Source organism: Triplophysa dalaica, chromosome 9 (genome assembly GCF_015846415.1).
Source record: "Triplophysa dalaica isolate WHDGS20190420 chromosome 9, ASM1584641v1, whole genome shotgun sequence".
Classification (NCBI taxonomy): domain Eukaryota; kingdom Metazoa; phylum Chordata; class Actinopteri; order Cypriniformes; family Nemacheilidae; genus Triplophysa; species Triplophysa dalaica.
Window position 1 is genome coordinate 379,922 of NC_079550.1, and position 229,489 is coordinate 609,410.

Sequence of the window (229,489 nt, forward strand, 5' to 3'; positions counted from 1 at the left end):
TCATGTTACTGTCACAGAGTGAGTGGTTGACATAATAAGATTTAAAATATATTTGTTGAACTTGTTTAAAATGCTAGACAAAACTTGTTAATTATATACGATATTGTTAATATCGATGTTATACCTCAAAGCGACGATGTTTCCGATCACCATCTTATAACATGTACACTGCGCACTGCAGAAATCAGTTGTATATCTCGTTATCGACAAGGTAGAACAATCACCTCAACTACTAAAGATAGTTTCTTAAAGAACCTGCCAGATCTGACTCCTCTAATAACATGTCCAACTAATATAGAATCGCTCGACGACATGACTGATGGACTTTGTAGTCCTGCTTGATCAAAAATTGGAAAGAGGCTACTCTAATAAATGTTGAAGTTTATTGATCAGAAACAGCGCTGGGTTGTTTCAGACACAACGTCTCAAGCACAACAACCACGAAAAACAGTTTCACACAGTATTTATATTATTTCTTGTCGTTCTGTCTTCCTCCTCCTCTCTTTTTGGCTCCTCCAATAGCAGGCTCTTTCTTTGTCTTCAGTGAATGGTCTCCATCACTTGTTTCCCTCCACTTCTGTCAGATTCTGAAAAACAACATTTCATCCCCCATCCTCTTTCTAGAGAACACACTGCATTCTTTACCTGTTACAAACCTATGTGTGTGCGTGCAATTTCACCCTGTTTCACCCCCAACTGACCATTGGCTCAGTTCCTTCTTCCACACACACACTCACATTCCTGTTGTAAACACTTTCAATCTAAGTACATGGTTTGGGTATCAAATGCATGTATCATATCTATAGTTTTAACACTTCACGCAATCAGGAAAATAACACCCATAAATGATAAAACATAACATATAAATGATTAAACATAAATGATTAAATCCCTCATAATCTGCACTCACATATCCTGAGTCTTTAACTGCCTTTCAGCTACTTCCTTTATCTTTGCGGCAAAGCTGCACCCCCACTCACATTCCTGTATCAGGCACTTTCAATCTCAGTACAGAAACCCCTCACAGCTTCTGCTTAAACATTTTCATTAAGGCACACACATTATGTTAATCAAACCAAAAGAAAAATTAAAGATTCAAACATTATAAAACTTATTAAAAAACTCCTTTATGACCAGCAACATGGGCACTATTTTCTCTAATGCATTAGAAGCGGTCGCACCTATGAAGTCAAAAAGGATAAATGAAAAGATCACAGCACCATGTTATAGTAACACCACTCGCGCCCCTAAAAAGAGAAACGCGTAAACTGGAGCGAAAATGGAAACAAACCCAATTAGAGGTCTTTAAAATTGCATGGAAAGAGAGTGCAAACTGTTACAAAAAGGCACTAAAAGCAGCAAAAGCCGAGCACTTCCGTAACCTCAAAGAAAATAACAAAAACAATCCAAGGTTTTTATTTAGTACAATTGCTAAACTAACAAACAAACAGACTTCACCTGACCTGGGTATTCCGCCGCACCTTGGTAGCAATGAATTCATGAAGTTTTTTACTGAGAAAATCGAAATAATACGAGACAACATAGCTAAAACCAAACCTCCAAGTGTGTCTGAAGAATTAGTTTCAACCGTCACCCAAAAAGAAAAGCTAGAGTGTTTTTCTCCTATAAATCAAGAAGATTTAATTAAAATTATTGCAACATCCAAACCGACGACATGCTTATTAGACCCCATTCCGACTACTTTATTAAAAGAGTTACTACCTGCTGTAATTGAGCCCATTTGTAACATAATCAACTCGTCTATTAATCTAGGACATGTCCCAGGACCCTTTAAACTGGCTGTAATCAAGCCTCTCATCAAAAAACCAAACTTAGACCCCAATGAACTTGGAAGCTATAGACCGATTTCTAATCTCCCTTACTTCTCTAAAATACTAGAAAAAGTAGTGTCAACTCAACTGTGTACCTTCCTACAAAATAATGACATTAACAAAAAGTTTCAGTCTGGCTTCAGACCGCATCACAGCACTGAAACTGTGCTCGTTAGAATTACAAATGACCTTCTTATTACATCAGATAAAGGTAACATCTCACTCTTAGTCCTGCTTGACCTTAGTGCTGCTTTCGAATCTGTAGACCATAAAATACTACTAGATCGTTTACACAGTTATATCTGTATTCAGTGACAGGCACTGCAATGGTTCAGATCTTACTTAACAGACAGATATCAATACGTCCATTTAAATGGGAAATCATCAAATCTTACGCAAGTAAATTACGGATTACCTCAGGGATCGGTTTTAGGACCCTTGCTTTTCTCCATATACATGCTGCCCCTCGGCAACATTATTAGAAAACATGGAATTAGCTTCCACTGTTATGCAGATGATACTCAGCTATATATCTCATCAAGACCAGATGATTCCTTTAAGCTATCCAAACTGGCAGAGTGCATCGAGGACATAAAACATTGGATGACTAGTAATTTCCTCCTTTTAAACTCTAGCAAAACAGAAATATTACTTATAGCACCAAAATCAAGTAAACAGAATATCTCCGACTACAGCCTGCAAATTGAAAGCTGCACTGTTACTCCAACAAATACAGTTTAAGATCTAGGCGTTATATTAGACGGCAACCTGTCATTTAAAAATCACATCTCAAATGTCACAAAAACAGCCTTATTCCACCTTAGAAATGTTGCCAAATTACGAAATAGTTTATGTGTTGCAGACGCAGAAAAGCTTATTCATGCATTTGTGACCTCAAGACTTGACTATTGTAATGCTCTACTTAGTGTTTGTCCTGTATCATCAATAAACAAACTACAGTTAGTTCAGAATGCAGCTGCCAGAGTTCTTACTAGGTCAAGAAAATACGATCACATAACCCCAGTTTTATCATCGCTTCACTGGCTACCCATTAAGTATCGTATTGATTTTAAAATTCTTTTAATTACTTACAAAGCCCTGAACGGTTTAGCATCTACTTACTTAACCGAGCTTTTATCACGTTACAACCCATCACGCTCTCTAAGATCTCAAAACTTAGGACTTTTGACAACACCTAGAATAACAAAATCCACCAAAGGGGGACGAGCTTTCTCCTACGTAGCACCTAAACTCTGGAATAGTCTCCCAGATACTATTCGAGGGACGGACACACTCTCCCAATTTAAATCTAGATTAAAGACACATCTTTTCAGCCAAGCCTTCACATAATGCATAGTTAATGAACAGCAGCTACGCTAATTATTCTCTTTATTCTCTTTCCGCCTCTGCCTCGGGATGCCCATCCCGAGGTAGGGAGAAGTTCCACCGTGTCCAGACGACTGACAGATGCCCATCCCCAATTTGAGATTACGCCAGCTACAGCTGCAGACTGACTGACCATCCCAACTCCATCTAAGGCAATTCCACCACCAGCCAAGAGAAATATGACCATCAGACCATCCCAGCTCAGACCACTACATCCCCAACCAAGAGCAAAAGACGGACTATTTGTCTTATTAATGCTGAAGTTACAATATTTGGCATTAAATGCTAAACTTTAATCACATGTCAGCAGTTTGAGTGCAGCTATGACACGTCAGAGGGGATCTGGCCCTCCCGGTTGAGCCTGGTTTCTCCCGAGGTTTATTTCTCCATTAATCAATCATTGGAGTTTGGGTTCCTCGCCACAGCAGGGCAGTGTTGGCCTGCTCACCGGGAGACTGCATTCATTCATTTATTTATTTATTTAGAAATTAGATGTTATTTATTAGAATGATCTTACTCGTTGTATAAACACCATGCACTGAGCTGTGTTCTAACTTATCTGTTTTTCCTGTTTGCCCCTGTAAAGCTGCTTTGAAACAATACACATTGTGAAAAGCGCTATATAAATAAACTTGAATTGAATTGAATTGAATTGAATTGAACAATTATATAAAACGTTTAAATTTTAAATAATTACGTTTTTTTTTTAAAACTTGGAATAATATTCTGAAGGAAGGAAGGAAGGCACAAGTAAAGTTTCACAGAGAAAAAACATTATATTTGACACCTAAGCAATGGACAAATGGGGTCACTGGCTCAGAATAAATTGATTTGTCTGCTGTTTCTTTGCCTAACAGTTGGGTGTTACTAGTGAGCAATGCTGAATAAAGCTTTGGGTAATAAATCTTTTGGTGAAGCAATAGACTGCCAAGTCTCAGTGGTCCAGGAGGCTTCCTTTTGCCATCACTTACTGTTACAAGGGCTCCCGCAGGCAAACAAAACTTAAGGTCCAAGTTCATACAGCTCGCTGCAAGATCCTCGGATGAACCAATGGAAAGAGACGTGCAACTTGGTGATAGGATAACAAGGTGTTTATTTACAAGGTGGAAATCAAAAATTTGAGAAATAATCCTCAGGAAATGCAGAATGTTTCAAAAATATAACAAAAATAATACATGTCGGTAAGAATATCCCATCAAAAATACATCAAATTCACAAAGGTTCAGCTATATCATAATTGGTCCTAACTGGTAAATTTACTATTCAGATCGTTTCTCTCACTCAACGAACTCTTACTACCACCCACCCCCTTTGTCCTACTGATGGCAGTCTTAAATAACTGAATCCCTTATGGCAGGGCTGTCCAATGTCGGTCCTGAAGGGCCACAGTCCTGCAGAGTTTAACTCCAACTTGACTCAACACACCTGTTTGGAACATTCTACACTCTTAGAAAGGATGTGTTAAAACAGACACAAACCGTGTTAAATTCTGACACATCTATGGGTGATGGGTGGTACTCTTCCATCTTTTCCACATCATATGAATAAAAGTGATCATCAAAATAAATTAACATTAACAATCCTCACAAAAGCCAACTCAATGTTTTTGTCCACCTTTGGGAATAAATGAACAGCTTCTCCAAAGATTGGTTCATGTTCAGAACTAACTGACAACATCAGAATGCTCCCTGTTCTGTATGTATGTCCACCTACAATTACTGTGTTTGACACATGGACTGTCTCTGTTGCTTCAGAGCTCAGTTCTTCACATATTTGGTCACCATGTTCCAAAGAACGTACAACAACGGGATATGCATTTGGTACACATATTTTAAGATCTAATGGGTCCCCAAATTTCCAACAATACATGTGTTTTCACCTGATTCTTGTAAGCCAGAGTCTTAGAGATATTCTTGAAATTGCAAACAGCATGTGCATGTCGTTTAAGGCGACGTTCCTCACTGTGCAATTTTAAGAATTGCGATTTCCTACAAGATGGCGGAGCTCGATTGGTTTTCAGGTCATAGTATGTAGGACGTAGGAGCGAGGAGACAAGGAAGCATATTTAGAAGCATCCCATATAAGGCCCAACTTTTATCAATGGAATATTGAGAGATTTCAGCAGAGATTTGATGTAAATTATGCAAGATTCTGTTTGTACAAGATTCAAGATTTACGTATCCCTCATTATCTCCAAATATGCTGAGATTCAGAGCAGGAAAAACTCCAATCAAAGATTTAGCCAAATTAAGCTTGTCTGCAGTTGAGGGGTAGCGGTTTGAGAAAAGAAAAATGAGAAGAACATTACAATGTAAACCAACAAATATCCAAATGATGAATAGCATTAAGTTACATAATGTGTACTAATTTTGTTATATATCCAAGTATGTTGAATCTCCTTAATCTTACAACCCTCACATTTTTCATGTGATCATTAACATGTGAATGCTGTGAGCAGTCATTACCAGTGTAGTTTAAGATACATGTCACCTTTACAATACAATTTAATAAAAGGATTAACTTACAATCCATGTTTTGCAACAAGATCACCAACGCAGATAGTGGTGATCTTTCTCCTTCCTTCTGTAGATAACACAACAGTGTACTGATATTTAGTCATTAAATCAAGCACCTTCTTCGTCAGGAATGACTTTATTGGCAGATGGTTTTCAGCCTAACAACAGATCCATGTAATGCAGAAATAGAAACAGTTTTTAAGAACACTTGATTTAGTACAAATAAGTGATTTACTAATTATTAGTGCAGAGCTCACTTGAATATTTCTGCATAAATATTCTGCATATTAATGACTTGAAGTTGTAGGATGACTTCTGTAGTAACATGAACTTGAAATTTCTCATACTCTTGTACAGTTGCTGTAATGTCACAGTCAATGTAATAAATTATCGTTGAAGTCTTTGTTATATTTAAGAAACCGTTGTAACTTAACAGGATCACAGAATTCTGAATAACAGTTTCCCAAAAGCTGTGAGGCATCACTGATGTGGAAAATCTTTCTGCATGTTTCTGTCTTGTCTGTGTAGATGCTAACAAGTACAGCTTTAGTCAGTCCAGTAGCCAATGACCCGGAAGTCAATGGTACAAGATCATTACCAAATGGTTCCATTTGCTGTGTAATAAAAAAATAAATGAATGTTAACATTTAGACATAACACAAAATTACACAAAACAACATTACACAATACATCAGATAAAACTTATTTTCTTTTTATAATATTAATGCATGCACATGTAAGGTATGCAGCTACACACGGTGATAGCAGCCAACGTTATCTAGTCTGTGGCTTTCATTATATTCTTTTTCTAATCGTGTGAAGAACCTCGCATAAATTTGATGTTTATGCCGTTAAAAACATTAGGATGACAGAGTTATAACATTGTTGCTAGCCTGCAACAAGGGGGCCAATATTTCTAATATTTCTAATAATTTTAGCTGTTTTAAATTAACTACAATTTAGTTACTCCTCGACATATTACTTAGCCACCATTGTACTACATTTACATTTAGTCATTTGGCAGACGCTTTTATCCAAAGCGACTTACAGTGCACTTATTACAGGGACAATCCCCCTGGAGCAACATGGAGTAAAGTGTCTTGCTCAAGGACACACTGGTGGTGACCGCTGGGATCGAACCAGCAACCTTTGATTTACCAGTTCAGTGGTTTAACCCACTAGACCACCATCTCCATAGACGGTTATTTGACGAGCACGAGAGATTCGAAGGCGACATGCATTCCGTTGTACTACATCACTTAATCGTTCAGATAGTGTCTAAACAAAGTTATGATTAAAATACATTTATGTCACAAAACGTTGCCTTTTCTTGTGTAAATATAAGTTTAGAAACGTTTCAAGTGTAATTTACCTCAGAATTACTGTCACCAGAAGGAAGTGACCGTCTTCTTGCAGGGAAAAGGCGTTTTTTAATGAGCAGAGCACCAGCGATTTAAAGGGGATGCGCATTAAGTTAACGATTCACACAAAAATATAATTTGACCATTTATTACAGTTTGATTATTATGTGAATATTACAGGATAAGAGGGCTGCTGTTCAGGAAATTCTACTAAAATTAAATATCTGAAAAAGCTACACTGAACGTGTGTTAAGCAGATCAGTCTACACAAAGTGTGTTGAATGGTGTGACATATGAATAAGATGTGTAAATTGTAACCTACACATAACTACTATGTGAAACAGTATTAAGAGTATTAAGTCTTACGTATTAAGAGTGTAGTCTGCTTTGTGAGGCCTTGATTAGCTGTTCAGGTGTGTTTGATTGGGGTTGAAGCTAAACTTTGCAGGACACAGACCCTCCAGGAATGACTTTGGACACCCCTGTCTTATGGGGATCACACCAACCCAGGAGACAAAAGGGGGTTTACACTAATATATAGTGCTTTATTTGTATTGCATCAAAAACAGCTGTACAAATTCCATAATGAAAACACTCTGTAAAAAATGTCTGTAAAATTAACTGTGAAATTCTGTAAAATCCTGACGTCGATATTTTGTAAACAGGAAAACAATGAAGTTTTGTAAATTTACAGTAAAAGGCAAACAATAATGTTGTAAAATAACGAACCAAACAAAAATGTTAATTTGACAGTAGGAATATCTAAAAATAACCATATTTGTTTGTATATTTGCAAGTGTCAGGAATTTATTGAGAGAAAATTGTTAAGCATTTTAATGACATTAAAATATTTTTGGCAGGCAGATTTTCAATAGCCAGGCTACAGAACGAAAATGTATTGATGAATGTATTGATAAATTCATGTTTTACTCTACAAGTAAAAATGTTTAAGTAAAGCAATACTATATTAATGCAAATAATTTGCAACGTATCTATTTTGAATTATAGTACACCTGACAATATATTAGGAATTGACAATGATATAGCCAAATATGATCTGGTAATGGAATTACATACATCTGTGTCTTACAAATGTGTAAAGTACAATGACTGTTTATCAGTTCCTTGTTTTTATACTTTTATATGTTAATACAATAAAAGTATTACATTTAAAATACATTGATTTTTGGTAATATTCATAATCACTTGTCAATGTTCTATTCTCATGTAAATGAACGTTTGTGTTTGAATGTCAATTAGTTTTGCCTCGACCCCTCACAGTCACAGAGCATGTTTGATTGTTGTGGGAGTAGCCATTTTTACGAAGTTCGTGGGTCATTTCAATTTGTTATAATGTGCCAATTTGATCCCACTGCATGGAGACATCGCTATCTGTCGCATTGGTAAGTGATAAGTTTTTTTCCCAAACCTGAGAGACATTAACGTACACATATGTCTATTTAACCGTTCTAATGATTTTGCCTGGCTGGGGGTTAATTACAAGTTTTTTGCTTAACGCTCAGCTCTTTCAATATGTCCCTTTCAAGCTTAGTGGGTCTTTGACAGTGTCACCCGAGAAGTGCAAGAATTTAGATTTCAAAGGCTTTTATTAGTTTGTTAAAATGATCACCTGTCGTTTTTGCTTCAAAACACTAGAGACGTTGAGGGGTTATGTACTGCACTGCAAAGTTCAAAGGAACGAACCCCATTGTTTATTTAAATGTGTTGGTGCAGACTGCAAGCTAACATTTTGTAGTTACACAGCTTTTAAAGCTCATTTTAAACACTCTGTTCCTGCTGGAGCCGTTGTTACAGATTTTAAATGTGCCATTTCATCCTGTGATCAACAATTTCACACAGTTAAAGAACTAATATGCCACTTAAAAAAACATATAGTGGAGGGGCGACTTGTGGCATGTCCAGTAACGGGTTGTAAAAATATGTTTAGTGTAAGAGCATTGTTTACTGCTCATATGTTCAGGAAGCACAGAGCATGTTTACTGTACCTGAAATTGCAAGGGCAGCTCCTACTTCCAGCTTCAACAATACATACAATTGTTGAAGAGATCCAAAATGTGCATGAGTTGGGTAAGATCACACTTTAGGTGTACTACAGTCACTTGAAATGTGTCTAACAGATTATGTTGTTAGTAAAGTATCTGATTGTGTAAAGGATTCAGATTTGTTCTCTTTCGGTCACCATGGACCACTGAGAACAATATATTCAAGAGCTCAGACATTTAAACAAATAGAGCCTAAAAAAGTAAATTTAGGAAATTATGAAAATATGACACCTGTAACAAGGGTAACATGGGGGAGGAATGGAGACGCAAAGGGTACAATCCAAAAGGGGTTTAATGGTAACAGGAGTCTAAGGCAGGAGCAGGAGCAGGAGAACACAGGAGACACAACCGGGTTTACAATACAATACTTGACAAAGAACTAAGGAACACACAGGGCTTAAATACAAGGGGAAACACTCAGGGAAAACAGAATCAGGTGCGGGACTAATTAACAATGACGAGGGATGAAAACAATGAATAAGGCAGAACACAAGGGGAACACAGGCTGGAGTGTTACAACACCAAGGTTTACATACAACATACCTGTAAAGCAAACTTTAAGTAACTTATTGGAATCAGAATTCTGGAAGAATTTAGTGTAACAACCGTCGTGTGAAAGACTTTGATGTTCTTAGTGACATAACTGATGGCAAAAGCTTCAAGTCCAACCAATTCTTCACTGAAATTGGTTCTGAAAGCCTAAAACTAATTCTTTACCAGGATGCTTTTGAAATTGTGAATCCTCTCGGCTCTGCCAAAAAGAAGCACAAAGTTTTTGCAGTTTATCTTTCTGTGGGTAATTTACCTGCTCAGGTGCGATCCAATACTGATCACATGTCCCTTGTCTTATCGTATGTAGAGAATGACTTCAAACAATTTGGATGTGCTAAGGTTTTCTCTGAGATGTTAGTGGATTTACAGGATTTGGAGGAATATGGAATAATTGTAGGTGGTCGAATGATCCAAGGAGGTTTGTATTGTATTGCCGGGGATAATTTGGGTTCACACAGCATTGGAGGGTTTACCAAAAATTTCAGTAGTTCTAAGAACTTTTGCAGATAGTGCGAAATAAACCTAAATAAGTTTCAAAGTGATGACACAAATGTTTTTGGTCCACAGCGCACCCCGGAAAGTTATAATTCTGCTGTTCATCATCTCCAAACAGAAGGCAGTCAAGACAACAAAGGCATAAAGGTAAACTCTGTTTTCAATACACTGAAATCTTTTCATGTTTGCCATCCTGGTCGACCACCATGTTTGGCCCATGAAATATTTGAGGGTGTCTTATCCTATGATGTTGCATTGTTCTTGAAGTATTTCATTAAGAGGAAGCATTGGCTTACATATTCAACTGTGATCTGGCGCATCAAGCAGTTCAAGTACAAAGGAACTGATTCTACCACAAAGCCATTTGCTGTCAACTCTGAGGTGCCCAAGCTTTCTGGGCAAGCAATTCAAAACTGGAATTTCTTAAGATTGCTTCCTGTATTAATTGGTGACAAAGTGCGGCAACCTTGATGTGTGGCAATTAACTCTCCAGCTTAAAGATATTGATGATTTGATTTGTGCCCAAAAGATTTCACTAGCACAGGTAGCCTATCTTGACCTGCTTATCCAAGAATATTTGGAATCAAGAAAGTCTTTATTTCCTGACAGTCCACTGAAACCAAAACATCATTTCTTACGGCACTATCCAAACACTAACTTTTGAATAAAATTTGGTCCCTTGAATAGATAATGGACGATGCACTTCAAAAACATCTAGGGCTAGCAGAGTTGGCGATATGGGGACCTCTGCGAGCGTTAACCCGCCAGCCAAGCGCTCACGGGATGCTCGCACCCTGCCTTGCTCATCTGACCTTTCCCCAAACCGACGGTGGTGACGATGATGAGATGTTGCTCGCAGCATCAGAGGGAGACTTGTTGGCATCCGACGCTGAAGACTCCGAGCAGGGAAGCCGCAAACATTTGGTTGAAGTGCACACCACTTCCCAACGCTCGCGGCTGGATAGGTGGTTCTTGAGGTCGGCGCGCGGTTCCAAACCATGGACATTCCTGGTGCCATTATTCCCGGAGGTGCATGAAGAGCTGTGCAAGACTTGGAGCTCTCCACTCACGGCTCGATACAGTCAAGCCAGTTCTAGCTCCCTTACTTCCCTCTTTGATGGGGCAGCCAAAGGTTACGTTGATATTCCCTTAGGTGGAACGTGCGGTCGCAGTGGACCTGGAGGAATTGGCCACGCCTACCGTCTAAAGCGTGTAAGACTTTGGCATCACTGGTGTCGAAGGCTTATTCTGCTGCAGACCAGGCTGCCACCTCTCTTTACGCCATGGCCATCCTGCAGGTCCACCAGGCCAAAGCGTTAAGAAAACTCCACGAGGGTAAGGCTGACCCGGGTACTATGCAGGATCTCCGTGCCGCCACTGACCTCGCCCTACGGGTGTCCAAGGTGACGGCACGGGCCCTGGGTCGGACGATGTCCACGCTAGTGGTCTGAGAGAGAAACCTCTGGCTAAACATTGCGCAGATGAGTGACACCGAGAAAGTCTGCTTTCTCGACGCACCCATCTCGCAGGGGGGGTGTTTGGTGACACCGTCGAGGACTGTGCTCAGCAGTTCTCAACGGTGAAGACGTAGACAGAGGCTATTAGCCACATTCTCAGGTGTCAGGATTGGTTCGTGGCAATCGACGTGAAGGATGCTTACTTTCATGTCTCGATCCTCCCTTGAAACCAACCAATCCTACGGTTCGCGTTCGAGGGGCGAACATATCAGTACAGAGTCCTCCCTTTCGGTTTGTCCCTGTCCTCACGGGTCTTCACAAAGATCGTGGAAGCCGCCCTCTCTCCCTGAGGGGAGAAAGGTGTGCGGGAACTGAACTATCTCTATCTACTCAAGAAGACTCCGCTTTAGTAGACTGTGTTGCAGGATTTATGCATAAAGTCAAAGTGAAAGACTCTGTTGTTCCAGTACGACAGAATTTATGCAGCTTTCCCTTTTCTGTGAGAACAGCTGTGTCCGCTGAACTGGACAGATTGCTCTCTGTGGGAGTTATAGAGCAGATTGATGCGTCTTCCTGAGTGTCACCAATTGTGGTTACCATGAAAAAGACGGGTGGCATAAGAATGTCTGTAGATCTCAGGGACCAAACAAGGCGGTAATAATTGACAATTACCCCCTACCTCACATGGAGGAATTATTGACTGCTTTAGCTGGCGCAAATGTTTTCTCCACTGCTGATCTTAAGAGTGCTTACCATAAAGTTCCTTTACATCCAGAGAGCCGTGATTTAACAGTGTTTCTCACGCACAACGGACTATTCAGGTTTTGCAGGGTACCATATGGATTAGCTTCAGCGCCATCGGTATTCCAAAAGATGATGGAGTGCATACTCAAAGGAGTAACAAATGTGCAGAACTACCTTGAAGACATCATTTGCTTCGGACAAACAGAAACGGAACATAATGCACTGAACACAGTACTGACTAGATTAAAGGAGGCGGGCCTACGGCTAAACAAACAAAGGTGTCAATTTAGACAAAAGAGTCTGCGTTTTTTGGGAACCTTGATTACAGCATAAGGTCTTCAGCCAGATACAGAGTGTCAGGATTCCATCACCATCTCCCTCCACTCATTCCCTCACTCCGCCCACTCAGTCATTCACACGCTCATTGTCACCCGATTACTAATCTCTATCACCTGGACCTCATCAGCAGTGAACCCATTTATACCACAGACCAACATTCACTCATTGTCTGATCTCGTCTACACATGACACAGACTCTATACCATACGTACCTGTATTCCTACCTGCGATCCCGATCTTCTCAGCCTATCTTCATCCCGTCTTCCAAGGAACTTCATCATCATCATCATCATCTGCAAGATAAAGAGAGAGAGAGAGACTTGGTTACACTACTGGTAAGTTATCATCTGTTATTTCATCTTACTGGTCACTCACCTGTTTCGCTGTACCGATCCATTCTGCAAATTAAAACATCTAAAATTACCATTCTGTCTGCTTCGTCTCTGCCAAACCTGACACAGAGCATTTGCAACCCATCGTACAAGCTCCTGCTCCTACAGATGCACCAACCTAACAGATATGCTACTGTAGTTGAACCATTACGTGCCTGTCTCCGCAAAGAAGGACCATTTCAGTGAAGTTTGGAGGTGGAGAGCTGTTTTGCCACTGTGAAGCAATTGTTGGTGGCAAGTCCAGCATTGGTTTTGTACAATCCGGATTTTCCATCCACTATCTCCACAGATGGGTCAGATTACGGTGTTCACCCAAATCCACCCAGATAACACAGAACAGACAGTCGCATTTGCTTCCAGATCCTTAACACCTGCTGAACGAAAGTATGCTACATTAGGGAAAGAGGCTTTGGCGTGCGTATGGGCAGTTGAAAAGTGGCAGACGTTTCTGTGGGGAAGTAAGTTTACATCACGAACTGACCATCAAGCTCTAACGACCTTACTCTATACAAGAGTCTTGGATTCTTATGTCTTGTAAGATACAACATACATTAGGATATAAAAAGTTTAAGATTATATTATTACTGCAGAGTATAATGTAGATTGCGTTGTGCTGCAGATGGTGACAGATAGCTAATGAAAACGTCTCGGTTACGTCTGTAACCTTCGTTCCCTGATGGAGGGAACGAGACGTTGTGTTGAGAGACCGACTAGGGTTTGATTCTGAGAACCTATCAACTCCAAGATAAAATAAATAGTGGCGAATGGCCCGCCCACGCCAGTCTCCGCCCCGTACATACAGGTATAAAAGGAAGATGGCAGCAGTCATTCATCACCCTTTGTGCTGAGGAACCTGAGCGGTGCTCCTTGCAGCGGATTTGCAAAGCGCTGTGGCATGAAGACACAACGTCTCGTTTCCTCCATCAGGGAACGAAGGTTACAGATGTAACCGAGACGTTCCCTTTCAGTCGGTCTCTCGACGTTGTGTTGAGAGACAGACTGGGGATATATCTTAACATGCCACGGCGCTGAGCCGTATTACAACCTTGAGCTGAGCGACACTGACTAGGCTAGTGAGTCACAAGTGAGCAGAGCGGCGAGATGTAACCTTCCAGTGAATAGTAGTGGACATAGTGCGAAGCCTGTACTGACAGTCATCACGGACAGGGCATTCGCCTTGTAGTGAGGCGCCATCCGGAGCCGTCGCACTGGGAAAGAACCTGCTCTCCTCTTGGAGAGTGCGTTACGGAGATCACATCCTGTCGTACGAGAGGTAACATGTGGAATACAGACATGATCTCCTGTAGGAGATAACATGCGAAGTAGCCAGCCATAGGAGGCCAGCTTTGTTGGCTGTGCCACCAGAGGAGAGGTCACAGATTTGCCACAGAGGAATCGAGAGTGAGTAATCGTCATACGGGACTACCCAACGGGGGAGTCACTGCGTATGGAGCAATAGTCCTAGTAAAGGGGTCCACCTAAGTAGGGCTGACTCTACCAGTACTGGACTTGGTTCCAACAGACCGCTCCGCTCGGTCCATTACCAATTGCTTACTGATGGAATGCCTATACTTCACCCAAGAGAGGGGGAAGTAGGGAGGCAAGTAATAGCGCACTGTACTTACATTGGCAGGCAGTATGGCGCCGTGAAGGTGTACGCCCAGACCAGATGCCTGTTTTACACGGAAGGATGTAAAACCTGGGCTGATACCGGTTCCACTCGAAGGTTATAGAACCTTGCAAAGGTGCTGGGCGTAGCCCAACCCGCAGCTTGACAAATATCTGCCAGAGAGGCACCTTTGGCTAGTGCCCAGGAGGAGGCCATACTCCGAGTGGAGTGGGCTCTCACAGCAAGAGGGCAAGGGCGGTCTTGGGAACGGTATGCCATGGAGATGGCGTCCACGATCCAGTGTGCCAATCTCTGTTTGGAGACAGCCCTACCCTGATGCTTTCTCCCGAAGCAGACAAACAGCTGCTCGGACCTTCTCAGGTCCTGTGTGCGGTCAAGGTAGAGGCGCAAGGCGCGTACTGGACACAGCACATCGGAGGTTGGGTCTTCTTCCCTAGGGGGAAGTTCCTGGAGGTTCACCACCTGGTCCCTGAAGGGAGTAGTGGAAACATTGGGCATGTAGCCGGGCCTGGGTCTCAGGATCACGTAAGAGTCGCCAGGCCCAAATTCTAGGCAATCCTGGGACACGGAAAATGCCTGGAGGTCCTCAACCCTCTTGATCGAAGCGAGCGCCAACAGGAGCGCAGTCTTCATCAAAATAAGAGGAAGAGTGGGGTCACCGAGGGGCTCGAAAGGGGCCGTCCCAAGGCCCTGAAGGACCACATTGAGGTCCCAAGAGGGTACGGGGTGTGGTCAAGGTGGGTTCACCCTTCTCGCTCCTGAGGAACCTGGTGACCAGATCGTGCCGACCCAAAGACTTACCCTGCACGAGATCGTGATGTGCGGCAATAGCGGCAACGTACACTTTCAGCGTGGATGGGGAGAGGTTACTCTCTATTCTTTGCAGTAGAAAGGCCAGCACGGACCCGATCTGGCAATTCCGTGGGTTCTCCCCGAGGGAAGAACACCAGGACGAAAAGAGCTGCCACTTATAGGTGTCCAATCGCCTAGTGGAGGGGGCTCTAGCCTGCAGGACGGTGTCTATGACTGCCTGGGGTAAGCCGCTCAAGGTCTCTTCGTCCCGTCCAGAGGCCAGGCATGGAGGTTCCAGAGGCCTGGCTGTGGTTGCCAAAACGTGCCTTTCCCCAGCTAGAGAAGGTCCTTCGTCAGGGGAATCGGCCAAGGGGGGGCAGTTGTCAGAGCTATAAGGTCTGAGAGCCAAGTCCGGGTGGCCCAATAGGGCGCAACCAGCAGTACCTGATGCCCCTCCTCCCTGACCTTGCACAGGACCTGTGCAAGGAGGCTCGCTGGGGGGAAGGCGTACTTCCGCTTGTCCCGCGGCCAGCCGTGGTCCCTCCAGGTCCAACCGGACTAGCACGTGATGGTCCCGCACTAGAGGAAGAAGCCTCTCCAGTGCCAGGTGGACCGCTAACAACTTGAGGCAGTTGATGTGCCAACGCAGCTGGGAACCCGTCCAACGTCCCGCTACAGCATGCCCGTTGCACACCGCACCCCATCCCTGCAGGGAGGCGTCTGTCGTAACCACGACGTGCCTCGTGACCTGCCCGAAAAAAGGTCAGCTGTGACCAAGGTGTAAGGGTGCGCCTGCACTGGGGCGTGATCGTAATCCGCCTGGTGCCGGTGTGCCACGCCGTCCACAGAACCCGACTCTGGAGCCAGTGCTGAAGCGGCCGCATGTGCATCAACCCGAGAGGGATCACCCCTGCCGAGGACGCCATATGTCCCAGGAGCCTCTGGAAGAGCTTCAATGGAACTACCGGAGACTGTCGAAACAGCCTCAGGCAGTTCAGCACCGACTGTGCGCGCTCGTTGGTGAGACGCCCTGTCATAAGAACAGAGTCTAGTTCCATACCGAGATAAGAGGAGCTCTGCGCTGGGGAGAGCTTGCTCTTCTCCAGGTTGACCCGTAGGCCCAAACGGTCTAGGTGCCGGAGCACAAAGTCCCTTTGCGTACACAGCACATCTCGCGAGTGTGCCAAAATAAGCCAGTCGTTGAGATAGTTGAGAATATGCACGCCTTGTTCCCTGACGGGAGCTAAGGCGGTCTCGTTGAGTTTTTTGAAAACCCATGGAGACAGGGCCAGACCGAAGGGCAGGACCTTGTACTGGTACGCCCTCCCCTCGAACGCGAACCGTAGGAACTGTCGGTGTCGAGGAAGAATAGAGACGTGAAAGTACGCGTCCTTTAGGTTGATTACCACAAACCAATCCTGTTGACGAACGGACTCCAGGATGCGCTTCTGTGTCACCATCCTGAAGGGCAGGTTGTGCAGGTGCCGGTTCAGTAGACGCAGATCCAGAATGGGGCGCAGCCCTCCGCCTTTCTTGGGCACTATGAAGTACGGGCTGTACAGCCCGGAAGACATCTCTGTTACAAGGACGGGTTCGATCGCTCCTTTCGCCAGAAGGGCGGCAACCTCCTCCCGAAGTAAGGGGGCGTTCTCTCCTCGCACCGAGGTGTAGAGAACGTCCCGAAACATGGGTGGGCGCTTGGCGAACTGGATTGCGTAACCGAGACGGATCGTTCTCTCTAGCCACCGTGACGGGCTGGTGCACTGAGGCCAAGCGCCCAAGAACCGCGACAGAGGAACCAGAGGGACGATCTCCTTCACCGTGCCCCGGACGGTTGATTCGGTGGTGGACAGGGCGGTTACCTCGCACAGGGCAGGACCCCGGGAAGGTTGACAGTTCTTTTGACTTACCTGCTTTATGGGGCCTAAGGGCGCAACGTCCAAAGGAGGTTGTAGCCGGTGGTCCGTTCCATCCCAGACACTGTCGAGCCGAGAGTGCTGTGGAGGAAAACCCAGGGAAATCGTGTCTCTTAGGGAGAAAGTGGGCGCCGGGCCCTGAAAAGGGTCCGGACTTGATGGGGACGCAGCAGGCAGCGTCCCTCTCCGACCTGGCGTTGGTATGGCTGGAATCGGGCCCGATGTTGATTTTCCTGGATTCGTCCCGTCAGGGCCGCTTAGAGGTGGTCTTTGCGGACTGCTGATGGGGAACAGATGTCCTTTTCCGCGACGGTCTGCGCCTCGGGTGGGCCGTCCTGTGGGAGGGTCCTGGTACCGGAGGGGACGTCGCAGGTGGATGGGGCTGGTGGGAAGCAGGCTGTGGCCGAAATCGTGTCGACCTATGGGTGGGCAGGTTGCGGCGAGGCAATATCTGCTTTATTGCCTCAGTCTGCTTCTGTACCGCGGAGAACTGTTGTGACACGCTCTCCACGGTATCACCAAACAGCCCAGCTTGCGAAATGGGTGCGTCCAGAAGGCGGACCTTCTGGACGCCACTCATTTGCGCAAGGTTGAGCCACAAATGCCTTTCCTGGGCCACCATGGTGGACATCGACCGACCCAAGGCACTTGCCGTGATCTTGGTCACCATGAGCGCCAGATCCGTGGCTGTGCGGAGCTCGCTCATGCGAGTTGGGTCGGGCTTCCCCTCCCCCAGGTCCCTCAGGGCTTTTGCCTGATAGACCTGGAGAATCGCCATAGCGTGAAGGGCGGAAGCAGCCTGTCCAGCGGCATTGTAGGGAGCTTACAAGCCTTGGACGGGAGTCTAGGTCGACCCCTCCAAGTGGCCGCCGTCTGCGGGCACAAGTGTCCTGCGACAGCACGCTCTTCCTGGGGGATGTCAACATATCCTCTAGCCGCTCCACCCTCCAGGGAAGTGACAGCTACCGAGCTACCGGGTCTAAGACACGTCGAGAAGTTCACGTTCCAGGACTTCGATAGCTCCTCATGCACCTCCGGGAAAAAAGTTTCTGGGGCGGGACGCGGCCTTTGGTCGCGCCCCGAACCCAGAAACCAAGAATCCAGCCACGAGCGTTTGGGTGAAGGCGGCGTACCTCACGACAGCCCAATGCTCACGGCCGCTCGGGTTAGCATGGCTGACATCTTAGCTTCGGACTCCTCTTGACCTCGACCGAACGAAGATGAGAGATCGGAGGAGCCTTCTGCATCTGATGCCAGAAGGTAACTGTCCGATGCATAGACAGACACTTCGTCCTCATCCCTTTTCCGAGCCTGCCCGATATGGGACGGTCGACCGCCGCCCATCGGGGACGCACCAGGTGAGCGTACGGGGGTATGGGTGGTCTGCAGAGCCGGAGCTGGCAGAACAACATCCATAGGAACCCCCGGATCAGCCTCGTCTCTTGCAGGTGTCGACACCGCCGTAGCAGTGGACGCCTGGGAGGAAGACGAGGTGGTGGCGGCACTCACAAAGAACGCCGCCAACCATGAGCGCAACACTTTGATCGCCATGTTCTCGCAGATAGAACATGAGGGAACAACGAGACCAGCCTCAGCGTGTTTGACCCCCAAACACATGAGGCAGGTATCATGGCCGTCTGACTCAGGGATGAGATTGTCACAACCCAGGACACAGCTACGAGACATGCCCGCAGCTGTGGGAAAAAAAGCGGCCCTGAAAAGGGCCTTTTTACTCTTTAGGTTTGTGGCTCTCTGCCGAAACGCAGAGGGGAAGTCCGCTCTCAATGGGGGGAGGTCCGCTGCTCCGCGTTGCAAATCCAGCAGTGAAGTTCGAAGAGAAAGATACTGTGAGCAATAATAGCTGTAGCATCAGGTTCCAAGGAACAAAGGATGATGAATGACCGCCGCCATCTTCCTTTTATACCCGTATGTACGGGGCGGAGACTGGCGTGGGCGGGCCATTCGCCAATCCCCATTGGCGTTTTATTTTGTCTCGGAGATGATAGGTTCTCAGAATCAAACCCCAGTCTGTCTCTCAACACAACGTCGAGAGACCGACTGAAGTGGGAACTTAACTAACAAACAGGTGGAGGACCACCATCGGGCAACTCGTCGGACTGTACCAAAATTGTATGCAAGACATTCTACCAGGGGGTTGAGTGTGAAGACAATGCAACAATGTATCAGAGTGAGTCAACACAGCGTCATCATCTTACTTACTACTGAAGTAGGATGATAAACTAAAATTTTGCATTACTGCCATCTATTGTTTTGTAACGCATCTTGCGGCTTACACGCTGTACTCAGAGAGGTCTGATGATTACGTAAATTTGCCGAAATAAACTCGTCACACATACACATCCATCCAGGATGGAGCAAGGAATGGCGGCCATAGCAGATTCTGAATCGGTAGATGTATAATGTTTCTATAGGCTTTTAGGGGCCTTGTCGCCGAAGTGTTATTTCAATTGTTTTCAACGGAAATGCAGCGCTTTTAAAAAAAGCCATCAGTTGACATTTTTTTCTGCGCTCAGCGCTGGTCAGCGCAGGCGTTCGAGCTCTGCAGCGGGTATTTTTAGCCGAGCTCCTGTCGTTTTCAGCCGTGCAAATGCGCCTCGGTGGACACAGCGCCTTAAAGTGGAAAACTGTATTTCTCTAAAATGCTACAGTAAAATAAATCCATATATTGTGTGCATATAGTGCTGGATGGCCCCTACTGAAAATCATTTTTTTCTTATTATAATAAATAAAGTTTCTATGGGCCATTATAGTGGAAAAATCATTTTTCCAAAACTGAACACAATGTTAATAACAAACCTGAGTATCTGTTCAAATAAATGGGTACTGTATTAAAACCATGGTTTGCCTATAGTAATCAATAGCCTACACATAAAAATACATGTTTACTTCACTTTTACCACAGAAAAAACTTGGTCAAAGATTATAGACAAAATACTGTACTTAGCAGTAAACCGTTTTATTTGAAAGGAAAAATGTCTAAAAGACATTCAGATAATAATTAAATAAAAGTTATAGACTGAGACTGAGACTGTTCTCACAATATACAGCAATAATAATCCTTAGGGAAAAAATGCCTGAATTACGACAAAAAAAGATATTCTAAACATAAGACAAGAAATATGTTATTGACAAGAGACACGGATCCTCCACAAATGTAGAGTCATTTAAAGTTCTTGGAATTTACCGTAAAACACACAATACCCGCAAATCAAAATCTAAACCGCGGCTGGCTTGACACATTGATTTACTGCCCATGCCCTTATTTTTAAGAGACATGGTTCATGTCTCTTAAAGAAGCAAACCGTCATGGTTACACATTTGTATGTTTTTTTGTGCAAAGCAAAAATTAAAACACTGTCTGCATCGAAAATTTTTAGGAAACACATACAGGTGAGTTATTTGGCCCATTGCAAAATATATAAGTTGCATACATTTGTTCTTTTCGTTGTTTCAATGATTCAAATTGTCTAAATTTTTCCAACTGTTAACTTAAGATAAATTTGAGTATTCAACTTGACTGTTTAACTTTAACTTGAGTTAGGTAAGTTTAAAATAAAACAACACTGTATTGTATTACGTTTACATTACATTTATGCATTTGGCGGCGCGTGAACATCGCGAGGTTCAGCGTCTCTCCAGTTTTAGCAATTATATAGTGTTTTACACTGTATATCTGCACTTGCTAATTGCACTTCTGGTTAGACCTAAACTACATTTCGTTACACTGTACTTGTATATGTGTAATGACAATAAAGTTGAATCTAATGAATCTAATCTAATCTAATATCCTATACGTTTATACATAGGGATGTGTAATCCCCTGAGATCAAACCCATAACCTTGCGTTGTTGACGCAATGCTCTTAACACTGAGCTACAGGAAAGCATTTATTACATTGTTTTAAACATTGTTTTCTTAAAACATCTTTCATTAACAATAATTTAGTTATTCATAATATACAATGAAACTTTTAAATCTCTAAAACAGTAGTTTCAATGTAGCGAGCTACTTTTTTATTGTAATTTGTAGTGTAGTTAAGTAGTTTTTCACATGGGAATCTAATCTGTTATTTAACTACATTTATTGATGAGTAGCTTGTAGCTTATCTAACTAAAGTTCCCATTCTGTCATTCTCTCGACGTTGTGTCGAACCGACAGATGGGGTTCGCCTTAAGAACCTGTCAACTTCTGACTAGTTTAGAAAAGGCCAATGAAATTGGCGTATGATGTGCAGTGCGGGCAGGACGGTTCCACAAAGGCAGCTGCAGCGTGTTGGAAACCCAAACACTTGAGGCATACATCGTGTCCGCCCCCCCTCGATGAGTGTGTTGCACCCACGAGAACAGCCGGACATGCCACGCTGGAGAAATTTGCTCTTTTAGAGGAAAAACTTGAACATTTCTGGAACTGCCGAGATGCCCAGGGGAAATCGCTGCAGGAAGGGTCAGTCTGCTGCACCACATCCTAAGATTCCAACAGTTATTCAGCATAGAGATTTGAAGTCTTGAAGTCGATCATGTGTGAAGGCTCGGAAGAACAAAAGGGCTTTTTGCAACACTTTAAGTTTTTTAAGGGATTACTTAAGTGAAAATGATATAGTAACACTTAAGGGTTATTCGCTGGAACACCCTTAAGTTTAAGGGAAACTTAAGGGAGAATTTAAGGGAAAATTATACTTAAGGTGCATTATGCAACCAGGCACTGGCACTCATGTGCTATGGTTCAGTGAGGGAACAGTCTTTCTCATATACAGTAGAGAGAATGTAAACAACTGGAGGTTTGAGTGTCTTCCTGATGACAAATGGGTTAAGTTCATTGAAAATGGTTGCCAAACTTTTACAACAGACAAATTTTTTTTGATTTTCTTTAAGGACTAGTGATGGCCGGTTCGCGAACGAATCGTTCTTTTGAACTGGTTCTTTATAGTGAGCCGGTCGAACCGGTTCACTAAATCGAACTGAGTCGTTCAAAGCGGTTCGCGCCTCCAGAAAGCACTTATCCACATATTTCCTCAGTTACCCACGCATGCACCCCCTAGAGTACATTCATGTGAAAGGGCTGGTTTATAAAATAGGCCTACCTGTACTGTAGCTAATGTAATGATGATGCATTCACAAACAAAGAAAAAGAGTTTGTATTAAATAAGAAATATTTTAATACAATTTTATTAAACTGTTCAAACAACATGCCAACAACAAAGAATAACAAATAATTAATTTAAACAAAGAACATTTGCAAAAAAAGTGCACTTACACATTCCAGTCAGCTCTTAATGTTTCACATTATTAGGTAGGTAGCCTATTTAAGATTATAACCGTTTTCTGTAAACAACTAAAGTTATTGTGTCTAACAAAGACAAAGAAAAGTTAGAAGGTTTAAATGTTTCTGCAAGATACCCCCTCATTTCTGCCACTGCAGTAGATGTTGAGTTTGTGATGCTGACTGCATCAGCCACTCTTTCATCAAAATCCTCCCATATTGAAGATTGATGTTCGGATACAGGAAAAGCTGGACCAGAAGAGGTGCCCTCAGCTTGAGCTTGCGCATCTGTACTGGACAGTACCCTTGCAGCAGCAGCACTTACATTTTTGGAAGCTTCTTCTGCTGCTGCAGCATCATGAAAGGCCCTTTGTTTTAATCTGGGATCAAGCAGGGTTGCCTCGGAAAGCAGACGAAAATGCTCTGTTGTGAAAGCGATGTTGCATGTCCTCAGCCAGTGAGTCCATCACTGCAATAACAGGGGCATGTTTAGACCCAGCACCCTGCAATCGCTGGACAATTTTTTGCAATCCCTTGCCATCAAAATTACCTTGGATGCAGTAACATATCTGATAAGTAAAAGGACACAAGAACCAATTCAAATCAAATAAGTTATTATTTATTATGAAAAATAAAAAGCAGTATAAAGGAGGTTGGTTAAAACATGACACTTACACAATATTATACTTAAAATATTTCAGCAGTTCAAGCAGTTCATTTAATTTGTGCATACCTTTCAGCACTCATTTCAACAGTTACTTCTTCACAGGGCTTTAAAAGCTCACACACATCTTTGATGATGCCCCACTCATCAAGTGTCAGGGTTGGAAGACAGGGGTTGACCAGTACAAGGGTAGCAATGATTGCTTCTTTCTGCTGCCAAAATCTTTTTACCATGTAATAGGTGGAATTCCACCTTGTTATTACTTCCTGCTTGAGCCTCAGCTCTTCAAGGCCCATTTGTTTTTGTGTTGCCTTTAATCTTTCAGTTGCAACAGTGCTTCTGTGGAAATATTCAACCACATGTTTCACTTTTGCCACTGTCTCCTATACGTGTTTCAAACTTTCCCTTACAATAAGATTTAAAGTGTGGGCAAAAGCAAAGGAGGTGCTTCCATTCAGTTTTCCGAATAGCTGATTGTGCAGTGACACAAGAAGCAACTTTGTTTGTGATTCCCCACTCATCACAAATCTTTTTTAGCTCACATGCCAGGTTGTCAGCAGTATGTCTGTCTGTGAATGAGACGCAGTCTAGAAGAAATGATGAAAGTGAAAAATCTTCTTCAATAAAATGACAAGTGACTGCCATAAAACTTGTTGTTGTTCTCGATGTCCAGCAATCAGTGGTCAGACAAAGGGCTGAAGCTTTACTGACTTTCACTAGCACCTCTTCTTTAATTTTGCTGTAGAGTTGTGGCAGCAGAGTGTTTGAAATTGTCTTTCTGTTTGGTAAAATGTATGATGGATCAAGTGCCTTCAAGCGTCTTTTAAATGCCACATCATCAACAACTGAAAAAGGCTGCAAGTCTAGGGCAATCATTTTAACCAAGTCCTCATCCACTTTGCTTTGTCTGATAGGGCCAATAGGTGTTCGCACAAAGCTTGCAAGACGGCTTTGTCTTGCTGTTTGTGCACGGGTGCCAGTTCCAGATGTTGATGGAGTAGAAGTAAAAGAGAGAGCAGCTGTACTACCTGTGGCCTGTGTAGCTTCTACAGAAACGTCTTGTCTCACATGTTCAAGCAATGTAGTTGGATGCTTTTTTTGCAGATGTCTCCGAAAATTTGACGTTGATCCTCCATGGCCTTACAAAATGACATTACAAAGCTTACATTTTGCTTTTTGAGGTCCAGTTTCATTAAAATGAAGCCAGACATTGCTTCTTTTTCTGGAGCTCATCTTGTAGCTGCTCTTTTTACCTGTCTTTCTTTGTTGTAACCTTTGGGATGAGAGGTGTTAAAAGGAGGTAACCCTTCCCCCAAGTAGCTGTAAAGTATACAGCTGTATGGGGGAAGGGGTAGTTCATGCCCTTTGACTTTTGAGGTTACCCAAAGTCTACCTTGGCAGAGTCTTGGCTGCGCATGCGTGCCTGTGACAACTAGCAGGCTTCTCTCACTCTGAAGTTAAAAAAATTCTTGGAATTTAGAAAAACCAATGTATGAACACAATAAGCACGGGTGACGACGATGAGCAGGGCAATCTGACAAAACGTAAGTTTATTTAATAACAAATAAATAACATATTATTCACTTTATAATGTTCGCTTACATATTACTGCCTTTGTCTGTATCTGTGTGCATTATTTGCCAAACTTAAATGTGATAAACTTATCAGATCATGATGATGTTTTAAGTGATGATAATTAATGAGTCTTCATTAAATGTTCAGCCAAGTGTATTTTCATCCTGACCTAACGTCGTTACGTCATAACAGTACGTCATTATGTTCTGCCGTAAATGAACCTATGAACCGGTTCATTGAAACTAGCTGTCCGAAAGAACCGGTTCGCGGAAAAGAGCCGGACTTCCCATCACTATTAAAGACTTAACACTATTAAATACTATTCCGTCATGTTAAGTGTCACTGTCAGAGCTGATAGTGTTTATTTGTGTATCTAAGTGTTGCTCAGGCTATCCCTTAACCTCGAACTACAGCTATAACCTCCCATTAAACTTCAGGAAAACAGGTCTCAGGTTTTCAGTCACGGAGGTTTGGACAGCAGGAGTTCTTCACGGATCGCAGATCAAACAGCAGCACGAGACATTCTAATGTTGTAAAGGTTGAAACTGTGCAGAAGTGTGAGATGACAGCTCACCACAGTCGATGGGACGGTGCTGTTGTGTTTGCTGAATCTACTGGTTGGCAGTGCTACCTGTGATCACATCCAGCAAACATCTAAGCTGTTTCAGGACAGCAGTGTCAAAATGTTATTTCCACGGTTACAACAAACCGCTTGCTTTGTTTAACATCAATAATAACACACTCATTGACACAGTGTAATAGAATTATTAACATGAACATTATGCCAGTAAAGCTAGTATGACAGAACAAAGTAATACTTGTGCCAGGTCATGTGTTGTGGTGTTCATATCTGCTCCTCACACACGTATTGTCTTCGGAAGAACTTCAACGAGACGTGATGGGTCTCTCGCGTCTGTAGCTGTGTCTCTATTTGCCATTTTGAAGTGTTATCTGAATTCTGTGTGAGCACCTCATTCCCTACATTCATTTACCACATTCGTTCAAATACTTTTTACCCACAATGCATTCTGATTTTGAGTGTACATCCGATGAACACATGCTCACTCATATTTCCCATGATACGATTCGAATCAACCGTCTGATTAGAATCAGCTGGAGGAGAGTGACCGTTAATGCCACAAATGTACGTTTATACTGTACAATTGTGTTTGTTCTTTTCGACAGTTCTTTTCTACTTTTTGAGAATAAAAAGCTTAAAGGAAAATGTTTGACACATTGATGCTTTATTTTAAATATATTAAATAATTACATGAAGCGTAACAAACGTAATAGAATAAACGTGGTTAATAAACAGCTTTTTTATCTCTTAATTAAAAATGAATAGCCTACAAAAACCTTGAAAACCCTGAAAATGAACTTTACCAGTTTATAAAAGAATATAAAAGCCACAGGTGTAATATAAGGGTTATGTCCGTGTCCGAAATTTTCCTTCATTTTCCTTCACCTTTTCCCCATATAGTGGACCCACTAGCATTCACTATAGAGTGAATACTGAATGAGTAAACAAGAGAGTGAATCAATCTTCACATAAGTAATATTCTCACTGCAGCTTTGTGATGTGCCTGATGGAGTGAGATGCCTTTAATGTCTTGGAACAAGTCTTGTGTTTGATAGATGTGTTGATGCACATAAGGAAGATTTAAAGCTCTGATCTACAGTTCATTTTAGGCAGAAGACAGACAGTCTGATGAAGAGATTGATAGAGAATAGAAATGAGATGAATGACTGCAGTGAACGGTGGTAACATCTGTGACTGTACTGGTGGAGGAACTGTCGCTTTGTGTAGGAATCTGTTTAAGTTAATGAGAAGGTTTTGTTAAAGCAGAGCTGATCTCACAAGCCGTCTGGATCAGCTTTTGCTTTTATCTGTTTTCCTTAATGGTTTCTTTAATTATGAAACATCATGGGAAGAATCTAGAGAAATTCAAAGTCGGTCACCCCAAACGGACACATGTCATGAGCTTTCACACCTTGAGTCCGAGCAACTGGAGAGAAGTCATATACTGTCCAGTAGCCATTTAGTTGTGATGTGACAGGAGTGACATAATGCAGTTCCCTTCACAACCTTATGACGCTATTAACTCTTTCACCGCCAGCCTTTTTAAAAAAAAGTTGTCAGCCTACGCCAGCATTTTTTTACATTTTCACCAAACTTTAATGGCTCACAGTACATTTTCTGTAAAGAATATATGGACAAACAATATGTCCAATGAAAGAACAGAGTCTCTGCTTCTAAACAAAAGAAACCGTATTTTCTTCTATCTTCATTTGTTCTTTTTTTTTATCACTCCCTAAATGTGGGTAGGTATCTTCAAAAAGGCATCATTTTGATTAAACAGCTGAGATAATTGACGTTTTTTGTCACAGATTTCGCCCAGATTACATTTATAACAATCATTTAAAACAGATAAGAAATACACGTTCTAGGTTCTGGGTGTCAGGATTCCATCACCATCTCCCTCCACTCATTCCCTCACTCCGCCCACTCAGTCATTCACACGCTTATTGTCATCCATCCATCCATCCATCCATTTTCTACCGCTTATCCGGGGCCGGGTCGCGGGGGCAGCAGTCTAAGCAGGGATGCCCAGACTTCCCTCTCCCTAGCCACTTCCTCCAGCTCTTCCGGGGGGACACCGAGGCGTTCCCAGGCCAGCCGGGAGACATAGTCCCTCCAGCGTGTCCTAGGTCTTCCCCGGGGTCTTCTCCCGGTGGGACATGCCCGGAACACCTTACCGGGAAGGCGTCCAGGGGGCATCCGGAAAAAATGCCCGAGCCACCTCAGCTGGCCCCTCTCGATGTGGAGGAGTAGCGGATCTACTCTGAGCTCCTCCCGAGTGACCGAGCTTCTCACCCTATCTCTAAGGGATCGCCCAGCCACCCTGCGGAGAAAGCTCATTTCGGCCGCCTGTATCCGGGATCTTGTTCTTTCGGTCATGACCCACAGCTCATGACCATAGGTGAGAGTAGGAACGTAGATTGACCGGTAAATCGAGAGCTTCGCTTTGCGGCTCAGCTCCTTCTTCACCACGACAGACCGGTACAGCGACTGCATTACTGCAGAAGCTGCACCGATCCGTCTGTCAATCTCCCGCTCCATCCTTCCCTCACTCGTGAACAAGACCCCCAGATACTTGAACTCCTCCACTTGAGACAGGAACTCTCCACCTACCTGAAGTGAGCAAGCCACCCTTTTCCGGCTGAGAACCATGGCCTCAGATTTGGAGGTGCTGATTCTCATCCCCGCCGCTTCACACTCGGCTGCAAACCGTCCCAGTGCATGCTGAAGGTCCTGGTCTGATGGGGCCAGCACGATGACATCATCCGCAAAGAGCAGAGATGTGATCGTGTGGTCACCAAACCCGACGCCCTCCGGCCCCTGGCTGCGCCTAGAAATTATGTCCATAAAAATTATGAACAGAACCGGCGACAAAGGGCAGCCCTGCCGGAGTCCAACATGCACCGGAAACAAGTCTGACTTACTGCCGGCAATGCGAACCAAGCTCCTGCTCCGGTCGTAGAGGGACTGGATGGCCCGTAGCAAAGGGTCCCGAATCCCATACTCCCGGAGCACCCTCCACAAGATGCTGCACGGGACACAGTCGAATGCCTTCTCCAGATCCACAAAACACATGTGGATTGGTTGGGCAAACTCCCATGAACCCTCCAGCACCCTGAAGAGGGTATAGAGCTGGTCCAGTGTTCCACGACCGGGACGGAAACCACACTGTTCCTCCTGAATCCGAGGTTCTACTATCGGCCGGATTCTCCTCTCCAGTACCCTGGCATAGACTTTCCCGGGGAGGCTGAGAAGTGTGATCCCCCGGTAGTTGGAGCACACCCTCCGGTCCCCCTTCTTAAAAAGAGGGACCACCACCCCGGTCTGCCAGTCCAAGGGCACTGTCCCCGACCGCCACGCGATGCTGCAGAGGCGTGTCAGCCAAGACAGCCCCACAACATCCAGAGACTTGAGGTACTCAGGACGGATCTCATCCACCCCCGGTGCCCTGCCACCGAGGAGTTTCTTGACTACCTCGGTGACTTCATCCCGGGTGATGGGCGAGTCCGCCTCTGAGCCCTCGGCCTCTACTTCCTCAATGGAAGACGTGACGGCGGGATTGAGGAGATCCTCGAAGTATTCCTTCCACCGCCCGATGATATCCCCGGTCGAGGTCAACAGCTGCCCCCCTCCACTGTAAACAGCGTTGGTGGGGCATTGCTTCCCCCTCCTGAGGCGTCGGACCGTTTGCCAGAATCTCTTCGAGGCCGACCGATAGTCTTTCTCCATGGCCTCGCCGAACTCCTCCCAGGCCCGAGTTTTTGCCTCCCCAACCACCCGGGCTGCAGTCCGCTTGGCCTGTCGGTACCTGTCAGCTGCCTCGGGAGTCCCACAAGCCAGCCAGGCCCGATAGGACTCCTTCTTCAGCTTGACGGCATCCCTTACTTCCGGTGTCCACCACCGGGTTCGGGGATTGCCGCCTCGACAGGCACCGGAGACCTTACGGCCACAGCTCCGAGTGGCTGCGTTGACAATGGAGGTGGAGAACATGGTCCACTCGGACTCAATATCTCCAGACTCCCTCGGGATCTGGTCGAAGCTCTGCCGGAGGTGGAAGTTGAAGATCTTTCTGACAGGCGATTCGGCCAAACGTTCCCAACAGACCCTCACAGTACGTTTGGGTCTGCCGAGTCTGTCCAGCTTCCTCCCCCGCCATCGGATCCAACTCACCACCAGGTGGTGATCGGTTGACAGCTCCGCCCCTCTCTTCACCCGAGTGTCCAAGACATACGGCCGTAGGTCAGATGAAACAACAACAAAGTCGATCATTGACCTCCGGCCAAGGGTGTCCTGGTGCCATGTGCACTGATGGACACCCTTATGCTTGAACATGGTGTTCGTTATGGCCAAACTGTTACTAGCACAGAAGTCCAATAACAGAACACCACTCGGGTTCAGATCAGGGGGGCCGTTCCTCCCAATCACGCCCCTCCAGGTGTCACTGTCGCTGCCCACGTGGGCGTTGAAGTCACCCAGCAGAACGACGGAGTCCCCAGTCGGGGCGCTTTCCAGCACCCCTCCCAGAGACTCCAAGAAGGCCGGGTACTCTACACTGCCATTTGGCCCATAGGCGCAAACGACAGTGAGAGACCTATCCCCGACCCGGAGGCGCAGGGACGCGACCCTCTCGTTCACCGGGGTAAACTCCAACACATGGCGGCTGAGCTGGGGGGCTATAAGCAAACCCACACCAGCCCGCCGCCTCTCACCCTTGGCAACTCCAGAGTGGTAAAGAGTCCATCCTCCCTCGAGGAGTGTGGTTCCAGAGCCCAAGCTGTGCGTAGAGGTGATCCCGACTATCTCTAGTCGGAATCTCTGAACCTCACGCACAAGCTCCGGCTCCTTCCCCGTCAGAGAGGTGACGTTCCATGTCCCATGCTTATTGTCACCCGATTACTAATCACTATCACCTGGACCTCATCAGCAGTGCACCCATTTATACCAGAGACCAACATTCACTCATTGTCTGATCTCGTCTACACATGACACAGACTCTATACCATACGTACCTGTATTCCTACCTACTATCCCGATCTTCTCAGCGAATCTTCTTCCCGCCTGCAAAGGAATTCATCACCAGCTTTATCAGCAAGATAAAGAGAGAGACTTGGTTACACTACGGATAAGTTTCCATCTGTTTTGTCATCTTACCGGATATTCACCTATTTCGTTGTACCGATCCATTCTGCAAATTAAACTTATAAACTTACCATTCTGTCTGTTTCGTCTCTGCCAAAACCTGACACAGGGATTCTGTACTTTTTCCCAAAGGTGTGTAATAGCGCCACCTGCTGTAAAACAGTACAAACTCTGAGTGCGGTAATAACTCGTCTTTGACTGGGAACCATTTTTTTTTTAAATGACGAGATAACTCGATAATGGTGGTGAAAGAGTTAAAGTCATTCCATTTTTACAAATATCACATATTGTGACATTTATTTGACTGTTATAAAAAGAAAGTAAAAAATAAATGAAATATAATGTGACAGGATTGTTAAAGAGAGCATGAAGTTAAGCATTAGAACCTGACTGTTAAGGTGAGGTCATATAGCATTATAGCAATTATAGCATTATAGGTCATGAAAATGTGGCTCATTACTGTGATTTGAATGTAAACATATTCACCAGCATTATTAAATGTGTTTTAATTGAAGAACCAGTGTAAAAAGCACAAAATATTTTGGAACACAAACACTGAGGGAGGGACAGAGACATATAGAAATCTGGATATGAAGGGGTAGAGATGAGTCGCTCTGTGCTCGCTTTCTGTTCTGAAAGATAATGATGTGTTCTCATTATGTATTCACATTTCAGCCCTCAGGGAGGATCCCATTAACATGAATGGAAATGAATCTCCAGGAGGAGGCTGTGTGAAGTCAAGGTTACAGCAGTGATGTGTCCGACAGATGCTGTACCAAACAACAAGAAACAAAAACAGTCCACAACAATGCGGCACTGTGAGATTATTTTTCCCTCATACTCCTCACATCACAGAAATGAACCATTCCAAGCAGATCAAAACCAAACAAAAAAACTGAAAATAAAAATAAAAGAAGTCATCCCTTTAGTCATATTTTTCGATTATAACAGTATCTGAAAATAGTTGCTCAAATTGTGTATGTTACACACATCCCAAAGCTTGGAATTTCAACATTTGTAAATACTGTGAAAATACAGTTAAGGGTTACTCTGCAGAAAAACTTACCTTCTGTAATACATGACTTACACTCAAGAAAATAATAATAAAATCTATTTATAAGGTTTAAGAACTGTAAGTGATGCAATACAAAAAACAATGAGCTGACTAGGCTGTCTAATATGAGGAAATTAGCCTAAACTGCTCGCAAATTTACCTCCGTGTCTCACTGGCTTCCTTCTGCACCCAAGCATTACAGCTAGCGATTTTAAAAAAACAGGCCAACTCAAATGTATCTAACCTAACTATTTTCACTCGTAATTGCCAAAAATTTCCACCCAACAGCGACAGTATGTTTATTTATAAGTAATTTGATTGACCTTTGCTTTTTCCAGCATCTTCATATTTTCTCCTAGTGTCTCCTCTTTTAGTTCTGCCACTATTATATATATTCTGGCCAGCATTTTCTTTTCAGATGACCGCCTACGTTTTTCTACGTCTCCGCCATCTCTCTAGATCTGGGCGCACAGGAGATTCCAATACTGCAGACCTTCTCTCTGCATGGGCCTTGTAGACATGGAATAGGGACCAGTGATGTCATCTATGCCTGTGGCTGTCCTTTAGAGGAAAGCATTGAATTTGTGCCCATGTTTTGACATGAGACCTCATCCAGGACCAGGGGAGTGGTGTAGATTGTGCCACTTGGTGCACTCCAAATCCCTGAACTCCCAAATAGGTCAGCCATTTACTAACTTTAGGAGATAATTAATTTGGACATAAGAAAAACACAAATACAAACCTCTTGAAAATGTAATTGGATGTATATATCTACTGTGTAGAACTTCCAGCTTCCTTTGCTTAATATGTTACACATTTTTTATGTTCAGAAGTTGTACCCCTTTTCCGTCAATTCTTTTTGGATTATTTTATAAAAGGCGGTTTTGTACCTCAGGTAGAGCTGCTGATGAGTTGTTGTTAACTCGAGTAACAATTATGTTGTCCTGTGTGTTTTTTTCCATTCCATTCCATTTTCTACCGCTTATCCGAACTACCTCGGGTCACGGGGAGCCTGCGCCTATCTCAGGAGTCATCGGGCATCAAGGCAGGATACACCCTGGATGGAGTGCCAACCCATCGCAGGGCACACACACTCACTCATTCACTCACGCACTCACACACTCACACCCTACGGACAATTTTTCCAGAGATGCCAATCAACCTACCATGCATGTCTTTGGACCAGGGGAGGAAACCGGAGTACCCGGAGGAAACCCCCGAGGCACGGGGAGAACATGCAAACTCCACACACACAAGTCGGAAGCGGGAATCGAACCCCCAACCCTGGAGGTGTGAGGCCAACGTGCTAACCACTAAGTGACACTTATCTTTCTAACATTCTTAAAAGTTGGGTCTGGCTGCAGCCTGTCAACTTGCAATATCAGACTTGTACTTTCAGACTTGCAGTTTTTAGACTTGCAAATGCAAGCATGTGTTGGATTGAGAACAGTTTGTGGTCATTGCCGTAAGTTTAAATGTTTTGTCCATGTGTGATAGTATATAATATCCAGTATACAAAATGTTGTCGGTCTATGTATGCTGATTACTTGTTATACAAAGAGTTTGTGTAGGTGAACTAGCCAACCATTATATAACTCTGTCTGTCCGTCACTCGTTTTAAAACAAACTAAACTATCTAATTATATGGCATGTATACGTTGAACCCACTGGAGAGTTTACCGTCCCTGTTTAATTATTTGTGTTGAAAATAAGTTTGTGGAAGTGCTTGATGGTGTTGGTTTGATATAAACTTACTTACGTAATTTATATCCAAACGGTTTCAGTAAGATTCGCTAGTTAATAAGAACTGTAACTGTACTTCTACTGCATTTGTTATTTTTTTGTTTAAATTTACTAAAACATTATAACATTTAAATGTTGTATTTGTTGAGTTAATATGGACAATAAACAGCAATGTTTTATTAACTAACATTAACAAATAAAAAATGTATGTATATATTGGTCTCACGATTTTCAAACAGGTGAATGTGATCAACATAATGACTCCAGCAAAGGGTTGTGGGAAATGTAGTGTGCGGGGACGGTCCAAGTGATGAGAGGAGTGCCCTAGGGGATTTGAGAGGGCACTGCAGCTGGTGACTGTGACAGAAACCAACCATTCCATTTTCTACCGCTCCGAACTACTCGGGTCACGGGGGAGCCTGTGCCTATCTCAGGAGTCATCGGGCATCCCGGAGGAAACCGCCGAGGCACAGGGAGAACATGCAAACTCTACACACACAAGTCGGGAGCGGGAATCGAACCCCCAACCCTGGAGGTGTGAGGCCAACGTGCTAACCACTAAGCCACCGTAGACCAAATATTGTGCGAAATGAATGAAGGATACATCTGTTTCCAAAACACTGTAGTTCTCGGGGCACTACTATTTATACCGATTATTGTTTTTCTAATATGCCAGTTATTACATTTTTTCCAAGTAGGTCTACTCCACCTATCATTAGACGAGGCATTTCATCCCTTAACCTTGAATATTGAAATGATGATTTGACGAGGTGTAAAAGTTTAGGAGATATCCCCTTGATTACCCTTTGATATTCCATTCTTGTGATATTGACTTGGTTATATTCAATAAATTTTTCATAGCTTGTTCGGTTTCCATTTTGTTCTATAAATTGGGACATGAAAATAACATTCTTTTCAAAACATTTTTTGTTAAAGATATTCCTATTTTTATATAACACATATTGATTATTCCACGCAATGCATTTATGGGGTGAAAAGTTGTGCTTTAAGGCCAATTTCCATGACTCCAGCGCCTGCTTGTGAAAATTTGCTAACTTGACTGGTAATTTACCACATGCAAAATTACAGGTCAACAAAATCTTTAGCCCCCCACATCTATCAAATAACAGATTTGGTATAAAGAACCAAGGAGCATTTCTTCCTAGAATACAATATTTAATCCAGTTAATTTTGAAGACCTGGTTGATCGTTGTGAAATCAATAGCATTTAATCCTCCTTCAGCATAACTCCTAATAATTGTCTTTCTTTTGATGTACTCAGATTTGTTTTTCCAAATAAATGTGAATAGAATCGAGTCGATTGAAGATATTGTTTTTGAGTCCACGTACAAAGATAAGGCCGGGTAAACCAATCTGGAAATTCCTTCAGCCTTTGACAACAAAGTCCTTCCTTGTATAGTTAAGTCCCTTTGAAGCCATCCATTGAAGGTAGTCCTTGCTTTTTTTAACTTAAAAGTAAAATTGTCGTTCATTCTGTCCTTTGCAGATTTATTAATTTGTAATTCCAAGATATTTTACACTTTTGTCTGTGTTAATAATGAGACCAGAAGCTTTTGAAAAGATCTCTAAACCTTCCAGAACTTTCAACACCTGTCTGTCATCTTGAAGAAAAATACAAGTGTCATCTGCAAGCTGAGAAATCAAAATGGAATTGTCACCAATTTTTATGCCTTCAGCATTGATACAGTTGACCATATAAAGATTTAATAATTCTGCTGCAATTAAAAATAAAAAAGGTGAAATAGGGCAACCCTGTCGAATACCTCTGCTAAGAGTGAAACGTTTAGATGTACCTTCCGCTAATGATACACTACTATTGATATCTTTGTATATAGTTTTTACCATCTTTCTAAATTTGAGTCCAAAACCAAAGAAAAATAAATTTGAATTTTTTTCTCCTTGTTCAAGCCATCTAGCTCTGGATCTTATAAAAGCACCTTTTGCTTCTTCTATGTATAACTTATCCAGAGTCTCTTTTAGTGTATTTAAAGTTTTAATTTCACTCTCATTTAGTTGTGCTTCCTTAAGGAGAGTGTTTATTTTTTCTAGTGTGTCCTTTTGAGTTTGTATTTTCTTTTTAGCGTGTTCTTTCCCATATTTAATTGAGAAATGCCTACATTCATTTTTTAATAATTCCCATTTTAAGGATGTTGATATATCTTTCATATCTTTGTATTTCTCTATGATATCTTTTATCGCCTTGATATATAAATTATGTTCTAGAAAGGAAAAGTTCAGTTTCCAATAGCCAGACCCTTTTTGTGTTTTTATCGTTAGAAAGTAATAAAGAGATACCAGAATGGTCTGTTAAAGGGGTAGGAGAAATTTCACAAGTACTTATAAATTGAGAAAGACAATCTGAAACTAACCAGTGGTCTATTCTTGATTTACTAGACATATCACTTTTAAACCATGTAAATGAATCTATAGTATCAGGGAAAAGAAATCTAAAAGGATCCATTAGCGAGAGACTATCACAAAAATCATTTATAATGGGGTTGATAGTAGGGCCAGTAGTCCTTGATGGAAATCTATCAGTATTATTGTTAGGGGCCTCATTGAAATCGCCGCCAGTAATCAAGTAAGCCGAAGGGTATTTATCTTTTAACTTCAATATCTTACAAGAAAGTTCTTGTAGCAAGACATTATTTGCAGCAGAATTATTAAAACCATAAACATTTGCTATTATAAAAAAAACACATTCAGTCTCTATTACAATTGTAATCCTCGATAATTTTCCCTTTGAAACCCCTTTTAAACAAAATAGCTACACCACCAGAGGCCTGTTGCACGAAAGTAGAATTAAGACATCCGGGATAAATGACACAGCTGAGCTCAATGAAGCCAAAACATGTGCGTCCAGGCTTAATTGGTTGCACAAAGACCAAGCCAGGATGAGCAGACACGGATTCATTAAGCCAGGTGAAACCAATCCTGGATAGGTGCGCGCTCACGGCTCACTCAAATAGACCCGCCACAGATCACAGATTAACTGATTTACCGTGGCAACTACAGCCGCGTACTTTTCCCCTTCGGAAGCACAAATCCTCATGGAGGCGTACGAGGAGGTAAAAGATATAATTAAGAAGAAAGGCAACACCGCCACAGTGATAAAGCAAAGAGAAAAAGCGTGGCAAAGTATTGCAGACCGCCTGAATGCGTAAATAGTGCACAATTACACACTCACCGCTCCGCTGAAACATCACAATTACAATTCAAATATTTCATTCACATCTCCAAAAACGCAGTTGTACTGTAATTATGAAACGGTTACATTTTTTATTGAAATGCACCGCAGATATGAGTGAAATTGTGTAAAGTAACTCCATCACACTGTATAAAGCTATGATAAATTATTACTAAAGCCTTACATTATTATTTAACGTTACCACGCTCAGTACGGTTTAATCTTAGCCGTTGTACTCTGTTTCTTATGTTTTTGTGTTTCTCCTGCTTTTATTAATGTAAAGCTGCTTTGACAGAATGAAACAAGTGTGAAAAGTGCTATATAAATAAAATGTAATTGATTAAATAGATGATCTATAATAATAATCACTTTAATTTATATAGTGCCTTTCAAAGGACCCAAGGTCGGTTGCTCACTGCACTGCAAAAATGTCTTTCTTACTTAGTATTTTTGTCTTGTTTTCAGTTAAAAAAAAAATATCTAAAAAAAAATCTTAAATATTTTCTTGAGCAAAATTACCTAGGAAAATAAGGAAAAAAATCTGCCAGTGAAACAAGAGAACTTTTCTAAAATTAAGTGTTTATGGAAAAAGTAAACTTATTTCAAAATAATTTTTCTTATTATATTGACAGATTTTTTTTGCTTGTTTTAAGCACACATTTACTTAAAGTTTATATTTTTTGTCTAAACTATACTTATTTTGCTAGGTCATTTAGGTGAATTCTCTGGTGTGTTGCTGCCAGCCTTTTCTCCCGACACCTTTCACAGACCCCCAGGAAGCACAGCAGGCCTACAACCATGCCCATGCCAGGACCAGGGCCAGAGTTGAAATGACCTTTGGCCTCCTGAAGGCACGCTCTCACTGCCTTCACAAATCAAGGGTCAGCCCTGTTAGGGCATGTGATATTACTGTGGCTTGTGCGGTCCTCCCCAATGTGGCCTGCCTGAGGAAGGAGAGGGCCCCCAGAGTGCCACCAGCCATGGAATGGGACAATCCGGCAATCTTCCCTGATGACGACAGTGGTCGGCTGCTGAGGGACCAATATGTGTTGAATTATTTTAGTTAGTATGTGTGCTTTCAATTTTGGTTAAATATGTCCTGCGGTGGCAGAGGAATTTGGGTTTTTTTGGGTTCGTTTTTTTAAGAATTTGGCCTCTTATGATGTGTGTGCGGTATACTGTGTGTAATACAAGGCTGCAGGGAGGCTACTGCATCCATTCATTTGTCTGTTCAGTTGATGTGTATGGATTTGTCCTGCATTTATTTTAGTGTGCAGACATGCAGGGTGTGTTATATACAGACCTTTGAATGTGTATGTATCATTTTGTATAATATGCTTTGATTCTGTGCTTTCCATCTTGTAGAGTCACTGTGACTTCAGTTTCAAAAGGAGCTGATGGTTTACCTGCTTTGTTTTGTCCTTATTCAATAAAGGAACATAATGTTACACATTGTGTTTTTATGTTTATATGGAATGTGTATTTGTTTATATGACAGAGTACTAGGGCCACACTGAGGAAAAAGGATAAAGTCATAAATTTATGAGGCTGGTTCTTTCTGCAGAAAAGCTACATATTCTTTTTACAGTTTTGATACTTATGACAATGTGATACTTAATATTCTGGCACATCAGCATGTCTTTCTTTATGAAACCATACTGAAGTACAATTTTACGAAATGCCCCACATCTGTCATTTTAACAACTGTCCTCCTTTAAAACAACTGGTTACAATATTATGACTTGTCTTTTTTTTTCCCTATGTGGCCGTAATATTCTATAATTTTATATATAGCCTTATAGTCTATGGGAAACTGTAAATTATCTAATGATAGCAACATCATCTAAAAATCATTATTTATCCAAAATGATTGAAATTAATGATCACAAACGTTTAAATAATGACAGTGGGTCTAGTTATATGTGATAACAATGTATAGTGAGCAGTGAAATAACTATTGGTTTCCATTTGTGGTGACTGCTGACTGACATTAGGGATGAGATTAAATAGATCCTGGAATTTAGCCTGGTCTGGAGCAGGCTAGCTCCACAGAATAAATCTCCATGGTAATTTATACCATAACATATCCTCCTGCCCCCTATCCAGCTTTTGTGCAACCGGATTACGGATCAATTGAGCCAGGATCACCAAGATATCCTGGCTTAATCCCTTATCCTAGTTTTGTGCAACAGGCCCCAGATTTATTAGTACAATGACTAAAATAAACTTTTCCTCCCCACTGATTCTGCCAAAAACATTCATCGGTTTTGTTGGAATGCGTTTCTTGTAAAAAATAAATGTCCTTATTTAAGGAATGACAAAATAAAAATAAAGCTTTTCTCTTAGTAGCATCTCGAATTCCTCTTACATTAACAGAAAAACAAGACAATGAAAACATTAATCTAACTGATAACCAAACAGATTAGCAAATTTACTTTTGAAAATAAACAAGTGCAAACCCCAACTTATACGGAACTCTTACATTACCCATCTAAAGTGCCTTAACTATTAATAACCAACCTTCAATTCCATTCCCTCTTTACTTCTTTATCCTCCACAATGAATATTGTCAATTGCAGCCTGACTTATCACGTACATTCATCGTCCTCCTGATGATATTCCATCCTCAGAATAATACGTATATGTCCAACAAGACTGTGAATATATCACCTTATCACAAGTCTTCCACTTTAATCATTTTCCCTTCTATAAATGCAAAAGGACCTTTGAATCCGGCTTTCTTCTTTTGGCGTCTTGCTTCTTCCACCAGAGGCCATAGTTTCGCTCTCGCATCTTTCACGTACTGTGTTAGATCTTCGGAGATTTTAATTTTCTTTTGTTTCAGAACCTCTGAATTTTTAGCATCAAACCACACTCGATCCCTTGTTGTGCGCGCTAAAAACTGCACGATGATTCTTCGTGGTTGCGTTGAAACGGCTCCTTTTTTCCGTCTGGGCCCCAAGCGGTGAGCTACGTCCACCGATGATTGTAAAGAATCCTTTATAGTTGGTGATACTCGAGATAAGATATCTATTACAGTTATTTTTACATTTTCATCCTCTTTTTCTGGAATTCCAGATATTTTCAGATTCCAGCGCCTTTGATATGACTCCAACTCGTGTACTCTGTTTTGCAATATTTTGTTTTCTGCAGTGACGGTTTCTAACTTTCCCTCTGTAGCATCCAACCGGTTGCCCATGCCACTTAGTTGCTCTTTGAAATCTTTCAGCGTTTCCTTTCATTTTTGTTACCTTTTCTAGAAGTGATTGTTGTGTTTCTCCGATCCTGTTGATTGCGGCTAATAGGGTGCTGTTGGAAACCGTCTCCGGTCTTTCGATTCTCACCGTTTTCTTGGCCGGACTGTTGATTGGTGTGTCTGAAAGAGAATGAACCTCTTGTACAGTGTCATCTTGTTTGATATAGTCGTGGATTCTTTTTACCCTCTCCATATCTGTATCCATTGAAGTGTAGTGCTGAAAGTTGTCGCCCAAATTTCCACAATCTGCCTCAATTACCAATGTAAACTTTCTTCGCGTCCACGTGCAGACTTTTCATCAATATAATCTTGAAGTATAGGGGATTTCAGTGTATAAAACTTAGTTAGCGTTCGTTAAAACATATATCGCAAGACTTTTTGTTATTCACAGTTGTTATTTGAGTATCCAAAAGTTAAAATTTGCACAAATTGAATCAGCGCCACTCAAAACATGACTCCACTCGACGCCATCTTCAGCGCCTCCTCGACAGTGCAAGTCTGAGACTGCAATTGCAAATCTGCAGCAAGATGCTATTGGAACGAGCTGTAAAGTCAGAAATGGTTTGACAAAAAGCTGCAGATGCGGTTACTGTCAGCTAAAGACATAATCATATGGCTATTTATTAACACTATACCTGTTTTTTTTATAGCAGCTCCTAATTGTGCCATAACAGAAACAAGGAACTGTTGATCTGGAAAAGTAAATCAACATTAATAGTCTAAAACAGGTCAGGGGTCTCATTTATAAAACTGTGCGCAGCATCCTTACTAAAAGTGTACGTGCGCCCGAAAGCCCTAAATAGCATATGCCAATAAAACGTCTTGGTTACGAATGTAACCTCTGTTCCCTGATGGAGGAAACGAGACGTTGTGTCGAACCGACAGATGGGGTTCACCCTTGAGAACCAATCAACTTTGACTACTATAGAAGAGGCCAATTAAATTTGGCGATTGAAATTTGCATGCCGGTCTCCGCCCCCGCATATCCGGTATAAATCGAAGACGGCGTGCAGCATTCATTTACCTTTTGTTCTGAAGAGCCTGAGAGCCTCTCACGACTGCAGCAGAGGACGATACGTGTTGTGGCATAAGAGACATTCCCTTTCTGCCGGTCGCTTGACGTTGTGTCGAGCCGACAGATGGGGTTCCTATGGAAAATGCCACAATGCTGTATCGTGTCACAATCTCTAGCGAAGCGACGGTAGCAGGCCTGGGCGTGTCAGCACGAGGCTTTTCGCGAAACTGTAACATTCCAGTGTGATGGTCGGGGTCCCAGTGCTTTCTTGGAGAAAGATGGATACACCTGGTTACCTTTCACAGACGAAGGACTTAGCTCTCTACTGGCGAGAGGCCGTCTGGATCAGGTTTACACCGGGTGAGCGCGACTTCTTTAATTAGAGATGCGCTGCAGAGGCCACTTCCTACCTGGGGGAAGGTTGTAAAACCTTGCGAAGGTGTTGGGCGTAGCCCAACCCGCAGCTCTACAAATGACTGCCAGAGAGGCGCCTCTTGTGATGGGTATGTCGTCGTGATGGCATCCACAATCCAGTGTGCCAGTCTCTGTATGGGGACAGCTCTCCCCTTCTGCTGTCCTTCGAAACAGACAAAGAGCTAGTCAGAGCTGCTAAAGCTATGTGTGCGGTCAAAGGAGAGGCGCAGTGCTCGTCCTGGACACCACACGGATGGGGTTGGGTCTACCTCCCCAATGGGGAGCACCTGCACATTCACCACTTGGTCACGAAAGGGATTCATGGGAACTTTGGGCACGCATCCGGGCCTGGGTCTCAGGATAACGTGAGAGTTGTCAGGGCCGAATTCAAGGCAAACCGGGGACACGCAGAATGCTTGGAGGTCCCCTTCTCTCTTGAAGGAAGCGAGCGCCACCAGGAGGGCCGTCTTCCTCGAAAGGTGAGGAAGATCAGAACCTCCGAGGGGCTCGAAGGGGGGACCAGAGAGGCCCGCCAGGACCACAATAAGTTCCCAAGAGGGTATGGTGGTGGATTCCGTCTTCTGGCCCCCCTTAGGAACCTGTTGACCAAGGGCATCCGGGGCGAGGCGGGCCTCGGACAGGGAGTACCAAAGCAGGCAAGGGGTTGTGTCGCGGGAGGCGAACAGGTCTACCTGGGCCTGCACAAACAGCATCCAATGAGCTGGACTGCGCGGGGGTGGAGTCGGCACTCTCCGCGATGCCTATACTGACGAGAAAGCGCGTCGGCTGTCTGGTTCAGGTTGCCTGGGATGTGTGTTGCCCGCAGGGAGCGGATCACCTGTTGACTGCACAGGAAGAGGCGTCGGGCAAGTCGTGTTAGCTGACGTGATTGTACATCACCCTGACGATTGATGTACGCCACGGCTGTAGTGCTGTCTAGGCGGACCAGCATGTGCTTGCCGTAGCCTCCTCAGTGCAAGTAGCACAGCCCACAACTCTAGGCAATTGATGTCCCAGGAGTCTCTGAAACTGTTTCAGGGGCACCGCTGGATGCCTGAAGTGTTCCAGGCAGTTCAACACCGACTGGGCGCGTACTTCGGACAGTTTTGCCTACATGGTGACTAAGTTGAGTTCCATACCGAGAAGGAGAATGCTCTGCACAGGAGAGAGCTTGTTCCTTTCTCTGTTGAAATGAAGTCACAAACGTTCTATGTGCCGGAGCACAAGCTCCCTTTGTGTACCCAACAGATCTCACGAGTGTGCCAGTCATCGAGATTCAGTACCCGCACAACCTTTTCCCTGAGGGGAGAAAGGGCGGCTTCCAGGATCTTCGTGAAGACCCGTGGGGACAGGGACAGACCTAGAGGGAGGACTCTGTACTTATATGCCCGCCCCTTGAATGTGAACCATAGGAACAGCCGATATCGAGAGAGGATCCATACATGAAAGTAAGCGTCCTTCAGGTCGATAGCTACGAACCAATCCTGACACCTAATGGATGTCAGGATGCGCCCCTGCATGAGCATCCTGAACGGCAGCTTGTGAAGGTGCTTGTTCAGGGTACGCAGATCTAGAATGGGGCACGACCCGCCGTCTTTCTTGGGAAGATGAAGTACGGGCTGTAAAACCCGCTGAACATCTTGGCTTGAGGGAGGAACTCGATGTCCTGTTTCGCCAGAAGGTTGGCGACCTCTGCCCGAAGTAGAGAGGATGCGCCAAAACTTGGGAGGGTGTCTGGCGAACTGGATCGAGTAGCCAAGATGGACCTTCCTCATTAGACACCGAGACAGTGTGGGCATCTCTCAAGCTCCCATGGACTGCAGGGGGACCAAGGGGACGGTCTGCTTCACCATTCCCACCGGGGGTGGTTCGTTGGCTGGCAAAGTCAACAACATCTCGCCAGGTTGCCCCGGAGGGCAGGTTGCCTCCGCCTACTTACCTGCCTGACGTAACAGCTGCACGCACTGCCGGTTTGAGAGTGGTGGCTGCTGTCGTGTGTGTTCGACCTCACGCCTCGCCATGACGTGAGATCGGATTGCTGAGCACAGTCCAGTGGAGTGTGGGATCGGCTGCAAAGTACACCCGGGGAAAACGAAAAAACTCTGTGAGTAAGTGGGCGCCAGGCCCTGAAAAGGGTCCGGCTTTGGTGACGAGGCAGGAGCCGTCCTGTACCGACCGATCAGAGCCATGGCTGTGATGTTGCTGACGGGGTAGAGGTTTCCCCCTTGACCTCCGCTTCCGGGGTGCCGCCTGTGCTGGGGGCATAGGAACCGGAGCCCCCAGTCAAATCTTCTGTCGAAGGGGTCCTGGGCTGCTGGGAAGCAGACATCGCGCGGGATCTCGGAGGCCTATGGGCGGCCAAGTCGCGTCGCGGTAAAATGTGGCTAATCGCCACTGTCTGCTTCTTCACTGTCGAAAACTGCTGAGCGCAATCCTCGACGGTATCACCAACAGCCCACCCTGCGAGACAGGTGCACCAAGAAGGTTTGCACCGCACTCCGACCCCGGGAACCACATATCCAGCCGCGAGCGTGCCTGAGGATCCGGACGTGCTGGACGCCCAGACACTTGACGCAGCTATCGTGTCCATGCCCCTCTGCGATGAGGGTACCGCACCCAAGAGAACCGCGGAACATGCCACGCTGGAGAATGCTCAATCCTGAAAAAGACCTTTTGGAAAATATCTCTAACACCTCTGGAACCGCCGAGACGCCCAGGGGAAGGTCGCTGCAGGTTGGGACAAAGAACAAACGGTAGTAAATAACCCTAACCCATATCCGGGGCGGAGACCGGCATGCAAATTTCATTCGGCAAATGTCATTGGCCTTTTCTATAGTAGTCAGAGTTGATTGGTTCTCAAGGGCGAACCCGATCTGTTGGTTCGATACTGTTGTTAAAGAATTTGGAGTCAAAATGTAATGCTTGGGGTCGAATCATAGAGCACACCTTGGCAGGCTTTAATGTCGTACAGACAGAGGTGGACAGTAACAAAGTAAATTTACCTGAGAACTGTACTTAAGTACACTTTTTGAGTATCTGTACTTTACTTGAGTATTATTTTTTATAATATTTTTTCTGAGTACTTGTACTTAAACAACACTTCCCACATCCTTTTTCAAAAGAGTGTTTAACTGTTTGGAAGAAGATCTCCTAAAAATAGTTAATACCTCACTGCTCTCAGGAACTTTCCCAGAGTCCCTTAAAAATGCGGTTGTTAAACCTCTTATAAAAAAGTGCAATCTAGACAAAACCTTACTGTCTAACTACAGACCAATATCAAATCTTCCTTTTATAGGCAAGATCATTGAAAAGGTTGTCTTCAATCAGCTGACCAAATTCTTGAACTCAAATGGCTACCTGGACAATTACCAGTATGGTTTCCGTCAGCATCATAGCACAGAGACAGTGCTCATAAAGATAATTAATGATATTCCATTGAATTCTGATTCAGGCAAAATATCAGTTCTGGTTTTACTAGTACTTTTGACACAGTAGATCACACCATACTCCTGGAAAGCTAGGCTAGGGCTTTCTGGATTGGTACTTAAATGGTTTCGGTCATACCTTAAAGGGAGAGGTTACCATGTGAACATAGGCAACCATAAATCTGACTGGACACCCATGACTTGTGGTGTTCCACAGGGCTCAATTCTTGCTCCGCTCCTCTTCAATTTGTATATGCTCCCACTTGGCCAAATAATGAAAAAGTACCAAATTGCCTAACACAGCTATGCAGATGACACTCAGATCTATCTAGCCCTCTCACCCAATGACTACAGGCCTATTGACTCTCACTGCCAATGCATTGATGAAATTAACAGCTGGATGTGTCAAAACTTCCTTCAGTTAAATAAAAACAAAACTGAAGTCATTGTTTTTGGTAATAAGGATGAAACTAACAAGGTAAACGCAAACCTTGACTTAAAGGATCTAAAGACACAAAGCAAGGTAAAAAATCTTGGTGTCACTGTGGAGTCTGACCTTAGTTTCAGCAGTCATTTCAAAGCAATAAGCAAATCAGCGTACTACCATCTCAGATACATAGCCAGAATCAGATGTTTTGTCTCAAGCAAAGATTTAGAGAAACTAGTCCATGCTTTCATCACCAGCAGGGTGGATTACTGTAATGGACTCCTTACAGGTCTTCCCAAAAAGACCATCAGACAGCTGCAGCTCATACAGAACGCTGCTGCCAGGATTCTGACCAGAACCCAAAAATCTGAGCATATCACTCCAATCCTCAGATCCTTACACTGGTTACCAGTTACTTTTAGAATCAACTTCAAAGTATTATTAATTGTCTATAAATCACTCAATGGTCTAGGACCTAAATACATCTCAGATATGCTCATTGAATATAAACCAATCAGATTTCTCAGAGTAAACAGAACAACATGTCTTTGTGGGCGGAGGTGTGCACGTGATTAGATTTCCGTGCGCTTTAAAAAGACCGGAAGAGCAGTTGTTTGTGTGGACTACAGGTTTTGTTCGCTGTATGAGACTTCAAAGAAGGTAATCAGTGTTGCTACTTTCACTCATCATTCTGTATTTATTGTTGCCCCCAAGTGAAGTTTGGATAGTACCATCTTTTAAGGGATACCTGTTTGTTTTGTTTGTAGGCTGTTTCCCCCATGCTTGTGTGTGGTAGTGTATATTGAGTATATCGAGAGGTAGGTCAGAATGATTTTTCATTTAGGTGGAAGCTTGTGACTTACTTTTAACCATTTTTAGGGATTTGTTTTAGGCTGCTTATATCTCTCTGATGGTCGTGGGGCTGGTGGACGTATGTTAGTGACCATTGAAAATGGCGCTGTGGCTATGTTCAACCCAGTAGAGCATCGGATTTCCAGTTTACAATTGCCACTGCTGTCTTTCCTCCCCCTTTTTTTTTCTTTCTTTTGGTTTTTGTTAAGGTCTGTTATTAATTTTATATTTAATATTGTGACGCTCGTAGTAAGGCTGATTGCTGCTGTTATAAGTCGGCATATGGGCTGCTTAAACTATAATGGTCATTTTCATGAGCATTTTTTATTCTGAGAACCAACTAATTTGTTTATTTTCTTTTGTGTTTTAGCTGATCACTGAGGGGTGCTTGTTGGAACACGGTGTGGTCTCTTTGGTGGATATCCTTCGTTGGTGTTGCATGTACAACATGTGTTGTGCACTGTGTGTGTGTGTGTGCGTGTGCTTGTGTGTCTTTCTATTTTTTTCTAGACACGTTTGCTGGTGAATTTTACATGGGCAATAGTGATCTCACGTCAGTGGCCAGTCAGTCCTCCTCGAGTGTCCGCTAGTTTCTTTTTTTGGGGGGTTTGTTTGTTTCTTGTAGTTGGTGTTCTCTCTTTTAAGATTACAGTGCAACGTGTGATTACACCGATGAAGTAAGGCTCATACTCGGGGGTCATTTTCTGTATCATGTTTGTTAATAAATTGTGAATTTTGTTATTTCTAAAAAAACGTCTCTGTTCCTTCCATTTGGTAAGGTACACATTGAATCTGTGCTTCAAACTCAAACTTAACTTTCCCTGACAGATTCAGGGTGGCGTAGTCAGACTATATTTGATTGGGCATATTTATTGCCCATAAGGTTTATGGTGCCCTCTCGCTACAAATTGGCGCAGTCGGCAGGGACAGAGAGACGTCTTTTTCTAATTATTATTTTTTTCTGTAGGAGAGAGAAAGACAGCAGTTGTCCAGTTGGTCCAGTTGAATGGATTGAAGAGGTACGTGCATGTATGCGGGCTAGGCATCTAGCCCCACTAGATCAAGCATATTTCATCCATGATCACTTGGAGGGTGAAGCTAAGAATGAGATAAGGTATAGATCTAGATGAGAAAGAAAATATTTTTTCCATTTTGCAAGAATTGTATGGTTGTTATCTTATGTTGCCTTGCAGGAGGACTTTTTCTGCAGAAAGCAATTAGAGGGGGAATCCCTTAAGGAATATTCACATGCCCTGTTCAGTTTAATGGAACGGGTGGTCAAGTGTGCCCCCAATGGATTGCTCAATTCTGCTGTTCTACTTAGGGATCAATTTGTTGAACATGTGAATGATCCAAATCTCCGTAGGACCTTAAAGCATGTGGTTCGTGATAAACCAGGTTGCACCATGCTTGATGTAAGGGCAGAAGCCATCCGTTGGGAGCAGGAAGGTAGGCCAGTAACTGATAGAGCTAGGAGTTATTCTGTGCCGTCTATTTGTGCTCTGCAAACCTCTAGGGTCCCTGATACACAAGAGATTCTTCCCCTCAAATGACAGAGATTGCTGAGTTAAAAGAGATGATGGTTAAACAACTGCGACAGCTAACTGAACTTTCTGAACGTTTTATGTCTTAACAACAGCCTTTTAGGCGTAACTCGTCTTCCTGTACTGGCCCAGTTGTGTGTAGGCGGTGCCAACAACCAGGCCATTTTGCCAGTAGCTGTGATAATGAACGTGTTGTTTCTCAGGTTCAGTACCATCAGCCTCGTCCCCCACGGACCTTGTCCCTTTCCAATCGCCGACGGAAAACTAGCACCCTCTGTTTTGCAGAGCCACAGAGCAGGAGGGGATATTACTGGCTCAAGTGTCCAAAGGCTTGTAAGTAGAGAAACCGTCTCACACCTAGTGGGTTTATGTCCATCGATTACTGTGTCTATGGGAGGGGTGCAGGTAAAGTGCCTTTTAGATACTGGGTCCATGGTCTCTACTATTTCTGATAAGTTTTTTTTTCAACACTTCCAGAGGCGTGCCAATGGTTACAGCTGAAGGCTGCTAATGGCCTAGATATTCCTTACCTTGGATATGTAGAGCTTGATGTTCAGGTATTGGGTAAGGTTATTTCAAAGCGGAGGATTTTGGTGGTGCAGAGCCCCCAAACTCCCTCTCCTACTAGTGTGCCCGGGGTTTTGGGTATGAACATCATAAGAAAATGTTATTCCGAGTTGTTTGGTCAATATGGCTCTGATCTATTTGATCTTCCCCAAGTTACCCAGGTCCCTAGTGTCTTACAGCAAGCTCTGCAGTTATGTCATCAAATCCAGTCGGTTGAGTGTACGGGATGTTGGGCAAGAATTAGGGGTAGACGTGGCACCTTTGTCCCAGCTAAATCGGTGAAGTTTATTGCCGTTACCTGTGCTCAGCAGGTATTTTCTTCATGCAACACTGCTGTTTTTGAACCCTCTATTGGATGTAGCCCCCTTCCCTCAGGTGTGTTACTTTACCCAGCTGTTGTTAAGGTTATTAGGGGTACTGCCTATGTTCCTATAGTGAATGTTAATAGAACTGCCACAAAGCTTCAATCCAGATGTTCATTAGGTATTTTACATCAGGCACAAATTGTCAGTCTACCTTCAGGCATTTTAGAAGTACCGGTAGAACCATGTGGTTTGAAGGTGGCTACAGTGAATTCCCAGGTAGGACGAATTGACTCAGTGTGTGAGTTTATTCAGGCTGTAGATTTGCAGGCCTTGTCTGAGCCAGAGCAACTAAAGGTGAGGGATTTGCTGTACAAATATTCTTCTGTATTTTCAGCACATGAGGAAGATTTGGGGTGTATTGATCTTTTAGCACATGAAATCCCTTTGGTAGATGATGTGCCTATTCGACAAAGGTACAGACGAATTCCCCCATCAGATTATGAATCTGTTAAAGCCCATATCAACCAACTTCTTGAGGCCCAGGTGATCCGTGAGAGCTGCAGTCCCTATGCCTCTCCCATAGTTCTTGTGAAGAAAAAAAGACGGCAGTCTACGGATGCGTGTGGACTACCGGCAGTTGAACAGAAAGACTCGGCGGGATGCTTTTCCTCTACCCCGTATTGAGGAATCTTTGGATGCATTATCTGGACCCAAATGGTTCTCCACGTTGGATTTGGCGAGTGGATATAATCAGATGCCAATGGCCGAGAAGGATATGAGTAAGACTGCGTTTTGCACCCCCTTTGGCCTGTTTGAATTTAATCGCATGCCGTTTGGACTGTGTAATGCGCCGAGCACATTTCAGCGGCTAATGGAACGTCTTTTTGGAGCACAACATTTCCAAGCTTTACTGTTATACCTTGATGATGTTATTGTGTTTTAATCTACTGTAGATCAACACCTCAGCCGTCTGGAATCTGTGTTGTCCTGTTTGCAAAGGGAGGGGCTTAAAGTAAAGTTGGAAAAGTGCTGCTTTCGGACCGCAGTATAAATACCTCGGCCATGTCATCTCCGAAGCTGGCGTTTCTACAGATCCTGAGAAGGTGGCTGCTGTGTCCACTTGGTGCCATCCTATCACAGTGTCTGAGTTGAGATCTTTCCTGGGATTCGCCAGCTATTATCGGCGCTTTGTTCAGGGATTTGCCAGATTGTCCGCTCCATTGCATCGCAACGAAATATGTCCAACTATAGTTCTATGAAGCTTGAGTTCCTGGTTCTATGAAGCTTGAGTTAAAGTGGGCCATGACGGAGAAGTTCCGGGAATTTCTGTTGGGGCATAAGTGTGTCGTGTGGACTGATAATAACCCTCTCAGTTATTTGAATACAGCCAAGTTGGGGGCCAGAGAGCAGAGATGGGCGGCTCAATTGGCTGCCTTTGATTTTACCATCAGCTACCAGTCTGGCCGATCAAATGTTAATGCTGACTCCCTTTCTAGACAGGTGCATTCTACTGATGAGTCTTCCAGTTTACATTCCCTTTTTCCTGGGACCCCACTTCCAGAAAGTTTGCAGTTCCATCCTGATTTAAGGTCTACTGAGGTAATACAGATGGCAATTTCTGTATTGCCGACATATTCTACTGATTATCTGGCCACTCTCCAACAACAGGACCCAGTTATCGGCGCATTTTTGCATTTTTGGCACCAGAAGACGGTCCCTGATGGCCTTGAACGGAGGGGACTTCCCAAGCCGGTGCAAGAATTGTTGAGACAATGTGACCGTTTGATTGACTTGGAAGGACTCTTATATCGCAGAGTTCTACGGTCTGATGGAGGTGAACAACAATATCAGTTAGTTTTGCCCGAAGCTCTGAGGGAAGAAGTCTTACAGCAGTTGCACCATTGCCACGGGCACCAGGGCGTTGAGAGGACGACCGAGTTGGTGCGGCAGAGGTGCTACTGGCCAAGGATGTATCAACATTTAAAACAGTGGTGCTATCGCTGCTAGCGATGTACAATGGCAAAACCCATGCAGTCTGCAGCCCATGCCCCGATGGGACATCTTTTGGCTTCTAGACCAAATCATATTTTGGCTATAGATTTTACACTCCTTGATCGTTCCAGGGATGGAAGGGAGCATGTCTTGATTATGACCGACTTTTTTTTAAGTTCACACAGGCGGTTTCTACTAGAGACCAACGGGCCTATACAGTGGCTGGGGTACTACTTCGTGAATGGTTCTATAAGTTTGGTGTGCCGGCTCGTATTCACTCTGACCAAGGTCGAAATTTTGAAAGTGCCTTGATTCGACAGTTGTGTGAACTTTATGGGATTCAGAAGACCCACACTACCCCTTACCATCCGCAAGGGAATGGAAAATGCGAGCGATTCAACCGAACACCGCATGGACTTTTGCGAACCCTTCGGCCAGACCAGAAATGTGATTGGCCTCTTTATTTACCCCAGATTACTTTCTCGTATAACACCACTATTCATCAGTCCACGGGTGAGTCTCCTTATTTTTTAATGTTCGGCCAGGAGCCCCATCTGCCTATTGCTTTTCTTTTGGGACAAGTTAAGGAAACACCTGTGGGGTCGGTAAATGTTTGGGTGCAGGAGCATCAGCAGCGTCTGCAAGTAGCATTTGATGCAGCCAAGGAACGGCTGAAGGCTGCTGCACTCCTCCGAAAAGAGCGTCATGATCGACAAGTGACCCTTGGAAGTTTTAGGGAGGGGGATTTGGTCTACCTGTGAGACAACAACATTCGTGGACGAGCAAAAATCCAAGATGTTTGGGGGGCCACCACCTACAAAGTGATTAAAGCTCCCAGGAATAGCGGAGCAGTGTATTCCATTGTGCCCCTTCATGTCTCTGGTACTGTAAAACATGTGCACTATTGTCATCTTCGATCTGCCCCTGTGGACCTGCCCCCTGCCTCACCAGTCCCGTTGGTTGAACCGGGTCCGCTTATGAGTGATGAAGAGTCGGATGGAGAGTGGTGGGTCGTTCCTCAAGCGGAGGTCTATGGGTTCGGCACCACTGATAACTCGTCTTTAGATCTTCTTACAGAGCCGCAGGCGGTTGAGGACCTGGCAAGCAATCTAGTGGAGGTTGGTGATGAGGCCCCTAGCACTAGTGGGTTCCAACCTAGACGGAGTGTCCGGGAGACCGCAGGAAAGCACTCTAATGTCTACCATTTGCCAGTGGGAACAAGGACATGGGCACATGGGGCTGCAGTCCCTCAAGTCCCTGGGTCTAGTAATATGACGCTTGCCGCTTTTAGACCCTGGGTTTAGATGGCAGGTCCATGCCTCTGATATTTTTACTTTCCATAGTCCCTTAAATGCTTTCTTGATATCGTCGGGGCGCCGATACAAAGTGGGGGGTGGATTGTAGCGAGGTAAGTGATTTGGCCCCTTTAAGAAATGTCTTTGTGGGCGGAGGTGTGCACGTGATTAGATTTCTGTGCGCTTTAAAAAGACCGGAAGAGCAGTTGTTTGTGTGGACTACAGGTTTTGTTCGCTGTATGAGACTTCAAAGAAGGTAATCAGTGTTGCTACTTTCACTCATCATTCTGTATTTATTGTTGCCCCCAAGTGAAGTTTGGATAGTACCATCTTTTAAGGGATACCTGTTTGTTTTGTTTGTAGGCTGTTTCCCCCATGCTTGTGTGTGGTAGTGTATATTGAGTATATCGAGAGGTAGGTCAGAATGATTTTTCATTTAGGTGGAAGCTTGTGACTTACTTTTAACCATTTTTAGGGATTTGTTTTAGGCTGCTTATATCTCTCTGATGGTCGTGGGGCTGGTGGACGTATGTTAGTGACCATTGAAAATGGCGCTGTGGCTATGTTCAACCCAGTAGAGCATCGGATTTCCAGTTTACAATTGCCACTGCTGTCTTTCCTCCCCCTTTTTTTTTCTTTCTTTTGGTTTTTGTTAAGGTCTGTTATTAATTTTATATTTAATATTGTGACGCTCGTAGTAAGGCTGATTGCTGCTGTTATAAGTCGGCATATGGGCTGCTTAAACTATAATGGTCATTTTCATGAGCATTTTTTATTCTGAGAACCAACTAATTTGTTTATTTTCTTTTGTGTTTTAGCTGATCACTGAGGGGTGCTTGTTGGAACACGGTGTGGTCTCTTTGGTGGATATCCTTCGTTGGTGTTGCATGTACAACATGTGTTGTGCACTGTGTGTGTGTGTGCGCGTGCTTGTGTGTCTTTCTATTTTTTTCTAGACACGTTTGCTGGTGAATTTTACATGGGCAATAGTGATCTCACGTCAGTGGCCAGTCAGTCCTCCTCGAGTGTCCGCTAGTTTCTTTTTTTCGGGGGTTTGTTTGTTTCTTGTAGTTGGTGTTCTCTCTTTTAAGATTACAGCGCAACGTGTGATTTACACCGATGAAGTAAGGCTCATACTCGGGGGTCATTTTCTGTATCATGTTTGTTAATAAATTGTGAATTTTGTTATTTCTAAAAAGCCGTCTCTGTTCCTTCCATTTGGTAAGGTACACATTGAATCTGTGCTTCAAACTCAAACTTAACTTTCCCTGACAGATTCAGGGTGGCGTAGTCAGGCTATATTTGATTGGGCATATTAATTGCCCATAAGGTTTATGGTGCCCTCTTGCTACATCAGCATGAAACGGAAGTAGCAATTTTTTTCTCTTCTGTATCATGACGTACATCTGAGTGCAGCAACTTCAGAATTAAAGATCACAAGTGCAAATTAATTAAACAAAATTATGATGTGCATAATAATAAATGCAATAAACAATTCCAAAAATGGTCCAGTGAACGAAATGTATCGCCATCTAGTGGTGAAGTTGCGAATTGCAACCAATGGCTTACTCCACCCCTTCCCCTCCCTTTCAAAGAACTGTGGCGGCTGACACAGGACTGAGATGTCGTCATGTTTTCCCTTCTTTGCGGAAGAAGATCATGTATTTATGAAACACACTCTGTAGAGCAATTCTTGGTTTAGGGCTCCTGTAGAAACAACATGATGAATTCCATGTAAGGGGACCCGCCGTGTATGTAGATAGAAATAGCTCATTCTAAGATAATAAAAACATAAGGCTTCATTCTGTAAGATCTTTTTACACACCTGAAGACGTAGTTATGTATATTATATTGCTACACATTGGACTTTTTATACGTCTTGAATATACTGTAGCTATGTACTGTTTCTCTCTCAGTCTCTTATACATTCAAACACACTTATTGGCATGAGAGAGAGAGAGTGGGGGGAGGGGTTGGGTTGGGTTGTCTCCTCTGGTCGCTGGAGATCTGTCGGTCGGTGTGTGTGTGTGTGTGCGTGCGTGCGTGCGTGCGTGTGTGTGTTTGAGCAGCGGAGCACCGCCATGTCTTACACCGCGGACGTTCACCGCTCACCGGCGTCGGTTCTCTGTACCGCTCATTCTGTTATGATAATAATGATGATGAAGTAGATGATATTAAAATGTCTTGAGAAAGAGGAGTCCATCAGAGAAGATGACAGTAAGTTCTGCTCTAATGCTCATAGATCTGACGGCAGTTTTTAAACGACCAGCTGATGTGTTGGGCGTTGAGTTTTTCGGCTGATATATCGCGATTAAACATTGATTTTAACATTCAAGCACGTGATGTTGAGGTTATTTATCAGTTCCCGTGTTTGGCTTCACTGTGATATCACAGCAGTTTTATATTAGGAGCATGACATCATTTCACAGTGACTGGGCGATACATACAGTCATACGGTAAATGTACATTTTCTGTTACGTTATATTTGAGACGCTACATTTAAGGGATTTTTATGATCAGAGAAATGTCATGAGATGCTTTAGTGTGTGTTATATGTCGTTTACACTCTAATGTTTGTGTGTGTTATGTGAGTTCAGTGTTCCGTTTTATGTATGTGTGTCATACAGGAATATGTATTACTAATATTTATTTGTGTGTCAAATGAATTTACTGCCACAATATGGCAGATCGGCCGTGTGTGCTCGCGCTCGCTTGCGCGTGAGTGTTTGTGAGTTTGACAACCCCACATACAGTCGTGTTTATTCAAATCTTTATCTGGAACAGTATATATTATTTAATGGTTTAAGGTAGACAATGAAGAGACAGTTGAACTGTGGGTGCCAGATTAAAGCTCCTATGATCTCGAAAAATCACGCGAGAACTTTGAACGTGACTGAAACGTTATTTGAGTGTATTATAAGATCGGCATTATTTAACAGTTTTGATGTAGATGTGACATCATGTTGATTTCTCTTCACGGACATTCACAAGCGACATTACGCAGTTTTAATATACAACTTATTAATAGTGTAGGCAAGTCTGAGTACGCAGTGCATTCACATTGAGACACTAGCATTTCAGCCTGTTCACACGCGCCACACCTTGCATTTCTCAGGCTGAAAATTAAGGGATAACTCGTCCGTCTTCATAAAATTAATAGACGAGACAAATGAAATGTGAAGCTGAAAGAAACGTGTCCGTTACAGCACGTTCACGTCCGATGACGGTGCATCAAATATTTTTTCTGCGTCAACTCACAGCTCTGAGCATCACAACCAATCATATAGACAGCGAATGAACCTTATGACCAATCAGAAGTTCAGATGAGTCACCGGCATAGAAGAGTTTTGTTGCGGCTCGCACGGATCGCAACTACGATCTAGTGATGGGAAGTTCGGATCATTTTATTGACTCGGACCTTTGAGTCTCGTTCAGCAAAATGAACGAATCTTTTTTCGAGTCATATCGTTCCTTTCGTTCATTTTCATTAAAATGTTACATGACACTTTCCTAACAAATCTACTATTTATGCAAACGTTGATCACATTACAACCAATACAAAACTATAATGCTATAATATACAGAAAATATGAATTACTTGTTTACCTTGGTATTTCGTCTATGATTAGCTCACCTCACCTCTTATCTTGATTAATTTTTCATTTCACCGTCTTTGTCTATCAATAAAGAAACACTAGGGCTAGGCTATGCATCCGTTTGTTAGGAAGGTTGTAAATTAGCTAATTTATCTGTCCAAAGCAGTCACGTCACATTACAAAAGACCGAACGACTCGAACCCAATAGTCAAGTCTTGAAGTCACAAATGCATGAATAAGCTTTTCTGCGTCTGCAACACAAACTATTTCGTAATTTGGCAACATTTCTAAGGTGGAAGAAGGCTGTTTTTGTGATATTTGAGATGTGATTTTTAAATGACAGGTTCTCGTCTAATATAACGCCTAGGTCTTTAATTGTATTTGTTGGAGAAACAGTGCAGCTTTCAATTTGAAGGCTGTAATCGGAGATATTCTGTTTACTTGATTTTGGTGCTATAAGTAATATTTCTGTTTTGCTAGAGTTTAAAAGGAGGAAATTACTAGTCATCCAATGTTTTATGTCCTCGATGCACTCTGCCAGTTTGGATAGCTTAAAGGAATCATCTGGTCTTAATGAGATATATAGCAGAGTATCATCTGCATAACAGTGGAAGCTAATTCCATGTTTTCTAATAATGTTGCCGAGGGGCAGCATGTATATGGAGAAAAGCAAGGGTCCTAAAACCGATCCCTGAGGTAATCCATAATTTACTTGCGTAAGATTTGATGATTTCCCATTTAAATGGACGTATTGATATCTGTCTGTTAAGTAAGATCTGAACCATTGCAGTGCCTGTCCCTGAATACAGATATAATTGTGTAAACGATCTAGTAGTATTTTATGGTCTACAGTATCGAAAGCAGCACTAAGGTCAAGCAGGACTAAGAGTGAGATGTTACCTTTATCTGATGCAATAAGAAGGTCATTTGTAATTCTAACGAGCACAGTTTCAGTGCTGTGATTCGGTCTGAAGCCAGACTGAAACTTTTCGTTCATGTCATTATTTTGAAGGAAGGTACACAGTTGAGTTGACACTACTTTTTCTAGTATTTTAGACAAGTAAGGGAGATTTGAAATCGGTCTATAGCTTCCAAGTTCATTGGGGTCTAAGTTTGGTTTTTTGAGAAGAGGCTTAATTACAGCCAGTTTAAAGGGTCCTGGGACATGTCCTAGATTAATTGACGAGTTGACGATGTTACAAATGGGCTCAATTACAGCAGGTAGTAACTCTTTTAATAAAGTAGTCGGAATGGGGTCTAATAAGCATGTCGTCGGTTTGGATGTTGCAATAATTTTAATTAAATCTTCCTGACTTATAGGAGAAAAACACTCTAGCTTTTCTTTTTGGGTGACGGTTGAAACTAATTCTTCAGACACACTTGGAGGTTTGGTTTTAGCTATGTTTTCTCGTATTATTTCGATTTACTCAGTAAAAAACTTCATGAATTCATTGCTACCAAGGTGCGGCGGAATACCCAGGTCAGGTGGAGTCTGTTTGTTTGTTAGTTTAGCAATTGTACTAAATAAAAACCTTGGATTGTTTTTGTTATTTTCTATGAGGTTACGGAAGTGCTCGGCTTTTGCTGCTTGTAGTGCCTTTTTGTAACAGCTTGCACTATCTTTCCATGCAATTTTAAAGACCTCTAATTGGGTTTGTTTCCATTTTCGCTCCAGTTTACGCGTTTCTCTTTTTAGGGCGCGAGTGGTGTTACTATACCATGGTGCTATGATCTTTTCATTTATCCTTTTTGACTTCATAGGTGCGACCGCTTCTAATGTGTTAGAGAAAATAGTGCCCATGTTGCTGGTCATGTCATCGAGCGATTCTATATTAGTTGGAAAGGTTATTAGAGGAGTCAGATCTGGCAGGTTCTTTACGAAACTATCTTTAGTAGTTGAGGTGATTGTTCTACCTTGTCGATAACGAGATATACAACTGATTTCTGCAGTGTAAATGTTATAAGATGGTGATCGGAAACATCGTCGCTTTGAGGTATAATATCGATATTGGTTAGATCGGCTCCGTGAGATATAATCAAGTCTAGGGTATGATTAAGGCGATGAGTAGGACTATTGATGTATTGTGTTACACCACAAGAGTCTAGCAGTTCTTTAAACGCCACAGCTAATGGATCGTTAGCAATATGGATATTAAAATCTCCAACAATCAGTACTTTATCGACGTTAACCAATAGATCCGATAAGAATTCTGCGAACTCTATCAGAAAATTAGTGTAAGGCCCAGGGGGTCTATACACAGTAACCAATGTAAGAGAGACCAATGATTTTTTACTTTTGTTTGGAACTGTTATGTTCAACACAAGCACTTCAAATGATTTAAATGTACGCTTTGTTCTCCGAGTAACGGTAAGAAAGTCTCTAAAGATTGTTGCGACACCACCACCTCGACCAACCGGACGTGGCTCATGAATATAACCGTAGCTTGGTGGAGTAGACTCATTTAGACCAAAATAATCATTTGGCTTAAGCCAGGTTTCAGTAAGGCATAGTATATCAAAACTGTTGTCTGTGATCATTTCATTTACAATAACTGCCTTTGGATTTAGTGATCTAATATTAAGTAGCCCAAACTTTAGGCGTTGGTTTTGCTCATTAAATATATTGTCTTTTGGTTTAATCATAATAAGATTTTTTCTCATAATTTTAAATAAATGATTATTTGGTTGTATTATTCGGGGGACAGACACAGTCTCTATGCATTTGAAAGCAGTAACATTCTTAACAGTTGGGTGAGAAGAACACAGACTATGGTTAAAATTTGTACTTACTAGTCAAATGGTGCGTAGCGTCTTTGAGATGGAGAACGCAGTGCAACTGCACTAAGTGTGGCGCGTTGTCTCGCTGCAGAACTCAAAACTCCATCCTGACAGGTGCAGAATGGCGGCGAAGGTGTGTGCACACTCATAGAAAACAATATGTTTATTTTTACAAACAATAGCACTACGCGGCGCTTCCGCGTCCGGTATGCGATCCCCTTAAGGCCGATTCAAGTTTCACGTCTAAAACCGACCGAAAAATCTCAGTTGCACTGCGTTCTCCTTTTTTTTCCAAAGCGCTTGGGCCCAGTTGCATAAAGCACCTTAAATTTATTTTCCCTTAATTGGGCCCTTAAATATACCTTAAGTTTTTACTTAAGTTATTCTCCTATTATCTCTGGTAAAGGGGAAATCACCCCTTAAGTGTAACACATAATGGAAAAACTAAAGTTGCTTTATGCAACCGGGCACTGGACTTTGCGCTCTTCTGGCGTCTGTCGTCGTTAAGCAACCATGGGCCCGATAGCCGTTGAGACGAGGAGGTATAAACAAAGAATATATAGATTATATGAACTGAAAATACCTTGCAATAATCTCTGCTACTAGACTAAATTATGCTGTGATCATATGTGTCTCCATTTTCATTGAGCTTGTCTATATTGGCTGGTTGGTTCTTGTCACATGACCTACCGTTACCTGGCGGCTTTCTAAAAAAAAGTGATTTTTTTTATCTTGATGCTGTGCTGACACGGACGCAAATTTCAGAATCAATTTGCAATGGCCTTTACACATCAGTAATGTTTTACATATACAGCTTTTCATAAATACAATCCTGCTGTTTGTGTACAGTATGTACATTAAGCACTGCTTGTTTGGGGCCACATTTCTAGTTACATGAAATTAAAAATGAAACATAATGAAGTAAGTTAGACCGGATGTTTGTCGTTTTCCAGCATGACATGTAAATTTATGAAGAGTTTAATGTAGAAATGTGGCTATAGAAAGATAAGGTGTGTGTGTCTGTTTGTTTCTGACAGCTCGTATGTATGAAAACAGCCTTTCATGTATGTACACTGCATGCACACATGAGATAATGATGGTTCAGACAGCGAGAATGTCAAAGATGAGACGTGTGAGACTGTGTAGCTACACTGTAAAATCGAATTAGTTGATCTTACTTAAAAAAAGCATGCCAACCGATTGCCTTAAAAAACTAAGTTAAGTGAAATGGTATTGTTGAGTTCAAGTAACAGTTCAGATGTACTCTTGACTTAGTGTGGAGTACTCAGAATTAACTATTATTACCAATTTGAGAATTTCCATTGGATTTATTGCACTGTAAACCCGGACACATAAAGTTCACATAAATATTATTCTAAAAACGCATAAATCTAACACCTTGACTTGTTTAACACAAAATGAGCAAGAGGAGACTGATCTCAGAACTGTATGCACAGACTATGCTCATCGGTAAAAAAACACACGAGCTTCGCCCTATTCGACCCTAGTCAAATGAACCTATCTTCCCAACAGTGGTAACCACAAAACTGAAAAATATGACAAACTCTTCTAAATGTCTAAGAGAAGAGAACATTAAACACTATCAAGTCTTTAACTTTCCTAAAAACATATAAAATAATCATAATTTTAAAAATGTACTCTCCTAATGCGGTCTGGCGCAAAGCATGCTGTGAATCTTTTCTGAGTAAAGGCAGGATCTGCTCTCCACTGCCTCTCGCTTGTGTACTAAAGTAATTGCTTCGCTTGCGGCTACTTGCTTGATTTAAGTAAAATATACTAAAGGCGAAAAGTAAGTTGTTTGATTTCCCCTGCAAGTACTCGTAACTTAATAAAAACTAGTATAATGTTTAAATTTTGACAACTGTGTAAAGTTAACAAATAATTTGATAGTAAGGACAACAATTAGATTTTTACAGTGTAACGAAAGATCCAGTGATCTGAAATCAACTCCTTATACCTACATTGAGGCTTCAGTTTAGATTGATTTATGAGGTGTTTTTATTAAAACTATATGATCGATCAAAAATGCACACTGTTTACAGCAGTTTTCTATATTTATTGTGATGTTGTGGGGTTGAACCAACCATCAGTTCTTACTTGCATTGGAACGTAAAGTCCAGATCTGTGTTCACATGCTAGGAAATTCTGATTATCCTTGAATCACACTCCTATTTACCTCACGTAATAACAGCAACAACAAAAAAAGGTTTCATTGAATATCATACTGAATAATAGCTATTGTTATATCTACTAATATTTTATTATATGCTGTAATGTTCTACATTTTTAAATAAATACTGACAAAACATAATAAAATCCTCTTTTATTATTAAAAAATGAGCTTTTTAGAGCTGTCCAAATGGCTTCCCACGAGTTCATACACTCACACAAGACACAAAAGCCACGACAAGACTGAGATCACAACATTTTTGATTGATTTTATAATAACACAACACAAATCAAAGGAAACTTGAAAGCTTTAGCGTGTAATTGTGACTTTTCTTATATATGTGTGTGTTAAGTCTGTCGAGTGAATCAAGAGCTTTTTATTGATTGATTTATTTAGTTTTATTTGAATAGACTTTATTCCCACAGTCCAACAGTCCATAAATATTATGTTTATACGTAACGTTACGCTTCAGCTAACTTTAATGGTGCAACTCAAAAATATGAAGTCGTGCTTAGGTTGTAACTTAGTGCCCATTTAGCTGGAAACTAGGCCAAGCTGTAACTTGCACACAGCTGGTGTCATGTTGGACTATAAATAGGTGTAGAGGTTTTGTATGTTTGTAGTGTAACTGTAATCATGCGATACTGCTAAAGAGCAGTTCTTCATGCTGGAGATCATTCATCATCAGAGCTGTCGTTCGTGTAGTTTGATGTGTGATGATGATCATTGTGATGTTGTGGTGTGTACATCTCTTCAGTAGCCTATACAGAGAGAATAATGCTGCGAGTGCTGTTTATCATTGAACCAGTTAACATCCAAACCGTTGAGTCTAAGCTGTCACAATGAGCAGTTTGGAAAATAAGACAGAATGACCAAAATTGCCCAATTGAAATTCAACTCAGAGTGATACTTCCTTGTCGTTTCATTTTCACCCGTCTCCATCACAGTACTCTTAGGGTTTGTCTTATGTTATAGCGCCCCCTTTTTATTCAAATCAAATTATGTCCTCATGTCTTGAAAACATCTTTTTGTGGTTTTGGTGTCTTTGTCACAGGTTTTATCAGATGTCTGTGAGTCTTTATTATTATTACAGTGGTAATGAAAAAATGTCTTGAATCTCATTTAACCAAATGCCCTCAACCGAAGAGCTCAAAACAGGCATGATTTACCGAGGCCATTTTTCCTTAAAAATCATGTGCACCTGACGATCACACTGAAGGTCCACTAGTTCTAGATTGACAGCTCCTCCTCTAGCCAATCAGTGGAAGAGGGTGATGACGTCATTCCAAACGCGACTCGCTGTGTCAGATACACTTCTTATGTCTGTTATGAGTATTCTCTGCCAGGTCTTTTAAGGAATTTGTTGTCTGATTTGACCAAATAGTGCGTTAAATTAACATAAATGTACGTAAGATGTGTCCTATTAGCTGGGTTTAGTCAGCGGTGCACTAGTTAACAGTAACTCTATTGAGTTATTTAAGATAATTGGTATTTAGAAAAAAATATTGAATTTGTGTAAATGTGTGATGTTGCTAGCTCATGAGAATGATCTAGCCATGCGTATCTTAACTCATTAAGACGAGCACATCATTTATTGTCTTTTCTCACAGTAGTGGATTAAATCCATATTAAGTGCTAATTGAACATATTCTTACCAGTGATGCCGGTAACGCGTTTAGTAACGCGTTACTCTAATCTGACCACATTTTTCAGTAACGAGTAATCTAACGCGTTACTTTTCCCAAACCATTAATCAGATTAAAGTTATTTATCCAAGTCACTGTGCGTTACTATTTTTGTCATTTTCCTATGTAAAAATCTATATAATTTTTGCTTTCTTCTTGCGTCTCAGGGAGTGAAGTCAGGTAGCATTATGTGTCAAGTCACGTTTTCAGCATGAGGACAATTCATGTGTAATAGCCTAGCACCTACTTTGCTGGCGACAAGGTGCTATCTAGCAACAAAAACACTAGAAGAAAAAATTGGAGTCGCAGCACTGCACAGTCCAATTTACAGAGCCCCCCACCACCCAAACAACAAATGGTGGACTTTGGTGCAAAACCAGTAAGTGGGGGAGAGTTGAAGAAGTTGGACGGGCAGCATTTCCTCTACAACATACTGCCCGATAGAGGTGCGCAGATAAGCTAAAATGTCACCCGCATCCGCTGCTTCAAATAAATTATCCACCTGCCCGCGCGAACTGTTCGCTCGAGTCACAAAAAGTGTTGTGCACACCGCCACATGAAATGAGCTCGAGCGCACCCAAGCGAACTAGCGGATGTGTAGAGTACAACCCAGCCGTGTTTACAAGTCTGGCTCCAAATGCTTGAGTGTGTCTACTTCGGCAAAACAAAACCCTACACTACCCCTTTAAGAGCGGAAAATAGTCTTTTTTTATTCATTTTGATAATTTTTTATTTTATGTTTTAATACCAATGAAAATACATTATTAAAAAAAATATGTGTAATGCGTGAGATTTTATTTTTAATTTATATATATTTTTATATATATATAAAAAAACGAATAAACAATAGTTTTTAATTGTGATTCTCTTTTTTTGGCAAAATATGTCATGCTTAACATGTGGCACAAATCAAATTGTAACCCCAATTGAAAAATAAAAAAACCTAACTTAATAGTTTAAATTTGTCAGACACCATTTAGTGTGTGTTTTTTATATCAAACTTTGTTCACTCTTTCATTTCTGTGCATAATGCAGACACATTTCTACATATTGTTGGTTAGGAACTGCTAAATGTACTTTGCCATAGATTTACCCATTGGATGTCTTTATGTTATATAAAATGAGAAAATATAAGAACAGTTCAAAAGAGCAATGTTGATAAATATTGTTTTATTCTGAATACAATATAAAACAGACACACTGATGATAAAAGATGTCTGTACAGGCGTACCTGTTCAGCCAAAATCTCTTCAAAGCTGTTCATTTTTACTGCGGCGCCGCACGAACTGTTCGCTCGAGTCACAAAAATTACAAATTGCCGCCACGCGAAATAAGCTCGCGCTCACCCAAAGCGAACACCGCGATGACGTCATATTTGGCGCGCGCACCCAAGCGAACTAGTGAATGCGTCGAGTATAACCAGCCCTTCAAGTTGACCCAGAAGAGAAGACACAGGCTTCATCCAGTTCTTTTTGAGGTTCTGGACGAGCAGCAAACCGAGACTGCTTGAAGTGACACGTTTAACAATGTTAATTCATAAATCTAAATAATTATACAAGCATGTTACAATAACATCGATATGATATATTTTTTGTATAGTTATAACAGACTGTTCCGGAATACATCAAGTTTAAAAAGTACCTTTAACAATTTGCACAATTTTCATATAATTTAATTGTTTGCCCTTTGTTCACCCATTCTTCTTATTTTTGTGGACTTATATTTTCTTTTTAATCTCTACATTCTTTTTATTTTCGTGTATTTAAAATTTCTTTGTAATAAACATATAAGCCTGTAGCACTGTAACAGCAGCAAAGTATTCTATGCACCACAAAACAATGTGTCTGTTTTATATTGTATTCAGAATAAAACAATATTTATCAACATTGCTCTTTTGAACTGTTCTTATATCTTCTCATTTTATATTACATAAAGATATCCAATGAGTTAATCCATGGCAAAGTACATTTAGCAGTTCCTAACCAACAATATGTAGAAATGTGTCTGCATTATGCACAGAAATGAAAGAGTGAACAAAAAGTTTGATATAAAAATTTATTAAATCAACAAACAATAGTTTGAAATGCATTTCTTCGTCCATCACAAGCAACTGCTTCACAAAAGTTCCAGTAAAATTACTACTTCTCTTTTACTTTAAATTTACAGGGAAATACAGGGTTTGTGCGCCCCCTGTGGTTTCAAAGAATATCTCAACGGCGAACGCATAAAGGATAAACGCCTCATCTATGGAGTGAAAATTGTGCCAAAACTTAACAAACAAATCCAGCATTTTGCAAACAAATGGAACCTTTTATGCAAAAGAAACTAAACTCTGAAACAAACCGAAAGCGTTTTACAAATACATAATACAATTCGATAGATAATGCAAGGGTTTAACATATAAATGTACTGTGTTTTAGTCTCTTTTGAGATTCTCAGCTTGATTTTCTCACAAATTGCATATGCAACTTCCTCTTACAAAACAGCAGGTGGTGCTATTGAGAATTTGACACTAGTTTTTATAGGAAGAAGCCATGAACATTACTGCTCTGGCATTATTTGGTAACATAGAAGCATGCTACAGGTGTAAGCAACATACTGTGCAAATTTTAGACGAACTGCACATTTGTAAAATGAAGCATGTAAAATTAATTGTGGAGTAAAATCTATTTGTTTTTGCGGTCTTATTTTGTGCAGTTAACAAACAGCTATTATTTGCTTGCAATATGCTTGATTTTAACCTATTGACTTTCAGTAATGACTGAAATCTCCATCTTCCGAAGCTCCCTTTTCAGATATAAATCAATTACAACCCAATTCACGCTGCAGGTGGTAGCAAAACAGCGATGCACGCTCACGATACCACATAAAAAACAGCAGACACGATGTAAAGTTCATTGTGCAGTGTAATCAGATCAATTCATTCAATTCATTAAAATAAATTAAACAGAGATCAGTGATTGTTCAGTGATGGGGAATGTTCTTAGCCTGCTTTCTTTTGTAGGCTTCTATATATGTCCAGTTAACATAACCGCCTTATTTAAGGTTTAAAACATCAATGAAATTACTATATTATTTATACACAATTAATTAATGAAAGGCAATAATAACCAAAAAAATTTCTTTTAAACTCGCAGTCTTCTGTAATGAATGCCTGTTTTTTATATTTCATTTAAATCCTTCATGTATTGCTGTCATATACTGCAGTGTTTGTTGAATTCCAACAAAGTAAACCTCAAGAGTGACTGAGAGCATGATAATAAACTAATTTAAAAAAACGTGTACAAACATTGGTTTTACCGAAACACATTCTTGTCAGAAAGAATGGAAAATACTTTTTAAATGGACTCAATTTTTCAGTAAGATTTCAGTATAGTATTTTGCGCTCTTTCTGAGATGTTACTCGGTTTTTAGTGATTTTTCTGCATGAAAGTTGCATTGATACATATGTTTGACTTTTATCCATAGCAAACATTATTTTGTGTGCAATTTAGACAACTTTCTCCTTATGTAATAATTTTGTGCAAAATAATTTAATATGTCAAAAAGTTTTGAATTACGCTTATTATATTTTAAAATATGCCCGCAATACTTTTGGAGGGAAATTGATCCCATAAGAGACAGAGATTAAAGAACATATCTTGAGCTATTAATAAAAGCCTTTTTTTTTGCCAACCAGTCATAGTTTAATAGAACTACAATTATTAAAACATCAAACAAAATAAAGGTTCAAATTATTATTTATTTAAAAAAAACAAAGAAATGCTGATTTAGCAGCAACAAAATGAAGTCAGTTCAAGTTAAGTAGATCGGAAACTAGGGGCAAAGTGGACACAAAACACAACATTACCTGCTCTCCCCTGTAACCACTTCACCATAATAAAGAGAAATCTTTCTCACAGGATTATCGGGAGGATGGCATGGACCTTGGCAGCGATACTTCCAGTCACTCCAGTTCTGAGTCCAACTCCAACAAGGTGACGCCGTGTTCCGAATACAAGTCCTCTCCCAGTCTGGATCTGACCGCTCTGGAGGATTATGAGGAGGATGAGGAGCAGAACAGGAGCAGAGTGCTGATGGACTGGGACCGGGAATACCTCCAACGACAGAACTTCAGGCGTGACACCATCAACAGCCGTAGCCTGGCGGAGGAGCTGCAGACGTCCGCTCCGCCACTGGTGCCAGAGGAACTGAAACAGAACGGAAACGTGATAGAGCCCCGTGACCACCGGCTGCCGCCCGACTCTCGTGATAATAAGACATTCGATGAGCCGAAGCGCCAGGTCGCTGTCACCGGGCTGGAAGATGGAGGATACAGAGAAGAATGTGGGGAAGAAGACCAACTTCCTTCCATGGACTGGGCGGCACTGGAGAGACACCTGGCAGGTCTTCAGTTCAGAGAACAACAGCAGAACCACAGACTGAGCCGGATCTGCTCCACAAACGTGAGTATAGTTTCTCTGACAGATTGTAAAGTGTGTCAAACAAAACAATGCCAGCGAGTGAACGTCAGAGGAGCTGGACACTTGTTTGAGGTATTTTTCGCTTCCATGGGTTTGGAATGAACATTTAAGCAAGTCAGGTTCTTTTTTCTTTCTTTGTTTTTGGGATAAAATATGCTTTTTAATGTTGTGTGAAGTGTGTGTGCGGTCAGCAGATGGCGCTGTGGCAGTGTTCTTGAGTCAGATGAGTGTGTAGCTCTTTCTCTGTATCCACAATGACGGTAAATGTCTTAACAGCTCTATTGTGCGCATCAGTGAGTCAGCAGTCACCTCCATTTATTTGAATGTTTTTATGAGGGTTACAGGACAGCAAAAACACTTCATTCATTATAATATCATTACATCTATGAAAGAACCCCACAATATATAAAAAAGTGTGTATGTGTGTGTGTGTGTGTGTGTGCGCGTGTGTGTGAAATTTTTGTGAGGAATGTGGTGTTATCTGGTGTTATCAGTGAGCCTGAGGAATGTGTGCGTGTCCTTCAGACATCTCATCATTGATCCTCATAGCACCTCACACACATGAGATCTTCTGTAAATCCAGTGACATCTGGGGTGAAATAATCCATATTTTAACATTTTTGGGCCACAAGAGGTTTCCTAAATGAAACATGGACAAAACGACATTCCCTTAAAAATGATATTTAAACTAATTATATTACCATAATTTGATAAATGATAATATTAAGGTTGCCATTATAACTCATGAATTATAAAGTGCAGTATATTGTGTAAAATCCTGATACAGTATATTTCTGTTATCTTTGAGCTAAACAGAACTCTTATTTTAACAAGTTGTAGTAAAGTGAAGCTGTGAGAAGTTTCAGCGTGTATTTGACAGTTGTTCTGGTTTCAAGTGCTGCAAATCTTTCAGTTTTTCTCTCAGAGCCTCTCTAGAGATGTTCATGTGCATATGCAGACGCTGAAACAATATGAGCGTTTACGCCCTGTTCAGACCGCCAGAAACTAGCAGCAGTAGAGCGACGCAATCTTATTCATTTCAATGTAGAGCTGGCGACACGAACGACAATGACTGTAGGCGACAGAAAGTGGGCGTGTCCAGCGATGGGAACCGCTCAACTTTATGCAAATGATGAGCGACTTTCTTGAGCGATTACCAGTCGGAGTAAAGCAGCTGTGCTCACGTCTTCCGTCTCTCGTCAGTTACTGAAGGGTTTTGTCAAACTGCGACAACCAAAGCTAGGAACACCTTCAAACGACAAGCTAGACATCAAGATTAATAGTGCTGTCAGTATGGATAATTCTCTAAACGCATGGATTGGCTTCAGCAGACCTCTGTCAGAACCACAGAGCCATGTCCAGCAGTAAAAAACAACACACGTTCACTCCCATTCTACCACTTGGAAGTATAATGATATGTGGTATTATAACTCTTTGCTAGTGAAATATCTCTTTTTTAGAGCTTATGATCTACGCTCCAGGCAACGTGGCAGTTTTCGTTTTTACTTGCGCTTCATTGTCCGCTTCGACAGGCAAAGGCCACTAGGTGTCAGTGTCCACAGGCATGTAGCTTGTGTAACCAAGACAAGAACTGAAGAAGAAGCGATTCGTTGTGTCTGCTGTTTGAGAAGCATTTGGCAGTTCTGGCAGCGAGTAAACAGTCACTTTTGGAGCTTGAGTTGTTAAATGCAGAGAAACAGGTCATTTATTAAGATAATTCATACTGACATGCATTTGAGTAAATAAAGCTATCGCTGAGTTTTTTCGACCTGAATGGAGGGGGGTCACATTCAACAGCACATAATGGAAAGAGAGAGAGAGAGATAGAGATAGATAGATAGATAGATAGATAGATAGATAGATAGATAGATAGATAGATAGATAGATAGATAGATAGATAGATGGATGGATGGATGGATGGATGGATGGATGGATGGATGGATGGATGGATGGATGGATGGATGGATGGATGGATGGATGGATGGATGGATGGATGGATAGATAGATAGATAGATAGAGATGGATGGATGGATGGATGGATGGATGGATGGATGGATGGATAGATAGATAGATAGATAGATAGATAGATAGATAGATAGATGGATGGAGATAGATAGATAGATAGATAGATGGATGAGATGGATGGATGGATGGATGGATGGATGGATGGATGGATGGATGGATGGATGGATGGATAGATAGATAGATAGATAGATAGATAGATAGATAGATAGATAGATAGATAGATAGATAGATAGATAGAAAACGTGGACATGCTGATATTTCTTAAATGTAAAACAAAATCCAAGAAAAGCACATACAAAGTGTTAGTTTGTTTATATTAAAGAGACTTTGTAGTTTTCCTTTTTTATTTTGAATTAGGTTAAAATGGCAGTTTAGTTTATTTTACAAAGAGATGCGCAGCAGTTGAGGAATAATTAAAGGACGGTTGTTAATTTTTTTTATTTGCCTTTCATTTCAGGAAGACCCTAATAAATCATACCAACTTGGAGGAGACATTTAAAGCAGCAGTCCGCAAGTTCTCGAGTAAAAATTTGCTAATAAAAATTATTGAGCAAATACACGAAAGAACTGAGTTTAAAACTGTGTCATTAACCTTGCTGGATTCATCGCGGAAAGCTTGAAATAATGGTTTGTGATTTGCCCTGTCGGGTCGTCTTTCCCGGAGATCCTTGTATGGTGTCTTTCATCTTTGCGTAATTTCGTCAAATTCCAACACAGAATGAAGAGGATCCGGCTGTTAGCCAGCGCGTCGATGCTGCGATGCTTCAGTGTTGATCACTTTTTCGTTTGTTTTGAACTGTAAGTTGTGGTTCTACATAGACTTGAGACAAAACACCGTTTTCTTTCTATGTATCCTAGATTTAGTGAAAACACAATGAAGAAGGAACGTTTGGTCGTGTGTATGAACATGGGTCATCACCTGTTGTGTAGAAAGACCTTCCTGGAGTTTGTTGTTTGTATTGTCCTGTTGCTGTTGGATGTGTGTGTTAGTGTTGAAACAGCAGCTCTCGACTCGTCTCGGCTCAGGAATTCCTCAGCCTCAGGCTCAATAAAAGCTCTTTTCTTTACACTCCATGATCTCCTCCCTTTTCCTTTCATCCCTCTCCCTCAATCCTTGAGATATTTACACCCCCGCTCTGCTCTGAAAGGTCACTTGGTTTGCTCCGCCTCTACCCCCACCCCAGCCGATCCTGCTCCTGTGCTGCCATCTGATTGGTCAGCAGCAAGAGAGAGAGCTCAGTTCCTCTGGAGCAGCTCCGTGTGTTCCCGGCGCCCCACCCTGAGTCCTCGTCTGATGTGCCCGCGTTGTGTGTTTGTGTGACGCTGATGGTGATGCAGTGAGAGATGGTGCTCCAGGACAAATGTTCTCATCAGGTAGGATCAGACTGAACATAAACAACAACACACTTTATCTCATTAACATCTCGCGTCAATATAGCTGTGTTTACCCAATTGACATCAGATTACAGTCGGAGCAGATGCTTTACCGTGTGCTGCTTGTGTCTCAGTTGTGTTGATTTTTGCTTCTGATGTAGCATTTGAACATAAGAGACAAAAATGTCATTGTTTTGGATGTGTGCCGCAGTCAGTGGGGTTTCATGTGTGCGTGTGTTGCACCGTAACCTCAAGAGAAGCGTCCCACTTTACTGAAGAACACCTCTCATCATCCTTTACTTCAGCATTGACATGTTGTGTGTATATTATCACAGACACAACACACAGTATATTCAGAGTACGACACAACCTCACACGCTGTCTTGATTATAAAGTTTACTTCCCTCAGGTCTAAATTGAAGACTGTAATGTTATCCTGTGATCTGAGGTGAATATAACAGAGCAGTGATATACAGAGGAACTGATGAACAGTTATATGCGAGCGTGTATTGAAGCAACAAGCCCTGAGAAGCAGTGGGTTAAGGCCATTGCACATTGAGTGAACCTCACGTTGTGTCAATCACATATACACAGCGCCTCCGATATTTTCGCCCGTCGTAAAAACATTTGTACTGGGATCTATCTTCTGTGTTTATCGCATGCGTAGCAAGTATTTTGAGAGGCGTTTTCACCTCAGAGACACCGTACAAACCAGGGCAAAATAGGAAAAAACGCATACGAAAATTAGACTGAATGTGCGTTCTAAGGTACGACGTAAAGCGGAGGCAATGCATTTGTGGTCTATTAAAATTAATGGTATGTTTGTTTTATAGTGTAGCTATGGCAACAGCTTCTCAATTGCGTTGTTTTGACGGAAACGTTGATGTTGTGGAATGCTTAGTATAAACACTTGGGTAACACCGTGTCTAGACCGGACGCGTCACGCTCTTGTCTGTGATCACATATCATGTAATAAAGACATGAAAGTTGTTATTAAAAGAGCAAAAAGACGGACTAAGAAACCAAATCTTCTTCTACAATTTAAAGTGCTTCTTTTAGTAGGTTTCTGGTTGATTCCTCATGTTGAAATGGCGACAGAGATTCTATATTAGTCTGAAACAGTTTGTCACTTTTTACATCTATAATTACTTTCATTTTTTATATAGAATTTGTTTGCTAGGACAATACTGAACTGTTTTTATAACCAAATATAATACCATGATAATACTGTAGACCATGATAGAAGCAATTATTGTAGTATGAAAAATAGTTTAGTGTGAGGCCAGCAAGAGATTACTGTTATAATAATGAAGAATAAAGAATAGAAGGTGTGTTTGAGAGAGGTGAGAGAATAGAAATGAAGACATTTTGTAACGGGTGGAATGTCTAGTCCTAATAATATTGTTGATAATGACCGTGATTCAGCAGAAGCATCATATTATACATGATCAGATGAGCTTTAGTACTCAAACAGCACATCACTAATACAAGAATAGGTGTGAATCAGACAATAAAGAGCTGTTCACACGATACATGTGGGACAGACCTGAGAAAACCTTTTACTGAAATCAAGAGCACATATATGAAGACACAATAACAGCTGAACAAAACACAAGTGTGTGTGTGTGTGTGTGTGTGTGCAGGGGACACAATCCTCTAGGGGCCCCTCTGTAGACTGGTATCCAGGCAACCGCCTGCAAAGAGACCACTGGTGTCTCTGTCTGAACACACACAATATTTACACCTCACTCGTCCCATCACTGCATCACACACACACACACACAGACACACACACATAATCAAACGCTTTGCCATTGTGATGGACACATATTGCACATATTTTTCATAAATATTGTGTAGTTTTAAGGATTTTTGTTATAATAATGTATTTTTATTTTTTGCGTGTGCCATTACAGAAGAAGCAATTTAATAAGGCGTGTTGTGAAAATGTGTGTAAAGAACATAAATATTAAATCTGACACAGATTTTAAGAGTAAAACAGGAGTGAAGCAGACGCACAGATGGAGTTTGTTCATATAGTTTCACATCCACATGCAGAAGACATACGGGTATCTCGGTTGGGTACGGTACGACCTTCACGGTCTAATACGCCCATGTGTGTTGTGTTTTTTTAGGTTTCCGTATGATGTATTACTTTCTGACCTGGTTCTGTCCGTGTTTATCTGTATAAGATAAATGAACGTCTCTCCACAAGTAAATATCTCAAAACAATGGTCAAGAGTGAGATATTAGCTATCTGACAGGTTTTTAGCGTCGTCCAGCTCACTTTTTCTGCTGTATGTTTCTGGTTTCACAGAAATGTAGTGTAATCGTTACATTCCCCTACGAAGATGCAATCCCGCTAGCGTCAGTATTCATTTTGTCTGGGTGTGATTGGACGTGTGAAGTTCCTTCAGCATGTGAAACAGACGGGATACATCACAATACATCTGTGGTTAGCCAGATTTGTGTCAAATGAATCTGGTAAGCAAGCGTTGCCTTGTTTCTTTTTCCTGAGCTGATACTAACTCTTCACGTTTCCTTACTAACTACTGACACCTTCTGATTCACTCATTCATTCTTTCAGAAGACCTGAGGTACATGTGGAACCTACAGATGATTCAACTGTGTTGAAGCACTTGATGAATTTGCTCCTCACAGCAAATATTTGAGATATGGGACTTTTCCCACAACGCAAACATGATCTTCCCATTCACAAAAAGAACACGCACAAATTTCACAACACAAATCATTTCACACTCACTCACAGCTGTGTGTGTGCGTGTATGCGAATGTGTGTGCGTGTGTTTTTAAATAACAGGAACAGCACAGGAAGTGCCCACACACACACACAGCTGTATTTCCTGAAGTGCTGTGTGTGTGTTTTGTGAGGACAGATGATGTTTGTTGTATTGTTTGTCAGTAGTTTAAATAATCCTAAACTGTTTCATGCAGATTCTTGAGGTTCTTTTGTCACTGTTGACTTCTGGGATTAAAAAACACAAATATATTTTTGTTCTGTTTATTTTCTGTCTTCTGTGAAGTATTATAACAGGGCTTTGTGTTTGTGCGCATGAGTGTGTGTCATGAAGGCTCAGATTGTGTAAAGTAGTTCAAGGGTGGTGTCACAACACAAACAGGCATGTTTCTGTACAGTGTGTTACTGTTACCCATAATCCTCTAGGGTCAGAAATAAATCACGGTCACCTTCTGTGCTGTAATACATCAACACACAACAAATACAGCTGTGTGTCTGCGTGTGTGCATGTATCATGTATAGGCAGAGTGTGTGGTGGTGGATGTTGTGTTTTGTTAGTGAAGGGTCATTGTCAGGTTGTGTTGACAGACAGGTGTGATTGCTCTACATTGACTTCTGCTGTGTGTGTATTAATAGCAAATCTCTGTTGGTCAACACAGTACACACACACACACCCTGCTGAACAAACACACACACACCTGCTTGTGTATATTCTTTTGTTTTATCATTCTCACAGCTGTCACACTTGTGTCTGTTAAAGTTGCCGTCCTTACAAGAATCATTTTTTGTGTGGTAAAACCATAATCCAGAAGACAAACACCTTTGAACACTTACAAACCTGCTGAAGCACAGGTGTGTGTGTGTGTGTGTGTGTGTGTAGTGTTATATAATGATGAGGAGAGGGTGACACATGTGTCATGTGCACTTCTGCTGCCATCTGCTGTTCACTGTCTGTCACTTCACACTCAAATCATAATTCTGTCACTTTTACGATTGATTTCAAATAAAAGAGAAAGTATTACGGCCCCTCCATTTTTATCACATGTTGCTGCTTGAAGGGTTAGGGTAAACTACTTTTAATTACATTTTTCACATGAATCTACAGAGCACACACAATAATGACAAAACAAAGAACAGATTCAGATCAGAAAAACAAAAAGAAAAAACAAAGTCACTGTTGCATTGTTTTAGCTCTGTCCTGAAGTTCATTGTCCTGTTGTCTCTCAGTGTGTTTGTGGCGTTGAGCTTTCCTCCCGTCCCTGCCTCTGAGAAACACCTCACACACTTCACTGTTCAGATGGTGTTGTGCAGTGATGAGCAGATCACATGATGCTTGGTGATGTTTGTCCTCCAGTACCTTTCTCCCGTCTGCACATGTGATCATGAAGCTCAACCAGTTGTCAATCAGGTTCTTGGTCACCGCCTGAATCACGACCTTCTCCATCCATGGCTCAGTTTCTCCACGAGGACAGCTCAAGACATCTGGTTGTTTTAATCTTCTGTGAATGATTAATGGAGTCTACATGTGTCTGTGAAGCTTCAATACAGCAGATTGAAATCTTCAGTTCTGTGTTGTGATATGATCCTGTCGTGGAAGTTCTTCTGACCTCATGACGTGACATTTCCAGCGGTTGGACATTTTGTTGAGAGGTGTGATCATAATCATTCAATTGAGCAAATCGAGCTAAGCTGGAATGCTTCTGAGCTCAATTTTAAATGTCCCAGAAAGCAGTATGAATACTTATGCAATGTTATTATTTTGGTCGTTTTATTTGCAATAAAGTTCTTGTTTTTTTATTCGTCACTGTGGGTTATGGAGTGTAGATTGATGTTAAACATATATTGAAAGTAGTTTAACACAGAGCAGCACAATGTGAATGACATAAAGGGCTTTGAATGCTCTCTCCAGTTACTGCACATAATACATCAACAGATAGCATACATGACTGAACGTAGAGAATGAATCATATTATCTGTAGATATATAAATGGTATTATATGAATTAAAGTACATACATACAAATCATGTTCAGACAGTGTTTTCATATTAAATTACACTCAAAGAGAGGTTATTCTTGTGTGATGAATCATGTCATTTATATTATGAATGATGTGTTTCTTCAGTTTGTAGGCAAATGTCACAATGTTCTAGATGTTTTTATGTGATGCATGTACATTTATTACAAACATGATATGTGATATAAGATGATAACAGATAGAGTTTCATGTGTGTGTCACAGGCGCAGAAGAATGAGCGTGAATCCATCCGACAGAAGCTGGCACTGGGCACTTTCTTTGATGATGGGCCGGCCGTCTACACCAGCTGCAGTAAAAGTGGCAAACCCAGTCTGTCATCACGGTCAGTACCTGTGCTCATGTGTGTGTGTCCCAGTTTCACCACCAAATCAAAGTCAAGATGTAGAAAACAATCCCTTTTAACGCTCGCTTGAGGTTGCTTTTTGTTTGCTGTGAATAACGGGAGATGGAAAGACATTTGCTGAATCAGTTACGATGTAGTCAACATTGAATACACGTGACTGAGCGGCTGTCCTCAAGGTTTCCAGATCTTGTTTTATTTACTGTTGGCTGCCATTACCGCCGTCACCCGCTGGAGGAACTTAATGGAAATGTGTCTGTTTCACTTTTGTTTTTCTCTGTTATTGTGTACTTTGAAAAGATCGGCATCACGTTTGGATAGAAACCCAGCTATTGATTCATGTCATAGTGACATCATCCAGACACACGAGATGAGATGAACTTTCCCCGGTCACAGATACTGAAACCACAGCACGTTTACAAACTCTCTCTCTCTCTATGAACATGAAGGGTTTCCCCCCGGCCGACACACCAGCTCTTCCCAAAAGAGAAGCAGACATCGAGCTGAACCTTCTTCTTCACATGACTGTGACACAATGACACGCACCTCTTGTCTTTCTGTAAAGCTTCACTTTCTCTCTCTCCTGAGCAACAATACATGACAAGACCTGCAGACCCCACATTACACTTCACATCTATTTTAACAAACGAGTGGTAGATTAAAAAAGAAAATCATATGTGTTCTCATTCTGAGCATCAATGTTTGATTTCAACCGCTCATTACTTACACTGACTGGGATTTCAGTCTTTGACGCGGCTTTACTCAGTCAGAGGATGTTCTTCACATGATGTAGAATGACTTTAGCTGGGTTTTCATAGACATTTATTCAGATGTTGAACCCCAAAGTGTTTCATCTAGAAAGAAGTTGAAATCCCAGTCATTCCCAAAATATGGAACACATCACAAAATTATCACGATCACAAACAATGGAGATGTTTTTGTGGAAACTGTAAGTGAAGTATATTTACAGTTGAAGGAGTGCTGTAGAAATGAATCGTTCTATTATGATGATGAAGATTGTGTTGTTGTTGTGTTGTCACAGGCTTCAGAGTGGCATGAATCTGCAGATCTGTTTTGTTAATGACAGCGGCAGTGATAAAGACAGCGATGCTGATGATAGCAGGACAGAGACCAGTCTGGACACACCGCTGTCGCCAATGGTAACCACACGCACACACACACGGTCGTCCCTTGAACCATTAGCAAATAATAGTGAACTCAGCAGTGTTTTTGGTAATTTTGGTAATTTTGTCCAAAAAATAAATGTGTTTAATATTTACACCTGCAGCCTCACATTCTTTCTTTCACTTTTCTTCAGTGAGTGTAACTGAACGTGATCATGTCTTATCACACACACGCGGTGGCTCAAGAGCATTATGTATGAACGTGTGTAGTCGCTTGTCTTTCAGAGTCGAGAATTCATGTTTTCCTATTAAGCACATTCCAAAAAACTGTATATTTTATCCTGTAAATCCAAAGATCATAGAAAACTTTTTGCATTTTTTTAATATTGTTCCGCATGATTTTAATACGCTTTTTTGCCCATGATGACCTCAATTTTGGTCATCCCGATGACACGAGTCCCCATGAGTTGGTGTGCATTCAGGTTTAGGTCCCCACACCACACACAATGATGCCGTTATCACAGTGAAACATTTTTAAAACAGTGTCAGACATGTCAAGCACACACTCTCACATGCGCATAAACACACACACATCAAACCGAGTTACTGTAAAAAAACACATCAACACTACAGATATACAGCCCGGAAACAATCAAGAGACAATTACAGAGAGCGTTTTTCTGATTTGACATTGACTATTTATATGTATTGTATATGTTTAGGTCAAATTATCATTTTTGTTTGATTCTTTTGAAATTTATTTTTATCAATATTTTTCACATATGTTTCTATTTGCATTTATTTGCAGAAAATGAGAACAGAAGAAACAGGTGGAAATAACAGTAAAGATGCTGTGTTTTTCACACCTCAAATACGGCAAAGAAAACAAGTTCAGACTCGCTTTTAATCAACACAACATAGATGTAGGAAAGATTCAACCTGGATAGTTTGATCAGTTTTCATGTGTCTTGTTGTGCTGTCTGTTGGATGACCTGAGGTTTGATTTTGCCGAAGTTCAACAGACACTGGACTGAAATCACCCCAATACATCTAGAAATGATGATCTACTATGATATATACATTTTATGTAATTACTAATATCCTCCTTATGTTTATTTAAGTTTGTATGGGCTATTGAGTGAAGCGTGACGCTCGTGAATGTTTTAAAGAGTCCCGTTGAGAATGTCCCTGAATCTGGGATGTGGTGTGGGAGTGCTGCTTCTTTCCCAGCAGTCACTGCAGCAGCTGTGTGAGTCACAGACCGTGCGTCTCAAATCACATACTTCCATACTATACTGCAGGCTAATAATAAGTTTGTAAACATTCGGGATGCGCGCGCATCTTGGTTGCAGAAAAACCCTGAAGAGATAGCCTTTATAACGACTAGAGAATTACACGGATACGGAAGGCCTATACAAAATATTAAGACTTACTTGATCTTAAAATACTTGAAATAAAATAAACACAGATCTGGATGATTTCGTCAATCCAGCCTCATCGTTAAATGACTTGTTTGGCTCAAAATGGCATATTCAACGATGGAATTCCCAAAAGTGTGATTTATTGAAAAGTGTCATCATTGTGTTGTGCTGAAGGGCAGGACACAAACACACACACACGTCTGGTTTATTATCTCCGTGGGGACAGTCCATGGGCGTAATGATTTTTATACTGTACAAACTGTATATTTTATCCCCTTAACCTAAAGATCACAGAAAACTTGCATTTTTGGATTTTTTATATTGTTTCCTATGATTTATACGCTTTTTTGCCCATGAGGGATCTCAGACGCAGCGAGAGAGTCACGGCTCAGAGAAATGACCCCACTCACACTGACCATCATCTGAACTGCTGTCATTAAACATCACTCCTGAAAAACATCTCTCCATCATGTGTGTGTTTGTGTGTCTTGTCAGAGCAAACAGAGCTCATCGTACTCGGACAGAGATGCCACAGAAGATGATTGTGAGTCTCTGGAGGACATGGACTTTCTGAGTCGACAGAAGAAGCTCCAGGCGGAGGCCAGACTGGCTCTAGCGATGGCCAAACCCATGGCCAAGATGCAGGTGGAGGTGGAGAAACAGAACCGTAAGAAATCTCCGGTGGCAGACCTGGTACGTCTCAGTCTTCCTCACGTCGCACCACACGCGCTTCGTTTCCCAGATGTTAGGATTTCTATAAAGAGAGGGTGAGACGTGGTGACGGTGAAAACTCTCTCTCAAGACTCAGCGCAAACACATTTTTACATGCCAAAGCATAGGAAAACAAATAAAAACATTCTGCGCAAATACAGATTAAGTTACTTGTATATACACTCTCTCTCTCTCATCACAACTGAAACTATGAGTCTACAGCAGAACCGGAAGCTGTCAGATCAACACTAACTTCCTCAACAAGTAAACACGCACACGCGCGCTCACGGCCACATGTTTTCCAGTGTGTAAGTTAACAGGGGTGGGGGGGAATTCTCTGTCGTCTGCTCAGCGTGAGAAATCCTGGCAGGCAGAGTGACTCACTGCGCTACAGTAAATGTGGTCACTGCTCATCGAGAGTGAGAAACTGGCATTCGTATGATGTCACACATTCATGAAGGCCAAGACGTCTCATGATTCACATCCTACCAACGTTTGCCTACTCAGAGCAAAACTGACCGAAATTCCTTCCAAACATGGAACCGAGCCGCCGTCGTCTGTCCTCACACATGAAGATTCTCCAGGTGTCAGTGTCTGATGTCTAACAGAGACAGAGAGCTCTTGTGTTCATCCGGGAGACTTCACAGCGCTCCCTCCGTCATGCATTTGAGTAAGAGAAGGAGCGACCTGATGTGTGTCAGGTCTGATGGGGGATTTCAGATGGGTGATCCACCTGACGCTCACGGCGACAAGCATGATGATGATGATGATGATGATTTATAAGTGAAGTGATTCATGATTCATGCTCTTTTATTCAGAACTGTAGATGGGAGATTTCCTCTGAAATCAAACACACACACACACACACACAGCTAGCCTCCATTCTTTACACTTGACCACAGAAATTGGTAAAGCCCCCTTTACCCCGAGAGGAGTCTTCACTGTCACAGTCAGATTATTGAGCAATACTACGCCACACACGTCTAAATGGAAAACTATTGATTTTGCTCTTCTGTACAATCTTTCATGTCTGCCATATTTTCATCATTTCTTCCGTCTCTTGCCTCTTATTGCTCATATGGCCGCTGGACATTAAATGTGTATTCACCTCATGTGTGTGTAATGCACTTTGTGTAGCTACTCTCATATTTGCACCTTACCCTTAATGCATTGAGCTGGACTCTTGATTTCATATACACACACATTGAGATAATCTCGCTCTGTTCTCATACTCTCCAATAACAACAGATAGTTGTGTGTCATGGATCAGTCCTGTGAATATTGTGTGTGTGTATTTCCAACAGCTTCCTCACATGCCACATATCAGTGAATGTTTGATGAAGAGGAGTTTAAAACCCACTGACCTCAGAGACATGACCCTCGGCCAACTACAAGTCATCGTCAATGACCTTCACTCACAAATCGAAGGTACTCTCTCTCTCTCTCTCTCTCTCTCTCTCTCTCACAGTGTGTCCTGAGATGGTTAATCAACTGATTGATTGATTGATTGATTGACAGGTCTGAATGAGGAGCTGGTGCAGCTGTTGTTAATGCGAGATGAGCTTCAGATGGAACAGGACGCGATGCTGGTGGACATCGAGGACCTGACCAGGTGACCAGCACATCCAACACAGTCTCAAGGGAATTTGTGACTGTAATCTTGGCAGACGCTACTATCCAAAGCGACTTACATTGTATTGTATTATACATTTTGTTTCTAACTACGTGCAATCCCCTGGGATCCAACCCATCACCTTGGCGATATGCTCTAACCACTGAGCCACAGAAAACCTTTTGTTTTTGTGGACATGTATTTTATTACGTGCTATAGTTCGTATGTATAAATATAAATCAACACAGTCAGATGGGAATTCATCCCTATTGTACAAGGTGGCTCATTCCTGTGAATTTCTATTTCCTCCGATCTCACTGCTATGTTTTGTAATGATTTGACTTTGCCCCTGTGACAGGGTTAGGGTTGTGCCGCGGTTAGACTAGACTATGAGCATGCAAAATTCATTCGGACGATGCCACGAAAGTGGGTGGGATCCATTCCTTCGTCTTTTACATTTCTGTAGCGAGAGGTCACGCTGTGATGTTTTGATCTTTTATTGGTCTCACACTCTCACGTGACGCGAATTCGCAGCTTCACCAAACTTGAACTTTGCTATCGAAATATCTTCGGACGGACTTGCGTTTCCGGTCTGTTGCATTCGCATGCGCTTAAATGGAAGTCAATGGAAGGAAAAGTCAAACGTGACCGCGGATTCAGCCACCTCCAAAAATATGTGCGACTTCCTTTCATATCAGGTTATTATAAATGTATCAATGACAAAAATGTGTGTGTATTTTCAGGCATGCTCAGAGTCAACAGAAACACATGGTGGAGAAGATGCCCTCCAAATGAAAAGTCACTCATCGCCACCGTCCACAGCCTCAGTGTAGAGCAGACCCGTTCCCTTTGCTTCCGTGCTTCAGGACAGCCGATGATCGCTCACGACGTCAGGCTCATCACTGGAGAGCCCATTTGAGTTCAGTAACTAAATGACCTGGAGTCTCCGCTTTCTCATACGTTCGCTTGAATCTTTTACTTTGGCCACTGAATTGTGTAAACCGTGGAAAAACCTAGAGAGAAATTAATGATCTTAATACTAATAAAATGAAAGAAATATTCTCTGAGGAAACCGACAGTATTTAAACTAAACAAAGACCTCTTTCCCATCGGGGGCTCAAGAGGAATGTTGCCTGTCTTGTAGTCGACTCGTAGCTTTTGGTGACATGGGTTCACTTCACTTCATCTGCTGAATCCAACAAGTGTGTGTTAATATCATGGTGGTCATTCTTATTGTGTTCAGATGCTTTATTTGAGGGACAAATGATTATGTACAGATATGTATAAAAAAGACAAATAAAACTTTGTTTCATAGACTACGGCTTGTTTCACTTTTGTCGTGGGGGAATCATTTAAAAAAAGTGCTTTTGTGTTTTTGGAATAGCCAACATAAGTTTCCCATAAATCCATTCAATGTAAAGCAAACTGTTATGAAGAAGAGTCCAGTCACTTCTAAAGTGAGTTCTTTTCAGCGATTGGTCGTAGTTTTGGAAATGAATCATCTTATTTGTTGGAATTTTGTGAAGATGATTTATTATGTCTCATATTCTATTTGAGACAGCTTGTGTGTTACATTTGTACATTATTGCAACAAATGTAACCATGAAAGTTTAACTATGAACAATATATGTATAAAGATATACATATTTTATATATATATCACAGTTTTGTGCTAGGGAAATCAGAAGGTCAGAAACTGTCATAATAGTTATAATGGTAATAGATATTGTTTGGTTACTGTGACGAGAGTATCAATGGATCCGTGTGTTAATTCCAGTTTCAGCGCGACATCAGCATACCAAAAATCTGTTTTTCTACAAGTGAGTGTTTGCTGGTTTGAAGGCTCAGGATGAGGGATTCCCCACATGAGTGTGTGTACAGTATAAAAGCTCATATATCACATTGTCACAAACAAACTCAGAGACGACTGTCTTCATCAGCATTCATCATGAAAAACTGTGAGTATCTCCTGACACACACACACATGAGCTGTTCAGGGTTCACCTTTACCTTTTCTTCCAGGATATTGATCCAGAAACGACTGCAAATCATCGGTGAAGTGTCATGTTTATCAGCTTTATTATTGTTATGGGACAAAGTGTTCGAGGACTATTGGAATGTTACACACAGTATTACTGTGTGTGAATTATTTGTATAATGCTTATGACAATTATAATTAAGGTTTGAACACATGAACATGATAAAGGGTGTTCCTAATGCAAATGAATTGTATGTACAGTAGTTAATATCTTATTATTGTGCATTTAAACGGTCAAATCAAAAAGGATTCAGACACCTCAGCATTTTAAAATATACTTAAGAAATATGACAAGTGTTAAAGTGTGTCGCAACAAGTCCATCGTGATAATGTCAGATAACTGTGATAGAAAGGTATGTCATGGTAATTGGTACATAAATTGAATCAACACAATCCAAGCAATGCTTCATTGTGTTCAGTCTCTGGTGTAAAGAAATAAAACACTTGAGCAAAACATGGTCAGGTCAAAGTCTTGAAATGAATTTCATCAGTTTTCAGAATTTTTTTTGTAGTATGTCACAGTCCTGCACCCACTAGTGCAAATATCACCACTGATATGTGGTGTCTGAATCATGTTGGGTTTGTCTGTTAATATTCATTTTAATTGTTTATTACCTTGCATTATGAAAGCAGAATGACAGAAATACAGGAGGACTACTTACTGTAAATAATGCAATGTTTACTCTTAGAAATAACACTGTTTGTGATGTGTGTACACACAGTGGTTGTGTTCATCGCAGTCGTCGTGGCTCTTGCGACAGGAAGTCCAGTTCCATCAGATTCACAGCAGTGCGCCGCATGCTCACCACACGCTCGCTCGTTGCTCACCAACCTCTCGCAGCTCATGGACAAGGTTCATTTCACATCACTGACAACATTTATCAGCTGTACATTCATGTGTCATCTGTCTTGATGATGTGAGACTGATTGAAAGAACCTTATAAACGTTGTGCAGATGAATGGATGTTGACTTGGTTTTGTGTCTGACCGCAGGAGGGACAAGCGAAACATCCTCATTTGTTTGCCGGTTTTAACTGCACTGAACAGACAACACAAATGATTCCCTTCACACAGACAGCAGTGGTCTGTCAGCCCATCACACCTGCTGTGAGTCTCTTCATCTGTCTCACTCTTGCTCATGTTTGATTGTCCGTGTGCTGCAGGGAATTGAAAATGATATGAGTCAATTGTAAAGTAATCTAATAACACTATAGAATATGTAATTAGTTACTTGTAATTAATTACTTTTTCAGAGTAACTTACCCAACACTGGCCATTCCTGGCGCTTGTGAAGAATTTGGACGTTTGATATATCAATGACATTTTCTCTTATTACACTTCTCTTACATGGAAACGGTTCAGCTGCGCAAAATTTCAAGTTCATTTGCGATTTATAGATTTCACACTGTATATGTGAAAGAGAATCATACATGCAAAATCACATGTATGCACTTTGAGAAATGATTTTAAAATCAAATACAGGACGGTTTCTACACAAGGTTTTATAAATGATGCCCCAGCTGATGTGTGATGTAGAGTGAGATCTGGAGGTGTTACTGTGATGTTATTTAAGGCTAATTTTACCGTCCAACAAAAAATGATCACATCCTACATCACATGCCTTACGAAATAAACCGCATGTGCTGGTGAAGTATGTTTCGACGCATGTACCTGGTTTAGGCTGGTCATGTGCTCATCCGAACCTGGTCATGAGCAGCCTGGAACCATCTTAAACCAGCTACCATGTGTCAAAACCTACTTCACCAGCATATTATTATCACTATTATAAGTACAGTTGTTTGACTTCTTTCCAACATAATAAATAATTAACTTTTTATTGCAGAATACGTCATGTGTCAACCAGAGAAACTCCACATTCAGTGAAGTAAGCTAACAGTTTATTCTTATAAGATTCTTTGGTAACGCTTTAGATCACAGACCCGCATATTTAAACACAATTTACAGCGTGACGAATAGTAACAATCATGTACCTCTATAATGCATGTCTGTAGGTAAGGGGGAACAACATGCAAAGTTTGGGGAAGGAAGGATGTTTTTAATATACTTTCTTTTAAAAGGAAGGGGTGCCTATTTTAATATTACGTGGTCTGCATGATTTACAGTATGCTATACAACATATCATCATCTTTTGGGAGAAAGTTTGAGCGAACTACATTTTTTGGATATTTTGTGACTACAGGGAAGGATAGATCTTGACTTAAGGATAGATTTTTATAAGATTGATTCTAGGATGTTTGGTCACAAATGATTCTGATTTGGATGTTTATATGACATGCAGTTGGCCCGCAGAAAGTTAAAGAACATGGGAAGGGATGTGTGTTTCTATACAAAAAAAGAATGGTTCTTGAGATAAATTATACCTGTCTAGTTGGATCCCGGAATGAAAAAGTTGGGGAACCCCTGCTGTATTGGACAGAAGGTCATGAAATGGGTTAATTTATCACTAGTTTGTTGCCATGGTTTCATTAACTGGCATATGAAATGACAGAAACAGGCAAAAGATTAAGCTGCAGGTGTTCTTGTGAATACACTTACAAGAGTGTTGTCTAGTTCATACATTCCACGTTATTATAAAAATTGTAGCCCTTAGTTTTAAAAAACTGTTTAAATATCAGTTTATCCTGATACTTTAATCCCTTCACCTGCAGATATGTACTGTAGAGGTACATTATTGTTGCTATAAGTTAGGCTGTAAATTCTGTTGCGATCTGTAATCTAAAGCTTTACCAGTTCTTGTATTTCTTGTACGTTTGCTGGTGAATTAGTATTGATCCACTGATCATGTTATGGGTCGTGGCTAGGAGGGATAAAGGAACGGCCAAAATCTCTCTGTAGGAGCACTGTTTTTATCCTAATCCTAAACCTACCACTAAACCTCAACCTAATATTTTGTGAGATTTTGGCCGTAGCAGTAGCCAATCTAACAGTGTCCCGTTTTGTTCTGTCTAGTGACATCATGTTTGTACTGTTTTTTTTTTTATCACAGACTGAGTGTGTGAGTAACATCAGAGATGATCTGTGGTATTATAATCAAATCCTGAAATCATACGTCGATGGAGTCCAGAATGCTGTGCAGGATTTGAATCCTGTTTTAATGGCTACAAAAACCCTTATGAGTGTGAGCAACAAAATTCCTCTTTTTTCCAGATAATACAGACTTTTAGGCAAACAAAAGTCCAAATGAACCCTTAGATGATGAAAACAAAACAAGGTATCTGTGGTGAAGTAGGGTGAAAGCTAATACTGACACATACTTCTGCTTGATTTTAAAGTGCTTGCAGGAAAGTTGTCCACGTTTATCTGCTGAAAGAACGCAGCCTGAAGTGAGTGTCATCTCATGAAATCATTATCTCATCAAAGCCTCTCAATCTTCATTCTAATTTATTCTGATGGCAGGTTTGTGTTTTTGTTGCACGTTGTGTATAGTGGGATGTCTGGCAAGGATCACCCTTCGATGACCGCCTGTCCCTGTGCAAAGCACTGAAGGGCTTCCACATTCGGGCCATCACCATGAACCGAGCCCTGGGCTACATCGCCTCCGGAGACCACAGGAAACTGAATTAAATAAGATGATTAAAGTCACACTAACACATCCAAAGCAACGTGATAGAAACACACCAAATATATAAGCTACACGTGTGGATATTTATATGATGGTACCTCTTCAGTCTATTTATTTGCTCAAAGTATTTATGTATTGACATGCTTGCGGTACATTATTTATTGATTATTTATTAAAATATTTGTCTTACCAAGAAAATCTGTTTCCTTTGTGTGACTTTTCCTGACGTTATAAGTTACATCAGCTAAACATTGTGCGGATTCATTGGTTCAAACTCATAATTGAAAAAATAATTCATTTATTTATACTCATGATCGTTCACAAACATTTACCTGAGAATGCAACATCAATAGTGTTGTAAAGGAGCTTATGTCACACATGATGTCAAACAGACAGAGATATTCAATGCCAACACGTACGTCTCATCTGAAAAGAGAGTACGGCTTGTAGAGCTCATTCTTGATGTTCTGCTGATATCTTTCACGACTCATGATTCACAAATAAAACATTAAAACACATTCTACAGTTCCAGCGATGTACAGAAGCACCAGCAAAGTCAAACATTTAGATGACAAACAGTAGAGACACACATTCAGTCGTCCTTTATCGCTGAAACTGAGGTTAAAATGAGAATTTCTTAAAGGCATTCTGGGTATTTCAGTTGTTGGAAGATTAAGTGAAGACTTCATTAATCATCTCATAAGCTCATTTAGCTGAATTACTTTGAAGCATCTCTGTGAAAAGACAAAACAAAGAAACATGTTAGTGTTTAGTTCCACGTACTCCCTCAGAATAATGTCACAAGAGATGATTCTTTTTCACCAAACATAAGCATCTCTTTACAAGACAAATGGACATCTATATAAAACTTTTATAAGGATTTAAATATTCTCTTATTTTGACATTAGTTTATTATGTTTCTGTGTAAAACAACCACGCACAGCTGACAGAAAAAACATGTGAAGAGTTTGGTTCCAAAATTAGATAACTCCCCTTTCATTGTGTAACGCCGTGTCCTATCCAGACACGACCCGACATGTGATAAAAGGTATCTTTTCCATGTTAATCAGAGGTTTTGTCCTAACCAGCCGCGACGAGCAATGGCCGTTTCTATTTTAGATAGAATTATTTGTTATTTTAGTTTCTATCTCTGCAACGTCGCGGTTGACAGCTCCGCCCACACAAGGATCTCATTCGATGTCAGTTCTGCACCTCGTGAATATTAATCACCAAACATGGTTGAGGACAGGTTATACACGTTTGATTGCATACGTTTAGATTCCAAAATGATAGCATTGTGTCTGGTGAGGTATCACTGAAGTCATGAGAACAGGACACATCTCTCTTGTGCACTGTTCAGCTGCAGCATACGAGGCTGCGTGGACAGATAAAAACTGTTCTGATTGGCTGTGTTTTGTGATTGATTGTCGCGTTGTGCCCCTTTCTCACTTTCGGTATAGTAACGAAGCAGTAAACAAATTGCTTATAGCAGGAATATCATCGCATCGCGTTTGGTTAGGATGCGGTGTTAGTCAGCTGTATTTTTTTTGTTCTAAGGGCTTAAATCAAAACAAGCCAATCTAACTTAAATGGAATGCACAGTGAAAAACATGATTTTTGAAAAAAAAAAACGTTTAGGACGCAAACTCTTCATGTCCGGTCCTACTCTATATTTTTTGGGGGGTTCAAAGTGACATCACTCACCAGCTAGAATGGCGATGACCTCATTGGGCACGTCATCGTTGTCTTTCAAACATTTATGGAGTTCTTGAATTCCTGCTTCTCCTTTGGGCTGCCGTCGCCTCCAGCGTTCCAGCATGTTGAACTTCAGCATGACGACGTCCTCGTCTTTGGCCGACTCGATCTCCTCCAGATCCTGTTTGCTGAGGCCCAGGTAACAGATGGCCACGATCTTCCACTCCTTCCCCATGCGTTTGGCCACCTGCATGAGCTGCTGGTCTGTCAGGTCTGGAACTTGGCACGCTATCTTCTTACAGTCTGAGGACAAAGCGGACATTCAGTTGGTGGGACACAGAACAGAATGGGGATCTGCGTGATGAAGCTACCTGATTCATCCACGGAGCCACTTCTCTTCCTGCGCTTGTGATAGAGCTCCTCCTCTGACGTGCTGGCCCGCCTCTTTCTGCCTGTACACACATCAGTCACCTTTCAGCAACACAAACACAAGGGCAGTGGTTCCCAACCCTGGTCCTTGGGGTCCCCCCTTCCAGAATGTCGAACACCTGATTCTACTCGTCAGACCCGCTCTGGATGTTGTTTGTGTGATAAGCTCTCTTATGAACACACAAAGCATCTGATGAGTTGAATCGTGTGTTCTATAAAGGGAGACGTCTAAAGCATTGGGAACCACCTTATGCATATACGCACCTTGTGATGGTTTACGTGGCTTCTCACAATCCAGACTGTGATCGCAATCTCCTGTAAACAATGCATACTTCATTTACAGTCATTTCATCATGGAAAAAACAAATACTGTGTGTTACGAGTGCAGATAATGTCGTACCCTCTCTGATGATAGCACTCCAGACGGTCAGATCGGAGTCTGTTTCTGTCAGCAACAGCTTGAACGGAGGACTTTCCTCAAAGAAAACCTCAAAATATCCCTTCAGCTCCACAATGACTGCACTGAACAGCATCTCCTGCACAAACACACACGTCATTTCCTGAAGCACACACACATGCACACACATGCACACACATGCACACACACTCTGTGTCTGACCTCTGGTGTGATGTGACCCACAGGTTCACTGGTCAGTCGATATCTTTTGTTCTCCTCTAGGATGCATGTTGGTGGTTTATGTACTAGCACGTATCTCTTGTTGTTCTTGCAGTTGTTGGCCCGTCGAACGGCTCTCTGGATGTCCTGTGATGATGAATGATTATTTAAAGGGCCAAAGAATTCATTTACGCTATGTTAAATTGTTCTCTGATATCTACATGATATCTAGCTTGTTAAGTGCCAAAATGATCCAGAAACGGTTTAACATGTCCATTTACAACCCCAGGATTTGTCCCTAGAATGAACAGGTCTGTTATTACCTTATTTGGAAGGGTGATGAACATTAATGTTGAGGTCTGCTCTGATTGGCTGTTTCGCTGCGAGGCTCATGCCACTAGCTCGCACAGCAAACAGATCACGACTATCAGATGTGAAATGGAAGAAGTGGATAAGATCACTGCTTACTGCTTGCGGGAGGGGTTCTAATGGTGATATAGCCTTTACAGTCAAGCTGAGTCCTTTATAACCTCATACACAATACACTGTATAAAAGTCAACCGGACTGGAAACACCAGTAAACAATGACTGGTGTCTGATGTCGGCTTCCGCGTTTCTAGCACTCTGTGTGTGAAACTGAAAGTGAGTGACGGTGTGAGAGTGTGAAGACCACAGGAATGCTCCATACATGACATTCTGTGAGTAAAGTCCAGCAAAGCATCTGTTGAGTCGGACACAGAAATGTCTAAACACATCCGATCTCACCACGAAACACTAATGTCTCACTTCTGATATTACAGCAACAATGTACTTCATGCGTTTGTCCAGCGAGGACAAACCGACACGCTTACTGATGACACATACATGTACATAAGACACAGTTTCATAGGGCCACAGTTTCGTTTTGTAAGCTAGGAGGAATTCCCCCATATATGGGTCTCATAGGGGGGATTTAAAGATTTTGACAAATGAATCATCTTTAATTTTAATGTCCACAGCAACCGTGTATTTTTGTCAGAACTTCATACAAAATGTCCATTTGGATTAGAGCGTGGCAAATGAGAACTGTTTAAAGAATGGCTGTCAAACTATCAATCGCATCCAGAATAAAGGTTTGTGTTTACATAATATATTTCTGTGTACTGTGCATATTCATTAAGTATTTTTTATATTTTAATACATATTTAAGAGAAAAATAAAAACAAATAAACATTTATATATCACTTCAATTATTGGTAAATAATCAATCAGTGATCACCCTCGCACACCTGGAGGAAAACAAAAACCAGAAATGATCAGTAATTAGGAACAACAGAACAAACCTGCACAGTATCTTGCAAAATATTTTAATAAATACAATGTTTCGGTCCATGACCTCTGTATATCTAATGAAGGTTGAATTTAAATACATTTTGATACTTTTGCAAGATTGATAGTTTGTTCTGTTTTTCCTAGTTTTGGGAAAATGTAAATAAATAATATTTCCTAAATATATACACATGTTATTATTGTGTTTATCAATACAAAATGAACATGCTCAGGGGCCGTCACGATAAGGAGGTTCAACCAAGCTGATTTGAGTTAGTTCTATCAACTCTGGGTAGACTAATCTTGAGTTAAGCGCTTGCACCACAAATACGACAAGCCATGATCATTAGATCTCTGATATTCACCACAGAAAACAGCACCAAAGAATTTCCCTCTTTTCAGGGATAATTTACTTGTATATTATGTTAAAACAAACCTTTACACTGGATTGGATTATCGTTGAACATCCCTAGTTTAACTTCTAGGGTTCAGTATTGGTTCATCCGGTTCGGATCAGCGTGACACAGACCACGTTACTTACAAAACAGATGCTCATCATTTTTCAGCTAAAGACAGAGAAGACAGGTGTTGTGTGGAGAAAAGCTCTGACCCCACACCTCACGTGGAAGCTAGGACATACTCACAGTGTCCTAAATGCTTTGGTTTGGAACGAGGGTAGTATGAGAGAGCAAACCACACCAGAGAGCGGAACTGAAAGCATGACGTAAACTATGTGACTGTTTAGGAATAGATTTCTCCCAATCACGCTCGGGCACAGTTTAAAGTAAACGGCTAAATGTGAGTCAATGCATCATCTGACAGGGATGTTTTTGCATTAAACCTGTTCAGCAAAGACTGTGGATTTAATGTCTGGAATGAAAACAATGATTTTGTTTCGTTGGAGCCAGGGGTGGGTTTATTTCACTATATTATTCTGAGATGAATTTCTGGCGAGAGAGGACCAGGCCCGGACATGTGTTTTAAGTTTGTATTTATGTTCTTGTGGCATTTTACTTCTGGGTTATTGTTTGTTTAAACTTTATTTAAATGTTCGCCGGTTCCCACCTCCTTCCTTCCTTCCTTTTATTGAACCTCATAACAAACTGTTTATCTTATACATTTTATTCTTTTGATGTGTTGTTCAATGTTTATTATTGCTACAAAATAACACAAACACACACACACACACACACACACACACAGTTTTTCTAGGTCACAGTGTTAAAAAAAATGACACAAAGCATAGAACCGCTCAAACAGTCAAACAGCTCATGGATTATTTAATATAAGGTTGAACATCTATAACTTTCATCTAAATGTGGATGATCTCAGGCTTACAGAGAACACGTAGACTTCTGTCAGACAGGAGCACATTCTGAAGTCTATCAGCTAAAGGTGTTTCCTCACCTTGACGTCGGAGCAGTTGTTTCCGGCCAGATAAACTCTGAAGGAGAAAGACTGGTCTTGGCCAACCTCTCGAAACACCTGCACGACCCCGTGATGCTCTGCAGGTTTAGACGTCTTAACGACGGGACCCACGGGTGAAAGAGACGACACGTTCCATTTGACGTGGCTGCCCGAGTGATCGGTCGAGGGTTCGATCTGACCGCGCCTGTTCTTCACGTGCAGTATGCTGAACTTCACATCACTGTTCTCATCAGCTGAAAGACACATTAGAGAAGATGAAGCACCACACGAGAGAAGACAAGAACCTGACCGATAAAACAAACAAGTGTGTACCTGTCAGACACAGCGAGTGTGGGAACTGCACGGATTTCAGAATCTCCGGATCACAGTCCACATCAAAAATGGGTCCGGCAAATTTCCAGGAGTCGCTCAGGTAGCTGGAAAACTTGCTCCACGAGAGAACGCAGTATGTGATGTTGACCCGTTGAGAGACTTCGAACACCAGTCCAGTGTCTGAGCATTCATACACACCTTCTGCCTCCAAGTGAAGCCTGTCAGAACATCAGAACCGTCAGAAGATCCGCGGCTAAAAAAAACAACAAGCCTCTGTGTGAACTGTCTGAACACCTTAATTACAGTGACATACCTCACACATCTCTTTATACATATTGTCCTTCATTTAAAAGTGTTTTTTCTTGTTTTAAATATTATTGTTTGGATAGAACACCCAACAGGGTTCAGGGCAAAAGAGTACAAGATCTGCATGTTGAAGTCTATCTACTATGGATTCATATAAACACACATTTTCACATTATACCAATTCATAGGAAAGTGTCAAAAAGTTTTCCTGTGACATTAGGTTTTACACTCATGACTCAGATCTTCATCTCCCCATGACTCACTTTTGTTCAGAAACACTTAATCGTTTCTTATTATGAGCTGTAATAGTATTTCTCTAGTTCAGGCTGTTAGAATACGCATCTTTCATGACTGATATCATTGAGAGTTTATAAACGTGAGCCTTTCATTTCTCAGTAGTGTACTGAGATTGGTCACCTTTCTCTTAATGAACATCACACTGAGAATTCATTTGGTGTGCTGCTAGTCATTTAGAAATACTGCCACAATACAGAAATAACGCTCAAGTTATACAGCAGCAATACTGTGATTCACACTAATTAAACATGACTATAGGGTCTGGCGATATACGGAAGACACGATTAATGGTTAGAAATTTGTCAACTGGTAGAGATTTTGGTCTATCGTCCCTATCGCAGTAGAGATCACTTGAAGTCGCACGTTACATTACCACACATTCACTTTGACAATGGAAGAAGGCAGCAGTGGTTAGTTTCGCTTACACGTGATGAAACCAACAACAAGGAGAATGTAAAGAAAAAAGGTGCATCGTCTGTAGGGTGGGATCAGTTTGGGTATAGGAAAAGTGATACGAATGAGACAAACGTGACTTGCAAGGTATGTAAGAGCACTGTTTTAACAAGTGGTGGAAATACTTCAAACCTTTTCTATCATCTAAAATCAAAGCGTACAAATGAATATGGCCGAAGTAAAAAAATGCGGCAAACCTCACCACACTCATCTACAACATCACAGAGCGCTTACAAGCCAAAAAATTCCGTACAAACTTCCTTAACGACGTCTTTCACAAATGCTATTCCCTACGACAAGAAATCTCGAAGATGGTTAGACATAAACCGTGCTATTACAAAGCACATATGCAAAGACATGCCACCTATTCAGAGTAGGGGTCGACCTATTATCGAACTGGCCGATAATTGGTTAATATCAACGTCCATATTAAGTATTTTTTCGATTATGGACATCGGTCATTTTAAAAGCAGATTTGCAGATACAGTAATTTAATTTTTAAATGCAGTATTTGGCTTCGATGCTGCCAAGGATTTAGTGAAAGCCTTCAGAACACTGCACTAGTCTGTTGCCTGGAGAAATGCCCGCCCACCTGATTTGTTGGGAGTCAGAATTCCGGCCAATCAAGGCGGGAGGCTGAAGGCACTGGAAGGATTGGATTTACTCGCACTGAAAGCATTTGCTAGTCCGAGCTGCTGCAGTGATCCCGCATCAGTTGATGGAATAGCCATTCGCACATTATTTGAAGTCATGCCAATCACAAATACAAACCATTTTAAAGCGTCATGTAATCGCGAGCACTCAAAAGACGATCTTCATTCAGTGCATTCAGGCAATGGACGCGCACATGGAACACAGCCGCCACTCAAACTGCTCGCAACAAGTGTCATATTAAGCGATTTTCAGAATTTATTACGCATTAATGATCAGACACACACGTTATAATGGTCGTCTTGGCACGTATACACATGAGCACAATCGGTTGTCTTCAGTGAGTGTCTTCAGATCTGTGTAATAAGTGTTTTTCCTTTATGTCTTAACGTGCAGCCAAATCTTTTTTTATAGAAACGGAGAAAGACTCAAATACTCCATTAATTGTGGTCATACAAATAAGACTAATACATGATTTGAAACTGATCTGGTCTTTTATTGTTGTGTTCTCAATATCTAGAGAATATTTTTGCTTTTGTAAAACAATGACAATATACAGGCTGTGCTTTCAGCAGTCTCTCTCTGCATGCATCGTTCTGAAACGCATCATTAATACTCTGCAAAAGCTCATTATAGAAACATTAAGAATATGTATAAAGAAACTTTGAAGTGTCTACTTTAAATTATCCAATCCATAATTATATATTTTCGGATTATATTCTATGTATGAAAGTAAAGACAAGTGCAGTTTCTCCAGCATCAACTTGTCGTGTGTGATCACATCCTTGCGCAGAGCGCTCTATTTCACATGATTCGCCCAAGACCCAAACAATGGCACAACAAAGCAGCAATAATCTTTGTTAGATATGTTGATTGTACTATTGTTTTTTATTTCTTTACGGTTTACCATGTTGTCACTATAGTAAACGTGTAGTAACCATGTTTTTTGAGCAAAGTTTTTGTCAGAGCTCTTGTTATTCTTAATTTTGAACATTTTTCCACCTGACATATATATCGGTTCAATATATCGGTTATCGGACTACTAGGATCTGTAATAACCGATATCGACATTGGCCCTGAATAACGCATATCGGTCGACCTCTAATTCAGAGAGTTGAGAAGTAGGGTTTTAAAGCTCTGATGAAAACACTAGATGCAGGGTATGCAATCCCAAGCCAGAAATATTTTCACCAAGCGGAGTTGAAAATGTATTCCTGTCTTTAGCAATGTTGAAAATGAGTTTTGTAATGTCTCTTACTTCAAAACAACTACAGATCTCTAGAGGAGCCGCTAAAAACAGTTGTATATGAGTCTAACGATACACTTCATGAGCAACTAGACCCTGTGCAGCAGAAGTTTACAAACGTCGTATTCCAAGGAAAACACAAAGAAGATATTATTGCGCAAGGTCTCCGAGAGGCATTGAGAGTCTTGAGGATTACAAGAAAACTGGCAAGTCTGTGTTACTACAGACAACACAACAAATAACATACAGTAAAAAAATGTTATATATCCTTATTGTGTTTTATAACTCCATGTGACATGCAATTGTGTTCATATAGCTCTTTTTTCAACTTTTTAAGAGTGCTACAACACTTTATGTTTGCAACCCAAGTAAGTAAACTAAGAACATTACAACAAATGAACTCGGACTATACAGTAAACAGTTTGCTTAATTTGATTTATGCGTTTTCATATACAAATTGCCATATTGCGATTTATATTGTTATCGAGATATAAAACTGCTTCTCTGTGTTTTATGCACAGCTCTTCAGTGAACTACGGATCTTTGATCAGTAGGAAGTACTGCTCGGTCTGAGTCGTTTGTGACGAGCATTTGAAAAAGCAACACTGGTTAAACATCATTATAAATATAATTTTTTATCATGTGATAAAAGTGAGCAGAGGAACTTACTGCAGGCGGTCTCTGGAGATTTTTCTGGGGGTCACAAGCTCATGTTTGGGATTCTGTGAAGGTAAAATAACAGTTATTTTTATCATCAGACATTATGAGGAGCGTTTATCAGTTTGTAAATAGACATTAAGGGACACATTTAATAAACAGTGCAAAATATTGTGGGCTGATGGGAGTGGACTCCTACAATTGCACATAAAATAAGGTCAGTCTCGAAAACCGCCATGTCCACACCTTTTAGCGCTAAAATTCACTGCGTGTCTTTCGTAAATACAAAGTTTATACTTGAGAAGCTGAATATTTTCATTATACACATGAATGAAAGTTGCACTGATCATGACCGTCTCACCTTCAGAGCTTTACATCTGTCACAGCAGAACTTCAGCTGTTCATCTGAAAGATAAATCAGACACATGTGACATGACACACAACAATACAGCTTGACAATAATCTTTGAACATTTCACAGTACACAATTCGTTTTTTTTCTTTGCCCCGATTTAAAAACAGCATCATATGGATAAAACACTCAAAACATTCAGTGCGGACAAACATGTACACTTCATGATAACATGAACAAATGAGGTGATGAGAGAGATTGGTTATCTGTTTTCTGGTGCTGTTTTTTGGCACAGTAATCGTAAGTGTTATAAACAATATAAAATGTTACATCTTCAGCACCATTACATCTGAATGATATGTACTATTTGAAATATGGCTCAGCACTTACCTCTGGCATCTTCTGCTGTGGGTCTCTTATCAGAGTCTAAAAAACACACAACATTCCTTCATTATATCAAATGATTCAATTCAGAAAAAACATGTATAGAAATAATACAAATGATTATAAGAACATGGTATTCAGATGTCAGTGTTTATTATTTAGATGAGGTAAAGTACTGTGTCTACTATACTGTGGACATACATCATGTTTATTCAGTGATAAGAGATGCTGCTGCTGTAACTGACCAGACACAAAATATCAATGACATTACGCTAATACCCAATAGAGTTTACATTGCCTTCATTTTCCATTAAAGTTTAGCAAAATCTGCCTTGAATTGTAAGTTTCATAAGAATCTACAGTTACAAGTAACAAAAAGAAATGATGCGATGTGGCCATAAACGCTTTGTTTTGAAATCAGATATAATCAACTGCAGTATATATTACTAGACATGTAGTATATACATGGGTGATGACGACACACATCAATAATCATTACCAATATAGATGATAGTAAGAGAAATAGAGTAATTTTAAGTGTTAAGGTAAACGTATATAAGAAATAAGATTATGAAACCTGAATGTGTGTTGTGTTTCTCTTCATCAGACTCATCATCGTCGTCAGAGCTGTCCTCTGTTGATGTATCTGTGCTTTCTGATCACACACACAGGCACAAAGCTTTTAAATACATCACTTATACCAGATGAAGCTCAACAAATGATTCTGCATGTTTGATAGGAATGTGATGTTATACCTGAAGCGCTGTGAGTTTCTGCAGGATCATCTGTAAAACCCACACACAAATGAATGATGATGTGAACTCAACATCTGAACATTATCACTGATATTAAAACTCTGACACATGAGCACTTGTACACATGAACACAATAACAACAGCTTTTATTATGTGTGGGAATAAGAATCATGATAATAATAATAAATACAGCAATAACAGGGTCAAGTCCTTCAAACGTGCAAAGGGAAATATATGTGGTCAGCTCTTATGAGTTTTTGAAAAGCAGTTAAAAACATTGATAACAGCAATTAAACCACAAAAAAGTTGCAAACAATAGGTGGCATTATGGCCAGATAACTATGAGGAAGACAAATTGTGCTCTTAAAGGGATATTTCACGTGTTTGTTTGCCTATATATTGACCTCGTGTCTCTTGTCTTGTGCTGGTTCGTTTTGCAGTGTTCCGTGTCTCACGCTCTTGTAAATGTCCTGATACAGTCACTCAGGTCCATAAATATTGGGACATCGACAAAATTCTAACATTTTTGGCTCTATACACCACCACAATGGATTTCAAATGAAACGAACAAGATGTGCTTTAACTGCAGACTGTCAGCTTTAATTTGAGGGTATTGACATCCAAATCAGGTTAATGGTTTAGGAATTATAACAGTTTGCAGTTAAATAATGCCCAATTATTTCAACAGATGAAATCTTAACGTGTGTGTTCATGTGTTTTCTGATGGTCTGGAGAACTTCAGCATATATTCATACAGCTGCTCAAGTAAATACTGAAACGCCTTACAGACATCACCAGACTGTTAATAAATGATGGACTCACTCTTCACATCTGATGGTGAAACATCTCCATTCCTGGAATACACAAATACAATATTGTGTTAAACAAAGTGATGTTCAAAAAGGTGTTCATCATTCATGTTATACATACGCCACCAGATAAATAATGCTTCTCCAAAAAAACATACGAAAAAGCACTTTATGTCGGTACAGTACAGTAGACGTTCTCCCAACACTGCAAAAAATGACATTCTTGGTCTTCTTTTCTTGTTTTCCAGTAAATATGTCAACAAATTATTGAATCAAGATGCATTTTCTTGATAAGCAAAATGACCTGCCAATGGGGTAAAATAAATAATCTTGAATTAAGGTTGACATTTTTCTTAGTCACTCAATTCAAGATTATTTTTCTTACCCCATTGGCAGATTTTTTTACTTGTTTTAAGCACAAATTCACTGAAATTTCATACATTTTCAAACATACAGCTGTGTTCAAAATTATTCAACCCCCACTGACACGTGAAGCATAGCTTGACACAAGTGTCTTGCAGCGATCTACGGGTATCTTCGCCCATTCATCATGGGCAAAAGCCTCCAGTTCAGTCACATTCTTAGGCTTGCGCACTGCAACTGCTTTCTTTAAGTCCCACCAGAGGTTCTCAATCGGATTTAAGTCTGGTGACTGCGATGGCCACTTCAAAATGTTCCAGCCTTTAATCTGCAACCATGCTCTAGTGGACTTGGAGGTATGCTTGGGATCATTGTCCTGTTGAAAGGTCCAACGTCTTCCAAGCCTCAGGTTTGTGACGGACTGCATCACATTGTCATCCAATATCTCCTGGTACTGAAGAGAATTCATAGTACCTTGCACACGCTGAAGCTTCCAGTACCTGCAGAAGCAGAACAGCCCCAAAGCATGATTGACCCCCCGCCATGCTTCACAGTAGGCAAGGTGTTCTTTTCTTCATAGGCCTTGTTCTTCCTCCTCCAAACATGACGTTGATCCATGGGCCCAAACAGTTCTAATTTTGTTTCATCAGTCCACAGAACACTATCCCAAAACTTCTGTGGTTTGTCCACATGACTTTTGGCATACTGCAGTCTACTCTTCTTATTCTTTGGGGACAGCAAGGGGGTGCGCCTGTGAGTTCTGGCATGGAGGCCTTCATTACGCAGGGTGCGCCGTATTGTCTGAGCAGAAACTTCAGTACCCACATCTGGCAAATCTTTTCTCAGTTCCTCAGCAGTCACACGGGGACTTTTCTCCACTCTACGCTTCAGGTAGCGCACAGCAGTCGAAGTCAGCATCTTCTTTCTGCCACGACCAGGTAGCGTTTCAACAGTGCCCTTTGCCTTGAATTTGCGAATGATGCTTCCTATGGTGTCTCTTGGTATGTTTAACATCTTTGCAATCTTCTTATAGCCATTGCCCTTCCTGTGAAGAGTAATCACCTGTTCTCTTGTCTTCCTGGACCATTCTCTTGACCTCACCATGTTTGTAACCACACCAGTAAATGTCTAGAAGGAGCTGAGTATCACAGTCATTTTAAAGCTGCCTAATTGGTGCTTATTAGGCTTTATTGCTGCTCCCTGATACCCACAGGTGTTTTCAATACCTGATTGAAAACACTTCATTGAACCTCTGTTCTTCAGAGTGGTAGTCTTTAAGGGGTTGAATAATTATGTCAATGAAGAATTCACAAAAGAAACATTTACTACTGTATTACAAAACTAATTGATGTCATTTTAGTTGCATATGGTTCTTTAAGAAGTCCTTGTAGGATTTCATTCTGAATACAATTACAAATGTACACTAAATTCCCTAAAACCATTTACAGCATTGGGGGTTGAATAATTTTGAAAACAACTGTAGGTCAGTATGCCCATCAAGAAAATGCTTCTTGATTCTAGAATGTTTAGACATTTTTACATAAAAGAAGAAAAAAGTCTAAGCAAGGAAGTTATTTTTCGCAGTGAATTTAATTTGAAAAAAAAGGTTTTTGTTCTGTGTGGACAGGCTCTAGAGTATGATCAGTAGAAAAAACGTAAATTTGAGAATTAAAAACCCAAACAATTACACTCACAGTCCCAAAGTGAAAAATAAAGATGTCCACTTGACATAAAACAAAGTTCCACATGTTTCCTCTCGAACAATCACGGGAAATGCAGTGATGAGTAACTCCAACTACACAATTCACCTCACACAAATACTGACAATAACCCGAACTGACGGACACACTGAACATGAGGTGAAACATGCCTAACACATGTCAGATCAATTTGAAGTGTAGTGTTTTATCAGTTCATTAACATACAGGAGAAGTCGGAAGTGATGGTCGAGTGGTTCGTGCTCTGACATATGGCACCAGTGTGTCCCGGGCAACCCGAGTTCAAATTTATCCTCATTTTGTGCCTTAAGTGGTATGCCAAATGGTATGGGGCAAATGTTAACTCTATCTGGCTCTCCCACATCCATATTCAGATTTCTGGATTATAGTAAAACAAGTAACTATTTTGCAGAAATTTATTCATACGTCTGCAATACTGCCCTTTTATAACGCCAGGTTTTCCATAATACATGTTAGCCAAGCAATCGTGCAAAAACTATAGACTGTTTCAGACCGAGCTGCCTGTTTATGTGAAGTGCGTTTGTTGATGTGCTTGTTTCTGTGTGACGTTAATCAATGGTGCACCGCTATTTTACTTAATTTTTTACTAGTTTTAGTCTAATTTGCAAATTAAACTCGTTTTCCCGCTGCATTGAATCCATATAACTAGATGCGTACTTGCTGAGAAGAATCCTGTTAATTAAATATGTCATCCGGCTGTTCTGCGTGTCTGAGTGAATGAACTGCACAGTTTAACGCCGCTCATGGATTTGTCTGTGTCTGCACTGTATTCAATTAAATTTTATGTATATAGCGCTTTTCACAATGTGCACTGTTTTTAAACAGCTTTACAGGAGAAAATAAGAAAAACAGAAGAACAAAAAAATCACAAAAAAGGTCAAACACAGCACAGTTTATGGTGTTTATAGAACAAGCACGACCATTGTCGTAAATAATATCGAATAAATACAGTCTCCCGATGGTTTATTAAGGATATTATGCATGAAGTGAAAGCTTGGCTGAAAAGATGTGTCTTTAATCTAGATTTAAATTGGGAGAGTGTGTCTGACCCTCGAATAGTATCAGGAAGGCTATTCCAGAGTTTAGGTGCTACGTATGAGAAAGCTCGTCCCCCTTTGGTGGATTTTGTTATTCTAGGTGTTGTCAAAAGTCCTAAGTTTTGAGATCTTAGAGAGCGTGATGGGTTGTAATGTGATAAAAGCTCAGTTAAGTAAGTAGGTGCTAAACCGTTCAGGGCTTTGTAAGTAATTAAAATAATTTTAAAATCAATACGATACTTAATGGGTAGCCAGTGAAGCGGTGATAAAACTGGGGTTATGTGATCGTATTTTCTTGACCTAGTAAGAACTCTGGCAGCTGCATTCTGGACTAACTGTAGTTTGTTTATCGATGATACAGGACAACCACTAAGTAGAGCATTACAATAGTCAAGCCGTGAGGTCACAAATGCATGAATAAGCTTTTCTGCATCTGCAACACATAAACTATTTCGTAATTTGGCAACATTTCTAAGGTGGAAGAAGGCTGTTTTTGTGATATTTGAGATGTGATTTTTAAATGACAGGTTGCCGTCTAATATAACGCCTAGATCTTAAACTGTATTTGTTGGAGAAACAGTGCAGCTTTCAATTTGAAGGCTGTAATCGGAGATATTCTGTTTACTTGATTTTGGTGCTATGATTTATATTTCTGTTTTGTTAGAATTTGATTAAGGAAATTACTAGTCATCCAATGTTTTATGTCTTCGATGCACCAATTTGGATAGCTGAAAGGAATCGTCTTGATGAGATATATAGCTGAGTGCATAACAGTGGAAGGTTATACCATGTTTTCTAATAATGTGGCCAATGGGCATTATGTATATGGAGAAAAGCAAGGTATGAGCACATGAACACATGAACATCATCTCCAGTGTTGCTCTGAGAGTTTATTTAACAAGCATTTTACAGTTTGATTAACACATGCTTAACCTCAAGCATCTTCCCGATGACCGTCAAAATAAAAGTCCTGCTAACCTGAACACAGAGATGAAAACATACTAGTGAACTTAACTATAGTTTTTGCTATAGAAAATTGTAGTATTCTTGTAGTAAATTGATAAATCTGTAGTAAACACTGCAATATACTATAGTAAGGTACAAAAACACTATAGTATCTAAACTAATTTAGGTAAACTGAAAATTCAATGACCCTTATTTATCCATCTGTATTTAACATTTATGTCCTTTGTCTGTTATCTGCCTATTCATTTGATGACCTGCTTATATATTTTTTTAACGATGACAACAGACAGTTTCTACTTGTGCTTAACTTTATACATCTGTAGCACCAGTGCTTTGTGCAAAAAAAGTTTACATACAGCCCTGAATGTATCTTTGCTCCAACAATTTTCCAGCTGATAAACCAATAAGCCACTTCACAAGATGTAAAGTGTTTACATCTTGGAAAGTGGCTCATACATAGGTTTATCAGCTGGAAAAACCAATAGGCAGAAACATCTCAGCAATGACATACTGTCACCCAATAGGCATGGGAAAGACTGAAAGCCATGAAAACGTCTTGGTTACGTCTGTAACCTTCGTTCCCTGATGGAGGGAACGAGACGTTGTGTTGAGAGACAGACTTGGGTTTGATTCCGAGAACCTATCATCTCCGACATAAATCTGAAATGCCAATGGGCTTTGGCGAATGGCCCGCCCACGGCAGTCTCCACCCCGTACATTCGGGTATAAAAGGAAGATGGCGGCGGTCATTCATCACCCTTTCTGCTGAGGAACCTGGAGGTGCTCCTTGCAGCGGATCGGCAAGGCGTTGTGACATGTCGACGTTGTGTTGACAGACAGAATGGGGACCTATCTCTACACGTCACAGCGCTGAGCCGTATTACGACCTCAAGCTGAGCGAAACTGACTAGCCTAGCAAGTCACAAGAGAGCGTTGCAGCGAGACGTAACCTTCCAGTGGAATAGTAGTGGACATACTGTGAAGCCCCTTGGGACACGAAGAATGCTGGAGGTCCCTACACTCTTGTAGAGGCGAGCACCATCAAGAGCGGTCTTCATCGTAAAAGAGGATGAGTGACGTCTCAGAGGGGCTCACAGGCCACCAAGGCCCTGTAGGACCATTTATGATCTTAATAGGGTACAGAGCACGGCCGAAGTCGCATTCCTGAGGAACCTGGTGACCAAGTTATGTTAACCAAGAAACTTACCCTCCAGGCGATCGTGATGAGCGACACAGCGACTACATACACTCTCAACATGGATGGGGAGAGATTACTCTCTGGTCTCTGTAAGGTCAACACTGACCGGATCAAGGGGTTGCGGCAACATTCCGGAGAACGTAGCCGCTGTGACCGCCACAACAATCATGTTGATGTGATTAGAGGAGTGGTTAGATTGGATGGTTCTAAATCGCGTGTTTCGTCATTTGCCGGTTCGAGTCCCTCTCTGACCACAGAAATAATTTTACATCGTTATGGGTTTTATTATGTATCGCAGGGTAGTTTCTATATTTCTATTTAAGCATTTAATGCATGGTCAGGAATAGGAGCTCTTTTTCCACAACAATATGTTCCCGACACCGTGCAGACAGCCTCGCCAACAGCCTTTAAATAATCACCTTAAACCACATCACTTGCCCACTTAAACTGCATTAGCACGCGGCCACTCACATAACCTACGGGACATATTGCCATATACCTCCGTGAAGAGACTGACGCTACTGTGTGTGGAACTGACTTTCAGCCAAGAATTTAGAAATAATTATGAAACAATAATAAAAAAGATGACTATGCTGACTTGAGTGCATGTTCTCTACATTATTATGTGCAGTCTGCTTTACTAACGTTCTTTTCCCTTAATAAAGTTAACTAAAATGCTTTTGTTCTGTATCATTTTACAAGCATACTGCATTTTCGATTAAGAAAATTAGAATATTAGGTATGTTTGTTGTGGATAGTTTGTATTAAGTAAAATTTACATTTACATTTACGCATTTGGCAGATGCTTTTATCCAAAGCGACTTACATTGCATTGTCCTATACATTTTACATAGGTATTTGCAATCCCCTGAGATCGAACCCACAACCTTGCGTTGTTAATGCAATGCTCTTACCACTGAGCTACAGGAAAGCTGAGTAATGTGAAAATGATAAGTAATATATCAATACAAATGCCATACCTCATAATATCCTGTTCTTTTGTGTTGTATCCGTTTTGGACAAATACTGTGCCTGCATAAATTGGCTTAATTTTGTTTCTTTTTGACCTCCCTGTCTTCTGTTGTCCTTAAAGGCTCTGTATAAGTTTGCAACGCATGCTAAACAATTAGCTTATATTTATTTATTTTCATTTGACAATGTATATTTAACTTAAGATGGCTAGGTGTTTTTTTTCTTTCTTTTTTCATAAAGGAAACACTTTGTTGTAATTACACCTGTTGTTCCACATTAAATAAATAATAACAATAGCCTATATATTTCATTTAAAATTGCTGTCTTTGTCATCAAAAAACATTATATAATAATAACCCAAACATTGCGCCTTGCGCTCAGTATGAACGGCACCTGGTAGCTCACAAAAGGCTACCAAATCATTCTTCCCCTCATTCTTCTTCACTGCTGCTTGCTAATCTTTGAATAACTCTTAACATAAATCATGTCCCGCACATTATCTTCTCTTTTACTCTATGTAATTCTTTTAACCCAAAAGTCACACTCGCTTTGCTGGAAGTGGACATATGCAAATTTTGCAATTATATGATGAATAAACTTTATTTGTCCTACAATAGCCTAAATCTGTGCATTAAAATGATGGGCTTTTTAATTATGTTTTTAAAATATACGCCAGCGGCACTGAAACTCGAACATGTTTCCATGTGCTGAATAATAGAAAAGAATGCATATTTTTTTTATTTCAAATGGAAATGCGGAAGTTTATTTTAATAACAGAAGCTTCTTTGCGTTTCCATACGTTATATAGCGTCAGTCTCTTTACGGAGGTAAATGGCAAAGCATTCGGCTTTCGGCTGTGGATGATTTGTTTGAACATAAGTGGTGTGTTCGCATTATGAAGAACTGGCTGAGATCCAAATAAGGTGTCAGTGGAAAGACATTAGTACAATGAAATGGGAACGGCTTTTAATCGTGTAATGCACAGTTGCTTCATTGTCGTTGTGATGCTGGTGGTGGACCGTTATGTTCCCCATGGGAAGGCCGAGATGATCAGAGGATACCACTCGAACTGTGCTGAGGATGTAGTGACTCACTGCAGTATATCCAATAGCTGGGGGGCCACGTAGATGAGAACCAGTGGCCTTGGTAAAACCCTCAGAAACCAACCGAGGGAGCGGCTTTGGTGAATAGTTGAGTATATGGGGACAGAAGTCCGGTTGTTATTAAAGAAGGATTGGCTGTCCATTCTTAAGGAAGGTTATCTGTAAACTAAGCTTGTTACAGCGTGAGCTAGTGAGGGATCTTTGATCCTCGAGAATTTAAGCACTGCTTATACGGCTGAAAGTTAATAATGAAATATAAAGTTTTCTGCAGCAGCGTATGCTAAACAAATGCCAACGATCCAGATGAATGACGCAAAAGTCGCATGAATTCCTATATGACTGTTCAGACGGAGGTCGCATTGCGAAACATCAGACCTGTATCTGTTTTAGGAACACATATGGAAGTGGATCGAATCAGACTAAAAAAGATCGGATTCCATCTGGTTTGTCCTGTTCACTCGGTCATGCAGTAAACAGATCTGGGTTGCAAATGAGTAAAAAAAAAGGATTTTGGTGGCAGTGTGAACATGGCTTTTATAAGCAGAAGTGATGTCAACTTGGCCAGTCAAGTGCCACAATCCGTGTTTTTGTCAAGGTGGTGGCTTAGTTGAGCTTGTGATATTGTCGATTTTGTGATATTTTAGAGAATATTTTTAGAGATAAGGCTATGATGTTTGCAAACGGAAAAATTGCGCAGCCTGAGAGATTGATTATTAGGCGTTATTTCCAGAGCTTAGCCGGAAGTAATGCTTTATGATTTGAGTCTTTTGGGATTAAAGCTATGTCGGAGAGGGTACATTGGAAAAATAAAAAAGTCATTTTCAGGGTGACGAGGGAATTGATGGGTTGATTGGCAGGCAAGCTGAGGTGGAGTGAGCAACGGGAACGTAGGCCTATATAACTGCATGGATAGACATTTAAGTGGTGATTCATAATTTATGTTTACAAAATAAACCAAGATTTACCTTAATATATAACAAAATATTTTATGTGTTAAATGTGCAACGGTTCATCTGTACAGCAATGATAGGCCTACTTTCAACGTTAAGCAAAACGGCCGGCAGGTTGCAGCAGTGAAACATTTGATTGATTCATTCAAAGCAGATTGACTTGCTGAATCGTCTAAATCGTCCTAATTGAGGATTCATTTAAAATGAAACACCGCTGTTGTTGTTCAAAGAAAGACAAGCGTTCTGTTTTAATCTGTTGGAATTGGCGAAGTAGCGCAATAACAGTAATTTAATGCCATTTAATAAAAGCTTTATTGAACTGTATAACATTGATCGCTTGTGCAGTTGTGTGGGTATTATGAAAGCTCTTGCTATTGTCATTGTAAACCGCATTAGCGTCATTGAAAGGCAAGAATACAACATAATAGTTTGCAACATACTGGGCCGGAACGGCTTGCGGGGCCAACCTCAAGCTTGGGTCAGCCCCAGGAGTGGAGGAAACATCAGTGGAAAAGCGGGACGAGAGAAGGGCGTCTGGGCCTGCGTCGCTAGCAGAGGCAGCCTCGTCCTGGGGAGCACCCAGTTTATAAAAAGCAGAAATCGAATGTATTTCTGATTTTTCCTCTTTTTAAGTTTGAAGTTATGTTAACTGTTTGGTTGCACAAGGCGTTTCATGCAGGTCTGGGTGAGTATTCACTTTTAGATAGAATGCATCGTTTGATCCCACACTTTCATATTTGCAATTCTACGTGTCTAATACATGCATGAGCAACTGATAAAACACCTAAGACACAGAAAAACCCATATTCGTGTCATCATGTTTTTTATTATGTTATCGTGTTTTTATGTTTTATTCTGATAGTCATCTGTTTTTATGGCTTAAATCAAAACAAACCAACTGCAACCAATTTATTGATTGATATAAATTCGAATGCACAGTAAAAAAAATTTTTTTTTAATTTATGAGTTCTCATTTTGGCACCAAACTCTTCATATATTGTTCTTTAATATTACACCCAACCTCCCCCCCACGCTGTTTTGTTGCTTGTTTTGTAAGTTTTGAGTTAGGCTGAGTTGAGTTTGACTTGACCATAGTCTTTTTTATTCACTTCAATAGTGTGGATTATACATACATTGTGCGTGTTAATTTTACCTTTTTTAACACTGCCGATTTTGTCGTGTACTATATAGTCAATGGGGACTATTTTTTGGGTAAACTATCCATTTAAAATCACTGCAAGCTTCACCTCAACAGTCATTTACATATTTTGAAAAAAAAAATTGTCCCAGAGTAAAATAAATGATAACCTGGGATGAAGTGCAGTTTGAAAAGGCATTTACTGTTTCCGACTTCTAATGTGTCAATTTTAATCATTTTTTTCCAGCAAGCATGTTTGTAAAGACTCGGAGGTGTTGATGACGTTGATATGTTGAAAAAAATCAAGACATTGCATTATTTGTCAAATACAATCAGCTATGTGAAATCCAATCTATTATAATAATTCCTTCTCACAAACATCATAAAATAGAGACTTTGTCTAAAGAATTTGGTGGGTTCTTATCAGAACTATTACTGGCTGCAGATAGAGTCCTTGTCGTTGGTGACTTTAACATCCATATAGATAACGATACATATGCCTTGGGAATGGCTTTCAAAGACACTCTTAACTCCATGGGCGTTAGTCAATCGTAGTCAACGAAGCCACTCACCTTCGTAATCATACTTTAGATTTAATACTATCTTATGGTATAAATGTGGACGATGTTAAAATCCTTCAGCAGAGTGAAGTATTTCGGAAATTAGAGGTATTTCGTATAGCATGGAAGGATAGTACTCGAAAATACAGGAATGCCATAAAAACGTCTAGATTCGCCTACTTTTCAACACTAATAGAAGAAAACCCTCACAACCCTAGGTTTTTATTTAACACCGTGGCTAAATTAATAAAAAATAAATCGTCATCGACGTCAGATTCTGATTATCAGCATATAACAGTGATGAATTTATGAACTACTTCACTAGTAAAATCCAAGATATAAGAGAAAAAATTATAACAATGCAACCTGTAGTGAAATCCGCTAAACAAACTAACTACAGCACCCCTAAGGAGAAATTGCAATTATTTTCTACCGTAGATCCCGATGAACTGTCTAAAATCATAAGATCATCTAAATCAACAAAATACATGCTAGACCCTATACCTACAAAACTACTGAAAGAAATGCTCCCAGAATTTTTAGATCCACTTCTTAGTATTATTAACTCATCTCTGACATTAGGACATGTGCCTAAAGCATTTAATGTGGCTGTTATGAGGCCCCTTGTCAAAAAAAAAAAACTTGACCCAAGAGAACTAAGGAATTACAGGCCTATATCGAATTTACCTTTTATATCTAAAGTTCTGGAAAAAGTAGTTTCAACTCAATTATGCTCCTTCCTCCAAAGGAATGACATTAATGATGAATTCCAGTCTGGATTTCGAGCATGTCATAAGAGACTGCTTTGATCAGAGTTACAAATGATCTGCTTTTAGCGTCTGACCTTGGCTGTATTTCGTTATTGGTGCTTCTAGACCTTAGTGCTGCATTTGACACCATTGACCACAGCATACTCCTACATAGACTCGAAAATTATGTCTGCATTAACGGAATAGCATTGAAATGGTTTAAGTCTTATTTATCTGACCGTTTTCAATTTGTAGCAATAAACAATGAGGTGTCCCGCAAATCTCAGTCTTAGGGCCTCTGCTCTTGGCATTATATATATGCTACCTCTGGGAGATATAATAAAGCGACACAGAATTAGCTTTCACTGTTATGCTGATGATACTCAACTTTATATTTCCTCGAAGCCTCATGAAACACAGCAGTTCCATCAAATAATGGAATGCATAGTTGATTTAAAAAACTGGATGAGTAACAATTTTTTACTACTGAACTCGGACAAAACAGAAGTGTTACCTTGCTGGACTGAAAACCACCATACGTAACAACCAAGAATACTGCTTAGCTATTGATGGATGCTCCATAAAATCCTCGTAGTCAGCTAAGAATCTTGGCGTTGTATTCAATAGTAATCTGTCATTTGAGATCCATGACGCCAACACCTGTAAAATTGCATTTTTCCATTTTAAGAATATATCTAAACTGCGTCATATGCTGTCACTGTCAGATGCAGAGAAATTAAATACTTCCAGTATTAATTAGGCAAAGAAAATTATTTTGTGTAAATGCACAGATACTTTAAATTAAAAACATATTTCAAACCTGCAGCCGAGGTAACGCATTTGATTTTAAACATTTTGTTCTCCTAATGAAATTAAAACTTGTGTCTTGTTAATAAAGGAACGGACACTGTGAATTGGGGATATACTTCCAGTATTAGGCATGGTTATTTTAAATAAAGAAAATTCTTCCAAGTGTAGGGCACATATACTTCAAATGAAAACATTAAAAAGTGCAAAATGAAAGCACAAAATAAATAAATAAATAAAATACTTTCAGTATAAGGAACATATACGTCAACTAAAGTTTAGTTAAAGTTAAAGTTTCTTTACAGTAGTGCCATGCCATATATACAGTAAGAAAATAACTAAAAATACATTTGCACTGTTTAAAGGACACAAAATATTAAATTAAAATATTAAATATAAAAACTGTCAGGTGTCTTCTCATTTAAAAAGCAACAACAAGGAAACCCTAAAATTTTATGTTTATATAATGTCCCTGGTAATTTCAATACATCGCAGGCTCTTCCTAATATAAGGAGTACCTTTTGAAAATGACTTTTGGATTGAGGTTTGGGTCAGTTCCTGTTTTTTCTGTCCTGCGTTCTTCGTAATGGATCTTGCGGTTGGCTGCATTGCCTGGCAATGCTGGTATTCAACAACATGTTTAGTTTTGAGGTGGTAGAACAGATAAGTCGTGTTACCGCTCTTAGCTGGAACTTTTGCCCCACACACTCTACAGAGTATATTTTTCTGCTGCTCGTCGGACGGCTTAAATCCAAACCAAGTCCAAATAATAAATGTTGCACCGGTCTTTTTCACGAGCTCCTCTGTTTCGCTGACACTTTCAGCCATGTTTATTCAAGATGACGAATATGATGATTTGTTGCAGCCGGCTGCAGCTCATGGCTCTAAATTTTGCGGGTAGATTACGTCATCAACATGCATTATCGCGATAGTGCAATAGAATGAAAATCTCTATCGTAGGCCAATTTTGTATCGTTTATATCGCATATCGTTTATATCGCCCATCCCTACCCCACCTGTAAGTCGCTTTGGATAAATGCGTCTGCTATATGACTAAATGCAAATGTAAATGTAAATGAAGTGGTTACACACCAGAAAACGAGCGGCAGCATGTCGGGGAACAGGACTTTAATTTTTTTTTCCTCTCTCCCCTCTCTCTTTCCGGTCGCTCCGAGGGCTCCCGTCTCCGTTGTCTCGTCTCGTCGCTGCATACCCCCCACCCCACCCCCCCGAAGGAGGGGGAGGGAGCTTGCACAGTCGCGGGGGTACCCCCCGGCCTGTGAGGGGTGATGAGGGTATGTAGTAGAGTAGGCGGGGCGAGACCGTGGTTTATGGAAGCAAATAAGAGACGTAATGTTTTGAAATTTAACAGCCTATAAATACTTGATTTTGAATTATTTTCCTTTGGAAACCATGTATCTGAATTTATTTGTTTCGAATTTACCTCTATGAAATTTAAATATGAAAATTCTTGATTTCCAATTTAAAAACCTGAATTTAATGCTCACAAATTCAGATACAGAAAAAAATCAACTTACAGAATTTCTGATAAAATACATTTAGATTGATCAAATTTGATTGCTCTTATTCAGATCGAAAAATTCAAGTTAAATATTCACATGGTAACATCCAGGCTACCCAGGATAGGAAAAACAGTTGAGCCCACAGCCCGTCTCCAAATGAACCGAACCCTTGTACGGAACCATTGAACAGAACCAATGAACCGACGTCGGGCGGCCTATCAGAGCACGACAACCTGACTGTCTGTCATGATCCAAGAAGAGGTCAAGGCACCGATATTAAACCTGTTAAGAAGATGACTTCTAGGGAAAACGAAGGCGCTCCGGTAAGTTTGCTGTTTATGTACAGACTCTACAGAACAAAAGTATGTTGTTGCTAATTATTTTTTGGAACATTATTATTATTATTTTACGACCAACGTTGGTTCGGTTCATTGGTTCGGTTCATTGGTTCGGTTCAATGGTTCGGTTCAATTGCAGACGGGCTCTGGGCTCAACTGTTTTTCCTATCCTGGGTAGCCCGGATGTTACCATGTGAATATTTAACTTGCATTTTTCGATCTGAATTTGAGCAGTCGAATTAGACATATGTTTTCTTTGAAAAGTATTAACTTGAAATTTGAGATCTGAATAAGAGCAATCAAATTTGATCAATCTGAATGTATTTTATCTGAAATTCTGTAAGTTTTTTTTTTTGTATCTGAATTTGTGAGCATTAAATTCAGGTTTTTAAATTGGAAATCAAGAATTTTCTTATTTAAATTTCATAGAGGTAAATTCGAAACAAATAAATTCAGATACATGGTTTCCAAAGTAAAATAATTCAAAATCAAGTATTCATAGACTGTTAAATTTCAAAACATTATGTCTCTTATTTACTTCCATAGTGGTTCGAGTCCGGTGAGTAATTGTGAATTAGCGCCAGCTGTGCACACACTGGGCTCGAATCACGTAGGAGATGGGAGCATATAAAACGAACGAGCGACCGGACCGTCGAAGAGAGAGGACCGGACCCGAACATGTGTTATGTTTGTATTTATGTTCATGTTTTGTTCGCCGGCGGTCGTCCGTGAGGGGCCGCCGGCTGTTATATTACTTTATTAAATGTTTAAATGTCTTCCGGTTCCCGACTCCTTCCTTCCATTTTATGGAGATGTGTTACACTCTGTATCAGACTTTAGTTTGAAATGTGAAAGTGGAGCATGGGGAAAGTGTGTTAATGAAGAAATGGCTGTAAAATATAAATGGGTAAATAACAGCTCTATTAGGGCTGGGGGGAATATTCTGTTACCGCATAATAAAATGTCAACCAGAGATTTTCCTGAAACAAACACTGATTTATTTGATCTGGCTACGTTTTTATTTTTCTCTTTAGACGATGTCATCAACACACACAGCACGACATGTACAACAATATTAGAGACCATTTCCAGGTACTTAAAATATGGACCAGAGACGATAGGTGAGAGAGAGAGAATGTGTTTTGTTGACAATGGGTGCAAATCTGCTTTGGTTCACCCTACCCCTCCACCCCAACGTGCCGTATGATTACAGAAGTAATCGTACAGCTGTATCTATCTTTAATAAAGGTTATCAAACTAAATACTCTTCAAAGATAGGATGTATGCAATACTACTCTATAGGTACTCAAGATTAATATGGGATTGGCAGAAACCCTGTTTGTTAGCGCCGCTTTAAATAAATGTTTGTCTACATGCATCACTGAATGTCTGTATTCTATCTATCTATTCTATCTTGTTAAAGTTGTGTGTGTGTGAGAGAGAGAGAGAGATGATGATTTGATTTTTTTAATTAATTTTAGAGTTTAATGATACTTGTAGAATTAATTGTTATTATTTATTTGTGTTGAATGAGACGTTTGGAGAAATAAAGTAAATATGCATAAATATTTATGTTTTTATTTGTATTCTGCCCTATCTCTACTAGAGCTTTTCCCTCAAACAACGTGGAGCATCTCACACCTGCGCAAAAATAACGTCCGTAGAATGTTTTTATTATTCTTAGGTTACATAGATGAAGGTCAAGTTGCATTTATTACAATTACTTTGAAAACAAGAATGCCCTACAGAAAATCTTGTGGCTTAGTAGTTCATTAAGTGTAGAAAAGACATTGAAACATTAGCCGTTTTCATTGTTGTTTCATTTTGCAAAAACAATTCATGCTGCATTTATTCGACATCGATTTCTGACGGCGATTCAACGACGTTGAAAGGTAAGACGGTGAATCAACGTCAACATTTCAATGTTGTTCCAATTAGCTAAATCTAAACGCAATTCAACGTTCATTCCTTGACGTTCAACGTTGAAATGCTGGCTGGGTATTAAGTCATTAATATTCATTAAGCAGACTCGCATTTGTCGTGGCTCACAAATAAGCAAGCAGAATGTATAATCCCCTCACACACGCCATTTAACAAAAGCTTTCCGGCTTCTTTTATAAAGCTATCCGTTTAGGAGAGAAACCCATGTATTACGGAAGCATCAGGAGTTTACGCGTTCGTCGCGCGAGCTCATTGATGTTACATCCTCAGATGTTTAAAGTGCATTTAAAGTGTTTGACCCGCAAAGTATCGTCGGGGGTCACCACTGTGTGCTGGAGCACTGCGCCACAATTATTACTGTGTAGTAACGTTACTGTCGCTTTCATGTGTCTCTTCCACGCGCTCTTTGTTTATGTTTACAACGCACGAGCTAAATAACACGAGACCTGCCGTGATGACGAAGGTAATCCCTTCAGCTTGAACACAAACTCATTTCAACACCCACAAACACTCACCTGTCGTTCAGTTCTGCTGTTTCTCTGTAATGTGCCATTTGTGCGACCATTATTTCCCATACATACAAGCACGCATACACGGGAGCGCGCATCGGCTGTAGCAGGAAGTGGCGGGAAGTCAGACCTGCTCGTCCGCTTCTCGCGCATGAACAGTAAGTGTCAATATCCACTTACAAATACACCGTAAACAATACACAAGAGCTGTTCAATAGATATGAATCTCTCTGACCCGCGGTAAATTTGCATACTTAGTGAAAAACACTTTGTAATGCGATCTCTTTCGATCTCCATATTTCGGCGTGTTCAGTGTGAAAGCGCATTCTTGATTTAAAGTTAAATCTCTCGCAACCCGTCTTTTACAGGGATTTACTCTAAAATCTGATGTTTTAAGGTTCCTCATCAATACATGAATGCCAGTGAACCCCCAAAGCTGCAGTGTCACATAAACAACAATATAAATGTGCAGAAGTTTAAACGGAATCAGATCTGAGAGAACAGGGCGGCCCGCTCAAAGACCTTTAGAGGGGCACGTGCTCAAAGTTTAAAAGGGGCACATGGATCAAGGCTGTGCTCCAAACAGAAGTTTACATCCCCCTTGCATAATCTGGAAAATGCTGAATTTGGTAAAAAAGAGGAATTTTGAAGTCAAAGAATAATAACAGCATTTCTAGTCATACATAACTATTACAATAGATCCTCATGAAGGCAACACCATTCATACAAAGTCAGGTGGGTGTTAACCTCTGAAAATATTTTTGGTGTAATTTGTTATGTTTATATGTATATTTTTTCATTTATAAATATCTGTTATTCAGGAATCTAAATATAAACAATTTACACCAAATAACATTTTCAGAGGTTTTCACCCACCTGACTTTAAAGGGGTGTTGCAACGATGTGTCATGCATTCTGACTTCTTAACAATGTTAAACGTGCTGTCTTCTCATGCTTAACATGGTCAACTTGTACAAAAATGAGTTGGGCGTATGACGTAGTATTTCTGTGCTCAATACACTCCCCCTGTGATCGTACAGGTTTCAGAAAGTTTTTTTCGAACATATAAAGCTTTTTTGTAAAAAAAATTCTTAGTTCCTTATTGGACAATTCTCCCGGAAAAGCACACAGCACTCCTACGCAGCATGGAGAGCAGGAGAAAGAGCATGCGCAGATATCACTTTCACTTGTGTGCAGGAAAGAGAGCGAGAGTACGGGTTGGGTGATGGGCATTTGGGTGATGAATGTTATATAAACTGTGGATATAACGCTGGAGATGGTTTGAAACTGACATATGGAGCCGTTCCAGCTCTAAAAGATGCCGGACATGAAACGCATGTGGTGACTGAGACTGATGTCTGTGTTTTGTTGACAATGGGTGCACATGTGCTTTGGTTCACCCTACCCCTCCACCCCAACGCGCCGTATGATTTCAGAAGTAATCGTACAGCTGTATCTATCTTTAACAAAGGTTATCAAACTACATATTCAATACTCAAAGATATGATGTTGTCATGATTCCACCTCACCTTGTCAGGTATTTCTTGGTCTAGAGGTGGAATCATACAGAATCCTCTGTTTCATGTGGGAGAGAGACGATTTCTTCTCTCTCCGTGTCTCGTCTCTGGCCCCGCCCCTCTCTCTTCTCGTCAGCTTTCCCTGAGTGCTAATCCCCAGCACCTGTTGCTCGTTACCATCCTCTGTTTGTTTCCCCTATAAAGAGTCCTCATGTTTCTTTGTCTTGTTGCTCGTGCATTGTAAGCTGTACCTGTGTTTGATGTTTGCTGTGGATATACCTTGTGAAGATACCTTGTGGATATACCTGTATGTTTTCCTTGTTCCTGTGTCTTTGTCAAGTAAGTGTTAGTTTAGTGTTTGTATCCAGTGTTTATTTTCTAGTCTAGTGAGTTAGTGTCCTTGTTTTGAGTTTAATATTATCCAGTCTTGTTTTCCCCATTGTGGGTTTTGTTTTGCCTGTTTTGTAGTGTTCTTTTGTTTAATAATAAATTATCTGTTAACACTGTCATCCCTGAGTCCTGCCTGCAATTGGGTTCTCCCTGCATTGTCTTCCTTGCAATTTCATGACAGAATGCACGAGCCAGTAATTAACCCAGCAGGCAGCAACTCGTCCCAGGCTTGGTGGCAGTCAGCCATCTATGATGTGCAGAAAGGCAATGGCCCTTTTCCTCCCCAGAGTGACCGGACCCTGGAAAATTATGCACAGGGGTCGTTGGCTAGGCGGGGCTTTCTCCCAGAGGTTCTGCTGAACTCCTATTTCCTGGCTGGCCTGGTCAGTCCTCCTCCGCTGGAGGAACGGGAGAGGATTATCCAGGGGTCTTTCCAGGACCTGGTAAAGAATCTCTCGAGCAGTGGCCCCCAGGACTCCACCCACTTCCACCTGGATTCCGTCCCGGAGGACCAGGTGCTGACCACTGGGATGGTGAGGTTCGCCGGTCCATCCCACTCACCTCCCGTCTGCATCCAAGGGAGACGCCCACGGAGGCAGTCGTGGGACTCCCCGTCCGACTCATCCTGCACGGAGCTAGCCGTGTCTCCCACCGCCTCTCTTCGGTCGGCCACAGTCCCTGTGGGCCGCTCCCGGAAGAGGAAGCCCAAGAGGGGAAAGCGTTCGAGTACTGCCCAGCATCCGGTGTTCCCGAGGCTGGCTTTCAAGCCGGTCCAGCAGCCGGCACCAAGCGCTGCCCAGCCACCGGACAGCGCTGCCCAGCCGCCATTCCAGCTGGTCCCGTCTGGCCTTCCCGGGTCTCTTCAGCCGGCCCCGTCCGGTCTTCCCGGGTCTCTACAGCCGGTCTCGTCCGGCCTTCGAGGGCCTCTACAGCCGGTCCAGTCCGGCATTCCCAGGCCTCTCCAGCCGGTCCAGTCCGGCATTCCCAGGCCTCTCCAGCCGGTCCAGTCCGGCATTCCCAGGCCTCTCCAGCCGGTCCAGTCCGGCATTCCCAGGCCTCTCCAGCCGGTCCAGTCCGGCATTCCCAGGCCTCTCCAGCCGGTCCAGTCCGGCATTCCCAGGCCTCTCCAGCCGGTCCAGTCCGGCATTCCCAGGCCTCTCCAGCCGGTCCAGTCCGGCATTCCCAGGCCTCTCCAGCCGGTCCAGTCCGGCCTTCCCAGGCCTCTCCAGCCGGTCCCGTCCGGCCTTCCCAGGCCTCTCCAGCCGGTCCCGTCCGGCCTTCCCAGGCCTCTCCAGCCGGTCCCGTCCGGCCTTCCCAGGCCTCTCCAGCCGGTCCCGTCCGGCCTTTCCGAGCCTCTCCAGCCGGGGTCCAGCCCAGCAGTCCTGCCAGGGACTAGGACAGTTCCTCCAAGGACTTCCCCTGTTAAGCCCTCTGGGGCTCCGTGCTCTGGCGCGCCCCCACGGGCTAGGACTTCCCCACCCAGCCCTACCCTTTCTGGACTTCCCCCTATGTTCTCTGGTTTGCCAACACCCCCCCTCCCTTGTTTGTTATTTTTATTGTCACACCCGAGTCCACTCGTTGTCATGTCATGTATGCCCCTTATCTTGTTGACCATGTCTGTCTGGTTCTTGTCTTTGTCTAAGTCTGTCTTGTCTTGTTTGTGCCTTTGAGGAGCATCAGGATGCTGCTCCTTAAGGCGGGGGTTCTGTCATGATTCCACCTCACCTTGTCAGGTATTTCTTGGTCTAGAGGTGGAATCATACAGAATCCTCTGTTTCATGTGGGAGAGAGACGATTTCTTCTCTCTCCGTGTCTCGTCTCTGGCCCCGCCCCTCTCTCTTCTCGTCAGCTTTCCCTGAGTGCTAATCCCCAGCACCTGTTGCTCGTTACCATCCTCTGTTTGTTTCCCCTATAAAGAGTCCTCATGTTTCTTTGTCTTGTTGCTCGTGCATTGTAAGCTGTACCTGTGTTTGATGTTTGCTGTGGATATACCTTGTGAAGATACCTTGTGGATATACCTGTATGTTTTCCTTGTTCCTGTGTCTTTGTCAAGTAAGTGTTAGTTTAGTGTTTGTATCCAGTGTTTATTTTCTAGTCTAGTGAGTTAGTGTCCTTGTTTTGAGTTTAATATTATCCAGTCTTGTTTTCCCCATTGTGGGTTTTGTTTTGCCTGTTTTGTAGTGTTCTTTTGTTTAATAATAAATTATCTGTTAACACTGTCATCCCTGAGTCCTGCCTGCAATTGGGTTCTCCCTGCATTGTCTTCCTTGCAATTTCATGACAGATGTATGCAATACTACTCTATAGGTACTCAAGATTAATATGGGATTGGCAGAAACCCTGTGTGTTAGCGCCGCTTTAAATAAATGTTTGTCTACATGCATCACTGATTCTGACGCGCAGACTGACGCGTCTGAATTCTATCTATTGTTATAGTTGTGTATGAGTCTCTTGATTGTCCTATATGTGTACAGATGAATCTCAACATTACACTACTGCTGGGGACAAGACATACAGTGTATGCAGAAATGCTGATAAGGCAAAGATTGTGGAGGACCTGGGTGATTCTTCTGAAGATAAGTCGACGGTTTAATAACTCAGGACAAACAAGAAACCCTTAAACAACTATGACTAAACATAAAAACTGTCAGTGACTGTTCAGGACAGGTGACATCATACAGTGTTAAGAATCAGGGGGATGTAAGCGTTTGACCTGGGCTATTTTTAGAAATTCAGTTTTTATTTTTTGTTATGTTAAAATTTATTTCTTAAAATAAATTGTTCAGGGCAGGACTAAATTAAAAATAAACCTTGATTTTCTAAATTCTAATATTTTCTTCCACATTCCTCTGTTGTAGTAAACTGTGTCGGACAGGGTCCCTATTGGAAATAAACGTCTCCATTGTATCATGAAATATTGTATTTTAAGATTGTAGGCAATATGCTATAAAACACTAGGGGCTGATATCACTTACAGGGAGCAGCTGATGTTGAGGGGGGTGCTGGGGATGAGGCTGCTGCAGTTACTGTCTTTGCAGTTGTAGAAAAAAAATTAGTCATATAAAAAATAGAATTCTGTTCTAATCCTCTTTTTATTTTATCCCCTTTTAAAATGAAAATGTTAATAAAGCAGCATTGATGAGTATAATTCGGAGCATGAGAGAATCAGCCTGTTTTAACATTGTTTTGAAGGCACATTTTAAATGTAGGCAAAGGTGCCTGCGACCTGCTGCTTAAAGTCGTAGATGAAATGATGGGTAGTGTCGATCAGCGCAAAGATCACGAAAAAGAAGTTTTCCAGAATGCCTGAAAATGATCAGTGCTGGACATGTGAGAGGAAATTTTGGAGGAAAATGTCTTGTTGGAAGAGCAAGTCAGCACCACAACCTCATCACAGGTCCGTTGTTATTCCTTATTTACGGCCAGATTAAGAAAACCTCTGAGATGTATTTATTTATTTTTGTGTTTGTTTGTTTGATTATAGGTCTGCGCTGGCTGAAGCCACATTTCCATGGAAAGACAGTCCATTGGAAGTCCAAAAAGGCCTAATTCCCTGTTCTTGCAGCCCACAAAAACCTCTGTATGCCCAGCACAAGCATTGAAAGTGAACCGTTGTTTACTGCAATCCCCATTGTGATTGACGAATTGAGAAATCGAATTGATACCGAAAAGTAGAGTAGATAAAAATCTATCCCTGCTGAAAACGCCCTTGTTACTGAGATTACATCTGTTATTGATACCAGGCCCAGCGAACCCCAGGTTCTGCATGGACCTATCTATGACGACATTCAACAAAATATCAACGACTGCTTCTCTAGCCCCGTCCACTGGTTTGCAGATGACAGAACCAATGGCGCAGAACCAGATAGTGCGAGCAATCAATAAACAAACATGCCGTTAAAGATAGCTAAATATTGTGCCACACCTGGTTGTGGTAGAATACAGTCGCTGCATAACCCTCCTTCGGATTCTGATATTAGGAATGCGGGGTTAAAGTTTATTTTTAAAGACAAAACATAACACGTTTGTTTGTTTCATTTCTCAGAGGATTCCTTCATGAACAAGGCACAGTTTAAAATTAAAAAGCAGTGACGTGCCTTCAATATTGGATCCGATAGGAATGGTGCAGCAATATTATGTGAGTAAAACATTTATGTACTATGCATCACTAGAGACTTTGTTAGAGAACACTTGATGTGCTCTGAGGCCTATTTGCACAGGATTAGTATAACGTGGAGACCTCTAATCATTTGTATTAATTGCAGAGGTTGTCTGTGATCTTAAGCCTGTGCGATTCGCCATCTGTGATTTGGAGGGCTTATATATAATTTTCAAGGATTTATCCACCGTTTGTGAATAATGGAGGCTGTTTTGAAGTGGTTTGGTATTTTTTCGGGTGCTTGGTGATATCCATAAGTTACAGGGAGTCTCCTGTTTGTTTAATATGATGGAAACTCTTGTAACATTTGACCCGCGATCGCGGTGATCTTCGTTCGGTTCGGGATCACTGGTCTCAAATGCAGACAGGTACGGTCATATATCATTAAACACAATACAACTATAGGCTATACAAACTATACGCAAAGCCTTGCAATTACATACAGGAAATAAGTCAGTAAATTTGAGTGAAATCATCCCGTGCGAATGCGTCACATGAAATACTGATGTGTGGAGGTCATTTATAAATCACAGGAGGTCCCCAGATAATACTGATTCCGTGTGAAAACTGTAAATGGTGTCTGTAAATCTTATGTCTCGAACAAAATTCACAGAAGCCTGCAATTACATTAATTGCTTTCCAATCAAAGCAGTGTGTTAACTTATAAAGTCTTCAATGTGGCACGCCCATTAAAACCGAGCGTTTGTAGAGCTGGCCTCAAAACCTGGGCAGAAAATGGCCTATTGCTTATTGATTTTGATGTTTTTGGACGTAAAAACCACGTGAACGTCATAAGTAAACCTCATATAACAGTATAAAACAGACAAGGACACTTCATGAGACCTTTAAATTGCAATTTATATTGCTGTCAACAAAATGTCACGTTTTAAATATTGCAATTTTTTTATTTAGCCTATTTCAGTCAATGAATTTGTGTAAACTTGTTAATAATTGTCTGGCTGTACTAGTTTTTTTTTTAACTAAGGCTAAAGACCTAGTTGTGGCTTTGTAACAACTTTCCTTTTCAATTCGTCTTTTCACAATTAAAGAACAGTATTTCATCAAGAAACTGACCAGCACTGGCAATCTCTTTATTAATTTGTCATATAAGTCTACATTTTCGGTTAGATCAACATTCAAAATATTCTGGTAAATAACTAAGAAGCAAGTATCAGGTCAGCGTTGGAAGTGTTCTCTGTAACGTGCGGTCTCTGTCCGCTCCATCGTGCTCTCTCGTTATAGCTTTCTTGCGCAAGCTTTTCAATGCGATCTTATAAACATTTTTCCCCTTGAGAAATCTCTGTCATGATGCTGTGACAGTAGGAGTGGGATATGTAAACGCTTACAGCTAAAATGATAGATCCATTTCATTCATATTCCAAAATGCAAGACATATGTTTGTGATTATAACTGATCTATTTTCCCCTCTGCATTGTGTAACAATAAATAAAACTTAGTTTTATTGTTTTCAAAGTCTTAGTAAACAGCTTGTTGGAATGCTTGATTCTGATTGGCCAGTTGCGTAATTTGCAGGTTTGTTATTGCCAGAAACTACCTCTCAAAATTCATTTTCACATTTTTTTTGACAAATTGAATATAAATATGTATTTTAATAACATATATGACATTATATTTACAAATGTTTAAACAAAATGACCTGTTTGTGACATTTGAACGTCATTCATATTTGTAAATGGGCAATCGTGGCCTAATGGTTAGAGAGTCGGACTCGTGACCAGAAGGTTGCCCGTTTGATCCTCAGGGCCGGCGGGTAACGACTGAGGTCCCCTTGAGCGCCTTGAGGCACCTTACTCCTACTTGCTCCCAGGGCGCTGTAGTGATAGCTGTCCACTGCTCCGGGTGTACGCGTGTTCACTACTCACTGGATGGGTTAAAAGCAGAGGTCACATTTCAGGTATGGCTCACCATACCTGACAAATAGGTCACTTTCACTTCATTTATGCATTTGGAAGATTATAGATTATAGTCCTATAGATTTATTTCTAAGTATGTGCCATCCCCTGTAAGACAAAGAAACATACACATTAATACAAAGATTTGTATATTTCCCCCACTTTTGTGCTCCACATTGCTAGCAGTCATCATGGAATTTGCACCTTCTATGTGACTGTTTCTAAAGTAAAACAAACACAAATAAAGATCTTACAAAACGGTCTAGTGTATAATTGTAATTGTAATTGTAAAGACATAGGGCTGCAAAATCAGACACCAGCGCAATATCCTTGAATTACTTTTTGCATGGTCTGCATCCATTTCAATGCACGTTGATCAGTTCATAACGTGAATTCACGCCCAAGCAAGTAATACCGCAGAGAATCCACAGCCCTCTTAATGGCAAGGCCTTTATTCTCAATTGTTGAGTATCTCCTCTCTCTTTCAAAGAGTTTTCTGCTCAGAAATAGCACAGGTCTCTCATCTTCAGCCTCTCCTTGGGCTAGAACTGCTCCCAAGACAACATCAGAATCATCCACCTGTACAATAAATCTCCCAGAGAAATTAGGGCTCTGCAACACTAGTTCATGGCATAACAAATCTTCTTGGTCATATCAGTCAACGGTGTAGCCAGTGATGCGAAGTGGGGAATGAAGCGGCGGTACAAGCCGATTCAACCAAGAAAGGACCTCACCTGCTTTTTAGTTTGCGGACGAGTACTATTTTGGATAGCCTTAAGCTTTTCCACTTGTGGTCTGATCTGTCAATGACGCAGCAATTACCCCAAGTATCTCACCTCTGTCTTGGCCCATGAACATTTTGTGGTGTTGATCATGAGCCCTGCTTCCTGAAGCCTCTTCAGAATGTCCGCAAGATGCCGCAAATGTTCTTGCCAAGACCCACTGTATATAACCACATCGTCGAGGTAGGCAGCTGCTTACATCCTGTAATTACATGGTCCATCATCCTTTGGAACGTGGCCGGTGCTCCATGTAACCCAAAAGGCATAACCGTATATTAAAATAACCCTACAGGAGATCGAAAGACAGTGTAGGACTTTCAAGGGGGATCAAGGGGCACTTGCCAATAACCTTTACACAGATCTAATGTAGTCATATATGAGACTTTACCCAGTCTCTCAATTAACTCGTCGATACGAGGCATCGGATACGAATCATAAGATGATACGCCGTTTAGTTTTCTAAAATCAGTGCAGAACCTAATTCCTCCATCTTTTTTAGGGACTAGTAGTATGGGACTTGACCACTCATTGTTTGACGGTTCTATTATCCCCATTATCATTATGGTCTCGATCTCAGTCTTTAACCGTTCAACCAACATCTCCGGAACCCAATATGGTTTCTGCCGTATAGGAGTAGTGTGTTTCAGGATGATATTATGTGTGAGTAGCTCGGTCCGGCCTGGTCTTTCCTGGAACAGAGATGGAAAAGATTGAAGTTTCTCAGTAAGCTGCTGTTGTTGTTAGTAACATTCTGGGGACATCGGTGATGATCGAATTGGTTCCGTATCGGGTTCATCCTCATCCTCCACTTTAGACCTCACCCTCATCACGTGATCCTTTACATCCTGAGGACCTTTAAGATCCAACAGCCTCTCCTTTAATTCTAGCAGGAGAATAACATGTAGGACCTGCTTAGGCTGCCTTCTTCAGGGACACAAAATCTCATAGGTTACTGGGCTCAGTTTTTAAGGTCACGACATACGGACCCTGCCATTTGGCCAACAACTTGCTGGTACCTGATGGTAGTAGAACTTTCTGTCTAGGTTTTAGGTTCCTTTCCCTTGCATGCGTGTCATACCATACCTTTTGTCTCTGCTGGGCAGTAGAAAAATTTTCTTTAGCCAGAGTTGTAAAGGTCTCCAACTTGTTCCGCATCTGTAAGATATATTAGGCGATACTGCACTGGGCTGGTTCCTCTGCTATCCACCCTTCTTTGAGCACGTCCAGGGGGCTTCGAACTTGCCTGCCAAACCAAAGCTCGAAAGGGGAGAAACCAGTCGAACACTGAGGGACCTCTCCATAGGCAAAGAGAAGAAAAGGAATCCATTTATCCCAATCCCGCAAGATTCATCAACAACTTCTTCAGCATGTTTTTCAGTAAACCATTGAACCGTTCTACAAGACCATCAGTTTGAGGGTGAAATGGTTTAGTTCAAATTCCCTTAATCCTAGCTGTTTGTACAATAATTTCATCAGTTTAGCCATAAAATTTGTTCCCTGATCCGTGATCATTTCTGACGGAACTCTAACCCTTGAAATCAGATCAACCAAACATCTCACAGTATGTTTAACTTGGATCGAACGCAGTGGGTACACCTCTGGATATCTGGTAGCATAGTCACAGTTCACCAATGCAAATTGGTGACCCGAACTACTCTGCACCATGGGACATATTTGATGTCTTAGATATGGTAAGAGGTATTACATTTCCATCCCATTCTTACAGTATTACACCAATCACTATGCACTTGTTAACTGGACAATCATAGCACACCTCGCTTTTCAGAGCCATGAGCTTTGTAAAATATCTCTATGTTTCACAGAGGCGGGGCAAAGAGGATATACAAACATGCGCATAAGTGAAAAAAAAACACATTTTAATCTTAAATCGTGTATATACATTAGGGCTGTGCACGATTAACCAAAACATATATCACTCCTTGAGATATAAGCACACCTTGTGAGGAAGTACGGTAAAATGCTGCTGTATTCGAAAGCCATAGGGCGCTCTCGTGCAGAAACTCCAAATAAGCACTGCAGAAGAAGACCATAGAACAGGTAATTTTAGGAAAAGGACATGTTTTTATCACTGTTCCTCAAGCCTCCTCAGGAATTGTCATGATCCATCCATCCATTTTCTTCCGCTTATCCGGGGCCGGGTCGCGGGGGCAGTAGTCTAACCAGGGATGCCCAGACTTCCCTCCCTAGACAGGCAGGAACTCTCCACCCACCTGAAGTGAGCAAGCCACCCTTTTCCGACTGAGAACCATGGCCTCAGATTTGGAGGTGCTGATTCTCATCCCAGCCGCTTCACACTCGGCTGCAAACCGTCCCAGTGCATGCTGAAGGTCCTGGTCTGATGGAGCCAGCACGATGAAGAGCAGAGATGAAATCGTGTGGTCCCCAAACCCGACGCCCTCCGGCCCCTGGCTGCGCCTAGAAATTCTGTCCATAAAAATTATGAACAGAACCGGCGACAAAGGGCAGCCCTGCCGGAGTCCAACATGCACCGGGAACAAGTCTGACTAACTGCCGGCAATGCGAACCAAGCTCCTGCTCCGGTCGTACAGGGACCGGATAGCCCTTAGCAAAGGGTCCCGAATCCCATACTCCCGGAGCACCCTCCACAAAATGCCGCGAGGGACACGGTCGAATGCCTTCTCCACATCCACAAAACACATGTGGACTGGTTGGGCAAACTCCCATGAACCCTCCAGCACCCTGGAGAGGGTATAGAGCTGGTCCAGTGTTCCACGACCGGGACGAAAACCACACTGTTCCTCCTGAATCCGGGGTTCTACCATAGCCGGATTCTCCTCTCCAGTACCCTGGCATAGACTTTCCCGAGGAGGCTGAGAAGTGTAATCCCCGATAGTTGGAGCACACCCTCCGGTCCCCCTTCTTAAAAAGAGGGACCACCACCCCGGTCTGCCAGTCCAAGGGCACTGTCCCCGACCGCCAAGCGATGCTGCAGAGGTGTGTCAGCCAAGACAGCCCCACAACATCCAGAGACTTGAGGTACTCAGGGCGGATCTCATCCACCCCCGGTGCCCTGCCACCGAGGAGTTTCTTGACTACCTCGGTGACTTCAGCCCGGGTGATGGGCGAGTCCGCCTCCGAGCCCTCGGCCTCTGCTTCCTCAATGGAAGACATGACGGCGGGATTGAGGAGATCCTCGAAGTATTCCTTGCACCGCCAGATGATATCCCCGGTCGAGGTCAACAGCTGCCCCCCTCAACTGTAAACTGCGTTGGTAGGGCACTGCTTCCCCTTCCTGAGGCACCGGACGGTTTGCCAGAATCTCTTCGAAGTCGAACGATAGTCTTTCTCCATGGCCTCACCGAACTCCTTCCAGGCCCGAGATTTTGCCTCCCCAACCACTCGGGCTGCAGTCCGCTTGGCCTGTCGGTACCTGTCAGCTGCCTCGGGAGTCCCACAAGCCAGCCAGGCCCAATAGGACTCCTTCTTCAGCTTGACGGCATCCCTTACTTCCGGTATCCACCACCGGGTTCGGGGATTGCCGCCTCGACAGGCACCGGAGACCTTACGGCCACAGCTCCGAGTGGCTGCGTTGACAATGGAGGTGGAGAACATGGTCCACTCGGACTCAATATCTCCAGACTCCCTCGGGATCTGGTCGAAGCTCTGCCGGAGGTGGAAGTTGAAGATCTCTCTGACAGGCGATTCGGCCAAACGTTCCCAACAGACCCTCACAGTACGTTTGGGTCTGCCGAGTCTGTCCAGCTTCCTCCCCCGCCATCGGATCCAACTCACCACCAGGTGGTGATCGGTTGACAGCTCCGCCCCTCTCTTCACCCGAGTGTCCAAGACATATGGCCGGAGGTCAGATGAAACAACCAGTCAAAGCCGTCAGAGAGGTGACGTTCCATGTCCCTAGAGCTAGATTCTGCGTCCAGGAATCGGGTTGTCGAGGCCCCCGCCTTCGACTACCACCCGATCCACTTTGCACCGGCCCCTTACGGTCCCTCCTGTAGGTGGTGGGTCCACGGGAGGTTGGCCCCACGTCGTTCCTTTGGGCTGAGCCCGGCCGGACCCCATGGGGGAAGGCCCGACCACCAGGCGCTCGCATACGAGCCCCAACCCCGGGCCTGGCTACAGGGTGGGGCCCCGGCTGCGCCATGCCGGGCGACGTCATGGTCCTCGAATTTGTCGTCATCATAAGGGTTTTTGAACCGCTCTTGGTCTCATCCGTCGCCTAGGACCTGTTTGCCATGGGAGACCCTACCAGGGGCATATAGCCCCAGACAACATAGCTCCTAGGGTCACCCTCCACCACGGTAAGGTGGCAGTTCGAGGAGAGGTTGTAATGATAATAAAGTATATTTATAATGATCATGTTTGACGGGTGTTGCTTTTTTAAATGCACGTGATAAGCGACTCAAACTCCCACTGCTTTTAGATATAGCTGCAATTCCTACTGATCCCAGAGACGTGCTTCACGGACAAGCTACGCATGAATAAAATAATAAATGCCTTGCATAATCGCAGCCAACTCGATTTCAGCATGATTTATTGGTAATCGCGTTTAATTGGGCACAGCCCTAATACACATAATATTTGTTTTTCAGCCGTGTGATATGACCCCTTTAAGATTAATTGGGTAATCAAAGCTTAGTTAGCTTATACACGTTTAGCCTGTCAAGATGCAGCAGTGTTGTGTTAGCAATCCAGGGTAGAACTGGCTCTCCTGGTTGACTCTGGTTTCTAAAAAGGTTTTTTCTCCATTTATATATATTATTGGAGTTTTGGTTCCTTGCCACTGTCAGCCGCTGTGTCTGCTGACATCAGGTTTAAGGCTTTATACTTGAACACTGCTCTTAACGAATTTGTAAGACTAAAATTGTTTTGACATATAACTGTTTTTCTGTATAAATGGCAACAGCCACTCATGATATTATTGCTAATTCTCTTTGACCTGTTCATAATAAATCTAGTTCACTTTAGCTCATCTTTAAGACCTGCAATAAAAGCATGAGATATTAAACATTGTATACAATACCTATGTATTTGTTTTTATACATGATTGTGTCTATGTATGCATTTGCTTTTTTCCCTTACCTGATCTATTTCTTATTACTTATTAAGGAGTAATATGGGACATTGACATCTATTGGTTTAGCTTGGTATCGCAGTCCAAATTCAAAATATGTCATGATTTTGGGACAGAGAACTCACTCGCAGACGGTGAATAAAAAAAAACAGGACTTCAGAAATCAATAACCCACGATGGGGCAAAGAACGAGAAAATCACAACAGAAGGTAGGCAAAACCCTCAAAGGAAACTTCCTACAAGGGGGTAAAAACAAGGATTAATCCTTCACCCTGTATGAGCTGGCAAGGCAGAAACAGGGTAGACTAGTCACAGGGGTAACAACTAGACACGAACTGTAACAAACCGGCACATGACTGAACACAAGAGGAAATTAAATAGGGGAAAATCAACAAGCAAAAATCACACTGGGCAGCTGAGGGGAATTGAAAGCTAATGGAAAGATTACAGGAAACAAGGGGTGGGGGCAAGACGCACATCAGGAGAGCACATGGCACAAAATTATAACAAAGGCTATGTGCTTCCATACAAAACACAACAAGCACATAAGGCATGGTACTGTTACGACCCTGTTCACAGAACCAGAAAACTCCTGAAGAGGAGGACAGGATCATGACAAATATTGGAGAGGATTATCCCCTCTCAGACTTGACGCTCATAGAAGTTGCCAGACACTTACAGGAGAGTAATTGAAAGCATCAACTCTTTCAAGTCAAGTTTACCTGCAAACTTATCCGTATACAGTGTTTTTGTTGTCTGCAAACATCAGCAGCTCATTTCACAGGTTGCATATTCCGGAGGTCCATTTCATACCATCTTTAAGTCAAAAAACAAATGAGATGAACATGCAATTTGCATTCATCCGTTTCTTCAATAAATGAGACATAATTATACTGAATTGATTTGTGACTGTGACTGTTAGTTTTTTCAGATCAAGAGCTGTGTAAATAAATATACACAATCTAGATATCATCGGAAGCGTTGAGGTCAAATTCATATACAGGAACAGTCAAGCTCCTTTGTAAATGATCTGAAAAATTCAGTCATCAAATTATGAATAAATAATCAAAGTAACCCATACCGTCCATCAATTAAGACAAAGACCTGACGGATCCTTCATTGATTATGAATGCATTTCAGATCAGATCCATGAAGAAATTTCATGAGTTATAACATACATCAATTTATCTCCCCTCACCTCTACTTTTAATATAACTGTATTGAAGATAAAGACATTTTCCAGATATCTTAATGATAATCATTTATGACACCCTACACATATGAGCATCCTCCTCTCTAGACACCCAGAATAATCACTGGAAGATGTTTCTCTAGTCAGGAGTTGAAGTGTAATCTTTAGTTAAGCTTTGCATCTGAGTCCAAGAAATAAACATTTGTTTATCTTTCATACAGGCACTTCCATAAAAGACTGCGTGCATGTATATAGTGTATGATGAAGAGAGCAAAGTGTATTTCTATGCTGTACCAATGACAGCGTGTCTCAGATTTCAGTAAATGAGAGAGACACACGATCCCTTGTGAATTCAATTGTGTTCCAGTGTATTTCACAGCGTAATGCTCCAGTAATCACATCTGACCAATTGGACATTAGCTCTGTTTATGAGAAGTGAAAATCGATTGAAACCTCACACGACAGTCTTATTCTCCACATTTTCTATTCCATTTTACCATCATCTTTATTTCTCCCAAATGTAAGGGTTGGCTAAAAAACACAAATTTTGGCTTTGGTACGGTACCAGAATCTAATACCGGTAATACATATCCAAAGCGACTTACATTACATTATCCTATACCAAAGTTACCATAGGTGATCAATAACCAGCCCCAAAATAAATGGTTGAAAAATTGAAAAAATGTTAAGGAGACTTCATGAAACTGCTGTAATTCAAATTTGATATATAATTTTATATTCTATATAGCACCATATTATTTTTACACTGTGTCATGACACAGGGAGGTACAAAAGGTTCAGAGACTCAAATGCCGGTAATGCAATAGATTTTATTAAATAATAGTCCACAAGATCACCAGGCGACACCGGCCTCGAGCACAGGAACCACGTGAGTCCGCGGGAGAAGTGAAAAAGAAATCTTTACTGTCCCGAGGTGAATGTCAGCAGGGAGAAGCCTCGACCCGGTGGCAGAATCCGAACGACAGTGGTGATCACTGGTGAAGAGATGCCGGGTTGTGAAGAGAGCGGAGGTCCGAGACGCCAGTGGGCACTCAGGTAGATAACAGAGGAGGCAAAGGCACTTGAGCAATACGAAGAATCTTTACAAGACTTGGGAGGTTCTTAAGACTAGGATTTATAGTGAACAGTAATAGAACTCGCATCGGTCTGACAAAAGTTAAGAGAACAAGAGGGATTAAATAGAGGGGACCTAAACAGCAGGACATTAGTAACAGGTGAATAATAACAATAATAATAAGGAACCAGGGTAGACTAGTAATCAGGTCAAGCTACAGGAGTGCAAGTAATGAGGTGATGGAAACCCAGTGAGGGGAAAGCATGACGGTGAGACACGGGGGCGGGGCAAGTGACATAGACACCGAACATGTGGAGAGCTGTCAAAATGGTTCCCCATGAGTTCGACAAAACAAACACTCACACAAGACACAAACACCTGCAGAACTGCAGAAGTGTGAAGTTTTACATAGGAAAAATATCGAAACTCTTTGGTCATTTTTGAAAGCAATTCTACTTGTCTAATTGGATTCAATTATCTATGCTAAAAGTGCTATCGCCAGACCCGGAGATCGGCAGAATACATTCGAAAACTAAAAACTCAATTGATTAACTCTTGAGAAGCAGGGAAATTTGCATATTTCCCAAAAAGTGGAGTGTTCCTTTAAGGGAAAAAATTCAAATATTTCTGACCAAATGTGAAAAAGTAATGCACTGTATGCATGCCTTGCTGCTTACGTATTTCCGCCCATATCTCAGTTTTTACACAGGCTTCAGGTATAGCATTCTCCCATAGCAAAATGAGGTCCTAGCGTGGTCTTTTTTGCATATTATTTTCGCATATTTTGATTAACTAGCGATTTCATTTAATTATATTATTTACAGTATATATTAACTTTTGTTGCATACCTGTTTTATATATTTTATAAACACATCTTTGTAGTAATGAGTTCAAGAAGCTTTAAATACCTTTGTACTGTAGGTGCGACGTCTCAATATTGCCGTGTCCTAATGGCAGCTCATTAAAATGTTGCGACAGGCATTGGTTGTAAGCACGCATTGGTAACCACGCAGGAAGCTAGATAATAACTGAGCCTAAACGCAGAAGTGGCCGTGCATAGGGTGAATTGCCCCCTAAATCTAATAACTAGTTGTGCCACCCTTGGCAGCAACAACTGCAACCAAGCGTTTGTGATAGCTCGCAATTAGTCTTTCATGTCGTCATGGAGGAATTTTGGCCCACTCTTCTTTGCAGAATTGTTTTAATTCGGCCACATTGGGTCTTGGAGCATGAACAGCCTTTTTAAGGCCATATGTCACAGCATTTCAATTGGATTTAAGTCCGAACTTTGACTAGGCCACTCCAAAACCTCTAATTTGATTTTCTTCAGCCATTCAGAGGTGGACTTGCTGGTTTGTTCTGGGTCATTGTCCTGCTGCATAACGCAATTGCGTTTAAGCTTGAGGTCACAAACCGATGGCCAGACATTCTCTTAAGATTTTTTTAGGTTGAGCGCAGAATTCATGGTTCTATTAATTATGGCCCATCGTCCAGGTCCTGAAGACCATCACACTACCTCCACCATGTTTGACTGTTGGTATGTGTAACAAGATTCAAGATATGGAAGGAAGGAGGCGGGAACTGGCAAACGTTTAAACAGTTTAATAAAATAATAACAAAGTATAAAAGACAGCCGGCAGCCCCTCACGGACGACTGCCGGCAACACAAAAATAAATACAACCATAAAACATGTTCGGGTCCGGTCCTCTCTCTTCGACGGTCCGGTCGCTCGTTCTCTTTTATGCTCCCTATCTCCTACGTGATTCGAGCCCGGTGTGCGCACAGCTGGCGCTCATTCACAATTACTCACAGGTCTCGAACCATGGTCTCGCCCCGCCTACTCCACTACAGTATGATGTTCTTTTTATCAATACCGTGCCAAATGTAACGGGACGCACACCTTCCAAAACGTTTTTGGGATCATAATGTTTTTTAGCAAGTGTGAGACGAGTCTTTGTGTTCTTTTTGGTCGCCAGTGTTTTTCTCGCTTTTGAACTCTGCCATGGATGCCATTTTTGCACAGTATCTTCCTTATTGTAGAATCATGAACACTGACCTTAACTGAAGCAAGAGAGGCCAGCAGTTCTTTAGATGTTGTTCTGGGATCTTTTAAGACCTCGTGGACGAATCGTCATGGTGCTCTTTGAGTCATTTTGGCAGGCCGGCCACTCCTGGGACGGTTTACCACTGTTCCATGCTTTCTCCATTTGTGGATAATGGCTCTCACTGTGGTTCGCTGAAGTCCCAAAGCCTTAGAAATGTATCAGGCAAGAAAGGGTTATAAAGCCATTTCTATTACTTTGTTTCTCATCTGTTCTTGAATTTCTTTAGATCGCGGCATGACGTGTTGCTATTTGAGATCTTTTAGACTACTTCAGTTTGACAGGCATGTTCTGCTTAAGTGATTTCTTGATTCAACAGGTCTGGCAGTATTTAAGCTTCAGTGTGGCTAGTGAAATCTAACTCAGTTATTCAATCGATCACAGTTCATTCATGATTTACCAAGGGGGCAATTACTTTTCACATAGGGTCAGAAATGTTTGGATTGTTTTTTCCCTTAATATATAAAACCATCATTTAAAAACTGCATTTTATATTTACTCTGGTTTTCTTTGAGTAATGTTGACATTTGTTTGATGATCTGAAACATTTAAGAATGACAAATATGCAAAAAAAACTACAAATCCAGAAGGGGGCAAATACTTTTTCACACCACTGTACATTTAAATCATGATGATGAGTAGGCCAACTGAGATGTCTGGAACAGAGATAACGTTATATATGCGATGTATTAAGTTGATGTACAGACGCATCGCATCATGTAGAATAAACGTTACAATGTAAACCAATCTAAAAATCTCTCTGCAAAAGTAGAAAGAGCCGAATATATAATAAATCACTCAAAATGTATCCGTTGAAATGGTCACAAAAGTGCTTGTAAATCGATTCATCTTGTTCTTCTACGTTGGTGGTTCTGCGTCAGAACTGCCGCATAGCGGTGAACTTCAGAACAGCAGTGTTTCAAGTACCGAAAAAAGGAACCGTTTGAAATCGAACATCTACCGGTACATTTCCAGAACCGATTAACCGCGCAACACATCTACATATTCATACAGCAGTAATAGATACGCTTTGAGCTAAACGCCTTGAAGCTTTTTGTGAGATGCGTGTAGGAATCAGTCCTCAGGTCTATAGGATTGTTTTCTCTTTTTTTATTCACATAATTTGGAGTGTCCTACTTGTCTACTGCACACAGCAAAGCAGGTGGTGCTAAAGTGGAATTAAGAGTTTGACAAATCCTGTGAGCACACCAAAAATGATCATGTTTATCATTATCTCTGCAACAAATACAATAAAATGCTTCAATTAAAGTACACGGAACACCATAGAGTCTAGCGTGACATTAGAAAGCACGTGGAGGGGTGTCGAGTTTTGCTTGGTTCTGACTCTAATGTGCCCATTTAAAGCCAGAGAGAGAAAAACAGCGCCATGCATTTTTAATAGAGCGGTTTCTGAGGTCGCCTTCTCCATTCAAAGGATGAAACAATGATGATGTGCAATCTGTGGGCGAAAGAAAGAAAGAGTCATTACCTCGCGACAGGAAGACTATGATTTTATTACATTGATCTGTAATTCAGTCATTTCCAATAAGTGATGCAAGACACAGCACCAAAACTCACTGACCGCTCTGTGCAGCCGGCGGGGGCTCGCTCGTGATAATCGCCGAAAAATGAGTAGAAAACCCACATCCTAAATCAACAGATCATTATCTGGGCTGGACTTCAACGGACAGCACCGAATAACCCCTCCGCTGGATCATCTCAAGCTGAGACATGAGTCTGAGGACGTGCCTGGGTGTAATGTCTGGGCTGGTGAGTTTCTCCTGCGAAGCTGTGCAGAGCTGTGGAGAGTCGCGATGTGTTGAAGGTCAGCGGTGCTGCCCGTCCAAGGAGAACGTCACAGCCTTCCAGTGCTGCAAACTCCCTCCGCACACTTTCCTGGAAAACCTGGACTGGGTGGTCCGCAAGCTTTCGGGTCTCTTGATTCTGATGCTGCTCTTCGTGGTGGGTTACTTCATTCAGCGGGTGGCGTGTCCGCGTCCCCGCCGCCAAACACCCGAGGAGCCGTCACTTCTGCACGGACACGCGTCCCAGGACTCCCTGACGGGAGACTTTAGCTCGCCGGTTCTGCTGCTACCCACATACGAGGAGGTGAAATATCTGCCAACATATGAGGAGATCATGATGGAGGTGAATGAAAACTCAATAACAGGACGGACGAGCGATCTCCAACACATCTAGAAGAGCCCGAAGCTCTCTTTAACAAACACACACACAAACACACACACACACACACACACACTGGTTTTCGTGTTGGAATAGTGCATGATGAGCACTTTCTTACATGAACACTTTACTCCGACTGTTTTTCATAAGCCATTCTGGACGGTTCTGACCTGGAATTCAATCTACAATCGTCTTGTTGTGAGTCAACTTAGTGCGCATATATTATTCTAAACAATGAATGTTTATCTTTTAAATCTTTCATTATAAAACCTTGCTCCTCGTCTAAAAATAACCTTTCATCGGCTGACATTTCTCAACTCCTCCCCTGCTACCAGCGGTCGATACAGAGACTTGTTTTCACCATCCAAAGAGAAACCAAATGTCTCGGCCATTGATGTGAAAGGTTCATTTTGTTAACATGAAAAAGAAGGTAGCAGGAAGTGGGAAAAAAATAGGAGACCTAATGAAATGAAGTGTTTTTGTTTATTCTGTAAATATGAGACAATGTTTCTGAGCCCAAAATAAAATGTAAAGGAGAATATAACAGACGTTCATCTCGCTGCTGCCTGTTCACTGCAACTCATTTGAACAAAGTCTGACGATGATGATGATGATTGAAAGCAGTCTGTGATGATTGGATTACTGTGACACACACAGATGGTGCTGTAGTGAAATCTTCCACAGACCTGCATAAACATCCACTCAACATTCTCTCATCCACACTGTGGACACTTTGCAGGAAAATTAAAGCATTCAGTCTATTCTAGAGCGACGTGCTCGATCGTGAGGATGGAAACTCAAAAGTTTGTCGCTGCAGATTTAAATTGGGTCGGTTAAAGTTTCAGTCAGTTTGACACATGTCCTAATCTTTTGTTTACAGTGTAGCCAAGTATTTCATTCACACTTTCCCTATTTAAGCAAAAAGGTGTGTACATTTACAGATGAAAACCATACAATTGTAGACTAACACAAGAGTGAGTATACTGTTTTATGATGAACTCTCACGTCTTGTCAATACAACAAGTTAGTGAGAATCTGCTGCAGTACATCTCAAAGAACATCGAGCGAACAATGACGGATTACACATACACACATTGAGAAACTACATTTATTCGAAAAATAACCATCAAACTTCAGGTTCCAGTTAGAAAACAGATATGCTGACAGCTTTGAGATTTTGAACCGAGTCCTCAGATCACTGTGATTAGCGTCGGATGGACACGCTGCTTCTGACGGACGAGTTCGCTGCTTGTTCACGCTCTTTAGCAAACTCCATTTCAATCTTGGCCTGAATCTTCTGCCAGTCCACCTCAACCTGAACACAATCCAGACAAATGACACAAATCTCCATCAGAATAACTCAACACAAAAGTGTATCATTGACAGCTGGGAAATGTTTTGGGAGTAACAGCAGAAGTCAATCACTCAAAGCTCAAGCAGCATCCTTTTCTTAATGACCCAGAGAGATCTTTGTCATGTCGGGGGCGGGGCTAGTCTTTATAGACCTCCTCAAGTTTCCTGTGATCTCTTCGGTGTACTTGGTGTTCAGGACCGAATTATGGTCTGTACACAGGCCATACTGTCACCAAAATTATTTTGAGTTTCTTTATAAAATGAACACTGCATGCATTTGTAGCTGTTGATGCTGGATTCCACCACAACCGTAGCGCTGTTTCATTATCAGCGGAGTGAGGCACTCCAGCGCTATATTTAGGAGATATAGTCCTTGTATTTTGTGGATGTTGAGGTAAATATTGTTTCTTTTGCATCAAAGTATCATCAGTTTCTTGATTTTTCATCCCATCAGTGTAATGTTTCACACACAGTATTAAAGGGATAGTTCACCGAAAAACTGAAATTCATTTAGTCATTTCAAACCTGTATGACTTTCTTTATTCAGCAGAACAACAAAGAAGATATTTTATAGATATTTTTATTTTATTTTTATATTTATTGTTATATTTTATCATAAATGTTAGATTTATGATTTAAAAAAGCATGCTTATTTAAGCTTAGATAAACTAAACTTGGCTATGTACACTGTAGTAGGCTTGTGAGACATGTTTTTATTGCTCTTATGCTTTTTGTTGTCCTAATGTTTGCCCAATTGCTTCCATTGTTTACCCAACTTGTAGGTCGCTTTGGATAAAAGCGTCTGCTAAATGACTAAATGTAAATAAAAGAGAAAAAGGTTTAATGATGAAGATTTATTTCCACAGCCTTCTTTGGTCATATTTACGTAGGGTATGAATGGTTGTAATCACAACTGTATATACAAAAAAATCACATTTGTGTGAGATAGTATATTACTATTGTAATCAAACAATCAAATGAATCAGAAATGATTGCATTCCAAAATTCATTGCGTAGAATTGTCGGTGTGAAATTGCACTGCGTCGCACCCGTCCCTTACCATAAAAAAACATCATTCTATGCTTCATAATGTCTATCACAATGCAGTGCTGTGTGAGGATTATAAGAGGACAGTGCAGATAAACAAAGTTGTAGTAAAGACACGTCTGTATCTGACAGCACGAGAAGACAAACACACGCAGGTCTCAGGTCTGAACATCATGTAACTGCACAACACGTGGTCACTGTCCTGTGTAACCGAGGTGTGGATGTTTGGGAAATCAATCAAAATGTTTTTTTAGTTGGCACTTGTGAGAATCTGGATTTCGTCCTGTCCTCCACAAATACTGCATCTGTGTTTATTCCAATATTCATCATATGTATTCTTATTATTCACTTCTATTCATAATATTTGCCTATGGACGATTGTTTTGTTATTGTAATATTAAATATGTAATCATATCTGATTAATCAGGAGGAATAAGACTAAACAGAATGTCTGGTGATTTTCCACTGTTTTGGTGGTTTTATATGACGCCTCCTGATGCAAACTTATAAGTATTAGTCCTTAATACAATAAACTTTGGACTCTGATTGAACAAGCACTTGTGTCTGTGTCAAACTTTGTCTCCTGGATCCAGAAACTCTGTGTGTTCCGTCGACTAGATTCTTCAACCGTAGAATATTGTTAGACAAGGGGACATAAGAAGTTTACATTCTTTCAGCACTATATGCACTATATAAACACAACACATTACTCACCCCCTCAGAGTACTGCAGGAATCGCTTGTTGCTTTCCTGTTTGCTGAAGTCTCGCAGGAACTTCTGCCTGTGAGCGAGCACCGTGTCCACATGAGTCTTGTGTTTGACGGCCAGCTCCAGAGCTCTGCCGAGAGAGAGAGACCCTGTCATCAGAAGCGCACACACAGACAGATAAGACAGATGTCTGGAACACTACGCACCTGTCCCAATTGTACAGGTTGATGTGTATCTGAATAGCGTGGTAAATGAGATTGGACTGGAGAAGCGTTGACTCCGCCTCCTGCACATGACCACTGAAGAGAAGCGCATGAGCCAGACAAGAGTCTTTAGACGGCAGATCCTTCATGAAGTTAATATACTGCACCTTATCAACCTAACACAGACAATGCAAACACTGATTTACATGTGTTAAACCACTAAAACGTACCATAAACCTCACAGCTAAACTCCACAAAGTTACTATTCTGACCATTAAACGTCTGTCAAATAGAAGTCTATGGGATGGTTTCATCTGTTTGATTATTAGCAGGTCAAATTATTCCGGAACTGAAGACACATGAATGATTCATGTTAGTAGTGTTACTGAATTTCTCCTCTCACACTTGATCAGTAGAGCGTTTACCTCTCCGATGGCTGCATAAGCCACTTCTGCCGTACTGAGCTCTCTGCTGGCCATTGACATCCCTGCCAAACACGACCAGAGTGTCTGATCCTGAACAACACAATCACATCAATCACTGTGTGCTCATGAAATCTATATAATTATAATAAAGCAAAAAGAAATGAAACAGCAACACCAGCGGCAGTGCTGCCCTCTTCTGGAGTAACATGCCTTCTCCTGAGGAGCTTCTTAGAGACCGGCTATATTCAACAATCACACACACACACACACACACACATCCTTCTGTGAGATTCATAAGCTTGTTTACCTGTGGTGACCTCAATTTTGGTTGAGTTGGTGTGCATTCAGGTTTAAGCCACACACACACACACACACACACACACACAGCAGTAAGAGTGAAAATAAACCTTAGCGAAGCGGCAGAGGCGGAGGGCATCATCCCAGCGGGCACTGCTAGCATATTCGTGCAGTAGTGTGGGGTACGGTGACATTCCCCTGCACACCAGAGATCCATCCACCCGTCTCACCTTCAACTGAGTGCCCACATAACTCAAGACCCTAGGAGGCCGACTGAACTCACTGCAAATCAAAAACACACATATGACAATCCTCACAGCATGTCCTGAGCATGTGCATGCGTGCATCTACCTGTTGTCTTTAGTGCAGATGGTTTTAGGAAGCAGCTCTTTGTCCACAAACACAACAGCAGGGTAACACCACACTGTCAACTGATTCTCCTGAACGCCACACAGGAGGTTTGCCGAGTCGTTCCAGCACATGCTGTCCACCATGGAACCTGACGAATCACAACTGCACATCATCATAACTGCACAACAAACACACAGCGCTGGTGAAGAAAATTAAGGTGTGATTCTTACCAATCTTACAAATGCCCTGAGCCCGGCCCAGAGTTCTCACTGAGGTCAGATAGAGATCACGGTTCTTATCCATCAATGCCATGCGTCTGTCGTGAGGTGATCCACATTGATCCAGAGCCATGAACATCACCTCCATCTCAAACAACACACACACACAAGTAGACAAATAAAGTGCACGCTTAACAACGCAACACTAACAGAGAAGACTTCTAGAGTTCTGCATGCTGATTGGAGGGGAGGAATCATCACATCATGTACAGTGCATTCAAGATTTACACATGTTTATCTGAATGCATTTGACATCCGACACCATGACTGTACCTTGTGAATGAAGGGTTTGCCGTCACCGATGGGTTTTCCAGTTAACACTTCAAACAGAAATATGACTGAAGGAGAGAGAGAGACAGAATGAGATTGATGGATGAATCAAGCACAAGCGCCACGCTGTATGACGTGCATCCACCACACCTCGCTCATCTGTGGTGTCTCGTATGGCCATGGTGTCGTTACTCAGAGAGACAGACTGAGAGTTCAACATGTCCATTCTCACGCCGGGACTCTTGGGAGATGACACCAAACGTCCCTCATACGAGTACACGTAAAGCTCTGCTCCATCCACCAGGAGAAAATATCTGAAGACCAGAAACACAGTGACACATGATGAGAGAACATCACACTTACCATCAACATCATCATCATCACAGATCCCATTGATCTCCACGGGCATCATCATCATCATATTTCATTTTAAAACATAGAACTATGAATGATGAAACTAAGCTGATGATTCACAACTAGCAGAACAACCAATGGCACACAGCACCATCAAACCTTCTCATTTCTTGTGTGGACAGACGGATGTGTATTCTCACCTCTCTGTCTGGTGGATGAGACTGACCATACCATCCTTCAGTTCAAATATCAGTGGAGTGTTCCAGTTCTTTACACTACAACAACATCACATTCATCGGTTTAGATTTCCTCCAAACGCCATTTGTAAAGGAGCAGTACTGAATGTAGTAGCGTCATGTTTCCAGTACCTGTAGACGTAACACTGGAGCGATGTGCTAACAACCAGATGTCCGTGACCTAATGTCGCTTTAATGACCCGATCTCTAAACTCCAGAACATCTACCGCATCATTGAACACATTCCTCACCTACAAAAAACATAACGTGATAAACAAATGCTCTTAACTTTCTCATGTGGCCAGCACATCTGCGCGTTTGTGTACCTGCATGGAGCGTCTTTTTGTGAGCGTGATCTCAAAGTTCTTCCACTCCCATCGCTGCTCGATGACGTGAGCAAATAACACGTGTCCATTTCCACACGCCGCCGCCAGCTGAGTGCCGTCTGCAGACCATGACAAACTCAACAAACTCCCTGTGCTCTGCTTCTCCACAGAGTATGACCACTGACACACACCAAGAGAGAGATTTCAAACAGAAACAAGTGCAGTCCGTGTGTGCACATAACCAACACCCTATCATAATAAAGATCTACCCGTGATGTCACTCAGAAAGAGGTCAGAATAATGAAGTAAAGAATAGGACTCCACACATATGTGACCCTGGAAGACAAAACCAGTCTTAAGTAGCACAGGAACATGTTTAGTAAAAGACAAAAATACATTGTGTGGGTCAAAATGATCTATTTTTCTTTTATGCCAAAAATCATTTGGATTTTAAGTAAAGATCATGTTCAATGAATATATTGTGTAAATTTCCTACCTTAAATATATAAAAACTTAATTTTTGGCCTGCCACAGTTCCCCTGATTAACAACTTCAAAGGCAATTTCTCAATATTTAGATTTTTTTGCACTCTCAGATTTCTGAGTTTTAAATTCTTTATCTCAGCCAGATATTGTCATATTCTAACAACTTACATAAATAGAAAGTTTATTAGTCCATCTTTCAGATTATGTAAAAATCTCAATTTCGAAAACTTGACCCATAAGACTGGTTTTGTTGTCCAGGGTCACATAATGAGCGAGAGAGAGAGAGAGAGATAATGGTGAGCTCTTACCCCAGTCCTATCACACAGTCTGAGAGTATGAAAAGAGCCCACAGCGAAGAGTTCACCATCAGGAGCCCAGCACACAGACGTGACGGGATATTCATGAGCAGAACTGGAGAACAGCACCCGTCCATAACTGTCCCACACCTGAAAATCACACACACAAACTCAAAAACAAACTGATGACTGGAAGCTAACACTCCATCAACTATAATACCATGTCTTTGGTTTGCATCTCTTTACTACACTAAGTGTACTTGAAGCTGCTATGCGACAACGCAAACTGTGAAAGCGCTATAGAAGTAGAATTGAATGAATGCTAAAACAATCAGGTATGTCTGCTGATAATAGACAGAACAGCAGTGTTGACCTGAACAAAAGAACACACACACAGTAAGTTAGTGTGAAGTATGTACTTGTGCTCACCTTATATTTACAGTCTTCAGCTCCTGAGAGAATGAGGTCATTGACTACACTCCAGTCCACTTTGAGAATCACACCATCATGAGCTTTCCACTGACAAACACACACAATCTATTAACTAGCGTATGGATTCATTCATACATGTCAGTCACAGCTTTAAACATCAAATATATATACATAAACTTATATATAAGATTTGGGTTATAAAACCTAATGTGGCAACAAATAAAATGATCATAATAAACATAATTATGTTCTCAACCTTGGACCAAGCATCATTTTATAATAAGAATGAATTATTAGGTATTTTATAAAAAAAGTCAACTGAAAATATTCTGAAAAAAAAACTATTAGATGTTCTTCAAGATGATCTCAATTGACAAAAAATCATTGACAGAATATTAATGTATAATAAAAATGAAGAAATACTGGAAGAAAGAAGTGTCAAGGATTGATATTCTCATCCTCCGGAACATTTGTAAAAGACACAAAGGCCTTCTGTTTGATATTATGTGAAAAAACCCACCTTTAACAGTCCCTTTTAAATGTCTTGCTGGTTAAATGATTACTATTTATTTGTCTAGACAAAAACGTAATATTCTCTTGTCATGCTGTGTCCACGACTTTTTGCAAGCTCATTACTAATACTATGGTAGTTTTCTGCATAAAGAAATGGACATGTATAATATGTCTCATTATGCATGATTATTAAAAACTTGCATTTTTAACAACTTTAAATGGTCTTAAATGGTTACGAAATGATCATGTTCAGGCCTTTTTTGTAAAAAAAATTTGTCAAACTGTCAGTAAAAGTTTTGAAATGAACGTTCTTAACATGTCACAACTTGTGGCTTGAATACATTTTCATTTTTTTCAGATTTAGTGAGAATCACCCATTTTCCCACTGGCTGTTTGTCTGATTTCACTCATTCTTTCCATTTCACATGTTGCACATTCACGAGTTGGCCTATGCAGATAATGGTGTTTGTTTGAGGGTATGCGTATTTGGCGTGCTGTCGGGGAGAGGGCTTCGACTCGTTCATTCTTCCGAGCTCAGAGCACTCCCCCCCTGTCCGGGGTGAGGGCTCCGAATCCAGCATTAGCCTGAACCCGGAACACCCCCCCCCCTTTTGTGTCCTGCTGGAGACAAGGGGCTCCAGGTGAGGAGCCGGGGTGGTGGTGGGATGCTTGAGACTGAAGAGAGAATGAAGGTAGGATGTCTTGACTATTTATAGAGGCTCTCTCTCTCTTGAACTGATAGGTCAGGTGCTGTGATTGCGTATAGCGGACCAACCAAGTTAATTATCTGCTCCTGCTCCTCCCGAACTTAATTAATTAAACATCATATCTAGTGATGATGAATTATTGCTCAGACAGTAAAACAAAGTAACTTACAATGAGATTTTGAATGTTCCATATTCTAAAAGAATGCTTTTCCAATCGAGTCAAAGGAAGTCACCTTGTCATATATCCTACAGAAAAAGCAAAAACCTCTACCATATATGAATTATCAACAAAATTGAGATTTGCCGAGCCCCATATAAGAAACAACACGACTTCATTTGAAAAGAAATCCATTTGTTTGTGTTTAGTTAAGGAAACGTGTGTGATGACATTTAAAAAACGACTTAAAACCCATCTCTTCTGTGAATACTTGACAAACAAGTGAAAAAAAAAAGAAAAAAGCACACTAACCCTTTCTCTCAACAGGTACTGGTCTAGCTTTTGTTGAAACCAGTAACTTTGTATGGGCACTAATGTATTATGGCTCCTGTATGAACTATCGCTTATTGCTCCTAAACTCTTTGTAAGTCGCTTTGGATAAAAGCGTCTGCTAAATGACTAAATGTAAATGTAAATGATGACAAGAGGATGAGTCCTTGTGTTACCTGCAGGAGTTTGGAGCTGGGCTGCAGTGGTTTGATGATCAGTTGTCGACCTGACGTGTACAGAACCCTGCTGGAGTCTGGAGACCACGCCACCGAGTACACCGCAGACCCTTCACATGTCACAAACACATCTTATGACTGAAGAGTGTTGTGCGATCACACAGTTCATGAGAGAGATAGCACAGCACATACACATCGAACCCCATGAAAGTAGATGTACACGGGTAAAATGTATGTTTCGAGAGGTTAAAGAGCATCTTTAAACATGATGATGTCATCATCACACATACACTGGTTCATCCCAGTTTCCTTTCCAGCTCTTCACCACACACGTCATGATTGCTGTGTTTTTCATGAAGAAATCCTGACTTGAGAGTACAGACATACATTTTACAGTACTTCATTTCGAGTGTTTTCTATACATTTAGATTATATTCAATTCTTTCGATATTCTGCATTCTGTTGGATGCTGGATTTGTATTGTCTTCACAAGTAGAAATGAGTTTGCATTGGTCTTGTTCTCAAGGTTTGTCTGCTGGATCGATCAATGTTTGCGTATAAACAATTTGAAATCTCACTACGGTATTATTTTGGATCAATAACAAGAATGGATGTATTGACATGATTACAGATAACAATTGGTGAGAATGGTCTTGTGCTTCACTTGATTGTGTTTGTACCTTGTTGGGCGAGAGTAGTTCTCAGCATCCCGCTCTTGGACCAGATCTTCAGCTGTCCATCTTCACCAGCTTAAACACATGAAGAAACCTGTCAGTCTATGACTGAAGAACACGTCATCATTCAGCAGAAGACAGATGTGCACCAGTAACCTGTGATGAGAGCTGTGCCATCCTGATTCCAGCGTCCTGCCAGCACGGCTCCTTTATGACACTCTATGCTCTTCTCAATACGACCAGACTTCGACACCAGATGAAGTTTACCTGCACAACACAGCGACACCTCTTAGAGACAAGTCTCTAAGCTGCTGCATACAGATCCATACATTCACAATCATAATACATCAGTTTATATTGCAAATCAGCACCTTTCTGTCGTCAGTCTCTGCAGAAAAACATAAAACACTGTTGACATCTCTCCAAACACTTCTGCTTTTACTCTTATGACTGTCAGTAGTCTTCCCCACTCACACCATACTGCATGTCGTATCATGATGATTAATGATGATTTATAATTATAAACATTGACTCTAGCGTATCAAGAGTGATCTCACATGATTGTTACAAAAAGGTTCTGAATTTATATTGACATTTCCTACTGATGACACACTAAAGCAAACCTTTGAAAAAGACTTTTGGGTGAACTGTTCCCATCAACATTCAGCAAAAGCATTCAAAGAAAGTGTGTACAAGTAGGTGTGAAAGAACAGATTGTCGATGTGTTTTACCATCAGTGCTGGTAAGAGCAAAGATCTCAGACACGGCTTGTTTCTTGCCGCTGACGCTCTTGGGAAACCAGTGCAGGTCGATGGGATAAATGTCATCCTGAAGCTTGACCACAACACTTGTGTCTCCGGTGAGCAGATTCCAGCGCAGTATCTGATGATCATCACTACACGAGTAAAGTTCATCCGCCGTGGTCCAGCCTACACAACTCACAAGATCTCTGTGTGTGCATCGGTCAAGGCACATGAACACTGACATTCATTCATTCATTACAAAAGAAAAATGTTTAGCAAGCTGCGGTATTTCAAACCATTCTCTGACATCTAGAAACACTAAAGAGAAGCATTAAGTACGATGACACAGTTTCCATCAATCTAATCTCCTGTATAACTTGCAGCTTTGTCAATAGATCTGGATCAGAAAGACTTGGTGTGACAAAAAAACGTGTTTTGTGTTATCTTTCTGATCTCGTAATCTGATTGGTTAAGATGTTTGAGAGGACTCACAAATGTAAAACCAGCTTAACCAATAATATTAGTCGAACTGACAACAACATGTCTTTAGGCAGCATGATGTGAGAATTCAGATTTCATATATGCTGACATGAATGATTGGTGCTGCGAGTGTCAGCTCTAAGGGTAAAGGATATGTTTGGGCTCCTTTAGCACTGATGTTTTCAGTCGCATTCTTTCCCTGCATAAGGTTCATAAGAAAAACAAAACGCTTAATATCCGTCAGGTCATTATGAACAGTTTCACAGACAGCAGAAGAAATGCGTTCACCTCACCGAATGCGCCGTTGCCACGGAAACGCGTTTACTGTTTACGGTTCCTTAAACATAAAAATACACGTAAACTGATCTAAACGCTGCCTTTGGAGAGAAGAAACTCTTCTGACTAAACACTGTCCTCCACCAGTATCACCCACACTCTTCTTACCTTTAGATTATATTCATAAATCGACTATTTTGCTTTCTACGTAGCACAGCAACAATAGCATACTCGGCGTAGTGGTTTGTACGCGACGTCACTCGTCTCGCGAGATGTAGCTCCAAGCCACAACCGTGGTTCTGAGGGCTCAATTCTCGCGAGACAAGACTTCAACTTCAAACGATCTGGGCGGGGTTTGTTGTAAGTTTTAAAAGTATGATAGGCAGTTTGCGCTATACTTGATGACTCTGAATACTCACGTTTTGTTTCACCTTTTGATTCACTTACATATTTCTTAGGCTCGTGAAATAGATATGAGCAACTTAAGTAGAGAATTAAATGGACCTGTACGTTATGTCAATAAAGATGACAAGAAAAGTTACATTTTCTACTGCAGATGGACTGTTAATTCTGAAGAATGTGATTTTTTCTGTAGTTTACATGTCTACTGTTTTGAGCTGTCAGACTCACGTGATCGACGCAGAGCGGCAGACTTCCCATGATGCACCGCGCGGATTATAACGTATTCGGGTTCGTCCTCTCAGTTTACGCGCCATTTATGAGTGAGTTTTGACTACTGTGAGTTGCACGAGCTCACATTTGCTCTCATTTTTACTCGATAAACGCTCGATATTAGTGGATTCATTTCTGTGGAGCTTAATATCAGATTTATAGCAAAGAGTCGTAAGTAATATAGACTGAAAGCCAGGTAAGTGCGACGATTATTACGAGGTGTTGTTATTTAGTACACTGCCGCTTTATCTGGTAAAAACTGTGACTCCGATGGCATTCATTCATTTAATGTTATATCGTTCAATAAATCTAAAGAAAACTCAAAAGCGGTCTTTCATATTTTAGTGTCGCTTTTAACTTTAATCACCCGGCAGAAAACCGTCTTTTATTTGACTATCGTTTCCATTATTATGAAGTGTTTATTTAAGCCACTTTGAAACAGTTGAAACAAGCTCCATGAGCCAATAATGAGAGTTTAATTGTATTATGTTAGTATTCATTTTTTCTTACAAGCCACGTCTGAAAATAAAGCTGATAACATTTGTATTATATTGTTGCTAATGCTATTGCTACAACATCACTGTCATTTGGTGTAAATGTTTGTCTTTATTATGTGATTTAGACGTGTAGAGTTAAATGACCTGTCGCATGAAACGCAGCTTTTCAAATGCTTCAGCGTCAACTCTTCCGTGCACTATAATCACACGTCAGATCATGTCGTGTTGTTTAGTTTGTAAGTTAGTGCCGTAAGTTGTCAACTCAGTGTTTTGTCTTTGTGTGATCAGTGTGTCTTTTGGTTTGGAACATGTGTCAACAAAGACAAAGGAGACACGGTTTTACTGACGCATACTTTTCAAACCGTTCAGGTGCTTTGAATCATGCCTGTAAAGACAAGCAAGAGCTCGACCGCTGCCAAGAGAGCAACTGAGGATGAGTCCGACGATGAGCTCATCACAGCCGGCAGAGCCGCGATTGACCCCCCGCCGCCACCGCACGGTGCGAAACACGTTTGCATATTGTTGTGCACGCCTGATCGGGTGGCATCAGTTTAGAACTATAAATCACTTTAAAATGTAACATTCTGCTTAATTTATCTATTATTACATATAGGAATCTATGGTCTGGAAAAAATTGACCTGTGTTTATCTATTTTATTTTAAATGTATGCTTATCTGAAAGTAACATGCTGTATGTATGTGTATGTGTGTGTGTGAATTGTGCTCAATGTGTGTGGATTTGTGTTTTATGCATGTGTGCATGTCTGTATTCTGTGTGTTCACTTTTTTTTTTAGCTTGTACAACTTAGTGTTACTGTATCATATTTTAATATACCAAAACTGTACCACTTTGACTTCAATTAAAATTGTTGCACCGACATCCGGGTAATAGACAAGTATACCGTAAATGTGCCCTATGGTGTGACGGCACAATTTTTCACAAGTAAAAATGAAATCACGGTCAGGTTCACTCACCACTAGTTCTTTTGTGTTTGCTTTGTGTGTCTCGGCCTTCAACACACTCTCACTGACAGAGATTGAGCAGTGATACAGAGTTTTCAGTGCAGTTACAGTCTGTTTTGTAATGTTGTAGATGTGGCTGTGGGTGAGTCTGCTGAAGCACTTGATAATCGCAGTCTGGAGGAGATCTTGAGCAGCATCCCTCCTCCTCCACCACCGGCCATGAGCTCAGAGCCCGGCGCTCCACGTCTCATGATCACACACATTGTCAACAGAAACTTTAAATCATACGCTGGCGAGGAGATCCTGGGGCCGTTTCATAAGGTACAACCATCTCAATGTTATTGTGTTTGATATCAAAGCAAGTGAAGTGTTCTGCAAACAACACATGCTCCAGCTTTTCAGATACTCAAAAATGACACCAGTGTGTTCTGTGAAAGCTTTTGCTCGGATTTTATCCACTATCTTTTTTTTTTGCTTTGTCAGTTGTCTCAATTAAATGGCTTTTAAAACAGCTTTTGGGGGATTATGGGAAAGTAAGCTATCCTATTGTAGCGTAGTCTGATAGAATGCACAGATGATGCCATCGCTGATGGCTGACAGGCATCAAGAAGCTGAGGCACCATCATGCTTCCAACAGCTCAAGCTGTAAAATACGCACCTGATATTAGATCTGCTCATCTCGTGCTGTATAAAGAAGATGCGCCTGACTTCATAACTGTGCCCAGCATTGCCCCGATGTCATCGTCCGTTGGGATGTTTTACTGTAGACATCGTCCCATGACTATTTGGCAGACATCACCTAAAACAATGGCTATTTTACTTAAAGTGTTATGTTTAACTCGGAAGTAATCAAAATGTACTGCTGAAATCCAATAATGATGGACCTCTACTTTCTGACCTGCAGATAATATTAATTTAGTCTGTTTCGTTTTAATGCTGATTTGTTGTAAGTCATGTCATTAATGTGCTGTTGTCTTTCTTTGTCCCTTCAGCGCTTCTCGTGCATCATAGGGCCAAACGGCAGCGGGAAATCTAATGTGATCGACTCCATGCTGTTTGTGTTTGGATACAGAGCTCAGAAGATCCGCTCAAAGAAGCTGTCGGTTCTGATCCACAGTTCTGACGTTCATCAGGATATCCAGAGCTGCACTGTAGAGGTGCACTTTCAGAAGATCGTTGACAAGGTAAACATCTTCATCTCACACCAAGAAGACTGCTGATGAACAAATGGCATAAACGCTTCTTCACATGCACAGCATATTTGACCTGGAGAATGTTTCTCTGAATAACATTCTTGGTTAAAGTAGTATTTGTAGTAGTATTGAGTCATATTTATGCTCTTGGTTACTGCAGTGGTGTTAACGATGTGCTCAAATACAGATTTCTTCTGCTAACTATTTTTTTTGTTGGCAGATTCAGTTACGTTTTGTGTTCAGTGTTCTTGTGTTAATAATGTGTTAATTGTGCGTTCAGGAAGGAGACGACTACGACGTCATCCCCAGCAGTTCCTTCTTTGTGTCCAGAACAGCTGGAAAAGATAACTCATCTGCGTATCACATCAACGGCAAGAAGGCAACGTTTAAAGATGTGGGCACGTTACTACGCAGCCACGGCATCGATCTGGACCACAACCGCTTCCTCATTCTACAGGTAATCATCACCTTTCTCTCGTTCACTGTGTGTCATGATCAGCTCTCTTTATATGTATACTTCTCAGTGGTGAGTAAAAGCCCTAGACTGCTATAGCAGCGCATCATGGTTTTCAACGGTGAGCTAAAGGTGCAAACCATCTTTTGCTGCTGTAGAATTTCAAGGGACTCTCAAACACTCATCTGGGCTTTGCATGAGAGCACAGGTTGACATCCACCCACTCTACCTTTCCCGCTTTAGCAGCACGTAAATATTGGCGTGTGTTAAAGTCAAGGACAACCCCAATATTATGTGTGCTGCTTCAGTGAGGCGGGAGTGAGCCGCTCATCATCATTAGCCATCGGTGTGTATCATGCCTTTCATTTTCTGCCACAGAGACCATAATCCATGCTTCACCTTGGAATGTGGATCAGACAGAGTGAACGCTTGCTCCACTTCACTGGGAGTTTAAAAACACAAATAAATGGTCCGTTTAATGTACCAGCACTCCACCCACTTTCCCACTGCAGGGACATCTTAAAATGTCTAACAATGCATGAAGACAGTGATATTAAACATTCATGTTGTACCCAAGATTAGCTATAATGAATTTATGATTTTGAAACGCTCTGATTGGTAAAGCTGACCAGGTCTGTCATGATTGGTTCCCCGCTTAAGAGAGTGTGTGTGTGTGTAAAGATGTCCCACCCATGCCATATCAACAAGTTCCGCTCCTCAAGCTGTTGTGATTGGTCGGTCCCCCTCTCAGTGCACGTGAATTCATAAGCTTAGACAATGGAGTCAACTTCACTTCATCAGTTGAAAACATGCGGATCGAACAAAGTGTAAAGGAGGTCTGTTAGGGCATACGCAAACCTCAATCTTTGTCCGAGATCGCGTTTTTTCTACTATTCCGAGGGAACTGACACCACACCAGTTAGATGAGACCGGTTATATTATCACTAGTAACAGAAGCGTTAGTTTTGCCTTTTAATATTGGATTTAAATTGGATAATAAAACAAGCCAATTGACTAGGAGACTACAAGCAGGACTTTAGAGGATGTTTCATAGAAGTGTTTAAAGAGGTGTGAGCACACACACAATATAAGTGTATTACACAGAACAGCTTTCACAGTGGATGTTAAAGTCATGAAGCTGTTATTTGAGCGTTGGTTATTAGTAGTTTATTGGTTGGTTTATTAGTAGTTTAGCGCGTAGATTAGTCAAATGTGTACAATCTCTTATAACCAAACACTACTCCAGCGGCTCTTCCTCTTCTCTGAGGAATGTCTCGCCCCTTTTTTGGAGTATTCCTTTTGGTGGAGGTTACTAAAAGCACTTGGAATAGTGACTAGAGGTCGACCGGTGTTTTCAAGGCCGGTGTCGATATATTTCACCGAATTATATGCCAGGTTAAAAAAAATATATATATGTTCAAAATTAAGAATAACAAGAGCTCTGACAAAAACTTTGCTCAAAAAACATGGTTACTACACGTTTACTATAGTGACAACATGGTAAACCGTAAAGAAATAAAAAACAATAGTACAATCAACATATCTAACAAAGATTATTGCTGCTTTGTTGTGCCATTGTTTGGGTCTTGGGCGAATCATGTGAAATAGAGCGCTCTGCGCAAGGATGTGATCACACACGACAAGTTGATGCTGGAGAAACTGCACTTGTCTTTACTTTCATACATAGAATATAATCCGAAAATATATAATTATGGATTGGATAATTTAAAGTAGACACTTCAAAGTTTCTTTATACATATTCTTAATGTTTCTATAATGAGCTTTTGCAGAGTATTAATGATGCGTTTCAGAACGATGCATGCAGAGAGAGACTGCTGAAAGCACAGCCTGTATATTGTCATTGTTTTACAAAAGCAAAAATATTCTCTAGATATTGAGAACACAACAATAAAAGACCAGATCAGTTTCAAATCATGTATTAGTCTTATTTGTATGACCACAATTAATGGAGTATTTGAGTCTTTCTCCGTTTCTATAAAAAAAGATTTGGCTGCACGTTAAGACATAAAGGAAAAACACTTATTACACAGATCTGAAGACACTCACTGAAGACAACCGATTGTGCTCATGTGTATACGTGCCAAGACGACCATTATAACGTGTGTGTCTGATCATTAATGCGTAATAAATTCTGAAAATCGCTTAATATGACACTTGTTGCGAGCAGTTTGAGTGGCGGCTGTGTTCCATGTGCGCGTCCATTGCCTGAATGCACTGAATGAAGATCGTCTTTTGAGTGCTCGCGATTACATGACGCTTTAAAATGGTTTGTATTTGTGATTGGCATGACTTCAAATAATGTGCGAATGGCTATTCCATCAACTGATGCGGGATCACTGCAGCAGCTCGGACTAGCAAATGCTTTCAGTGCGAGTAAATCCAATCCTTCCAGTGCCTTCAGCCTCCCGCCTTGATTGGCCGGAATTCTGACTCCCAACAAATCAGGTGGGCGGGCATTTCTCCAGGCAACAGACTAGTGCAGTGTTCTGAAGGCTTTCACTAAATCCTTGGCAGCATCGAAGCCAAATACTGCATTTAAAAATTAAATTACTGTATCTGCAAATCTGCTTTTAAAATGACCGATGTCCATAATCCAAAAAATACTTAATATGGACGTTGATAATCGGCCAGTTCGATAATAGGTCGACCCTTAATAGTGACTGTAATAAGATTCAAGATATGGAAGGAAGGAGTCAGGAACCGGCAAACATTTAAACAAAGATTTAATAGCAATAATAACAGCCGGCGGCCCCTCACGGACGACTGCCGGCGAACAAAACATAAATTCAAAACACAAGAACATAAATATAAACTTAACATGTGTCCGGGCCCGGCCCTCTCTCTTCGACGGTCCGGATGCTCGTTCTCTTATATGCTCCCTATCTCCTACGTGATTCGAGGCCGGTGTGCGCACAGCTGGCGCTAATTCACAATTACTCACCGGACTCGAACCACGGTCTCGCCCCGCCTACTCTACTACAGTGACATTATGTACCCGGGAAGGAGAGGGTCGTTGTCAATTCCAGCCGTTCTCTTTAGTACAAGTGACAAAGACAAAATCTTGCTTGGCATTAAACTCTGAGCTTTATCATTTTGCAGGTATTATTTGTTTAGCAATATTACACACTAACTAAAGTTTGCAAAATGTGATCGCGGGGAATGGCTGCTTTATAGGTCTGATGAACTGGGCTTGTTTATTGTTTTATACTGTTAAATGAGGTCTACTTATGACGTTCTCATGGTTTTTACATCCAAAAACATCAAAATCAATAAGCAATAGGCCATTTTCTACACTGGTTTTGAGGCCAGCTCTACAAACGCTCGGTTTTAATGGGCCCACTGCTTTGTTTGGATAGCAGTTTGTGAGCCTTCTGTGAATTAGGATGGAGACGTAACGTTAGGTTACACATTAGCGTCATTCACAGTTTGCGCAGGGCATCAGTATTATCTGGGGACCTCCTGTGATTTATAACTGACCTCCACACATCAGTATTTCATGTGACGCATTCGCACGGGATGATTTCACTCAAATTTACTGACTTATTTCCCGTATGTAATTGCAAGGCTTTGCGTATAGTTTGTATAGCCTATAGTTGTATTGTGTTTAATGGTATATGACCGAAAAAATACCAAACCACTTCAAAACAGCCTCCATTATTCACAAACGGTGGATAAATCCTTGAAAATTATATATAAGCCCTCCAAATCACAGATGGCGAATCGCACGGGTTTAAGATCACAGACAACCTCTGCAATTAATGCAAATGATTAGAGGTCTCCAGGTGCAATAGTGACGCATAGTACAACAATGTTTTACTCACATAATATTGCTGCACCATTCCAATCGGATCCAATATTGAAGGCACGTCACTGATATTGTGGAGAGTTTAAAAGTAAAAAGCAGTGTCGACCTGTGCCTTGTTCACAAAGGAATCCACGGAGAAATGAAACGACAAACGCCCAATGTTTTTCCCACATGAGCTGGAACGTCTATAAAAATAAACTTTATACCCGCATTCCCAATATCGGATTCCGAAAAAGGTTATGCAGCGACTGTATTCTACCACAAGCAGGGATGGGCCAATATTTTGCTATCTTTAACTCTTTCACCGCCATTGACGAGTTATCTCGTCATTTAAAAGAAAAAACGTTCACGGCCAAAGACGAGTTATTACGGCAATCAGTGTTTGTACTGTTATACAGCAGGTGCCTCTGTTACACACCTTTGGAAAAAGTACAGAATCTCTGAACCTATAACATATATATTTTATCTGTAACTAATGATTGTCATGGGTGGTGTCTTTGACCAAATTTTTTGGATTAATGATTAATCAAAGTGATGCATTTTTGAAGAAACCTACCCATATCTAAGGGGTGATAAAAAAAATAACAAATGAAGATGGAATAATACAGTTTCTTTTGTTTGAAAGCAGGGACTGTTCTTTCATTTGATATATTGTTTGTCCATAAATTAATAACAGATAATGTACTGTGACTCATCAAAATTTAGTGAAAATGTTAAAAAACGCTGGCGCTGGCGCTGACTGGCAACTTTTTTTTTTAATGGCTGGCGGGGAAAGAGTTAACTGCATGTTTGTTTAATGCTTGCTTGCTCTATCTAGTTCTGCGCCACTTGTGGAACTTCAGTTCTTCATGTGTGAACCAGTGGGGCTAGAGAAGTAGTCGTTGATATTTTCTATTGAGGCGGTGTTTAACCTATCAATGTGGTCATAGATAGGTGCATCCAGAACCTGGCGTTCTCTTGGCCTGGTGTCAATAACAGTAATCTCAGTGACAAGGACGTTTTCAGTTCTGACACATGATGTTCGCGTGAATACAATTCCCTCTTATAAAACAAAAGCTCTGATTAAAGTTGTGATTTTAATTCATGCCTCCTTCAATTCAGAAAAGGGACCAGGAGCCTGATTAGCTAAAACGTTGATTTATATCGAGTCCTCACTAATAGCTGTCCATCATTTGAATGCGATTGGCTGCAATGCGCACTGCAATTAGAAACCATCTCTTCAGACAGAGCTTATACACAAATAAGCACAAGACCTTATTAATGCTTCTTCCTATCAGCTGAGGTGAGTGGAAATAGTCTTTTGTACTGTATCCATGTTCCTCCGGCGTGTATTTATTCCCGACCCCCCCCCAGAAACACAAATGACACATGAATAATTATTGCACCTTTAAATCAATTATTAGTGGCTCTCCCCACTCTTTAATAGAAGTGCCATGGTATTTTGTGTTTCACAGAGGGGTCATGTGCAGGTTTTGAAGTCCTCACTCATTGATTGAACAACAATGTTCTAGATGTGTTGTAGATGTTTAAAGTTACTGACAGACTTTACTTTTACTGCGTAAAATGTAATTTTGAATGAGAAAAAGAATGGGCGTGGCTTTTGTCTTTCTCTGCGATTTGATTGGATGTAGGGGAGGGAGGAATGACCAAAAATCTATTTCACGGAATGAATAGTTTTATTTCACTGTATCAATATATTTCACAGTAGACTTTGTCTTTACACTGCGAGTCTCTGGTGACTCCACAAGCCACACACGTCTCCCAGTAGCACCGCATGTGACGAGCATCATCGCACGTTACAACACAACTTTTGCCTCGGCTTGCATAAAGTAAATTTTATTTAAACTATTAATAGATTTACGAAACGACCTGACTTCTGAAATACCTGAGAATGAGCTGTATTATGTGCACGTGCAGATTATTGCACCCATGCACGAGCACTGTGGGTGAGAGAGAAGGCGCCGGACAGGAGCGGATCACAAACTACAGCCTGAAAGAAGGTCAAAAGAATGTTTGACTTGTTAAGAGTGAATAAATTCATATGTTTTTTTCATCATGATGCCTATCTTGCCTATCGACGAGTAAACTATGCCTACTTATTTACATTCCACGGAATATACGGTTTCCCTGGTAACAGAATATTCTGTCATTCGTCCCAGCCCTAATTAGATGTTTAAAAACACCTGTTGCATTTTGAAAAGGAACTGGCAGCAGACTAGTTGAAGGGGAGGAGTTAACGGATGCTCCGCCCAAGCTGTCTAACATACATCATTTATGATGGATAGTCATTACAGGACGGAAGTGCATTTTCTGATTTTAACTGGAAATTATGAGGTCAAACCAATTTTAAAAAGAGAATGAATTTACAATAAAAACTACAATTTTACATGAAAAAATAGACATTGCCATTTTTTTCATTCACTGGGACTTCAAGGCTGATGTGAAACGTCTCTGTGGCAGATCAACGTAATGTCTAAAACATGCCAGACACGACCCTCCTCAAACTCTAGTAAAAAAGGTGACTGGAATACATACGGCTTTGTTTCAGGGAAAATGTACATGCCTTGAAGATACTTAACACACAGCTCCAATTAGGGCTGGGCGATATGGTAAAAATGTAAACTCAATAGTTTTTTTCTATATTGATCGATAACGATATTAATTTACGATATGTAATTCATTAAAAAAAGGTATTTTAATCTATAATAATCTATGTAAAATATTCACTTCTAAATGCAGTTTATTAACAAAACAGTCAACATAACAAAAGTTAACTTCAAAACCAGTTCAAATTAAATTAAACAAAGTCATTGATATTACCCAATTAGACATGTACTGTTGCAACAAAGAGGATATTAGGCCATAAACAACATGTGCCAGTTCATTCAGTCTCATTTTGACTCGTTGAGTAAAGGGAGTATTCATTTAATACATTCAACCAATGAAAGGGCTCCGTTACTGCGTACATTCGAACGCTATTGGCTCAGCACCTGCGCACATACATAACACTGCAATATTGTCTTGCTCGACAAGTGGGATTCTTTTAAAAAGACATCTCACATAAACTGTAGTGCATTTCTTTAATCATGCAAGCATCTTGCATACAAGGCTCAGTCTTTTAATGTGCAAAGAAACTCATTTCATTACATCTCTAATCTGTACAGAGCAGCGCTGGTTTGTTTCATAATTGTTAACGTTGGATGTATAAAGGTTTATGCTTGAGTTTCAAAGTAACTCGCTGGCAATAGTGTGTTTTCACGACGTTTCATCAATCCGGAAGTTGGCCAAGTTGGATGCATTGAAAGTAAGCACTGCTTTTGAACCTTATGGAAATCCCAGATTTCATCGCCGACAAAAATCTAAAAAAGTCTTCTTTAGAAATAACTGTAAAAAAAAAGCTCTTTAAAACAAATCGATCACACCCCAGAATCGTTATAGCCATGCAATGTAACATCACATGCAGTATTATTAATTATTTTCTACTCTGAACTTCACTCACGAGTCAGCAGTATTTAACGTTACTGTATGTACTTTAAATCTATTGTACTTGGATGTAGACACACATTAATGGATAAAGAATCACTGTTACACAGTTAAGGGACATCCGATATAATCAAAATGGCCACATGCTGAACTTCACATACAGATAAGGACTAAAGACCCGATTTCCTATATTTCTTTACATTCAATGCCTCCAACATGGCTAACTTCCGGATTGATGACGCGTCATGAAAACCCTCTATGTGCCTCAGGTTTGTTTTGTTTAACCCGCGATTGCAAAGAAAAATAAGACGCTCGATAAACCGTGTGATGACAACTCAAGGTTTGTTTCGCTTTCATTTCCACTTCCAGTCATGTTTTCCTTCTCATGTCGAGTTTTCTTTGCCAAGTGCAGTATGAAATGGACTTTGTACTTTGACGCGCATGCTAAAAGCTGCACGCTGACTGACTGTTGTTGCGTTTATTTCTGCTGTCTGTTAGACTGTAAGATTAATCCATATAGAGTCAAAATAACAATAGCTTATCATCGTTATCTACATAAATTCTAACGCGATTCGATATGATATCGTTTATCGGCCCAGCCCTAGCTCCAATTGTTTTCATAATGTCAATGTAACCAGACGCCGTCATTTAAGATGTGTTTTTGTTGTGTGTCGAGGAGGGTTTTGTGATGCCGGAGGTGGGATGTAGAAGTCTATGTTTTGCTTTAAAGGCTAAAAGATTAAATTTACAGCAATTTATGGTTCTACATATCATCCTGGTGGAGAAAAGAAGACAACATGCACCGATGCCTATAAAGACAGGTGACATCATTATGTGACATGTAATGTTAGCGTGGCTTTTGAATTTGTATTTTTTTGCCGCTTGTGATTAGTTAATGAACATACACTTGGACCGGTGAGAGTTCTTATTGCGACTGTTTAGACAAGCCCTTCATATGACATGCTCATCCCAACCATCTCATTCTTGGTCTCTTTATCTATCATTACAGCTGTGGTGTGATCGCTGCTCTTTAATTAAATATGTCTGAGATATTTTCCCCTTTATCTTAAACATATATCAAACATGTCTCATTGACAAAAATATTCCTGGCAAGAAAATATGAAAAAGGTGTGCAGTCTTGAATAGTGTTTTTGTATTTTCTTGACACTCCTCACACCGAGAGTGTGTGAGGAGTGTACCAAATGAACCTGTCATGTCATAAGTCAAGTCTGATGCTGATGTTGTGTGTGTGTTGTCAGGGTGAGGTGGAGCAGATTGCTATGATGAAGCCCAAAGGTCAGACAGAACATGATGAAGGCATGCTGGAGTATCTGGAGGACATCATCGGCTCGTGTCGTCTCAAAGAGCCCATCAATATGCTGTGCAGACGCGTGGAGTTGCTCAATGAGCAGAGAGGAGAGAAGGTAACGCGACATCACCTAGGCAAACGGCACACACGTGTACGCATCATGAAGCCAGACTAAATATGATACTGACATGGCATGCTGGACCAGTGCCACCCTATTAGAAGGATTGCGCTCTTCTTGTGATATTGGCTTAATCCCAAGTGGCATACTCAATGAGCATGTACTCCATTTCAGTTACGACCTACTTAACAAGGGCCAAATGTTCTGTTTTGCCTGAATGGGTGTAGTATGATGTAGCCATCATTAGGGATGCACCGATCCGATACTTTGGATCGTAATTGGGGCCGATACGGGTCTTTGTTGCTGGATCGGGTATCGGACTGATGGGTTCCCTTCAATTTTGATCCGTTGCGATACCCGTGGATGTTACTCTAAAGCTTGAAAAAGGACTAACTATCCGGAAATTACCATGAAAGTTGTCATGCACTGTATTCAATGTCATGTATTTCGATAGCTTTATGCGAGGAACAAACCAAATAGCATAATTAAAAAACTCTGACCTCCGCTGGTGCGGTCATCTGTCAGTGTGAATCCAGCATGCGTGTGTCCGGGAACAGTCACAACGTTACTCGTTCCAAAGTTTTCAATATTCTTCATAATCACTAGATAATAGACTGTGGTTTTGTTTAAAATGCATTTTCCGGAGACGGTACTCGCTTAGTGCAACCTTATTAGATGCAATTTACTATGATTTAAACACATAATTTATCTCTTCTCTTTGTGTTATAACTGTTTTGAACTTGGGAAGCAAAGATCCCCGCGACATCAGGATCATCACTAGGACTCGTCCTGGATGCTCGTGTATTAAATGTATTAAGGGCATCCTTTTGTGGTCAGGATGTGCATGAGCGAGTTTGGAGACTTTTATACTGTGATAGTTTTGTTTAATAAACGGAGATGTTAAACATTTTGTAAGTATCTGTGCTTTATGAGACCATATTTTTTCGATATCGGCCGATATGCAGAACTCTGGTATCGGAATCGGACCGGCAAGGAAAAAGTAGTATCGGTGCATCCCTAGCCATCATACGGCATATTGACGTGATCATGTGACATAATTCTTCTTCTGTTCCTTTTCATTGGCGGTTGGTAACTTGCGTTTGAGGTGCAACCAACTGTACTGGAGTGTGAGCCAGAGATTAGCCATGTGATGTAATGACAAGCGAAACAAGTTAAGTTATTAGAGACAGGTTGCATTAACACCTTAACATGGGTTTTGTACAAGTAAACAACACATGAAACAAAGCTTTCTATTTTCTTCAAGTACAGCACCTTCAGAACTTTTTATTTTAATGCATTTTTAGTTTTACCTTGAAGGGCTAAATGCTTTTGATAAAAGTAAACAATTAAAGGGAATACATCAGCTTGATTTTGCAATCCCTTTTCTCAATTTAATTGTTCGACAATAACAGGCCCATCCACACTTCCCATTGTGAAGAATGATTATGCCATTTGAATGTTCTTTTTGTATCAGAAACATGCTTGACTGTAAACTACAGTTACAAATTATTATTTTGTCTGTATTCTGCCTATTGGTTGATGTCTCTCACGTAGATACGTTGCTCTAATATGCATTCTTTTGTAATATTTAGAACTACCTGAGTACATCTCTTCTGTGCTGTTTTTATGTGCGAAGTATGTTTTAACATAGACTTTATCCAAATATTATCCGACCACGCTCTCGTTTAACTTTCACTTTCTCCTCATCTGTTCTTTTCTTTCCTTGTCCATAAAACGACACCATTTTTACACGTCTCATCATTTTTCGTTTGTATTAATCATCGGGATCCTTCTGACTCGAGAGTCAATGGAGTATCTGCACCTGGGTCAGTCTGTTGTGGAATTGCAGTGTCTGCTGTGGCTAAACAGTACAATACGAGAGCAGCAGAGTCTGTTGGAGTGACTACTGGTGAAGCCTGAGACTGATTCTGATTCTGTGGGCACTGACTCTGCCGTCTACGCCGTCTTTTCTCCTCCAACTGGTCCTCTCTCTTTCCTTCGCACAGCTTTGTGCAGGTCCTTGAGGCGAGTCGCCATCTGGCACGGTCTGCGCTAGCAGTTTCCAGGTCCGCAGGATTCAGGCTTCCAGCTCTCAGGTCACGCTTGCAGACGTCTTTGTACCAGAGCACTAGTCTGCCTGTTGGTGTGGTACCGATGGCGAGCTCGCCATACATGATGTCCTTAGGAATCCGCCAGCGTTGGCGTCTTTGTGAAAGGCGTGTGTATGCTGAATGCTTTTGCCTGGGCCAGCACTTTAGTGTTTGAGACGCGGTTCTGCCAGGTGTTGCCCAGGATCCTCAGATGGAACGAGTTAAGTCTACGTTCTTGCCACTAGACATAGTTCACGTCTCACTAATTTAATTTGAGTAATTAATTGGTTTTGGGCTTATTTGTGTTTCATAATTATTTGTTTATGAAAGGTGATTAGAAAGTTGAATTGCGCCAAACTGTATCCGTTTAAACCACCTGATTAAAATGATCATCTGAATAATTATCATGTATTTTGTTATATCTAAGAGTCAAAAAACATTTAAGTAATATATTATATTGTCAAGGGTGAATATACATAACGTTATTTATTACAAGCGTTAATAAACTGCTGAAAATAAGCTCAATATTAATGCTTCATATTTAAATTCTATAAATTAAATCTATGAACAATATAAAACACGGTCAATTTAAGAACAAAGCAAGGTCAAAGTTAATGTTACATAAGCTTTACAACAATTAACAACATGTTTAATTGTACATGAAAGTTTGCTGAGACTGTTTTGCAGGCTGTGCATGGTATTCTGTCCCGTGATTTCATGGGATATAGAAGTATCTCCAGTATCTGTCGCGTAGTACTTCTTAATCTGGGCGTAACTAGTAAACCATCATGAAATTTCTGAATACTGACGATTCGGGCATGCTACTCTGTATAAGTACTGTTTTCTTCTACTACATAGTAGGTAAGTAGGTATATTCGGACGCAACATTAGTATAGACGCATCCAAATCTCGCGAGAAATAGGCCACCACCAGGGTATTTCTCACCTACTGTTTTGTAAATACTGACCATTCATATGCCTACTACCTTTTGCCTACTATATATTGAGAAAGTATGCCAGTTCTGATTTAGCCATTGTTTTGATCCATTGTTTTGTTTGTGTAAAGTTTTGAAGAAATTATTTGCTGAAGGGAGAGAGAATGTGTGTGTTTACGCAGCTGAATCGAGTGAAGCTGGTGGAGAAAGAGAAGAGTGCTCTGGAGGGTGAAAAAAACAAAGCTGTGGACTTTCTCACTTTAGAGAATGACATCTTCAAGAAGAGAAGCTTTCTGTGTCAGTTCTACGTGTAAGATGAACACGCAAACGTTAGCTTTGAGCTTTGAGAGTACAGGTGTTTTAGTCACACACAGTGTTCATTTCTTCCCAGTCATGATCTTAAACAGCGAGTTTCTACTAAAGAAGCGGAGAAACACCAGATTCAAGAGGACACCAAAGATCTGAGTGAGAAGAGCAGTGAGCTGACAGACCACATGAAGCAGAAGAACGAGGAGCTGAAGACTGTGGAGAAGTGAGACACGTCTCTCATGTCTCTCTGTCTGTATGTGAGTACACGTCTGCTGCATTGTGTGTTTGTGTGCTGTGCAGGAAGCTGAATAAACTGACCAAGTTCATCGAGAGTCAGAAGGAGAAGTTCACTCAGCTGGATCTGCAGGACGTGGAGGTGCGCGAGAAACTCAAACACACAAAGAGCAAAACGAAGAAACTGCAGAAACAGCTCCAGAAAGACAAAGAGAAGGTAAGACACGTGTCTATCTGTCCTACACTTTCAACCACACAGTTATATCATCACGACAGGGATCGTACTGGTGCTGGCAATCCTGAAAAATCAATGATGTTTTTAAGGTTTAAAAAATGCTTGGATTTGGGATAAGGGGATTGAAACTGATTGAAATTGTACTTGCTTACTTTCATATCAAATCCTTATGAGACAACAGTTCACTTTTTAGATAAAGTAACTAGAGTTGTAACGATATGAAAATTTCACATGGTTATAGTGACCAAAATGACCATGGTTATCAATATTATCATGGTTTTGTTCAAATGAGCTAAAATTGTTCAAAAAGAATGATACACAAACTGAAAACATTTCAACATTTTTATATTGGAAAATCAACTAACAACAATTACATATGCAATGTTTTTCTAAACAAAAGAGCTTTATTGCCTGAATTAAGACATTTGTCTTGGAATAAAGCCCAATTGTGCTTGAAATTTTAAGCATAAACATTAGAATAAAGCATTGAGAGGTTAAAGTTTTTCTAGTGCTGGTTTTAATGAACAGTACCTTGAATGAGAACACTAAATCCACACATAAAACAACACAAGCAATGTGCACAAATGAACAGCAAATGAAATGTCAAATAAACAAATCCAATAAACAGCAATGATTGTATGTCCGTTAAAGCATATGCTATTTGACACACATACATATCCCACAAATCACGTTCATGAGATGTGTTAATTTTGCGTTTATTACAAGTGAGATAATGAAATATTTCTTTTCTTATAACAACTTTTTTTTTCCAATTAATTAGTTAGTGAGTTAGTTTTGGTATTGAGTTTAAAGTTAACTTGTCTCTCATTCGCTATATAACAGCGGCTGGTGTTCACAAATATGACTCCGCAAATTTGACGTCTTCTTCACGTTTGCGGCAACTTTCTTTTTGCATGATTTGCAAACAGGTTGCCCATCCTCGATTAATTTGCCCTCAGGACTCTAGTAAAGCCATAATATGCCCAGACCTCCGATCTGGTCCTTTCAAATGTCTGCTCGTGCAAAACGTCACGTTATCAGAGAGATGCTGGCTGCACAGAAATCACTATGAGTTTTCAAAATCACTCTCATACACGGTTGTCATGCTCAGTACAGTTTAAACAGTAATACTAACCGTCAGGACATTTTAGCGTGGATTATCGTGTAACCGGTAATCGTTTCATCTCTAAAAGTAAAAGTAAAGGTTCTTATTGCGTTTGCCATTTGCATTAAAAACATTCTGCTTAAGCTTAGCTTATAGCTCTGGTTCTGCACTCGTGGTAGGTGGCGACATATGAAGAGTTCAGATGCAAAACCCTCATAAAGCAACCTCCGGTAAAAATTATATAATGATGTTAAGTGAATGCTCTCCACATAGCATAGGTTACTGAAATCATTTTGCTTCAAAACCCACTAAAAAACCCACTCTGCCCGGTCTGAAATATCTGGTTTTGCTGGAAGTTAAATGGTGTAGCCTGCTAAAAAATGCTTGTTTAAACGAAAAGTAATCTGACGGACTTCCTCACATGGAACAGACAACATGGGAGGATTGAAAACGAAACACAATTTATGGTTAAAAAAAGAAGAAAAGGAACAACAAAAAGGACATTTTTCTCCACAGGGTGTGGGCGTTTTCGAGCCATGTAAAATGTTGCAGTGGGATTGCGGGGATGACGCATAATTTAAATCGTTCTGGCAAGTGTGGCTTTAATAATAGAAATTCCTGCACAAGTGTTTTTGCTTCAATATGGGTCAAATAATAAAATTAATCTACAGACAGGAACAAAATGAAATAACCATGCAAACAGTGTGTCTTCATTTTAGAATTTAATTCCACTATCCGCGCTGGCATTCCTGGGTTTTCGTCTCGCCCTGTTCCTGAGCGGCATATACAAATTCTTATTCGTTAATATACGAGTTACATGCAACAAACACTCAGCACTCAGTCTATTGCAGGATTAGGCCTAACGAAATAATGTAAAACTCGTCTCAAATAATATTAGGCAATATATTATTATATTTGTTCTTTTTTACTAAAGTACACTACGTTTTTTTGACAATATACAGTTGAAAGAAAAAGTATGTGAACCCTTTGGGCTTACTTGGATTTCTTCATAAATTGGTCATAAAATGTGTTCTGATCTTCATCTAAGTCAAAACAATAGAGAAACACAGTCTGCTTAAACTAATACCGCACAAACATTATACGTTTTCATGTTTTTATTGAACACAACATGTAAACATTCATAGTGCAGGGTGGAAAAAGTATGTGATCCTTTGGTTTTAATAACTGGTTGACCCTCCTTTGGCAGCAATAACCTCAAGCAAACGTTTCCTATAGTTGCAGATCAGACCTGCACAACGGTCAGAAGATATTTTGGACCATTCCTCTTTACAAAAGTGTTTCAGTTCAGCAATATTCTTGGGATGTCTGGTGTGAATCGCTCTCTTGAGGTCATGCCACAGCATCTCAATCGGGTTGAGGTCAGGACCCTGACTGGGCCACTCCAGAAGGCGTATTTTCTTCTGTTGAAGCCATTCTGTTGTTGATTTACTTCTATGCTTTGGGTCGTTGTCCTGTTGCATCGTCCATCCTCTGTTAAGCTTCAGTTGGTGGACAGATGGTCTTAAGTTTTCCTGCAAAATGTCTTGATAAACTTTGGAATTCATTTTTCCATCGATGACAGTAATCCGTCCAGGGCCTGAGGCAGCAAAGCAGCCCCAAACCCTGATGCCCCCTCCACCATATTTCACAGTTAGGATGAGGTTTTGATGTTGGTGTGCTGTGCCTTTTGTTCTCCACACATAGCGTTGTGTGTTCTTTCCAAACAACTCAATTTTGGTTTCATCTGTCCACAGAATGTTTTGCCAGTAGTGCTGTGGAACATCCAGGTGCTCTTTTGCAAACTTCAAACGTGCTGCAATGTTTTTTTTGGACAGCAGTGGCTTCCTCCGTGGTGTTCTCCCATGAAGTCCATTCTTGTTTAATGTTTTCCTTATTGTAGATTTGTCAACAAAAATGTTAGCATGTGCCAGAGATTTCTGTAAGTGTTTAGCTGACACTCTAGGATTCTTCTTCACCTCATTGAGCATTCTGCGCTGTGCTCTTGCAGTCATCTTTACAGGACGACCACGCCTAGGGAGTGTAGCAACAGTGCTGAACTTTCTCCATTTGTAGACAATCTGTCTTACCGTGGACACATGGACATCAAGGCTTTTAGATATACTTTTGTAGCCCTTTCGAGCTTTATGTAAGTGAAGAATTCTTGATCGTAGGTCTTCTGAGAGCTCTTTTGTGAGAGGCATGGTTCACATCAGACAACGCTTCTTCAGAACAGCAAACTCAAAACTGGTGTGTGTGTTTTATTGGACAGGCCAGCTTTAATCAACACATCCAATCTCATCACATTGATTGGACCCCAGGTTGGCTGACTCCTGGCTCCATTTAGCTCTTGGAGAAGTCATTAGCCTAGGGTTTCACATACTTTTTCCACCCTGCACTATGAATGTTTACATGTTGTGTTCAATAAAAACATGAAAACGTATAATATTTGTGCGGTATTAGTTTAAGCAGACTGTGTTTCTCTATAGTTGTGGCTTAGATGAAGATCACAACACATTTTATGACCAATTTATGAAGAAATCCAAGTTAGCCCAAAGGGTTCACATACTTTTTCTTTCAACTGTAAATGACCAAAGTAATATAAAGTGAAAATAATTTATTTTTTCCATCTGTTTGCCTACATGCTTTATAAATCTTGCTAACCACAGGCTCCAAATGTTTTCAGTTCAGGATCCACCGACAGGTAATCTGTCCAACAATTTTTAACGTGGGGAAAACACACACATTCCTTAGTGTCTTCTTTCTTATCATAAACTTATTTTGTTTTATTGCAATATTAATATACCTATATCGCTGCACGATTATGGTTATCAATATTGTTTATATTATTGTGTCCAAGCGCAATAAACGTGTGAAAACAAATGTAATTTTTAGTCATGTAACTGTTTCTTAAGTGTAATGTACCTCAGACAGTTGTAGTTAAAATTGCACTGCAGTAGCCAATGGACGGACCCGAAGGGCATGTGCTCGCCCACTGCTAAATAGCCTATTCCCAGTGATTTATCATATACATATTATCGTTGTTGACGTATTGTTTTCCATTGATTTAACGTTTTTTTTATTTCTTCCATGGTTAATTTTCAAATGGAGAAAACCTATTTTTATTCAATTTTACTGCAAATATCAGGTACCTGAGAACTACAACTGATATACCAAAGTGATATAGAGCCTATTCATTGATCAAATTTCAAAATCCACTGTTTTCAACTAAAAGAGCATAAAAATAAACTTAATTACTGCGTAATACCTGTGAGTTGTAGACACGATGCAATGCTTTTCGTCCAGTGCCGACTTACGTTTTGAAGTCATAATAAACTGTTTATAAAGAAAGGTCCAAATTATATATACATTTTTTATCTGATTCATACATTGAAATAGGGCTGGGGCGATTTAGCATAAAATTCTAATCTACATTTTTTCAGAACATTTGACCGATTCACGATTTCTATTTTGATTTTTTCTTTTTTGCTTAACTAGTCAACTTAAAACATAACTACAACATAAAGTACTGAAATAACATTCTCTTTATTAGTAACTTAGAAAAAACATAAATAAAGTTTTTGTATTTTAAAACATTTCTGTATTGTGGCTAGTTGTTTTTTCAGTGTACTTTACAGTGGTCAAGAAGTACAACTTTGCAAAAGAAAGATGCGTTATAAAGCTGTTCCGACACTTTTTCGCGTGTTTCAGTGTACATTCGGAGAATTGCGGCTTCTGTAAAATGTTTGCGGCTTGGTAACTTGTATCGTGGATCAACGGTGTGAAGCATCTTTATGAACCCTTGCTTTTCCACGGTGTTTATGGGAACCATGTCCTTTGTGATATGAAATGCCACAGCATTTGTTAAGCTCATCCTAATGCGAAGAGCCTGGCGTGTCCTTGATGTTAGGGAGTATGTAAGTATGTAAACTGGAAAAGCATGAAAACACACATTGAAAACACTGGAAAAGTGTTTGTAAAATGTGTAAGAACCCTGTCATGAGCAGATCATCAAGTACATCTGTGATTCATTCTTCACACAAAATCTTCATGAACCCTAAACATGAGTTTATTAAAGGAGTCATATTTCAGGGCATTTCTAGATCTGTATTGTGTTCTTGTGGTGCACTATATATTTTTTATTCTTTAAAAATGGCGTAGTTTCAAGGGAAATCATTTTCAAATAATGTTATTTTTTTGTTTGTCAAATAACACTGCGTATGTGTCTTCTCTCGCAAACAGTTCAGTCTCCGTTTGTTTTGCTTTAACCCATGTATACATTTATATACGGCGTATTAATGCAATATGGCTGGGGTAGGAGTGTTAACATAACCGACTTTAGCAGGCTGTGCATCAGTAATAATGGTCCATGGGGAAACGCAGTGCTCCGTGTGTACGGTAGTTAAATGGTATAAACTAAGCTTTGAGGCAATTATTACTGTATTAAAAAAATATTCAAGGAATTGTTTCAGCCCTAATTTAGACCAAATCTGACTGACCACTCTTTCTAAATGGCCTGCGCACACTAACACTAACTATCATTTTTGAGTTAAGGCGGGTTTGTTACTTTCTGCGTCAGATTTATGCCGCAGCCTCAACGCTGTAGGAAATGCTCCGGGTTTTTTTGTACTTTTTTTGTGCGTTGTTGTCTGCGTCGACAGGCAATGGCTACTAGGTATGTTGCTTGTGTAACTAGAAATGAAATGGTTTCAATTTTTCGAATCACGAAAATAGTGACCAACATGATCACTGTTATCAATATTATTGCGTTTGTCTAAAAACTTTATTGTCCCCCAAGCGGGAACTTTGTGTTTGATTCAAGGTGTTGTCATGAACAAATAAGAAACATAAATATCAGATTCATATAAAATAATAAAATTTGAATAATACAAATTATAAAAATAATACAAATATTATCACGTTTTTGTGAAAAACCAGGATAATGATTTAATCTCCAGACAAAACCCGACAAACACGTTTGGTTGATGCTGTACTGTTTATCAGTAAATAAGATATGACGCGGTTAATAATATCAACCGTTCAACATTTTTATCACGATTAACCATTAAATCCGTTATCTTTACATTGCTATGTGTAACAATTACAAGATCTGAAGAAGCGGTTTGTTGTGTCTGCTGTTTGTGAAACATTTAGCAGTTATGCATAGGGATGGGAATTGATAAGAATTTAACGATTCCGATTCCTTATCGATTCTCTTATCGATTCTCATTGGGTGAGGGAATAAGTACAAATTTGTTTGTATGTATTAACTCACTTTAATATCTGATAAGAACACAGCAGATACTCAGAGTATACACAAATTATGTGTAGCAACCTCAGAACAAACCTAAAAGTAGGCTACAAAGTAAAGTTCAGGGACCTATAGAATTTGTCACATTCATCATTGGTCCAGACAAAAAAAAACTGCCATTTAAGTGTCATAAAAACTAAAAACAAAGACTAAACAGTCAAGGAAGAGCTAGTGACAATGACAATGGAGATTATTATTCATATAGTAAAAGTTTACATAATGAAATGGCGCTCACATTAACTTAATAGAGAAGTTACCTTCGGCATTAATAACAGATGATGTCTCGTTAGCTCCCCTGCTGCTTGACTCACTTGTTGTTGCTGTGTCACTAAGTAGTAGTGTATCAAACACACGACAGTCCTGCAAATGAATTGCGTGCTGTGTGGCCAAATGTTTCTGCATATTGGAGGTAGTTCCTCCCTTTGCCGAAATTAAACTTTTACATTTGTTGCAAATGTCCGCTATTGCGTCTTTTCTAGTGAAATATAACCACGCTTTAGATTGCTTCTACCTCGATGACATGTTTGCTGCGTAACCAAAACAACGCAGCGCGTGTGTGATGTCATGATGATGACAAACTTGCAACGAGCGGAACCGATAAGCGGAATCGTTAAGCAGATACGCTAATGGTTCCAAGGAATCGATTCACTGGGCACCGGTTCTAAAGAAGCCCTAGTTATGCGAGTTGTTAATACAGTTTGGAGTACATCTGTGTTCTATGGTTGCTTAACAACAGTTTACATGAGAAAACATTGTGTAGTAAATGGTATTGTACTGTAGTTTGTTATAGTAATTACTACACTTTGTGTACGAATGCGTACAACAGCATTTTGTAGTATTATCCTAGAGTGCAGTTAGTTGTTTACAGTTGTAACCTGTAGTAGCATTGTTTAGGGCCATCAATATGACATATTCTGATATTTTACATTAAGAATAGACCCAAAGAGCTGATTCAGGCATGCAAGTAATGTGCCGATTCATATTTTTCTTGCTGGTTTTTGGAAGAAATTTGCTATTGACATCTTCTGTGACAATGCACTGATGGTGTTGACAGAGTATGTCCTGATAGGTAGAACCTTGTTTTTAGTGATTTATCTTGAACATAGGCTACATGATGCTTATGATATACTGCAGATAACATGAGCGTATTCAAAGGGACAGCTGGAGCAAACCACTGTATCAATCTGACAGGTGAAGATGACCATGGGTATTCAGTATATCTCTCTTCATTTTGTATTCGAGGCACTTTAACTGTTCCTCTTTTTTCTGTGTGAGTGGCATAACTAATCATTATTACACATTATGATCAGTGTGTATGTGCTCTTCAACAGAATAATGGACCACATGACGGACACTGCCTCATCTGATCATAAACCACACAGACTAATATACACAATATCAGTTTAAAAAGCGACACCTCATGAGAGCGCTCTCAGCATAGAAAACCTACAATAGCAGAAAGTAAACACAGATTAACCAGCGAATAAACTGAGATTATAATAAATCTTCATATTAAACTGGTAACATTACAGTGAACTGACGGCAGTAAATTTATCTGATCAAATGTCACTGTTATGCAGAATAACAGTAAATATGCACATTATGTTAGATGTAAGACTGACCACAGTCAAGATCACTCGTCTCAAATAAAGCTAATGTTAAGCCACATAAACAAATGTTCACATCAGCAACCAGAATAAATTGAGGCACAGCCACCTTATACATCATAAATGACTTGTTTTGAACAACGTTTTTCAGCTTTTAGGTTTTTTCCAAGACTTGATAACAATCTTCATCCACAATGAATGATGTTTTCTGCTTCTTTTGACATGTTTTCATAATCTCATAATTTTGAAGCAAACCAACTTCTGCTTCTACTATACGAGACTTCTGGCGAACAATCCCCCAGATGGCGGAAATCGCCTTAAAGTTATTAAAAAAACAAAGTGTGCCCGTTTACGAAGATGATATGATTGGTCCGTTTAAGTGTCACTCAAAAGTAATCTCTCTCATTGATTTAGTATTGTTCTGTCAGCAGTAACTTCATCGAAGCGCCCCCACCCATCCCCCCCCCATAAGCACACGTTCGACGACTTGTCATATGCTGTCCGTACATGCTGCATCACAACTGCGACTGCTCCGTGATCTTGAATTGCTCTCGTGAGGCTTGGAAATCTCACGTGGATAGTCCGCATCGATCCATGAAGTCAAATATACATATCTAATAGGGAATACCAGCCGACTTTTATTGAAATATTTTCACAATAGCTAAGGTCATCACAGAGGGCTATGGGGGTTTGCTACTGACATACCGAGTCAATGCAGAACAGAACATGATGAATAAGTCAATATTGGGACAGCATGTCATGTGTCAGGTGTTTCTCATGATTCTGTGTGTGCTTTGCAGCTGGAGGAGGTGAGGAGCGTTCCCGCCAGCAGCGAGCAGGTCATCACAGAGTCGTCCGCTCGGAAGGAAGAGCTGGAGGAGAAGAAGCTGCAGGAGGAGCAGAAGTTAGCACAAGTGATGGAGAGTCTGAAGGAGGAGACCAGCGGCCTGCAGGACGAGAAGGAGGTAACGTCACACACATTCATCTTTCTGCTTCAGGATATTTGCTGGGACTGTGACGTTGGATGATGTGACAAACTAATTAACATACTTGTGTTGCCACCTCAGACCCTTCTGACTTTTGCTCTCTAAACGTTGTGTTATATTACAGTCTATTGCCCGGTAAGATTGTTGTCATGTACATTTATAGCCAGAAAAGCAAGACCTCACGCTCGCAGGGATCTATTTGCCACATATTTCCACTGAAAAAATGCTCAGGTTTATCCAAAACTACGCTAGGATCCGAACTAAACTGAACTAAATGTATTGATAGAGTTGCTATAACAACGCTATTTTTTGCAATCACTCCATGACTGGAAGAGGCTTTGCCAAAACAACACTGTAAAACAGCATGGAGATTTAGTTTGATGAGAAGAGTTCATTTTGATAAACACACGCGTTTATTTCTCCTGCAGAAGAGAGAGCAGGAGCTGCTGGTGTTGAGTAAAGCGGTGAATGAGACACGCTCACGCATGGATGTTGCTCAGTCTGAGCTGGACATCTATCTGAGTCAACACAACACTGCTTTGAGTCAGCTCAAACAGGCCAAAGATGCCCTGCAGGAGACAGTAGACACGCTGAGAGACAGAAGGGCCGCCATCAAAGAGCTGAAGGTCAAGATACCTCAGTGTGAGAAACAGCTCCAGCAGGTGTGTGTGTCCGTGTGAAGCACACATTATCAACAGATGACACTGAATGAGGAATGAAATGAGCATGAATCATGTTGGTGTGTGTTTCAGGACGAGCAGGAGCTACTGCAGATCTCAGATCAGGACAGACAGAAGACTTTGTTAGTTGGTGATATGAGACAGAAGGTAGCTGAAGCAAAGAGCTCTCTGTCCAGCAATCGCAGCCGAAACAAAGTGCTGGATGCCCTCATGCAGCAGAAACGCTCAGGAAAGATCCCGGGAATCCTGGGCCGCCTGGTACGTCCACGAACGCGCAGTCACGTCTCTCTCTCACTCACTCACACACACAAACAGAGCGCTGATGTCACGTGTGCTCGTGTTTCTCATCAGGGTGATCTTGGTGCTATAGATGAGAAATACGACATCGCCATCTCCTCCAGCTGTGGCTCTCTCGATAATATATTAGTGGACTCCATTGACACGGCACAGAAGTGTGTCACCTTCCTAAAGAGCCAGAACATCGGTGTGGCCACCTTCATCGGCCTGGACAAGGTAACATTTTGTGTCAGGACGCCTTCAGTACATTTTGACTGACTTAAACGCTAGAGAGTTTATTGATGATAAATGATGACTGTAATGTAGTGTATTTTGGCAGCCTGTTTTAATTTAGTTTTAGTCTAGTCTTTGTGTCAAGCTGTCATTTTAGTTTTAATTAGTTTTAGTCACATTCTTACTCATTTTAGTCTAGTCAAGTTTCAGTTGACTAAAAGTCTGAGCATTTTAGTCTAATTTTAGTCAGAATTATCCATGACTATTTTCGTCTAGTTTTAGTCGACGCAAATTGTATTTTAGTCTCTTTTTAGTAATGCAATTCTATTTAACCCGGTCAGTATAGTATAAGTACCTAGTAGTATAGACAAAACAAAAAAATATTTTGGCCAAACCCATTTCAAACAAGCTTATCTTCTGATATTATTATTACCCTATAGACTCCGTATACATCCATTCCAGACACAGAAGACACGCTCATTTGAATTTACAGCTATCGGTAGGGTTGTTAATCTCTAGGCACGATGCGATGCAATTACGATAACTGATAAATCCTCGACCATCACTCGTGGTGTATATTAAACTGTGCACATAATAAACTCAGACACGCAGAACAGACAGATCACATTTAAATAACAGGATTCCGCTCTGCATCTAGGTTAAAGCATCAGACCAAATAACCTTATAACCTTATTTCGTCTTGGTCAACGAAAATGAAGAGACATTTTAGCATAGTTTTTATTTTGTAAACAACATTTAGTCTCGTTTATATTCGTCAACAATATTGCATTATACATTTAATTACAGTCATCATCATGTGACCAGCATTTACTTTGGGTCTCATTTCATCACGTGATAACGATTCGTTGACGACCATATTTTGTTATCATTTTCGTTGACGAAAACAACACTACTGTGATGTTGATACCTATTAAAGGCCAAGAGCTAGACAGAAAATGGAAATGAAGGTTTTCTTGATCTCATATCAGAACAACACTAGTGCATTTAAAACTGTTCCGTATTGTTCAGATGAAAGTGTGGCAGAAGAGCATGGGCTCAATCTCCACTCCAGAGAACATTCCTCGTCTCTTTGACATGGTCCGTGTGAAGGACGAGGCCATGCGCCCCGCCTTCTACTTTGCCCTGAGAGACACGCTGGTGGCCAGAGATCTGGAGCAGGCCACACGTGTAGCCTTTCAGAAGGACAAGCGCTGGAGGGTGGTCACGCTGCAGGGTCAGATCATCGAGCAGGCCGGTGAGTCCATCTTCAGATGATTTTTTTGTGATGGTAGTGAAGAGTCGCTTGTGAGCTGATGTCTCGTCATCTGTTCATCAGGTACCATGACGGGAGGAGGAGGACGAGTGATGAAAGGTCGCATGGGCTCTTCAGTCTGTCCCGATATCTCTCAGGAGCAGGTCAGATCACTTGACTTTCTCATTGGATGTGAATCTAGATCAGTCGTTTATCGCAGCGTTTCTTGAACATGGGACCAAACTTCGTTTCAAAGTTAGCGAAAGATTGGCTGGATAGAGACTTAAGGGGATTGCACACCGGACGTGGAACTGCCGAGTTTGTGCTATTGTTTGTAAAAATGAACATATTGTTTTCTATGAGTGTACACATTTGGGCCTCCATTCTGTGCCTGTCGGTGGCGCTATGCTACAACTGAGGACGCTGATCTGAGCCCTGCAGTGACGCAACGCGCCACGCTTAATTTAACATCAAGTTAGATGTTCTATGACTGAAATCATATTTGCTGTACACACTGAGTTCACCATAAGCGGAAAGATGCATTTATCTGTTTGGGAATAACAGAAAAACACATATAAATCAGAAAACCTCTCCATTCTACAACCTTGATAGCAGAGTTGTCCTAGACGCTGTGCGCCTCGGCTGTTCCGCATCCGGTGAGCGACCCCCTTTAATGTCTGTCTGTTTCTACTCAAGCCTTTTGAAAGATATGTTCAAGCTTTAAAGACATCTGCTCCTGCGTTCCTTGAAAAACAGATTTAGAGTGATGCTTGGTGTGTTGTGTCGTGGCTTATTTTCTTTGGGGAGAGATGCGTGTGGTGTGAAGGATAAACATGTGTCTGTGTGCAGCTGGATAAAATGGAGAGCGCTCTGAATAAAGAGATGACACAGCTACAGGACTGGCAGCAGAGAAAACTGCAGCTGGAGGAAAAAGTGCACAGATCCAGATGTGAGCTGAGAGACATGAAGAATACACTGGAGAAATACAGCGCCAGCATTCAGGTGAGAAAACTAACCCCAACATCATCACCATCATAGAATAGTTTCTTCATTCAGCCCATGATGAAACCTGCTGCTCTTTCAGAGTCTCGCAGAACAAGAACTTCACCTCAAAACTCAGATGAAAGATCTAGAAGCCAATGTCATTTCAGCCGCTCCAGATAAAGCCAAGCAGAAGCAGATGGAGAAATCTCTGGAGACGTTCAGGAAGGGTACGGCCCTCAAGTGAGCTGTAGTACAGCGTTATGAAACACCTCATGATACTCACACGCTTTGCTTCTTTGTGACTTGAAGACTTTGAGGCGGCATCCAGTAAAGCGGGGAAGGTGGAGGCCGAGGTGAAGCGACTGCACGCGCTCATCGTGGACATCAACAGTCACAAGCTGAAGGCCCAGCAGGATAAACTGGACAAGATCAACACGCAGCTGGACGAATGCTCCTCGAGCATCACAAAAGCCCAGGTGGCCATCAAGACTGCTGGACGGTCAGTTCTCTGCTTGTGATTGCTTCCTCTGTGTTGTGTTTGTAGTTTCAGTGTTACGGTGAAAAAGCATGGAGCATCATGTAGGGTAGATCGCTGTGCACGTGTAAAGATGTTGCTTTGTGATGTGTCAGCAATCTGAAGAAGTGTGAGGAGAGTGTCTCTCAGCTGGAGAAGGATGTCGGAGATAACGAGACGCTGATGGAGGAGCTGACGGAGCAGCTGAAGAAGCTAGAGGAGCAGGCCGGAGAGATCATGCAGACGTACCAACAAGCCGAGGTAACGTTACACACACAACTTTTTTTGTTTTTATTTCAATTTGTTATTGTTCTGTATCCGGTAACATTGAACTCCACTTGAGAAAACCGAGTCATATAGACGATTTCAACATGACTGCACATTTACGCATTCGTAGACTGTCTGTAGATAGTATCTGTGTACAGTACACATTCATTGTTGAAGAACAGATGTATTGTTCATGGCAAAAGATCTAATTCAGCACAAAGTCAGTGATATTTTCATTTTATTGACAATTCTCTAGATCTTGATCATTAAAACGGTCCATGCTGATATTCACTAGTTAAAGAGTTCTAATGAGCAGGAAGAATAAGCAGTTCACCTATAAAATAATGTATTCCATCTAGATTAAAGTGAAAGGATTTGTGTTTCAACATCCGTGTGTGTGTTGTAGGAGGCCCTGCCTGAGGTTCAGGAGCAGTACCGGGCAGTGGTGCAGGATATCAAGACTCTTCAAGAACAAGAACATGCTCTACAAAAAGAGTCTCTGAATGTACGACTCAAGGTGGAACACATCGACACGGCCATCACAGAGTGTCACAACAAGATCAAACACTGGGAGAAAGAGGTACACAACACCACACTAGTGTCACGCTCTAGATTTCAGTGGAATAAACGTGTTAATGAGTGCTGATGACTGAAGCAACGGATAGCTTACATCAGAGCAAATGAATGTCAGCCGTTCAACAGAGATGTTTGTGTGTTGCTATCAGGCCAGTAAACTGTCACAGCACTCTATTGATGGAGCACCAGCTGAAGAGCTGCCCACGCTGAGCCCCGATCAGCTGCAGGATATCACTAATCCAGATGTCATCAAGAATGAGATTGCTCTGCTGGAGGACCGCTGTGCCAACATGAAACCCAACCTGGGAGCCATCGCAGAGTTCAAGAAGAAGGTACATGCACAAAGAGCTATCAGATGAAACTGTTTGTCATCAATGAATTACAACCGCAAACAACCCCTGTGTGTGTGTTGTGCAGGAGGAGTTGTATCTGCAGAGGGTGGCCGAGCTGGACGATATCACCACACAGAGAGACCGCTTCAAGAGAGGCTGCGAGGATCTGCGCAAAGAGAGACTGCATGAGTTCATGGCCGGGTTCAACATCATCACTAATAAACTGAAGGAGAATTATCAGATGCTCACACTGGGAGGAGACGCTGAGCTCGAGCTGGTGGACAGTCTCGATCCCTTCTCTGAGGGCATCATGTTCAGGTGTGATGTCACAAATGTCAAGGAATTCAAACAAATGTGCTGTTAGAAGCCAAATTGATCAAAGCTGTGTTTTACATGGAATGTCGGCTCATTCATGCGGGAGGATTGCTTTTTATTTATACTAGTTAACCATGATTATGGTTTAAAGCTGTGTTCCTCAAATCCCATCCCTGCAGAGTTGAACCCGAAGCGTGACCAAACTCGCGCACAGGTGTTCCATCAGGGCACTGTGTGAGGAACCCTGGTTTAACACATCCCAACTCTGTAAACGGGGTTGAAGAAAGCCTAAATATTGTCTGAGGTTGAAGATGTTTGTGTTTCTGTGTGCTGTGTCAGTGTGCGTCCTCCTAAGAAGAGTTGGAAGAAGATCTATAATCTGTCTGGAGGAGAGAAGACGTTGAGCTCTCTGGCTCTGGTCTTTGCTCTTCATCATTTCAAACCCACACCGCTGTACTTCATGGATGAGATTGACGCAGCGCTGGACTTTAAGAACGTCTCTATCGTGGCCTGCTACATATATGTGAGTTCTTTTGTCTGTCAGACCAGTGACGTCATGTTGTCATCACAGGTGGAAAGCTAGGACTGGGCGGGATGATGGAATACTGCGAAATAAAATGTCAACTGAAAGAGATTTTTCTTTTCTTTGACTGTGTAATGTAAATAAGTAGGCAAGGTTCACTCAACACTCTGCAAATTAGGGTTATGATGAAAAACACCACAAGAATTTATCAATCAAATATTCTTTTGACTTCTGTGGTTTCGTGATCCAGTCCGGCACTTTCTCTAGGTTAACAACCACTGATCTAGGCAACGGACGAGTGACAAATCTAAAGTAGTGACGTCGTTGCATGCATTCTATTAGAATGATTCGGAGCGGATTAAGTCTGAAAAAAATCTGTACAGATTGATATGGGTTAATGTGTGACGAGCTTTAAATTAGATTTGAACATTTGCCATGCACACAATGCACAAATATACCTGCAGTGAATATATAACAGTGACAATAACAATAGTAAAACTAAAAACATACAAACAGGCTCACCATTGTTGAGTTGTGTACTACACACTATAGTTCTCCTGAATGAATAACACAACTGTAAATGCTACAGGGCTGTTAAGTGGGCACAGTCTTAAGTTTACTCAAGTATTTCAGCACTGGGTCCCAGACAAAAAACAATTTGTCCCTGCTTCAATTCTAACATTTTCATCAATCTCTTATGTTCTTTTCTTAACTTGACCAAATGATTGCAGGAACAAACCAAGAATGCTCAATTCATCATCATCTCTCTGAGGAACAACATGTTTGAGATGGCTGATCGACTCATTGGCATCTATAAGACACACAACACCACCAAGAATGTGGCCATCAACCCCAAAACTATTGTGCTCCGAGAGGTGGAGACCGCAACCGGCTGACCATGACTTCAAACCTGTATAAACAACCCAAATCATTGTGTGTGTGTCTGTTATGTCTTTATAAATCTCTATGATCATTTGTTTTCTGTCAGTTTACACTCACTTTTATCTTTTTAAATAAAATGACTGTTTTATTTACTAGAGCATAAATCTCTGGAAATGTTATTATTGCACCCAAGTAATTTCTTTTAATAAAACATATGGGTTATACTGAGCTCCGGAGAATGTGGTGCTTGTGCTTCTTTATTATAAGTGTTTTTGACCTAGTGTCCAATCTAGGCCGAAGCAGAATATAAATGAAACACTTGGCCGAATACCGAACACGGCTTTAAGCATTTTATTTATTTAGCCAATATTTAAACATTGCATTAACTGAATGGTCAATATGTGCTTTTAATATTTCGTAATATAAAAAATAATATTGATTAAAACAAAACAATCAGCCCCCTCTCCCTTCTTGAATAGGCCCATTTCTGACTGCTGAAAGAATGTACTGTCCTATGTACCCATACAGCAAAAGACTTCTTTAAAATGTGTTAATCAATATTATAAGTTCAAATATGAATACAGCGGTGTTGATCAATAATTCAGTTTAATACAAATGTTTTAAAGAATAAATAATTTCTGCAATTCTCATATCATTGGCCGAGGCAGTGCAGTAAGGTGTGTTTTTTTCATTCAAATTTGATCATTCCCATTTGTGTAGTCATGCATCGGAGCTGGTTGTGTTATTGTTGGCATTGACAGCAGATTCATGCTTGCATCTGTTTTGGGGAAATGTCACTGTACCAGTATGTACATTTTGGCCAATAACCATCACTAATAATTATTTTAATATTGTACATTATCTAAATATTTATATCCTTTTTTCTGAAGCAAAAGGCAAGAAGTGGACAACTGCTTTTATTTCATAACATTGACTGACTGCAGTTAAAGTTTCTTTAACTATTAAACTTTTCTGGTATAAGGATTTACAAATGATAGATATTCTTCCAGTGCAAGCCAGAAAAGTGTTCTCAAAAGCCACATGTCTAACAGGTCTCAAGACAGAAAGCAATCTTTTGCTCCTTCATGTTTTGCTAATAGCATATCAATAATATCAATAATCATGACAAACACATCAGTGTGTACTGGTCCTTTAAGGAAAAGCTAACCTCAAAATCAAACTTATTTTTTACTCGCCCACATAACTTCAACATGTTTAAAGACCTCTCGGCCTCTTTTGAACACAAATAAAGATATTTCAAGTGACATCCGAGAATTCATTTTTGATTTTTTTATGAGATTATGTGCGAAAAATAAACCAAAATAACAATTTAACCAATAAGAGACTATGATAAGTTCTTATGAAACAGCTTTATTTGTTCGAAAAAAACTTTCCGAAACCAGAACGATTGGTGGGGGAGTGTATCAAGCACAGAAATACTACGTAAGTTTTTTGACAAGTTGACCATGTTAAGCGTGATAACACACCACATTTCCATCCATCCATTTTCTACCGCTTATCCGAACTACCTCGGGTCACGGGGAGCCTGTGCCTATCTCAGGATTCATCGGGCATCAAGGCAGGATACACCCTGGATGGAGTGCACACCACATTTAATATTGTAAATATGTCAAATGCATGACACATCATTGCAGGGCTGCTTTAAAGCTTCTTAAACTCATTAATACAACAATCTATTGTTGTAGCATATATAAAACAGGTATGCAACAAAAGTTAATATATACTGTATGTATAATATTATATTTGCATATTTTGATTAACTAGCCAATTCTATTGATTATATTATATGCGAATATCTGAAAAAAGACAACGACAGGACCTTGTTTTGCTATGAGAGAATTCTGCGTAAAACTGAGATGTAGCCTGAAATACGTGAGCAGCAGGGCATGCATACAGGACATTGAGTCATTATGAGCGGATGGACCGATTTAACCATGTCCTCAGCGCTTTTCTGGACCTTGACAACAACTATAACCATGATGTCTATGAGGAGGCCTTGAAATTTCTCAGATGTCACCTAAAATATCTTAATTTTTGTTCTGAAGATCCCTTAACGTTATGTGGGTGAGTAAATAAATCAATTTTGATTTTGAGATGAACTTTTCCTTTAAGTGTTTCCATCAGACCTGTCACAGCAGAAATTCTTCTCCCATCCGCCAGGTTTAAAGTGTTGGGAAACAAATGAATTCCCAGTGAGAAACATGACATCAGGGGGCATTCATGTGCAATTTTTACCTAGGAAACTCCTATTTCCCATACGAAGGCAGTATTGCTTCATCTTGAACTAGAGAACGCGATTACATGAGAACACTTTATATGTGTGAATGAAGAAAAGCATCATGGGTAATGTGACGTTCATAGCTTCAACACACAAATGATTTTAGACTTGCATGCTTTCCTTTGAACGCTGATGAAACAAAGTTGTGAAAGGTCATTACTGTGTGTGTAGTATGTTGAGACAGGTGAGGAGCAGTTGGTAGGTGTTTTGTCCAAGAGTGTATATGCAAGCGCTGATATGTGTGTTAATGTTGTGTAACATACAGTAGAGTTGTGTCTCTATATAATGAAGCTGAAGTGAAGCAGTGATCCCTGATGAAACAAAGAAGCTTCCACACACCAGCACGAGGACAAACAACACAAGAAAGACAGAAGAGCACCAGAAGTGGCGCTTCTCATATTGCTTTTGTGCACTTTTCACAGAGTGTATGTGTGGATGATAACATGAGATGTCAGGAATTGGTCCGTCTTGAAGTTCCCTGACAGTGACACGAGTCCAGTGTTCCTCGATGAATTCCTGCACTCGCGGTGCGATTTGAAGACCGGTTACCTGCGGCAGGACAATCTGGTTTAAAGTGTTCACACGTGCCCTCATCTGATGCACCTTCTCCAGATAAGCCAGCGGCTCTTCTTCCTCCTTCTCAATACTGGAGCTTAAAGATATCAGCGCACTCTCCTCCTCCTGCAGTTCCTCTAGCTGCTCGATGAGTGGATCGTACGTCTCCACCAGCAGCACGCTCGCCCCGTCGAGAGCCCGCATGAACTGATCCTGCTTCTCAGCGAGAATCAGCTTGAGCTCATCAAAGAAATGTGCCACAGCCTTCCGGTCCTCCTGCATGACACTCTCACTCTGAACCTTCTCCTGCCGTAGATGCTCGGCCAGGCTGCTGATCTCTTCTCCTCTCAGACCCTCCAGCAGCTGCACTGGAGCGGCTCGCTCCTTCACGTAGGCGCTCTGGAGGTCGTCAATGGCGTGGCCTTGGTGCCGTCCGACCGTGAGGCAGAAGCCGCATATGAGCTCGCGATCCTGAACGCAATAGACATTTAGAGGCTGCCCGGGATGTTCGGGGCACGCAGGAGAACGGGGCCGGCCGTCTCGTTGATATTTCTCTATGATGGCACGCAGGCAAACGTTTACTGGGAGCGCGTCCACTCCGTTGCTCGGCAGCTCAGTCACGCTGCGGCAGTTAGGACATTTGAGCGGCAAACGGAGTGGACGCCAGATGGATGCGATAACGGAGAGCTGAAGCACGTTGTCCAGACAGCTCTTACAGAAAGTGTGTGAACAGGGTAAAACTCTCGGGTCACTGAAGAGAGAGTAACACACCGAACATGTCAAATCCTCCTCCAGATTCTCCATAACAGCTGCAGAAGACAAAAGATAAAAATCATTGTTACTGTTTCAACAGAAGATGAGGTCCTCTCTTGTCTGCATGTCTAAAGAATCTCTTGACCTGAGAGGGAAACTTTCATCTGGATCAAAATGATCTTGAAATGCCTTGTTTACCCTGGCACACATGAAAATGGATTACTTAGCGTTAGCAGCGTGTGCCCATTGTCCTTTCATACCGGCAGCGTATGTACCGTCTTAGCTGGGGAACTGTTACCGCAGTACAGCATTGCAATTTCTCATTACGTTATTTACATAACTTACATCAATGAGCAAAATATCTTCCTGAACTTCATCAAAGCGCTTTTAAGAAGATTGCATAACTCTGGTTTGTTAAATCTGCCGGTTTCACGCTCTTTTAGATCCATGTAGTACAATTAATAAATAAAAAGACATCATGCTTTGAGGGATACAAAGTCACTTAAGGGTTAACTCACCATGACTAACTTGTGATGCCATCGCTTTTCTCCAACACATACGCAATATAAGCATATAACATGATGTCTATGTTGTTTTATCTGTTTTTTCAGAAGGTTATGATGACAGTGTGTTTCAGACAGTACAATGACAATTTAATGCAATCGTTTTCCACTCCTACATATGCAATATAATAATAACATTTAAGATACAATGGTATTATAAATCATTTAAATGTGCTGTTGTGGTTTTGGCCCAAAAACTCTATGCATTCATTTCTGTATTTATATAACTTGTTTATCGATGAATTTCACCTGCTGAAGACAAACTGAAGGGAAAATGCCCCAAGAACAAGCAGGAACTGAAGACGGTTGCAGTAGAGGCCTGGCAAAGAAATCTCCAGGGATGAAACCCAGCGTCTGGTGATGTCTATGTGTTCCAGACTTCAGACTGTAATTGACTGCAAAGGAAGTGAAAGTTTGATTTATGATTATTATTCTGTCCCATTACTTTTGGTCCCTTAACAAGTGGGAGGCACATATGCCAGCTGTTGTAATTCCTACACCATTAACCTGATTTGGATGTAAATACCCTCAAATTAAAGCTGACAGTCTGCAGTCAAAGCACATCTTGTTTGTTTCATTTGAAATACAATTGGTGGTGTATAGAGCCAAAAATGTTAGAATTGTGTTGATGTCCCAATATTTATGGACCTGACTGTATCTATTTATACTTTTTCAACGGGGCTGTCAAATGCTTCATTCTGATTGGGCGACGAACGTTTGATGAGTGTGCATTATTTTTCAGTCAAACGCACACCTATGAAGTAGTTCCAGATAAGTCGACCGAATAACAGTTCCATCTCACTCCGCCCAGTTTAAGTTAAGTGTAGCTACTGTCCACCACTGAATATGTATCTAACAACAGACAAAGTGACCGGCAAATTCCATTGTCTGAGAAGAAATAACTATTAATATTTAGGGACAGCTTGAACATTTTATCAACAATGGCGAGAGCACTGTGCAGGACTTTTCAGACGAAAAACTAAAGCATATATCAAAGATAACTGCAAACTACATGACACAATCAGCGGGTTAAAGATAAAACAAGAAGCACCAAAACAACATCTTAAATTCGTCTGTGGAATGGGTAAACGGGACTTAAAACACACAGCAGGAAGCTTTCTGTGCCACTGCGAGAACCACCCCAGCTGGCACAGAAATCTCGGTGTCACTTTTTTCTCTTAATACTTTTCTTATATGTCAGGGGTGTTAAACACGACGAAAACAAATCATATAGGATACTTGTCTTTACATTCTCAGTGAAGCAAACACATGTGCACTGTCTGTCTTCCTCTCGTTCTCGGAAAACTGCATATGCAGGCTCAAGCAACGGCTTCAGATGAGATGTCCCCATTACTTAAAGTCCCGAATGAACTGGAAGTTGCGATTCGGTTTTACTTCTGTATTTTAACGCACTTCCGAGTGAATGGAATTTCTAGTGCGAAAAATTTAGGCTGCGGCTTTTGTCTTTCTTTACGATTTTATAGTGTGTTTAAAAACAGCTGTTGCATTTTGAAATGGAACTGGCAGCAGACTGACACTTGAAGGGGAGGAGTTAACAGACGCTCCGCCCAAGACGTCTAACATACTTCATTAAGGGGCTGTATCCACCAAGGGCCATATACGTGGCAGAAAACTCCCACAAGTTGACCATTTTTCAAATCTGGGCGCTCGGTCGAACCAATTGAAACGCCTTGGTGGACACAGCCCCTTAAGATGGATAGTCATTGCACGAAGGACATGTATTGTCAGACTTTACAAAAGATTATGACGGCACACGAATTAAAAAAAGAATGACCTACATCAACCATTTTTTCATGAAATCTTGCAGCGTTTATTGTAAATAGTGTAAGGTCGGAGCCAAGATGTCCTGAAAAGAGACATAATTCCTCTACTGGGAAACAAAGAACATTTCTAAGCACAGTAGGGAACCAAGACCAAAAGGGCACCCCTTGCTGTAAAACAATGCACCCTCTCCTCATCAATCTTCTCGAGAAAAGACAGAGAGCATCTCTCAGTACAGTGGGAGACCAGAACCAAAGGGACACCTTCCTTTGAGAACAACAGACTTCCTCCAGTACACCAAAACTCCCTACTGAGAGAAGATCTACATCTCAAACAACGCATACCTGTGAATCACAAGTGCACACCTCACCCTGCACCCCCAACTGTTCCTTTTCTCACACATTTGGTCAACTAATGTGTGTAGATAAAGTGCCGCCCCTGCGATCACAAGACCCAATCACAGCCACACTTTCTAATTCGAAAGAATTTCCAAAACGCTTTGTTCTGCCTTGGTATTTCAGAATGGTTGGTAAAAATATCAGGGAATCTGTAGTCAGATCTCCCGCACAATTACTGTGTGTCGTCTCTTGTCAGGTATGCAATTTCTCTTTACTTAATCTCTTATGATTTTCCATTATTTTTATTTAATTATATTGATTGACATTTGATTATTGAATTGAATATTGAATTGGATTTTAATAATGCTTTCTATACCTGACTAATAAATAGTCATTGTAACACATCTCCATAAAAGGGAAGGAAGGAGTTGGGAACCGACAAACATTCAAAACATTTAATAACAGAAATAAAAACAGCTGGCAGCCCCTCACGGATGACCGACGGCGAAATAACATAAACACAAGTATAAATATAAATACAAACATAACACAAGTTCGGGCCCGGTCCTCTCTCTTCGACGGTCCGGTCGCTCGTTCGTTTTATATGCTCCCATCTCCTACGTGATTCGAGGCCGGTGTGCGCACAGCTGGCGCTAATTCACAATTACTCACCGGACTCGAACCACGGTCTCGCCCCGCCTACTCTACTACAGTCATGTTTGAAATTGTTTTGCAGTATTCTGAATTTATAAACACGTTCTTATATTATGTGTTCAGTATAAGACTTATATTGTATCCCGTTACATCCTTGTTACCGCAAATCCCCGCTCAGGTTAGTAACGGACTAGAATCCTGTCTAGGTGACAAAGACACACCAGCTGAGAATTTTAGAGATCCGGCTAAGAACTTGGCATTAGTTTAAGTGTACTTAGATCTTAGAGGCTGTTAATGTGAATTTCCGTTTAGAACAACACAAGGGTTGTCTGACCAATCTAAATAGGGTACGTCTCAGACTCTGATTACAGTAATAATATTCCAGTTAAGTGTACATGGGAAACCATGGCATGATTATATAAAGCTGCCATTAGAGAAGGTAAGATTGGTCTATCTATCGCTGTGGAGAGGTCATGACCTCTGGGTGAATAAAATTGTTGCTTGTGATTAGGTGTTAATAATCTAGGCTGACCAAAAAAGGTGCGTTTAGCAGTGAGTAAGGTGGTTTTTCTATTATTGTATTGAGTTATCTTATATAAAATGACACATTTAGTTAGTTATAGGTTTCATGTATTCTTATGAAATAATATTGGGCCTCATGTATAAGTATGAGCTCTTGAAAACTACAAACATCTTATCATAACTGCACACACACCACAAATAAGTTTTAATAAGGAAGTTTGGTTTGTCTCACAGAGTCAAGGACGCTGGTATCTCTAAACATTGAGCTCATTTTAACAAAGTAATGTTATGAGTCTGAACACTGAACATCTGCACACACACCAAATATCTTTTAACACTAAGACGTACGTCCCACACACTTTTGTAGAGAAGTTTAATTAAATCGCATACATACAAGGACACTGGGTAGTTCATTATCACTAAACAATGAGCTCATTTTTAATAAAATCATGGTTAAATCATGTATCGTCCGAAACACCCAGAAAAGTGTCAAGATAAAGAAGCACTTGTTTTTGAGAGGCTCACGCAACCATTAAATCCTAATATGGTAGGCCGGAACATATGAAACCTGATTGGAAGAAGATGATGTCAAGTAAACATGATTGGTTTAAACTCTAATAACAACTTGAAAACAATGTATAAAAGATGGAGTCAGATATGTATTCGTTGGGCATCTTCAGATGAACTCTGTATGTCCCTCTTTGACTCGTTCGAACAAATTAAAGATTGAAAACTTTGAAACTTGGCTCTTCTTGGTCTTCGTGATTTCTCTCAACATTTGATGATCGAATTTGCCACAACATGAGCAGCCACCTAAATGGGCTGTCGTGGCCTAATGGACACACTACTCCTACTTGCTCCCCAGGGGCTGCAGTGATATCTGTCCACTGCCCCGTGTGTTCACCACTTACTGTGTGTGTGCGTGTGCGTGCGCGCGCGTGCGTGCGTGTGTTCACTACTCTCTGAACGGGTTAATACCAGTATGGGTCACCAGATCTGACTAATAGATCACTTTTTCACTTTCGCTTAGTTATTTGATTGATGTAGAGAACATGTGTATTTTTATTATTATCTATCATATTTTGTTACAGATTTGTATCTCTAACAGCGCATCCTAACTTAAATTATATTTTACTGTAACATTTGAACAGAGAATGCTGAAATAAATCCTCAACGCTGATCAAAATGTCTATGAACACGATCTTACTGCTTGATAAAAAATGAAAGTAGAGGATCTAAACACCAGAGATGACAGACGCGTGTCCACAGCTCTGTGTGTCCATCAATATTTCAATCACCTCACGCAGGTTTTACATGATAATCATCAAACGCAGAGAGTCCATTTTTCTTCCATGTTACTTTATTATAAGGTAAACATCAGAAAGCTCTTTAGCCTGTAAGTGTAGGCTGTGGGTAACTTGGAAATAAACTCTACAGACATGAGATTGATTTAATATCAAATGAAGCTCAGTGCGAGTCAAAACACAGAGATATATAATGAGAGTAGTTTGCGAAACAGAAGCAAACAAACTAACCGTAAAACGAGAAGGATCCCAAACTGCCACAGATCCCCGGCCAACAGGCGCGTGCGCATTCACGTGCCACTCTCTCCACCAATTACAGCTCTTGTTTGATAAACCGCCCAGTGCAACAAGCTGCTCAACTTGACACGAGAAATGTGATTGGTTTAAAGTTGCTCTGGAACAGACGTCACATGTAGGGGTGGGACATTTTACTGTTACTTTATGTTGTTTATGTGCTGTAATGTTTTAACTACATGTTTAATAAAGCATTAACAAAACATTTTTTATCGTTTTTTCTATACTATTTTCTGTAATATATACTATTGTAATATTTCATGTTCATTGGCTGCAATATGTCTAGCATTTAAATAAAATTTGTATGGTTCCGATAACAAGACAATGGGTAGAGGGCCGGTTTCGCCAATATTGATATCGATACAATACATTTCATACAGTGCATGAAACGGAAGTTGCGATTGTCTTTTTTCCGTATCGTGACGTATACCCTAGTGAAACGAGATCTGAAATGAGAGAAAATGTAGGGCGGGACTTGATTTCATTCACCGGCCACTGATTGGATCCTTAAAAGGTAAAAAATTTGAATGGCAGTTTGCGTTCTGTCAGTCATTGCAGCCCTGCCCTCGCGGCTCGCGCCATTCTTCTATGAGAGGTCGTATCGAGAGGGAGAGTTTTTTTTTCAAAGATTACACGTGCAAATTAAAAAATTTTTAAAATAATGATGTGCACGGTTTAAGAAGTTATAATAAATACTTTACCACCGTGTAATGCAATTAGAATGATCATTTTTAATTTCGTGCTTACTTTGAAAGCATGCACCTAAACTAACATTGTCAATTGTGCTCACAATAAGCCAATAAGAAGTCATATGAATTTTATAATCCAGGACACATTTAAACCGATAAAAATACTTAATAATAAACGCTAATGAAATAAAAAAAATCAATTTCTTAATATTACTGTTAATATTTTTATTGTTTAGAAATCAGCAAAAAAATCAGTCACCTGATGGCATTCAACAAAACCACAGACATTCCAAAAAATAAATCTTAAACTCCACTGCTATAAAACCATATTAAATTGGCCAGTCATTGCAAATTGTGAATTTTCTACTCCACCTTCGCTTATAAAGTAGCGTACAGCTTCCATCAAAACATTGTGGCAGTAAGAGAAAAGGCATAGACATTAGCTGTTGAAGAATCTTATGTATGTCTTTTTTATATGTCGCTCTGTGACTTTTTCCTGATATAATTACCCTAAACGTCTGATGTGCCCCACCCGTAGTGACACTAATTGGAACCGAAAACCGCCACACGTAACAACCACGAATACTGCTTAACTATTGGCAGATGCTCCATAAAACCCTCGTCGTCAGCTTAGACTCTTGGCGTTCTATTCATTAGTAATCTGTCATTTGAGAGCCATGTTGCTAATAACTGTAAAATTGCGTTTTGAGAATATATCTAAACTACGCCATATGCTGTCACTGTCAGATGCAGAGAAATTAATTCATGCATTCATGACATCAAGACTAGATTACTGTAATGCACTTTTAGGTGGTTGCCCTGCGGGCCTATTACAAAAACTGCAACTGGTTCAAAACGCGGCAGCTCGAGTTCTTACACTTACAAAAAAGTATGAGCATATAACCCCGGTTCTGTCAACCTTGCACTGGTTACCTATAAAGCATCGCATTAACTTTAAGATCTTGCTTATTACCTATAAAGCCCTACATGGTCTAGCGCCGCAGTATTTGAATGAACTTCTATTGTATTACAGTCCTCCACGTACATTACGCTCTCAGGCGTCCTGTCAGTTGGTAATACCTAGAATTTCAAAATTAAGTGCAGGTGGTAGATCGTTTTCTTATCTAGCGCCTAAACTTTGGAATATTCTTCCCTGCACTGTCTGGGAAGCAGACAGACTCTGTCAGTTTAAATCTAGATTTATCTTTTTAATCTTGCATACACTACACTTCCATAATATTAATCCTCAGAGGGTTTAGGCTGCATTATTTAGATCAACCGGAACACTTCCAACAACAACTGATGTACTTGTTGCATCAAAGAGTGCAGAACAGTCTCTTTGTTCCAAGGTTACCGCAGTAAGCAAAATGCAGTTCATGCCCAGACATGATGGCAGAGCGAAGTATAGGAAGCGGCGACCTAACAAGAGCTGAGATGATAGAGCTGGATAAAGAAGGACGCAGCGTCTTGACACAGGGATGCCACCTTTCGACGAAATTTGCCGTTTTGGATCCAAAATGGGTCATTATTATGATTCATGTAGATCCAATGAGCTTTGAAAATGGGGGGTGAGGGGGGTCTGTGAGTCTTTGGACGGGGTCGCGGTGAATGAAATTATGAGAATCATGTCCAGGTGTAATGGTAATGATGTCAAATCACTAGCCAGTTTGCTGTTTATGTTTTGAATTCTGCGCAGATTAAGTGCACATACTCAACTCATGAATCAATATTAGATGTAGTCGCAGCAACTCGACTGCGCATTTCTGACTTACTTCAACAGAACCGTCACACCGCAACAGGTAAAGGTGCGTTAGTTTGTTTGCCTTAAAAGGAATGGAGCAGACCCAAAAAACATAATATGGGTTAAGTGCGTTAACACACTGTGACAACCGCTATCATCGCATTTACGGAGAAGCACTGATGTGTAAAAGGATTTGTATTGGTCAACTAGTTCTCCGTCACGTCACTAACCCTAACGTTAAATGTGCTAAAGCACGGAACTCATGTCAAACTGCTTCGTATTGTTTTGCACAGCAGATCTATCTGCAGCTAAGATAAAGTATAATGTGATAATCTACAAGCGTTCATAAACGCCACAATGCAACTCCAGATGTCTTGTACAGCATACTGTATGCATCTGCGTGTTGCGTTTGGTTTTTAGTACAACATTGCTGATAGTATCACACCTAACGTTGTTGTTACAATCCAACCAGTTGTGTAAAAATCTAATTAAAATCTGTCACTATGGTTACAGGCATGCTGTGCAAATAGTATAATGTTGCGAGTTTGACAGTTCATTCATGTTTAGACTAGAGCTGTGACTGTAAGCTGTCGTAAGACAGAGCACCTTGACGTAAATGTGAAGAGTTCATTTGCAAAAACAGAACTCTGTTTTTGTTCATTTTCATTTACTTCGCTTTTTTATTGTGCATTCCAAGTAAGATCATTTAAACAGTTGGATTGTTTTGATTAAGTAATAACAACAAAAAAATACAGATAAGAAACACAGTGAAAACACAATAAACACGATTTGTGAGAATGAACAAAAACAGAGTTGTCTTGTTTTGCAAATAGACTCTTCATGTGGTTGTCTATTCTTGACACTTTTAGCAGACAATGGACTATTCTGATTGGGTGCACTGAATAACATTAATTATAACAATTTGTATTTCTATATATTACTCTATATATACTATGACTATATATAATATATACCGTTGGGGGGGTCTCGCATCATTGTCACCTTTTTTCATCCCGATGAGTTTGCATCCCTGTTGACACGACTTTGCATAAAAAAATTAAACTACTATTAGATTATTAATAATAAGTGAATAATATTATAAATAATATTAGTGAGTTTATATTAGTGAGTTTTTTATTTAGCCTTGTTGTGCAAGCACTGTCGAGCTTGTGAAGAGGCAGCAGCTTTTGCCAGAGGGAAACTGGAATCCCCTGCTTGGGCCTGGATTCTCTTGAGGTTTTTATTCTCGATCTGAGTTTTGGGTTCCTCGCCACCATTTGCATATTGTTTTGCATTATTTGCCTGGCCGGGGGGGCTGCTTTAGAATTCAAATTTTAAAGTTTTAAATAATTAATATTGCATATAGGAATTTATAGTCCGTTTGATATATTTGACCTGTGTTTCTCACTCCTTATCTGAAATGTGTCCTTTGTGTGTTAGTACATTGTAAATGTTGTGTGTTTGGAGCGTTTGTATGTGGGTGTGTCTGTCTTCTGTGTTTTCAACTTTTTTTTACAGGTATATAACTTTAATTGTTTTGCTTATAGTCAATACGTCTCATGTACAGCTGCTTTGTAACAATAAAAATTGTAAAAAGCGCGATATATATATAAAGTTGAGTTGTGAGTGTTGAACCTTATGAACCTTCTATCCTCTCCATTGTAAGTTATACAGTCGGAGGTCCTAATTGTATCCGTCTATTGTTTGAAGGTCATGTGTTACCAGGAATTCACACAGACTGCACCTCAAGTTTAAATCTAGGTAAAGAATGTAGAAGGTTGGTACGAGAACATCGCTACAGAAGAACCATGGTGCACTACCACCTTCACTAAACTCTTTTCCCTCAAGCACTTGGTCCTGCTTTCTTCATTTATTTACTAGTACATTGACGAGCCCAAAGACTGCTCAGTTAAATTAAAAGAAAATGTAACAGTGTGACCATGGTTTCTGGAAGCAATCAATGAACGGAGAGTATAAAAAGCCAGAAGGGAGTGGCAAGTATGGCGCGATTATGTTGCGTCGCATGGAGGGAAAAGTATGGCATGACTATGCTGGAAACTTTGCTGTTATTGAGCTGGAAGTAGAGAGAGAAGAGTCCTCTGCCAGTTAAAGAGCACCAATTCACCACAGGGTCTTCAGAAGCAAGTGAAACACAACACAGGCTGTGAAAGCATGTGTGAGGCATAGGGTAAGGGTCATTTTCCGCATCACTCTGTCACACGCACACACACACACACACGTGTCCACATACCTCCCAAAGCGTACTCTACCGTGAATATGTGCGGATCTCAATACATGCGCAAGTATGTCACCTAGCGGATTCAGACAGCTCAACATTTTTCTTGTGCATGCGCTGTTTTATACAAACTGTCCATTTGAAACCAAAACATCGGGCGGTAATAAACCGATGCTCCCTGTTTTTTGCAGTGCATTTTGGGATTTTTATGGTACGAACATTTCAGTGCACTGGAAGGATTTTGCGAAAGAGACAGCCCTTAAAATGGCAGACTTCCTGGTCAGTGCCCTAACTATTGAACTGATTGAGACACAGACTATATCAATGCAACATTTTTGTGTGGAAATTTGCCAAATACTTTAAATTATGTTCACCTGATGACTATTACTTATGCTTAAAGATTGCAGGCTTTGCATCTAGTGTCTTTGGCGCGGAGATAACCAATTTCAACAGATTGACCAATCAAGCAGATTTTCCGGAATTCCAGCCAATAAAATCACAGAGGACAGCAGCAGTTCAGCAAATAAGACTAAATAAGAAGACAAGAACGTTCAGCCAATCAAATTGAAGAGACAGTCTGCAGGCGGGCGCTTATGACCGTGACTGTGTAATGAGATGTGAGAATGCAAACAGAAAGCCAACGGTTTAAAAATACAAATGTAAAGATTTCAGAGATACAAACTACTTGTCTTTTGTGGATTCTGCGGTTATAAATGAAACTTAGGTGGTTTGTCACATAATGTAATGTGTATTGTACTTAAAATACCTAAAACATAACTAATACGTTTATAGCATATAAGGCATAAGATATGAATGCGTGTATATGATGGATTAAATAAACAGAAGAATTCAATAGAATGCAGAACTATTGTCACACATAATGTAATGACTATTGTTTGGTCAAATTTGTATTTAACATTATTAAATCAGTTGTTTGGCAAATGGCTCCTTTAGTAAATAAATATGTTGTACCAGCAATTTCCAAATACAGTTTTTCATTCTAGAAATGTCAAATGTTGTAATAATTTGCATATGGAAACATGTACAAGACAGTACTGGAACCTTTTCCTCACCTCAAGCCCTGGTTAACACTGCATAGCAGTGATGAGCTGGACTGTGAGACCAGCTGTTCAATAAAGCTTCAAAAAAAATGTTTAATTAAAGATGAAGCAACAATAGTTGTATTGGGTCCAATAGGTGCCATATCACAAACTACCTCTTTGATTTTTAAGTGACCCATATTAAACTTCAACACCCTGATCATTCGCAAAGACGTCTTCAGGAAGAGATGTGTTCCACTTCATTCAACTCTCCAAGCATAATATCATACTCCACTACAATTGAGAAATACATTTGACCTCTAAGATTTTAATGTACTTAAGTAGTATAGACGCACCTGTTCTATCTGGGCATTTATTGGGTAATGCCCATTCAACTGAGATCCTATTTGTCAGATTTCATTATTTTTAAGCATATTCAGTTTTTTTTTAACTGCTATAAATCTCATTTTAACTTCTAAACGCTGCTGGACTGTAGCTCTCTAGGACAGGTGTTGCTAACCCCTGAGCTATGCTTATGAGAGAACATTCTGATGTTAACAAAGACGTCAAGTGGTTTAAACAAGTATATTTGTCAAGCTCAACACAGTACGCTTTGAATACGCACATTAACAGGCCTGTGCTGAGGGTTTGAATCCTCAGTTCTATCTGTTCTGCGGTGCAGGTTTACTGTAAATGCTGTTTGCTTATCCCTTAAAGTCACAGAAATGACAACAGAAATCAGACAGACTTTGAATATTTATTTGAATAGGTACAGAGCCTGTAGTCTATGTCCAACAGGGTATGTATACCATCTAGTTTATTCTTTGAAACTACATATTTGCAAACAAGGAATGCGGTGGGGGGGGGGGGGTGTAAATCAAACAGAATATGGCCATCAAGAGGTTATGAAAACAAAAAGAAACTGAAAAATGGTGGGAAAGTGATCGGTGTCATTTATTCCTGTATGTATCTGTTGCTGTAGCTCAACACTGGACATCTATAAATAAAGATCTACACATCGGGTTTGAGGGCGCCTGCAATTAAGAAAACATGTGCAACATGGTGAAGAACTGCTTGTCGGCCAGGGCCAGATGTGGGCAGAGACATAAAAATTATGACATAAACAGCACAGCAGTTTCTCTTAAAAAAAAACAGCTTACACTCAAACTAAAATTCACTAAAATGAAGTATGCTGTAGTTAAGCACATGCAAAGGAATCGCTCACACATAAAATGGCCATGTGTGTAATCCCTCCCCTCATGACAACAGAAAGCGTCTGAAACATACGACAGCCCAAGATTGTGCAAAGGTACAACTGTGCACAGCGTGTTTTATATGTATTTACACCAGCACTAAGAAACTAAAATGAAATAAAAGCCTAAACAGAGGAAGACGAAAAAAAAAAAAAACACACACCAGGGCCAAACGGCATACGACTGATCCTCTCAACGCCCAGAGCTCCAGTGTCACCAATTATGAAAAAAAAAAAAAACGAAAAGAACGTCATGACATTGTCTTCTTTAGATCACTGATGTCCAGTCAATCCATTGAAGTTGACTGATTATTCCAGGCCAATTCATATTTCGCCAAATTGGTCACCCTCCACACACGCTGTTGAATTTCTCGTTGTCCACTCATTGCTGCATCTTTACATTCAGTCGTAAATTTGTCCAGTCAGTCAATCAAGTCCGCGCGCACACACGCACACTGTTACGTCCACCCAGGCGGAACCCCCGCGGGTGTGCGGGGAGAGATCCGTCTCCAGCGCTGAAGATGAACGCAAACATACACGCACACATTCACAAACACACAATCATCCAGGTGACCTCAGAAGTGTCGGTGAGGTTTTGCTTTATTCTTGCCTCTGATTTCTAATGTGTGACATCTTCCTCATTTTCATTTTGGTTCTTTGAAAAGACAGACGGCAGATCGTTTTAGTGAAGTTCGCTCACCGAGCGTTCGGTTTGATGGTCGTTTGAAACGTAGTCGTCAGGCACTCATTCGCACTCGCATCCACTCAAAGCCATCTCAAACGTCCCGTGGAGCGTTTCCTTCAGAACTCAAATTCTCTTGGATTTGATGCAGCCGTGGATCCCACCAGCCATGCACAACTGATCTCATTTTTCCCCTCACACTCTCTCTCGCTCGCTCGCCTAATTATTGTTAATGTTGAACAGAGTGCTGCATCACAAACCAAACTCCACATTTCACGTCATCTTCTAGAACTGGAACCCTTCTGCTGGCACGTTGGTAGAGGAATTGAAGCCGTACGTTCCTCCTTGGATGGGCTCAGGAACCAGGTTAGCGTCCTCATCAATCTGAAAGAGATCAAGAGTTATCAGTCACAATTACATTCACAACTGAACTGCTAACACATTGTCAAACAATCATCTGACGTTGGCTTCATAAAATGCATTAAACATTGACGTAGTGTCTGTGACGTCATCTGTTGATTTTTGATGAGCTTTTGAAGCAGAAATGTTGGAATACACTACAAGACTTTTGCACAGATTTTCAGTCTAGACTGAAAACTTTCAAAAAGTCTGCAAGTGTGTGATGTCAAGTTTTTTTTTAAATCAGTTTAAAAGAAGTCGTGTAGTGTATTCTAGCCTCAAAGTGGGAGGAGGCGTCCGACTCCATCATAGCAGCGCGTCACTCCAGGATAATCAAAAATAGGTAAAGAGAAGGGACATGGTTAGAGCTGAGGGGCCTGGTTACTGGAACAACCCGTCACTCAAGTGGCCGGGCCATTAATTATGCTGAATTTAAAGACTTAATATAATTAAGGACCCATTGGATGAAAATCTAAAATGTTCTGTATGTGCTATAATCAGCTTTAGGGCTGAAACGATTAGTTGACATTGTCAACAACGTCAACAATAAATAAATTGTCGACAAATATTCTTGTTGTCGAGTAGTCGTTTGATTACGTGACTTAATTTAAGGGCCTGCAATATCATAATTTGACCGCTACGGCACTGTAGCGCTAGAGTGTAATGCAGCCTTCCCGAATGCTATCGCAGTAGAAGGAAACACAGCGAGAATTATGGCGGAGTACAAACGCAAGCAAACAAGTTAAGTGAGGGAAAGCTTTATCAAATTGAAAACAAAAAAAATGCGGTTGTGCGCAATGCATGCAAGGCGGAACTTGCCTTTCACGGCAGCACAACCTGCATGCTGGAGCATTTAAAAAGGAAACATCCCGGAGCAGGAGAGAGGTGACTGTTCTCCATCTAGAGCTAACTAACTAACTTAGTGGTAAATCTTTTTATGAGAGAATGCAATATTAATAGTAATGATAATAACAACAATAATCATATAATTACAGTAATCTTATTTTTTGTTTTGCAAAAGAAAAAGCTTTGATAGAGCTTAAAAGTCAAGCCTGTTTTGATTATTGTAACACTATTAGGTATTACATGAGATGAAAATGATTATAAGAGAGGGATGTTAAGTGATAGGAGTCATATATCTGGAATTTATTTTTTTAATATTTTCTTCTCTTTCACCGACATTGATGATTTATCTCGTCATTAAAAAAAAAAAGGTTCCCCGCCAAACGATTTATTACGGCAATCAGTGTTTATACTGTTGTACCGCAGGTGGCGCTGTTACACACCTTTGGGAAAAAGAACAGAATCCCATAACCTAGAACGCTCTTATCGGTTTTTATTCTTATAATATTACCTACCATTCATTCGCATTAATTAATAACCCTGGTTCTCGGGGCACACGTCTCAGAATGTTGAAATGTCTCTCTAATTAATACACCAACAAGCTGATGAGTTGAATCAGTCGAGTTGAATCGAAAACATTCTGGGAGGTGTTACCCGAGGACCAGCGTTGGGAAACACTATATGTGCATTGTGTCAATACCCCGGATGGAAAAGGGATGGGGTGCACAGTAACTCATAGGCATCTAAAGAGACATACGCCAAAACGGGTTGGTGCAAGTATAGGTGTTTATGACAAGGCAAAAAGGTTGTTGTTTAATGGTCGTAGTGTTTTTCAGAAAATTGTTACAGACATTTAATAAAGACTCTAATAAATGATGCCACATGGTTGAAAATGTTCATCCGATGATCCCTTTAAATGAACGAGTTATAAAAAAAAAATTACCTTTCAGTTGTCATGAAAGGCAAAATTATCTATATAGACAAAAGTCTTTTTGTAGCAGGCCATAAACATGTTTTTCTCTGCTATAAAGTTGGGGATTTTAACATGGTGCTCAATGAGATTCTGCTCTTTTCTCTAGTCGCTAGGCCTATTGTGGTAGCGGCGTGTACGAGTTTAGTCATTTGCATAAAAAAACACCCAGCCACAAGTCAAATTTACTCCAGGTAACCCCACGTGATGCAGCCTACAGACACGCTCTTGCAAGTAATTCCAAGTGCACAGTCCTCAAAACATATTAAAGTATATAATTATTTTTCTAAGATGATACATACATTTTGTCATTATTGAGATAGACTCGTGATTATTGTGTACGTCTATCTTTTTTCTTATATTTAGACTAAATTTTTATACAAAACATTTGGTAAATCACGATTTGTTCATGAAAATGTTTGTACGCAGGTTTCACGCACAAGTTTGTGCGCACGCATGCTTAGTGAATAAGACCCCATGTCTCTTTATATGGAATGACTTTTTGAGTAGTGTTTCATGGTGACGTGCACTTCAGAGGAACAAAAACGCTGTTTGAAATTCTTGACATGTCTTAAGTAAACTCTCTTTGAGACCTCTCTACTGCACCAAATGTGACTTGTTTTAATCAGTTGTGTTGCTGTTCTCGTTACCTCCGTATTTAAAGAGTAGAGCATCTTGTTCATGCGCTCCTTGTTTTCATATTGGAATGGGAGGTTTGTGGCTTTGACACAAAGCTGACAAGGCCTACTACAGTATTCCGAACCGGCTATATTTATCAGGAAAACACAATATAACTGAGTCTTTTCAGCTGCCGCTGTGTGTGCATTCCTGCATTTAACACAAAGACACAGGGCAGCGCAGGAAGTGCTATGCGCGTTTAAAACTAGCGCATGAGTTGTTTCCGTTTGGCAATCAGGTAATAACAGCTCATGTGGTCATCAATGACGCATTCGGATGAATGATATTGACTTATAGCAATAGTTTACTTTCTCTCGTTTAAAAGGTTGCGGTGGTAAGTAACAATTTGGCCAACTGCACAGAACTTAAACTCTGATAGAATGCTAATTTCAGTCACACCTGAGCATTTTCTAGACACGTAAAGCTTCTGTTTTTTATTGTCATGGATAAATGCGTAATTGCCCCGCACCTCGATACTAGGCATGGGCCGATTACCGGTTTACAGAGGTTTCAAAAAAATCAGCTGAGTCAAAAATCACAAAAAAAATATTATTATACCGTTCCTGCGATAGTCGCAGTTTTTTTACTCATCCTTAAAGACGGAAAGTGCAGGAATCTCTCAGGTTGTGAGCAGCGAAGAGCGTAACAAGCCACGTGGCCCCTCCCCCTCCGGTTGGTGCAAGCAGTCAGTGAGTGAGAGTCACAGACACAGTCACCTGTGTGCAGGATTTCCCCATCGAAAGACGCATTTAAATAAAAACGCTGTCATCGTTTTGTTAAAAACAGCAGCCGAACGCCATGACTTCATAGGCTGCGTCTGTGCACGGAGGCAGCCCAGAGAAACAGTCTATGCAATAACTAATCACATATTTAAAAACTACAACACTAATTTCTCGCTAGAAATGCAATCAAAGGTTGTTGAAAGTGAAAATGAAATTTATGTATAGAAAACTATGCTCCGACGGGCGTTTCGACTCCCATAAAAAAAAAAAAAAAAAGAGCTTGGGCCTTCTCGACCAATCACGTTCCTCGAATGTTGTTATAGAAACAAGAGGTCTCTGTCATTGGTTAGCTGTGAAAAATGAACCTTTTCAACCTCAACAGAAGCTCTGAGTTGAAGAAAAAGATGCAGACGCTGACTTTAAAAAAGCGCTCCGGACGTTTACTCCATAGGATTATAATGTAAAACGCTAGCAGCTTCAAAAAAGAAGTCAAGCCAGAATAAATACTATTTGGCTTTCTACAGGGGCAAATAACATGACTATTCAACTAGCCCAACATGAACTATGACTAGGTGAATTTGACTGAAAAATAAATGTGTATAAACTAAACATGTCTCCAAAAACATGGTTCAGCTGCTGATTCGATGACTGCTTTTTTACAAAATTGTTTTAATTGTTGAGCTGCAGGTTGAGGCTCACTTAAGTGACTTTTTTTCTTCAATTTAAAATTATTTTTTACAGAAAATTAATTATGTTCTGAACTTCTGATTATTGTCGAGCTACAGGTTAAGGCACAAACGTTGTTTTTAATAAAAAAAAAACACATTTGAGGATATGCAATAGTAATGCTGTGACACCGTGAAACCGCGGTAGTTTCGCTCAAGGTTATCACACCGTCAGACTATCATACCGGCCCATCCCTACTTGATACTATCGTGTATCTGCGATCCACAGGCTGGCGATAGAACGATCTGACTATAGAGAATATCACTAGTGCATTCGGATCAAATGTTAATGGCATTCATTTATATGTAAACAAATGCATAAATAAACACAATGGCGATATATTGCATCACCAAAAACTACGGACGTCAAGTATATATATTTCGCAATAAGTTGATAAATTGACCACCACTGCAGGCCTACTAGCGACCATTCGATGAATTGGAGTAAGCTTTCTGTAAACCACAACTACACACAATTGCAAAAGCTCTAATGTAAAATGTATATACTGTGTCTGTGTGTATTGTAACTACACAGACACTCGGTGTATGGCTTATCTTAAACGTTTCTCTCTCCAATTGATTTATAAAGCACTTTCATCGTTCAATAGCAGCTTTATATGCATGTCAGCAGCAGGTGTGTCATGATTACTTGATTCAATTCGTGTATCCTCAATTTAATTGTTACGCGTCACATGCTCGTGAAAATGGTGGAAGTGCAGTTTTGAGTAACCAATGACAAAGTCAATTGCGTTTGAACATTAGAACCAGCAAATCACCTCTCGCTCTCACTATGACATTAAAGGGTTTTAATGCACGACATGGAGGCCAAAGTACACCCGACGCCAAGCAGAGTGCATTAAAATCCTTTAATTATGGGGAAACCGTGGATTATATGGCTTATACCATGGTCATTTGCCAAGTTAAAGCTATTATTGATGTTTACAGTGTCATTTGTGATCAGACAGGTGAAAATGTTGATCGATTCATTCAGTTCCTGAATGACTCATTTTGAACCAGTTTAACAAAGAATTAGCAGACAAGACACAGAATACATGGTATTATTGCAGAACTGAACATCAGCATTCAGAACGAGATACAAACTTGACAAGAAAATTGGCAGGTATGTGAAAGTGTCACACTTACATCATCAGATGAGAAGAACTGATCGATGATTTCATAAGCCAGTTTGTAGATGTCTTCATTCTCATGATTCTGTAACTGTTCAATCTTCTCCAAACCTGAGCAGATTAAAACATTATCATCAAGCTGAAGCTCTCCTCAAGCGACCCACTGTAAAAGAATCCTTTCCATCATCCATCATGTGTCCTCTCACCTCCACACTCCTCAATGAGGTTAGCGATGGTCTCTGCTTCTTCGTCAGCCATCTTGAGAATATTACTGAGCCCGTCCAGAACCACCTGAACCACCTGAGCATCCTTCACTGTCAGCAGATTACAGAACGGAGGAATCACCTGCTGTTGGATCAGATACGCCACCTACAGGATGGGAGGAGTGTTAGGGACGTGCTTTTGATAACAGAAATACCCGTGCCAACTTGCTACTGTAAAGAAAAGCTTTTAACACATGGCCGGCTTTCGGGGGCTTCCACTGCTGTGAAACTTACATTGATAAAAGTTGAAATTCGTTTGACATGACATCTAAAAAGTACAGACGTGTTTTTGTGTGTTTGTACCTGCTCCTTCCGGCCGCTGATGGTGAGGTTACTGATGGCCCACGCTGCCTCTTTCTGTGTTCCAAAATCTCCCTGTAAAACACAAGAGCATCAGTAAGAACATGAATGGAAAACCTTAACAATTTATTAGAGAGGGTTAAAGGTCATCACTCACCTTGTCCAGCAGCTGAACAATCATGGGCACCAGATTAGCATCAATAACCGCTTGAACCTGCTGCTGATTCCCAGCGGTGATGTTAGACAGAAACCACACCGCCTCCTGCATAACAACACACATCAGCGGCAGAGTACAGGACATGGGCGTGCGTGTGGTCACAGGGGTCAGGGATCAGACTGCAGGATTTTAGGTCACAGACACATTCAAGGTCGTGGCGCTGGCGGCTCAAGGGTGAGAATGATACTGAGGCTTTAATCATTGGCGTGACCACAGAGAAGCCTCGTTGTGAGCGGCTGCCTCAGATACACTCCTGTATCAGCCGTGACCTTTGATCTCGGACACCCCTACCCATCAGCCAAGCACACACACATTCACACTTAAAGGACTTAATTCTTAACATCATATCTAAATCTATACAGTTGTTATATCCAATCACGCATCACTCGCACCAGCGCCACACCTCTGCTGTAATCATATCCAACACTTCTCAACTTCTTTCTGAGGGTGACATGAGGCTTATGTTGTACCTTGTTGATCTTCTCCTTAGGGTGTGTAAGGAGAGCAGGAAAGTGACCCAAAGCATCACAGTTCAGCACAACCTGAGTTTGTTCATCAGTTCCTGTCACGATGTTCCCCACCGCTCTCAGCGCTGCCGTCTGCAAACACACACAAACCGTTTTGATTTTTTCCATTTTGATGGAGAACTGAGCTTTCGCTGATCAAATAAAAGTGTTGAAAGTCATTTTGCAGAACACAGCAGCAGATCCAAGCTGCTCTTTATCTGTCACAGAAGCTCATTTCACTCTTCACAAGGAAAACCATACCTCACTTTCCTTATGGCACTAAACACACAGAATGACAGGGAATATAAAAGGCTCCGTCGTACCTGAACTTTCACCTCCTGGTGACTGAGTAATGGCACGAGATACGGCACAATCCCAGAGTCAATGACCATCTGAATCTGCTCATTGCCAGCATCGGTGAGATACGACAGAGCCCACACGGTGTCCACCAGAATCTACACACAACACAAATCATCACCACTCCATTCACACGTAGCATATCGTGTTTCATGCTTATGAAGTTTTTGGATGGTCATTTTTCTGTGCTCACTCTTGTGTTTCAATGAATTTCATTTGAAAAAAAATCATAACTCAAACACAATGCTGAATAGTTTGCCCACCCTTGACTTATACTGAAATCGGTGTGTGTATGTGTGTGTGTACGTAACACTTACGTTGACATCAGTGTGGTGAATGAGCACACACAGCGCAGGCAGAATCTGTATGAGACACAGTCACGATGTTACACACACACTTCTGTCATCATCTGTTCTCTTACATCAGATAAGCTTCAATCTCTTAACCCTCCAGTCAGAGGACAAGGAGAAGTTAAGCGCTCAGACTGCACACATTCCTCACGCTCGTACCTCTTGTATGGTCTCCATCGGTGGAGGTGGGTCTTTGTGACGACACAGGTTCACCATGACCCAGGTGACGTTTCTGAGGAAGGTGATGGGTATGGAGGGGCTGATGAAGGACAGCAGAGGTTTGACCACTCCCAGACTGATGACATAATCTCTGCACTGCGGACCATCCCCTACAACACCACCATCACACACAGCCTTCACACACGCTCTTAAATAAACACCTTCACACTTTAAAAATCACACACACACACACATGTAGTTTGCACTCACCAATGATGTTCCCTAAAGCCCACACGGCCTGCTCACACACATTCTGATGAGGAGAATGCAGCAACTTCAGGAACAGAGGAACCGCATCTGCATCAACACAGAAAAAGATGATGATAATGATGAGTGCAAAACATCAGCTCTGCACACAGACACATCCAGAGGGGTCACTCATTGACCTCAGGTTCCTGTAGATCAAACTTACTGAGCTGTGATGCCAACAGGGTTAGATTTAATCTCTTATATCAGAAATCTTGAAATCAAGATCACTTATTTATGAACCCAAAACATCAAGTTAAACAATGACATCGTTATCTGTCACACATATCATTCCTTATTATATGAGATAGGGTTGGAACATGTCTAAAGTGAAACCTTACGATGGATGATGACATCACCTACAGCATTTTAAAGTGAGGTGCGTCTGGCAGGAGCAGCAAAGACACACATTTTTATACAGCGCGAGCTGGGCAGTTATCAATTCTGGGGTGTGTCATCTGTACAGCGCCAGCTTCACTGTTATAAAGTCAGGCTTGATTGTATTCTTATGTTATATTCAATAAAACAATTTTCAAGTGAGGCGCGTCTTCTTATACAACGCGAGCTGCGCAGACACTTGTCTTCTTTATACAGTTATAAAGTCATGCAGGTCTGCGCAAACCAGGCATCCTCTTCATACAGCATGAGCAACAGTTATAAAGTCGGGCTAGTCTGATCTGTGCAGGCCGAGGTTTTATGCCTCTTAGCATTGTTAATATTTGTTTACAATGCACAGCCCAGAGCAGCAAGAGTCACATGAGGAAAGTGAAACATTTGTTGGAATCAACCCTAATGTTGAAGAGTAAAGTGTAGTAGTGAAAACCTACTTGACTGCACCACAGCCTGCGTCTGCTCAGACGTGCCCGATGCGATGTTAGTGAGAGCCCAGGCCGCCTCAAACTGAAGAGAAGGGCTACATGAAACAGAAACACAAAGATGAACACATGGCATCCAGACAGGTGGAGTCACGTGAGACTGGATCTGTGGCTATCAGATTCTTACTTGTCGTCCCTGTCCAGACAGTGCACCAGGATGGGCAGAATCCCAGACTTGATCAGATCATCTATGGGAGGGTTGCGGTCACTCGACAGCAGTTTCCTGAGAAATAGCGTGGGGATAAAAAACAACGTTCACATCGCACAGCTCAAGCACAACACACGAGTTGGGAAATACAAGAGAATACTCACCGAGCGGCCTGCACAGCGCTCAGCTGAATGCCTTGGTTATCACTGGTGGCATTCTACAAACACACACAACAACACTCACATCATCATCATCACCACCTCCTACGGACCACCAAACATCCTCTTAAATCTTATTCACACTTACCTGCACTATTGCTTCCAGCGATGTGTTTTGCTGTCATGAAGAAAAGAAAACACACATCAGGATTACTGAAACACAGAACTCTAGAATAATGATGATGAGAGAAACTTACTGATCTGAAATCTCCATCAGCATCAGAATCATCACAGACGTCCTCATGTGGCACGTTCCTTCTCTTCAGGAGGTGTTCATCTCTCTTGTTCTACAATGCACAAGGCATCTGTTCAGACCAGCAGTCACTATTTCCAACGCATGTGTGAACTCGTGAAATCTTTGTCGTTTTAAAACATCCATTTGTCACATAAACCAAATGAGCATTCAAAAGAGCCACTAAAGGTGAAGAGATGAGACATGAATGGGCACCTTTATGAGTCATTACCTTTCTGAGTTCAACTACCACTTCCGTCCGCTGTCTTCTCATCGTCTGTACAGGAGAAAACATTACAGTCATTGAATTACAAGCAGTACTGTACAGTCTGATATATCTCCATCACACATTTCAACATCAAGCCAAGCCTTTACTTCATTACTTGCACGTCACATGACCATTGGCGGTGTGTTTGGGCAGAACATTTAAGAAGATAGAATGTGAGGAATTCACATGATGTAATATAGTTTATCTAAGATGGTCCAAGTGCAGGAAAACGAACGAGTGCAGTTTGGAGATTCAGGTGAGGTCGCATAAAAACATATTACAGACATATTTTTTTATCTTAGGACTTCACTTAAGATTTGTTTCTGTGAAAAATCCTAATTTAACATATCAAATCTTCAATCCATTTAAAATTCTTATCTTATCCCTGGTTAGAAAATCTTGTTGCATCGAGTTTAATAATCTGTTTCCAAGAAACCAACAAGGCACAAGCTTCAGCTGTTATGTAAAGCACAAACTTATCGTTCCTTTCGGTTTCAATGCACCAAAAAAAGACGTTTTAATAAGCTATAGGATCACATTTTGTTCAAGTCTGTCAATCAAACAAAGTGTTCATAGAAAAAGTACATGCATAGCTGTTTTCAGGGGGGGCGAATCTGGAAGATGGCTTCACCAGTAAGGAACAGTGAATCTATATAAATTTTAGGGATTTTTCGTGTAGGGGCTTTTTGTTACAAATCATAAAGTACTTCCAACATGGTCGCCAATGTTCTCGTCTTGAATCCTTAATATATACTCAGACAGGGCTACTGTAATGCGATCGTTACCGTTGGCTTTCATTCGAGTTTCAGTCAAAATGGTTGGACTTGTGTTGCAAGTGATGATAAAACCACTAGAAGAAATTGTTTTGCTAACAAATTGGCCAAAGATGCCTCAATCAAAGCACATGACACCAAAAGCCAAACAGAAAACAATCCCTCAAATACCTTAAACGTGACATTATCATTGTCACATTATGCTTTCACATGTGAGAGACCGTTTCATTAATAGAGATCATCACCTCTCACAGTGGTCAGAAGTGTTCCCAAACAGCGAAAACATACTAGACAAAGTGGTTCTCTATCAAGGAATCCAAAACTGAAAGAGATCCATTCAATTGAGATGTGTCACTTACTCCCGCCCTCCCTCCGTCTCATAATAAAACCCATAATAACGGTGTTCTACACCAGCAGACCCTCAAACATATATAACGTTACATTTAACTACATTCAAGACCTGTAAAATCTCACTTGGGTAATTCTTAGATATTCCTGTAGAATATAATGTTGAAATGCACGTCATGTCTGTGAATCGAAAGTAGATGTCCCCTAAAGTTGGTGACTCAAACACACATTTCTATTGAGAATAACGGTTACAAATCTGTTTTTCTACCGCCTTACCAATGGTCAACATGACCTGAAACCATTTCAACGGTCATCAGCCATGCATCTTCCCTCATTTGTATGAATGCGTGTGTCGGTATGCGGCTTGTTTTGTTGTGTAAATGTGATCCTAACCAGCTAGCGGCTAACCCTAGCGTAGCACTGAAGATGATAAACTGACCCACACAAATTACATTCTTAATAACATCGGATCCACGCATGACTCGAACACACAAACTCCCGTCATATGCGATGTGTGTGTATATACGGTGTTGTAATACGTTAGTTAGTGAGTGTGTGTATGCAAACACTCGCAGCATGTTTTACAGCGCGGGCCTTCAATTTCGAGGCCTTTAAACACAGCCGCACCTCACGCTTTCACGGAACTCTAAAATGTTCTCGTGGTAAATTAAAGTAGACTTTATTCACGTGCTGTGATGCGTGTTCTGTTAGCTCGAGGCTACTGGACTTGAACGCTACGCTTGAGGTAAGGGCACAGTTGGCTAACGTTAGCCGCTCGGCTAACATCGCCATTTCACCCATTTGTACGATATAAGCACTCCACCGTCAAACAAACGATCGTATGTTAACATATTTCATCCAGAAAACCCAGCGGTGAGAGATCATAACGCCGACGTGTATGTATGTATGTTGGTTTATTTTGTGAATTCGCTGTAAAATTGATCGACGTCACAGCAGCGCGCGTGAATGACTTTACCTCCAGATCTCGCCCTTTATTCTTAAAGTTCTTCAGTCGCTGCTTGTCCAGTTTCTCGCTGTCGCTCATTTTGTCGTTGGTTCTTTACGTTACGGTATATTTTAAATACGTATGTCGTTATCTTGTTCTAACTGTGTCTCACGCAGCTCCTGTAGATAAATGCTAATGAAGGCGCGATGTATGCTGGGATTGCCGGTGAACGGGGCACCGCCTAGCGCTGGTAGGAGGGAGCATCCTGGAAAACATTACAGAAAGTTAAAATTGTCCCGTCCGTTTCTCTTACAACTGACAAAAAGTTTATAATGATGATGTGGTATTTCATAGTGTCAAAAACACACGGTCCATTATTATTTTCCTTAAACACACTTAGTTTTACCTTTGTGCGACTAGCCGAGTTTAAAGTATTGCTTAATGCTTTAGTTTTGATAAGATCACTATTGCCCGGTTTCACAGACAAGGTTTAAGGTCAATCCCAGACTAAAATGACTGTTTGAGCAGTCTTAACTGAAAATAACTCGACCAAAAACATCTTAAAGTATGTCCGCGCCATTGTTTTCTATCAAGATGAACACCATCAATGTTTTTTACTTGGGCTTTAAAAAAAAATCCTAATTTAACTAAGGGTTAGTCCGGGTTTACAATAAGACTTGGCTGTGTGTGAAACCGGGCCAAGATGTGCTCGACTTTAAGTGGTGACGCTGCATCCACCGATCGGCCGATGATATCAAAGTAAGTTCCCGCGATACTCTGATGTCATGTTCTGAGCGGTCTGCGCAGTGTCATCACTTACTGAACGAGGGCTGGAGTACTTACTGTTAAGGGGTGCTTTTCAATTCTTTTTTGTGCTTCCTCGTTTCCTATTCTCGCATCTTGGTTCCACCCCTTCAGGATGCTAAGGAAGGTAACAAGGAAAAGAAGCGAGGACGGAGGAATTAAAAGAAGTGAAATGGGGTGCTTCTCAATATCCCTCCTCGTCTCCTCGCTCCTCTATCCTCCATCCTATGACCCGGAAACCGATCGAGCTCAGCCATATTGTAAGACATCTCAATTCTCTAATTGCACCGGGAGGAGTCGAGGATCGAGGAGGGAGGAGGCTTCCTGATGAGTCATGAGCGAGGTGACGCACGTATAAATTCTCCTCCCACTTCACATCTGCTCCAAGTGCTAAACATGGCAGAACATTCAAACACACATAAATGTGAGTATTAAGCATAAAGTTATTGTAAATGTGTGTTCTTTTTTTGACAATGCCTTTAATTTCGATGTATAAAGTGTACTTTTCAGCACAGTTTTAATTATTTTTATTATAATCATCATCATTATTGTTTACATGTACAAAACACAATGTATGTGAAATCACAACAACAATAATTCATTAATAATAACTGGTAAATAAAATAAGAACAAATGTGGTATTTTGTGGAGGTTGAAACGGTTACAATATAAATAATTATATCTTATGTTGAAGAATCCCGATGTTCAAGCTAAATCCAGCGGTGTAGAGTCATCATTAGTTGACGACGCTTTGAAGTGACGCTAAAGCGCGAGGATATATCATTTCACTTGCTTCGATTCCTCTGTCCTTGCGTCTTTTACTTGCTTCCTTCTCTCGCATCTTGAAGAGGTGGAGTATGAGGCGCGGAAGTTGACAAAAGTGAAGCGAATGCCGAGAGAGGGGTTGAGTGTGCGCGAGATTGGTTGAGTGTGCGCGAGAGGGGTTGAATGTGCGCGAGATGATGCGAATACGCGCGAGAGGGAGTCGAGAGTAAATTATTCTGAAAAAGTAATTAATTACTAGTTACTCATTACATATTCAATAGTGTAATTAGATTGCTGTCCAAATTACTCTGTCCAAAAAGTATTTAGTTACTCACTACTGATTACTTTCTATATCCTACATCAACCTTGATAAGTTAAGTGATTCAAGGATAGACATGAAACGGCTTATTTAATTCATTCAAAATAATAATATTATTAACTGACCAAAGTATTACAAATATGAGCACAGATTTTAAAGTAAGACTTTGAATTTTGATGTCAATTACACCATTGCACACGCATATATTTCACAATGTATTTAGTTTAATTACATCAAAAGTAACTGTAATTAAATTGCAGAAAACATATGAGTAATCCCTTACTTTACTTTTCAAGGGGAAAGTAATTAAATTACAGTAACTAATTACTTAGTAACTAGTTACACCCAACACTCCAACACCCAAATATCTTTGAACATCATTGCACTGACAACAAGTGCACTGTAAAAGAATAGAAATAGAATTATAAAACGTGTCTTAAACATATTTAGAATTGCAGGATACCTCCGTTGACCAATACCGTATGAGTTAGAATGGGAATTGGATCTAAACAACACAACTAAACACTTGTGTGACAATATATGATGAAAGTATGAGCTCCAGAAATTTGAACAGCATGGATCAGTGGCATAGGTTAATGGAGGAACACTGTCGTATACAGTGTTGGGTGTAACTAGTTACTAAGTAATTAGTTACTGTAATTTAATTACTTTCCCCTTGAAAAGTAAAGTAAGGGATTACTCATATGTTTTCTGCAATTTAATTACAGTTACTTTTGATGTAATTAAACTAAATACATTGTGAAATATATGCGTGTGCAATGGTGTAATTGACATCAAAATTCAAAGTCTTACTTTAAAATCTGTGCTCATATTTGTAATACTTTGGTCAGTTAATAATATTATTATTTTGAATGAATTAAATAAGCCGTTTCATGTCTATCCTTGAATCACTTAACTTATCAAGGTCGATGTAGGATATAGAAAGTAATCAGTAGTGAGTAACTAAATACTTTTTGGACAGAGTAATTTGGACAGTAATCTAATTACACTATTGAACATGTAATGAGTAACTAGTAATTAATTACTTTTTCAGAATAATTTACTCTCGACTCCCTCTTGCGCACGTTTATGGTATGCACCCTCTCGCGCGTATTCGCACCCTCTCGCGCGTATTCGCATCATCTCGCGCACACTCAACCCCTCTCGCGCACATTCAACCCCTCTCGCGCACACTCAACCCCTCTCTCGGCATTCGCTTCACTTTTGTCAACTTCCGCGCCTCATAGTGGAGCTAAAACACGAGGAAAGGAAGCGAGGAATGAGAATCTCCCATGGCATATCCTCGGTCCCTTTAGCGTCTCTTCAAAGCGTCGTCAGTTAACGATGACTGTACACATTGCACATTGAAAATATAAAAAAGGTAAACACATACTTTAGGCAGATTTTACAATCCCCACTACAATACAATAAGTTGAACACATGCTTAAAAGTGATCAGAAATGTATATAAGGTATGTCAAATGATTGTATACATAAATATGAACTATAGCAACTATATGAATATAAATTATACTGTCTGAAATAGGTATACATTTACAAAAAAGCGTAATGATCACATTTATGCATGTTTGAATATGATCTAAAGATGTCACAATGTGCAGGGGGAGGAGAATAATACGCGCGTCAGGTTTTGTGGATAAAACACTCCCACAAAGGAAACACATTTTCGGGGGACCCATATTTCGGAGGACCTGTCCTGGACCACCAACACCTCATGCCTGGTCAAGAAGGCTCACCAGCGTCTCTTCTTTCTGAGGACACTGAAGAAGAACCAACTGTCTTCAACTATCCTGGTGAACTTCTATCGCTGCACGATAGAGAGCATCCTGACCAACTGTGTCACAGTCTGGTACGGGAACTGTTCTGTTGCAGAGCGCAAGGCACTGCAGCGGGTGGTGAAAACAGCCCAGCGCATCACAGGGACTACACTCTCTTCCATTGAGGACATCCAGAAGAAACGCTGTCTGCGTAGAGCTCGCAGCATTCTCAAGGACTTCTTTCACCCCGCTCATAGACTGTTTACTCTCCTGCCTTCCGGTAGGCGCTTCAGGTGCCTCGGGACAAGAACCAGCAGACTAGGAAACAGCTTTTTTCCCAGAACTGTTTCATTATTGAACTCTGCTCCCCACTGATTCCACTACCCCTCATAACTTTAACTTTAATGCTGCTATTACATTGTTTACATTGCACTACAGGGCTGCCATGCATGACTGAACTGTACACACCAGTACTTCATGTATCTGCTCTACCGGACTGTTTACACACACACAGCATCATTTGCACTCTATACTGCTCACTTGCACACCAGGAATATTACACTGAATGCTCATTTGCACTAATGGACTACTCTCATAACTGCATTACCTCATCTAGTGCACTGTAACTCTCATAACTGCATTACTTCATCTACTGCACTGTAACTTTCATAACTGCATAACCTCGTCTATTGCACTATAACTTCAATAACTGCACTAACTCATCTACTGCACTGTAACTTCAATAACTGCACTAACTCATCTACTGCACTGTAACCTTAATAACCGCATTAACGCATCTACTGCACTGTAACTTCAATAACTGCACTAACTCATCTACTGCACTGTAACCTTAATAACCGCATTAACGCATCTACTGCACTGTAACTTCAATAACTGCACTAACTCATCTACTGCACTGTAACTTCAATAACTGCATTAACGCATCTACTGCACTGTAACTTCAAGAACTGCACTAACTCATCTACTGCACTGTAAATGTATAACTGCATCTACTCATGTATTGCACTATAACTTCAATAACTACATTAACTCATGTACTGCACCGTACCTTTAATAACCGCATCAACTCATGTACTGCACTGTAACTTTAATAGCTAATGTCTGTAACTAATGCACACTCAAGTCACTTGCACTATTGTATAGTCTATATTGTTATCTGTTCATAACCACCTGTACATTAATGTTCACAGTATATAGCCTTCTGTTTATATTGTTCATAGTACATACCGACTGTCATATTTTCACAGTACATGGCGATTGTATAGTATTTTCCTAATATTGTATTCTGTATTTATTCACACTGTATATCTGCACTTGCTAATTGCACTTCTGGTTAGACCTAAACTACATTTCGTTACACTGTACTTGTATATGTGTAATGACAATAAAGTTGAATCTAATCTAATCTAAAAACATGTGCTCATGACTCCTCAGAAAGCCTCCTCGATCTTCGCCTCCTCCCGGGGCAATTAGAGAATTGAGAAGTCTTTAAAGATGGCTGTACTCGATTGATTTCCGGGTCACCGAATGAAGGACGGAGGAGCAAGGAAACGAGGAGGCCTATTGAGGAGCACCCAAGGAATTTGTCTAAGTGACAGAAGCTTATAGGTTAAAAAAGTGACAAGGCACTGTTAACAATACGTAAACAATTAATATGTGAGAGATAATACACATTTGACAGAAAGGAAAATATTAGACAAAAGGATAATCAGCAGTATTGTATGTACAGGTGTGCTAAATACAAATTATACTGTGTTATATACAGTTATGCAGGAGAATTTGGATAGATGAATATTATATCAGTGACATGTGTATAATAAATAAATAGGAGTATTTAGTTTTTGTATAAAGCATTTATGATTATGATTAACATTAATGATGACTGTCCACATTGAAATAATACAAGTAAAGTTAAATACACACGTAAGGCAGATTTCATAATCCCAACTACGGTTAAAAACATTCTTCAAAGTGGTCAGAAATGTTTTTTAAACAGGAAATCTAGGTGTTTTACGCAGTGATTATCAAAAATTATTTATTCAAACCATTTGCATTCATTTGCACTTGTAATCTTTAATCAAAAACATCAAGCTCATCTCTACCTCTCAAAGATAACTCTCCACTACATGACGTCAGCAACAAAAAAGAGGTAGAACTATACTGATTGTCTAATAGCCTGGCATTTTTAGCCCTCCCCTCCAGGCCCAGTTTAAAACAAACCAATCAAAAAGGGAAAGGCTAAAATAAAGCCCCACCCTACATTTTTTCACATTTCAGAAGCCGTTTCACTTCGATATACGTCACGATACGGAAAAAAAAGTCAATCACAACTTTGTTTCATGGTGACTTTAATAGAATCTAAAGATGTGACGTTGTGCAGGGGGAGGACAATTTATACGAGCGTCAGCTTTAGGGTTGTGGCATGAAGGGATAGAGCTACTCCACTGGGCATGCGCACTTCAATACAACATCATTTTTGTAGCCCTGACAAAAGTTAATTACTATTTTGTTATTATTGTAAGGTTAGGTTTAGGGTAGGTGTAGGCGTTAGGTAAGTAATTTTTTTGTAATTTTATGGCGAGATTTTGCAGCACTTCTGGATGAAGCTGTATCCTTTCTAGCCCCAATCGCTTCTCAATGTCTCCTCGTTTCCTCTGACCCGGAAATTGGAGCTCAGCCATCTTTAAAGGAGTCATCGGATGGAAATCCACATTTTTCTGTGTTCAAGTGCTATAATCAGGGCCCGTATATATAAAAATTCTCAAAAATTCTCTTAAGAGTTTTAATCTGTCTTAAGTGTCAAAAAATTACTATTAAGAGGTAGGACTTTTTAAGAGTAGGAGACATTTATAAAGAAGCTAAAAGCAACTTTCAGTTAAAGTTCAAGACTGATTGTTAAAGGGGTCAAATGACATGGCTAAAACGAATATGATCGTTTGTTTTTGATGCAATGTAATGTGTATAAATGATTTAAGGTTCAAAAGCATTACATTTTCCACATACCGTGCATGTTTGTGTCTCCTCTTTGCTACGCCTCTCTGAAACGCTCAGATTTTTTACAAAGATCATCGCTCTGAAAAGCGAGGTGTGTTATGATTGCCCAGTTAACCAGTGCGTAGTGATTGACGGAATACTGCAAGAATGTGAAGGAAATGCAACGCCTCTTACCATATTCTGAACATTATGTTCCCATACAATTGTACTGACAGGTGATACAATATAATCGATACTTCCTTATAGCAATTCATGCTCGAATCTGAAACAGAAAGTTAAAATGATCAAGCCGATGCATTTGACTTGGAAGTCTGAGAAGGCTCTGAATACTTGGAAGGCTAGGAATGCTATGAAGACTTGGAAGGTCGGTGGCGGGCATGGGCAGTAGAGCAGAGACGGACCTGGGCGACGGTGATGAGGCTCTGAAGATTTGGAAGGCTGAGAAAGCTCTGAACACTTGGATCATCATGTGGAAGTATAAACTTTGTCAAGCTGTTACTTTGCTTCCCAGATGTGAGCACTTGGTCTGGGGTGCTCACATTCTTGCTAACACTAACATTTCCCGAGGAAGCACAGTCATCGTTGAACCCACTACTTCTCGTTCGTCATCCCGTCATGATCTTGTTGGACGTGTAGTGACTCCATTGTGGGGTGATCGATGGCTGCCGAGGAAGATTCTGAACCCCACTCAGTCACCAATAACTCTTCGTCGTAAAGGGTGAAACTGGCCGATGTGCCGAGGATGTTGCTATCACGCAAGGCGTGTGCAGACCTCAGAATGTTCCTGTCACAGCTTTCCCAAAGCCCATTCCATCTGCTGACTCTGTCCAGTTTCTGCACTAATCTGGTCTGGGGGACATCGACATTGAAGCGTGTGAAGTCTCCAAGTTATGGACCGAGCAGTTGGTAAGCCTTATCTTGTCTTATCATAATGTTTTCTCCAAAGACCGACTTGATTGTGGAGAAGCAAAAGACCTTGTACACAGAATTAATTTGTGCGACGAGCGTCCATTCCGTCTGCCCTATCGTCGAATCCTCCCTGCCCACTAACAAAAGTTGACAGAGGTTCTTTCTGACATGGAAGAAAAAGGCATTATTACCAAGTCAGCCAGTGAGTATGCATCTCCTTTGGAAATGGTATGGAAGAATGATGGATCACTAAGAGTCTGTACAGATTTTCGTTGGCTTAATGCAAAGATTGTCAAGGATGCTCATCCCTTGCCCCATCAGGCGGATTGCCTGGCTGCTCTTGGTGGCAATCTTCTATTCAGCTTTGTCGACTTAATGTTAGGATTTTACAACGTTCCACTCCATGTGTCTGATCAGCATTTAACTGTATTCACAACACCCATGGGCTTGTATGAATATAATCGTCTCCCTCAGAGCCTTTGCAATAGTCCAGCATCCTTTATGTGCATGATGCTGAGCATATTTAGAGACCTGAACATTTCCAGCCTCCTTTGCTATCTTGACAATTTGCTGGTTTTCGCCCGCTCCGAACAAGAAGCATTGACACGCTTGGAAGTGGTGTTTGCACGGTTGAGAGCTAGTAATCTGAAGTTGGCTCCAAAAAAGTGTCACTTTCTTAGGCGTTCCATCAAATTTTTGGGCCATGTGATCAGCAGTTCCGGAGTTTCTGTGGATGTGGACAAGTTTGCAGTCTTATCTGCCTTTCAGAAGAAAGAGCTTATGAATGAGGATGGATTCACATCTCACCAAAGAAAATAAGATCATTCTTGGGCATGGTTCTTTACTACCAGACCTTCATCCCTGGCTGCGTTCGAATTGCTAAACCACTGTTCAATTTCACGGCTGGTCAAAAACTAGTGGTGGGCCGTTAACGGTGTTAACGCCGTTAACGCAGTGAGACTCTTATCGCGCGATAAAAAAAATGTCGCCGTTAATCTATTCTCAAAGTTGGGTTGGGAGCTGGGTCTATACTACGCAAGCTATGATGACTTTCACCTTGATATTTTAGCACGGATGTATACCAGCTTAACTGCACTGTACCGGGGCGAGAACAAGATTTTTAAACTCGCGTGATTCGCATCATTCGCGGAAGCAGAAGCCGACTCATCATCTCATAACCAGGGCTTCATTCGCGTCCTTAGCGCCGCCTCATCATCTCATAACCAGGGCTTCATTCGCGCGGCAAGTAGGTCTATTGGCTCTTTGCATTAACATATAAATCACTCGCGCTTGACACGCCATTCGCGTTTGGTCTGAACACAACATAACGTTACTGTGAAATTACAACATCGAACGTGACGTGCTAACATGGATGCAGCTATGAAGCCGCCGGGTTTGCTTCAGAGAATATTAATTTTTAAGAAGCTTCCCAATGGAAACATCGACAAGACTAAGGTTGTTTGCACCTTGTGCAATGCGGAATTGGTTTAAAAAAAACTTTCTCTCAACAGGTAGTGGTCTAGCTTTAGTTGAAACCAGTAACTTTGTATTGAGATCTAATGTATTATGGCTCCTGTATGACATATCGCTTGTTGCTCCCTAACTCTTTGTAAGTCGCTTTGGATAAAAGCGTCTGCTAAATGACTAAATGTAAATGTACTGTAGGAGCTCTTCCAGTCTCAAGTACCACCTAAACGGAAATCATCCCTTAGCTAATGCGGAAGTAAACACAAGTTCATTTTATTGAACATAATTTAATTTTCATCACCAATTATCATAGTAGAACAGCTTTCTCAAGCAGTTTGTGATGCATTTTGGAAACAGGAGATGAGCCCCTGGTCTAATGCGCCACCTGGCTTGAGAAACCCGTTCTCAAAGACTTACTTTTAGTCATTATTTGGGTAGCACACATATTCTGAATGCCTTCGGCAGAATTCAAATGAGCCATTTTAATCTAGATTAATCTAGATTAAAAAAATTAATCTATGCCCACCACTATCAAAAACGTTTGGCAAAAGGCACAAGTAGTCGTAATAGAACTGGCACTTTCCGGGAGTTGTCTCCCCAAGACTGGACCCCTGCCTGTGATTTCGCCTTTGAGGAGTTGGAAACAGCTCTTGTCAATAGTCTGGTGTTAGCCCCACTAATTTTGAGCATCCTTTTATTCTCTTCACCGACGCATCGTTAGACGGCCTTAGCGCAGTGCTTTTTCAAGTTCCCACTGGTGAGGATTAAGCACGTCCTATAGCATTCGCCAGCAAGTCTTTGAGCCGCAGCCAAGCCAATTACCCTGCACACAGACTCGAGTTCTTGGCCCTGAAATGGTCTGTATGTGACAAGTTTTGCCACTTAGCTTACTGTATGGACTGATAATAATCCACTTACATACATCATGACAAAACCTAAATTAGACTTGAAATTGAATGTTGTAGCGGATGCACTCAGTCGTGACCCGTTTGTCAAGCCAGTGGGTCAGCAACTTCTGTCCGAGTCTTACTCTGAACTGCTGAAGCATGTACATAGTGTTGATGATGGCTCTGTTCAGAGGACATTCCGTATGACGTGCCCCCGCAGACACTTGACTGTGAATTTAATGAAAACTCTGAGATGTATGTTTCCATGACTGCTGAGGATCATCTTTCTTGTCGTCTTGCGAGGATTGGGATATTGGATCTGTTTCCAGAGCTTTCCAGCAGCAGAATGATGCAGTTGTTTCAAGGGTGTCTTTCTTTGTCAGTAGGAAGCGCAGACCTTCCAGGCGCGAACGTGCGAATGAGGATTTGCGTGTTTTGAGGATCTTGAAGCAGTGGGACAAACTCTCTTTGCTAAATGGCATTCTGTATAGAACCATCAAATATCCACTAACAAAGCATATGAAGTTTCAGTTCGTCCTGCCTGATTCCCTGAGACTGCTAGCTCTCTCCGGTGTTCATGATTTGGCTGGTCACCAAGGTCAGCCATGTACCCTGTCTTTAGCCCCCCAGAGGTTCTTTTGGCCTGGGATGGAACGTGATATCCCTGATTACATCAGAACTTGTACCCGTTGTGTCCTGAGTAAAACTCCATAGCCAGCAGCAAGAGCACCCTTGGAGAGTATCAATGACTTTACTCAAGAACATTTGAGAGACAAATATTGTACTCTTTACTCCGCTACATTTCTATCCATAACAGTGAGTACCCGTTACTTCTTTTAAAAATAAAAAAAGTAAAAAAGATTTTTTTTCAATTTGTTGTTTCCCTCTCAAACGTGATTGGATTGTGCAGGTGCCACTGATTGGGACAGCCTATCAGCAATCACCTTCAGCTTTCCGCCAAAGTCAACTCCCTGGTCAGATTTAGATAAGAGACGATGGATTAAGAGGACGCAGCAGGTCCATCCCGGGAATGTGCCAACCCGTGGCCCCACCTCGACAGACTATTTAATTTTTCTGAACAAGTTAATGATAGTTTTCGCTTCAAGTGTTTGCTCTGTTTACCAAAACAGAACTTCATCACCGCCTACAAAAATTCATCCTCCATCTTGCGGAAGCATGTCAAGGTACGTACATTGAAATAAACTTCCTTACATTTCTAAGCTAGTTTCTAGCGACAGAAAAGTGCACTAAATGATTGGCTAGCTGCGATAATGCAGCTTTTTACATTCTCGGTTACGTTTGAGTAGTCGAAGCCACATGCATCCGCCAATTTGCCAGCTGTGGTTAGCCATTCAGATGCAAGCCGAGGCAAGCTAATCGTGTAACATAGATAATCAACTGAAGTCCTTTCATATTAATGTTTTGACATGTCCCTGACAAATAGAGAGAGCATACAATGTATCTTTTCTAGTCTGAGCTCGAGTACGAAACGTACAAAAAATGTAAAAGCCTAATTAGTTCAGTCGTAGTAGATTGCAACTATGCTAGTTGCAAGCAGGGCATTTATTGCATCAACAAATATTAAAAACTAATATTGAATCATGCTGCGTTCACACCAAACGCTGATAAAGCGTCAAATTCGCGTCTACCGCGTCTAGATTGCTGCTTGAACATTTTGAATACATTCCCTCAGGCGAAATCCGCTTCTTGTGGGAAGGGCAAGTGCTAGGCGGTTGAAAGGCAGCATAATTTCAAAATACTATTGTTATTGTGTCACGAAATGTAGTTTTAAGAGTTGTTCAGTAGAGAATGTCGTTTTTTAAAGCTCAAATCTGTGGTTTATTTATAAAGATAGCGCCTATTTAAAATTTTGATCTGATGTTTTCGGTTTGTGAGATCCAACGATAACCGGGGCCCGGTTTTTCAAAAGTAATCCACTAGGATTTTGGATAAGGGATTGAATCAAATCTTGAAAATGTGTTTTTCAAAAGAAAAAACGGATTACATAATCGGATCAGATCACGTAATCCAATCTTGGTTTTGATCCGGATCAAACCTTTAGTTTGGGTTTTTCAGAACTTTTTTGTAGGATTTGGATCACTTTGATCCAAAAAATCTGGATTAAACTGATCCCATCATAAGGGTGGATTCAGCGTGGAATCAATGCCCAAAATGTAATGAAAACTTAAAAAATGTATCAAATAATACTATATTTGGATCATGCAGTATCTTACAAGATATTCTATTTATACATAAGGTTTTAATTTTATTTGTTCATCCGTCGGGCTACAGTGATTAGGTAGGTTTTAACGTATTCAGCCTTTCAGTATAGGCCTACAGCAAAGTAGAAAGAGTTTGGCCTTATAAGATAATCCTCCAAACAGCTGTCAAAATTGACCAAAAACAATACATTTTATTCTGTCACAAATTGATATATATATTCATCACCAGCGAAAATATTTTTGTTTTTAGAATATGTATTAGTGATGCATGCAATGATTACAGAATAACCAAAAAAATGCAAAGAATGGCCATCACTGATTTTTGAAATCCAAAAAATTCCAGATCAGAAATAGTGTCTAACTATTTCATCCCTTGTTGCACGTCCTGTTTGCTCGTTCTGGCAGAATGCAGGAGGTTGGTTAGGGTCTCCAAGGGGCTCAGGTGCATCATTGTCAGCACAGAGAGGGACATTACGCTCAGTAGCGATGTTGTGCAGGACAATACAGGCAAGGGTTATGTTGCATGCTTGCTTTCGGTGTTTCCGCTCTCAGAACTCCATTTAAACGCTCAATTGCTCAATTGTTTGTGTTGTAGGTCTCAGATGAGCGGACTGCTGGAAGAGGATGGGGTGGGGTTTTTCTTGTTTTTAGTTTTTTTAAATGTGTGTGTTTTCATTTCAAATAAAAATAAACTGATATTGACCCTACACTGGCTATTCTACTTGTTGCTCTTTACATATCTATAGTTCTACATTGTGATTTCCTATCCTTTTTGAGCCCTGGTTATCCAGCACTGGTTATCCAGATTTGGTGATCCTGAAAAGTTCCTATCCGGATCAGATTGATCCAATCCGATTGTAATAAATCTCCATAAAATGGAAGGAAGGAGTCGGGAACCGGAAGACATTTTAAACATTTAATAAAGTAATATAACAGCCGGCGGCCCCTCACGGACGACCGCCGGCGAACAAACATAAACAAATACAAATACAAACATAAAACAAGTTTGGGCCCGGTCCTCTCTCTTCGACGGTCCGGTCGCTCGTTCCATTTATATGCTCCCCATCTCCTACGTGATTCGAGCCCAGTGTGTGCACAGCTGGCGCTAATTCACAATTACTCACCGGACTCGAATCACGGATCGCAAAAAAAGGATTACTAAATCCGGATCAATTTTATCCGGATTAAACCTTTTGAAAAACCGGGCCCTGATTATCAGCATAACAGTCTCAACTCAACTCAACTTTATTTCTATAGCGCTTTTTACAATTTTCATTGTTACAAAGCAGCTGTACATGAGACACATTGAATACAAGTATGAATTCGAAAGCAGCCCCCCCGGCCAGGCAGATAGTGCAAAACAGTATGCAAACGGTGGTGAGGAACCCAAAACTCCCATCGAGAAAAAAAACCTCAGGGGAACCCGGGCCCAACCAGGGGATTCCAGTTCCCCTCTGGCAAAAGCTGCTGCCTCTGCACAAGCTCAACAGTGCTTGCACAACAAGGCTTAATAAAAATATAAAAATTAAGGATTTAAGATTATCATTAACAATCTAATGAACAGTGATGAATTTATGAACTATTTCACTAGTAAAATCCAAGATATTAGAGAAAAATTATAACAATGCAACCAGAAGTGAAACCCGATGAACAAACTAACTACAGCACCCCACGATGAACTCTCTAAAATCATTAGATCATCTAAATCAACAACATGTGTGATAGATCCTATTCCTACAAAACTACTGAAAGAGATGCTCGCAGAAATTATAGATCCTCTTCTTAGTATTATTAACTCATCTCTGACATTAGGACATGTGCCTAAAGCCTTTAAGGTGGCTGTTATAAGGCCCCTTGTCAAAAAACCCAAACTCGACCCTAAAGAACTAGGGAATTACAGGCCTATATCGAATTTACCTTTTATATCTAAAGTTCTGGAAAAAGTAGTTTCAACTCCGTTATGCTCCTTCCTCCAAAGGAATGACATTAATGATGAATTCCAGTCTGGATTTCGAGCATGTCATAAGAGACTGCTTTGATCAGAGTTACAAATGATCTGCTTTTAGCGTCTGACCTTGGCTGTATTTCGTTATTGGTGCTGCTAGACATTAGTGCTGCTTTTGACACCATTGACCACAGCATACTTCTACATCAGTGGCGGCTGCTGATCTTTTAAAGAGGGGAAGCTCATTTTCGGCCTAAATCATAAAAATTGTCCATATGTAAATTCTGCCCTACGTTCCTTTTCAAGAAAATGCTCTGTAACCCTGTCGTACCAACTAGGCGTCTTTTCCAGTGACTTTAATTATTGAACAAACGATCCAATATATATATATATATATTTAACTCAACGGGAGGAAATATGGGAATTACGTTAAACTGAAACAATGAATGTGGTGTGAAATTGTGTGAAATATACGATGAAGGTTGCAGCAGTTTGTCTTTCGACTACACATGCAAAATCCGCGATGGGACTGAGTTGGAAATGGAGACACAGAGTGATAATCATAATCTGAAGACCACGCCCACACAAACAGTCTCTTTGCATTGCGAGAAGCTGCCGCCTACTTGTCATTTATGATTTATAACAAAAAAAAATGTCTAAAAGCTGATATGTGACAATGTGTATAGCAAACAAGCTAAAAAAAAAAGAAATACGTTTTTATAAGCTGTCGACCCCCAAAAAAGAGCGTTTTAGGACATAAAAGTGGATTAAAAAGAGATGACTGACCCTCCAATCATCACGCAGACGCTCGGAGTCCAGGCCAGCCCACTCCTCCGTTCATCCCAGAGACGCTGAGCGTCCGTGGGCGGAACATTATCGCAGCATTATCCAATGACCGTCTTGTTTCTAAGCACTGAAAAAAACTGTTTAAAGCAGCTCCATTGAAGTCAATGGACGCTGGGCTTCAACAGAGTAATGCACTGTACGCTACGGGAATGAATGAGAAGGAAATCGAGTCAGCCGACCTAAGTAGCTGATTCTGAACGAAATTGTTTTCGTTCGAGATGAACGTGTTTAACGCATTTTTTGTCAATAAAATGTTAACATAATAGTACATATATTTGACCATTCATTTTTTGACAATTATAGGGGAAGCTGAGCTTCACTTGCAGTCTTAAAGAAATCGCGTCTGTTCTACATAGACTCGAAAAATACGTTGGAATTAACAGAATAGCATTGAAATGGTTTAAGTCTTATTTATTTGACCGTTTTCAATTTGTAGCAATAAACAATGAGGTGTCCTGCAAATAGCAAGTCCAGGAGGGTGTACCACAGGACTCAATATCTTAGGGCCACTGCTCTTCGCATTATACATGCTACCTCTAGGAGATATAATAAAGCGACACAGAATTAGCTTTCACTGTTATGCTGATGATACTTAACTTTATATTTCCTCGAAGCCTAATCAAACTCAGCAGTTTCACCAAATAATGGAATGCATAGTCGATTTTAAAAAACTGGATGAGTAACAATTGTTTACTACTGAACTTGGACAAAACAGAAGTGTTACTTACCGGAGCGGAAACCGCCATACGTAACAACCAAGAATACTGCTTAGCTATTGACGGATGCTCCATAAAATCCTCGTCATCAGCTAAGAATCTTGGCGTTCTATTCATTAGTAATCTGTCATTTGAGAGCCATGTACACCTGTAAAATTGTATTTTTCCATCTTAAGAATATATCTAAACTACGTCATATGCTGTCACTGTCAGATGCAGAGAAATTAATTCATGCATTCATGACATCAAGACTAGATTACTGTAATGCACTTCTAGGTGGTTGCCCTGCAGGCCTATTACAAAAACTGCAACTGGTTCAAAACGCGGCAGCTCGAGTTCTTACACTTACAAAAAAGTATGAGCATATAACGGTTCTGTCAACCTTGCACTGGTTAACTTTAAAGCATTGCATTAACTTTAAGATCTTGCTTATTACCTATAAAGCCCTACATGGTCTAGCCCCGCAGTATTTGAGTGAACTTCTATAGTATTACAGTCTTCCACGTGCATTCTGCTCTCAGGCGTCCTGTCAGTTGGTAATACCTAGAATTTCAAAATTAAGTGCAGGTGGTAGATCCTTTTCTTATCTAGCGCCTAAACTTTGGAATATTCTTCCCTGCACGGTCCGGGAGGCAGACACACTCTGACAGTTAATATCTAGACTACAGATGCATCTTTTTAATCTTGCATTCACTACACTTTCATAATATTAATCCTCAGAGGATTTAGGCTGCATTATTTAGATCAACCGGAACCAGGAACACATCCAACAACAAATGATGTACTTGTTGCATCAAAGAGTGCAGAACAGTACTCTACTCTCAGCCAGTCTTGTCTTTTTGTTCCAAGGTTACCGCAGGATGCAGTTCATGCCCAGACCTGATGGCAGAGCTGAGAATGGGAAGTGGTGACCTGACAAGAGCTGAGATGATAGAGCTGGATAAAGGACGCTTTATCCAGCTGGATAATAATACCTTATTAGTAAGTGTATTTATTTTTTATTTAGCCTTGTTGTCAAGCACTGTTGAGCTTGTGCATAGGCAGCAGCTTTTGCCAGAGGGGAACTGGACTCCCCTGGTTGGGCCTGGGTTCTCCTGAGTTTTTTTCACGATTGGAGTTTTGGGTTCCTCGCCTGTCATGGTTTCACCTCTCCTTGTCAGGTATTTCTTGGTTTAGAGGTGGAATCATACAGAATCCTCTGTTTCATGTGGGAGAGAGACGATTTCATCTCTCTCTTGTCTCGTCATCGTTCCTACCCTCCTGTTTCCTAGTTTGTGTTAATTAGCTTTCCTTGAGTGTTATCCCTTGCACCTGTTCCCTCTTGTTATCTCTCCCTATAAAGAGTCCTCATGTTTCATTGTCTGGTGCGCGTTCATTGTTTGATGTAAGTCTTACCTTGCCCGTTCCTTGTTGCTGTATCATTGTGGATGTTAGCTGTTTTATGCCCGTTCTTGTTCCTTGCCTTGTTCCTGTTTTCCCTGTGTCTAGTAAGTCTTAGTTTAGTGTTTGTTCCCAGTGTTTGTTTTCTTAGTATAGTTAGTCCGTGTTCTTATTTCTGTATTTAGTTTTCAAGTCTTGTTTTCCCCATTGTGGGTTTTGTTTTGCCTTTTTGTTATAGTGTTTCTTGTTAATTAAATATCCTGTTAACCCCTACCATCTCGTCCTGCCTGTCTCTGCCTTGCACTTGGCTTCACACGCCATGTCTTCCCTGAAGATGCCTGACATCGCCACAGTTTGCATACTGTTTTGCACTATTTGCCTGACGGGGGGGGGGGGCTACTTTAGAATTCAGAATTTTCACATAATTAATATTGCATATAGGAATTTATAGTCTGTTTAATATTTGACCTGTGGGGCTCTGCTTTATCTCAAATGTGTGCTTTCACTGTGCGTGTGTTTGCGTGTGTGTGTAAGTATGTATGCATATTGTGTGTGTGTGTGTGTGTGGAGCATTTGTATGTTTGTCTTTTGTGTTTTCACCTTTTTCTTGTGTTTACAGGCGTATTACTTTAGTTGTTTTACTTGTAGTCAATGTGTCTCATGTACAGCTGCTTTGTAACAATGAAAATTTTAATAAGCGCTATAGAAATTGAGTTGAATTTCACCAAGCTAGCTCAAGCTTTTCCGTGTCAAAACCAATCTGCTAAGAGTGTTGCTAGGAAACTCTGGGATAGCTTCTTGTGTGTATATGGCTTCCCCCAACATATCCATTCGGATCATGGAGCATCTTTTGAGAGCGAGCTGATAGCAGAGCTCCTTGATCTTGTCAGCGTTGACAAGTACCCCCCATGGGGAATGGTGGAACCAAAAGGTTCTCAACATGCTGAGATCGCATCCACCCAGGTCTAAGCACAAGTGGCCACAGTTAATTCAAACAATGACTTTCATGTATAACTGCACTGCCCAAGAAACAACTGGATTCGCCCCTTTTTACCTGATGTTTGGGAGGGTGCCAAGATTACCTGTTGACCTGATGTTTCAAAGTGTCCTTTGCAATGAGTCAATTTGTGATTACAATGATTACGTTCAATCTCTTGTCAGTGATCTTCAATCTGCTATGGTGCTGGCTCAAAAGAACTCTACTGCTAAACAGACACATCAGTCTGCTCTGTACAACAAGAGGGTCAAGGGATTGCCCCTCTCAGTGGGTGATCAAGATCTCATCGCCAACAAAGGCTGTCGAGGTAAACGGAAGCTTGCCGATAAATGGGTGCCCACCATGTATTCTGTTGTTGCTTCTGAACCTTCCCTGCACATCTATAGGATCCGCGACAGAACTGGACATGAAAAAGTAGTACATCGAAATCTCTTGTTGCCAGTTAACTTGTCCACAACAGAGTTTGAGATTTCTGTTGATGAAAGTATTGGTGATAGTCCTTGTCCCACACCTTCTCAATCTGTATGTGCTGTTGCAGAGTCGACCAAGCATGTCACTGGTGATTTGTCACATGAAGAATCTCTGTCAATCATTTCTCACATAGCAGTGTGTGATGATCTTACTGCTTCTTGGGTCTCGTCCCATTCTTCTCACACTGTTTCTGAAGCACAAGTTGATTTAATTCTTACACTGTAACAAGTGCTTTTTCACCTGCCGTTCCTACGAGTACACATGATCATGTGGTTGACCATAAACCTGACAATCGTTACGTTACCAGGCTTGGTAGAGTAATTAATCCTGTGAGCTTGATAGAGTCAATGGATCGACTTGAAATCTTACTTGGTGAGAAGTCTGCATCTCCTATTATTCATGTATAAATCTCCTGTTAAGTCCTGAGGTTCCTATATATATATATATATATATATATATATTATATATATATTTATTGGTTATGTGAGTTTTTCAAAATGTAATGGGCACTTTGTGTATGCTTACAACATTTGTAGAGGTTCGGCCAAATCCTTTTTATACTTGTATCCCTTGATTGGGTAGCTAACTCTGTTGATGGTCTTCACATCAGAAAAAAAACAGTTAAGACCAAGTGATTCTCATGACACTTTTCTTTTGTTTTTACTCTTAAAATTTTGTGTACATTCTGGGGGGTGAATGTAACCGGAATACAAAGTGTACTAATAAATATTGTAATAATTCACCCAAAATTGTTCATTCTGTGATTACCTGATCTAAATGTGTCCTTCCCCTTTAAATATGGAATAAAAGCTAGGTGAATAAACTTCCTGTGCAGTCCCCTCCTCTTCCCTTTTATAATGTTGTTCAATGGGAGAGGTAGGTTGCTTTTTTTGGTTTTCTGACAATCCTATTTAATCCATACTTTAATATTTTTTTTATCTATATATCCTCACTCAAACGTGTAAATAATGTTATTTTACTTGTATGAGTGATGATTGTTGTTATTTTACAACTTTTGAGTTACTTCTTGTAACTGTGAGCACAATTTGCATTTTAAAAGACACGCACAAAAACGGCGCGTTTTTACATTGCAGCCACAAATAGTCATGTTCAACATATTGTGATGAAAGATATGTGTATTTTGAGCTGAAACTTTATAGAGACATTCTGGGGATACCTCTGACTATTTTTACATTGCAGAAAACCCCTGGATTTGCAGCCCTTTAATACATTTAATGATGTGCCCTTCTTACAAATAAATATTGTTTTTTATTCATTTTTAATTATTACTTTTGTTTCAAGATTCTGTTGTCAGGTTCTGTTATGAGGACCGACTCAGATAGCTACTAAAGAACAGTACAAAAAACATTTATTGATGCAGCTTAAAACAGAAGTGGTTGGTGTCAAGAGACTTGTTATGAAATAATTCCATTATTAATCAAACAAAGGCAACTTTGACAGGCCGAAGGGCAGTAATGTGTCAACAACCAAGCAAACAGAGTGGTGGGCAAAGAGAATTGTTGGCATTGGCAGTCACACAGACTCTATAATCCCCAAACTGAGAGAATTTGATTTTTTAAGCTGTGTAAGAATGAAAGAGAAAACAATTTGGGCTACATTTATTTCTTAGCATCTGATGTTTTGATGTAGATTTAGATTCAGCCTAGTTGTCTCTGACCTGAACAACTCACCTTCTGTATTACAGAGAAATGTTAAATAACATCTATGCATATAAAGAACACATTTTGCTCATTAGGTATTGTACTGTATATACAAATAAAGAAATAGGCATAAGCAGTTGAATTACAAACATAAGTTTCTACTGCGTACTACTTGGGTGGCATAATCACCATATGAGATACAGAACTATATACAGTAAACAGTGTTGTGCAAGTTACTTCAAAACTGTAAAACATTACAGATTACTTGTTACTGTTATTTAAAAGTAATCCCTTACCCTACAATATTACTGTTTCAGAATTGTAATGCGTCACATGAGACCTGTATTACTTTTTAGTTAATTTCACCAAAATAACTACAGAAGTAGAATTTAACATTCTGAAAAAATGTCTTTGTAATTTTCAAAATACAAAATACTTTTTACAATCAACCTCTTTACTAGATTGCTGATTTTTAGAATTTTTTTAATTTAACATACTAAGATTAAATGCATTTACATACAAAATACTGTTAAAAATTGATTGTATTTTGTTTTTCAAATGGATGTATTTGAAACACTGGATCTAATTAGGAGGGTGATTTGCAAAAAGTATTTTAGTTTGAATATACAAAAATATTAAGATTAAACACATTTAAATACATAATAGTCCCATCCCATCAATGAATTCTAGCTAGTCATCATGTAAACGTTAGCTTACCTTGTCATTGCATCTTGCTAACTAGCTTCCTGAAAGCATCCCAATGACCCCTCAAAACCTGCCCAAGAGGAATAAAACTAGCCCAATTATTTTCTGGTGTCAAATCAAAGTTAAGAACAGCCAAAAGACGTTTATATTCCTGTATTTGCTTATCTGAATGGTTTCATTGGTATTGTATATATTTTTTGTTCTGTTGAACTCAAAAGATGTTTTGGGAGGTATAGGAAAGCAAAAACTTCTGGGTCACCTTTGACTACCATTATGATCTTTTCTGCTATGGTGGTCAATGATGCCAAAGAATTTTCAGATTCTAACATTCTACCAAATATATTTGTGTTCAACCGAACAAAGACATTTATACTGGTTTGGAACAACTATAGTGTAAAACTCCAGCCTGTCCCCTGCTTGTGTTCCCCATATGTTTTGCCTTGTTCATTATTTTCCCCGAGTGTTTCCCTATGTATTTAAGCCCTATGTGTTCCTCAGTTCCTGTTTGGTTATTGTATTGTCTACCTGGTTGTGTCATCTCTGTTCTCCTGCTCCTGTGTTTGTTTCATTAAACCTCGGTTCATTAAACCGCGTCTCCGTTCGTCCTCATCCGTGTTGAGTTGTGACAGAATAACCGACCTAATTGCAACGATGACACTTCAGCCTGGATGGGTTAATACTTTCTTTTCGAAGGACAGCCTGATGAACTTGATCCAGAATGGCCGCCCTCTGGAGATTGTTGAGGAGTTTGTTGAGTTGTGTTATCGGGTGAGTTGTAGCGATCCCTTTTTAAACCGCTTGTTTCTGACTGGTTTGGATTATGATCTGCACGCCCTCATTATGCTCCCCGATGTGGGGGAATATCCACTGGAGGACCTAGTTAATTTTGTCATCCAAGCGATGGGTTCCGAATTCCGCGTCGGGGGGCACCGAGGGGGACTTGAGTTATCATCATCCAGTTGGTGGATCATCCATCCAGGAAACGGCGTGGACGCCACAGTGAACCCGTCCCTTACGACCTTCTGATGTCCTTCGAGCCTGTCCCGTGCGGTCATTTAGGGTCTTCGAGCCAGTCCCGCCCACCCTTCCAGACCCTTTCGGGCCGGTCCCGTCCGTCCTCCCTGTGGTTCCCGAGCCGGTCCCGTCCAGTCTCCCTGTGGTCTCCGAGCCGGTCTCGTCCGGCCTCCCTGTGGCATCTGATCCGGTCTCGTCCGGCCTTCCAGTGGTCCCCCGCCGGTCCCGTCCGGCCTTCCAGTGGTCCCCTCCGGGCCTCCCGAGCGGCCGTCACCCACCTCTATATTTTTCTCTTTGGTTGAGCTGAGCTCTTGCGGCCCTCCCTGTACTGTAGCCTGTCTGTCAGATTCGTTCCCCACACTTTTGAGAACGGGCCGGACCTGGAGTTCCCAGGTATTCATCCGAGTATTTATACACAATAAGAATCTCATAAATAAACATTTATCCTTAGAATATAAATAACATTTTGGCGGCCGCAGTACATTATGAAAGTAGCCAAAAAATCTGCAACCTGTGGCTTCAGTTTCCCAAGCCGATCATAATGAGGGATCCCTTTCTTCCTCATATTTTCAGCATCAACCTTAGGGTCACTTAAATGAAGTGCTGCAGATATGGCATGAAACTTCCTGCTCCACAATACAGTGGTAGGAAAGCCAATACTGTAAAGCCTGGAGACCCATTCCAGTAGTCAGACATTACTGGCAACTTTACCAGACCCAAGTATATCGTGTTCATTTTATAGTAAGTTTAGTTTTCTGTTTTCTTGTTTGTGCCCCATTGTGGGAAGTGTTGTTTTCAAGTTTTTTATATTTAGTCCTGTCTGTTATTACAGCCCATTGTGAGTTTTTGTTTTGTTTATTAACGACTTCTTGTTACCCGTTCACTGCTGCCTGCATTTGGGTTCTTCTTCATTCGCCCTTTGTGCTTCGGAGCCTTCGCTTATGACTGAACAGCAGATCTACAGATCTTCAAGCAAAATACTGCTGGATTCTACGACGTGATGCAGCGGACTGTCCCTTCCTGCAGCGACTTCCCCTGGGTGTTTTCTCTAAAAGAGCAAATTTCTCCATCGTGGCATTTCCCGCTGTTCTCATGGGTGCAATACACTCATCGAGGACGGGGGACGAACACGATGGCCGTTGTGGATTCAGACATTGTTCCCACGGGACTCAGCAGCCACCTTGCCTGCTTCCCGTTCTGTGACAGCAGTGGCTACGGGCCTGCCGTCTGCTCGGCGAGCAGCGAGGGTGATGTGAGGATTACTGTGAGCGCTAATCCGTCCGCCACTGGCTCGCGGACCGTTCGTATCTTGTCTCGTCTGACCGTCTCGATCCTCAACCACATATCGGAAACGGTGCATGATGATGTGATGTCCATTGCAGCATTGGGGGGTGACTTACGTCGGAGACGAAAACATGGGAATTTTCTTCGTAATTCATCTGTGAATTTACATTTACGTTTGGGCATCGTTAACACTATTCAGGTGCTATTCAGGTGATATTTAAGGAAATTAAGAAATCCCGTCCGGACGCAGTTTTTTTGTCGCAAAAAGAGGACATGTCCGGGAAAAATAGGACGTACGGTCACCCTACTTTATCACTTTCACTGTGTATTTATACCCCTGTGGTTGCCATTGTCTCTTGTCGGTTATTGAATGTAGTTTCTGTTCCTGCCTTGCCATGTCACGCTCATGTTTTTATCTCAACCAAGAGTTATTTTAATACTAATACTAACTTTTTTGTCTGTGTTTTCTTTCTTCCAACATTGTAAAAGTGCTATATTAGTCAAAATTGGATTGAACCTTTTTGGATTTATCAAACTTCTTTTAGATCTGCACATAGATCCAGTTTCTATCAATTTATCAAATTCGACTAGACTTAGAAAAGGCCAATGAAATTGGCGAATGAAATTTGCATGCTGGACTCTTCCCCTGGATACCCGGGTATAAAAAGGAGACTGCGAGTTGCATTCATTCACCTTTGGGCTCAGGAGCTTGAGAGCCTCTCACGACTGCTGCAGCGGGTGGCACGCATTGTGGCATGAGGGAAACATCTTGTTCCCTCCATCAGGGAACTGAGTTTACATCCGTAACCCAGACATTCCCTTTCTGTCGGTCTCTCGACTTTGTGTCGAACCGACAGATGGGTTTCCTATGAAAAGTGTCACAGCGATGTGGCGCGTCAAAATCTCTAGCGAAGGGACAGTGACTGGCTTGGGCGTGTCAGACGTGAGCGCTACTGCAAAATTGTAACCTTCCAGTGGATAGGTAGGGTGTCCCAGAGCTGGGCTGCTTCTGCTTCCGCTGCGGCTGCTGACGGGGTGGTGGTCTCCTCCTGGACGTCTTCTTCCGGGGGAACACCTG

The 229,489-nt window shown here is 41.0% G+C and overlaps 8 protein-coding genes across 15 annotated transcripts; 4 read left to right on the top strand and 4 right to left on the bottom strand.

Annotated features, from left to right (window-relative positions):
- Positions 1-53,830: 53,830 nt before the first annotated feature.
- schip1 (schwannomin interacting protein 1) lies at positions 53,831-81,240 on the top strand. Its single transcript, XM_056756276.1, has 8 exons — positions 53,831-54,027; positions 65,963-66,505; positions 74,920-75,038; positions 76,099-76,216; positions 78,097-78,294; positions 79,617-79,740; positions 79,831-79,924; positions 80,668-81,240. Exons 1-8 carry the CDS (start codon positions 54,022-54,024, stop codon positions 80,717-80,719), a joined length of 1,254 nt encoding a protein of 417 aa, XP_056612254.1. The 5' UTR covers positions 53,831-54,021; the 3' UTR covers positions 80,720-81,240.
- Positions 81,241-81,755: 515 nt separating this feature from the next.
- il12a (interleukin 12a) lies at positions 81,756-85,695 on the top strand. The gene is made up of 7 exons (XM_056756279.1): positions 81,756-81,882; positions 82,685-82,815; positions 82,956-83,069; positions 83,806-83,847; positions 84,970-85,101; positions 85,256-85,306; positions 85,410-85,695. The coding sequence occupies exons 1-7, from the start codon at positions 81,774-81,776 to the stop codon at positions 85,545-85,547; spliced, it is 717 nt and encodes a 238-aa protein (XP_056612257.1). The 5' UTR covers positions 81,756-81,773; the 3' UTR covers positions 85,548-85,695.
- A 128-nt stretch (positions 85,696-85,823) lies between these two features.
- On the bottom strand, positions 85,824-113,256 carry si:dkeyp-97b10.3 (uncharacterized). 2 transcript variants are annotated; one of them, XM_056756274.1, is made up of 16 exons: positions 113,139-113,240; positions 108,529-108,674; positions 97,256-97,287; positions 96,434-96,463; positions 96,256-96,333; positions 95,685-95,720; positions 95,305-95,348; positions 94,956-95,008; positions 91,334-91,551; positions 91,001-91,254; positions 88,289-88,432; positions 88,070-88,205; positions 87,934-87,984; positions 87,612-87,692; positions 87,250-87,543; positions 85,824-86,279 (listed from the first exon to the last, which is right to left on the bottom strand). In XM_056756274.1, exons 1-16 carry the CDS (start codon positions 113,196-113,198, stop codon positions 86,251-86,253), a joined length of 1,686 nt encoding a protein of 561 aa, XP_056612252.1. In that variant the 5' UTR covers positions 113,199-113,240; the 3' UTR covers positions 85,824-86,250. The 2 variants fall into 2 exon arrangements, with proteins under 2 accessions (XP_056612252.1, XP_056612253.1); XM_056756275.1 differs by lacking the exon at positions 108,529-108,674 and having other exon boundaries at positions 113,139-113,256.
- A 19,666-nt stretch (positions 113,257-132,922) lies between these two features.
- LOC130429159 (uncharacterized membrane protein C3orf80) lies at positions 132,923-133,757 on the top strand. The gene has a single exon (XM_056757578.1). The coding sequence runs from the start codon at positions 133,066-133,068 to the stop codon at positions 133,531-133,533; it is 468 nt and encodes a 155-aa protein (XP_056613556.1). The 5' UTR covers positions 132,923-133,065; the 3' UTR covers positions 133,534-133,757.
- A 225-nt stretch (positions 133,758-133,982) lies between these two features.
- ift80 (intraflagellar transport 80 homolog (Chlamydomonas)) lies at positions 133,983-144,904 on the bottom strand. 5 transcript variants are annotated; one of them, XM_056757618.1, is made up of 21 exons: positions 144,804-144,904; positions 144,653-144,696; positions 144,514-144,558; positions 143,868-144,088; positions 143,293-143,403; positions 143,143-143,211; positions 142,463-142,572; positions 140,577-140,666; positions 140,160-140,297; positions 139,367-139,546; positions 139,173-139,291; positions 139,005-139,079; positions 138,601-138,764; positions 138,454-138,518; positions 138,133-138,268; positions 137,903-138,050; positions 137,662-137,833; positions 137,255-137,344; positions 136,833-137,005; positions 136,633-136,756; positions 133,983-134,833 (listed from the first exon to the last, which is right to left on the bottom strand). In XM_056757618.1, the coding sequence occupies exons 3-21, from the start codon at positions 144,549-144,551 to the stop codon at positions 134,723-134,725; spliced, it is 2,334 nt and encodes a 777-aa protein (XP_056613596.1). In that variant the 5' UTR covers positions 144,552-144,558; positions 144,653-144,696; positions 144,804-144,904; the 3' UTR covers positions 133,983-134,722. The 5 variants fall into 5 exon arrangements, with proteins under 5 accessions (XP_056613596.1, XP_056613597.1, XP_056613598.1 ...); XM_056757619.1 differs by having other exon boundaries at positions 144,648-144,696; positions 144,804-144,895; XM_056757620.1 differs by having other exon boundaries at positions 136,833-136,925; positions 144,653-144,892.
- Positions 144,905-145,251: 347 nt separating this feature from the next.
- Positions 145,252-177,021, top strand: smc4 (structural maintenance of chromosomes 4). 2 transcript variants are annotated; one of them, XM_056756808.1, is made up of 24 exons: positions 145,252-145,357; positions 146,174-146,303; positions 146,898-147,088; positions 147,760-147,951; positions 148,241-148,417; positions 156,983-157,147; positions 160,357-160,484; positions 160,566-160,706; positions 160,784-160,934; positions 169,773-169,937; positions 170,387-170,620; positions 170,711-170,896; positions 170,990-171,151; positions 172,178-172,403; positions 172,485-172,564; positions 173,250-173,402; positions 173,485-173,611; positions 173,694-173,883; positions 174,015-174,159; positions 174,572-174,745; positions 174,891-175,073; positions 175,159-175,391; positions 175,728-175,911; positions 176,643-177,021. In XM_056756808.1, exons 2-24 carry the CDS (start codon positions 146,186-146,188, stop codon positions 176,805-176,807), a joined length of 3,870 nt encoding a protein of 1,289 aa, XP_056612786.1. In that variant the 5' UTR covers positions 145,252-145,357; positions 146,174-146,185; the 3' UTR covers positions 176,808-177,021. The 2 variants fall into 2 exon arrangements, with proteins under 2 accessions (XP_056612786.1, XP_056612785.1); XM_056756807.1 differs by lacking the exon at positions 145,252-145,357 and adding an exon at positions 145,364-145,503.
- A 100-nt stretch (positions 177,022-177,121) lies between these two features.
- Positions 177,122-185,862, bottom strand: trim59 (tripartite motif containing 59). Its single transcript, XM_056756809.1, has 3 exons — positions 185,795-185,862; positions 181,213-181,358; positions 177,122-180,456 (listed from the first exon to the last, which is right to left on the bottom strand). The coding sequence occupies exon 3, from the start codon at positions 180,449-180,451 to the stop codon at positions 179,249-179,251; it is 1,203 nt and encodes a 400-aa protein (XP_056612787.1). The 5' UTR covers positions 180,452-180,456; positions 181,213-181,358; positions 185,795-185,862; the 3' UTR covers positions 177,122-179,248.
- A 6,439-nt stretch (positions 185,863-192,301) lies between these two features.
- Positions 192,302-206,204, bottom strand: kpna4 (karyopherin alpha 4 (importin alpha 3)). 2 transcript variants are annotated; one of them, XM_056756401.1, is made up of 18 exons: positions 205,634-205,963; positions 205,258-205,492; positions 203,125-203,169; positions 202,858-202,947; positions 202,749-202,778; positions 202,607-202,659; positions 202,422-202,517; positions 202,247-202,332; positions 201,384-201,470; positions 201,114-201,283; positions 200,922-200,966; positions 200,571-200,702; positions 200,212-200,340; positions 199,682-199,786; positions 199,528-199,599; positions 199,168-199,330; positions 198,978-199,072; positions 192,302-193,881 (listed from the first exon to the last, which is right to left on the bottom strand). In XM_056756401.1, the coding sequence occupies exons 2-18, from the start codon at positions 205,324-205,326 to the stop codon at positions 193,783-193,785; spliced, it is 1,566 nt and encodes a 521-aa protein (XP_056612379.1). In that variant the 5' UTR covers positions 205,327-205,492; positions 205,634-205,963; the 3' UTR covers positions 192,302-193,782. The 2 variants fall into 2 exon arrangements, with proteins under 2 accessions (XP_056612379.1, XP_056612380.1); XM_056756402.1 differs by lacking the exons at positions 205,258-205,492; positions 205,634-205,963 and adding an exon at positions 206,071-206,204.
- Between the last annotated feature and the right edge of the window lie 23,285 nt (positions 206,205-229,489).

Excerpts from the sequence above, each read along its gene's own strand:
- il12a (XM_056756279.1), top strand. The coding sequence starts at position 81,774 with ATGAGGGATTCCCCACATGAGTGTGTGTACAGTATAAAAGCTCATATA. Across the intron at positions 81,883-82,684 it reads AGCATTCATCATGAAAAACT|TGGTTGTGTTCATCGCAGTC; the intron begins GTGAGTATCTCC and ends GTGTACACACAG. Across the intron at positions 83,070-83,805 it reads GTCAGCCCATCACACCTGCT|AATACGTCATGTGTCAACCA; the intron begins GTGAGTCTCTTC and ends TTTTTATTGCAG.
- schip1 (XM_056756276.1), top strand. Across the intron at positions 66,506-74,919 it reads GCCGGATCTGCTCCACAAAC|GCGCAGAAGAATGAGCGTGA; the intron begins GTGAGTATAGTT and ends TGTGTGTCACAG. Across the intron at positions 75,039-76,098 it reads AAACCCAGTCTGTCATCACG|GCTTCAGAGTGGCATGAATC; the intron begins GTCAGTACCTGT and ends GTGTTGTCACAG.
- si:dkeyp-97b10.3 (XM_056756274.1), bottom strand. The coding sequence starts at position 113,198 with ATGGGAAATAATGGTCGCACAAATGGCACATTACAGAGAAACAGCAGA. Across the intron at positions 91,255-91,333 it reads ACACTCGCTGTGTCTGACAG|CTGATGAGAACAGTGATGTG; the intron begins GTACACACTTGT and ends TGTGTCTTTCAG. Across the intron at positions 87,985-88,069 it reads GAGTGCTATCATCAGAGAGG|GAGATTGCGATCACAGTCTG; the intron begins GTACGACATTAT and ends CATTGTTTACAG.
- kpna4 (XM_056756401.1), bottom strand. The coding sequence starts at position 205,326 with ATGAGCGACAGCGAGAAACTGGACAAGCAGCGACTGAAGAACTTTAAG. Across the intron at positions 202,518-202,606 it reads AGCGCTGTGCAGGCCGCTCG|GAAACTGCTGTCGAGTGACC; the intron begins GTGAGTATTCTC and ends GCTATTTCTCAG. Across the intron at positions 200,341-200,570 it reads ACCAGGAGGTGAAAGTTCAG|ACGGCAGCGCTGAGAGCGGT; the intron begins GTACGACGGAGC and ends GTGTGTTTGCAG.
- LOC130429159 (XM_056757578.1), top strand. The coding sequence starts at position 133,066 with ATGAGTCTGAGGACGTGCCTGGGTGTAATGTCTGGGCTGGTGAGTTTC.
- smc4 (XM_056756808.1), top strand. The coding sequence starts at position 146,186 with ATGCCTGTAAAGACAAGCAAGAGCTCGACCGCTGCCAAGAGAGCAACT. Across the intron at positions 173,403-173,484 it reads AATACAGCGCCAGCATTCAG|AGTCTCGCAGAACAAGAACT; the intron begins GTGAGAAAACTA and ends CTGCTCTTTCAG. Across the intron at positions 175,912-176,642 it reads TCGTGGCCTGCTACATATAT|GAACAAACCAAGAATGCTCA; the intron begins GTGAGTTCTTTT and ends AAATGATTGCAG.
- ift80 (XM_056757618.1), bottom strand. The coding sequence starts at position 144,551 with ATGCGACTGAAAACATCAGTGCTAAAGGAGCCCAAACA. Across the intron at positions 143,212-143,292 it reads TGGCACAGCTCTCATCACAG|CTGGTGAAGATGGACAGCTG; the intron begins GTTACTGGTGCA and ends CATGTGTTTAAG. Across the intron at positions 139,080-139,172 it reads CTCCAGTGTTACGTCTACAG|TGTAAAGAACTGGAACACTC; the intron begins GTACTGGAAACA and ends ATGTTGTTGTAG.
- trim59 (XM_056756809.1), bottom strand. The coding sequence starts at position 180,451 with ATGGAGAATCTGGAGGAGGATTTGACATGTTCGGTGTGTTACTCTCTC.